This window comes from Sus scrofa, chromosome 15, assembly GCF_054392235.1.
Source record: "Sus scrofa isolate SSC_HxYL_T2T_F1_AM1 chromosome 15, Sscrofa_HxYL_maternal_Yorkshire_Landrace_v2.0, whole genome shotgun sequence".
NCBI lineage: Eukaryota > Metazoa > Chordata > Mammalia > Artiodactyla > Suidae > Sus > Sus scrofa.
In genome coordinates, this window is record NC_139397.1 from 46,072,696 (window position 1) to 46,361,053 (window position 288,358).

At 44.0% G+C, this 288,358-nt stretch overlaps 3 protein-coding genes and 1 long non-coding RNA gene across 12 annotated transcripts; 1 reads left to right on the top strand and 3 right to left on the bottom strand.

Annotated features, from left to right (window-relative positions):
* The first annotated feature begins 20,493 nt into the window (after positions 1-20,493).
* Positions 20,494-120,169, top strand: CYFIP1 (cytoplasmic FMR1 interacting protein 1). Of its 2 annotated transcripts, none has more exons than XM_084999708.1 (31): positions 20,494-20,577; positions 45,106-45,228; positions 45,304-45,393; positions 47,075-47,152; positions 47,327-47,428; positions 48,468-48,649; positions 55,909-56,005; positions 56,102-56,230; positions 62,678-62,782; positions 65,495-65,586; positions 69,703-69,820; positions 74,401-74,523; positions 76,416-76,541; positions 78,605-78,771; positions 80,636-80,783; positions 81,603-81,750; positions 83,372-83,528; positions 85,082-85,178; positions 87,077-87,153; positions 87,262-87,370; positions 88,699-88,818; positions 90,926-91,125; positions 98,437-98,524; positions 106,470-106,613; positions 106,865-106,955; positions 110,173-110,303; positions 114,066-114,138; positions 114,882-114,976; positions 115,944-116,182; positions 116,609-116,756; positions 119,363-120,169. In XM_084999708.1, exons 2-31 carry the CDS (start codon positions 45,112-45,114, stop codon positions 119,525-119,527), a joined length of 3,756 nt encoding a protein of 1,251 aa, XP_084855834.1. In that variant the 5' UTR covers positions 20,494-20,577; positions 45,106-45,111; the 3' UTR covers positions 119,528-120,169. The 2 variants fall into 2 exon arrangements, with proteins under 2 accessions (XP_084855834.1, XP_084855833.1); XM_084999707.1 differs by lacking the exon at positions 81,603-81,750 and adding an exon at positions 81,980-82,133.
* On the bottom strand, positions 23,780-26,410 carry LOC146395818 (uncharacterized). Its single transcript, XR_014829725.1, has 3 exons — positions 24,889-26,410; positions 24,445-24,615; positions 23,780-24,397 (listed from the first exon to the last, which is right to left on the bottom strand). It is a non-coding gene; the product is annotated as an uncharacterized LOC146395818 (long non-coding RNA).
* NIPA2 (NIPA magnesium transporter 2) lies at positions 120,170-148,065 on the bottom strand. Of its 8 annotated transcripts, XM_021075601.2 has the most exons (8): positions 147,768-148,065; positions 146,889-147,024; positions 143,889-144,009; positions 137,564-137,793; positions 135,863-135,919; positions 129,749-129,839; positions 128,181-128,341; positions 120,170-122,821 (listed from the first exon to the last, which is right to left on the bottom strand). In XM_021075601.2, the coding sequence occupies exons 4-8, from the start codon at positions 137,700-137,702 to the stop codon at positions 122,184-122,186; spliced, it is 1,086 nt and encodes a 361-aa protein (XP_020931260.1). In that variant the 5' UTR covers positions 137,703-137,793; positions 143,889-144,009; positions 146,889-147,024; positions 147,768-148,065; the 3' UTR covers positions 120,170-122,183. The 8 variants fall into 8 exon arrangements, with proteins under 8 accessions (XP_020931260.1, XP_020931261.1, XP_020931262.1 ...); XM_021075602.2 differs by lacking the exon at positions 146,889-147,024; XM_021075603.2 differs by lacking the exon at positions 143,889-144,009.
* A 6,519-nt stretch (positions 148,066-154,584) lies between these two features.
* On the bottom strand, positions 154,585-205,794 carry NIPA1 (NIPA magnesium transporter 1). The gene is made up of 5 exons (XM_021075606.2): positions 205,605-205,794; positions 178,699-178,746; positions 177,131-177,221; positions 162,284-162,444; positions 154,585-160,327 (listed from the first exon to the last, which is right to left on the bottom strand). Exons 1-5 carry the CDS (start codon positions 205,765-205,767, stop codon positions 159,816-159,818), a joined length of 975 nt encoding a protein of 324 aa, XP_020931265.1. The 5' UTR covers positions 205,768-205,794; the 3' UTR covers positions 154,585-159,815.
* Between the last annotated feature and the right edge of the window lie 82,564 nt (positions 205,795-288,358).

A 288,358-nucleotide genomic window follows, 5' to 3' on the forward strand; every position in this document is an offset into this window, starting at 1 on the left:
GGCAACACTAGATCCTTAACCCACTGAGCAAGGCCTGGGATTGAATCCTCATCCTCATGGATACTAGTTGGGTTCATTACCACTGAGCCACAACGGGAACTCCTGAATTATGTTTTATATCAGTGTTTCTCTACCTGGGATAGAAGATAAGTTTATTTATAGGTTGTTTAAGAAAGGAGATATTTTCATTTTAAAAAATGAGTGTTGGAGTTCCTGTCATGGATCAGTGGAAATCTGACTTAGCATCCTTGAGGATTCAGGTTCAATCCCTGGCCTCGCTCAACGGGTTAAGGATTCGGCATTGCCATGAACTGTGGTGTGGGTCACAGACATGGCTCAGGTCTCACATTGCTATGGCTGTGGCGCAGGCCGGTGCCTACAACTCCAGTTCGACCACTAGCCTAGGACCCTCCATATGCCTCAGATGTGGCCCTAAAAAGAAAAAAAAATGAGTGTTTAGAATTTGTTATTACCTCACATTGATTTTGTACTGCATTTGTTCTTTTGTCATGACTTTTAAGAGTTTCCAAGAAGGAGTTCCTACTGTGGCACAACAGGATGGGTGGCATCTCTGCCGCACCAGGATGCAGTTTCGATCCCTGCCCCAGCACAGTGGGTTAAAGGATCCAGTGTTGCCACAGCAGCTGTATAAGTCACACCTGTGGCTCAGATCTGATCCCTGGCCCGGGAACTCCATATGCTTCGGGATGGCCAAAAAAGGAGGAGGAAAAGAGTTTCCAAGGGAAGGATAGCAGAGTTTAAACTAGGGGAAGAGTAGACTTTACAAACTTCACCATTTGGTTTCTTTAGGAAGCAGCCTCCAAGATGCAGAGTGCCCAGTGGAAAAAAGGAAAAGGAAGATGAACTGGTGGAATAGAAAAGCCAGCCTGCACACGAGTTGGCAGAATCAGCCTAGCAGGTTGTGCCACTTTGGGCTTCAAAATAGGCTTTTAGTCCATTACCTCCATCAATCCTTGGTTGTGGGTCCCTGGGGTGAGCGTTACCTCTGCAGCTGAGGCCACCTCAGGAGCAGGGACACTGAAGCTGTCTGCTGGCAGCTACACTCATCAGGTGATTTTTTTCGTTTGTTTGTTTTTTGCTTTTTAGGGCTGCACTCGCGGCACATGGAGGTTCCCAGGCTAGGGGTCGAATCGGAGCTATAGCTGCCAGCCTATACCACAGCCACAGTAACACAGGATCTGAGCTGAGTTTTCAGCCTACAGTACAGCTCATGGCAATGCTGAATCCTTAACCCACTGAGCGAGGCCAGGGATTGAACCTGTGTCCTCATGGATACTAGTCAGCTTGGTTTCCGCTGAGCCATGACAGGAACTCCTTGTCAGGTAATTACTGAGTCATGTAAATGAAAGAACTTTTACGCCGAATTAGGAAATGCTCCTTAGCTAGTTTGTGTGGGAAAATTAATGCTATGATATACATTAAATTACCTTCTTTGTGTGGAATAGATGAGACCTCTTGTACTTAATTTTTCTCATACTTCTGTTTGGACCTTTACTCTTAGGGTTTTTCAGTTCATGGTGTTAGGAGCTTGGAAGTCATCTTTCCCATCCTTGAAACAAGAAAAGAGCTAAACAAACTGAAAAATCAATCAGCTCTTCTTAGGTCCATCAGACGAGGTCAGAGGGCAAACTGCTGCCCATAATTGGAGAAACAAGGAGATGCAGAGAATCACATTATACGAAAGCAGTTGCAGAAACCTCTGCAAGAGCCAGTACCAGGCTAGGGGAACTTGAATCACAATTGCTAATCATTAGAGGCTCAATGTGGATGAGACAGAACTCCGGGAGACCCAGGCTTGGGGGATGGGACACACTCCTATGAGTTTTAGGACAGAAATCCTCTTGTGCTTCTGGCACAAGAAGGAATAGTGTCCTTTGTGCAGTATGCCCAGAGAATTCTGTTTTTAGCAAGGCCTGAGTAGAGGAAAACTACCAAAGCCTGACCAATGCGAAGAAAGGGAAATACCCAATTCCAGTTTTTTCTAGCTTCTTGTGTCACTTAGGGGAGAGGCGGGGGCGGATAACTAAGGAGCACCTGTGAAGGTCATAGCACAGGGGCCTGGGAACCTCCATATGCTGCAGATGTGGCCCTAAAAAAAAGACGAAAAAAAAGAAAAATCTCTGCATAAAAGTGGACCCATGTAGTTTAAACTCTTGCTGTTCAAGGGTCATCTGTATATGACATTCTGGAAAAGGCAAAACTATGGAGACGAGTAAAAAGATCAGGTGTTGAGGGCAGAGAGAAATGAATAGGCAGCACCCACAGGAGTTCTAGAGTAGCGAAACTCTTCTGTATGATACAGCATTATACATTTTTCCCAACCACTAGAACATGCAACACTAAGAGGGAGCCATTTGGCCTAAACTTTTTTTTTTTGCTTTCTTCTTTTTTAGGCCACGCCTGCCACACATGAAAGTTCCCAGGCTAAGGGTCAAATTGAAGCTTCGGTTGCCAGCCTACACAGCAAAATCAGGATCTGAGCTGCATCTGTGACCTACACCACAGCTCACAGCAGTGCTGGATCCTTAACCCACTGAGTGAGGCCAGAGACCAGACCCACATTCTCATGGATATTAGTCGGATTCGTTTCCACTGTGTCACAACAGGAACTCCCCATTTGGCCTAAATTTTATGCGAATTAGAACAGCCTGACAACCCATAGCATACACAACATGTATTATCCATCTGCTTTAACCATTAAAGAAAATGTGTTTATCCAGTTGTTACCTCCTGGGTCTCACGGCCTACTTAATCATTGGGAATTGATAAGAGATTATTAAGATTCAGGCAAGGCTCTTTTGGGTGCCCTGCTGCAGCAGCGGGAGCAGCAACAAACAGATTCTGTTGCTTGCTAACTGTTGCAAGGGAGCAAGCTGGTTCCCTATTTAGGGGCGAGAGTAGGGGTGGGTCAAAGGGTCAGGTCAGAAGGATGGCTTAGGTGGTCTGCCTGCCCTTTTGGTGGTGCTCTGTGCAGAGGGCAGGCTCAGCATCCTGCTTTTTTTCCTGACACCTTGCTTTTACTTCCAGATCTTCAGGAGTTGGGTTTTAGATTTTTAGTATCTTCCTGCCCATAATTTGCTCTAACTGCTCATGTACGCAGTTATTTTTAGTCCCTGATACTTTCCTGTATTTTGTTACTTGAGCTAGGTATTCACTTTCTTGACAAATACTGAGCACCTACTGTATACCCTGGCCCATGCCAGATGTTGACCATAACATAGCAGACAGGTCGGACAAAAGCCTGTTCCCAAGGACCTCACAGGGCAGTGAAGAGGACACGAAAATAGTAAACAAATACGTCATAAACCAAAAGGGCATGTTTACCTGCAATAAATTAATCACACCTTGTCATTTCCACCAACAGACATAGGAATGTTCTTTATAATACATTCTAAGTGGTTATTTGATGATCTGATCCTATCCTTTCTCTATTTGCCCTTGTTCATTTTTAGCTGGGACGTCAAATTTAAACAATTAAAAATCACCTTGTGGAGTTTCCGTCGTGGCGTAGCGGAAACGAATCTGACTAGGAACCACCAGCCTACACCAGAGCCACAGCAACGCGGGATCCGAGCCGCGTCTGCAACCTACACCACAGCTCACGGCAACGCCGGATCGTTAACCCACTGAGCAAGGGCAGGGATCGAACCCGCAACCTCATGGTTCCTAGTCGGATTCGTTAACCACTGCGCCACGACGGGAACTCCTGAGTTGTTTTCTTTTTTTCTTTTTTTTCTTTTTTTTTGTCTTTTTGCCTTTTCTTGGGCCGCTCCAGTGGCATATGGAGGTTCCCAGGCTAGGGGTCTAATCGGAGCTGTAGCCGCCGGCCTACGCCAGAGCCACAGCAACGCGGGATCCGAGCCGCGTCTGCAACCTACACCACAGCTCACGGCAACGCCGGATCCTTAACCCACTGAGCAAGGGCAGGGATCAAACCCGCAACCTCATGGTTCCTAGTCGGATTCGTTAACCACTGCGCCACGACAGGAACTCCCTGAGTCGTTTTGTAAGCTTGGCTCCTGGCAATAAAATTCTGGGGGTCTAAAGGTCTTTCCTCATTCATATAGTCTCCTTTCCTGTTAGTCCAAGCTCGCAGTTCTTCTGGTGACATCAAACTGTTTAAAACTTCTTGGGGGCACGGAGTTCCCGTCATGGCGCAGTGGTTAACGAATCTGACTAGGAACCATGAGGTTGAGGGTTCGGTCCCTGCCCTTGCTCAGTGGGTTAAGGATCCCGCGTTGCCGTGAGCTGTGGTGTGGGTCGCAGACGCGGCTCGGATCCCGCGTTGCTGTAGCCCTGGCGTAGGCCGGCGGCTACAGCTCCAATTGGACCCCTAGCCTGGGAACCTCCATATGCGCGGGAGCGGCCCAAGAAATAGCAAAAAGACAAAAAATAAAAAATAAAAAAAAGACAAAAAAAATAAATAAAACTTCCTGGGGCACCTGTGAATCTTTTCAAGTTGACTCTATTAAACAAGAGCCACACTCACAAATTTCTTTAAAATATAGTTGACCCTTGAACAACACAGGTTTAAAGCACACAGGTTCACCATTTACATGTAAATGTAAAATTACATTTTATTCCGTAGTAAATATTGTAACTACAGAGCTAGCTCAAAAGCTCAAATTGACCCTATTCTTTTTCTAACAAGACACGGAGTTGCTTTTTCAGAAAAAAAACAGAAGAGGAGTTCCCGTGTGACCAAGCAGAAACAAATCCAACTAGGAATCATGAGGTTGGGGATTCAATCCCTGGCCTCACTCAGTGGGTTAAGGATTCAGCATTGCCATGAGCTGTGGTGCAGGTCGCGGACGCGGCTCGGATCCCATGTCGCTGTGGCTCTGATTTGACGCCTAGCCTGGGAAACTCTATATGCTGTGGGAGTGGCCCTAAAAAGCCAAAACAAACAAATAAGAAACAAAACAAAACAAAAAAGCAGAGAACAAAACCGCTGAAGCTCTTGACAATTTATTCATGCAGCTGAATCATGCACAGAGGAGAAAATTTTGAGGTCCCTGGGTCTGGCAGTCAGGAGGAAAAGATGGAAGTGAAGTGAGAGAAAGAACAAGCTAGAACACTTGTGCTTTCACAAGAACATGCCAGAAACCCCATTTTTTGACACGGACAGTTCCCAGGCCAGAGATTGAACTCGTGCCATAGCAATGACAATGGCAGATCCTTAACTCACTGAGACACCAGAGGACTCTCAGAAACCCCATTTGGATAGACTGAAACCCATGTCCATTCTTGTGGCCTCTGACTTGGTGGCATGGGTGTCCTGCAAAACCGGGCTTGTTTTCATGAAGCTAAACATATGACCTCCTGCACAAGTCAGAGGATCCAGGTAAGGACAGTGGTTGCCATCTCTGTCTCTGCTACAGGTTAACTATCAGACATACCACACATGTTCGAGCTGCAAATAAGTGCTGCTTCACTTCCCCAAGTCTCCCTTAAAAACCTCTGTGGTTGTCCCTCAGGAATACCCGGGAAGGAGAACACAGCTTTGTTGGCTGTCCACCCCAGGCTTAATAAATATGAGATCAGCTTGTACAGATCCAGCTACCAAGATCCTGTCATTTTGAAATGCTGGGATCAGCTAAGAAAGAAATTAAAGTTCTTCAAAGATTAAGAGAAAAAAGCATTAATATTGGGAATGAGACAAAATTATCATCATTTGAATTGTCTTCCTAGAACCCCCTCCCCTCAAAATCAGAGGACAGTGCTCTGAAATTACTAAGAATGCTTTCCTATGTTTTTGGCCTTCCATCCTCAGCTTTCATTTCATATTTCATGAGGGTTATTTTATCAGCTAGCAGGGAAAAAAGAAATGCTTGAGGCTGACATATCCTCCCTTTAAAGACACCTTCCAGGAGTTCCCATTGTGGCACAGAGGAAACGAATCTGACTAGGAACCATGAAGTTGCAGGTTTGATCCCTGGCCTCAACTCAGTGGGTTAAGGATCTGGCGTTGCCGTGAGCTGTGGTGTCGTTTGCAGATGCAACTCGGATCCTGCGTTGCCGTGGCTGCAGCTATGGCCAGCAGCTATATCTCTGCTTAGACTCCTAACCTGGGAACCTCCATATGCTACGAGTGTGGCCCTAAAAAGCAAAATAAATAAATAAAGACAACTTCCAGAAGCTGCAATACCCACCACTGCTTAAGTCACATTGACTAGAACTTTGTATCTAACTACACCTAATATAAGTGGGCCAGGGATGTGTGACCCATCTAAATAGGCAAAGGTGATCCTGGAGGTGATCCATCATGTCAATGAAAAATTAATCAGTCAATCTGAAAAGGAAAAAAAAAAAGGAAAATTTTGTTTGAGCCCAGGAAGAGCATCTCAGCAATCTCTGAGAACTGTTGAAGTTAAGGCACTTTTACATAAGTTTTTTGAGACAGAAGGCTATACATCAAATGATGTATTTTTTATTTTTAATTTTTTAATTTTTTGTCTTTTTAGGGCTGCACTGCGGCATATGGAGGTTCCCAGGCTAGGGGTCCAATTGGAGCTGTAGCTGCTGGCCTACGCCAGAGTCACAGCAACACGGGATCTGAGCCATGTCTGCGACCTACACCACAGCTCATGGCAACGCCAGATCCTTAAACCACTGAGCAAGGCCAGGGATCAAACCCGAAACCTCATGGATGCTAGTCGGGTTCGGTAACCGCTGGGCCACGATGGGCACTCCTGAAATGGTGTATGATTGACAGTTCACATAACCCAGATCTAAGCATCATCCTGGTGAGTCATGTGACCCCTTTTAGGATCAAGAAGGAAAGCTATCTTTTAAGGAGTTGTCTTGTTGGTGCTGGGAGACTGGTGCTTTTTACGGTTGAGGAGGTTTGGTTGACGCACATGTAATCGGCTCATTTTGCCCCAAATAGAATCTAACTCAACTTTTAGGTTGTGCATTTTTTTAAGTTGACACATGATGAGACACAATGCGCAGTTGAGGAGAAGAAGAAGTCACAAGGCAGAGAAGACTTTTTTGTTTAAATTTCTTGTCTCGGAGTTCCCGTCGTGGCGCAGTGGTTAACGAATCCGACTAGGAACCATGAGGTTGCGGGTTCGATCCATGCCCTTGCTCAGTGGGTTAACAATCTGGCGTTGCCGTGAGCTGTGGTGTAGGTTGCAGACGCGGCTCGGATCCCGCGTTGCTGTGGCTCTGGCGTGGGCCGGTGGCTACAGCTCCGATTAGACCCCTAGCCTGGGAATCTCCATATGCCGCGGGAGCGGCCCAAGAAATAGCAACAATAACAACAACAACAACAACAAAAAAAAAGACAAAAGACAAAAAAAAAAAAAAAAAAAATTTCTTGTCTCGCCATAACAATATGACATTTGTTTCACAATCCACTCACCAGAAAACAGAGGAAGCAGGTATTGATGGGCCACTAGCAGTTTCTACCACAATAAAAGCCAGAGAGAGGAATGAGCACCACCACACTTCACTTTTTATTTTGTTTTGATTTTAGTTCTTATTGTTTTAAAAACTGAATCTGAGGTAGGAGATAGACGAGCTTCAGGAGAGACATTTGCAATTAGCCTCTTGTTTACACTTCCCAAGGCAGGAGATAGGTGGGCTCCGGGATTAACATTTACAACCAGCCACCCGTCTATACTTCAAGATAGAAATAACAAGTACAAGGCAAATAACTGGTACTTGTCTTCTGTGAACTTAAACAATGATAATAACAGGATCAGAAGAGAGGCTGAGCCCGGCTTGGACAAAAGACCAAGAGGTCATGTACTCCCCTCCCATCAGAATGGGAGGGGGTGCCAGACCATAATAAGTTTAGATACCCTTCCCACAATGCCTTGCTTCGGAATCCATCTTGGCCAAAAGATGCGCACGCAGATCAGGGGAGGGCTCTGGATTTGGTCAAGTGTAAAAGCTAAAACAAGATAATTGGCCAAAGGTAAACAACGATGTAGAAGATCTGCCCCATATAAGTGGTTTAAGTCACCTCTCTGGTGCTCCTCACTCTGGGGACGCCCACACCCTTGCTCCTTTGGGTGTGTGTTGCTCCTTTGCTTCTGCCTTCGACAAAACAGACTGCTTCTCCGTGTGCTCTCCCACATGTTCTACTGTGACTCTCACAATAAACTTTATACCTCTTTTCACAGCATTTGCCTCCTTGAAACATTCTTGCTTTCAACAGGGGACAAGAATCAAGGCAATTCTGCTCTTAGCCTCTAGCTGGTCTAGTGGTTAGGACTCCTGGTTTTCACCCACGCTGCCCAGGTTCAATGCCTGAGCAGAGAATTAAGATCTCGCTTCTTCAAGCCATCACTCACTGCTGTCTCTCTCCAAGATCAAGTCTAGTAGCAACTGTCCCATCCCCTCCTCAACTTGTTTGTGATCTTGAAGACAGATGACAGCATTCTCAGTGCAGGATCCTGACCCCAGGTTTCAAAGAGAACAGAGCACATCTTATTTGCAAAGACTTGTGTTTGTCTGTTCCAGACTCTCTGGAGCAACCAAAAGGACTGATGTGTGGTCCTTGTCTTTGTTGTGCCAAATTTAGAAATGAGTTACTTAGAGAAGAAAAGAAGCAGGAATTCCTCAGAGATATTACATGACAAAAAGCAGCCCACAGCTGCCTGGAGGAAAAGATTATAGTTGAGGCATACAATAGAGCAACAAAATTCTTTTTTTTTTGTCTTTTCTAGGGCTGCTCCTGAGGCATATGGAAATTCCCAGGCTGGGGTCTAATCAGAGCTGCAGCTGCCAACCTATGCCACAGCCACAGCAATGCCAGATCCAAGCTGTGTCTGTGGCCTACACCACAGCTCACAGCAACGTCGGATCCTTAACCCACTGATCGAGGCCAGGGATCGAACCCGCAACCTCATTGTTCCTAGTCAGATTCGTTAAACCACTGCGCCACGATGGGAACTCCCCATAGAGCAACTAAATTCTGAGTGGAAAATCTGAGGAAAGCATTTCTTGAGGAAATTAAGGCATTCAAAATTGTCTTGCCTAGGGAGTTCCCGTCATGGCACAGCAGAAACGAATCCTACTGGGAACCGTGAGGCTATGTGTTCAATCCCTGGCCTCGCTCAGTGGGTTAAGGATCCGGTGTTGCCGTGAGCTGTGGTGTAGGTCACAGACATAGCTTGGATCTGGCATTGCCGTGGCCGTGGCGTAGGCTGGCAGCTGCAGCTCCGACTAGACCCCAGCCTGGGAACCTCCATATGCTGTGGGAGCAGTGCTAAAAAAAGAAAAAAAAATTGTCTTGGCTAGAATCAATCATGCTTACTGTAATGAAGCCATCATGAAACCTCAAAAGGGGTTGAACACATGGAGCTTCAGGGAGAGGAGTGTGCTCGGGGAGGGTGTGGAAGCTCTGTGCCCTTTCCCCATACCTTGGTATATGCATCTCTTCTCTCTGGGTTTCCAGAGTTATAGCTTTCATAATAAACTATAAGGGCCCCTTTGAATTTCTTCTTCCCTGAAGAAAAGTTATACTCTGAAGAGGAAAGTAGGCATTTTTACTGCAGTGAAGGAGTGGAGGGTACATTTCTTTTTTTCTTTTTTTTTTTTCTTTTTTTTTTTTTTTTGTCTTTTTGCCATTTCTTGGGCTGCTCCCGCGGCAAATGGAGGTTCCCAGGCTAGGGGTCGAATCGGAGCTGTAGCTGCCAGCCTACGCCAGAGCCACAGCAACGCGGGATCCGAGCCGCGTCTGCAACCTACACCACAGCTCACGGCATCGCCGGATCCTTAACCCACTGAGCAAGGGCAGGGACCGAACCCGCAACCTCATGGTTCCTAGTCGGATTCGTTAACCACTGCGCCACGACGAGAACTCCTGGATGGTACATTTCTGAAGGAAATGAAATCACCATCTCGATGAGATAGGTGCATTTCCATATTTATTGCAGCATTATTCACAATAGCCACGAAATGGGAACAACTTAAGAGTCCACCAACAGACGAAAGGATAAAGAAAATGTAGTGTGTGTGTGTGTGTGTGTGTGTGTGTGTGTGTGTGTTCATATGTGGAGTCTAAAGAAACCAAACTCAGAGAAACACAGAATAGATTGGTAGTTGCCAGAAGCTGAGGGTGGAGAGTGGGGGAAATGGGTGACGGTTGTCAAGAGGTATTAGCTATTAATTGATAATGTCCTTTTCTATTATTATCCTTTGAAATTTAAACTCTATTTTGTCTGATGTTAGGTAGATTCCTGGCCCAGGAGCTTCTTGAAAGGGCAAGACAAAACTCCTGAAAAAATAAATAGTGAAAACAGAGATAAACAATCTACCAGACAAATAATTCAAAACGCTAGTAATTAAAATGCTAAATGAATTAGAGAGAATTGAGCTCAACACAGATTGCTTTAACAGGGAGCTAGAAAATATAAAGAACACCCAATTTAAAAAAGGAGGTTCCAAGCCTAGTGGTCAGTTGGAGATCAGTGGGTTAAAGGATCCGGCGTTGCTGTGAGCTGTGGTGTAGGTCGCAGACACAGCTTGGATCTAATGTTGCTGTGGCTGTGGTGTAGGCCAGCAGTTGTAGCTCCAATTGGAACCTTGGCCTGCGAACCTCTGTATGCTATGTGTGCAGCCCCTCTGCCCCCCCAAAAAAGGAGTTCTCTTGTGGTGCAGTGGGTTAAAGATTCAGTGTTGTCACTGCAGTGGCTTGGGTTGCTGCTGTAGCACAGGTTTGATCCCTAGCCTGGGAACTTCCACATGCCACGGGTACAGCCAAAAATAAAAAATGAAGAATATGCAGTAAAAAATCTAATTATCTAATTCAATTCTGAGAGAAAAAGCACTCTAAGCAGTTCTCACTGTGGCACAGTGGATTAAGGATCTGACATTGTCTCTGTGGCAGGGTGGGTTCAATCCCTGGTCCTGGTTAAGGATCAAGCATTGTCACTTCTGTGACTTGGGTCACTGCTGTGGCACAAATTTGATCCTTGGCGTTGTAACGTCTGCATACAACAGGTGCAGCCAAAAAACCAAAACAAAATAGAACTACTAGAACTAATGAGTGAATTCAGCAAGGTTTCAAGGTACAAGATTAATATACAGAAGCCTGTTGCATTTCTATACACTAATAATGAAATACCAGAGTTTTTTTTTTAAATCCCGTTTAAGGAGTTCCCATTGTGGCGCAGTGGTTAACGAATCCCACTAGGAACCATGAGGTTGCGGGTTCGATCCCTGCCCTTGCTCAGTGGGTTAATGATCCGGCGTTGCCGTGAGCTGTGGTGTAGGTTGCAGATGCGGCTCGGATCCCACGTTGCTGTGGCTCTGGCGTAGGCCGGTGGCTACAGCTCCGATTCGACCCCTAGCCTGGGAACCTCCATATGCTGTGGGAGCGGCCCAAGAAATAGCAAAAAGACCAAAAAAAAAAAAAATCCCGTTTAAAATTTCATTAAAAAAACCCCAAAGTTCCCACTGTGGTGTAGTGGGTTAAGACTCTGACAGTGGGATTTTCCATTGTGGCACAGTGGAAACAAATCCAACTAGCATCCATGAGGATGCAATTTCGAGTCCTGGCCCCGCTCAGTGGGTGGGGATCTGACGTTACTCTGAGCTGTGGTGCACATGGCAGACACGGCTCAGATCCTGTGTTGCTGTGGCTGTGGCATAGGCTGGTGGCTGTGGCTCCAATCTGACCCCTAGCCTGGGAACTTTCATATGTTGCATGTGGCCCTAAAAAGAGCAAAACAAAACAAAACTAAAAAACTAAAAAGCCATCATCAGATATCACTTCCCACCTGTTAAAATGGCTAGCAGAAAAAGACAAGAGATGACAAATGTTGGGGAGGACTCAGGGCAAAGGAGACACTGGTGCACTGTTGATAGGAATGTAAAATGGGACAGCCAATATGGAAAACAGATGGAGGTTACTAAAAAATTCAAAATAGAACTACCATACTATCTAGCAATCCCACTTTTGGCTATATATTCAAAGGAAACCAAATGGCCATGTCAAAGAGCTATCTGCACTAGCCAAGACACAGAAACAACCTAAACGTACATTGACAGATGAATGGCTCTGCTGGAATAGAAAGAGAAGGTGAACACTTCAATCATACCTGGGGTCAAGGAAATCCTCCCCAATATTTATACATATGATGGAATACTATTCAGCCAAAAAAAGTAAGTGCTGCCCTTTGCAGCAACATGGGTAAAACTTGAGGCCATTATACTAAGTGAAATAAGTCAGAAAGAGAAAGGCAAAAATTTTATGATCTCACTTATATGTGAAGTCTTAAAAAAGAAAGGTAGAAAGAAAGGAGCAAAGGAAAAAACCCACAAAAGAAAACAAAGAAAAATGTCAGATTTGTGGTTGCTAGAGACAGGGGGTTCGGGGTGGAGGGAATTGGATGAAAGTGGTCAGAAGGTGCAAATGAGGTAGGAGATAGATAGGCCCCTGGGCTGAGAATATCTGGGACTTGTCAGGCTGAGTAACTGGGCCTTGTTTCTCTTTGACACGTTAAGGAGAACTTTAACGGCAGGAACTGAGCTCTGCTGGAATAGAAAGAGAAGATGACCTCTTCAATCACACCTGGGGTCAAGGAGACCTCCCCAATTACACATGCGCAGTAAGACTCCTAGGGGTCAGAAAGGGAGGGGGCACCAGGCCAAAATGAGTCCTGATACCGTCCCAGCACCCTTTGCTCTGGAATCCATCTTTGCCAAAAGATGCGCATGCACATGGGGAGGGTCCTGTGTCCCTCGGGTGTGAGAAATAAAGGAAGATAATTGGCCAAAGGCAAACAAAGACCCGGAAGAACTGTGCTACATAAGTGAGTTAAATCCCCTCTCTGGTGGCTCCTCACTCAGGGGGACGCCGGCACCCGCACTCCTCTTTAGGGTGTGTATTAGTTCTTTGCTTCTGACTTAAATAAACTGCTTCTCTGTGTGCTCTCCCACATGCTGTACTGTGACTCAAACAAACTTTATAGCTCTTTTCACAGTCTTGGCCTCCTTGAAGCATTCTTGCTTTCAAAAAGGGGCAAGAATCAGGGCAATTCTGCTTGTAGCCTCTAGCTGGTCTAGTGGCTGGGATTTTTAACCAGGCTGCCCAGGTTCAATTCCCAAGCAGAAAATTAAGATCTTACTTTAAGCCATCACTCAGTGCTTCCTCTCCGAGATCACAAACTTCTAGTTACAGGAAAAATAAGTACTGGGGATGTACTGTATAACACGATGACTATTTTTAACACTTCTGTGTGGTATATTTGAAAGTTGAGAAAAAATCTCAAACATTCTATCACAGGAAAAATATTTTTTCTTTCTGAAATATTTTTTTTCTTTCTGTATGAGGAGATGGATATTAACTAAATATATTGTGGTAATCGTTTTGCAGTATCTGTATGTTAAATAATTATGAGGTACACCTTTAACTTATACGGAGCTCTATGTCAGTTATATCTAATGAAACTGGAAAAAAAACTTGTCTTCCAATCCATGAACATGAGATGTCTTTCCATATATTTGTCTTCTTTAATTTCTTCCAGCAAAGTTTCATAGTTTTAAGTACAAATCTTTTACTTCTTGAATTTATTCCTAAGTATTGTATTGTATTGTATTGTATTTTTTTTTTTTGTCTTTTTGCCATTTCTTGGGCCACTCCTGAGGCATATGGAGGTTCCCGGTCTAGGTGTCTAATTGGAGCTGTAGCCACGGGCCTACGTCAGAGCCACAGCAACGCAGGATCTGAGCCACGTCTGCGACCCACACCACAGATCATGGCAATTCCAGATCCTTAACCCACTGAGCAAGGCCAGCGATCGAACCCTCAACCTCATGGTTCCTAGCCGGACTTGTTAACGACTAAGCCATGAAGGGAGCTCCCTTAATTTCCTTTTTGGATTGTTCATTGTTAAAGCATGAAAATGCAAATAACTTTTTAATGTGTTGATTTTGTAACCCGTAATTTTGTTGAATTGGCATATTACTCCTAAGAATTTTTTTTAAGCTTTTTAGATTTTCGACGTATTAGATCATATCATCTGCAAACAGATAATTTTGCTTCTTCCTTTTCATTTTGGATTTTTTTTTTCCCCTTGCCTTACTGCTCTGGGTAGGTCTTCCAGTACTAGGGTGAACAGAATTGATGAAAATGGCCATCTCTGACCTGTTCCTGATCTCAGAGGAAAAGCTGTTTGTCTTACACCACTGAATATGATGTTCGCTCTGGCCTTTATTATAGCTTTGTGAAACTGGTCTGTTTCTTCCTTAAATGTTTTATAGAATTCACCAGTGAAGCTATATAGACTTGTAATTTTCTTTATGGGAAGGCTTCTTTTTTTTTTTTTTTTGTCTTCTCTAGGGCCACACCCTTGGCACATGGAGGTTCCCAGGCTAGGGGTCTAATTGGAGCTGTTGCCACTGGCCTACACCAGAGCCACAGCAACTCAGGATCCGAGCCGAGTCTGCAAACTACACCACAGCTCACGGCAAGGCTGGATCCCCAACCCACTGAGCCAGGGATCAAACCTGCAACCTCATGGTTCCTAATCAGATTCATTAACCACTGAGCCACGATGGGAACTCAGGAAGGTTCTATTAATTAATTAATTGTCTTTTTAGGGCCTCACCATGCATATGAAAGTTCCCAGGCTAGGGGTCCAATCTGAGATGCAGCCTACACCACAGCTTCAGCACTGCTGGATCCTTAACCCACTAAGTGAGGGCAGGGATTGAAACTTCCATCCTCTTGGACACTGGATGGGTTCATTACCGCTGAGCCATGATGGGAACTCCAAGGTTTTAAAATATAGATTCATTTTTTTCTTCTACTAATATGGGAATATTCAGATTTTCTATTTTTTTCTTGTGTCAGTTTTGGAAAGTCATATTTTCAGGCAATCTAGTTATTTTTTAAAAATTTTTAATTTTTTTCTGCTGTACAGCATGGGGACCAAGTCACACACACATGTATACATTCTTTTTTCTCCCATTGTTCTGTTGCGACGTCAGGCAATCTATTTCTTCTGAATTATTAAACTTATTGCCATGAAATTTTTCATACAATACTTTTACTTACACTTTTATTTGTTTTTTATTTTTTTTACTTTTTCTATTACTTAATGAATTGTATTACATTTATAGGTGTACAACAATCATCACAACCAAATTTTACAGCATATCCATCCCAAACCCTAAGTACATCCCCGCACACCCCAACCAGTCTCATTTGGAAACCATAAGTTTTTCAAAGTCTGTGAGTCAGTAGCTGTTCTGCAAAAAGTTCATTGTGTCTTTTTCTAGATTCCACATGTAGTGATAGCATTTGATGTTGGTGTCTCACTGTTTGACTGAATTCACTTAGCATGATGATTTCTAGGTCCGTCCATATTGCTAAAAATTCTGTTATTTCTTTCTTTTTAAAGGCTAGGTAATATTCCATTGTGTATATGTACCACATCTTCTTGATCCACTCCTCAGTCGATGGACATTTAGGTTGTTTCCATGTCTTGGCTATTGCAAATAATGCTGCAATGAACACTGGAGTATAAGTGTCTTTTCTACTCATGGTTTCCTCTGGATAGATGCCCAGGAGTGGGATTGCTGGATCAAACGGTAGTTCTAGTTTTAGTTTTCTGAGGAATCGCCATACTGTTTTCTGCCAACAGTATAAGAGTGTTCCTTTTCCTCCACACCCTCTCTAGCACTTATTGTTTGTAGACTTTTTGATGATGGCCATTCTGGCTGGTGTAAGGTGGTACCTCCTAGTGGTCTTGATTTGTATTTCTCTACTAATGAGCGATGTTGAACATCTTTTCATGTGTTTTTTGGCCATCTGTATGTCTTCTTTGGAGAATTGTCTGTTTAGGTCTTCTGCCCATTTTTTGATGGGGTTTTTTTTTTTTGGTATTGAGCTGTAGGAGGTGTTTTATACTTACACTTTTATTTTTGGTAAGAAACGATTGGTGTCACTCCTATTATTCCTGTTGTTGGTAATTTATGTTTTTCTAAAAACAATTTTTTAAAAATAGTAGTTGATTTACAACTTTGTCTTAGGATAAATATACTATTTTTCAGATATATATTCTCATATATATATATATTCTTTTCAGAAAGTATATATTCTTTTTCAGATTCTTTTCCATTATAGGTTATTACAAGAGTTTGAATATAAGAGTTCCCATCCTGTTGCAGCGGAAACAAATCTGACTAGGAACAATGAGGTTGCAGGTTTGATCCCTGGCCTCACTCATTGGGTTAAGGATCTGGCGTTGCTGGATGTGGTGTAGGGTGCAGATGCAGCTCGCATCCTGCCTTGCTGTGGCTGTGCCATAGGCTGGCAGCCGTAGCTCCGATTTTAGCCCTAGCCTGGGAAACTCCATATGCCACAGGTGTGGCCGTAAAAAGCAAAACCCCCCAAAAAACAAAAACAAGAGTTTGAATATAGTTCCCTGTGCTACACAGTAAGTCCTTGCTGTTTATCTATTTTATATACAGTAATGTACATCTTTTAATCCCCAGGTCCTAATTTATCCCTCAGGGAAGATTTTCTTATTTGGTCATCTGTTTTCTAGTTCATTGACCTCTGTTCCCTTTTTTTTTTTTTTTTTTGCTCTTTAGGGCCACACCCGAAGCATGTGGAAGTTCCCAGGCTAGGGATCAAATCGAAGCTACAGCAGTCAACCTATACCACCCCCACAGCAGCGCAGGATCCTAGCCCCTCGTCTGGTGCCTACACTACAGCTCACAGCAATGCCGGATCCTTAACCCACTGAGCAAGGCCAGAGATCAAAGCCGCATCCTCATGGATCCTAGTCTGTTTCGTTAACCACTGAGCCAAGAAGGGAACTCCCTGACCTCTGTTCTTATCTTTGGTATTTCTTCACTTGTACTTTCTTTGGATTTCATTTCCTTTTGTTTTTCTAATGTTTTTGAGGTAGAAGTTTAGAGAATGGATTTTAACCCTTTCTTGTTTTATACTCTATGTATTTGATATATTAACTTTCTCTCTGAGCATTCATTTAGCTGCATCTTATAAATTTTGATGTCATTTTTTCATTATTATTTAGTTCAACATATTTTCCCATTTCCATTGTGATTTCTTCTTTGATCAAGGTGAGATGGGCTGGGTCTTTGGACCTGGAATCACCTGGACAAATGGTATCCTTGTGCAACAAAATACAAAGAAAGTATAACGGGCTAAAAAGAACTGTGTGCATGTGCAATTTAGGCCCATTATGGACAAAAAGATACAGAATGACCAAAAATCCAAATGGCACCTCTGAAGAACCAGAAGAAAAGCAGGTCACTGGGTATGCCTCCTGCACATAGCTCCACCATGGGGGTGGGCAGACCAACTAAGCCATCCCTCTGGCCTGACCCTGAGATCTGCCCCTACCCTCACCCCATATAAGGAACCAGCTTAGCCTACTGTGGGAGAGAGCAAGAGAACGTGATACTTGTTTTCACTTCCCCCCCCAAATAAAGCCTTGCTTAAATTTCTTGCCTGGCCTCTTATCAATTTCTGTTGATTAAGAAAGGCCAAGAACCCTGGCCGGTAACAAAAGGAACATTTAGAAATGTATTATTTAGTAGTCTAATATTTGGGCATTTATTTATTTATTTTTATTTATTTACTTTTAAGGGCCACACCTGCAGCATATGCAGGTTCTCAGACTAGGGGTCGAATTGGAGCTGCAGCCACCGGCCTACACCACAGCCACAGCAACGCCAGATCTGAGCCACATCTATGATCTACAACACAGCTCACGGCAATGCTGGATCCTTAACCCACTGAGCAAGGCCAGGTGTTGAACCTTTGTCCTCATGGATTCAGATTTGTTTCTGCTGAGCCATGAGGGGAACTCCAATATTTGGACAGTTAAAAAGTTATCTTTTTGTTACTGCTTTTTAGTTCAATTTCACAGTGGTCAGAGAAAGTTCTATATGATTTCAATCCTTTGAAATCTATTGAGACTTGTTTTATTTCCTAACATATATTTGTGTATGTTATTTGAAAATTTTAATTCTTCTTAGTAATACTTTGAGGGATCAGTATAAAGATTTTGAACATCTTTTTTTTTTTTTTTGTCTTTTTGTTGTTGTTGTTGTTGCTATTTCTTGGGCCGCTCCCGTGGCATATGGAGGTTCCCAGGCTAGGGGTTGAATTGGAGCTGCAGCCACCGGCCTACACCAGAGCCACAGCATCGCGGGATCTGAGCCACGTCTGCAACCTACACCACAGCTCACGGCAACGCCGGATCGTTAACCCACTGAGCAAGGGCAGGGACTGAACCCGCAACCTCATGGTTCCTAGTCGGATTCGTTAACCACTGCGCCACGACAGGAACTCCCTGAGCATCTTTCATTAAATACAATGTATTTCGTATTTTGTTTTGTGAGAGTACCATTAAAGGCAAACAGGTCAATTGCTTTAAATTTTTTCTGTATCTTACTGGTGTCCACTAGTCCTATCAATAACTAAGAGAAGGGTAATAAAATCTCTAATTATGATAGTATATTTGCCTATTTCTTTTTCCTTTTTTTTTTCTTTTTCTTTTTTTCCTATTTAGGGCCGCACCTGTGGCATATGGAAGTTTCCAGTCTAGGGGTCAAACTGGAACTACAGCTGCCAGCCCACACCACAGCCACAGCAACACCAGATCGGAGCCTCCTCTGGGAACTACGCCTCACCTTTGGGCAATGCCAGATCCTTAACTCACCGAGCGAGGCCAGGGATAGAGCCTGCTGAGCCGCAGTGGGAACTCCTGCCTATTTCTTTTTCTGATTCTATCAGTTTTCTGAGGTATTTCAAAGCTTATCTGCTGCTATACACTAAAAATTATCCTTTTTTTTTCTGAATTAATTGACCCCTTTGTCTTTACCAAATGTTCCTTTTAATTTCTGGTCACACCTTGTTTTGAAGTCTACTTTGATATTAATGCAGTCACTCCAACTTTCTTATGATTAGCATATGTATAATAGATGCTTTTCCATCTTTTAAAATTTCAACATCTCTGTGTCCTTATATTTAAATGTCTCTTTTAAACAGCCATATCCAATATCCAATTATATCCAATGTGACAGTTTTTTAAATTGATGTGTTTAGTTCATTTACATTTAATGTAATTACTAATGGTTGGATTAGATCTAATTGCTCTTTGTTACTGTTTGTCTTATGTGCTTTTTGCTCCTTCTTTGCTGTCTTCTTGGATTTATATTTTAGCATTCCATTTTATTTCCTCTCTTGGATTTTTTAATTGCTTTTTTTAAATTGCTCTAGGGATCACAATATTTTTAAATTATCACAATATACCTTGAATTTGTATTCTGTCACTTCATCTACAGTGTAAAACAGAAAAACAAAAACAAAACACAACCCTTTGGAATCTTTGAGACTCAGCCCTGGGCAGAGAAAAGCAGTATTCTGACTGAAAACATGTGGGCTGGCTGGGAACCAGAAAGTCACTCAAAACCCATGTTTCGCAGGAGCCATGTGGAAGCTCCAGGAGCTTCTAGAAAAAAATGGTCTCTGACTATTTAGACAACTGGTAGATTCTGGTTTAGTCAGGAACCATTTGCCATAACTTTTTGCATCACTGAGAGGACAGCGGGGGTAATCAAACTTGCGGTTTTCATAATCTAGTGGCCAAATTAGAGTACCTGCTGTCTATCTTTATTGCTCATTCTTATAATAATTGGGGAGGCGTGGGGTGGTGGGGTGGTCGGGTGGGTCGCGAAGGAGTAGGTAGGTGGGGGTGGGTGGGGGAGTTTTGGGAAATTTTTCTCCCAAGCATGTTTGTAACAAGCTCACTCTCCACTCAGTGTTTCCCTAAGACGTTACTTCACTGGCCTTTCTCAAGATTGTGTTTTGGGACCAGTCCATCAGGATTTCTTCTGCCAGCCATTCCCACAAACCAGCGCACTCCTTGGCCCCGGCTCAGAAGGGAGACGGAGTTGTACAGTCTCGACCACTGCAGGGGCCGGTCCGGGTCATTTTCTCCCGGTTGGCTCTGTTCTGCAGGCGTGTCCCGGTCGCACCCGGTACCGGCCATCTGCCGGCCCCATCCCGCGGAGCGCAGGTGTGCACAACTACTCCCTGGCAGTGGGGCGCCAGGACAGTGCACCCTTGCTGTACCTCAAGTCCCTTCTGCAGCTCATGTCATCCACAGCCCTGACCCGGGTGGAGCCTGGGACAGGGTGTGGACTCCTGCTCTTTTTACCGCCCAAGCGGTGCAGCTCCCTCGCAGAAGCCCCTCATCCGCCTCCCATCCCCCCTCAACCCCGGTGGTCCCAGGCCTAAGCCAGCAGGTGGCCTTCGGGGCTCTTCTCCCTGGGGAGCATTTCGGCCACGGGAGGGTAGCGCGGCCCCGCTCAGTGCGGAGCTGCAGGGATGGTGGAAGGCGCACAGCGGAGAGGAGCGAGCGGACTGGGCTGAGGCCGGAGCGCGGAGGGAGGAGCGCCAGGAGGAAGGGGCCGAGCCGGGAGAGCCCCCGCCCCGGGAGGAAGGGGAGGAGGCCGGGTGTTTCCTGGCGCATTCCCGGCCCGCCCGAGTGACTCACTCGGCCAGGAAACTCCCAGGGCCCGCCCGGGACCCCCGAGCCGCCGCGGTGGACCCAGGTGAGCAACGCAGCCGCCCCCGCCCCGCGGCCCCAGTGGGCTCGCTGCGGCCCTCGGAACCGTGCGGGAGGAGGGAGACGGCGGTGGGGGCCGAGGTTCCGCAGGCAGCCGGGACTTGGTCCACGGCGGCGCGGCCTCCCCGGCTGTGCGGCCTCCCGGGATCGCCCCGGTCCCTGCGCCCCCGGCACGTGGCGGAGCTCCTGTGGGGAGGGGGTACATTGGGGTTTTGCAGTTATTGTTGGAAAGTAAGGAGCAGGCGGCTTGCACCGAGGTCGTGCTTTGTGCCCCTCTCTGAGGAAGGAGGGAGACTCTGGCCGAGTGAGACCATTTTGCAGATTCTCGGAGAGAGGAGTTTGGGGCTTTGTTAAGGAGCCGGGATTGTTACGTGGGCGGCGCGATTCCGCACCGCCAAACTGTATTTTAAGCCTGAAATGCGTGCTCCTAATTCCCCGCGCTTGGTGGGCGGGGGAAAAGGGTGGAAGAGTAATTTGGAAATGGGGCTTAGGGGGCGTTTTCTAAGCCGAGAAAGGAGTCCAGAACACGTCCACTCTCGTGCTAGGTCTGAATGGCAGGATAGCGATTGCTTATGAAGCCGGCTGTTGGACGGTCTGCGCTTCTGCGGGCGCCTGCGATCTGGGAGTTTTCTTTTCCAAGGGTGTATGGTGCCGTGCGCCGTGCCCCGTGCCCCGCAGTGTTTTGCTGAGGCTTGGTGAGCCCGGTGCTATTTTTTTGGCCGTTGTCAACGTGATTCCGTCAGTGGTCCGTGATTGAAGTAGCAGTGATTCCCGTGCTGTAGCTCCGGTTGCTGTGCTTGACAGCTCCTCAGCAGCTCCAGCTTTCAGTTCGGGGCAGAAAAGCCTGTCCGGGTCGTTCGCCCGCCGTCCCTTCTCTCCGAAGGCCTTTCGTGGTTTTCCGGGTGGGGCGCAGACCGACAGGCACCGAGCCAGAAGAAAATAATCCCGTTTTAAATGAACGTGGGCCACGGCAGGTGTGTGTTCGTGGGAATTCAGCTGGCAGATGGTGCCAGGGCTGCCCCTCTCGCCTAGCGGCATCATCTGTGCCAGAGGCGAACAGGGAAATGTGGTCGAAAACATTTCCTGCATCAGTCCATATGTTTGTGTGCTCAGAGGTCGCTCAAAGAAAAGGTACCCCTCAAGTGTGTTGGACGTGTTTATTTAAACTTATTGTTAAGTTTACATATAGTAATAGTCACTTTGTGGTGTACAGTTCAGTGAGCAAAGGACCACCGCAATCAAGGTACAGAAGGGTATCACCCCCTAAACTCCTTCAGAGACAAGCCCATTCTCAACTCCCGACCTCTGATCTGTTCTCCACTTCTACTACAGTTTTGCTTTTTCCAGAATGTGGTGTGTGGTTTTTGACTCTGGCTACTTCACTTGGCATTTGAGATTCATCCATACTCTAGTTTGTCCCTGAGGGGAGAAGACCTTGCAGTTTGAAACATGTGTCTTTGGGATACAACCTGAGCCATTCAAATAACACTTGTAAGTCATGAGATAAATTGCAGAACTTCAGCTCATTAAAAAAATCAACGGGGAGTTCCCGTTGTGGTGCAGCTGAAAAGAATCCATCCGGATGCGGGTTTTATCACCGGCCTTGGTCAGTGGGTTAGTTATCCAGCGTTGCTGGTGGGCTGTGGTGTAGGCTGCAGATGTGGCTCTGGTGTCGCTGTGGTGTAGGCAGGCAACTGCAGCTTAGATTGGACCCCTGGCGTAGGAACCTCCATATGCCGTGGGTACAACTCTGGAAAAAAAAAAAGTCAAACAGTACTGAACTACATTTACTAAGGGTGAAATTTCCTCAGTACTTCTCTCTTGGTAGTTAGCCTTTTCTGTGTATACACATTGGTTTTGTTTTTGCGTATGTTCTTTTGTCACATAATGGGATTATATTGCATGTATCATTATACCTTTTCACATAATGATCTTCAATTATTTAAAGATCTTGGAAATCTTTTTTTTTTTTTGGCATATGGAGGTTCCCAGGATAGGGGTCTAATCGGAGCTGTAGCTGCCGGCCTGTGCCATAGCCACAGCAACACCAGATCTGAGCCGTGTCTGTAACCTACACCACAGCTCACGGCAAGGCCAGATCCTTAACCCACTGAGAGAGGCAGGGATCAAACCCTCGTCCTCGTGGATAGTACTCAGGTTTGTTAATCACTGAGCCATGACGGGAATTCCTTGGAAATCTTAACATGTTGGCATATACATTATATGTACACACGGCATTATATGTACACATGGATATCCCTCATTCCTTTTATTTGTTTATTTACTTATTTATTTTTAGGGCTGCGTATAGGGGTTCCCAGGCTAGGGGTCGAATGGGAGGTACAGCTGCCGGCCTGCACCACAGCTCACGGCAGTGCAGGGTCCCCCACCCACTGAATGAGGCCAGGGATCGAACCTGCATCCTCATGGATACTAGTCAGACTCCTTTCCCTTGCACCACAACGGGAACTCCCACCCTCATTTCTTTTTAATGGCTGTATAATGCTCTGATAATTTATTTAATCAGCCACCAGTTAATGGATGTTGTTTTGCATTGGTCACTCCCATTGTCAATGCTTGTGTGTGTATCTTCATGTATATACTCAAGTTTATTCTGGAGGTAAGTTTGGGTTTAAATAATAGCTAACATTTCTTGAGTACTTGTTTTGCTCCAGCGTTGTTTCAAGCCAGGGTTACTTCTCCTGTATGGGTCCTGATAGTGACTATTTGTGGCTTTGCAGGCCGTACGGTTTCTGCCACATCCTCCCCAATAACTCTGTTGTAGCACCGAGTCAGCGTAGACAATTTATAATGAATGAGTGTGGCTGCGTGCCAGTAAAATTTTACTTGTAGAAATAATGGGCTGTCGTTTGCTAATTCCTGAGTACTTTACATACTGATTATTCTCACAACCCTCAAAGGTAGGTGCAGTTATTAGTCCCATTTCACCAACAAAGAGATGAAGTTATGTGTCCAAAACAACATGCCTGGTGAGTGGCAGAGCCAGACTTTGAATCCAGCCACCTGACTGCACACTCATATGTTAAAAATTAGAAGCTACCAAAAATGTCTTCTCCAAAATGTGAGACCCTGGGACCTGACCCTCACATACCTACTGAATCACTCACCTGTGATTCTTTTTTTTTTGTTGCTTTTTGTCTTTTTGCCATTTCTTGGGCCGCTCCTGCGGCATATGGAGGTTCCCAGGCTAGGGGTCGAATCGGAGCTCTAGCCGCTGGCCTACGCCAGAGCCACAGCAACCTACACCACAGCTCACGGCAATGCCAGATCCTTAACCCACTGAGCAAGGCCAGGGCTCGAACCCGAAACCTCATGGTTCCTAGTTGGATTCATTAACCACTGAGCCACGACGGGAGCTCCCTTACCTGTGATTCTTTGAAGGCACTGTGCTTGCTCAGGTACTACTCCAGGAGCACCTGCCTCCTTGTGCCAGGTGGGCCAGGGTTCGTTCCCTCAGCCTCTCTCACGGTGTGACTCTGTCCTGGCTTTTGTTCTGTATTTCACTAGCACTAGTTTATAGAGGAGGCAACTCAGTCAGTGCCTGGGGCTGCCTGCTAGCCAGTGGGAAGAAAGCCAGACTTCTGTAGGCGAGATCAAGTTGGGTCCTGGAAAGTCTACTGCTTTAATTGCTGTCGATATCTGCTGTAATATGATCACCTGAGCCTCAGTGCCCTGCTTGGCCTACCTTGGCCCATTTTTCTTCTTTGGTAATGTGGAAAAAGCACCTATTAGATTGTTAGGAAGATCAAATGAGATTACATATATATATATATATATGAAATATACTTCATATATTTCAAATATATTTCATATATATATATATGAAATGTACTGTAAAGGGACTGTTACTATTCATGCTATAGTTTTAAAGCTTTTATATAACTAACCAGTTTTAGCTACTCTTATTGTTTTTTGCAACCAAAGCAAGTATAGTGTGGATTAATGACATCGCTGTAATTTAAAAACTTTAGGAGTTCCCATTGTGGCTCAGGAGGTTAAGAACCTGACATAGGGAGTTCCCGTCGTGGCGCAGTGGTTAACGAATCCGACTAGGAACCATGAGGTTGCGGGTTCGGTCCCTGCCCTTGCTCAGTGGGTTAACGATCCGGCGTTGCCGTGAGCTGTGGTGTAGGTTGCAGACACGGCTCGGATCCTGCGTTGCTGTGGCTCTGGCGTAGGCCAGTGGCTGCAGCTCCGATTAGACCCCTAGCCTGGGAACCTCCATATGCCGCGGGAGCGGCCCAAGAAATAGCAAAAAAAAAAAAAAAAAAGGAACCTGACATAGACTGTGAGGATGCGGGTTTGATCCCTGGATTGGGTGTTGCTGCAAGCTTCAGGCATAGGTTGCAGGTGCCGCTTGAATCCTGCATTGCTGTGGCTGTGGCGTGGGTGGGCAGCTGCAGCTCTGATTGGACCCCTGGCCCAGGAACTTCCATATGCTACAGGTGTGGCCCTAAAAAGGAAAAAAATAAAATAAAAATGCTATTTTAGTCAAGGCAATACATTCAGAAAAATAAAAGGCAGATTAGAAAGAGAAAACAAAATTGTTCCTTTTTGCAGATGATATGATATTATCTACATAGAAAAATCTAAGGAATCCGGAGTTCCCACTGTAGCTCGGTGGTTAATGAATCTGACTAGGAACCATGAGGTTGCCGGTTTGATCCCTGGCCTTGCTCAGTGGGTTAAGGATCCGGCGTTGCCGTGAGCTGTGGTGTAGGTTGCAGACGCGGCTTGGATCTTCTGTTGCTGTGGCTCTGGCATAGGCCGGTGGCTACAGATCAGCTTGAACCCCTAGCCTGGGAACCTCCATGTGCTGCAGGTGTGGCCCTAGAAAAGACAAAAAAAAGAAGAAAATCTAAGGAATCTGTGAAAAAGCCATTAGAACTAGTAAGCGAGGTTAACAAGGTCACAAAATACAATCAACACATGTAAGTCAATCTTATTTCTATACACTAGCAAAAGTTGAATTTTAAAAAATGCCATTTTTAGTAGCTTCAAAAAATCAAAACCTATGGGGTACCTTGGTGTTGCAGCAGGTTAAAGTTTCCTTGGTGTTGTCATTGCTGTGGCTCAGGTCACTGCTGTGGTGCAAGTTCATTCCCCAGCCCAGGAACTTCTATGCTGTGGGCATGGCCAAAAAAAAATCAAATATTTAGGTATAAATTTAATAAAATGCATACAGGGTCTGTATGCTAAAAACTACAAAATGCTGATGAATGAATCAAAGGTCATGTAAATCAGAGTTCCTGTCGTGGCACAGCGGAAACGAATCTGACTAGGAACCATGAGATTGTGGGTTCAATCCTAGGCCTTGCTCAGTTGGTTAAGGATCTGGCATTGCCATGAGCTGTGGTGTAGGTTGCAGTCTCGGATTGGATCTGGCGTTGCTGTGGCTGTGGTGTAGGCTGGCAGCTGTAGCTCAGATTAGACCCCTAGCCCTAAAAATCAAAAGCAAAACAAAACAAAGATCATGTGAATGGAGAGGCATGTTATGGTCATGGGTTGCAACACTCAACATAGTAAAAATTGTCAGTTCTCGCAGTTTCTATTGTGGCCTAGTAGTTAACAAATCTGACTAGTATCCATGAGGATGCAGGTTCAATTCCTGGCTTTGCTTAGTGGGTTAAGGATCCAGAGTTGCTGTGAGCTGTGGTGTAGCCTACAGACATGGCTCGGATCTGGCATGGCTGTGACTGTGGCTGTGGTGTAGACCAGCAGCTGCAGTTCCGATTTGCCTCCTAGCCTGGGAACCTCCATATGCCATGGGTGCGGCTCTAAAAAAAAAAAAAAGAAAAGATCATGAATTTTCTCCAAATTGATCCATAGATTTAACATAAATATTGTGCCAAAAATAATTTAACCTTATTGATGTATAATGTACCTACTATAAAATTTACCTGCTTTGTGTGCAGTGATTTTTAGTAGATTTTTGGAGTTGAGCAGCATCACTATAACCCATATTTATCACTCCAGGAAGATCCCTCGTGACCTTTTACAGTTAATCTCCATTCGTAGCTCCTATTCCAACTAATCACTGATTTACTTTTTTTTTTTTTTTTTTTTTTTGTCGTTTTGCTATTTCTTGGGCTGCTCCTGCGGCATATGGAGGTTCCCAGGCTAGGGAACCTACGCCAGGGCCACAGCAACGCGGGATCTGAGCCGCATCTGCAACCTACACCACAGCTCACGGCAACGCTGGATCCTTAGCCCACAGAGCGGGGCCAGGGATCAAACCCATGTCCTCATGGATACTAGTTGGGTTCGTTACTGCTGAGGCACAACGGGAACTCCTGGAGTGTATGCATATTTTAAACAAAGCTTACCGCTCTGCAGTGGTCTGAAGCCCTTGATTATAAAACTAAAATGATTGCTGCTGAGGGCTGACTTGTTTGAGGATGTGTGGTCCCTGGCCCAGATCCCTGTCAGGTCTGTCAGAAGCTCTCTTCTAGGAGTGCAGGCCTCTGGGCAGATTTTCAAGGTAGTTGTTCTGGCTGGAAGGATGTGTTTCACTCTGAAGTGAATGCAGGTCTCTAACCTGCCAGGGGTCGTGGCAGTGAGATACCACTGAAAAACCTGCAGTCAAGGACATAGGTCTATTTTCAATGTTTTTAATACCTTTTCCCTTATGTTCACAAAATGTTTTCCAGGGACTATTCCTTTTTTTTTTTACTTGTTTCAAATCATGTCAGCCTTACAAAAACTGTAAAAATAAAAATAGTACAAGAACACATGACAGAACTTTTTGACATCAATCTGAAGCCCTTTATCCCTAGTATATTTCCTAAGGATAAGGATATTCTCTTACAAACCCACAGAACAATGACCAACTCTGGCCTTTTATAGAAAAACTTTGCTGATCCCTGTCCTAGAGAATCCATTGCACATATTAATGTGCCAGAACCTCACAGTTTATGGTAAAAAAAGATCCTGTTATTGGAAGGAGCCTCGAGAGATGGCACACAGACTGGTTCATTCGTTCAGTGGAATAGTATGTACCTGTCCAAGCAGTGCTTCTGTGCAAGCCTGTGACAGTGTGGATGCCCCTTAGGAACATAGCGGCAGTGGAAAAAGTCAGTCAGACAATTATATAGAGTATGATATCCCCTTTATAAAGATAAAGGTTGAATTTTAAATGTGCCTTTTTGAAAATATGTGTAGATGAGGTGCAGCTTGTACAAAAGAAGGCAGGGGATTGATGCCCCGGTGGGATTTGCTATATTTCAAAGACAGGACCCTCGCTTTTGTTGTGAATGGTGGTCCACCTGTCTTTGTGGCATCATTAAACATAACACGTGAGAGCAAGCCAGGATCTAGGAACTATAATGCATGCGAGGTCCAACAAGAAAAAAATTCCTAAAATCATTCAGCTACAGAACTTTTTTTTTTTTTTTTGTCTTTTTAGGCTGCACCCGTGGGATATGGAGATTCCCAGGCCAGGGGTCTAATCAGAGCTGTTGCTGCCGGCCTACGCCAGAGCCACAGCAACACCAGATCCGAGCTGCGTCTGCAACCTACACCACAGCTCACGGCAATGCAGGCATGATCCTTAACCCACTGAGCAAGGCCAGGGATCAAACTTGCAACCTCATGGTTCCTAGTTGGATTTGTTTCCGCTGTGCCATGATGGGAACTCCTACAGAACTTTTTATGGATCTCAGTATTACTTTCAAATTAATTCTCTGAGATTATCTGTTGCCTCAAAACTGTTTCTCAGGTGGGCAATTGTTTGAGAGCAGCTGTTTGCTCAAATGGGGACTGTGGGTTGAAACTACTTCCTTCCCTGGCTCGGGCTGGCAGAGTTGTTCCTGCTTGGTAAATTTTTGAGTGAAAGAGGAAATTCCATAGGGAAAAGGCTGAAAAGTTGATATGGTAAAAAAAAAAAAAATTTAAACTGAAGTTTCAAAGGAAAAAGTGAAGGCAAGTCGTCTGACCTGGGAAAATTTGTTGCAGCAACTTCCACACCAATTTAATGTCTTTAATGTCAGCGGTATAGTGGGTACCCGTGGATGTTGATGAGGAAAATACTGAGATTTCAAAGGACAAAATGATAGGAAAACAAACCAAGCAGGCAAGTCACAAAAAAGAAAACCAAACAATGGGTTACTGTATAAAAATTTGTTAAACCTTAATAGGAATAAAAGGAGTGCCAATTAAAGAAGAATTTAAATGTGGGTCCAGGGAGTGCCTGTTGTGGCTCAGTGGTTAACGAATCTAAGAACCATGAGGCTGCAGGTTTGATCCCTGGTCTCACTCAGTGGGTTAAGGATCCAGCGTTGCTGTGAGCTGTAGTGTAGGTCGAAGACTTGGCTTGGATCTGGCGATACTGTGGCTGTTGTGTAGGCTGGTGGCTGCAGCTCCGATTAGACCCTTAGCCTGGGAACCCCACATGCTATGGGTGCGGCCCTAGAAAAGACAAAAAAAAAAAAAAAGTGGTTCCACTTACTAAATTGTGAAAAGCAAAGTGATCCCTGTGAGCTGTGAAGAGGCTCCATGCTGGTGTCCCTGTGGGAGGGCAGTTCCCTCAAATCCACCTGTAGCTTTTAAAAAATTGAGATGTAATTGCCATTAACATTATATTAGTTTCAAGTTAACAACATAATGATTTGATATATGTACATACTGTGAAATGATCACCACAGTATGTCTAGTTATAGACATTTTTGTGTAGATATACACAAAATTTTTTTTTCTTTTGGGAGAACTTTTAAGATCTATTAGGAGTTCCGCTCCTGGCCCAGTGGAAACAAATCTAACTAGGAACCATGAGGTTGCGGGTTTGATCCCTAGCCTCGCTCAGTGGGTTAATGATCCATTGTTGCTGTGAGCTGCGGTGTAGGTTGAAGACGTGGCTTGGATCCTGCTTTGCTATGGCTGTAGTGTTGGACCCCTAGCCTGGGAACCTCCATATGCCTCAGGTGCAGCCCAAAAAAGCAAAAAAAAAAAAAAAAAAAAGATCTTTTCTCTTAGCAACTTTCAGATATGCAATACAGCAAGACTCAAGACTTATTTATTTCATAAGTGGAAGTTTGTACCTTTTGACCCCCTTGGCCCAATTCTCCCACTCTCCACCTCTGGCTACCACCAATCTATACTTGTTTTTTTTTTTTTTTTGTCTTTTTGCTATTTCTTTGGGCTGCTCCCGCGGCATATGGAGGTTCCCAGGCTAGGGGTTGAATCGGAGCTGTAGCCACTGGCCTACGCCAGAGCCACAGCAACGTGGGATCCGAGCCGCGTCTGCAACCTACACCACAGCTCACGGCAACGCCGGATCATTAACCCACTGAGCAAGGGCAGGGGCCGAACCCGCAACCTCATGGTTCCCAGTCGGATTCGTTAACCACTGCGCCACGACGGGAACTCCCCAATCTATACTTGTATCTGTGAGGTTTTTCTTTTTTTTCTTTCTCTGATTAGAGATTCCACAAAGAAGTGATATCATATGATATTTGTCTTTGTCTAACCTATTTCACTTAGCATAGTACATGTTTTGGCTGTTGTAAGTAGTGCTACAGGAAACATGGGGTCAGATATCTTTCTGAGTTATTGATTTGGGTGTTTCCTTTGGATAAATGGCCAGAAGTGAGATTGATGGGTCATCTCCTGCAGCTTTGAAGACAGTCCTGGGCTTGAAGAATCCCACCCTGGCATGTGCTGCTGGGGAAATCATCTGCAAACACAGTCATCCCTCGGTACCTGCAGGGCATTGGTTCCAGGAGCTCCCGTGGATACCATGGTCCACGATGCTCAAAGCATTTATGTAAAATGGCAGTTGTACCATTTTACCTCCGTATCCCCAGGTTTTGCATCTGTGGATATGGAGGAGCGATGATACCGGACTTTTCTCCCCAGATATGGTCCATCTTAGGCTTTTCTCTAGAAGGTAAACATTTGTTGAAATGACTCACACAAAGGCAAGGCCTATAAGGAAGATGGATCAGAGTCTTTGGTGAGCCATGTAAGCAAGGGGTGCTGGTGATGGAGCCTGGGCAGGAAGCATCCAGGTCCACGTTTGTGGGGCCAGGCTGCCCCTGCTGTGAAGTGGGAAGGTCCCCCCTCAGGCTGGTTGGAAGGCCTGTGTGCAGGCTCGCTCTCCTTCTTATTCTGGGGCAAGGCCCTGCCCTGGTGTCACAGTGGATGGGGACCAGCCAGCCCAATTGGGAGGTTGGTAGCAGCTTCTCTGTGGTGTGACTGCCCCCAGGGCCAGAGGCCGCTGAGCTACACTGAGCCAGTACTGTCATCTTCTCTCATGTCTTGAACATTCCTGGGGTTCTGTGAGAAAGAAGGGCCACCATGGTCACAGAAGAATGGTCAGGAATTAGTAGACCGAAGAGAATCCCAGACCTTCCCCCACCGAGGAGAACCCGCCCCGACCCAGCATCCTTCCCAAGGCAGAGTCTGGCTCCTTGGGCCTCACCTGTGTGCCGGGTGTCTGGCCGCAGAAGCATTTCTGTTTCCCTGAAGGGACCCACTGGGGGTGGTGGGAGTGGGAGCAGTGTTGGCCTGGGCCGTGAGGACCCTCCCTCTTACCTCAGGGATTAAGACTGTACTCTAGACCTATTTCCACCTTTTTTTTTTTTTTGCTTTTTAGGGCTGCTCCTGAGGCAGATGGAGGTTCCCAGGCTAGGGGTCAAATCGGAGCTTTAGCTGCCAGCCACAGCCACAGCCACAGCCACAGCAATGCAGGATCTGAGCCATGTCTGCTACCTACACCACAGCTCATGGCAACGCCGGATCCTTAACCCACTGAGCAAGGCCAGGGATCGAACCTGCAACCTCATGGTTCCTAGTCAGATTTGTTTCTAATGAGCCACGATGGGAACTCCTTGTTTCCATCTCTTGTTGATTGATTTACATTTGCAGCAGAGTAGTTTTTCATATAACTCTCAGGAGGCATCCCAGTTCATAAAATAGGTAAGGCAGGCCTACTCTTCTTCGCCATCATGGAGCAAACCATCCAGGGAACATGGTTTGAAAATCACAGCTGTCAGCACGTAGGCTAGAGTGTGCCACGACAGAGTCCTGCTTGTGTGGTGAGTGGAATTAAAAGGGAGCGTGGCAGGCATGAGTGCCGCCTGGGAGTGCTCCAGGTTGGGAAGGGGCAGGACAGGCCGAGTTAGGGCAGTGGCAGGAAGCCTGGGGAGGAGGTATTCAGGAGGCAGAGAGACTACCCTGTCTTAGGAAGACTCTGTCCCTGATTCTGACCCCGGCTGCAGGGTCTGCAGATTGAGGATGAGGGGGGCAGAGGTCAGTGCCGAGGGAGGGGCCTGCAGACTCAAGACTCCCCTGCAGGCTCTGCTCCAATTTCCACCTTATTGTCATGATTTTCAAGGAAACTCGATTTTTGTTTGTTGATGCAGCAGTTCTTTTGAGGTGATTGCAGAAGAGCCCAGTGCTGCTTTTGAGAATGGAATTTGAAAATTTTGTACATTAAAAAGTTGAATTTCTTCAGTAATAAAGCTAGGCAGAAGATGATGCTTGTTTTTTAATTATGAGGTTTTTGCCTAGTGATCATAGCTGCTCTGTCCTCTCTTCCCGCCCCACTTAATCTGGGGAAACAACCTGGAGTCAGAAAAACACAGTTTTAAAATGCAGGAGAGGAGTTCCCTGGTGGCCTGGTGGTTAAGAATTGTACATTGTCAGTGCTGTGGCTCCGGTCTGATCCCTAGCCTGCAGACACAGCAAATGAAATGAAATGAAAAGAAATAAGCCGAAGAGAAAGGCACAGTTGAATAAAGTATGCTTCTCTTCCTCAGATTTATTTTACATATGAAAAGATTACACAAAAATTTGGATATTTGTCTGGGAAGTGCCATTATTTGAATATAGAAGAGGAAGAAAATCATTGTATGTCTCACATACATTAGTGGAAACATCTCATGGTTAGTCATTGCTGGGTTATGCTGTGGAGTTTGACAAGTGAAATATGGGCAAGTTGTAAGATATAAAAATTACAAGTTTAGGGGAATTTCTGTCATTGCTCAGCTAGCTCAAACTGGCTAGTATCCATGAAGACTCGGGTTTGATCCCTGGCCTCGCTCAGTGGGTTAAGGATCCGGTGTTGCCGTGAGCTGTGGTTTAGGCAGATGTGGCTCAGGTCTGGCGTTGCTGTAGCTGTGATGTAGGCCGGCAGCTGCAGCTCTGATTCGACCCCTAGCCTGTGACCTTCCAAATGCTGCAGGTGTGGCCCTAAAAAGACAAAAAAAATTTTATAAGTTTAGAGATGGTGGGGAGACTCTTTCCAGCAAAAACCTGCCTCTTGGCTCAGGTCACATGGGCTGGAAGGGTGGCATTGACCCACTTGTGCTCTCACTGTGGTGCTACAGGCTGGACGTCTGGATGGGCATCTGGGCTGTCAGTTCTGCATTTTCCCTCCTGTGGTTTCTCCATGTTTTGCAACCTTGGTGTCGAGCTGCCTTGGCAGTTCTATTTTAAAGCTTACTGGGCCTGTGCAGAGTGCCACCCAGGCCTGCTCAGTGGCTCTTGGCTGGGACGTACCCTCTCTTAGCTTGTATCTGGATGCCGTCCCTACTAGTGCCTTCCGCCCACCCTGCCTGTGTGTTTGGGTCAGCACACCCCCTGGTTCTCAGCATCGAATGTCTCGGGGTATCTGCTGCTGCTGCAGACACTGCTGCGTGACCCTCTAGGGCCTCGGGGTCAATTTTTAGTCCCATTTATGAACCGGGTCCCAACTCGCATCCTACCCTCACCTGCAGTCTGGGTCCCAGCCCGTGGGCAAGTAACAGTTTGTTACCTGTTTCTATTTTCATGGATGGTAATTTATCTAGTGAAGCTATTGCCCTGACAAAAGTTATGGATTCTGTGAAACTGTGTGCCGAGTTCCCTTGTGGTTATTTGAGACTAATTAGATTTTTTTTTTCTTTTTTCTTTTCAGGGCCGTACCTGTGGCATATGGCAGTTCCCAGGCTAGGGGTCTAATCGGGGCTACAGCTGCCAACCTACTCCACAGCCACAGCAACACAGGATCTGAGCCATGTCTGCAACCTACACCACAGTTCACGGCAATGCCAGATCCTTAACCCGCTGAACGAGGCCAGGGATCGAACTCGCAACCTCATGGTTCCTAGTTGGATTCATTTCTGCTGTACCACGACAGTAGAGACTAATTAGATTTAAATGTTTTATTTGCAAAAGATTTTAAATTTAGCTGCTTTTGGAAAGAGAAGTAACCAGAAAGAGTTTGCTTGCTTACTGTTTATGTTTTGAGCTGTTGCGTATGTTTTTAGCCCAGCCTTCAAAACGGTTGCCCTCCTCAAGCCCCTTCACCCCTGGGCTTGACTTTTATTGCTATTTATTTCCCCTTGCTCCTCAGTTTTACCTAATATACTGGTAGGTGAACCTCCTCTTTCAAATACATGCAAATTATTCAATCAGGAAGTGTTTTAGCTGTTTTTTGTTTTCCAAACAGTGCTAGGGAGATGGTCCTAGAAAATAAATACATCTCTATGGTGATAGATGTTTATCCTCTAATTGGGTAAAACACAAGAACCCCCTCCATGGCCCGTGTCCTGTACCAGGCCGGCCCCCCAGGCAGTGGGGACTCAGGTTGTCTGGGCCTGGAAGAGGTCTGGGGTGGGGGCAGCAGTTCTGTGACACTGCCTCTTGGTCCCTGCCATCACCTGAGGTCCATCAAGTGACTGAACCAGGCCTGGACCCTTCAGGAGTGGACGCCTCCATGTGGCGACCTTTGCAGGGAATCTGGGCTGTAGACCCTCCTCACTGCCCCCTGCCGCCTGTCCTCTCATCTCCCTCCTTCATTTCGTCTTGCCTCTGCAGCCCCTGTTCTGATGGGAAGCTGCCTTCACCCAGTGATACTGGTTTATTGAAAGTACACACACACACACACACACACACACACACACACTCTCTCTCTCTCTCTCTCTCTCTCTCTCTCTCTCTCTCTCTCTCTCACACTTTTCTCCTTTCCTTTTAGTCTTTTGGTGCCACCCCTGCTACCAGGTTGAAAATCAGTCTCTCCACTTTACCTTTTTTTTTTTTTTGCCATTTCTTGGGCCGCTCCCGCGGCATATGGAAGTTCCCAGGCTAGGGGTCTAATAGGAGCTGAAGCCGCTGGCCTACACCAGGGCCACAGCAACGCTGGATCCGAGCCGCGTCTGCAACCTACACCACAGCTCACGGCAACGCCGGATCGTTAACCCACTGAGCAAGGCCAGGGACCAAACCTGCAACCTCATGGTTCCTAGTCGGATTCGTTAACCACTGCGCCACGATGGGAACTCCCAACTTTACTTTTTTTTAATTCTTTGCAGCCTAAGTGTTTTTTTTTTTTTTTTCTTTTTTTTTCTTTTTTAAAGTTATGTAAGGACTCATAGGTTATTACCTTTTAACTGAACTGCCAGCAGAGGAGGCTGCCCATTCTTCCCACCCACCTACCCTCTCGCTGCCCGGAAACAGGGGAAACAATCAAATCATACTTATTAAACAACGAAAGTTCTGTTATCCACTGTTCTTGGTTTTGAAGTGTGTGGTGACGGCTGCAAGTCACAGAAATCATCTTCCCTTCTCCCCAGGTTGCTTGCCGCAGCCCGGTCCCCATCCCCGGTGCTGTCCCCTGGATCCTGGTGTCTGGTCTGGGGTTCAGGCTCTCGCTGCTCCTCTCCTGCCCTCAGGCCTGGCCAGCCTCTGTATAAGTGCAGTCATGCTTAGGAAAGTTGCTGTGTTGACCTCTGTCTCCCGGCATCCTTGGCCCGAGTGGACACAGCACCTGGTGCTGGGGTCACGTTGGCTCTGTCCCTGTTCTGTGGCTGTGGGGCTCTGAGCCTGGCTTTGCTCATCTGTCAGAGTGTGATGACCCCACCCTGAGGGTGACTGAGGACGACTTACTGGGAAAACAGGATGATCTAGGCTGAGGGGTGGGCAGTGCTGTGTGGGGGAGAAAGAGAGCCAGTAGCCTGGGGGGGTCTCTGGCCCCACTCAGGGAACCTTGGCCTCCTGCCCACCTGAGGTTGCTTAATCCCCACCCCTGGACCCCTGATCTCACTTGGGATCCCCTGATGCCTACGTGTGGTGCCACTTGAGGTTCACAGAACTCCTCCCTCAAACCCTGGTTCTGGTCACGCATAGGCTCCACGTCCAGGGGAGGGATGAGTGGAATGGGTGCCCCCAGCCCGTTCTGCTCATGAACTGCATTGGAAGTGTTGCCAAGTATTGGTCCTGGGCGCAGTTGTGGCGGAGAGGGGAGGTCCCCTTGTAGAGGCGAGATTTCAAAGATCCTGCCCTGCCCAGGGCTGAGCCTGGTTCTGGGTGCAAGATGGTGTGTCTGCTCCAGGCTGAGTCAGAAGAGGCTCCTGGGCCCTGGGAGCCCCTCCCCAGGGGCAGGGGGCATAGGAGGAAGAGGCAGCAGGGCCCCGGGGTGCTGGTGTTCCATCGTGTCACAGCCCAGCGTCCTTCCTCTCAGCCCCCCTGGGGAGGCTCGCCCCCTCCCTTCCTCACTAGCTCATGGGCATGCGCACACCATCCATGTGCCAGGGACCTGCTGTGGGGCCCAGGACATGGCCAAATAAAGGAACAATCAGGGTGGGTGGCAGCGCACAGCGTGAATGAAGCGCTTCCAGCTTGGAGTCTGGCTCTGTGCTCACCCACGCTCCCCACAGGGAAGATGCTGCTGGAGTACAGGTGTCCCCGGAGACCTGGGGACCCCCGAGTCGGGGACATTCAAACAGCAGCAAAGAGAGAGCAGTACATCCTTTTATGAAATCTTGATTTTAAAAACTCTTAAACTTCCAAAATAAATTAGTTGATAGCTCATTAAAAGGCAGTTCCCCCTTTTTTTGTTTGTTTGTTTGGTTTGATTTTTCTTTTTTTTTGGCTAGCCCCGTGTCACATAGAGTTCCCTGGCCAGGGATCACATCCAAGTTGCAGTTGCAACCTATAGTGCAGCTGTGGCAATGAGGGATCCTTTAACCCACTGTTCCCGGCCAGGGCCCGAACTTGCATCCTGGCGCTGCAGAGATACCTCCAGTTCCATTGCTCCACAGTGGGAACTCCTCCCCTGGTGAATTTAAATTCACTTTTATAACTTGACAAGCTGTAGGAGTCTCAAAGTTGAATGTTGGGAACTGCTGGTGAAGGAAATCAATCAAGGAAGGAAAAGCCTGGCTTTTATGTTGTTGGGTAACTTAATGTCTCTTTGTAGTTGTTTCACCCTTGTGGGGAAGCGGGTGGGGGGGCGCGGGTGGGTCACAAAACAGAAGTGCTGATGCTGGCACTTTCTGACTGAGGCCCTTGCAGGTCAGTTGGTTTTTGTTTTGCTCCTAGCAGTCTGCTTTTTCTGCATGGAGCATGTGTTGTTTCATGATCAGAAAAACACCAGCACTGGGTGGTTTTAGCAGCCAGTCAGCAGGTGGGAGTAGGGACCCTATCTGGGCGATTCTGCTCTGCTCCATCTCAGCTGTGTTAGTCTGTTCAGGCTGCGAAACAAGCACCCCAGCCTGGGAATGTATTCTGGAAGTCTGAGGTCAACGGCAGGGTGGTTTCCTCCCAGGCAACTCTCCTTGGCTTGCAGACAGCCACCTTCTCGCTGTGTCCTCATGTGGCCTTCCCTCTGTGCCTGTGGTCACGTGCCACCCTGCTGTGACCAGGCCCAAGCCACGGACTCTCCCTGTGGGCCCCTTTGAGCTGAGCCAGCGGAGACAGAAATGTAATTCAATTGTTAAACTGTAAATGCCCACGTGGCAACATAGGCAGGTTCAAGTTCGTTCCAAGTTGTGTTATTTTTTAAAAAGTTTTATTAAAGTAGCGTTAATTTACAAGGTTGTGATAATTCCTGCTGTACAATAAAGTGACCCAGTCATATGTATACACATATCCATTCTCTCTCAGATTGTTTTCCCACATAGATTATCCAAGTGTGTTAGTTTATTTTTGTCTTTTTAGGGCCGCACCAGAGTTATATGGAGGTTCCCAGGCTAGGGGTGGAATGGAAGCCATAGCCATTGGCCTGCGCCACAGCCATAGCAACGTGGGATCTGAGCCACCTCTGCGACCTATACCGCAGCTTATGGCAACGTCGGATCCTTAACCCACTGAGCAAGGCCAGGGATTGAACCTGCATCCCCATGGATACTAGTCAGATTTGTTTTCCCTGAGCCATGATGGGAACTCCCAAATGTGTTACATTACTTTGCTCTTGAGCTCGGGCACTGTGGAAGACATCAGAGGTGAGCCCGTCCTTCGGGTGCAGTAGAGTCTCTGTCCCAGAGCCATGTGGTGACTGGGTACACAGGCCCCCATGGGCCAGAGGGAGCGAGGCTGTGTGAGGCTGACGGGATCCCAGGCTGGGGTGGCTGGAGCGGGTGTGGGGGGTGTGGGCTTTTTCCTGGAGCAGCGGGTCACCTGCTATGAAGAAGCTCTGTTAGAGCTGGAGAAAAGTCAATGGATTGAAAGGAAACCTTGTGGGGGAATTGTGAGGTGTCAGAAAAGATGGGGTGGACTCTGTGGGGACTTGGATTCAGAACTGCCTGTTCCATGTTGCCTTGGCAGTGAGGCAGAAGCTGGGTGGAGGCACATTTGTGGAAGATACGCAGAATGGAGAGATGCAGGGCGCCTGCTGCCCTGGGACTGGGTGTGGGGCAGCCTCACAGCTCGCAGGCCAGGGGTTTGTAGGGAGTGTTTATGACCGAAAAACATGAAGAGGAAATCGCAGCAAATAGAAAGGAGCCTCAGGGAGTGACAACAAGGCCTTGGCCGTAGTCCACCTGAGACTAAAGAGAGGCTGTGAGAGAATATTCAACGCCTGAATATTTCTATGGAAGTTGGCTGGAAAAAGCAGCCTACAAAACAGCTTTTATCATCTTTTTATCATCTTGTTTCTGGGAGGGATCAGGGGATCATGGATACCCTTTCTTTGAACTTTTCTATGTATATTTTCTGATTTATTTACATTAAATATTCCTGTCTTTTTTTTTTTTCACCTTTTCTAGGGCCAATCCCGTGGCATATGGAGGTTCCCAGGCTAGGGGTCGAACCGGAGCTGTAGCCACTGGCCTACACCAGAGCCACAGCAACTCGGGATCTGAGCCGTGTCTGCAACCTGCACCACAGCTCATGGCAACGCCTGATCCTTAACCCACTGAGCAAGGCCAGAGATCGAACCCGCATCCTCATGGTTCCTAGTTGGATTCGTTAACCACTGAGCCATGATGGGAACTCCCATTCCTATCTTTTCTGCTGCTTTTTTTAAACTGTGGTAAAACACGCATAACATAAAATTTACCATTTTAACCATTTTTAGGTGTACTGTTGAGTGCATGCACATTGCTGTGCAACCATCACCACCATCCACCTCTAGCCCTTTTCTCATCTTCCCAGACTGGAACTCTGTGCCCATTAGACGGTAATGTCCCAGCACACCGCCCCCTCTACCCCTTGGTAACCACCCTTCTATCATTCTGTTTTCTCTTCATGACTCTGATTCCTCCTTTTTTGCTGGGGGGTGGGGGCTGTGGTGTGCAGTAGCTTGATGTGGGATCTTAATTCCCAGACCAGGGATTGAACCCAGGTTGGCAGCAGCGAAAACACCAAGTCGTAACCACTAGACCACCAGGGATCTCCCTTGACTCCTCTCAAAGACCTGGAATTGCTCAGTATTTGTCTTTCTGTGACTGGCTTATTTCCCTTAGCATGTCTTCAGGGTCATCCAGGTTGACATGTGTCAGGATTTCCTTCCTCCTTAAGGCCAAATAATATTCCATTATATGTACAAACCACAACAAAGAAAAATGTCCTTGAACACTGACTTGAAGTGAGTTGAACGTTTGATACTTTTCCTAGGACGTGACCTCAGTGTGTCACGGGGGCTTTCTACAACCCTCATGCACGGCCTCTTCTCTAACTGGGTGATCCTGGCCTGTCCTGGGCAGAGGCGGGAGAGGAAGGGGTCCTGTGGGGCTGCCCGAATGGTGTCAGGCATCCTTGGAGGCCGTCAGCTTTGAGATGCTCTGTGTGGACACCACTGGGGTCTCTGCACTGGCTCTGCATGGCGGTGACCAGGATGAGGACATGACTGTGCGTCCCCGTCCTGGGTGTGTCCTTTCTTGGGTGCGTAGGATAGGAAGTTATGATGATAGAAGGAAGTTGGTAATGGAAGGAAAAATACTTCATGGTTTTGAAAAATGTCTGCTACATTAAAATCTGTAGTTAGGACCATGCAGGATAGATCTTGGGCTATTGCTGTCTCCCGCTGCTCGGGTAGAATTACTTCTCTTTTCAGTGCTGTCAGCCTGGTTGGATGCCCTCTAGTTAGTGCATCCACGCTGAGCATGGTTGTGTCCTTGGTGAATGACCTTCGTCGTTATTCAGTGCCCCTTTTTATCCCTGGTACTTTCCTGCTCTGAATCAGCCTCATCTGGTACGTAGTCCAGCTTCCTTTTGACCAGTCTTACGTGGCTTGTTTTTTCCCCTTTTATTGTCCGTCTACCTCTGTCATTTTGTTTGAAGTGAGTGTCGTGTAGCTGGCATGTGCTTGGGTCAGGGGTCTTTAAATCCATTCTGACCATCTGTATCTTTTAATTGGTGTGTTTCAACTTATTTGTGATAAATCAAAGTAATGATGTGTTTGAGTTTAGGTCTACCATTTTATTATTTGATTCCTGTTAGATCCTTCCTCCTTTTTTGTTTTTGTTTTTGTTTTTTTGGCTGCACCATGGCGTGCAGAAGTTCCTGGGCCAAGGATTGAACCCATGCCACAGCAGGAATCTGAGCCACAACAGTTACAGTGTAGATCCTTAACCCACTGAGCCACCAGGGAACTCCCCTCCCTCCTTTCTTTGACTTATAAACAGTAGAAGTTTATTTCTTTTTTTTTTTTTTTGCTATTTCTTGGGCCGCTCCTGCAGCATATGGAGGTTCCCAGGCTAGGGGTCTAATTGGAGCTGTGGCCGCCAGCCTACACCAGAGCCACAGCAACGCAGGATCTGAGCCGCGTCTGCAACCTACACCACAGCTCATGGCAACGCCGAATCGTTAACCCACTGAGCAAGGGCAGGGACCGAACCAGCAACCTCTTGGTTCCTAGTCGGATTCGTTAACCACTGCGCCACGACGGGAACTCCCAGAAGTTTATTTCTTACAGTTCTGGAGGCTAGAAGTCTAACCTGAAGCCAACCAGCATGGTGAGGTTTTGATAAGGGCATGTGATTTTGTGATTTATAATGATACATATATTTGGTATGTGTGTGCTAAGGCAGTGGCTTTTGGAAAGCCCCTAAGGATGAGGGCTGACTGCCGTTATAACCAACTAGGAATAGTGGACTGGAACTTTCAGTTCCATCCCCTGAGCTCTGGGGAGAGGAGGAGGGGCTGGAGATAAAGTTCAGTCATCAGTGGCCATTGATAAATCAACCATGCCTGTGCGATGAATCCTCCGTAAAACAAAAGGACTGGGGTTCAGAGAGCCTCCCCGACGGTGAACACGTGGAAATGTGGGAAGAGTGACACGCCTGGAGAGGGTGTGGAAGCTCGTGCCCCTTCCCTCATGTGTCTTGTGCATCTCTTCCTTCTGACTGTTCCTGAGTTATGTCTTTTATAATAAATCAGTCATCTAGTAAGTAAAATCTTTGAGTTCTGTGAGCTGCTCTAGCAAGTTAATGGAACTCAAGGAGAGAGTCATTGGGACAGCTGCTCAGTCAGAAGCACAGGTGACAACCTGGTCTTGTGATTGGCGTTGTGGGGAGTGGCCGTCTTGTGGGTGATAGTGTCAGACTTGAATCGAGTTTGGGACACCCAGCTGGTGCTTGGTGGTGTCGGGAAACCCACACCTTGGCATTGGTGACAGGATCAGAGGGTGACAGAATTGGGGGGCAGACACCAACTGCTCATTGTGTCCTTACATGGCAGAAAGAAGATTACTATAGTTTCTTTGCAGTTTCCTTTTCCTACCCCCCTTATTTTTAAGTATTATTATTATTATTATTATTATTATTATTATTATCATCTTCAACTGCACCTGTGGCACATGGAGGTTTCCAGGCTAGGGGTCAAATTGGAACTGTAGCTGCCGGCCTACACCACAGCCACAGCAACACAGGATCCGAGCCGTGTCTGCGACTAGCACCACAGCTCACAGCAATGCTGGATCCTTAACTCACTGAACGAGGCCAGGGATCAACCTGCTTCCTCATGGATGCTAGTCAAATTTGTTAACCGCTGAACCACGATGGGAACGCTTAAGTACTATTTACTTAAATACCACTGATTATTTTTTAGTATTCCATTTAAACTGATTTTATTTTATTTTATTTATTTATTTTTTTGTCTTTTTGCCATTTCTTGGGCCACTCTCATGGCATATGGAGGTTCCCAGGCTAGGGGTCTAATCCAAGCTGTAGCCGCTAGCCTACACCAGAGCCACAGCAACGCAGGATCCGAGCTACATCTTCGACCTACACCACAGCTCATGGCAACGCCGGATCCTTAACCCACTGAGCAAGGGCAGGGATCGAACCCACAACCTCATGGTTCCTAGTCGGATTCGTTAACCACTGTGCCACGACGGGAACTCCTTAAACTTAAACAGTCTTTTTATGATTTACCTATATTGCTTTTTGGAGTTATTTAAGTGGTTGTTTTAGGGATCACAAATACATGCTAACTTTTCAGTCTACTTTGAATCAGTATTGCAACACCTCAAGTGGAATGCAAAAATCTTACACCATGTAGGTCCTTTTGCCTTTTCCCTTTTTGTTATGGTTCTCGTATGTATGACATTTATATACACTGAAAAATCCATCAGACAATAGTAGTCGTCTATTCCGTTTACTTGCTATTTACCCTTTATCTTGCTTTTGCTTTTGTTCTTTAAGTCCCAAGTTTCCTTCTGGTATCATTTCCCTTCTCTTTGAAGAACTCGTTAGTCTGCTGTCTACGAATCCTCTTAATTTTTCTTCATCTGAGAATGTCTTTGTTTCATTTTCATGATCCTTCTTTTTCTTTTTCTTTCTTTCTTTACTTTGCTTTTTAGGGCTGCACCTGCAGCATATGGAGGTTCCCAGGCTAGGAGTCTAATTGGAGCTGCAGCTGCCGGCCTACACCACAGCTCATGGCAATGCTGGATCCTTAACCCACTGAGTGAGGCCAGGGATTGAACCTACCATCTCATGGTTCCTAATTGGATTCGTTTCTGCTGCGCCATGACAGGAACTCCTTCATGATCCTTCTTTTCTTCCCACTTCTGTAGGTTCCCCCTGGTTTCCTGGGAGAGGTCCACATTCAAACTGGTGTTTTCTAGGTCATGAGCCACTTTTCTTGGGCTGTTTTCAAGATAGTTTCTCATGGTCTTTATGTGTGCAGTGACAGCAGTGTGACTGTGATGTGTCTGGGGATGGGTTTCTTTAGATTTATCCTGTTTGGGATCTGTTGGGCTTCTTGAATCTGTAGACCAAAGTTCTGCCACGCTTGTGAAATTTTCAGTCATGCTTTTCAGCTGTTTTTCTGGCACTGCCCATTTTCTTCTCCCTGTTTTGCACTCTGATGACCCAGTGTTAGATTCTTTCTCTTGTCCCAAAGGTCCTCAAGGCTCTTCATTTTCTTCAATCTTTTTTCCTCTGTCATTCAGATTAGATCATTTCTATTTCTCTGTCTTCATGGTCACTGAATAAGTTCTTAAGCTCATGTGGGGAGTTTTAAAAATTTCAGTATTTTTTAGTTCTAAATTTCCATTTGGTTCTTTGTATCAGTATCTATTTATCCATCTATTTGCTGATTTTCAGGTTTGTTTGTTTGTTTTTTTCCAGTTCAGGAGTGCTCTGTTTGTTTAGCACATTTTTATGGTAGGTGCTTTAAGTCTGGGAGATAATTGTAGCATCTCTTATTTTGGCGTTGGTATCTGTTGTTCACCTTTCCCCATAGGGGTTAAGGCATTACTGGTTCTTTGCTGAGTAGTTTGGACTTTGGCTGGACATTTTGGATATTATGGTATGAGACTCTGGGTCTTATTTAAATCCTAGGATATATGTTGATGGTATATTTTAGGGGGCAAAAAATCTGGTTCGATTTAGACTGCAGTTCTGATGTGTCCCCTGTGCATTGTGGTTTGGTGTCATTCTGTCTTCGGAGCCTCAGCAGTGCCATTCGTATCTGTCCTGTGTGTGCCTTCTGTGGCTATCTGGGACCCGACTGAGGTTTCAGGGCTTGGGATGTGAGGATCAGACTCATGCATGGCCCTGGCATTGGTGAGCAGCTTTGTAGGCTTGCTCTTCCGAGCTGCTTCCTCTCCACATTGCCCCTGGGGCTTTCCAGTGCCCTGGGGTTCCCTTTCTGTTTCTCTAACCAGCATGCTTGGGCTTTGGAAACCTGCCCCACCACACACTTCCACACCAATGCCTTGTCTGGGGCCTGGTGCTAGGAGGAGTATCTGGGTGCTTCTTGCTTTCAGTACTGTTGTCCAGCTGCCTTTTGCTTTTTGCTTCTCAGAATGAACGTAGCTGCCCATGTAGCTGCCCTGGGGTCAGAGCTGCTTAGCAAAGCCTTCTGGGCTTAGAGCTCTTCCCTGAGGCCTGTCCCAGATCAGAGCAGTGTTCAGTGGGGGGCAGGCTGGAGTGTGCAGACTCATCTCTCTTCTTGGAGCTGGCACAGATGTATCAAGTGAAGCACCATTACTGGGCTTCTGGATGATAGCCACAGAGTTCGCGCTCTCATCGTCTTCCAACAACCCCCCGTTTCCTTCCCTTGGCCCCTCACTTTTGTGGGCCCTGCTGCCTGATTTGTGCGCCTGGTGGCAGGGGTCTGGCCTTTTCCATCTCCGTTCCTAGCGTGTGGCCCTGCTTGGAGGACCCACCTGGGAAGCATCAGTGGCAGGGAAGCGCTGTTGCCCCTCTGTGCCTCTGCTGGCCTCCTGGGGGCAGACACAGTATTAGAGGAGCTGTTTCCCCTTACAGCTCAGTGAAGGGGTTGTCAGACCCTCACAGAGAGCTCAGCCTCTGCAGCCCTGAGGTGGGAAGGTGGCTGGAAGCCATGGTAGGTTTGTTGGACCCTGTACCCTGCTCCACAACCAGGAGAGGCTGTGTTGAGCCCAGAGAGAGATGCCAGGCTCCAGGGACCGCTGTGACTCCTACACCATCTCCTGGGCCCCGAGGAGAGAGCATATGGTCCCAGGGCCCCGAGTGCCTCACCGTGGAAGGATTGTCAGGGTGCCCCTGCCCTTCCTCATGGCACGGGGGCTTTGCCTTTTTTTTTTTTTTTTTTTTTTTTTTTTGTCTTTTTAGGGCTGTACCTGCAGCATATGGAAGTTCCCAGGCTAGGGGTGGAATCTAAGCTGTCACTGCCGTCCTATGCCACAGCCACAGCAATGCCAGATTGGAGCCGAGTCTGTGACCCACACCACAGCTCATGGCAGCAATGGATCCTTTAATCCACTGAGCAAGGCCAAGGATTGAACCCATGTCCTCATGGTACTAGTCAGGTTTGTTACTGCTGAGCCACAATAGGAACTCGCCGGCTCTGTGTTTTGTCCTAGGCCAGGATGGCGGCCCAGGTGACCCTGGAGGATGCTCTGTCCAATGTGGACCTGCTGGAAGAGCTGCCTCTGCCTGACCAGCAGCCCTGCATCGAGCCCCCACCATCCTCACTGCTCTACCAGGTAGGTGCTAGGTGGCCATGGGGTTCACGGCCTGCGATGCTGACCTCTGTGTGATGGTTTTCTTCGTTCTTTCAGCCAAATTTCAACACTAACTTTGAAGACAGAAATGCATTTGTCACCGGCATCGCAAGATACATTGAACAAGCGACTGTCCATTCTAGCATGGTAACTCTCTCTGTCTGTGGGGTTTCTTTGTGGGGGGGGTGGGAGTTGGCAGATGCCACTTTTTTTTGTATTATCCTCATAGGATACTTAGGGAGGAAGAAGAGAAGAAAGTGAATGAAGGGCTTATGTTTTTTTTTTTTAAAACCTTTGTTTTTTTCTTATTATAAGAATAGTACATGCTCTTTCTGAGAACAGCTGCTGTGGTCCAGAGAAAACCATTGCAGCATTTTGAGGGGGCCCATTTTCCCTCTTTTTTTTTTTTTTTTTTTTTGGTCTTTTTGCTATTTCTTTGGGCCGCACCCGCGGCATATGGAGGTTCCCAGGCTAGGGGTTGAATCGGAGCTGTAGCCACCGGCCTACGCCAGAGCGACAGCAACGCGGGATCCGAGCCGCGTCTGCAACCTACACCACAGCTCACGGCAACGCTGGATCGTTAACCCGCTGAGCAAGGGCAGGGCTCGAACCCGCAACCTCATGGTTCCTAATCGGATTCGTTAACCACTGCGCCACGACGGGAACTCCCCATTTTCCCTCTTAAACTCTTGTACTCAAGCACACCAGGTACACACCCATGTGGGTTTTAGGTTGCATAAGTGAATTGCCTTTTTATTATAACTATGTATTTTAATGATTCTGTGAACATTTTAATATGTCATTCAAATGCACTAGATGAAGTAATTTTTAATGGCTGTCTAGTCCAATTTTTAAATGTTCAAAATTTAACAATTTTTGCTCATTTCCTTCGTTTCTTTACAATAAAAAAATGCTGGGATGGACATCTTCCTGATAAATACATCCTTATTTTCACTAGCTAGATTTATAGAAGTGAAGTTACTAAGTCAACAGTTGTGAAGATTTTTTTGGCCGTGGCGTGCAGCAGCTTGATGTGGGATCTTAGTTCCCAGACCAGGGATCGAACCTGGGTCATGGCAGTGAAAGTGCTGAGTCCTAACCACTAGACCACCAGGGAACTCCCATAAGGTTGTGAACATTTTAAAGCATCTTAAAAACATTCCCAAATTGTAGTCAACATTTGCAAGAATATCTTGAGGTTTTTTTTTTTTTTTTTTTTAACCAAAGGATCAACATGAAAGGAGGAATAGACACTGAAGCAGTTTTGAAATGCTTGCAGTCCTCTTCCTGTGGATACTCTCCCTCCTGGATTTTAAGTGCTTCCTAGTGTTTTTCCTCCCCGCACTGGGGACAGCAGAGAGTGTCAGTCTTCCTTCTGAGCCACAAGGCTCAATAAGGCCTGGGGAAGAGGCCATGAGGGCCCGTGTGCATTTGATTGCACTGCATGTCCCCCTCCCCCCCCGGCCGTGTCCCCAGCTTTGGTTCTGCCCTGCCAGCAGGTGGTTTGGACTGAGTGGAGCTGGGTTGTGGCGGCTGTGACAGGTGCCATGGGCTTTGCTGGCCCATGCAGAGGTGTCTGCATGTCACTGACGCCCCTCTTCAGCCAGCAAAAGAGGGGGATGTTGAGGGTGGTCATGTGGCCTGGATACAGGACTGCAGTGTCACCAGCATCTTGGCACACAGGTCCTGGGTGCTTACTTGACCCTCAAAGGGAGGGTCCTCATGGCCTCTCTATCATGGTTTATGGCTCTAGATATTAGGAATTTGACCCTCCTGTTTTATGATTGTTCTTCTACTTGCCTTTGATTTGCCCTGGGTGTCCTTGCAGAATGAGATGCTGGAGGAAGGTCAAGAGTACGCTGTCATGCTGTACACCTGGAGGAGCTGCTCTCGGGCTATCCCACAGGTGCTCACCCCGGCCAGACCCCGCCCTGTCCCCACCCGCCACGCCCCATCCCTTCCAGCCCGCCCCGCCCCGCCCTGCCAGGCCACGCCCCACCTCCTGGCCCCTCTGCCCGGGCGCCCTCCCCACATTCTCTCTGGGTTGGAGCCTCTCTATGTCGTGCTTGTTTACTCCCAGGTGAAGTGTAACGAACAGCCCAATAGAGTGGAAATTTATGAGAAAACTGTGGAGGTTCTTGAGCCTGAAGTCACAAAACTGATGAATTTTATGTACTTCCAGGTAAAACAGCCAAATAATCCTAGGGGTTTACTGCAGAGGTGTGAGATACTAGCGCCACCTACTCAGGAAACAAAGTGCTTGTGAATTCAAGTAACCACAGCTGGTCTGAGACCAAAGGGAACTAACCTTCAATGGTCTAAAGCCCTTACTGGCCTTTTCAGAATAAATGCTGCTTCTCTGTTTCACTTCTCTTCTCCCATTGAGAGTGACTTATATATTTCCTGCATGAACATTGCTTTCTATCAGTATGCTCAGCACTTTCGGTTCATCTGGTTTTCAGGTGTTTTTGTCCCACTGTCCACTCTGGTGGGCTTCTCCCTGGCCTTGGCTCCTCCTAGCCCTTGGGTTAGGCAGAGTGGTTACAGGGACGGGACTTGCTGACTTTTTTTTTGCCTTTTCTAGGGCCACAACTGCAGTATATGGAGGTTCCCAGGCTAGGGGTCTAATCAGAGCTGTAGCCACTGGCCTGCGCCACAGCCACAGCAACGTAGTATCTGAGCCGTGTCTCCAACCTGCATCATACTCAGGGCAGCCCTGGATCCTTAACCCACTGAGCGAGGTCAGGGATCAAACCTGCAATCTCATGGTTCCTAGTTGGATTTGTTAAATACTGCGCCACAACGGGAACTCCTGGACTTGCTGACTTTTTAAATACATACTTCAGAAATATGTGGAAGTTTTTTTTTTTATCATAGATTCCTTTAGCAAAGGAAGAAGACCGAACTTCTTAGATGATGAATCTTTGTTTTATCTTAAAAGTTATCTGCTTTTCAGATGTTTATTGGAGCATTTTGCTCTGTAACTTTGCTGGAATAATCAACAAAATTCTTTTACTTGGAGACACAGTTGGTCAAGTGCAAAATCAATGATTGTTACAGAGCAAAGGCACGTGGACATCACGTTCTCAAAACACATCCCTGTGCATGAACTGTAAATGTTTGGCGGGTGTTTCATCAGTGAGTAGCTTGAATGTGGATGTTGGGCCTTGGACTGGCTTGTTCCTGAAAGCGGCCTTGCTGTCTCCACTTCCTCTGCGCAGAGGAATGCCATCGAGCGTTTCTGTGGGGAGGTGAGGCGCCTGTGCCACGCGGAGAGAAGGAAGGACTTCGTTTCTGAAGCCTACCTGATCACCCTGGGCAAGTTCATCAACATGTTTGCTGTGTTGGATGAGCTGAAGAACATGAAGTGCAGCGTGAAGAATGACCACTCTGCCTACAAGAGGTGAGCGTGCCTTGGCCTCGGGCGCCTGAGCGCCCTCGTGGTGGGTGCGCGTCCCACGCAGGCCCCTCTCAGGACTGGGTGGAGATGTTCTAGTGGGGCGGCAGATGGTGAGTGCTGCGATGCATTCCTCTGTGTGTGTGTGTGTGTGTCTGTGTGTGTCTGTGTGTCTGTGTAGTGGGCTGTGGGCTCTCAGCATCCTGGGGGTGTGTGTGTGTCTGTGTTGTGGGCTTTGGATGCTCAGCATCCTGGGAGGATAGCTGAGCATGAGAGCAGTCCTGTTCTGAGCCTTGGGGTGTGTGTGGGCACTGGCTCTGTGAGTGTCTGGGTGAGGGTGCCAGAGGCCCTAGCCTGGTGGGGCCGCCTCTGCTCCTCGCTGGCTGGTTGGTGGGCATTGCCCGCAGGCACTGCACCATCCCTGCAGTGAGTACAGCTGTCCCCTGGACCCACAGCACTTCCCAGACCAGCTCTCCTCTAGGGTCGTTTTTTTCCAAATGCAGACAGTTTCTGGAGAAGAGAATTGGAAAAGGTTGGCAAGGAGGGCACTGTGTGTGTGCAAGACCAAGTGTGCTGATGGCAGGTAGAGCAGAGCTGCTGTCTTCTGACTGACTCTCCTTACAAAGTCTGTGCCTGGGACTCTTGAAAACATGTTGGCTGGAATTAGATGCTGACTTTGGTTTCCTCTGCTAGGCAAGGAGTCTTTGCTATAAAATTAAATTAGAAGAGACTTTGCATCTGAATAGGCTGTGGTTTCACTTGTAAGGGAAGAAAAATAATTTCTCCTCTGCCCTTCTAGGTTCTTGGCTGAGTATCGCCTTCAAGAAAAGAGCTTAGGGAGTTCCTGTCGTGGCGCAGTGGTTAACGAATCCAACTAGGAACCATGAGGTTGCGGGTTCGGTCCCTGCCCTTGCTCAGTGGGTTAACGATCCGGCGTTGCTGTGAGCTGTGGTGTAGGTTGCAGACGCGGCTCGGATCCCGCGTTGCTGTGGCTCTGGCGTAGGCCGGTGGCTACAGCTCCGATTCAACCCCTAGCCTGGGAACCTCCATATGCCGCGGGAGCGGCCAAAGAAATAGCAACAACAACAACAACAAAAAGACAAAAAGACAAAAAAAAAAAAAAAAGAAAAGAGCTGAGGAATTCCCTAGTGGCTCAGTGGGTTAAGGATCTGGCATTGTCACTGCTGTGGTCAAGATCGATCCTTGGCCCTAGAATTTCCACATGCCATAGGCATGGCCAAAAAAAATTTTTTTTTAAATAGAAAAGAAAGCTTAATAGGAGAAAAACTAATTAATTTCGTACATACAGGGGTCTCAAGATACGAGACCCAAAGAACTGACCAGAGCAGACAGCATTTATACTTTTTATACTGGGATTCCCATTGTGGCTCAACAGTGACAAACCCGACTAGTATCCATGAGGATGTGGATTCGATCCCTGGCATCACTCAGTGGGTTAAGATCCGGGTGCCGTGAGCTGTGGTGTAGGTCGCAGACTCGGCTGGCATTGCTGTGGCTGTGGTATAGGCTGGCAACTGCAGCTCCGATTCGACCTTTAGCCTGGGAAGTTCCGTATGCCGTGGGCATGGCCCTAAGAAGACCCCTCTCCCACCCCCCAAAAATATATATACTTTTTATATAAAGAAAATTAAATCTGTGAAGAGTTGACAAGAGGCTTGAGTTGGGGTGGTCAGTGAGTGAAGTCACTCAGCCTCGAACGCCCCCGTCTCTGGGGGTGAAGATGCTTCCCTCTCTCCTGGTGTAGGGAGGGTACCTTTCATGTGGGAGGTTGTTTTCTGCTTTCAGGGGGCACAGAAGAGATCAGAAGGTCCTTGCACTGGCTGTTTCTTATGCAACTTTAATTCAGAATTCAGTATGCCACAGTGTTGTATTTGGGGGTGGACTGAATTCCAACACATGCCTCTAAAACTGTGCAACTTTTGCTGTGTCTTTACGATGAAATCATCTTGGGATGTGACATGAAACAGATTTGAGGATTGGGCAGCAGTGTGAGTTGAGTTCGATGTCATGTAAAATAAATTGAGGCCTTCCATTCAGCACCTAGAGTCCACTAGATCTTCAAAACTACAAAATCGTTTTTCTTTTTTCTTTTTTTTTTAGGGCCGCACCTGTGGCATATGGAAGTTCCCAGGCTAGGGGTTGAATCGGAGCTAAAGCTGCCAGCCTATGCCACAACCATAGCAACTTGGGATCCTAGCCGCGTCTGCCACCTACACCACAGCTCATGACAACGCCAGATTCCCCAACCCACTGAGCGAAGTCAGGGATTGAACCTGTGTCCTCATGGATACTAGTCAGGGTCGTTCCTGCTGAGCCATGATGGGAACTCCCCAGAACTACTAAATCTTTTGAATTGCTCTATTATTTACTCTCCAGTAGTAAAGTCTGGAGGTGTCTCCATTTAATGCCAGTGCTTTTGGGATTTCAGGTGCATGTGACTTTGGGTGGAGCATAGGGACTTCTGAGGGGTGGAACCAGCCCAGCCAGGAGAACAGCTTCTGCTCCTGATAGCCCAAATCACTTGAGATTTTGAGCAGCTTTGTGAGCCTTTCTGACTCTGTCCGGGAAGTAAGGAGTGGCAGCACCAGTGGTCTTTAATTTCTAAAAGGTTTCTTTTCTCTCTTAGCAGTAGCACATTATTTCAAAGCCCAGCCTGGAAAATAGTTTTAAGATGGGGCTGCTCTGTGGAAGGCCATGGGGGGGCCCTCAGGCATCCCATTCAGGAGTTGCCCAGCATCTTTGCCACCCCCCCGGTTCCCCTGAGCGTTAGAAGAGGGCCCTAGCACCCCTCACCCTTCCAGTGGGCTCGTCCCCTGGCCTCTCTTTGGGACCACCTATTGGGTCACCTTCCCAGCAGTAACCCCCACTTCTCCCCAGCCCTCACACACAGTTTTTTTTTGGCCGCAGCCATGGCATTTGGAAGTTCTGGGCCAGGGCTTGAACCCACACCACAGCAGTGACAATGCTTGAACCCACACCAATGCAGTGACAATAACCCACTGAGCCACTAGGGAAATCCAGCACTGGCACACACTTTTTATTTGCCTCAGCTTGTAGTTACAGCTTCATCTGTGTGTGTGTGTGTGTGTGTGTGTGTGTAAATGCCAGATAATCCGTATGGTCATGGTGAGGCTTGAGGAAAATAAAAGCAGGTATTCTTGGTCCCTTCCTTAGTTTCTACGTCTACAGCTTCAACAGCCAATCAGATCAATAAAGTGAACACTTTATTTTTTTGTTTTGTTTTGTTTTAATGATTTTTATTTTTTTCATTATAGTTGGTTTACAGTGTTCTGTCAATTTCTACTGTCCAGCAAAGTGACACAGCCACACATATACATTCTTTTTCTCACATTATCCTCCATCATGGTCCATCACAAGTGACTAGATAGAGCTGCCTGTGCAGGCAGGATCTCATTGCCTATCCACTCCACATGCAATAGTTTGCATCTGTTAACCCCGGACTCCCAGTCTAATCCCACTCCAATAGTAGCCATCTAATGGGTATGAAGTGGTTTCTCACTGGTTTTGATTTGCAATTCCGTAAAGATTAGTGATGTTGAGCATATGTTCTTATGCTGTTGGCCATTTGTATATCATCTTTGAAGAAATGTCTACTCAAATCCTTTTGCCCATTTTAAAATCAGGTATTTTTATTTTTTGTTGTTGACATCCTATAGTTTTATAGCAAGTGAGGTACTGTGAATCCTCCAGCCTTATTCTTCTTTTTCAAGATTGCTTTGGATATTCAAGGTCCTTTATGTTTCCATATAAATGTTAGACTCAGCTTGTCAATTTCTACTCCAAGGAAAGCCTCTTGGGGTTTTAATTGGGATTGCTTTAAATCTATAAATCAACTTGGGGAGCACTGACTATACTGGGTCTTTCTTTTTTTTTTTTTTTTTAATAAATTTGACAACTCAGATTTGCATTTTATTTTATTTATTTATTTTTTGTCTTTTTAGCTATTTCTTGGGCCGCTCCCGCGGCATATGGAGGTTCCCAGGCTAGGGGTCGAATCGGAGCTGTAGCCACCGGCCTACGCCAGAGCCACAGCAACGCGGGATCCGAGCCGCGTCTGCAACCTACACCACAGCTCACGGCAACGCCGGATCGTTAACCCACTGAGCAAGGGCAGGGACCGAACCCGCAACCTCATGGTTCCTAGTCGGATTCGTTAACCACTGCGCCACGACGGGAACTCCTACACTGGGTCTTTCAATCCATGAATGTCATTTATCTTCCCATTTGTTTAGGTCCTCTTTAACTTCTCACAGCACTGTTTTGTCATTAAAAAATTTTTTTTAATATAATGAGTTTTATTTTTTTAACTATAGCTGGTTCTGTCAGTTTTCTGTCAATTTTCTACTGTACAGCATGGTGACCCAGTTACACATACATGTAGAGATTCTTTTTTCTCACATTATCCTTCTCCATCATAAGTGACTAGATATATAGTTCCCAGTGCTGCACAGCAGGATCTCATTGCTTATCCATTCCAAAGGCAATAGTCTGCATCTATCAACCCCAAATTCCCAGTCCATCCCACTCCCTCCCCCTCTCCTTGGCAACCATGAGTCTATTCTCCAAGTCCATGATTTCTTTTCTGTGGAAAGGTTCGTTTCTGCTGTATTTTAGATTCCAGATGTAAGTGATATCATATGGTATTTGTCTTTCTCTTTCTGACTTCAATTAGTATGAGAGTCTCTAGTTCCAAAAATAAACACTTTAAAAATGATTGTTGGGGAGTTCCCGTCGTGGCTCAGTGGTTAACAAATCCGACTAGGAAGGTTGCAGGTTCGATCCCTGGCCTTGCTCAGTGGGTTAAGGATCCGCTGTTGCTGTGAGCTGTGGTGTAGGTCAGAGACGTAGCTCGGATCCCGCATTGCTGTGGCTCTGGCATAGGCTGGTGGCTACAGCTCCAATTCAACCCCTAGCCTGGGAACCTCCATATGCCGTGGGAGCGGCCCTAGAAATGGCAAAAAGACAAAAAAAGACCAAAAAAAAAAAAAAAAAAAAAAGATTGTAGGAGTTTCTGCTGTGGCGCAGTGGGTTATGGATCTGGCTCGTCTCTGTGGAGGTAGAGATCCTGGCCCCAGGAAGTGGGTTAAAGGTTTGACACTTCTGCAGCTGGGACATAGGTCGAAATTCTGGCTTAGATTTGATCCCTGCCCTGGGAGCTTCCATATGCCTTGGGGGTGGCCAAAAAAAAAAAAAAAAGAAAAAAAAAGAAAGAAAGAAAGAAAAGAAAAAAGAAACAAGTAAAAAAGCTTGTAAACATATCACTCAATATTGTTCGCTGTATATAACTTTTTATAACTTACAAAAATATCAGTGGCTTAAACAAGATTGCAGTTTTTTCCTCACCTGAAAAGTCCTGACATAGGTGGTCTGTAGCTGAGAGGGTTCTGTAGAGTTTAGGAATCAGGGCTCCTGCTGTCGTAATGTGTTACCTGTGGCCCAGAATGACTGCTTGAGCTCCAGCTGTCATTTCTGCATTCCAGTCAGAAGAAAGGAAGGAGAATTGAAGGGTGCACACTATCCCTTATAAATAAACTTTCGAGTGCCTTACAAAGTTTTGCATTAAATCTCATGGCTCAGCAGTTGGTCACAACGTGGAGAGGAAGCACATTGCTATACCACAGGTACTCAGGGTTTATTCCACAGCAAGAAGGGAAGGGATGACAGTTGGGGTAGGTCATCAGTCTTTACAATGGAAGCTTTTCTTTCGTAAAACCCCTGAGGTTTAGGTTGCACAGGGAGTTTCCACTGAACTCTTTTGGGGAAGCCCTAGGTGTGCAGAATCCTCATCCATGCTTTCACAGTGCTTTGCAGGAACCAGAGACTTCAGTCTGTGCCACGTGGGATTGTTGGACCTCAGTGTACAGGTCCTTCTGTGTCCACCATTCCCTTGTGAGCCCCATGGGTAGATCATACACCTGTTGTTTTTTTTTTTTTTTTCAGATACGATAAGTGAGAGGAGCATTCAGGAGGTGTGGCATTGATTTATAATAAATATATATTTGATCTTTGTCAAACTCTTGGGAGTTGAGAGCAATAAAATGTCTTTTGTTATGTTAATGTGATGAGTTTTGGATAGTCCCTGTGTAACCTCAGGATGCAGGCAGGTCGCCAGTGGAACCAATCCTGTGATTAGAGGGTTGAGACTTTTAGTTCTATCCTCCTGACCTCAGGGAGGGGACAATCCATTGCTGATATCCAGTGATTGAATCAATCATGCTAATGTAAGGAATTCTCCATAAAAACCCCAAAGGACAGGGTTCCGAGAGCTTCCAAGTTGGTAAATACATGGAAGTTTGGAGGGAGTAATGCTTGAAGAGGGCATAGAAGCCTCCATCCTTTCCCATACCTTGCCTTATGTATCTCTTCCATCTGGCTGTTTTGAGTTATGTCCTTTCATAATAAATTGTTAATCTAGGACGTGAAATGTTTCTCTTAAGTTCTTTGATCTCTTCTAACAAATTAATTGAACTCAGAGAAGGGATTGTTGGGACTTCCAACCTGTAGCTTGTTGGTCAGAAGCCCAGGTAGTAACACGGACCTCCATTTGTTGTCTGAAGTCAGGAAACATCATAGCAGTCTTGTAGGATGGAGCCTTTAACCTGTGGGATCTGATGTATCTTCAGGTAATGTCAGAATCGAGTTGATTATAGGACATCCAGCAGGTGTTAGAGAATTGCTTGGTGGTGTGGGAAAACCCACCGTCATGTTAGAATTGGTACCAGATCTTTAGGGTTGTCCAAGATGGAGCTGCAGATTGATAGTGGAATCAAGATTCCGTCTCAGATCTTTGGCCCAGAACTTTGTGTACTGTGCTCCCTCACTTAACAGGAGGTTTGATGGCCCAGAAGTTTCCTGGGAAAGAACCTGAACAGTGCTGGCCATCTTTGTCACTTACCTGTCGGAGTCATAGGGGGCATGGCTGCCTTTCTCAAGATGCCCAGAGGAGAGGCCAGGGTATAGGTGCCCTTCAGGAAGGTCCAATGGGCAGTGCTGCCACAACTCTGAGGAAATCTGTCACCTATGGACAGTGGGGTCACGAGCTGTTCAGGTTGCAGGGAGACTCACCTGGAGTTCAGGGGAGAAACTGGAAGAGGCTAAAATTGTAACCAGGTTCTAAGATGCACATTTCTAGATAACTGTAATAAGAGTAAAGTAATTTTGGTTTCCCCAGGCTGTTTTTTTTTAAGTCAAGTGTGTTGGTTAACTTTTTTCTTCTTTCGTAGGGCTGCTCAGTTTTTACGTAAAATGGCAGATCCACAGTCCATCCAGGAATCACAGAATCTATCCATGTTCCTGGCCAACCACAACAAGATCACACAAGTAACTCACATTCTTGCTGCTCTGGCTGATGGGGCACATTGCTGGGGGGCTGAGGGGCAGAGAACAGTCAATGACAGGTCTTACTCTGTGTTTCAGTCTCTGCAGCAGCAGCTTGAAGTGATTTCTGGCTATGAAGAGCTCTTAGCAGACATCGTGAATTTGTGTGTGGATTACTATGAAAATAGGATGTATTTGACGCCCAGTGAGAAACACATGCTTCTCAAAGTAAGTGTGTTGAGGGTAGGCTGCCCACAGCACCATGAGAGAGAGGCAGCCTTGCTTTTGTGAATAGGTTGCACTTTGTCTAGAACTCTTTTGCCAGTCTTTTCTAATTCTCATGCTTGTGTATGTGTTTGTGTGTGTGTGTGCGTGTGTGTGTGTATACGTGTATACATATAGCATCCTCCACCCCACTCACAATTTGCACTACAAGTTCTTGACACATTGCTGAGAGCATATCCTGAGCTTGACCCCAGTGCTAGGAGAAGGTGCTCATGGGTGAGCAGGTCCTGGTCAAGGGCTTCTCTCAGCATTAAGCTTCTTGTAACAGAGGTTATATCACATTCTACTTGATAAGGATGTAATTTCTAGATAGATTCGCAACATGATTATAGTAGACTTTTGTTGGTCAAGAAACACGTTATTTACCATATTCCTCATTTTTTAAAATTCTGTTTCAAATTGGGAAGATTTTCAGTGATGTTTCTCATTGGGAAGATGAAAAGACAATTCTGTCATCCCTTTCATTCCACTCACTACTTCATGGAAGGCAGTCCTGGGGGATCCTATGCTGTGTGTCCTGCTGGCCCAAAGCCTTCCATGCAAGCGGCCTAGCTCTAAGACTTCTTCCCTGCAGGAGAGCAGGATGGAGGGATCTGAGCAAGAGGGCATTGTCTAGTGGAGTGCTTTGTAACGGTGGAAACATACTATTTGCACCTACTGGTGCAAGACTCCCCTGGCCATGAGTGTTTATGGAAATCCACATTTAGTATTGCATTGTGCTTGATAGGAGGTGGAGCTGGTATGTGTACCTGGAAGAGGACACAAGAAATGACATAAAATAGCTTTATGTAAGGGGATAGCTATTGGGAGTTCCTGTTGTGGCTCAGTGGTAACTAACCTGACTAGTATCCATGAGGACGTGGGTTTTACCCCTGATCTCGCTCAGTGGGTTAAAGGATCCAGCATTGCCGTGAACTGCGGTGTAGGTCGCAGATGCGGCTTGGATCTGGTGTTGATGTGGCTGTGATGTAGGCAGGCAGCTGTAGCTCCAATTCAGCCCCTAGCCTGGGAACTTCCATATGGCTGTTATAAAGCAAAAAAAAAAAAAAAGGGGGGGGTTATCTCTTCATTTCTGAGGGACCCTTAAAAGTGCTTTTTACCAAAACTGGAAATATTAAAATTATAAAAAGAAAAATCTCACTGGTAAAGGCAAATGCATGGTAAGGGTAGTAGATTGACTACATACAAAGCTAGTAGGAAGGTTAAAAGACAAAAGTAGCAAAATCATCTGTATTCACAATAGGTAGTTGAGGGATACACAAAACAAAAAGATGGAAGTTATGATGTCAAAAACATTAAGTGTTGGTAGGGGAATAAAAATGCAAGGCTATTAGAATGCATCTGAACTTAAGAGATCACAACAAAATAATAACGTATGTATATAGGTTGCTGTATAACCTGATGATAACCACAATCAAAAATTTATAAAAGGGAGTTCCCTTGTGGTGTAGTGGGTTAAGTATCTGACCTTGTTATTGCAGTGGTCCAGGTTCACTGCTGTGGCTCAGGTTCAATCCCTGGTCTGAGAATTTCTGCGTGCCACAGGTGCACCCCCAATTTTTTTTGTAATAGATACGCAAAAATGAAAGGAATCAAAATATAACGCTAAAGATAGTCATCAGATCACAAGGGAAGAGAGCAAAAGAAGAAGAAAAGAACAAAAAGGAACTATTAAAAATCCCAGAAAACAATGAACAGAATGATAGTAAATATGTACCTATCAATAATTAACTTAAATGTGAATGGGCTAAATGCTCCAAACAAAAGACATACAGTGGCTGAATGGATTAAAAATGCCAGACCCATGTGTATGCTGCCTTCAAGAGACTCACTTTGGATCTAAAGACTCAAAGACTGACAGGGAGGTAATGACAAATGATATGTCATGTAAATGGAAATGGAAAGAAAGCCAAGGTGGCAATTCTTATATCAGACAAAATAGACCAAACAAAGACTGTAATAAGAGTCAAAGAAGGACATAACACAGTGGTAAAGAGATCTATCCAGTTGTAAATATATATGCACCCAACATAGGAACACCTAAATACAGAAGCAAATGTAAATAGTAAAAAATGTTAACAAACATTAAGGCAGAAATTGATGGTAACACAGTAATAGTGGGGGACTTTAACTTACATCAAAATCAGATCATCCAGACAGAAAATCAATCAGGCAGCACTGATTTTAAATAATACATTAGATTGATGGACTTAATAGCTACATATAGAGCAAACATTCCATTCAAAAGCAACAGAATGTGCATTCTTTTCAAGTGCATGGAATATTCTCCAGTGTAGATCACATGCTAGGCCACAAAACAAATCTCAGTAAATTTAAGAAGATTGAGGTCATTTCAAGCCTCTTTTCAGACCGCAACACTGAGACTAGAAATCAAGTACAAGGAAAAAAAAAAAAAAAAAAAAACCTACAGAAAACCACAACCATGTAGAAGCCAAACAATATGCTACTAAAGAACAAATGAATCACTGATTAAAGAAGAAATTAAAAAGATACCTGGAGACAAATGAAAAATGGGAACACAATGATCCAAAATCTATTGGACACAGCAAAGGCAGTTCTAAGAGGGAATTTTATAGCAATACAAACCTACCTTAGGAAACAAGAAAAATCTCAAATAACTAATCTAAACTTAAACCTAAAGGAACTAGAAAAACCCAAAGTTAGTAGAAGGAAATAATAAAGATTGGAGTGAAAATAAATGAAATAGTGACTAAAAAATACTGGAAAAGATCAAAAAAACTAAGAGCTGGTTCTTCAAAAAGATAAATGAATTGATAAACCTTTAGTTTATCAAGAAAAATAGAGGATCCAAATCAATAAAATCAGAAATGAAAAAGAAGTTACAACCAACACCACAAATACAAAGGACCATAAGAGACTACTATGAATAATTATATGCCAGTGCAATGGACAGCCTTTAAGAAACAGATAAATTGCTGGAAATGTACAGTCTCCCAAGATGAATGAGGAAGAAAGAGAAAGTATTTGTGAAAATAGACTGATTATTACTAATAAAATTGAATCTGTAGTCGGTAAACCCCCAACAAACAATAGTCCAGGGCCAGACAACTTCACAGGCGCATTCTACCTAACACTTAAAAAGAGTTAATACCTGTCTTCAAGATGTTACAAAAATTCCTCCTACAAGGACAGCATCACCCTGATATCAAAAACAAAGATATTGCACATACAAAAGTTATAGGCCAGGAGTTCCCATTGTGGCTCAGTGGTTAACGAATCCGACTAGGGACCATGAGGTTGCAGGTTCGATCCCTGGCCTTGCTCAGTGGGTTAAGGATCTGGCATTGCCATGAGCTGAGGTTTAGGTCGCAGATGTGGCTCAGATCCCACGTTGCTGTGGCTCTGGTGTAGGTCTGGTGGCTACAGCTCCAATTCAACCCCTAGCCTGGGAACCTCCATATGCCGTGGGAGTGGCCCTAGGAAAGGCAGAAAGGCAATAATAATAATAATAATAATAATAATAATAATAATAATAAAAATAAAAGTTATAGGCCAATATCACTGATGAACATAGATGCAAAAACCCTCAGGAAAATATTAGCAAACCAAATTTAACAGTACATTAAAAGGATCATACAACATGATTAAGATTTATCCCAGGGATGCAAGGATGGTTTGGTAACCACAGATCAATCAATGTGATACACTGTGTTTACAAGTTGAAGAGTAAAAATCACACAGTCACTTCAATAGATGCAGCAAAAGCTTTTGACAAAATTCAACATCTATTTATGATAAAAAAACCCCAAAGTGGATATAGAGGGAACATACCTCAAGATGATAAGAGCCATATACAAGCTCACAGCTAACATCATACTCAACAATGAAAGCATATCCTCTAAGATTAAGAACAAGGCAAGGATGTCCATTCTCAGTTTACCACTTTTGTTCAATGTAGTATTGAATAAAATACTATGAATAGTATTGATGTGGTCCTAGCCACATCAGTCAGACAAGGAAAAGAAATTAAAGGAATCCAAATAAGAAAGGAAAATGGTAAAACTGTCACTGTTTGCAGATGACATGATACTATACATAACGAGTCCTAAAGACACCAGCAAAAAGGTATTAGAACTAATACATGAACTCAGTAAAGTTGCAGTATATAAAAAGTTAATATACAGAAATCTATTGTGGTTCTATATACTAGCAACAAACTATCAGAAAGAAAAAAATTTAAAAACCCATTTAGGGAGTTCCAGTTGTGGCTCAGTGGGTTAAGAATGTGACGTAGTATCCATGGGGATGCAGGTTACTATTTGGCCTCACTCAGTGGGTTACTATTTGGCATTGCTGTGATCTGTAGCATAGGTTGCAAGTGCGGCTCAGATCTAGCTTTGCTGTGGCATAGGCCAGCAGCTGCAACTCTGATTTGACCCCTAGCCTAGGAACTTCCATATGCTGCAGGTGTGGCCGTAAAGAGAAAAAAAAAAAATCCCATTTATTGTTGCATCACAAGAATAAAATACCTAGGAATGAACCTAACCAAGGAAATAAAAGACCTATAAGACACTGAAAGAAATTGAAGACAATACAAACAAATGGAAAGACTTGTTGTACTTATGGGGTTGGAAGAATTAATATTGTTAAAATGGCCATACTACCCAAGGCAATCCATAGTTTCAGGGCTACCCTTATCAAAATACCAATGGTATTTTTCACAGAGCTAGAACAAATAATTCTAACATTTGTATGGAAACACAAACAACCCCAAACAGCCAAAACAATCTTGAGGAAGAAGAGCAAAGCTGGAGGTATCATGCTTTGTGATTTCAAACTATACTACAAAGCTACAGTAATCAAAACAGGATGGTACTGGGGAACAAAACAGACACATAGATTAGTGGAACAGAATAGAGATGCCCAGAAATAAACCCACACTTTATAGTCTGTTATTGTGTGACAAAGAAGGCAAGAATGTAAAATGGGGAAAAAAACCTCTTCATTAAATGGTGCTTGGAAAATTGGACAGCTATTTGCAAAGGGATCAAGCACTCCAGTAGTAGCCCAGTAATTCTGTTGCATCACAAGGAAGAAAATACCATGCTATCACACCATATATAAAAGTAAACTCAAAATGGATTAAAGACTTAGCCTGAAGTCATAAAATTCCTGGAAGAAAACATAGGCAGAACACTCTTTTTGCCTTTTCTAGGCTGCACCCATGGTATATGGAAGTTCCCAGGCTAGGGGTCAAATCGGAGCTGTAGCCGCAGGCCTATGCCAGAGCCACAGCAACACGTGATTCAAGTCGCATTTGAGACCTACACCACAGCTCACGGCAACGCTGGATCCTTAACCCACTGAGCAAGGCCAGGGATCAAACCTGCAACCTCATGGTTCTTAGTCGGATTCGTTAACCACTGAGCCACGATGGGAACTCCAGGCAGAACACTCTTTGAGATTAGTTTTAGCAATATTTTTTGGATATGCCTCCTCAAAAAATGGAAACAAAAGCAAAAATAAACCAATGGGACTACATCAAACTAAAAAGCTTTTGCACAGTGAAGGTACAGTCACTACAGAAAACAGTAGGTTGGTTCTTCAAAAAATGAAAAGTCAAAATCCCATAGGATCCAGCAGTTCCACTTCTGGATATTTATGTGAAGAAAACAAAAACACTAATTCCAAAAGATATGTGCATACCAGTGTTCATTGTGGCAGCATTGTTAACAATAGCCAAGACATGGAAGCAGCCCAAGTGTACATTGATGGAGGCATGAGAAGATTTTATATAAATAATGGAAGGTTATTCAGCCATAAAAAAGAATGAAATCTTGCCATCTGTGACAACATGGATGGCCCTAGAGGGTATTATCCTAAGTGAGATAAGTCAGAGAAAGAAAAATAACATGTGATTTCACTTATATGTGAAATCTAAAAACAAAAAACAAAAAACAAATGAACAAACATAAATCAGAAACATACTCATAGATATGGAGAATAGGAGGTTCCCTGGAAGGGCTCTGGGTGGGAGGGAGTTGAATGAAATAGGTGAGAGAGATCAAGAGTTACAGACTTGTGGTTGCAAAATAAATGAGTCACTGGGATGCAGTGTATAGTGTAGGGAATACAGTCATTAATGTAGTAGTATCTTTGCATGGTGACAGGTGGTAACTAGATTGTTCGTGTGGTGAACATTTCCTAATACATAGAAATATCAAATCATCATGGTGTGCATCTGGAACTAATGTAGTGTTGAAGGTCAAATTTTTTAAAAGGTGATTTTTGAAAGAAGAACGAATTGTCATGTCCAAATTCTGAACCGTAGTAGTACTGTTAAGTGAAGTGTTCATGGGTAATTCAACTTACAGGTCTGAGCTTTCTGTGCCATTTTGTGGTTTTCAGGTCATGGGATTTGGTCTGTACTTGATGGATGGGAGTGTCAGCAACATTTATAAACTAGATGCCAAGAAAAGAATAAACTTATCCAAAATCGACAAGTACTTCAAGGTGAGGTTACAGTTTTGGGGTACACCTTTTTTTTGGGGGGGTACACCTTTTTATTGAAGTCTGTGCAGTGTGAGCTTTGGGAGGTCAACTTCTGTGACCATTCCTTCCTGGGAAATGCAGTGGTGGCAGGTGGGGGTGGGGCGGACAGGTTCCTACCTTGCTCCGGTTTTGCCTGGGTTTGAACCTTGTCTAATGGAATCCTGCTATGTTTATTCTTCTGTGTCTGGATGCCCTCACTCACTTTGTCAGATCATCCCTGTGGGAGCCTGCAGCCATAGTCGTTTTATTTTTATTGGTGTAGCACTGTATTTTGCGGTTATACTGCAGTTTATTTATCCATTTTGTCATGATCAACGTGAGATTGTTTCTTGTCCGAACAGTGCTGTTCTGACTTGTGCACACTTCTATTGGATGAATACCCAGTGGTGGATTGGGGGCCATGGGGATACACATTTTCAGGGTAGGAGGTACAGGCTCACAACTCTCCCACGTGGCTGTGCTGAACTGCGCCCCCTACCTGCAGTGAATGAGTATTCTCGGAGCTCCACATCATCACCAATGCTTGGCTTTATTTTTGCGTGAGGTGATCCTGAAGGGTGTGTACTACTGTCATTGTGATTTTATTGGCTAGTGTTTCCTTGTGGTTTAGTTAATGTTTTTCCTGATGGCTTTTTTTTTTTTTTTTTTTTTTTTTTTTTTTTTTTTTTTTTTGTCTTTTTAGGGCTGCACCCACGGCATATGGAGGTTCTCAGGCTAAGGGTTCAATTGGAGCTGTAGCTGCCTGCCTTCGTCACAGCTACAGCAACATGGGGTCTGAGCTGTGTCTGCATCCTACACCACGGCTCACAGTAATGCCGGATCCTCAACCCACTGAGTGAGGACAGGGATCGAACCTGCGTCCTTATGGATGCTAACCATATTTGTTTCCATTGAGCCGTGACAGGAAGTCCCCTGATGCCTTTTCACAGTATTTTTAGTCTTCTTTGTGTTCTCTCTGTGACGTGCCCTTTAAATCTCTCCTTCTTTTCCCTCCCCTGTTGATGTGTAGCTCTTTGTGTATCCAGGTATGTGTCCTTTGTTGGATACATGAGCTCTGAAATACATGCATTTCCTCTGTGTGGCTCTTTCTTGAACACTTTCTTACAGAGTCATTTGGTGAACTGAATGAAGTTCTTAATTTTAATATGTCAATCTTTAATGTCCAATTTAAGAAATCTTTGATAAAGCAGGCTCTTGAGAATTTTCTTTTATGTTACCTTCTAGAAGCATCACAGTTGCCTTTCCTTTAGGTCTGTAATCCTCCTGGAACTGGCCATGTGTATGCTGTGAGATTGGAGGTTGACATTCTTGGATTTTTTTTTTTCCCCATTATGGATAGCCAGTTGACTCTGTCCATTTATTACAAAGATTGTTTCCCCCCCATTGCTCTGCGGAGTCATCTGAGTCATAAAGCACGTTTCTGCATGTCTGTGATTCTGCTTTAAGTTCTCAGATCTCTCTGGTAGCTTAGGTGCTGTAACTTTCCAGTAGATCACCTTATCAGGAAGCCTTCCAGTTATGCTTTTCATGACTGTCTTGAGTATTTTCTATCCATTGAAATAGGTTTTAGAGTTGGCTTGCTGATTCCCACACCTACACACACACACACATGCAGACATACACCCACACCCTGAACCACTTTTCCTCTTGGGATATTATTTGGGATTCCATGAATCTATAGATCAATTTAGGGAGAATGGATATTTTATTTATTTTATTTTTTTGCCTTTTTAGGGCCACACCCATGGCATATGGAAGTTCCCAGGCTGAGGGTCGAATCAGAGCTGCAGCTGCTGGCCTGTGCCACATCCACAGCAAAGCCAGATCCAAGATGCGTCTGTGACCAACACCACAGCTCACAGCAATGCCGGATCCTTAACCCGCTGAGTGAGGCCAGGGATGGAACCCGTGTCCTCATGGGTACTAGTCAGGCTCGTTACCACTGAGCCACAACGGGAACTCCAAGAATGGATATTTTAAAAGAGCATGTCTTGGAGTTCCTACTATGGGGCAATGGGTTAAGAACCCAGATGCAGTGGCTCAGATCACTGGGGAGTTAAGTGTTTGATCCCCAGCTTGGCATAGTGAGTTAAAAAATCCAGTGTTATTGCAACTGCAGCTTAGGTTGCAGTTGTGCTCAGATTCAATACCTGTCCTGGGAACTTTCGTATGCTGTGGGTGCAGCCATTTAAAAAATAATAATAATAAAATAAAATAGCATGTCTTCCAATACATGAACCTGGTATATTTCCCCATTCATGAAAATTTAAAAAATTTTTGGTAGCATTTTTGATTAGAATTCTACATATTTTATTAGATTTCATCATACATTTTATTTTTTGATGCTACTGCAGTTTTATCTCTTTAGATTTTCATTTTCTATTTGTTCCTAATATATAGAAATACAGTTGATTTTTTTTCTAAATGACCATGGATCTAGCGACAAGGTAGGTTAATTTTAATATTTGAATTGGTTTTATGAACATCGGTTCTTCTATTTTGTTCTTGTTAAAGTGAATGTAGAAGTTGTTTTTCACTCTTTTGCAGTGATTTGCAGAGATAGCGCTCAACCCACAGTCATTATCAGCTTTACTCATGCTTCTTGTGATTTTATTTGGTGACTAAACATATGTAATGACCATGGGGATTTTTTCTTCTGTTCTTCGAGTACAGCAGCTCCAGGTGGTTCCGCTGTTTGGGGACATGCAAATAGAACTGGCAAGATACATCAAGACCAGCGCTCACTATGAGGAAAATAAATCTCGGTAGGTGGAGAGAGAGGTACCCCTACAGACCATCCTCCGGTGTTCTTACTGTCATTTATGGCACTGCACTTATCTATCCAGAGATGCCACCTTTCACATTTTCAACCATGTTGAACTGAATGCCTGATATGGTGGCCTTTTCCACATGTGGCTATTTACATTTAAATTCACTTAGAGGGGTTCCTGTCATGGCTCAGTGGAAATGAATCTGACTAGTATCCGTGAGGACGCAGGTTCAATCCCTGGCCTCGCTCAGTGGGTTAAGGATCCGGCATTGCCTTGAGCTGTGGTGTAGGTCGCAGACGCGGCTCAGATCTGGCATTGCTATGGCTGTGGCGTAGGCTGGCAGCTACAGCTCCGATTTGACCCCTAGTCTGGGAACATCCACATGCTGTGGGTGAGGCCCTAAAAAGACAAAAAAAAAAAAAAAAAAAAAATTCATTTATAAATGCAATTTATGTCCTTAGTAGGATAACCACATTTCAAATATTTAATAGTTAGGGACTACTGTGTTGTTCAGCACAGATATAGAACTTTTTCATCACCCCAGAGAGCTCTACTAGACGGTGATGGTCACAAATAGGGAAGTATAAACAGATTCTGTGACTAGTGGTGTGCTGGTAAATGCTGAACAACCAGCCTAGTGGTGGTGGGGAGAAATATTTATATGTAACTTAGAGAGGTTACAGAACTATCAGCTGAGGGCCAAATCCAGAGTGATCCTATTTTTGTAAGATCTCTGTTGTTGATATTATTGAGAATGGTCTTTGCTTTTTTTTTTTTTTAGGGCCACACCCATAGCATATGGAAGTTCCTAGACTAGGGGTCAAATTGGAGCTACAGCTGCTGGCCTACACCACAGCCACAGCAACATCAGATCTGAGCTGTGTGCGCAACCTACACCATAGCTGACGGCAACTCTGGATCCTTAATCCACTGATGAAGGCCAGGGATCAAACTTGCATCCTCATGGATATTAGTCGGATTTGTTACTGCTGAGCCACGACGAGAACTCCAGTATTCACATTTTTAAAGTTTGTTTGTTTGTTTGTTTTTTAAAAGACGATGGCTCTATGACTGATGTGACAGACAGTATAGCACCCAGGTCCTAAAGTACTGACTTTTTGGACCTGTACTGAGAAAGTTGGCCAACCCCTGCCAGAAAGGATCTGCATCTCACGGTTACAAATGATAATAATATACAATATTCTTTATTGTGGCTTCCACATAGCCAGTTGAGTCTCATAGGATGCTTTTGTTGACCTGGCAAATGTGTGATCACCATTCAGCCACGATTTTGAAAAATACACTTGCATCTCAATCTCTTTACTCAAAAGTTAGCAGTCTTTTACTGTGAAGGCCAAATTGTAAACATGTTGGGCCTTTCTGGTCACATAGTCACATATTCTCTCTTGTTGTTATTTGTAAATTGCTTTTTTTTTTTTTTTTTTTTTTTTAAGGGCCACATCTGTGGCCTGTGGAGGTTCCCAGGCTAGGGGTTGAATCAGAGCTGTACCACTGGCCTACACCACAGTCATAGCAAAACCAGATCCAAGCTGTGTCTGCAACCTACACCAGAGCTCATGGCAAGGCTGGATCCTTAACCCGCTGAGCAAGGCCAGGGATTGAACCTGCGTCCTCATGGATGCTAGTCAGATTTGATTCCACTGAGCCAGGAAGAGAACTCCGGTAAATGACTTTCTAAAACTGTAAAAACCATTTTGTATGGCTCTAGGGCCGTACAAAAACTGATCACTTCAGGTCTGAGCTGTAATGTAGTTTGCCGACCTCTGTGCCAGCTTTCTGACACATCTGCCATTAAATCTGATATATGACTGCCTTCCTCTGAATTATATTCACTAAATTACGTTCTCTGGATTACATACTCCGAATTACACTCACTCTGTCCGCTTAAGCATCAGCTTGAGCTCTGATTGGGAGTGTGAGCTGATTTTCATGGTGTAAATGGTCCTGCCATGCCTCCGTTCAAGTTAACAACATGCAATTCCTAATAGCTCCTACCCTCACAAACCCTGATGTAGTGGTGGTAAAATCAGCAGGAGAATTAAGAAACAAGGAGACTTGCATGCTTGCTTTGTTTTTCATATGATCTATTGCAAGTTGATGGTCATTATTACCAGTCAAATGCTGTGTTTCCCAGCCACTGAGGGAGGTGGCTGAGCGTGCAGCAATCAGCTCTGAGAGCCCAGTGCCTGGGCCTGGCCCAGAGGGGGAAGGCACAGAGTGAGCAGAGGTTGGCATCGGACTCTGGGCCCTCTGCCCCACCTGATATAATGTCTGATATGATGTCTGTGGTCTGCAGGGGACGTGGGTGTGTTGAGGGTGACCCTGTTGAAGGGCCTGGGACGTGTGTGCTTACTGCAGACTCGGGGAGCTGCCTTGGCTAAGGCCTCATCAACATCATCCTGTAGTGGATTCAGAAAGTTAGAAAGTGAGGCTGCTTGGAGTTCCTGCTGTGGTGCAGTGGGTTAAGAATCCAACTGCTGAAGTTCCTGATGTGGCTCAGTGGGTTTCGAACCTGACTCGTATCCATGAGGATGCAGGTTCAATCCTTGGCCTTACTCACTGGGTTAAGGATCTGGCATTGCCGTGAGCTGTGGTGTAGGTTGCAGACCTGGCTTGGATCTGTGTTGCCGTGGCTGTGGTGTAGGCCAGCAGCTGTAGCTCCAATTCAACCCCTAGCCTGGGAACTTCCATATGCCACGGTGCGGCTGTAAAAAGAAAAAATAAATAATCCAACTGTAGCAGCTTGGGTCACTATGGAGGGGCGAGTTTGATCCTAGGGTTGAAGGATTTGGAATTGGTCACAGCTGTGGCTTGGATTCAATCCCTGGCCCAGGAACTTCTATATGTCATGGTTGTGGCCATAAAAAAAAGTGATGCTGCTTGAGACAGTGTACTGATCATTTTGAAAATGGGTTACATGCACCCTTTTCTTCAAGCCAAGGGGACCAACTTATTAAAAACATGGTGTGAGATAGTGCTGAGTGCAAGGGAGCTGCTTTCTGTCCAGGATCTCCAGCAGATTTAATTCTTATTTTCTTTCTTTTTGGGGCCACACCTGTGGCATGTGGAAGTTCCCAGGCTAGGGGTTGAATTGGAGCTACAGCTGTCAGCCTACACTACAGCCACAGTAACATGGGATCTAAGCTGCATCTGTAACCTACACTGCATTGCACAGCAATGCCAGATCCTTTAACCCACTGGGCAAAGCCAGGGATTGAACCTGCACCTTCATGGATACTAGTCAGGTTCTTAACCAGCCGAGCCACAATGGGGACTCCCTATATTTCTTTCTTTTTCTTTTTTTCTTTTTAGGGCCGCACCTGCGGCATATGGAGGTTCCCAGGCCAGGGGTCTAATCTGAGCTATAGCCGCTGGCCTACGCCACAGTCACAGCAACTCGGGATCCAAGCCGAGTGTGCGACCTACACCACATCTCATGGCAATGCTGGATCCTTAACCCACTGAGCGAGGCTAGGGATCAAACCCACATCCTCATTGATACTAGTCAGATTTGTTTCTGCTGCAGCATGATGGGAACTCCCCCTAGATTTAATTCTTGATGCACTTTTCCCAGTAAGTTGACTATCTGCTGCTGAAATTGGGTGGGTTGCACATAGGTAGTTACAGCAACACTAATTTCCAAGTGAGGTCATTTTCAACTCTCTCATTAAGGATAACATTTGTCCCCGAGTTTTTGGCTGACTTGTTTTGGACTATGGCTTATGTTTTCACACGTGAGTATAAAATAAATATTAGTTCCTGCCAGCTCTGCAGTATTGTGTCAAGCGTAGCGCAGTGTCCTGACTTTAGCAGCCCCTGTCGGCTTTGTGGAAAGTGGTTTGCTGCTTAAGGAGACGTTCCAGTTGCTTTTCCAGAATGCAGACACGAGAAGATAGAGCACACAGCCCTGATCCGGGGAGATGAGGCCAGATCCCTCTCCCATCCCTTGCAGAGAATTCTGTGTTCTGTTGGTGTCGCCCCCACCTCCTTGCTACATGCAGGTTCCCCTGGGCAGCAGGTGGGCCTGCTGTGCAGTGTGTCCTCAGCCAGGCACCCCTCAGGTAATGCACGTTTCCCCTTCACCCCCAGGTGGACGTGCACATCCTCTAGCAGCAGCCCACAGTACAACATCTGCGAGCAGATGGTCCAGATCCGAGAGGACCACATGCGCTTCATCTCGGAGCTGGCACGATATAGCAACAGCGAGGTGAGTGGCCCCTGCCTGCAGCGCTCACCCAGGACATGGGGCCTGGGGCGCCATTGTACTCTCTGCACCCAAGTCCTGTCTCTAATGGCTTTGAGAAACATGATTTAGCATCAAATACTGAAAAAGCGCTCATTCTAATGGACGAGGCAAATATAATGGAGTTTGTTCAGCTGTACAAAAAGTATCTTCTTTTTTAACAGGGATTTCAAAAGAAAGGACTGAGGTGAGACCAAGAACTAAGTGCATTTCCTAGTCCAGTTCCATGGTTCCAACCTGCTAGGAGAGGGGTGAGGAGAGTGTCGGGGACAGAAGTGGGGTTCTGACCTGTTCCCCTTTCACATCTAGTGGGGGGGAAGAGCAGGAGTCCTGGGTCGGGAGAAGACGTGTTGGGGGCCCAGAGGAGGCCTGCAGTTGGGTGTAGGAGGAAGTGCTGCTTCTCTGGCTTTGGGCCTTGTTAATCCCCTCCAGCTCTGCAGCTGGTTTTTTTTTTTTTTGGTCTTTTTAGGGCTGCACGTGTGGCATATGGAGGTTCCCAGGCTAGGGGTCGAATCAGAGCTATGGCCGCTAGCCCTATGCCACAGCCACAGCCACGCAGGATCTGAGCCGCGTCTGCTATCTACAGCACAGCTCAGGGCAATGCCGAATCCTTAACCCACTGAACAGGGCTAAGGATCGAACCTGCCTCCTCATGGATGTTAGTCAGTTTCATTTCCACTGAGCCACGACGGGAACTCCCCGGTGGGTGTTCTGTGTCCTTGTTTGGACTGGTCACATTCCCTGTACCTGCTCCCAGCCAGCACTGCTCAGGTGGGGGGGTGGGTAGGTCAGAAGTCGGAGTGAGGGGGAGCAGCAGAGGCGCATCATCCTCTTGTCTTAGTGGACAAGGCACCAAGGTCAGGGTCAGAGCGGTGGTCAGTGGCGTAGGTGCTGTGAGTGGTCTAGAGGGACTCAGGGCCACGTAGAGAGGTCTGGTTTTCGAGACTGAGGCACCTCCAGGTTGTCCGGAGGACCTTTACATTTGGGGGAACAACTCAATCTGCTGGCCCTGCCCTTTGCAGGACCGCAAGCACCCTGTCCCTCACCCCCAAGCACTAGTCATCATGTAACCAAAATGACTGAAAGACAGCTCAGATGCTCAGCCATGCTGCCTCCTCGTGGATCCCAGGTGGGCCGCCCTCCTCCCCAGTGAGGAAATATGACCTCGCCCCTCTCCAGAGGCCAGTGTGGCCCACAGAGGAGGGGTGGCTTATGAAATTTGTAATATTTATAATTTTATGGCTGAATAATACACCACTGCTTGGACATACTACATTTTTTTGATTGATTCATCTGTTGTCGATTGATGGACAGTTGGGTTATGAATAATGCTGGTCTAACATCTATGCACAAGTGTTTGGACATAAGTTTTCATTTCTCTGGGGTAGATATCTAGGAATAGAACTGCTGAGTCATGTGGCAACTCTGTGATGAACATTTTGAGGAACTGCCAGGCTGTTTTCAGAGTGCTTGCTCCATTTCACATTCCCCCCGGCAGTCTCTGAGGCTCTGACTTCCCCACATCCTTGCTAACACTTGCTGCAGTCTGGTTTTTTTTGTTTGTTTGTTTGTTTGTTTGTTTGTTTGTTTTTTGTCTTTTTGTTGTTGTTGTTGTTGTTGTTGTTGTTGCTGCTATTTCTTGGGCCACTCCCTCGGCATATGGAGGTTCCCAGACTAGGGGTCCAATCGGAGCTGTAGCCACCGGCCTACGCCAGAACCACAGCAACGTGGGATCCGAGCCGCGTCTGCAACCTACACCACAGTTCACGGCAACGCCGGATCGTTAACCCACTGAGCAAGGCCAGGGACCGAACCTGCAACCTCATGGTTCCTAGTCGGATTCGTTAACCACTGTGCCACGACGGGAACTCCCTGCAGTCTGTTTTTTTGGATTCTAGGCATCCTAGTGAATGTGAGGTGGTATCTGGTTGTGGTTTGAATTTATATTTCTTTAATGAAAGTGAGTATCTTCATGTGCTCATTGGCCAACTGTATATTGTCTTTAAGAAATGTCTCTGAAGTCATTTGCTCATTTTAAAATTGGGTTTTGTTTTTGTTTTTTTTTTTTTAAATTGTTGAGTTGTATGATTTTGTTTCTTTTCTTTTTTTGGCTGCACCTGTGGCATGTGGAAGTTCCCAGACCAGGGATTGAACTTGAGCCACTGCAGTGACAATGCTGGATCCTTAACCTGCTCTGCTCCAGTACTTTATTACTTTAGATGCTACTGTAAATCGAGTTATTTTATTAATTTTATTTTCAAGTTGTTTGTTTAGCAGTTTCTCTCACTAGCGGGTAAGGATTTGTTCTGTGCAGGGATAGCAGCTGGGTGTGAGTAGTTCACGGGAATGTCAGTGCAGGTGTGCACACTCCCTGAGGCCCCAGATCTGGTCACTTTCTTTTTCTTTTTGTCTTTTTAGGGGCCGCACCACGGCATATGGAGGTTCCCAGGCTAGGAGGCTAAGGGTCAAATCAGAACTATAGCTGCTGGCCTACACCACAGCCACAGCAACACAGGATCCGAGCCATGTGTGTGACCTACATCACAGCTCACGGCAACTCCAGATCCCTAACCTGCTGAGCAAGGCCAGGGATTAAACCTGTGTCCTCATGGACGATAGTCAGATTTATTTCCACTGAGCCAGAGGGGAACTCCCTGTCACTTTCTGACAGGTTCTGGGCAAAGGTGTTTCTGTTTTCGTCTGACTTCTCCATTATGTAAATTTTCAGGGCCACAGAGGGAGAGAGACCAGTCGTGGCCCTTGGGTGCCACATTTAGCTTCATTACCTACCCCTTTTCAAATCAAATATTCCTTCAGCCCTGTGCCTCTGTCTGGATTAGCTTGAAGCAAAGCCAAAATAACATATTTTCTACATGTTTCTATAAGATAAGGGCCCTTTTAAAACATAACCATTATATCATCCCACCCTAAAAACCAGCAAGTATGTATTCCTTCATATTGAATAGCTGGTCATTGTTCAGATTTCTCCGATTTGTTCATTATCATTTGTGGTTTATTTTTCCAGGTTTTTTTGCCTCAGGGTCCAGATAAGTTCCGTATATTGCATTCGTTGACACGCCTTTCCCACCATCTTCCTTGTTCCATGCAGTGTCATTTGCCATGACCCCTGTCCCCTGTGTGTCCTATACACCGCCAGTGATGCCTGGAACTGTACTGCTCCTGGCAGCCCCCCACCCGTGCCAGAGCTAGTGTTGTGGCTGGGCCAGCCCCTGTGGACCTTATTATGACTGCAAGATGCCCTCAGCGATGACCTTCGGGGAACTTTGAAAAAACAAGGTTGATCATGCACAGGTCCAAGAGGGTACCATAGGACACTCAGAGCCACACAGTGAGGTCACAGGTAGAGAGGAATGGAGGTGCACAGACCTGGGGCTCTGCCTTTGTTGGTATCCAGGGTTGGATGCTTACATTTCATGGATTCATTCCTGGTGAATTTAAAATGTAAGAGTGGGAATTAGGGTGCAGGAGGGGAGAAGCAGGTCTGGCAGTTATTTTGGCCACCATGGGCTTGCTTTTTTTTTTTTTTTTTTGCTTTTTAGGGCTGCATGTGCAGCATATGGAGATTCCCAGGCTAGATTCCCAGGTCAAATCTGGTTTACGCCACAGCCACAGCAACGCAGGATCTGAGCCGAGTTTGCAACCTACACCACAGCTCACCGCAATGTCAGATCCTTAATCCACTGAGCGAGGCCAGGGATCGAACCTGCAACCTCATGGGTCCTAGTCAGATTCGTTTCCGCTGCACCACAATGGGAACTCCACCATGAGCTTTCTACAGGGGGAACTTCATGGGTAGGCTGGCTCTTTATCTACTTGGATAGCTGGCAATATATTTCTTCAGAATGGATGTCTCTGAAATGGATGCCTTAGTGACTAAAATCTTAATGTCATGCATTTCCACTGCATGGTTCCTCTCTGTGCTCATGTGCCAGTTCAGCCCTGCACTTGATTGTTGCATTTTGCTTTTGAGTTTTAGGGATCGCTTTTTCCTAATTTAATTTTGTCACAAGATAATTTTTTGTTTTTGTGGCTCTAAGGCCAGACGTATCAGAGGAAGTATATGCAAAGAAATCTGCCTTCCCCTCCACCCTAACCCTTCCTGGCCTGTAGATAAACATTCTTAAATCGAAGGTTTTATTTTCTTTTTTTGGGGGGAGGCCTTGCCCGAGGCATGCAAAAGTTCCTGGGCCAGGGATTGAACCTGAGTCACAGCAGTGACATTGTGTACATGTGCACATTTTCCTTTATTAGCTAAGTGGAAACAGCTAGGCAAGTGTTTCTCTCAGGAAGGACCATGTCTGGAGACCCTCCAGCACCGTCTGCAGCAGCCTTCCTCTGGGCTTTGAGCTGTGGATGCCCATGGCGAGGGCTCTGCAGGTGCCTTATCTTTTGATGCAGTTGGCAGTCTTGTGTTCACATCATTTCTTACTTTGGGGAGTGTTCATTCCGGTTTGGCTCTTTGAGTGGGTTTGATGGGTGGTTTCCTGGACATCGGTGACTTCTCAATGCTCTGTCATCTCTAGGTGGTCACAGGCTCGGGCCGCCAGGAGGCTCAGAAGACAGACGCTGAGTACCGGAAGCTCTTCGACCTGGCACTGCAGGGCCTGCAGCTGCTGTCGCAGTGGAGCGCTCACGTGATGGAAGTGGTGGGCACTCCCACTTTTATTTGGAAATGTACCCCCAGTTGGTTAGAAGTGCTTTTCTTCCCAAACTTGGCAAGAAATTGACTAAATTATATATTTTTCTGCATTAATCTTGCTCTTCGGATTAAGAACAAGTTGGCTTTTTATCTTTGACACTAGAAATAAGAATATATGTTAGTTTAAATGTTTGTAAGATAGCTCAATGTATATTTCACTTACATATATTACAAATAAAGAGCCTTATCTTTATTTTATTTAAAATTTTTTTTTTTTTTTTTTTTTTTTGTCTTTTTGCTATTTCTTGGGCCACTCTCGCGGCATATGGAGGTTCCCAGGCTAGGGGTCTAATCGGAGCTGTAGCCACCGGCCTACGCCAGAGCCACAGCAATGCGGGATCCGAGCCGCGTGTGCGACCTGCACCACAGCTCACGGCAACGCCGGATCGTTAACCCACTGAGCAAGGGCAGGGACCGAACCCGCAACCTCATGGTTCCTAGTCGGATTCGTTAACCACTGCGCCACGACGGGAACTCCTAAAAAATTTTTTATTACAGTTGATTTACAATGTTGTGCCAATTTCTGCTGTATAGCAAAGTGACCCAGTCATATATATATATATATATATATACGTTACCTTTCCTATATTATCTTCCATCATGGTCTGGCCCAAGAGACTGGATATAGTTCCCTTGTTATACAGCAAAAGGGCCTTATTTTAAATATACTGATATAATTGAATTTGTACTGTTACTTTTTTTTTTTTTTTTAATGGCTGCACCTGTAGCATAGGGAGGTTCCCAGGCTAGGGGTCAAATTGGAGCTGCAGCTGCTGGCCTATAACATAGCCACAGCAACGCAGGATCCGAGCCATGTCTGAGACCTACACCATAGCTCACAGGAACACCAGATCCTTAACCACCTGAGCAAGGCCAGGGATCAGATCTGCGTCCTCATGGATGCTAGTCAGATTCGTTAACTGCTGAGCCACAGATGGGAACTCCTGTTAACAATGATTTTTAATTGTCTTTTTTTTTTTTTTTTGTCTTTTTTTTTTGCCATTTCTTGGGCCGCTCCCGCGGCATATGGAGGTTCCTAGGCTAGGGGTCCAATCAGAGCTGTAGCCGCCAGACTACGCCAGAGCCACAGGATCCGAGCCGCGTCTGCAACCTACACCACAGCTCACGGCAGCGCCGGATCGTCAACCCACTGAGCAAGGGCAGGGATCGAACCCGCAACCTCATGGTTCCTAGTCCGATTCGTTAACCACTGCGCCACGATGGGAACTCCTAATTGTCATTTTTTAAACAACATGGTCTCTGTGAGGTTCTAGCCATCAATTTCTTCTGTTTTGGATTAGTAAAGTAGTTTCTGATGCTAGAAGGATTTGGATACCTGTAAGTCATAGAAGAGTTTCCCTCCTTTTGTTTATTTTGTGCAGACAAGGATTATTATTTCTGGTTGGATTCCTGATCATATGAAAGGCTAATTCTTTTTAAAATGGTGGTGATGAAATGCTTATAGTCTTAGATAATCCACACAAACTATCCAGGCTGTTTTACCTGAGGCATTCCCTAAATTTCTGATACATTATTTAAACCTGAAGTCTTGTGGCCAGAATGTTTTGCAGTTTTATGGAAAGAGATTGTGTGTGCATGCGTTTAAGTGTGTGTATGCATATGGTGTGTGTGTGTGCATGTGTAGTGGGTGTCTGTATGCATACATAGGGTGTATGTGTATGTGTGTGTGCTCCAGCACACATGACTGTGTGTGACTCTCAGACTCAATGAACAGTAGGAGGCGGACCTTTGGTGGCTCTGGCAATGGCCCTGTGAGGTGGACTAGCAGTTAAGCATTTTGTATTCAGTGTGACCGTCTCTCCTTTTTGACCACACCAGTACTCATGGAAACTTGTGCACCCAACGGACAAGTACTCCAACAAGGACTGCCCCGACAATGCTGAGGAGTATGAGCGGGCCACCCGCTACAACTACACCAGTGAGGAGAAGTTTGCCCTGGTGGAGGTGCGGTTTGTATGCTTTCTCTTCCTCCTTGGACTCTAGCCTCAAACTGTCTCCCCTTTGCAAAGCCAAAACAAAAACATGAATGAACTGCTTATTTTCTGTGATTGTGTCGGTGGAGGGCGGCCCTTGGCACCTGTTGCAGTTGTCAAAATAGAGAGTGAAATAGGTTGTGGGTTCCTGGTCTGCAGGGACACTCCCCTGCACAGATCAGGGTTCATTCTAAGTGAGAGCCTGGGAGCCGCAGCAGCTTCTTGCTGGCACACGCAAGAAGAGCAAGCCAGGACCTGGGGTCTGAGGCAGGGGAGCCCCTCTGGCAGCTCTTCACTCTCACATGTTAACTGTGGTTCCCCCAGCTCTGCCCTTCAGGACCCCTTCTGAGGGACAGTTCTTTATTTCTATGCCATACAATTTTTTGTTTGTATTTTTTTTCTTTTCTTTTTCTTTTTTTGCTTTTTAGGGCTGCACTTGTGGCATATGGAAGTTCCCAGGCTAAGGGTCCAACTGGAGCTGTAGCTGCCGGCCTACACCACAGCCATAGCAATGCCAGATCTGAGCCGAATCTGCGACCTACACCATAGCTCACTGGAACACTGGATCCTTCCACCCACTGATCGAGGCCAGGGGCCAAACTTGCACCTCATCCTTGTGGTTACCGGTTGGATTTGTTTCTGCTTGTGCCACTATGCAAACTCCTTTTTTTTTCTTTTATGTAAGTTCCCAGGCTAGAGGTTGAAATGGAGGTGCAGCTGCCATCCTGCACTGCAGCTTGCAGCAACACTGGATCCTCAACCCTCTGAGTGAGGTCAGGGATTGAACCTGCAGGCTCATGGATGCTAGTTGGGTTCTTAACCCACTGAGCCACAATAAGAGCTCTTTTTTTTTTGGTAGTTCTAAGTTTTCTGCCTTCGGAAGTTTTTGCATGTCCCAAGGTCATGAAGTTAGTCTCCTACATTGCTTTCTGGATATTTTTTTATTCCGCCTTTCACATTTATATGCCCCCACCAATCCTCCCACCTATTCTACCTGCCACCTCTGTTGTGAGTCAGGTGATCAAACCTGGGCGGGAGCGTTTGTGCTCATGTTCTAATCCATATGTCAGTCTTTCCTTTCCTAACACCCCTCTTAGTTACAACAGTTAATTGTGTGTCTGGTAAAGCAAGTCCTTCTATCCTCAAGTCCTCAGCTATTGTCCTTTGTATTATTATTATTATTATTATTTGTCTTTTTAGGGCCACACCTGCAGCATATGGAAGTTCCCAGGCTAGGGGTCGAATCAGAGCTGAAGCCACCAGCCTACACCATAGCCACAGCAACACCAGATCTGAGCCAAATCTATACCACAGCTCACGGCAACACCGGATCCTTAATGTACTGAGTGGGGCCAAAAATCAAACCCACATCCTCATGGGGACTACCCTCTGAGTCACAATGGGAACTCCAGAATTTTTGCTTTTTTAAATAGAAGTTTCTCCCTCTTTTTTTTCCTCATTAGAAAAGCAACCCAGATTCATCATATATATATCCCCCAAACAAGCAGAGAAAACACGCATGTGAAATGAGGACAGTATCTTGTCTCTGATGCCATCACAGAAAAGAACTTTAAGCAGTTCGGTGCATTTTTCTTCTGGCCTTTTTATGCATACTAGTTCACTGTGCCATTATTGTTTAACAGATGGGATTTGGGCTACAAACTTGTAACTTTTTTCTTTTCCAGATAATAACAAATTTGCTTTTCCTGCATCTTTTTCTTTCTTTCTTTCTTTTTTTCATTGTTGGAAGTCTTCTGTGTCGTGTACCCTAATGGATTCAGAAGTGTTTTGAGTCCATTACCAAATGCCTCTGTTGGCTTCAGGCCAAGGATATCATCCTTGCCCTCAAGGCGCTTGTGGTCTGATGGGGTCAGACCAAGAACAGGGACAGCTGCAGGTGCAGGTACAGAGCAGTGAGACCGGAGGCCAGAGAGAGGCCCCATGCTCAGGGGAGGCAACCTCCTGGTGTGTGTCAAGCCCGTGGAACTCATATGTCACCCTCCAGCACACTGAAGGTCATGTGTCCCCCTTCAGGTGATTGCCATGATCAAAGGCTTGCAGGTCCTGATGGGCAGGATGGAGAGCGTGTTCAACCATGCCATCCGCCACACCGTCTACGCTGCACTGCAGGACTTCTCCCAGGTCACCCTCAGGGAGCCGCTCAGGCAAGCCATCAAGAAGAAGAAGAACGTTATCCAGAGGTCAGTCCTGTTGCACACACCTCTCCACACAGACTTGTCTAGAACTGAAAGACCAGCTTAGATTTGAACAGCTGTAGGGTTAAATTTTCATTAACATGCTCAGTGCATTTATATTCAACCTCTAGGCACTCCTTTGGTGAATTTCCTCAGTGGGTCCAATTATTCTCCTGAACAACCCACGATAAGTCAACTATAGAGAATCTAAGCAATCAAGAGACCCATGGACAGGGTGTGTTTATCCAGGGCCTGGGAGAATCTCAGAATCCATCTGACAGTTCTGCTCACCAGGCCTGTAGGGACAGACGGCCCAGCATTTCATCTGCCAGCTCAGTGTGTTTTCTTTAGTAATTTTGTTTCTGTTCTTTTTGGCTTATACTACAAATTGGTTGAAAACTACATACATGTTGCTGAGCTCTTGCAGCAATCTTGAGCTAATTTTTTTTCTTTTTTTCTTTTTAGTCTTTTTCTCTTTTTAGGGCTGCACCTGCGGCCAATTGCGGGTCCCAGGCTAGGGGTCCAATCAGAGCTGTAGCCACCAGCCTACACCACAGCCACCAGCCTACACCACAGCCACAGCAACTTGGGGTCTGAGCCAAGTCTTTCACTTACACCACAGCTCAGGGCAATGCCAGATCCTTAACCCACTGAGCGAGTCCAGGGATTGAACCGACTCCTCATGGATGCCAGTCGGGTTTGAGAACTGCTGAGCCACAAAGGGAGCTCCTAATTTTCTATTATAATGTTTAGCCTTTTAGATAAAGTTGTCTTTTGGAGACATTTATGTAAAATGAAACTCCCAGGGGCTCACATGTGTATTGATTTCATTTTGTCCCTGTATGGTTGACATAACTGTCATCTGGAATGATACAGCTTTAGCATTAATAAGTCCTATACTGTGAAGCATTCCAGTTTTGGTCCTCTCACCTGGAGAGCTGGGTGGAGGCGTTTGTGTTTTCAGTAGTGCCTCAGTTCTGCTCATGCTTGCTGTGGTGGAGCCTCACTACGTAGGAAATACACAGTGTAGTCTAAGAGTAACTCTGGGTTTAGCTAGAACGTTTCCTGAGAGGTGATCAGGATGGGTGTGTCAGTGCGTCTGCTCCGATGGTGGCCCCTTGGGGAACTTTGCACAGAGGAGTGTTAGTGGGAATGAGGGCATGTTCCAAATGAGTTCAGGACACAGACTTAGTCCCCAAGGTTGCGTTGGTGAGTTCATGTTCAAGTTAGAAAATGAGATCAGTCACAGGGAGGTTGATTTGCAGCTCTGGGTGGATGTTTGAGGTCTGTCCTCTTGCTGCGCTTAGCATGACTCAATGTTTAGGAAATAAAACATTACTTCTGGGCTTACTGAAGCAAACTCAACTACATTAGATCTTCCGGGGCTGGTAATATCCCCAGAAAACGATCGATTTAAAAAAATTTTTTTTTTGTTTTTGTTTTTGTTGTTGCTATTTCTTGGGCCGCACCCACGGCATATGGAAGTTCCCAGGCCAGGGGTCAAATTGGAGCTGTAGCCACCGGCCTATTCCAGAGCCACAGCAACGCGGGATCCGAGCCGCATCTGCAACCTACACCACAGCTCACGGCAACGCCGGATCTTTAACCCACTGAGCAAGGGCAGGGATCGAACCCGCAACCTCATGGTTCCTAGTCGGATTCGTTAACCACTGCGCCACAACGGGAACTCCGATTTTAAAAAATTTTTAAATTTCTTATTGAATGGGTCCATTACCACCCCCTATCCCGCTGCCCCCAGAGGAATTCATGTGTAAGAGTTGACTGTGTGTTAGGTGAGGAGATTCTGTGATTGTAAACGTGCTGAGGGTGTCAGCACTGTGTCTACCTTGACAACTTGGTGGTGGTTTAGTGTCCTGCAGGCCATCAGGAAGACCGTGTGTGACTGGGAGACAGGGCACGAACCCTTCAATGACCCTGCCCTTCGGGGTGAGAAGGACCCCAAGAGTGGCTTCGACATTAAAGTGCCTCGGCGCGCCGTGGGACCCTCTAGCACCCAGGTTCTCCTCCCTCGCTCCCCTGCTTCCTGCTGTTCCCCTGAGTGGGCTGGCCTTGAGTTGGGGGATGGAAAGGGGGGTCGGGAGAGAAATGACCTCACCGCTGTCTGCTTGGGCAGGTCAAGTGCTGCCTCTGTCTTTTCTGCTCCTTTATTTCCCACCCAAATGAATCGGGGATATACACACTTAGCAGTTCTCAGGTTTGGTCATTTGCACGCAGAACCTAATTTGACTGCATCAAGTCCCGTACCCGAAATGTGGGTAAAAGTCCACGTGTCTGTATTTATGCTGTGTTTCTTGGTGGGTGTTTAATGTATGTTTGTAATTTTTATGTTGGGTCTAAAAATCATCCTTTCTAAAGATAAAATTGGGGGGGATTTAAAAACATAGTTTCGGTCTGTCCTGCTTTTCCCTCTCCTGGCACGTTCAACCCCCTCCTGCCTCTCAGGCACATTTCCCCTGACCCTCATACCTGATTTAATATGCCCTCTGCTTTTCGCCTCCTGTTTTGGGACTTTGGCCTTCTTATTCATCACCTCTGCGTTGGGGGCTTTTACAATTTCTTCTGCCAGCCTCGCAGGGAATTCCCAGCAGAGCGTGCTTATGGCATTGTGTGAAGCCTCTGGGGTACCTGGTGGGAGGGCCTTGCTGCTCGGGGAGGAGGTGGGTGGGGGCGGGCGCGGGGGGGGGGCGGGAGCAGGGGGGAAATGTCTGTCTGTCCAGTCTGCGCAGGCGCCCCACCGCGCCCATGCGCATGCGCGTCGCCGCTCTGTGCCGCGCGTGACTAACGCTGTCTCCGCTTTCCCGTCTGTCCGTGTCTAGCTCTACCTGGTGCGCACCATGGCGGAGTCCTTGAGCTCTGCCGAGCTGCTCAGGCAGCTCAAGTCTTTGGGCGCGGAAAGGCTCTTGCATGTGGTTAACGCGTTTCTGAGGCAGTCCTACACCTATCCGCCTCTTTTAACCTTTGGTGGTAAGACATTGTTTGTTTTTCCTGTTGACATTTATGGCACAAGGTGAACTGCTCTGCTCCACGTTCTTTGTCCCCAGCAGCAGCGACTTGGCCGTGCGGACGGGCGCCGCCCAGTGAGGACCGGCGTGGTGTCCAGCAGAGCAGCCCCCCTCGTAGTTGATAAGCGCTTGTCGTAACTAATGTGCCATGTGTATTTTCTCCCCCGCAAATGTCTCCTTGGATAATGCAGCTTTACATGGTGAGAACCATGCTAGAGTCCCTCATTGCAGACAAAAGTGGTTCCAAGAAAACCCTGAGGAGTAGCCTTGAGGGGCCCACCATATTGGACATTGAAAAATTTCATCGCGAGTCATTCTTCTACACCCACTTGATAAATTTCAGTGGTAAGAGCTACTGCTGACCAGCGTCCAGCCCAGCATGTTCTAACACCACTAACACCGTCTAGAATGCTTCTGCCTGTCTGACCGCTCCTGCTGTGGTCCCTTCACACACCCGGCCGGTGACACATGTTGTAACCCTCGTGGCCTTTCCTCGCCTGTCGCTTCTAATGCATCACCGGCTTGGAGCTCCCTCCATGTGGCTGGCCCTTAGGTGAATGAGGCCTGTGGGGCCTGGGACTGGCCCAGTAACCTGGACGCAAGTCTTTGTAACCTTCTCTGGGTCAGCAACACAGGCCAACTATAACTGTCACCTAGTTCCAGACCCAGGCAGTGATAGATATCAGAAACTGCCCCCCTGCCTGTGATGTGGGGAAGGTGGCAGGTGACCTGACATGAGCAGCCTGTCCTGGGATGACTGGGCTTGTCATCACGGACCTGTCTACATTTATTACCGTGCTGTAGCTATTCAGGACAGGAGGCCTCTATTTTGGCTGCCTTGTGCTGCCGTTTTAGAGTAATAGTGAAGTTTTGTTTTTCACTTCATAAAAGGATTGAAATGTTCTTTTTCAGTCTGTCTATTTTGCATCAGACAGCTCTGCACCATGTATGCATGTAGTGCTACATTCTGCATCCAAAGTAAATAAAGTAATCCCATTTTTATTTTTCCTTTTATAAAATGGGCGTTTTTTGGAGTTCCCGTTGTGGTGCAGCGGAAACAAATTTGACTAGGAACCGTGAGGTTGCAGGTTCGATCCCTGGCCTCACTCAGTGGGTTAAGGATCCAGCATTGCCTTGAGCTGTGGTGTAGGTTGCAGTTGCAGCTCCATTGCTGTGGATGTGGCGCAGGCTGGCAGTTACAGCTCTGATTTGACCCCTGGCTTGGGAAGCTCCATGTGCTTCAAGTGCGGCCCTAAAAAGCAAAAAAAAAAAAAAAAAAAAGACATTTTTTTTTTTCTCCCAGTCCCACCAGAAGGCCCATGGTGTGATGAGGTCCTGATGGTGGGCGGTGGTGTCCATGCTGGGCCTGTGAGGCTGGACACTGACTCTGTGAGCGAGAATGAGTACATCCAGGTGGCTTTGTCTGTGGCCACACTGTGTGCAAGGCCCGTGCGACCCCCTCCTCTCTCACATCTACTCCCTGGGGCTCAGGGCTGAGAGCCTGACGCGCACCCCCTTGCATCACCCCCCAAGGAGTCTTAGGCTTGCAGATGAGTAACGTGGTATCATTCGAATTTCTCAAGAGACGCTCCAGCAGTGCTGTGACCTTTCACAGTTGTGGTTCCGAGAGTTCTTCCTGGAGCTGACCATGGGTAGAAGGATCCAGTTCCCCATTGAGATGTCCATGCCCTGGATCCTGACAGACCATATCCTGGAGACCAAGGAGGCATCGATGATGGAGTGAGCATCTGGAGGCCTGTCCCAGCCTCTGTCCCTGGTGATCGAAGCCCTTGGTGGTTTGGAAACTGGGAGGTGGGGGAAGGGCTGACTCTTCTCAGTACTTCCTTTGAAGTCATAATTCTTGGGGTGAGACATTGGAGATCAATACAAGGAACAGGTGAATTGGCTTCAGACTAAAATGGGGAACTAATGCAGTGGAACTAATTAAGTCTGCTGTGTCCAGGTGCTGGTGAGGCCCTGGGAACTCAGCAAGGGGAGAGGTGGCCTAGCCTCTCTTGTTTCGTGGCCTCTGACCCAGATGGATTTGGGGGAGGAAATGTTCACTGAACATCTTTGTTTAGAGTTTGGGGCTCAGTGTCAAAGCATAGCCAGGGGAGCAAGGTTAGAGACTTTGAAAACATGAAACTTGGAGTTCCCATTGTGACTCAGCAGAAATGAACCCAGCTAGTATCCATGAGGACATGGGTTTGATCCCTGGCCTCTCTCAGTGGGTTAAGGATCTGGTGTTGCCATGAGCTGCGGTGTAGGTTGCAGACGTGGTTTGGATCCTGTATTGCCATGGCCGTGGTGTAGACTGGCAGCCACAGCTCCAGTTCAACTCCTAGCCTGGGAACTTCCATATGCTGCAGGTATGGCCCTAAAAAAAAAGACAAAAAATTCCGTGAAGATATGACGCTTACAGAGGGAAGGTAATAACAAAAGGGGTGTTGTATGCTGACCAGATTTGCAGCCCCACCCAGGCAGGTCCACCTCCACCTTCCTTGCTATGCAGGTTAGGAGGTGGGCCACGTTCCTTTTTTGTCGACTGTGATGTCTGTTGCACAGCGTTAGAGGCCTTCACTAGCTAGTGTCTTGCCTCTGGGGCCTCGCTGGGCCTGCTGCTCTCAAGTCCTCAGAGGGACCTTACTTCTGGAGACCACTGGCCACCACCTTTTTTCCAGGGATCGAGGGGCTTTTGGCCACACTGAACATGTTCATGGGGCCTGGGGCCTTCATGTTTTGTTTTTTTTTTAAGTCAGATAGTTCTTAAAAATAAGAAAATGGAGTTCTTGTTGTGGCTCAGTGGTAATGAAGCTGACTAGAATCCATGAGGACACGGATTTGATCCCTGGCCTCGCTCAGTTGGTTAAGGATCCTGTGTTGCCATGAGCTGTGGTGTAGGTCACACACTCAACTTGGATCCCACGTTGTGGTGGCTGTGGTGTTGACCACCAGCTATAGTTCCAGTTCCACCCCTAGCCTGGGAACTTACATATGCCCCAGGTTTGGCCCTAAAGAGACCTAAAAAAAGGTGTTGCACATTGGGGTGAAAATCTTTGAAACATGATAAGTGAAAAGATATAGTTTCAGGAGGCCCTCGTGGACCCTGGATGCCCTGGGTGAGGCTGAGCCAAGCGTGTCCTACTGAGGGTCTGACCAGCCTGGTGGGGCTCTGCCATCAGGGCCCTCGAAGGAATGCAGTTTGGTGCTTGAAGTAAGAGATTGTTTTTCCTTGGGAGAGAGGAAAAGAGGGCCTGGGTGTGGCTGGGCTAACTGCTACCCCCTCTCTGCAGGTACGTCCTCTACTCACTGGACCTGTACAATGATAGTGCCCACTACGCCCTCACCAGGTTCAACAAGCAGTTTCTCTACGATGAAATCGAGGCAGAGGTGAGGGCCCGAGCACCTCTAATACGCTTCTTTAATTTCCTTTTTTTCTGGGTATTGGAGGAAGCAAATTTTCTTTGTAACATAGGGACGTTTAAACAGTGGAATGAACGTTGAGATGAAGATTTTGGGGTGAACCCTTTTATCCGCCCTTTTCTCGTGCATCCACACATGATGGCTAGAGTCTTAAAACATCAGCTGTTGGGTGATGTCTTTTTCATGTGACTGTGTGTCATAAGCTCTGCATATTGCTGCCTGTCTTCTGTCATGAACATAGTCTAGAGCAGGGGTGTGGTATAGAATAGATGCATTCAACCACCCTATTTTATTTCTCGTTTTAGCTTTTTATTTTTGCTTATTATAAATAATGCTTTAATGAATTTCTTTGCATGGAACTTTTTAGTTGTGTTAGATTCTTCTCTCTCTCTCTCTTCTTTTTTTTAAGGGCTGCACCCATGGCATATGGAAGTTCCGAGGATGGAGGTCAAATTGGAGCTATAGCTGCTGGCCTATGCCACAGCCACAGCAACGCCGGATCTCCAACCCACTGAGCAAGGGCAGGGATCGAACTGGCATCCTTATAGATAATAGTCAGATTCATTTCTGCTGTGCCACAGTGGAAACTCCCTGTGTTAGATTATTCTTGAGGATAAATTTCTACAAGTGGAATTAAGTCTATGTACACACAGCTAAGGAGATACATCTTATTTTCTAGCTTAGGCTATAAGAGAATTTAACCTCAACAGATTGCACTGTCCAGCCATGTCTCACAGAGATCACAGGAAGTGCTTCTATAGGGGGATGGCATGGGCTTCCAGGTGAGACAGGATGAACCACAGGCAGAACCCATGGGTCCTGGGGCAGCTCTGCACTGACACAGGGTGTTCTTATCCTAGTTGGGGTAGGATAGGAGCTAGCCCCATCTCCAAGGGAGGATACAGTTTTGAGGGTGAAGTTACAGGGCTGTCTACCCTGACCAACCTTGGAGCCAGCAGAGGCCACAGAGAGTGGCTCCTGGGACATACGCCTGGAGGCAGGAGCTGCCCCCAGGGTGGGGACCCAAACGTAGTACACATAGTGAATAGAGACTTTTTCATATTCCTGTCTTTAAGAGCATGGAACATTTCTCTCCATCAGTAGGGAAGGTTCTGACGTAATTTTCAGTGGGGGTGTGGTGGTCACTCCAGGTCACACTGAAATAGATTTAATCTGCTTTCATTGGACAGTAGTTTGTTTCTCTTTTCCCCTTAAGAGCCTTTTTTGGTTGCCTTAACAAAGGGTTGGGATTTTTTTTATTTTTTAGATTTTTAAATTTTACATCCCCAGAACTTATTTGTTTTATAACTGGAAGTTTGTACCTTTTGCCCACCTTCACCCATTTCTTCACATCTGGCAACTATCAGTCTGTCCTTTGTATTTATGAGATATTCTTTCTTTTTTTCAGATTCCACATATCGGTGAAATCATGCAGTATTTGTCTTTCTTTGTCTGACTTACTCCACTTAGCATAGTAGCCTCAGAGCCCCTCTATATTGTCAAAAATGGCAGGGTTTCTTCTCTTTTATGGCTGAGAATATTCTATTTTATAGAATATTCTAAAATCTAAAATATAGGTGTGTGTGTATGTGTGTATACACGCATACCACATCTTTATCCATTCATCCATCAGTGGACACTTAGGTTGTTTCCATGTCTTGACTATTGTGAATAGTGCTGCAGTGGACATACTGGGATACAGATAGCATTTTGACTTTGTTTTCATTTCCTTCTGATAAATACCTAGAAGTGGAATTGCTAGATCAAGGTTTTTTTTTTTTTTTTTTTTTTTTTTTTTTTAAAGTTGTGTTATTTGCTCTTGATTTAGGGAAGCAAAATTTAATGCATGCTTTCTTTTTTTTCAGGTGAATCTATGCTTTGACCAATTTGTTTATAAGCTGGCAGACCAGATATTTGCGTATTATAAGGTTATGGCGGGAAGGTGAGCATGTGGTTTATAACTTGGGTACAGAATCTTGGGCTGCTTGATCTGACATTTCCATTATAATTCACAGCACATGAGAAATGCCCTCTCTTCTTTCCTTGCTAGTTTGCTTCTTGATAAACGGTTACGATCAGAGTGCAAGAATCAGGGAGCAACAATCCACCTCCCTCCATCTAACCGCTATGAAACGCTGCTCAAGCAGAGGCACGTGCAGGTGAGCCAGGTCTCCCCTGGGTGTGGTGAGGCCTGGAGCCAACCAGGTAAAGAGTGCGGTTTTCTTGGAGCACCCCGGGTTATTAATAGACGTCAGTGTGTTACATGGCTGTGAGAACATCCTTGTAAAGAGAGCAGTTTCAGAGTTCCTGTTGTGACGCAGCAGAAACAAATTTGTCTAGTAACCATGAGGTGGCAGATTTGATCCCTGGCCTCACTCACTGGGTTAGGGATCCAGTATTGCTGTGGCTGTGGTGTAGGCTGACAGCTGTAGCTCCAATTTGACCCCAAGCCTGGGAACCTCCATATGCTTCGGGTGTGGCCCTAAAAAGCAAAAAAAAAAGAGCAGTTTCTCTTGGATATCCTGACACTTGAAGGAGGCCTGGCCTAAACGCAGCTCCTCTCCAGGAGCCCAAAAGCCAGGCTTAAGAGAAGATGCAGATGCTGGTCAGATCAGCGTGAGGGGAGGAGCTTTTTTGTTTACAGGCACAAAGAGTACAAATAGAGTGCTTGCTTTTTTGTTTCTTCAAAAATAATATATATACATCACCACAAGTTAGGAAAATACAGAAAACTATAGGAAAATTTCCATGTAATTCTGTCCATCTACAGATAACCACTATTCACATTTTTGAACATTTTCACCAACGTCTTGTCTGTATTTTTATGTTATTGAAGTGATGCTGAGGTGCACACATGCTGTTAGGACTCTGCAATAGAGATGGAATGGTTTTCTTTTTCTCATCCTTGTGACACTGTGGGGGTGAGGCATGCAGAGGCCACTCTCTGTTCTGAGGTGGCCCCAAACCTGTTATTGGGGCTGCGCTATCTGCCAGACCCAGGTTCTTCCAGGACTCTGGAGAGACTTGGAGTTTCTATCCATGAAGTAAGTGTAAATTCACTTGCAGAGGATACTACGCAAGTTCTTTACAGTTTTGACTTGCAGAGTTTCAGCTCTAGCAAAGTAGGGGATATGATCATAGTTTCCTATGATTTTTTTTTTTCTGTCTTTATTTTTTTTTTTTTTAGGGCTGCAGCTGTGGCACATGGAAGTTCCCAGGCCAGGAGTCAAATCAGAGCTGCAGCTGCCGGCCTACACCACAGCCACAGCAATACTGGATCCCTAACCCAGTGAGTGAGGCCAGGGATCAAATCTGTATCCTCATGGATACTAATTGGGTTTGTTACTGCCGAGCCAGGACAGGAACGCCCATCATTTGATTTTTGTATCTTTTGGAATCAGTTTCTGAGGATGGATATGTACTTGCTTATTTGGGTTTGTTGTTGTTGTTGTTGTTATTGTTAACACTTTCCACCCTCTGTGCCCAGCTCCTGGGCAGGTCCATAGACCTCAATCGTCTGATTACCCAGCGCGTCTCAGCCGCCATGTACAAGTCCCTGGAACTGGCAATTGGGCGATTCGAGAGTGAAGATCTGACGTCAATAGTCGTAAGTGCTCTCTCCTTTCTCAAGCTCAAGCTTGGTTTTAGGGAGGCTGGTTGCCAGGATTGGAGCTACTTCCCCTTTTGTCCTTATTGACACATGGACCTGATGGTAGGTTCAGTTTTTGCCTAGAGATCCAAAGATACGCACTCATGGAGCGGGGTCTGTCCCGGGCATCTTCTTTGAGCACCTGCTCTTAGTATTCACAATTCTGAATTCACTTCAGAAACAAAGGATTACACTGAACTATGACAAAAGATCTGGCAAAAGAACGAAAGGAGGAAAAAATTAAAAAGAAGTGAAGACAGACAAAAGAGATTTGCGAGAAAATCATGTAGAAGATGAACAGTGAGGATCAAACATACATATCATGAAAACCCCTGAGGGCGAAAACCAAAGCCACAAATTGGAACAGATATCAATTTCTGTTTATCCTGGTGAAGTAGTATTTCAAGAAAAACCAATGAAGTAAAAAATGCAGTATAAATATATTCATCATGTGCCTGGGAAAACTGACCCAAAGTGGCCACACCAAGGAACACGTGTGTAAGTGTTGGACTTTCAAGGGAAAGGAAAAGTCCTCTCGGGGTGTCTGAGCAGAGTGATCAGGGAAAGAAAATCCTATTGTCCTCAGACCTTTGCTGGCAGGAAAGAAAGTGAGAATTACCGAAATTCTGTTGTGCCAAATCTATCTTCCAAGAATAACAGATGCAGGCACTTGGTGACAGACTTGTGAGAACTCCAGGAAGATGTTTGTTCTTAGAGAAGCTGCTGGATGGGATGGGGGGTGTGTGTCCTGGGCCCACTTCTGGGCAGGGCATCTTCATGGGGCTGAGAGTGCTCCTTGGCCCTTTCTCAGAATCCAGGCTGTCTCAGGATGCAGAGCTCACAGTGGCCCTTCCTGCAGCCTGGCTTGATCCAAGCCATGGTGTCTTCATTGTCCTTGGTTTTACATGATTTGGATTAAAATCATTGGTTGAGGCTTTGACTTAGACTGGTCCTGCCCTTAAAGAAATTTGCTTGTTGAAATAGAAATTTATGTGTTGTCATAATAGCGAAGGAAAATGAGGAGTTCCCTCTCGGCTTGGTAGTTAAGGATCTGACTTTGTCACTGGTGCGGCTTGGTTTGATCCTTGGCCCAGGAACTTCCACATGCTGCAGGCACAGTAAACAAACAAATACACACATTTTTTGGGGGGGGGCTTTTTCTAGGGCTACTCTCGCGGCATATGGAGGGTCCCAGGCTAGGGGTCTAATCAGAGCTGTAGCCATCAGCATACGCCACAGCCACAGCAATGATGGATCATAGCCACTTCTTCGACCTACACCACAGCTCACGGCAACTGCCAGATCCCCAACCTGCTGAGCGAGGCCAGGGATCGAACCCGCAACCTCATGGCTCCTAGTCAGATTTGTTAACCACTGAGCCACGACGGGAACTCCACACACATTTTTTAAGATAGAAAAGGAAGAAGAAATAGGGGGCATTAATTTCAGTAGTCTATTTTATTTAACCCAACATGTCCAAAATTTAACAGTTCCATATAGAATCGTTATAAAAACCTTATTGACGTGGGCCTCTTACATTCTTTGCTTTCATATTCGGTTTCTGAGATCTGTGTATCTCATATGTACATCGCATCTCAGTTCATTGTGTATGACTGGTGGCTGCTGCAGGGGATAGTGCAGACCTGGAGCGGGGTTTGTGAAGACTGTGAAAGCCCAGAGGGCCATCTCTGAACATGCTTGCCGGCCCTGCTGCACAGCTGTGCTTTTGAATGACTTTAGTTAGGAAAGCCCGACTTGAGCACCCACAGCCAGTGGTAGAGAATGGCCCGATGGCCCTTTGGGGACAACCATGGAAAGGAGGGGCATTTCAAGAGCATTGAAAGGATGTATTGAATTTAGGCGTGAGAAGCAAGCTCCCGTGGCCTGCTAGACACCCCCCCTTTTGTGCATTCTTGGCCTGACTCACTCACCTCAGTGTAGCCCCTCACCATTCACATCTTGTTTTGTCCCTACCCCTCTACCATGGTGCTGCCCACAGAGGGGATGGAGGCCGCCATGCCAGGCCAGATTCTGTCCTCACACCCCTGTCCCTTTGGTCCTGCAGGAGCTGGACGGCCTCTTGGAAATCAACCGCATGACCCACAAGCTGCTGAGCAGGTACCTGACTCTGGACAGCTTCGATGCCATGTTCCGGGAGGCCAACCACAACGTGTCGGCACCCTATGGGAGGATCACTCTCCACGTCTTCTGGGAGCTCAACTACGACTTCCTGCCCAACTACTGCTACAATGGCTCCACCAATCGGTGAGCATCCTGCCTCACGGATGTCCCTGCCAGTGGGCGTCTAAACAGGATGGTTTCCATGTCCAGGATACTGAGGCCCCTCCTGTCTCCTCCATGTGCAAGTGCAGCCCTGGGCCAGCCCTTGGACGTATGGTCATGGCTTTCCTGTGCAGACCGTGTGGTGGGGCAAGGGTTCCTGTCCAGGGTACTCCCTGGGGCTCGGGGCTAAGTCTGTGGTGCATATGGACAGCCACCGGGTCTACAGTTTTACACCTTCAGGTCTGTTGATGCTGGAATGTGCTGATGATGCTTAATTGTCATGGTTCCATTCTGGGATGTTGGGGCTGCTGGTTAGCTACCATTTTACTTTGTTGAACAACACAAGTGGCCCACTGGGCGGGTGGCATGGCTGATGGCTACAGTGTCCCGTGGCCCAGCCTCTGGTCCTGGGATGGCCTTGTGTCAGCTCCCACTCTGGCAGCCATCTGCCTGAAGGTTGTCCTGTCTGCACTGACCTCCTGCTCTGTGTCAGCATGAGCCAGGGACACATGAGTGTGTGTGTACATGAGAGCGGAAACGTGGGTGTGTGAGGGTGAGTATGAATGAGAGTGGGTGTGAGAGAGTATGTATGTGAGCGTTATGCCCACTCTTGAAAATTAAGTGTCTTTTGCTTTTATTTCACATCACTGGTGCATCTGAACCCTGCTATGTGTTAGCTTAATCACTACTGACTTTTAGGCTTAGATTTGTGTGGCTTGATCCAGGGGTGCTGAGCTTTGACTTCGAGGGCAGAAGGGAAGCCCTCTTGATCATACCTGCTGTGGCCATCATCTCTTTGGGACCCCAGGGTTGGTTCTCTTGCTGGGAGGCAGGCCTGTCCCCGCGCATGGTGCAGTCAGGGCCGTGGCCTCTGCTCTGGCCCCAGGCTGCTGTGTCTGTGAGAGCCGCAGAGGGAGAAGCCCTACTTGGCTTCCTTGGGTTTGGGGCCCCTGTGCCTGGCTGGGCACGATCCCCTGGAACCAAAGGATTCATCCCTGTAAACTCCCTTCTAAAGGCCCCCTTTCTTGAAACAGGTGATTTTTGAATTCACACGAAAAAATTTTATTGCACAGGTAATGCATCGATTATGTAGAAAAGCTAGAAGTCATGTGTATGTGTGTTTTGGGGGAAAACGATTAAATCCCTCAAGATTTTTCTTATAAAAAGGTCTGTCTTTAGAGTTTTTACCATATAGTCAAATATACATGTGTATTTTTTATTTGCAGAAATGGATGTTATTAGGCATACTGTTATATATACACATTCTTTTTTGCTGGGGATCGAACCCACATCCCAAGATGCTGCCTATCCTGATCCCGTTGTGCCACAGCGAGAGCTCCAAATACACATTCTTTTCCCACCTGATATATTGTAAGGTGGGGCATTCTGTTTTTTTTTTTTTTCCTCCTTTTTTTGCTTTTGAGGACTGCACTCTGGAGGTTCTCAGGCTAGGGGTCCAATCGGAGCTACAGCTGCCGGCCTATGCCACAGCCACAGCAATGCTAGATCCGAGCCACATCTGTGACCTACGTCACAGCTCATGGTGACACCCAGTCCTTAACCCACTGAGCGAGGCCAGGGATCAAACCTGCAACCTCATGGTTCCTAGTTTCATTCATTTCTGCTGTGCCACAACAGGAACTCCCTGGCATTCTGTTTTAATGAGGGTACTTGTGCTTCTGAAAGTCTGTTTAAGTCGTGGCCAGTGTTTACAAGATTTTCTTTGTTTTGCTTAATCCGTTTGGAATCTTTGGAATTAATTTCTGTTACATCTCATAAATCATTTTTGCCTAGTGCTTAGAACTGGCATCTCCAAAGGTGAAATGCAACAGAACCCCACTATTGGCAAGTGGAGAAAACTTACAGTAAGGGGGTAGAATCAGGCAACACAGGGAGCTGTGATTCTTTTGTATTATTTTAGGTTGCATTTTTGATTAGCATCTTGTCACCCAGAGGTCTTGCAAAAGGAACAGTTGAAGCCGTTCTCTGGGCCTCCTCTGTGCTGGCCACACTGGATGCATATGGCACCTGCCCACATGCTCATCTTGGGGACAGCCCAGTGGGTTGGGAGCTCAGAAACAACAGAAGCTGGGTGGAAGGACTGCACAGGGAGGCCAGATGAGACATACCTGATGATGAAAATTCAGCATGTGCTGTAACCCTTCTGTTGAATCTCTGAAAAACACTCCAGAAACTCGGGTGATGAGTGTGGAGTTAGGGAAAGAGATCTAAGGCCCTGCCCACTGGGCTGCGCCCTCCTGGGTGCCCTCACCCTGTTGGGGCTAATGGTAGGAAACAGCCCACCATAGGGGCCTGGCAGGGGTCTCATCAGAGATTCGGGTCAGGAAGTTGGTGCCCCATGACCCAGCTGCCTTAGGAGGAGTGGACACCTCCAGACTGTATGGCTTGTAGGGCCTGGTAGAGCCAGCTGTCTCTGATGTAAAAGCTGACAGAGGTATCTCTACCCTTGGTGCCCTAACGTGGATGCCAGCCAGCAGAAGGCTGTCTTTGTTTGATCTCGTGTGTTCCCTGATGTCCGGGAGGTGCTGGGAGCCTGCCTGCCTGCCTGTGGAGCCCGCATGCAGCCCCAGGAGGCTGCTCTACCCCAGGCTTCTGGAGCCAGTGCTGCCCACAGCAGGCTTGGCAATTGCTTGGGAACCCGGGTTCACATGTGCTGGCAGGAGCCAATGTGAGGTAGCTTGGCATCCTCGGGCCCAGAAACCTGAGGTGCAGTTCAGAGGGAACCCTGGCTGCATGGATGCCATCTTCACCAGAGCAGCCGTGAAGGCTCCACCTTCTGTTAGTGTTGGCAAAGCCATTACTTCTGTCTTTTTAACAGCAGGTCTTCCAGTGGAACTCTTAAAAGATTCCCTGTCTGCAAAAGGCATTTTATTTTATTATTAAGATTTTTATTTTTTCTATTATAGTTGATTTAAAGTGTTCTGTCAATTTCTGCCGCACAACAAGGTTGACCCAGTCATACATATATATGTATACATTCTTTTTCTCACATAACCCTCCATCATGTTCCATCACAAGTGACTAGATAGATAGTTCCCTGTGCTATACAGCAGGATTGCGAAAGACATCTTACAATAGCATGTTGTGTATCTACTTTGCATATGGAAACCTGGGAAGACAGACCAAATTGTGGCACCCAGTATTTTAATTCCTCGCCTGAGGGTTTTCCAAAAGCTGCTTGCGGAAAACCAAAACTCCATTTGTTGCTTGGTGTATCTACTTATTCTCCTGCTTATTTCTTATTAATGATTTATGCCTAGTGACTCTCAGAGGTCACTTAGGTAGCCTGTGACTTAAATTTAACCTGTGCAGCTACTAATTGTAGCAGTGCAATAGCCGCGGAAGTAAGCCAGCAGTTGGGATCAGAGTCAGGCCTCTTTGGCTGGAAAACCACTGCACCCATCACTAGCCATCTCTTTTTGCGAGGTAGGGGAGTGCGGCATGCCGCGGCTTGATGTGGGATCCCAGCTCCCAGACCAGGGACTGAATGAACCCTGGTCAAGGAGGTGAAAGCACCCAGTCCTAACTATGAGGTACCAGGGAACTCCCCGTCACTGGCCATCTTCACGCCCATCCCTTGGTTAGGGTGGTGACGGCCAAGTTTCTCCACTGCCATGTTGCCGTTTTTCTGTTTGAAATTTATAAGTAATTTGCAGGGAGGTAATTTGAGACTTTAAATAAACCATTTCTTGTTAAAACTTGTTTTTTTTGTTTGTTTGTTTGTTTTTGTCTTTTGTCTTTTTGTTGTGTTGTTGTTGTTGTTGTTGTTGCTGTTTCTTGGGCCGCTCCCGCGGCATATGGAGGTTCCCAGGCTAGGGGTTGAATCGGAGCTGTAGCCACCGGCCTACGCCAGAGCCACAGCAACGAGGGATCCGAGCCGCGTCTGCAACCTACACCACAGCTCACGGCAACGCCGGATCATTAACCCACTGAGCAAGGGCAGGGACCGAACCCGAAACCTCATGGTTCCTAGTCGGATTCGTTAACCACTGCGCCACGACGGGAACTCCTAAAACTTGTTTTAACGTCTGTCGATTCTTACCTGAATCAGTTATCACCATGGAGTTTGAACTGTGGTGATTTTTGAACTTTTCTATTCCATCTATAGTTATTAATAAGTTATTGGCGTTGAGCTGTATGTGTTAGCATTTATTTATTTGTTTATATTAGGAAGGACTCAGTGGTTCTAATGAACGGTTATAATCTGTTATAGTCATGACTTGATTTCGAGGCTCAAATAGGTCTGTTTTGGCTGGTGGGAGTCCCTCCCTCTCTATTCTTAATGTGTACGTGGCTCTTCCCATGACTCAAGTTCTGTCCTATTTTCTGCACCACAGGAAGTTCCAGATTCATCTTGGAATTCTCCTGCTTGATCCCTGTAATCTGTGATTCTAGGAGGATTCCTTTTAATGGAGAATATTTTAAAATTAAGCCAAGTTCAGGAGTTCCCATTGTGGCTCAGTGGTTAACTAATCCGACTAGGAACCATGAGGTTGTGGGTTCGATCCCTGGCCTTGCTCAGTGGGTTGAGGATCCGGCGTTGCCATGAGCTGTGGTGTAGGTCACAGATGCGGCACCGATCCTGCGTTGCTGTGGCCTGGTGTAGGCCGGTGGCTACAGCTCCGATTCGACCCCGAGCCTGGGAACCTCCATATGCTGCAGGAGCAACCCTAGAAAAGGCAAAACGACAAAAAAAAAAAAAAAAAAAAAAAAATTTAAGCCAAGTTCAGGGGTTAGGAGGTATGCTCCCTGCTACTGGTATGTCTTTGTTTCTGACCCCTTTCAGTGGTCAGCGTTAGCAAGGACTTGCACGAGTGCTGGGTCAGGTTCCTGAGGCTGCTCTAGCAAGTGAGCACACTCTGGGGGGCTTAAAACAACAGAAGTGTATTGTCATGGTTTTGGAGGCAGGATCCCTAAACCAAGGGGTCAGCGGGCTGTGCTCCCTCTGAGGCTCCAGCTAGGGTCTTTGCCTGACTCTTCCCATCTCTGGTGTGGCCAGCACTCCTCAGCCTGCAGCCTCATTGCTCCATGCCCTGTCTCCCTGTCTCTTTCGGCATGAGGCATTTTCCTCGTGCATCTCTCCTCACTTCCTTTGAGAGAATGAGTCATTTTATGTTGGATTAAGGACCCACTTTGCTTCAGTATGAGTTTAACTAATTATGCCTGCAACAGTCCTCATTCTGAATAAGAGCACATCTGAGGTACTGGTTATTAAGACTAAAAGTTTTCTTTTGCAGGGACACAAACCCATAATGTTTACATGTGTGTCTACCTCTGTCCAGCTCTCTATACAATGAAACCATGAACTCACACTGCTGTCTTCAATTCCATTTCAGCAGCGCAGCTTCATTCCATTTCTGTAACTTCCCTCTATACTGAGAATTCTTGTTTCATCCTTCTTCATATATTTATCCATTTGCTCAGTTCTCAAACATGAAGAAAGTAGTTTCAGAATTACTTGTCCTTCCCACTGTGAAACACAAACTTACTGTAATTCAGTATTTTTTGTTTCCATTTTTTTTTTTTGTCTTTAGATTGAGAAATACATACAGTCAAAATGTGGTGTTTAGAAGTTATTTGGGATAATTGTGTAACAGGGTTTGGATTTACTCTCTTGCCTTAAACAAGGGGAAAACGGGAGAAGATTGATGAACCAACTGTTTTCTTTGGATGTTTCCTGGAGGGAAATGAAATTAAGGGTGTGAGCTGTGACTTCTCTGCTTCCTGCCTGCAGACGCTTTGGAGGTCTTGCTGGGTGGACACCGGAGAGCTGAGGCACTGGGGTTTACAGGGCAGAGTGGGAGAGGAGAGAGCTACTCAGGGAAACAGCTCCTGAAACCAACTAAGGGACCCTTTATTAGTCTTTGCTTGAATCTTAGACTGTGCGCTGGGTGGAGCTCCACAAGGCTGTGAGAACAGCTGCCAGGGAGCTGTAGGCAAAGTCATCCCCAGAGTTCCCCAGCACTAGGAGTCACTGAAGGCCTTGCCTGCAAGAATAGGGGAAGCTCACTGAACACCCAGGCATTCGATAGAACTGCCAGCAGGGCCTGTCTTAGTACCAGCCTTAGGGTAGTGCCTGCTTTACAACCTAGCAGATCATGAAAGGATCCAGCTGACTTGCAAGCAATTTAACCACCTGCCCACAAAAATTCGACACTCTTTAAAGGATAACGACAAAAGTCCAGCCATTCAGCAATAGTGTTTCTATGTAAATGTGCCCCGCACCACAGGCCACCGTCCTCCCCTTAGGTGCAAACATTGGTTTCATGAGCTGGTGGTGTTTTGACAGTCACACTCTTTTTTATTTATTACAGTGTAATATGTGTTAATCAAGTTCTTAGTATTTAATAATTAGTAAATCCATGAATTTTTTAAATTGTGCTTCTTAGGAAACATTTTATATGCCTCAATGAATCCTTCTGATTTGAAAATGTTAGCGGATTTTTTTTTTTTTTTTTGTCTTTTTAGGGCTGCGTATGGAAGTTCCCAGGCTAGGGGTCCAATTGGAGTTGTGACTGCTGGCTTACACCCCAGCCGTATAGCAATGCAGGATCCAAGCTGCGTCTGCAACCTACACTATAGCTCACGGCAACACTGGATCCTTAACCCACTGAATGAGGCCAGGGATAGAACCTGCATCCTCATGGATACTAGTCAAGTTCGTTTCTGCTGAGCCACTATGGGAACTCCGTTGTTAGCTGATTTTTGACATTTCTGCTTTAAGCTCCGAGTATTTGATTTTCAGTGGCTCCTAATCCGTTATGAAGCCACGGTCTCCTGGTTCTGCAAGTATGACTGTAGACTCACCTTCTCTTAGTGCATAACCAGTGCTCTGAGTGACCACATCGCTGCCTGCATCTGCCTTCCCACCCCGACCCTGTCATCATTGCTGTGTCCAGAGGCCCAGCAAGGCCTGAGTGCCTGGTCATCACCTCTTGTTAAAGGACAGAATTAGGCTTGAAATGGTTCTGATGCCAAGTTTGGAGACTGTGTTTATGTGCTTCAAGGTTGCTGTTCCCCCCTGCAGGTGTCCTCACTCAGTTCCTGAACTTTGGATTCATTTAACATATTTCAAAGAGTATTTAATAGTTCATTCCTAATATGGGTTTTTATGTCCTAGAATTTTCCTGTATGATAATTATAACTGTTAATTGGGAGGAAGATTTAATTGATGAGTAATGGAAAAGTTCTGAATTTTAAAGAACTACCATTAAATTTTTGGTTTACTTTCTTTCTTTCTTTTTTTTTTTTTTTTAAACCTTTCTTGTTTAGATTTGTTCGGACAGTATTACCATTTTCTCAAGAATTTCAAAGGGATAAACAGCCAAATGCACAACCCCAGTATTTGCATGGATCAAAGGTAGGTTCTTTTGTATCTGTATGATGATTATGATTATGATTTTTTTTTGTCTTTTTGCCATTTCTTGGGCCACTCCAGCTGTATATGGAGGTTCCCAGGCTAGGGGTCAAATCGGAGCTGTAGTCACCGGCCTACGCCAGAGCCACAGCAACTCTTGATCCGAGCCATGTCTGTGACCCACACCACAGCAACGGCGGATCCTTAATCCACTGAGCAAGGGCAGGGATCGAATCCTCAACCTCATGGTTCCTAGTTGGATTTGTTAACTACTGAGCCGCAACGGGAACTCGTGTATTATGATTTTTAAGTTCACAGTGAGACGTAGTTGGTGTAGTTCGAATCAGTGTAGTTGCAGTAATTTAAATGTATCATGCCATGTGCAAAATGTTGGCAGACTTAAAGGTTTGAAAACATCAAGCCAAGAAAATGTGTGGAAGAGGCTTGGGAGCACACCTGTGATAGAGGATCAGGGTGGCTAATCAACTGTGACATCTTGAAGAGAGGTGCTGAGGTGGGAGGGAGCATGGGGAAAACAGCTTTCATCCGAAAACCACAGGTAAAGTGGGCCCATGATGCAAACCACAGGACACCCACCATCCTGTGAAATACGGCAAGTGTCCCAGCTGATGGTGGCTGGATGTGCGGCAGCAAGGGTATCACTAAGTGTTTTGTTAGTATTTAAAGTGCTTTTATAATTTAATAAGAAAAAGGCAAGCGCTCTGTAGTAAAATGGAGCCAGATACAATGAGCAGACCCTTCCCAAAAAAGTGAAGTAAAAAAATAAAAATAGATGGCAGAAAAACAAATGACAGCAGTAAGAATTATTTGGCCTGTCAGATTGGAAAAGTTTGGAGGAATGAAGTTGCCTTAAGTGTGGCTGCAGGAGTGCCCGTGGGACCGAATGGTTCCATGCAGCCTCTGCCAGTGTTCATCAGTATATAAAATGTTCTCACTTGTAGGAAGCCTGACTCCTAAGGAAATAAATCAGACAGGTACAAAGTAAGGCCTGTTATGGGGTTGATAATACAGTACATCATCATAAAAACCGTAGCGGTAAACTGACTGACCACCAAGAGCACTGGAACAAGTTATTGTCCAGTGGAATGCAGTGCTGTCATTGAAAATAAACACTAGATCTTACTAACAAGATCTTGGGGGCTGAGAAAAAGAAAACAATCCAACTCCAAACAAAGTTCCTGATTACAAAAAGATAAACCCAGAGGAAAGCATATTGAAACATTAAACAGTGGCTGTCTCTGGTGGGACTGGTTTGAGACATGTTTTCCTTTTCTGAATTCTGTTGATGATGCATTTGTTCAAACTATCCTCGTTAGCTTTTTTTTTTTTTTTTTTTTTTTTTTTGCTATTTCTTTGGGCCGCTCCCGCGGCATATGGAGGTTCCCAGGCTAGGGGTCGAATCGGAGCTGTAGCCACCAGCCTACGCCACAGCCACAGCAATGCGGGATCCGAGCCGCGTCTGCAACCTACACCACAGCTCACGGCAACACCGGATCGTCAACCCACTGAGCAAGGGCAGGGACCGAACCCGCAACCTCATGGTTCCTAGTCGGATTCGTTAACCACTGCGCCACGACGGGAACTCCCCTCGTTAGCTTTTTAAGCTGTTGCCTCTGTGGTTTCCACACGGCCAGCCTTATCTTTTGGCTCTTGATAATACCACCTCTCTGAGCGAACAGCCTCTTGAGTACATCACTGATGTTCTCTTTCCTGTAAAGTAAGTAAGATTGCCCCTACTTTTCAGTTGAAGACACACAGTGTCAAGAATGTTGGAGAACTCAGTGTGCATGATGAGATCTGGAGCCTCTGGGTTCTAGAGGAGGCCCCAGTCTCTGCTTCAGGCATGACAAGCAGTGTTTCTTGAATTGAGCTGCGAGGCTCCCCTCCTCTGAGTCTAAATGTTTCACAGTGCAGCATTTGTAGTTTTTCTCTCTCCAGAGGTGGTGCCTCTTCCCCTCCCTCTTGAGTAGTTACATTGCTCTGATTGTGTTGTCCCTGGGATGTGCTATGTAGAGGGTGAGTGAGGTCTCCAGGAAGCCGGACACTTGTTGAGGGGCCTGGCACCAGGTGTCATTGATCCCCAGGCCCCCAGCAAGTCAGGGTGTCTTTGGGAGTGAGTTTCCTCACTTGTAACATAAGGTTCTGTGATTTCACTTGTGCTTTGCATGCTTTTCAAGTGCTAGAACTTGTTACCAAGCAAAAACCTCACTTAGAATCCCAGCATTTAAAGCAGAGTTGGTAGCGGGGAGTGGGATGGACTGGGAGTCTGGGGTTAGTAGATGCAAACTATTGCATTTAGAGTGGATGGGCAATGAGATCCTGCTGTTTAGCACAGGGAACTATGTCCAGTCACTTGTGATGGAACATTGATGGAGGATAATGTGAGAAAAAGAATATGTGTATATATATATGTATATAACTCGGTCACTTTGCTGTACAGTAGAAATTGACAGAAGAACAGTGTAAATCAACTATGATAGAAAAAACAAAATGGAAAAAATACAAATCAAAAAAAAAAAAAAAAACCAAAAAAACCCAGAGTTGTTGCTTTGAGGATGGATGGGGGAGAGGGTTATATGTGAACCCACGACCAAGACATGGTCCTTGCAAGTCTGATAGGGTCCTGGGGGTGGATGCGGGACAGGCATTTGGTAGTGTTTCCACCTTGGTCAGTCTTGCACTTGATTGTCGGTTTAGACTCAGATTTTCTGTTGTGAGGGTCCCAGGTCTACCTGCATATTTGGTCAGTCTCCAGGAGGACTCAGAGCTGCTGTTTATTACAGCCAAAGAACGCAAAGGTGTAAGAGGGAAAGATGCATCAGGTGGTGATGGAAGCAGGTGCAGGCTTCCAGTGGTCCCTCCTGGGGGTCACATGGGACATACAGAGTGGTCCTGCCCTAGGAAGAAAAGCCCAGAGGAACACCCACATCCAAAGCCTTGACAGGGCAATAGACACACTCTAGTTACTGAAACCCCAGAACCCACAGAAGGAAAGGAGGATCTTGCCTTAAATCGCTCTTTGTACAAAATACCTAGACAAGCTTGTATGGCATGGTTAAGTGTCCCAAGTATAGAAAGCTGTTTCAATAGACAGCATTATAAGAGGTGAGTTCCCAGGAATTGCAGTCTGGCCTCCTTAGGATATTTGGAGCTGAGCAACCAGATCTGCTGTGCCAGTTCTTTGGAATCCTTGTCGTCCTAATGTGGTTCTGTGCACATAGAGGTAATATTCAGGACATTTATAAGAGGGGAAGGAGGAAGGATATAGGGACCTAAAAGGAGGAAAAGGTCGTTTACTTCACTCAAAGCCATAACATGTTGATAACAGTAGGTTGTGGTCGCTTATGTAATGTGTAATATAAGACCTGGAGCACAACTAAAAGACCTGTGCAAAGAGATACTCTCAGAAATGACACAGGTAAATCACAAGTTCTAAAAAATGTTTAAGTGACCTACAGGAAGACAGGAAGAATGACATGGAGCCTATTTAAGAACCTACTTAGGAGTTCCTGTTGTTAAGAACCCGACTATACATGAGGATGTGGGTTGGATCCCTGGCCTTGCTCAGTGGGTTAAAGGATCTGACACTGCCGCAAACTGCGGAGTAGGTTGTGGATGTAGCTCGGATCTGGCGTTGCTGTGGATGTGGTGTAGACTGGTGGCTCTGGCTTGGATTTGACCCCTAGTCTGGGAACTTCCACTACGCTGTGGGTTTGGCCCTAAGAAGACGCACGTGTGAGCACACACACACACACTCAAATAGTAATTACATGATGTGTAAATATATTAAGTATAAGTGGTCTGAAGACAGTTAAAAGTGATTGTGTAAGAAGCTCATTTCAAATTAATGATATAGGTAGGTTAAAAGTAAAAGGCTGGTATAAGATGTACCACACAAACATTAATCAGAGGAAGGCAGGAGTTACTGTATGAATATAGGATAAAGTAGATTTCAGAGCAAAGCAGATTTCAGGGACAAAGAGGGACAGTACATGTTGATAAAAAGGTCAAGACACCAAGAAAATACAGCAATCCTAAATGTTTATGCACCAAACAGCAGAGTTTCAAATAGTTGAAGCAAAAACTGACAGAAGTGAAAGGAGAACTGAACAACTCCACAGTAGTAGTTCGGGAAGTCAACATCCCTCTCATTTAGTAACCTAAAGAGTAAGTACACAGAAAATCAGCAGCCAAGAAGAACTAAACATCATCAACCAACAGGATATCATTGCCATATATAGAACACTTCAACCAACAACAGCAGAACACACATTCTTTTCAAGTGCCCATGGAGCATTCTCCAAGGTAGACCATATTCTGGGTCATCAGACAACCTCAATAAAATTAAAAGACTGGGAACAGAAGGTTATCTGATCACAGTGAACTCAGGTTCTAGTTTGACTAACAAAAAGATGACAAGAACATCTCCAAACACATAGAAATTAACATTTCTAAGTGATCCTTAGGGCAAGAGGAAGTCTTAAGGTAAATTAAAAAAGAGGAAAAAAAAAAAAACCTAACAAAAAAACCTTGAGCTGGATGAAATGCAAATGCATCAGAATTTGCAAGGTGCAGCCAAAGAAGTGCCAAGAGGGAAACACTGAATGCTTCCATTAGGAATCTCCCTGCAAAGTGTGTGCCTGTTTCCTCAGACAAGCTTGGAGGTCCTATCTATCAGAAATCAGGGCTGCTGTCCTCAGCTCCTATGCCCCCTACTTCCCCATCAGAGTCTGTCCTTGGGTGTCTTCCCTAGAAGACTGGGAGCAGGAAGATAGGGAGCAGTGAGGTGCTATGATGTATTCTTTTTTTTTTTTTTTAATTTTATTTTTTTACTTTTTTTTATTACTCAAATGAATTGATCACATCTGTAGTTGTATAATGATCATAACAATCTGATTTCACAGGATTTCCATCCCACAGCCCAAGCACATCCCCCCAACCCCCCAAACTGTCTCCTCCGGAGAGCATAAGTTTTTCAATGTCTATGAGTCAGCATCTGTTCTGCAAAGAAGTTCCATCTGTCCTTTTTTCAGATTACACATGTCAATGAAAGCATTTGATGTTGGTGTCTCATTGTATGGCTGACTTCACTTAGCATGATAGTTTCTAGGTCCATCCATGTTGCTAAGAATGCTGGTATTTCGTTCTTTTTGATGGCTGAGTAATATTCCATTGTGTATATGTACCACCTCTTCTTGATCCACTCCTCTGTCGATGGACATTTAGGTTGTTTCCATGTCTTGGCTATTGTAAATAGTGCTGCAATGAACATTGGAGTACATGTGTCTTTGCAAGTCATGGTTTTCTCTGGATAGATGCCCAGGAGTGGGATTTCTGGATCAAATGGGAATTCTCTTTTTAGCTTTCTGAGGAATCTCCATACTGCTTTCCACAGTGGTCGCACCAACTTACAGTCCCACCAACAGTGTACTAGGGTTCCTTTCTCTCCGCACCCTCTCCAGCACTTCTTGTTTGTAGACTTTTTGATGATGGCCATTCTGGCTGGTGTAAGGTGGTACCTCAGAGTGGTTTTGATTTGCATTTCTCTACTAATGAGTGATGTTGAACATCTTTTCATGTGTGTTTTGGCCATCTGTATGTCTTCTTTGGAGAATTGTCTGTTTAGATCTTCTGCCCATTTTTGAATGGGGTTGTTTGTTTTTTTGGTATGAAGCTGAAGAAGGTGTTTATAAATTTTGGAGATGAATCCCTTGTCAGTTGATTCCCTTACAAAAATTTTCTCCCATTCTGTGGGTTGTCTTTTCGTTTTGTTAAGGGTTTCCTTTGCTGTGCAGAAACTTTGAAGTTTGATTAGGTCCCATTTGTTTATTTTTGTTTTTATTGCCAATACTCTAAGAGGTGGATCTGAGAAGATGTTGCTGTCGTTGATGTCAGAGAGTGTTTGGCCTATGTTTTCCTCTAAGAGTTTTGTAGTATCTGGTCTTATATCTAGGTCTTTAATCTAGGTCTTTATGGAGTTTCTTTTTGTGTATGGTGTTAGGGAGTGTTCTACTTTCATGCTTTTCCATGTGGCTGTCCAGCTTTCCCAGCACCACTTATTGAACAAACTGTCCTTTCTCCATTGTATATCCTTGCCTCCTTTGTCATAGATGAGTTGGCTGTGGGTTGCGTGGGTTTAATTCTGGGCTTTCCTGTGCCACCGATCTATATTTCTGTTTTTGTGCCAGTACCATACGGTTTTGATGATTGTTGCATTGTAGTATAGTCTGAAGTCCGGGAGCCTGATTCCTCCAGCTCTGTTTTTCTTTTTCAGGATGCCTTTGGCTATTCTGGGTCTTTTGTGCTTCCAAACAAACATAAATATTTTGTTTGAGTTGTGTGAAAGATGTCCTTGGTAATTTGATAGGGGTTGCATTGAATCTGTAGATTGTCTTAGGTAATATAGTCATTTTGATAATATTGACTCTTCTAATCCAAGAGTATGGTATGTCTTTCCATCTATTTGTGTCGTCTTTGCTTTCTATCATCAGTGTCTTATAGTTTTCAGAGTACAGGTCTTTTGTCTCTTTAGGTAGGTTTACTCCTAGGTATTTTATTCTTTTGGGTGCAGTGGTAAACGGGATTGCTTCCCTAATTTCTCTTGCTGCTCTTTCAGTGTTAGTGTATAGAAATGCTGTTGATTTCTGTGTATTAATTTTCTATCCTGTCACTTTGCCATATTCATGGATGAGCTCTAACAGTTTTCTGGTAGAGTCTTTAGGATTCTCTAGGTATAGTATCATGTCATCTGCAGATAGTGATAGTTTTATTTCTTCCTTTCCAATTTGGATTCCTTTCATTTCTTTTTCTTCTCTGATGGCCGTGGCTAGGACTTACCTAGTTCGCTGTGTTGAAGAGTGGTGGCGAGAGCAGACGTCCTTGTCTTGTTCCTGATCTCAGCAGGAATTCTTTCAGCTTTTCACCATTGAGAATGATGTTTGCTGTGGGTTTGTTCTATGTGGCCTTTATCATGTTGAGGTAGGTTCCTGTTATGCCCACTTTCTGAAGGGATTTCAAAAAATTGCAGAGGAAGGGATTCTCCCAAACTCATTCTATGAGGCCACCATCACCCTGATACCACAACCAGACAAAGATACCACAACAAAAGAAAACTACGGGCCAATTTCACTGATGAACATCAATGCAAAATTCTCGGCAAAATACTAGCAAACCACATCCAACAATACATTAAAAGGATTGTACTTAATGATCAAGTGGGATTTATCCCAGGAATGCAAGGGTTCTTCAATATCTGCAAATCCATCAGTGTGATACACCACATTAACAAACTGAAGAATAAAAACCATATGATCCTCTCAGTAGACACAGAAAAAGCCTTTGACAAAATCCAACACCCACTTCTGATAAAAACCCTATGATGTATTCTTTTCTCATTCTAGGACCTCAAAATAGCTTCTCTGGGACTGGCAGTTTAATAAATATTGGAAAACCAAATGGATTTTTTTTTTTCTTTCTTGTTAGCAAGCTGGTTTTCATGTCTTTTTTTTTTTTTTTTTGGTCTTGCCTTTTTAGGGCCACACCCATGGGATACAGAGGTTCCCAGGCTAGGGGTCAAATTGGAGTTGTAGCTGCCAGCCTACACCACAGCCAAAGCAATGTGGGATCTGAGCCGCGTCTACGACCTACACCATAGCTCACAACAACACCAGATCCTTAACCCACTGAGTGATCGAACCTGCATCCTCATGGATACTAGTTGGGTTCATTAATCACTGAGCCACAACGGGAACTCCTGGTTTTCATGTATTTAGGTTGAAAACATAGACACCAATAAAGGGCAGGCTAACGGGTTCTCTGGATCCTTCCACCTGCGGGTGCTGTGTGCAAATGCACTTATGTTATCGATCTTCATTTTCATCTGTGTGGTGGGGCAGCTTCATCAAGAGCTGACATTCTCTGTCCCCAGGCTTTAAACCTGGCCTATTCGAGCATCTATGGCAGCTACCGGAACTTCGTGGGCCCCCCCCACTTCCAGGTCATCTGCCGGCTGCTTGGCTACCAGGGCATCGCAGTGGTCATGGAAGAGCTGCTGAAGGTGGTTAAGAGCCTGGTATGTTCACCTCGGGTGCACCTCCTTCCCAGGGGAAGGATTCTGCACCCAGTCCCTATGTGGGGAGGGACTTTCCCTTCCATCAGGGTTGCTTTCCTTTTGTGGGTGGGGTTTCCTTTCCAGCCACAGTGATTCTCAGTACCGGGTCATTGCCGTGCATTTTACTAACAGGCACCTTTTCAAAAGTCCACATTACACCCATGGCCTGCGCGGCAGCGGGGCTGGTGGCTGACACAGCCTGTCTCCTACAGCTGCAAGGCACCATCCTGCAGTACGTGAAGACGCTGATGGAGGTGATGCCCAAGGTCTGCCGGCTGCCGCGGCACGAGTACGGCTCCCCTGGTGAGCATGGTGCCTTCCTGGGGTGCATGGGGAGGGACAGTGTCAGCCCCAGGTCTCAGGATGGGAAATCAAGTCAGAAATTACTGATAAGCATCAGATCTGCTTTCTCCTGGTGAGAGGAGATGGAGAGCCCAACCCCATTGTTTCCAGCAGGACAAATAAAGGAGCCTTTTATCCGGAAGCAGGTGTGCAGGAGGGTGTGTGGCACTTGCCATTTTAAGTGGGAAAGCTGGGTTGGGGGGTGACAGGGCTGTGACCCCTGTGCGCCTGGGCTCTCCGGCAACATCAGGATCTTGATGATCACTGAGCAGGGAGGGGCAGGCAGCTCCACTGGCAGGTACAGCTGCTGCAGGGCTTGTGCGGCCCAGGCCTCGGGGGCAGCCCAGATGGTGCATCCTGTCTGTCTGTCTCGCAGCCTCCCCCTAATGAGAGTCTCTCTTGTTGCCTGGCTGACTGTAGGGCCCTCAGGAAGATGCGCCCTTCTGGGTGCCAGACCTGCATGTCCTGACAAGAGCAGGTTTGGGGTTCTCCACTTAAACAGCATTGTCTGTCATAAAATTGGACTCTCGGAACCTTTTTCTCTTAACAAAACTACCTCTTGTTTCGCATCCATTAATACTTTCTTGAAAGCGGGACAACTATCCTGTCTAGTGAGTTTGGCCCACACGTGGGTCGCTGACAAGAGGTGGTTCTGATAGGCAGCTGGCCAGTGTGGCTGCGCCCCCAGATGTTGCAGGTTCCGGCCCCAGCTGTTGTTGGTCTTTGAGGAGACAGGCACCCCTGTGGGCCACTGGGAAGGGAAATAACTATTGGTATGCCCTGGCTTAGGGGAACCTCAGAGCATAGATGAGTAATATTGGGGTAATGGAACTGATGCTTGGGTCCTGACTACAGGTGAACATTTTATTTTTTTATTTTTTGTCTTTTTAGGGCCACACCCATGGCATATGGAGGTTCGCAGGCTAGGGATCGAATTGGAGCTTTAGCTGCCGGCCTACACAACAGCCACAGCAATGTGGGATCCGAGCCATGTCTGTGACCTACACCACAGTTCACTGCAACCCCGGATCCTTAACCCACTGAGCGAGGCCAGGGATCCAGTCTGTGCCCTCATGGATGCTAGTCAGATTCATTTCCGCTGAGCCATGACAGGAACACCCAAGTGGACATTTTAAATGTCAAAGACAAAGCCGTTTGGGTCATATCCAGAGCTAGTCTTCAGGGCTTCTCTCCACACATCTTTACACAGCTGGCATGGACTGCCGTGCGGATAGCACCATGATGCCTGTTGGGCAGTGACACATGTGAAGGAGCGTTCCCTCCCCCAACAGGGTCTGTGTGCACACTAGGGAGGAATGGGGTAGGGGGTGGACGAGGAAGGAGGAAGGGCCTCAGGCAGGCTGGGCCATGGGGTCCTTGCAGAATGGCACTCAGACCTAACCTGTTGGGGTGAGGGGTTTGAAATATCCTAAGTCTCCAACTTTGTTAGTCTCAGGGTTGTTTTAGCTATTCTAGGTCTTGTGTATGACTGTAAGTTCTGGAGTCATGGAGTTCCTGTCATGGCACAATGGGTTAAGAATCTGACTGCAGTAGCTCGGGTCACTGTGGAGGCACAGATGTGGCCAGAAAAGTAAATAAATAAATTGTGGAATCAGCTCAGGCATTACTTTCTTCATCTTGTTCTTCTTCTTTTTTTTTTTTTTTTTTTTGCTTTTTAGGGCTACACTTTCAGCATACGGAAATTCCAAAGCTAGGGGTTGAATTGGAGCTGTAGCCACTGGCCTACACCACAACCACAGCAACTCGGGAGCCAAGCCGTGTCTGTGACCTACACAACTCACGGCAATGCCGGATCCTTAACCTACTGAGCAAGGCCAGGGATCGAACCTGAGTCTTCATGGATGCTAGTTAGGTTCGTTACTGCTGCAGCTCAGGGATTTCTGACTGGTCAGCATTGAATGGGATACATTGAGTTCTCGCCAGGCTTTTTGCCTGTGTCTCTTCCCGCTTTATTAAGGCTGCCAAGGCCTCTGGGATGATGGTGAAGATTCATTGTCTTGCTCTGGAGCTCTGGGAGAAGGCAAGCAGGTTTCACCCTATGAGCTGCAGGGTTTTTGTAGATGCCCTTTATCAGATTAAGAACATTCCCTTTTGTATCTATGAAGGGATATAGAATTTCACCAGTAACCTTCTAGGTCTGCTGGAGATGATGATATGGTTTTTCTTAGTTATTCTTGCAATGTGATGCCTCCTCTGTGAAGATAGAGGCAGACCTCAGCAATACTACGGGTATGATTCCAGACAACCACAGTAAAACAGATATCACAATAAAGTGAGCCACGAGAATTTATTGCCCAGGGCATGTCGAGTTGTGTTTATACTGTACTATAATCTATTAAGTATGCAGTAGTGTTTGTCTTAAAAAATATATATACCTTTAAAAACAATTCATGGGAGTTCCCATTATGGAGCAGAGGAAAAGAATCTGATCAGGAACCATGAGGTTGCAGATTTGATTCCTGGCCTTGCTCAGTGGGTTAAGGATTTGGCATTGCTGTAAGCTGCGGTGTAGGTCGCAGATGTGGCTTGGATCCTGCATTGCTGTGGCTGTGGTGTAGGCTGGCAGCTGTAGCTCTGATGGGACCCCTAGCCTGGGAACCTCCATATGCCATGGGTGTGGCCCTAAAAAAAAAAAATAAAAACTAAAAAAATAAAAACACTTCATGCTAAAAAATGCTAACCATCACCTGAGCTTTTAGCAAATCGTGATCATTTTGCAATAGTAACATCGAAGATCACTGATTCCAGGTCACCATAACAAAATAATAATGGAAAAGTCAAAAATATTGTAAGAACTTCCAAAATATGACAGAGACATCAAGTGAGCAGATGCTGTTGGAAGAAATGGCACCTGTAGACCTGAGTGCTGCAGACCTTCAATTTGTCAAAAACACAGTATCTGCAAAGCACACTGAAACAAGCTGTGCTTTACAGATGTGACGGAAGGAGGCTTTGGCGCTGAGGCCCAGGGCCCAGGTGGTGGACAGACCACCACTGCAGGGAAGGCGCTGGGGTCAGGACGCATGGGGGCGTGGTGGTGGAGTCAGAATGCTCGTGGCCAGCAGTGGTGCCTCTGGCTGTGGACCCCAGACCGCACTCTGCGGGGCTCCCTTCCCTCCAGCTCCCTCAGCCGCACACTCATTCTCTGTCTCCACAGGCATCCTGGAGTTCTTCCACCACCAGCTGAAGGACATCGTGGAGTACGCGGAGCTGAAGACCGTGTGCTTCCAGAACCTGCGGGAGGTGGGCAATGCCGTCCTCTTCTGCCTGCTCATCGAGCAGAGCCTGGTGAGTGCCCAGCCCTGCCCTGCCCCACGTCCATGGGTGAGGGGAGGGGGCCTTCTTTGGAGGCTTGGTTTACTGGGGTTATTTAGTAGGGGGAGGGGAGCAAGAGTTGGGAAACACTATTTTTTTCCCATGACTATTTGGGCTTTAATTTCAATTTTTTTTCCCCTACAGCTAAAAAACAAAAATGTCACTTAGTTCATCATTTAGGAATGTATTACTGTGTAAGAATTCTTACTGTGGTATGAATAATGTTTATATTATTATATAGTGTTTGCTGCATCTAAATTATGTGACATGCATGTAAGCTGCCTATGTGAACTTGTCTGTGATGGAAGGTTCTGTAGCTTAAGCTTGAAGTGTGACTTCATGTGACTGAAGAGCTAATTTTTAATGTTACTGAATTTTTTACCTTTTTTTAACTTTTATTTTTAGGGCCACACCCATGGCATATGGAAGTTCCCAGGCTAGGAGTTGAATCAGAGCCACAGCTGCCAGCCTACACCACAGCAACACAGGATCTGAGCCTCATCTGTGACCTACACCATGGCTCACGGCAACACTAAATCCTTAACCCCTGAGCAAGGCCCGGGATTGAACCTGCGTCATCAAGGATACTATTTGGGTTCTTAACCTGCTGAGCCACAATGGGAACTCCCCATTTTCTTTTCCCTGAAGATTCTGTGGTCCATGTGTGGTTCCTGGGCAGGTGGCCCTGCCCTGCAGGAGTCCCTGTCCCCACCCTCTCCTGCCCTCTGTGCACCATCACCCTTCACTTCCTCCTGCTCCATCTCACCTGTCAGTGCCCCTTGTGTGGTGGCAAGAAGCCAAGCTCTGTGTTGGGTGACTCTGCTCCCAGGCCCTGCTCAGGCTGGAATTTCCTGAAGTTGCTTTTGTCCTTTTGGAAATCGGGGGTGTTTTGCAGTAGGTCCACCAGGGTAGGATTCTGCAGGGTGGAAGATGCATGGGTCTTCTCACTCCATCTCATCACACCCTAACTCTAGACCCTGCGCTCTCCTTGGTGGTGGTTTCAGTGTCTCTGAGGAAGGTGGTGATAAAGTATGTTTGACATCTGTGTGTTCTCCCATTAATATCAGCGGAGATGTTAAGCCTATAGATGTGTCCTCCAAATTGTCACATTAGGAAATACGGGTAAACATCACCCAGCTGCAGGGGGCACCACGAGCCTGTGGTGAGGCCCCCAGGGTAGAGGTGGCCCCACCTGGCACCAGGATTTGGTTCAGTATCCAAAACTGTTGATCTCAGTCTGAACCTCTGCACTGGGGAGATGCTTCTAGCTTACTGTAGAAGGGTTGTTTTGTTTTACTTTTTTCTTTTTTTCTTTTTAGGGCTACACCTGTGGCATATGGAATCGGAGCTGCAGCGGCCAGCCTACACCACAGCCACAGCAACGCCAGATCTGAGCCACATCTGCAACCTACACTGCAACTTGTGGCAACGCCAGATCCCTGACCCACTGAGCGAGGCCAGGGATCAAAACCACATCCTCACAGAGATCCTTAACCCTCTGAGCCACAGCAGAAACTCCTTGTTTGTTTTTTTACATTCTGTCTCTAAGCTCAACCTGAAAATTTTGATAAGGTAGGGTTTTTTAAGCTTTTATATGTATGTTTATGAAACTTTTTGTTTTAGAATAGTTTTAGATTGTTTTTAATGCTGGATTTTATAGCATTCTCCCTCTGTCCCTGGTGTGGTTTGGGGCAGAAATTTGAGTTCATTGGTAAAACGACCCCTGGAGGCAGCACTGATGGCCAAGTGGCCCCTCCAGAGTGTGTCGCCTGTGGGCAGGAACTTTTACCACCTACAGAGCCTCCACCTGTGTGGCTCAACCCCAGCAGTTCCCCCCCTCATCAAAGTTTCTCGTTGGCCACCATTGGCCAGGCCACTCTTTTGCAGTGATTCACATGCCAAGGGTCCTCCTACCCTCTGGTGATGCAGTTGGGCCAGTTGCCTGTCTCTATTTGGCTTTTTTTCACTCGACAGTAAATATATCCTGATAGTCACTCCACGTTAGTAAGTGGTAATGTTCCTCAGGCTGTTTGCAGCTTCCTGTCCCACAGACATCGTGCTCTGTTCTGTGTGTAGCAAGCCCTCGCCATCTGCCACCTACCTGCCTTCTTTCTGCGTGTCCTCCCTCCGTCCCCACACCGCCTTCTCTTCGTGCAGGAGGCCTGGGACCAGGTCCTGTGTGTGTGCTGGCCTCAAAGGGCTCCTGTCACATGGATTCTGTGTGAAGTGCTAGTGTTGCTGCTGGACTTGGGGACAGGACTGGCGGGGCCAGCCCCTCTGGAGGGTTCTGGCAGAGCAGGGGTGGCTGATTGGCTGCTGCACCGGGTTGTGTTAGGTGACGATGGGACCTCACTGGATGGGTACCAAGTTTCTCTTCCTAATCTCTTTTTTTTCGGGGGGGGGGTGCTTTCAGGGCCACACCTGAGGCATATGGAGGTTCCCAAGCTAGGAGTCGAGTCAGAGCTGCAGCTGCAGCCTACACCACAGCCACAGCAACGCCAGATCCGAGCCGCCTCTGCAACCTATGCTGCAGCTCACGGCAATGCTGGATCCTCAACCCACTGGGCGAGGTGAGGGATCGAACCCACGTCCACATGGATGCTAGTTGGGTTCATTGCTGCTGAGCCACGACAGGAATTCCTCTTCCTTTTCTTGGTCTTTGCTCTCTCTTTGTGGAGACCCTCAGAAGGGATATTCATCAGTCAGCCTATGTCTTCACTCTGGTCCCCTTTTTGTTTTGGACAGGTGGTTTGACTAAGGTTTCAGGGTGGTGTAGAGTCAGAGGTGTGAGAGCCCCTCCTCTCCTTCTGCCCTGAGGTGAACGCACTGCACCCAAGGTGCCTTCCCTTGTTTCCAGGCCCTCAGACTTGGGGAGGGCACCTTGTTCTTGACCATCTTGGGGTTCCTGGTGGGTTTTTTAAAAGTGTTTCTGTAACCCCTGTGATAGTGGAAGTATACTTCTCTCTGCATTGCGTTATTCTGGAGATCGGGTTTTATTGCTTCTTTACAGGAGTTTATGATCCAAAAACAGGTTCAGAGCGACAGCTTGTTTTGGGCTCTGGGGAATCGCTGATGCTGCCCTTTCCTTCTGCCTCCTGTGCTGTTTGCACAGGAACTACCTTCTTCCTGTCTGCAGGGAGGGCAGCCAGACTATAAATACCCGGGCCATGCTCAGTGCTGTGTCTACTCAGGTCTGTGTTTAAATTGGTCAAAAGTAAGTAAAACTGGAGTTCCTGTTGTGACACAGCGGAAGCGAACCCGACTAGGAACCATGAGGTTGCTGGTTTGATCCCTGGCCTCGCTCAGTGGGTTGAGGATCTGGCATTGCCGTGAGCTGTGGGGTAGGTTGAAGATGTGGCTCCGATCCTGTGTTGCTGTGGCTCTGGCGTAGGCCGGAAGCTGCAGGTCCGGTCCAATTCGACCCCTAGCCTGGGAACCTCCATATGCTGCATGTGCAGCCCTAAAAAAAAAAAAAAAAAGAAAAAAAAAGTAAACCTGATAATTCAGTTCCTCAGCCGCATCCCAAGTCCTTATGACATATGGCTGGTAGGTACCTTAACAACATAGATCGGGGACATTTCCACTGTCACAGAGACGCCTGTTGGACAGTACAGCTTGCAGTGTTTATGTTATACCAAGTGAAAAAGATGTGTCTTGTTTTCAGCACCCAGTTTCTTTGTCCCTCTTTGCTGTGAGATAAGCTGTCTAACGCAGCCTTCTCTGTCTGTGTTCTAGTCTTTGGAAGAAGTGTGTGACCTGCTGCATGCAGCCCCGTTCCAGAACATATTGCCGAGAGTCCACGTGAAAGGTAAGCCAGGCCTCTGACTGGGGATGCACGTCGGTGAGACCAGAGAACTGAAGGCCAACTCTGTCTTTGGTGCCTTTTCAGTCGGGACCTGGGGTAACTGGTAACATGAGGTAGTTAAGTGAGTTTCGAGTCAATGCAGTACTTTGGCCTGAAGTGCTCCCTGGATGTGCTCTAGAAGAGCATGGGAGTGGGGCCGTCGGGGGTCTGTGAAACAAGCACCCTGAGCTCAAGGTCACCACAGCAGATGGGCTTAGAGCATGCGCTGTACCGTGCTCTGCTTTATTACATTTGGGTTTTTCAGTAAGTTTTAAAAACTACATATTGAGGACCTCCCGCTGTGACACAGTGGGATTGGCGGCATCTCTGGAGCGCTGGGATGCAGGATCAATCCCTGGCCCGACCCAGTGCGTGAAGGATCCAGCGTTGCTGCAGCTATGGTTGCGATTGCAACTCACATCTGATCCCTGACCTGGGACCTCCACATGCCGTGGTGTGGCCAAATAAAAAAAAGAAAAAACAATAAAAAAAATAAAGGTTGCATATTGAACAGAGAATCAGTCCCCTCTTTTTGAATTAAAATATAGCAAATGAGCCAGTTCCATGAAGGAATTTTCAAGGAGAATCTACATGTTAACTTAAATATTTTTCATTTGTTGTTCTTTTTTCTGGGCAAAGTGAAACTTGTGCAGTTGTTATTCATTCATACAAAGGAATAGAGTGTAATGTATCTTTTTCCACTGCAGAGGGAGAGAGACTTGATGCCAAAATGAAAAGACTAGAATCAAAGTACGCCCCACTTCATCTTGTCCCTCTGATTGAAAGACTGGGAACCCCTCAGGTAACTCATGCCGGGGCCCCTGCTGCTGCTGCGAGCTGAGTGTCCAGGTCAGGCCATGGGCACAGTTGGGGCTGGAGGTGGGACAGGCCTGCTTAGGCCCCAGTGTCTCAAGTGGGGTTCATAACAGGACCTTGTCACAGAGTGGCTGGGATGTTAGAATGAGCTAACATGTGGAAAGGACTTAGGATGTCAGCTGGCACGTGGCTGTTTTTCTTGGCCGTCCCTTTACAAAGAAGGCTTTCTCCTAGGTTTCGAACAACAGGCAGGATGTTAGGGAGGTGTTCCCCGGCCTTAACTTGCACTTGCTACATTTGGACGAGACAGCTCTTTGCTGTGGGGACTGACCTATGAATTGTAGGATGTTGAGCAGGATCCCTGGCCTCTACCCACCAGATGCCGCTAGACCCATCCCAAGCTCTGACAACCACAGACATCTCCGTACACTGGCCAGATGTCCTCTGGAGGCAAATCACTCCCTGTTAAGAACAGCTGTACTTGACTGTTCTCCTCGACTCTAGAATATATTTAATATTTAGTCTGATAAAACATATAGGTAATAGCTGACATATTTACTTTGTTGATGCTTATTTCTAAATCAGTAGTTTCTGGAGTTCCCACTGTGACTCAGTGGAAATGAACCTGACCAGTAGCCATGAGGACTGGGGTTTGATCCCTAGCCTCGCTCAGTGGATTAAAGATCTGGCATGGCTGTGAGCTGTGGTGTAGGTCAGACACAGCTCAGATCCTGTGGCTGTGGTGTGCTGGCAGCTGCAGGTCTGATTCAACTCCTAGCCTGGGAACTTCATATGCTATGGGTGTGGCCCTGGGAAAAAAAAAAGCAAACAAATAAATAAAAGCAGTAGTTTCCAAGCTGGACTCGTGTCTGGTGAGTCAAAAGCAAAACTGGAGGAGTATGGTGTCCACATTGCAGCCTCCTGCCACACCCGTGGCCCTTTTCTTCCTACAGCAAATTGCAATAGCGAGAGAGGGGGACCTGCTGACAAAGGAGCGTCTCTGCTGTGGCCTGTCCATGTTTGAAGTCATCCTGACTCGGATCCGGACCTTTCTGGATGACCCCATCTGGCGTGGGCCTCTGCCCAGCAACGGGGTCATGCACGTGGATGACTGCGTCGAGTTTCACAGGCTGTGGAGCGCCATGCAGTTTGTCTACTGCATTCCCGTGGGGACACATGAGTTTACGGTCGAGTAAGTGTGTGCCCGGGGGAGGGGGGGGGGGGGAGAGAAGCTGGCGTTTGGTTAACGCAGCAAAGCGCCTTCCTCTGGAAACGGTCGCCCAGATTGCTGAGCTGCTGTAAAGCTGTTTAAATGGGGGGCTCTTACCTGATGCCCAGGCTGGGCCTCCAGGCTGGGCTTCCGGAGTTCTTTGAACCCTTGGGGACTTACACAAGTCAGATGAGCATCTTGCTGGATCCAATGGCCACAGTGTCATGAACTCATTCTTCATGGAGAGGCCATGTTCTAAAAGGAAGTTAGGAAACACTTTGGCCGAGGAACCAAAGAGAGGTGTTTATCAGACCAGGAACACGGCTGCTCAGCTTTCCCTCCCTGCCCCGCAGAGGGCTGGTCACGCGTGTCTGACCTCCCGCTGTCCCTGCTGCTCCTTGTTTCCAGACAGTGTTTTGGCGACGGGCTCCACTGGGCTGGCTGCATGATCATCGTGCTTCTGGGGCAGCAGCGGCGCTTTGCTGTACTGGATTTTTGCTATCATCTCCTCAAAGTCCAGAAACATGATGGCAAAGATGAAATTATCAAAAATGTGGTATGTGGAAGTTTCACAAAAAAGGATACTTGCTCTTTATTAAAAGTTGTTTCTCTGGGAATGTTTCTCATCCCAGGACAAAAAGGTGCCACCAACTGAAGCTTTCGTTTTATTCCTAAAATGAATCTGAGTAGAATTGGTAAGTAAAGGAGAGTGGAAATTGACTACTGTGGTTCCATTTTCCTTCTGTTTTGAAGGTATGGTGATCTGCTTTCTATTATAGAGCATTATAAGATCTGCACTTGCTGTTTATTGGCATACTTGCCAAATCTTCTGGCTCCCTTTGTTGTAAATTGTGTTTTGGGCTTTTTTTTTTTTTTTTTTTTTTAGGGCCTCACTGGAGGCATATGGAGATTTCCAGGGTCGAATCAGAGCTGTAGTTGATTCCCTGTGCCACAGCCACAGCCATGCCAGATCCAAGCTGATCTTCGACCTGTATCACAGCTCATGACAATGCCCGATCTTTAACCCACCGAGCAAGGCCAGGGATCGAACCTGCGTCCTCATGGATGCTTGTCAGACTCATTTCCACTGAGCCATGACGGGAACTCCTTTTTCTTATGAAGGCTTTTTTTCTCTATTTATTCTTCTTGTCTAGGATGTGTTTTGTTGTTACTTGGTTTTTGGTTTTTTTGGCTGCACCCACAGCATGTGGAAATTCCTGGGCCAGGGATTAAACCTGAGCCTCAGCAATGATGGTATGCAATCCTTAACCGCCAGGCCATCAGGGAACGCCTGGTGTTTTGTGGGGGTCTTAAAAGATCTTTTTGTGTTTGTCATTTTATAGATTCTTTATAATTAAATTCTAGAAAATATTCTGCCATTGTCTTTTTATTTATTTATTTATTTTTTGTCTTTTTTTTTTTTTTTTTTTTTTTTTCCTTTTCTAGGGCCACACCCATGGCATATGGAGGTTCCCGGCTAGGGGTCTAATTGGAGCTGTAGCCGCCGGCCTACACCAGAGCCACAGCAACGTGGGATCCGAACCGCATCTGCAACCTAGACCACAGCTCACACCACCGCGTCTAACCCCAAATTCTCCATCTATCCCACTCTCTCCCCCTTGGCAGCCACCGGTCTGTTCTCTGTTTTTTGAGTTCTTTGTTTCTGTTCTGCAGATAGGTTCATCTGTGCCATGTTTTAGATTCCACCTATTAGTGATATCATACGGTATTTGTCTTTTACTTTCTGATTTACTTCACTTAATATGAGAATCTCTAGTTCTATCCATGTTGCTGCAAGTGGCATTATTTTGTTCTTTATGTCTGAGTAGTAGTCCATTGTGTGTGTGTGTGTATATATATATATACACCACATCTTGAAATCCAGTCATCTGTCATGGACATTTAGGTTGTTTCTATATCTTGGTTATTGTAAATAGTGCTGCAATGAAAATAGGGGTGTATTTTTTTTTTCTTTTTAGGGCCACACCTGCGGCATATGGAGGCTCCCAGGCTAGGGATCGAATAGGAGCTATAGCCGCTGACCTATGCTACAGCCACAGCAACGCCAGATCCGAGCTGCATCTGTGACCCTACACCACAGCTCATGGTGATGTCGGCTCCTTAACCCACTGAGTGAGGCCAGGGATTGAACCCGCAAGCTCATGGTTCCTAGTCAGATTTGTTTCTGCTGCACCACAATAGGAACTCATTTTTTTTGAATGAAAGTTTTGTCAGGATATATGCCCAGGAGTGGGATTGCCACATCATGTGGTAGTTCTGTATTTAGTTTTCTGAGGCACCCCCATACTGTTTTCCATCATGGTTGTACCAATTTACATTTCCACCAAAAGTGTAGGAGGGTTCCCTTTTCTCCACACCCTCTCCAGTGTTCATTTGTAGACTTCTTAATGATGGCCATTCTGACTGCCATGAGGTGGTACCTCACTGTAGTTTTGATTTGCATTTCTCTAGTTAGTGATGTTGAACATTTTTCATATGCCAGTGGCAATCAGTGTCTTCTTTGGAGAGTGTCCTGCCCATTTTTCGATTTTGTTGTTGTTCTGAGTTGTTTTGTATGTTTTGAAGATTAAGCCCCTGCCGTTGCATTGTTTGCAGTTCTTTTCTCCTGGTTGTCTTTCCATTTTGTTTGTGGTTTTTCCTTTATGGTGCAAAAGCTTGTAAGTTTTATTAGATTCTATTTGCTTATTTTATTTCTATTGCCTTAGGAGACTGACCTAGGAAAACATTTGTATGGTTTATGTCAGGGAGTGTTTTGCCTGTGTTTCAAGTTTTACATTGTCATGTTTTATGTTTGTCTTTAAGCCATTTTGAGTTTATCTTTGTGCATGGTGTGAGGGTGTGTTCTGGTGTCATTAATTTATGTACAGCTGTCCAGTTTTCCCAGCACTACTTTCTGAAGAGACCATAGGACACCATAGATTCTTAATACCTATTTGTTGAATGGGTAGGTTAAGTTGTACAAATGAATCTACAGTTAGCATAAAGCAAACAGAAATGTCACAGAATACATTGTTCCAATGGTTACATTTGAGAGATGGTGTTTGTTATAATTTTCCTGAGAACATGGAACTTCTTAGATTTTGAAACAAGGATAAATGTACAGCTTTTATTACTAAGACATCCTGATTTTAACTGTTACAGCCTTTGAAGAAGATGGTGGAGAGAATTCGGAAGTTCCAGATTCTCAATGATGAGATAATCACTATCTTGGACAAGTACTTGAAGTCAGGCGACGGAGAGAGCACGCCTGTGGAGCACGTTCGCTGCTTTCAGCCACCTATTCACCAATCCCTGGCCAGCAGCTGAGGACGCGGATGTCCTGCTGTTGAAGAATTCTAGTACTGACTGCATTTGAGAACTGTAAGGGCATGTTTTTCTTTCCATAAACTATTTAGTGAGATTTCTAGGGACTATTTTTCAGTATCTCTGTGCCTGTTAAAGGGGATGCTTTTCAAACTAAAAGCTTAATTTTATAAAATTGACTTATTTTTCTAGACTAAAATTGTATATGCTTTTGGTAATTGGAAAGTCTGAGAACATTGGCTGGTTGCTGACATCATGTTCTTACAAAATTACTTTCCATTTTTTTTCCTATGGAATGTTCCAACAGCTAGCTATTTCAGCAAGTGCTGCTGAGTTCATCCATTTAACCTTTTATAACAATTAGGGAAAGATTTGTGGATTTAAGAAACTTAATACCAGCTAATTGTGATAAAATCTGTTACCAATTAGGATTAATTAATGATTAATTATCTAGCTATTTGGTTACGGATGTTTCTGGTTTTTTATGGAAACCTTTTCTAAGTCATTTGTTCCCTTCCCCTTTGTGTGTCAGTGATTCAGAAAATAGTGAACATGTTTTCGAGGCTTCTACTAAATCCAGTTGTGACGAAATCTAATTTGTGAGGTATGATTTAAAGGTTACAAAAATAAAACTAATGAAACCTGTTTGTGTTCATTCATTTACTGTGACTCTGTGCACACTGCTTACCTGAACACACAGACTAGGCCAGGAATTGAGGTCACCTACAGCCTTGTGAGAAGGGACAAGATCATGATAGTAACTTCCATATGGCTTTAGAAACATTAACACTGAAGTCCAGAAACATCATACATGGCACCAGAAATTTTGTGAACTATTCCATTGTACTGTTTAACCTTGAATTACACACAACAAAAATATCCTTTACAAGAAAAGTTACCTAAAAATGTTGCTTTTAGTAATGTGAAATAACCTGGGGGCCAGCATTCTGCTGCAGAGTAAGAGGTAAGTTATCTGTGTGTTCACCCTATCATAAAAGTAGAGACTATGATGAAAAATTGAGTAAATGTAAATTTAATTATTGCGTTTTATAAGACTTAATTATGAGCCAAAAAAAATATCAAGCGCTGTAAGATTTTAAACAATTACAAATTTATAACCTACGCATTCTCATTGAGGGCAGTGTCACACCCAAGGGGGTGAAAATTGGTTCTGATCTATTGTATACAAAGCACAGATACAGTACATAAGCGAATATAGAGTATATCTGTGGTGTTAAAATCACATGGAGAAGCAATTAGAAAAAAAATGTCTACAAAGGCTCCTTAGAGTGTCAATAAAAAAATGTTGGGAAAATGGAATTTCATGGAACTTGGGAACTGTGAACTCTGATGAAGCCAGTGGACACTGAGGCTTCTGTGGTGGCTAGTTAACACAGTGGGCCAAACTGTGTGACCAATAGAATGGGAACAGAAATAAGCCTAGTTTCTTCCTATTCAGGTGGAAATTATTTGTATTTTAAAGGCCAATTAATCGATAATGATAGGTTTTGAAGCTGGTGGAGTTCATTATACTATTCTAAACCCTTTTTTACATATGTTTTAAAGTTTTCTGTAAACATTTTCTCCCTCATGGGCATTTTTTCAAAAAAATAAAATATATGGGAGTTCTCTGGTGGTCTAGTGGTTAGGACTTGGCACTTTTACCATGAGGCCCTTGGAGTTCAATCCCTGGTCTGAAAACTGAAATGCTACATCATGCCCTAGCCGAACTCTTACAAGCAAAGTAAAATAGGTGGTACAAAGAAACCCTATTTTACAAACATCCTAAGTTCATTCTTAGCATTCACACTTACAACTTTGTTTCAATTTGTCTTTTTATTATAACATGAGCTAAGTTTAAGAAATTACCCTAATTCCTGATTTTATTTCCCAGAGTTGTTAGAAGAGCTAAATGACAATATTAACTCATTATGAAGGCATACTGAAAAGTACAAGAGCTGATGTAAAAATGGTAATCAAGTTACCAGGCATAAGGGATTAGAGTAACTGAAGAATAAAACCAGCCAGGCTGTACCTGGACAAAGGATGGGCTGGTTTAACAAAAAGGTGCCATCTAGAAAGGCATCAAATGTGCATGGTCATAAGTCACAGACTAAAAAATATTTCCATGGGGTCACTTCCTACCTGTTTTGTAAATGAGTTTCCTTCATTTAATAACTTATGGATCTCTTAACATTTCAAAATTAAAACCATTCATCAAATGAGTCATTTTTATAAGTAAGGTAAATTACAGGATAATGTATTGAGTTAATTTTGTTTTTTAAAATCAAAAAGCCTTAAAATGGTCAGGGATTGATAGAGTGAGGATTCTAGACATATAGTTCAGACTTTCATCACCAATGGAAAAAAACAGCATTTTTATAGTCTTAAAACTGTCATTAAAATTAATGCATTTAGAATTTGGTGAAGGAAAAATTAAAATCTCTCTACCGTAATACAATAGTAATAGAAATTGCCTGATACTGAGGTCATTTTAGTGTCATTTAAATATAAGAAAAGTAATTTCTTGGTCCAAATTAGTGAAACCTTAAAAAAGATTGTCTCTAGAGAACACTTTTGAGAACAATGCTTTTTCAGACACATTCTCATACTCAGATTCACTTTATAACACAAAGGTTAATTTTTAATTATATCTTTCTTATTGAAAAGCTGTCAGATTTCCATTTCTTCGGGAGACATTTTCAGCAGTGTGTTGTTCGATTCCACAGGTTACGCTCTCTTCATTATTATTAAGAACTTCATACATACTAGAGAGATTGCCATTCATCGCTTTCTCGTCTTTCCGGAAAGACACAGGCAGACTTGAGAGACTAAAGCTGACGTCTTTAAAGGCATGCAACAAGAATATTCCCACAATGATTGTAAAAAAGCCACTCAGAGTTCCAATGACATCGTCAACAGGCATATCTTGCCACTCCTTAAAAAGAATAGCTGAACAAGTTAAAACTGATGTCGTAAAGAATACATAATATATTGGAGTCACGATGGAAGTGTTGAATATGTCCAGGGCCCTGTTCAGGTAATTGATCTGTGTGCTCACACAGACTATAAGGCTCAGCAGCAGAATCCAGGCCAGGGGATGTCGTAGCACGGGCTTTCCAGCAAACAGCTCTTTAATAGCAATGCCCAGGCCCTTAACACAGGACACTGAAAATGCTCCAATTACAGAGCAGATTGTGATATACACAAGAATGTTTGTCTGTCCATGGCGAGGTCCTACCACAAAGATTAGTATCAAGGACACAATGACCACAAGGGTTGCAAAGACCACAAAACCTGGGGGAGGCAGAGAAAAATCATATTTAGTCAAGTGTTTAAGTACTAAAAGAAAACAGAATCCAGAAGAAAATATTAATAGGAAGGAGAAAAATTGTGGCCCTAAAATGAAAATTAGCTTTCTTTTGCCCCTGCCCAGCAAAAATACCTCATAAAAATTTAGTTAGATGTACACATTGGAAGATTATACTATGCTTCATATTCACAAATTATTACACAACTTTTTTTTTTTGTTTTGTTTTGTTTTTGTTTTTTAGGACCGCATCCATGGCTTATGGAGGTTCCCAGACTAGGGGTCGAATCGCAGTTACAGCTGCCAGCCTACACCACAGCCACAGCAGTGCAGGATCCAAGCCATGTCTGTGACCTACACCACAGCTCACAGCAACACCAGATCCTTAACCCACCGAGCAAGGCCAAGGATCGAACCTGTAACCTCACGGTTCCTAGTTGGATTTGTTTCTGTTGTGCCACAATAGGAAATCCACCACTAACATTTTAAAAACAGCATCTTAAGCCTCATGGTAACTGTATGTTCCCCTTGATCAATGTAAGAAGAGTTGCCATTGTGGCTCAGAGGATTAAGAACCTGACTAGTATCCATGAGGATGCAGGTTCGATTCCTGGCCTTGCTCGGCGGGTTTAGGATCCAGCATTGCCACAAGCTGGAGTTCAAATCTGGCGTTGCTGTGGCTGTGGTGTGGCCAGAAGCTGCAGCTCCAATTCAACCCCTAGCCTGAGAACTCCTATACACCACAAGAAAAAAAAAAAAAAGAAAAAATTATACGTGGTTTCCCCCATCCCCAATAAATACATACTATAGTACTACATGATCTAGGGTTGGTGGAACCTCAGATATGGAGAAAGACTGTAAGTGGATTTTCTTGGGTGTCCCTAACCCCCTCATTGTTAAAGGGTCAAACATGTATCAAAGGAAATGGAATCAGACTGATTAACAGTCTATGCACTCCTTCCCATCTACTGGGGTGCTCTAATTCCAATGACAGACATCAGAAACCAGTGCAGTTACGGAGTTCTCGTGGTGCGATAGGGCAGGTGGGGAGTTCCCACTGTGGCACAGAGGAAACGAATCTGACTAGAAACCATGAGATGGCAGGTTCGATCCCTGGCCTTGCTCAGTGGGTTAAGGATCTGGCATTGCCGTGAGCTGTGGTGTAGGTCACACACGAGGCTCGGATCCCACCTTGCTGTGGCTGTGGTGTAGGCCAGCGGCAACAGCTCTGATTAGACCCACCTCCATGGAGTTCCCGTCGTGGCGCAGTGGTTGGCGAATCCGACTAGGAACCATGAGGTGGCGGGTTCGGTCCCTGCCCTTGCTCAGTGGGTTAACGATCCGGCGTTGCCATGAGCTGTGGTGTAGGTTGCAGACACGGCTCGGATCCCGCGTTGCCGTGGCTCTGGCGTAGGCCGGTGGCTACAGCTCCGATTGGACCCCTAGCCTGGGAACCTCCATATGCCGCGGGAGCGGCCCAAGAAATAGCAACAACAACAAAAAAGACAAAGGACCAAAAGACAAAAAAAAAAAAAAAAAAAAAAAAAAAGACCCACCTCCATATGCCTCGGGTGCGGCCCTAAAAAGACAAAAAGCCAAAAAAGAAAAAAAGTGCAGGCAGCATCTTGGGAGCACTGGGACACAGGTTCAGACCCCCAGCCTGGCAAAATGGGTTAAGGATCTAATGTTGCCACAGCTGTGACTTAAGCCACAACTGCGGCTCAGATCTGCTCCCTGGTCAGGGAATTCCATATGCCTTGGGGTGGCAAAAAACAAACAAACAAAAACAAACCCCAAACAAAAAACTAGTGGAGTTAAATCTAAGTAAATTTAAAAACAAACCACCTAGTGGAGAGAAATCATGAGATGACCTTAACCACCTAGTGGAGAGAAATATGAGATGACCTTGAATGCTCAACAATTCATAGATGCTGGAGAACATTTATCTAAAAGGAGTAAATTATTTTGGGGCAACAACAAATCAATATGAGAACCTGAAAATAACTGTCCGGGTTCAGGCTGGGTATGGAGAACCCAGCATAATAGCTAGCGATTGTGGAGTTCCCGTCGTGGCGCAGTGGTTAACGAATCCGACTAGGAACCATGAAGTTGCGGGTTCAGTCCCTGCCCTTGCTCAGTGGGTTAACGATCCGGCGTTGCCGTGAGCTGTGGTGTAGATCGCAGATGCGGCTCGGATCCCGCGTTGCTGTGGCTCTGGTGTAGGCCGGTGGCTACAGCTCTGATTCTACCCCTAGTCTGGAAACCTCCATAAGCCGCAGGAGCGGCCCCAAGAGATAGCAAAAAGACAAAAAAAAAAAAAAAAAAAAAAAAAAAAGCTAGTGATTGTGTAGCTCCGTGGGCCAGGCACTTTTCTCAGCAATTGGCACTGATTAGTTCATTAAATCCTCACAATTACCCTGTAACAGGGACACTGTCACCTGCATTTTAAGATGAGGAAACGGACATAGCAGTCATTTAATCATTTCCTGCCTCAAATTTGGCTAAAAGTAAGATTTTTAAAGAAGCAAACACAAAAACAAGAATAGGTAAGGAGATGATAGCAACAATATGAAAGTCAGAAAGCAGAAAATAACTAATAATTGATAATAGCAGATCAAAGGAAGCTGAATTCTACATCAGCACTTATAAATAAAAAGTGACTCAGTTTACAACAAAGAATGTTCTAAAGGTATAAGCTACCTCTAGAAGTGGGGCGTAGGGAAGACTAATAGGAGGCCTGTAAAAGTCAGTTCAAGAAGCAATGAGACCCCAGATCCCAGCCCTGTCCTGAGTATCTGAGTGACTGGTCAGCCTGCAGAGTGAACTAGAGGACAATAGACAGGCTGGGTGTGTAGGTGCCCCACTGAGACAGGGGGCTGGAGTAAAGCATACATCTATGGAAGTAACCTGCTCTTCCCCACTCCACACCTAGGATGCCAGCAGCCAGACAGGAGACTTTGAAGGGAATCTGACTGGCCTAACTCAAAAGGCAGTCAAGGATCATTAAGAGAGGGAAACTTCAAAACAGAGAAACTGCTGTCCCCCCAAGTCAATAAAAACTACCATTAATATCCCTGGAGAGATGTGATGAAATACGAGAGGAATCAAAGCAGGCAGAACTCGAGAGGCCAAAACCTGGAGAGAAGGGAAGCACCTTGAGGTACCACCAACACTCACCTCTGCTTGTTCTCTCAGGGCAACTGCAAAATCTAGAGCAAGAGTGAGGACAGGCACAAACGCCAGGAGAGTGGTAATCTGGGGCTTGTGGAAGTGTCAGGAGATTAGGTAAAAATGGAAATAAAAGGGGAGTGCAAATATCTGTGTGGTTTCTGGGTGAAGCTGCATGTGCCTAGGTCTGGGGAGCCTGGTGAGGGGGCCAAAGGGCTGAGCAGAGAGGCCCACAGTCTTGGGGTGCCATGACTGGCACTGGCGGTCACAGCTCGCCAAGCTGGAGAGTCCAGGTAAACTTCCTAGCCTATCACCTGGGAGCCTGAAGGGATATGACCAAGAATAAAGGCAGCATGGGAAGAAACTTGGCCCAGCAAAGCCTGAAACAACACTTCAGGTTGAAGGGGATCTACTGGACTATTACCTGCCTGCCTGAAGAAACTGTGTTGTCTCTGAAGGAAGAAAACATCACCTGGAGCCTTTATACTCTTTAATATACTATGGCCCATTCAATTGAAACTGTCCAAAGACAAAACTAAATGAATGCGAACAAACAAAAATAGATCACAGAAACAGGTCCACAAATAATCCTGATAATGACTTTAAAATACTTAACTCTAGAGATCTGCTGCACAACACCATGCATGTGGCTGGTGACACTGTACTGTAATCTGGAAACTGGTGGGAGGCCGAATGAACTTTATGTTCTGTGGTTTGTGGGTTTTTTGCCACTTGAAAAAAAAAAAAGGAACTAGAGCAAGCTCTGAGAAAACAATGGCAGAATTAAAAACTCAAAAGGGCTGGAAGATAAAACCAAGGTAATCTTCCAGAAGACAAAGTAAAAAGGCAAAATGTTAAAAATAGGAGAAAAAAAAGGCAAGAAAATGGATGGTCTGGTTCAGGAGGTCCAATCAACAAGAAGGAAAAGAAGAATCTCACTAAGAGAAAAGAGACAAAAGAACATCAAAGGAGTAATTCAATTCCTTGGAGTAAGGCATGAATTTTCAAATTAAAGATATATCAAGTATCTAAGTGCAATGGATAAAAACCGACCCACATCTAGGCACACTGCTGGAAAACATCAGACAATGAGGGCAAAGAGGACATCCCTACATGTTTAAAAGATGAATCTCGGAGTTCCCGTCATGGCGCAGTGGTTAACGAATCTGACTAGGAACCATGAGGTTGCGGGTTCGGTCCCTGCCCTCGCTCAGTGGGTTAAGGATCCAGTGTTGCCATGAGCTGTGGTGTAGGTTGCAGATGTGGCTCGGATCCTGCGCTGCTGTGGCTCTGGCGTAGGCTGGCAGCTACAGCTCTGATTTGACCCCTAGCCTGGGAACCTCCATATGCCTCGGGAGCGGCCCAAGAAATGGCAAAAAGACAAAAAAAAAAAAAGATGAATCTCATATAAAAGATAAAGAATCGACTGTGTTTGATTTCTTAGCAGCAACATGGACGTGACAAGATAACGAAGTCATGGTAGATTACATATGCAAGTCTCAAAAAGGCTCCTCTCTTCTTTCTTGTCTCCTACAAGAATGGCTCCACCAAAATGAAGGAGCAAGCCCAGGATTTAGGAAAGAAGAAAAAAGAGAAAGGGATCCCTCAGGATGTCAACTGTACTGGTGGCCTCAAGATAGCAGTCTAAACTGAGGCCAAAAAAGGCTCTGGGAGAGAGATTTCCTTAAGAGATGACACTGCAAGAACACTGAATGTGTTAGAAATCACGGAGAGAATTAAAACGCAGGAGAAGAGTTTCAGGATACACTGATAAATTCATAGAAAACTAAGCCAATGATCATTATTAGTTTAGGAAAATCAGAAGTCAAACAAGAAAGGGAAAGTGATCATAAAGTTTTATATGTCTAAGCTGAGAATAGAAGTTATTAGTGATGATAATGTAAAATGAACCACTTAAACAAAACTCAATAGATACAACTGGTAACAGATATAAAGGCAAGGAAGTAGTAGCAATATAGGCATGTTATTTAGACGATGAGCTAAAGAACAAAAGAAACAAGGGCTGAGGGAGCTGGTGGGGGAAGAAAAAGACTGTCATTTTCCTAATAAGCCCTGCTGAACAACTGGCCTCCTTATAGGCACATAAAATTTTGATTACTATAAACACTAAAAAGTAAAAACACAGTTAAGACTAAGAAAGCTTTTCTTCTTTCTTACCTGGATCCCCTAGCTTGTGAGACATTTCATTTAAAGTCTCAATCTCCTCTTCTTTTGGAGCATGAATAACCATAACTGTAGATCCCAGTATACTTAGCAAACATCCAATTTTCCCATGAAGATTAAGTCTTTCATTTAGAAAGTATGAAGAAAGAATGGCACTAAAATGGGGGAAAAGGTAGACAACATTACAATAATCTTCTACTTTCCTCATTTTGAAACATCAACACAACTCAGAATTTAAATTACTGAATTCACACTAAAACACTGTGAGCCTATGAAGATTCTGGCTTTCAGCCAAGGGAAAGAAAATGCACACTCAATCATAAAATGAAAGTTTCTGGGGAACCAACTGTGGGTGGTCATACATGAAAACAGGATAGTTACCATCTTTCTACTGCAGGACATCAATGTGAAATTTACAATAAACAGAAAGAGCTATGATCCAAATATATACTCTAATTAAGAAAACAATGCTATCTATTTGTTCAAGTTTACCTTATCCCTATTGGTTGATGCATCCTTTATACATTTTTGTTATTTGTTGTTGTGGTTGTTGCTTTTCAGGGCTGCACCCATGACATATGGAGATTCCCAGGCTAGGGGTCCAACTGGAGCTACAGCTGCCGGCCTACACCACAGCCACAGCAACACAGGATCCGAGCCGTATCTGCGATCTACACCACAGCTCACGGCAATGCCAGATCCTTCCCACTAAGCGAGGCCAGGGATCAAACCCACCAACCTCATGGTTCCTAGTTGGATTTGTTTCCACTGTGCCATGATGGGAACTCCCTTTGTACATGTTCATTTAATTCTATGTTATTTGCCTATTAATCAAATTATCTATTTTTAATACTTTATAGCTGGTTTTCCTGAAGTCTTAAAAAATTAAGGATAAAGACACATACTATATCTTTGTATATAGATAATACATAGCTTCTTATATCTTTATGTGAGCAATATGTAGTATCTTGAAAAGTATATAATTTGCATATAATATTAATTTATATAAATGCTATTTTTTAAAAAGGATTAAAGTATCAATCAACCAACTTTAAGAACAGCAGCCAAAAATCCAGACTTCAATATGGGATTAGCTGTTTGGGCTAATGATTAAGATAACAGAAATAGGACAGATCTTGGACTGCTCCTTCCAAACAAGTACCCCAGGCCAGTCTTCAACCTTGCCCCAATTAATGATTTTCTGCAGAAGACATAGACATCTATTCATTCACAACTGCTACCTACCAAAGTACACGTCAAATGATAAATACTGTAACAAGAGCAACTTGGAATTTTAAAAAATTGACATTAAAGTAGAACTAGTGCTGGCTCTGAACACAAGCAAGACAAACCATCAAGAAAAGCTTCTCCCAAACTTGACAGGTTGACTATGCAGAGGATAACTTTTCAAAAGCAAATTACTGAACAGCATTAAAAAAAGTTCTCGAGGTTGCTTAAGTGTCAATTATGCTGAACACGTGCAATTAGATGGTCCTCACTGCTTCACCAACTGAAATACTAACTGCTGTTTCTATGTGTGAAACAGGAAGTCGGGTCCTTACCTTACCAGGACACTGAGTGCTCCCAGTGGAGTCACTAGGGTGGCTGGTGCAAAGGCATACGCAGCAAAGTTGGCCACCTCGCCAGCTCCCACTTGGAGACAGACAACAAAAGAAAACTCTCAGATAGGAACATATCTGCTCAAAATGGAAATGCCTGTATTTTATTTACATTTATTTTTTAATATACTATTTCAATTGTATCTAGTAATTTCTATATTTTCTGCCATCTATTCATAAGGGTTCTCTTGTAAATTATCCACACCAATTAGAAAAAAAAATACAAATCTACAAGTTTAATGAAAGAGACTAATTTATGCTTATTTATGGGTTTAATGAAAAACTTTAATAGCTATTTATATCCTATGACAACAAACACAAATCAATTAAAAGCAGCTAAAACTAATATGAAGGCACTTCTCCCAGGTCTTTTTCACTGTCTCTTTTCTTTTTTAAGACCCAACTCTTACAGCTATGGGGAGGGTGGGAGACACATCAAGCAGGGACAGAACTTTGACTCAAGACAATGTCTGCAATGTCTGAACAGTAAGGACACCAGGGTGGCTCCAGCAGAGCGAGTAAGGGCTAAAGGGGCCAGATCTTTGTGAGTCCTGCAATGGATTTCATCTATGCTGAAAAGCCACTGGAAAATCTTAAGCAGGGGAGGGACACATGACCTCATAAAAGGATCATTCTTGACTGTTTTTCCAAAACAGCTATGCTAAATTTCACCTAGCAGTGTCTGAAAATTCCCTTTGTCTCTACTCTCCCAAACATTTGGTATTGTTAGATTTTAAACTTTTTCTAAACTGTTAGTGGGAAATGGGATTATTTTATTATGCTTTCAAACTACATTTCCCCTTTTCATGTGTTTATTGGCCAAGAGAAATCTTTTTGTGATGTAGCTGTTTTAGTTTTGTCCCTATTTGTCTATTAGGCTATTTGCTTTCTCTTATTGATTTGAGGTAATGCATTATATATTTTGGACACAAATCTCTTGTTGGTTAAAAGTGTAATTTTTTTTAATACTCTGATTTGCTTTTTTTATTCTCTCAAACTCTTTTAATCAAAAAAAGTTCTCTACATCAAATTTTAAAATATTTCCCTCTGTGGTTATTGCTTCAGTACAATAAAATTTCCTCAAAATTCTTTATCCTCTAAACCCTTTAATGTTCTGCTTTCACATTTAAACTTATGAACCACCTGGTGTTGAACTTTAGACAGAATGAGGTAGGGACCCAATTTTTTTTTTCCCATATGTATTGTTACAGCAGTATTTACTAAAAAGCACACTTCCTTTTTTTCAGTACCATCTCTGTCATAAATATACTGTCCATGAGCCTATTCTATTGGTTTCAGTATCTATTTTGTAACAAAACCATACTGACCTAATTAGTATAACTTCTTAAGTCTCAATATCCAGTAGAACAAGTCCTTTCACTCTTCTTGTTAAAGAATATCTTTGCTTCTCTTGGATTTCTGTATTTCCACAGTTTTTTTCCTCTGGCTGCACTCGTAGCAGGCAGAAGTTCCCAGGCTGGGCCAGGGATCAAACCCATGCCACAGCAGTGACAACACCAGACCCTAAATCCACTGGGCAACCAAGGAACTCCCTCCACACAAAATTTAAAATCAACTTATCATGTACCACTTAACAACTTAGTTTCAAATTGGAATACATTTAACCTATGAATCAGCATGGAGAGAAATGACAACTTTACAATTATAATTATTACGGTCATGAAACTTTCAATCCATGAAAATGACATATTCCTCTATTTATTTCAGTAATGTTTTAATTTTCTCTGTGGGAATCTTTACCATCTTTTGTGAGATTTATAACAAATGTAAGTAATTCCTGTTAAACTTATATGCAGATGCTAACAATTTAACATTTAATTTTGTTTGTTGCTAATATATAAAAATACAGTTAAGTTTTGCATATTGACTTTCTAACAACCTTGTTGAATTTTAATTTTATAATTCATCTGTATATTCTTTGGAATTTTTATACCCACAGTCATATAACTGGTAAATAACAGCAGCTGACATGTTTCTTTCTAATCCTATTTTCTACCCCCGACTTTCTGCACTGGCTAGAAATTCCAGTAAAATACTGAAAAAGTAATGAGAAGTCATTTGCTTGTGGCCAGCTCCAAAAAGAAAGTCTTCAATATTTCCACATTTTGGTATTTACTGTGCAACTGTTTGTTTTGGCTTTGTCAAGTCCGAGCCACAGCTGTGAACTACACTGCAACTGCAGCAATGCCAGATCTTTTAACCTACTGTGCCAGGCCAGGGTCTGCTGCAGTCGGATTCTTAACCCACTGCACCACAGCAGGTACTCCTAAACCATTAATTTGAAGTGGTTTCTTTTTAGTCATGAATGGCTGAATTTTACTGAAATAATCATATAATGTTTCTCCTTCAATTAACATGGTAAATTAACAGTGACTGGTTTTCCAAGATTATGCCAACTTAGCATCCATAGAATAAATCTAACTTGCTTATGATGTATTATTTTGTGATTTTTACAAATATGTTCATGAATAGGACTCAACTTTGTTTTTCCTTTCTTACTCCATCCTAATCAGATTTTGCTATTAGGATTATGCTAGCTTTTTAAGAGGAGTGGGGGAATATATACCCCTTTTTCTATTATTAGAAAATTTCTCAGAGTCCCCTGGCTGCCTGGTGGTTAAGGATCTGGCATTGTCACTGCAGTGGCTCAGGTTCAATCCCTGGCCTGGCAACTTCCACATGCCACAGGGAGTAGCATTCCCCCCCACCCCGCCCCCCCAAAAAAGGAAGGAAGGAAGGAAGAAAGAAATTTCCAAATATTTCTTCTTTAAATGGCTATATAATTTGCCAATGAACCCATCTGAACCCAGGGCCTAGTATGCGCAAAGGTTTTAAAACTACAGACTCAAATGTATTAAGTTAGAGTAGTCGTCTAGTTTTCTTCCTCATGAGTTTTGATAAAGTTTATTTTTCTAGAAATTTTATTTACATTTTTATATTGACCGGAATAATAATTTTTTATAACATCCTGTTAATATCTATAAAATCCTAATTACATCACCTGGCTATTCTACCTTCTTTTCTTGAGCAGTTTCAACAGAAGGTTTAACAAGTTCATTATTATGACTGAAACATTGTCTTTAATGCCCTTTGTTTTCTATTTAAATAATTTTAGCTCTTTACTTACTTCTACATTTTTGGGTTTATTTTGCCATTCTTTTTCTATGTGCATGAACTAGATGCCTAGCCTTTCTTATTTTCAATTATATTTATTTGAAGCCATAAATTTTACTCTAATTACTTCAGTTATACTCTACAAGTTAACGTGTATTTTGCATCAACATATTAAAGTATTTTCTAATTTAAGCATATTTTAAAAATATTTTCTAACTTCCATTCTGACTGCTTTGAACCACGGTTACACAAAGCATATTTCTAAATTTCCACATGAGTTTTTCATGTTATCTTTTGTTACTGATTTCTAATATAATTATAATGATCTGTGAAAAGACTTCTTTAAATCCTTGATAAATTTAAGACTGGCTTTATGGTCCAGCAAATAGTTCATCTGCATTAATATTCCACATGTACTTGAAAAGGCTGTAGGTCTGAAGTTGAGTTCAATGAGTTGTTTGTTAAATGTGCTCATCAAATTCTCTATTGCCTTATGGATTTTACTCTCCCTTGCCCAGTCAGGTGTGTTATATTAAAATCTTACTATATGATTTTGGATTTACATATTTCTCTTTGCTGTTCTGTCAACTATTGCTTTGTATATTTCAAGGCTGTATTATTAAATAAAGTAAGAACTGTTAAAGCTTCCTAAATTCAACCCCTCTGTCTTTAAGAAATAATCCTCATATCTCCAGGACTACTTTTAAGTATATTTTTTCTAGTATCAGTAACAGAAATCTCAACTTTTTTTCAGGAGTGTTTTTCCATCCTTCTCTTTCAGCCAATCTATATATCCTTATGTTTTATAATTCATCTTGTAAAAGGCATGTAGTTGTTTTTGTTTGTTTTTATAATTCCAGTAGAATAATCTTTGCCTTTTTAACTGCAGCATTTTGTTTATAATTCCAGTAGAATAATCTTTGCCTTTTTAACTGTAGCATTTTGTGTATGCTAGTTATTGATATATCTGGATTTAAATTACCACCTATTTTAAAAGATTTTATTTCTAAAAGTTTAAAGAGTCACACATTTCAAATATTCAGAAAAACAGAATAAAATATAAATGACACTCATACATCTACCCCCCCAGACTACCCAAGTGGCATCACCTGACTGACCTTTATGGACCAGTCCGCAAGTTCTCTCTCAGCTGACTGCTATGGAGTCTGCAATTACCTCTAGGGCAGAAGTATCTGCAGCTTACCCTGAGCTCTATGATTCTCCATGATCTTGGCTAGGTAATTCTTCACTACCACATTGGCTTTTTGATGCTTTAAGAGGATGCTTTTCTTATATCCTGTCTAGCCTTCCAACTTGTTTTCAGCACTTTTTTTTTTTTCTTTTTAGGGCTGCACCTGAGGCATATGGAGGTTCCCAGGCTAGAGATCTAACTGGATCTCAAGCTGCCAGCCTACACTACAGCTAGAGCAAAGCCAAATCCGAGCCTCATGACTCCTTGTCGGATTCGTTTCTGCTGCACCACGATGGGAACTCCCAGCAAATCTTATTAAATGTTTTAACTTCAAACACATCCAGAATTCTCACTATACTCACTGCCACAATTCTGGGTCCAGGCCATCAACATCCTCTTACCTAGTTATTTCCCTAGCCTCCTGGTTTCTCTGCTTTTGCCCCTATGCAGTCTAGGCTTCAACATAACAACCTATGAGTTTCTATTAAAAGCTAAGTCAGATAACACTGCCCCTCTGCTCAAGCCTCCAACGACAGCCCACCAAACACTACAAAGTTCTTCCTACAACCTACAAAGCCCACCTAATCTAGGCCCTTATTACTTCTCTAAACTTATCCCCTGCTGTTTTCCTGAACATCCACTCTCTTACATTCTTGCCTCTTTACTGTTTCCTCAAGTTTTACTAATTTAGTGCTGTGTAACAATTTAATACAGAATACTTTGAAGGCTTAGTGTCTTAAGGATCACTTTTTCTATGTACCTTTTAAAAGGTAATCATCAAAACATGCATGGACAGTCTTATTAAATGCACGCCTCCTTTCCAATTTAGAATAAAAATTAATGGAGGAGCAGGAATTAAAGTAGGATGTTTTCTATGATCTTTGCCTTTCAAAATCACCTTCTTAAACTGAGCTTAATTTTTAAAAACACACACACACCAGACATGTTTTAATAAGATAGGTAAAAGAAAGTCTCATTCAAATTAAATAAGCTATTAAACTGGTAAATGACTTTTATAGGATTAAATTTTACATAGTTTGAGTTTTTCCCATTAAAAAAAAACCAGGGAGTTCCCGTCGTGGCGCAGTGGTTAACGAATCCGACTAGGAACCATGAGGTTGCGGGTTCAGTCCCTGCCCTTGCTCAGAGGGTTAACGATCCAGCATTGCCGTGAGCTGTGGTGTAGGTTGCAGACGCGGCTTGGATCCCAGGTTGCTGTGGCTCTGGCATAGGCTGGAGGCTACAGCTCCGATTTGACCCCTAGCCTGGGAACCTCCATATGCCGCGGGAGCGGCCCAAGAAACAGCAAAAAGACAAAAAAAAAAAAAAAAAACAAAAACAAAACCCCCAAAAAACCCAGGGTTTATGTAGAGTTTTAAAATTTGCTAATAATAGGAGGTTGTAGCAGTATATGTAAATACTTAAGGAGTTCCATTGTGGCTCAGTGGTAACAAACTCGACTTAATATCATGATGACATAGGTTTGACCCCTGGCCTCAGTGGGTTAAGGATGTGGCGGTGCTATGAGCTGCGTTGTAGGTTGCAGATGTGGCTCAGATCTGGTGTTGCTGTGGCTGTAGCATAGGCCAGCAGCTGCAGCTCTGATTTGACCCCTAGCCTGAGAAATTCCCTATGCTGCAGGTGTAGCCCTAAAAAGCAAAATAAATAAAACAAAGAAAAAAACTCAATATACAGCTATGATATTTTCTTGAAATGTTCTCTATACATACTTGAAAGCAGTCCAGCCCACCACAACCATTCTTTAAGATATGCATGGCCTCCTTGACCTGTGAATGAAAACATATATTTCTTTGTAAGATTATATAACTCATAAATTCATGGCAACTATTAGTAATAACAGATGTAAAGATATCATTTGTTGATTATTACTACTTTTTTTCTTTTTAGGGCTGCACCTGCAGCATATGGAAGTTCCCAGGCTAGGGATCTAACTGGAACGGTAGGTAGTTCCTGGGCCTATGCCACAAGCCACAGCAGTATAGGATCTGAGCCTCCCCTGCGACCTACACCACAGCTCATGGCAACACCGGATCCTTAACCTACTGAACAAGGCCAGGAATTGAAGCCGAATTCTCACGGATACTAGTTGGGCTTGTTACTACTATGCCACAATGGGAACTTCCAATTATTACTACTTTGAATAAAGGTTTCAGCATGATTACAAAGCGGGGTATCTTTAAGATTATCTTAGAAAAGGTGCTGTTAAGGCTCATGAGAATGTGAGTGAAAGAGTTAATCAATTCTTATGTTCAGTTCATACTTCATTCTTTTGAGAACTCAATTTCAATAAATAAAGAAAATGAACCAATAAGAAGTAGCCCAACTTCAAATGAGTTAGAAAGGGATAAGCCATTTAGGCGTGGGTTAGCCCCACAGACGAGGTAGTGATCTTGGAGGAAGAGGTCCTATACTGACCAGACATATGAAGACCAAGCACTGCTCATAGTCTGGGGCTTCCAAGATACTCATTCTGCCTTTTTACTTGCCTTTCCTCCATGCCAAACTAATAAAATCAGTGCTTAAGCCATTGTTCAAAAGAAAAAACCACAGCAAATGAACTCTTTGACAAGCATATCCATGTGGACGATGAGAGTTACTGCCTCAGGAATGAGAATACACTTGTTCCAGCAGTACGTGCCAATACTTTCTCCTCTCTGCACTAAATCCCAATAGAAGCCATTGTTTCAAGAGTGTTTAAGTCTGCTCATAGAGATGGTACAGAAAAGAAGATGAAGGTAATATATTTTTTTTTAACTGCCAAAGTAGGTTTTCCTATGAGGTCAGGACTGGGTCTAGAACTGAAGCAGAGGCCGAATGACAGAACATGACCAGAATGCAACATAATGTTGGGAGCTGGGAGCTGTCGTGATGCACCCAAGCCAGGGGGGATTCAATCACATCAAGTGTCCCCCAGGGTCTCGCGACTTGTCAGCAATTTCTGGGGATCCACTTATACCACCCATCAGAATTTCACTCAACTGAGTACACTTCAATCCAAGGAAGCTCTCCTTCTTGCCAATTTGAGATCAATAGGAAAAATGTCTAAGGTTAAAAGTCAAACTTTTACTATCAAAGACAAAAGATCCTAGACTTCAATAAGATTTTGATTCTATCCACATATCCTCATTTCCTTCTCTGCAGACATATCCAAATTTAAAGAAAAGGCTAGATGCTAATTGGGCACTGGTCCCTATTTCTACTTTGACAATAACTGCGAGAGTGAGTAGTTAACCTATTTTGACATCTTTTTATTTCTTTGATTACAAAAATGATTCTCTATAAACATTTACAACTCCTGCACAGTTCAAGTTGTGAATCTAGTCACTAGGAATGTGGATGTGGTCTTCTACAAAGATATACTTAAGCACACACGGATATCATTCAAAATCACAAGGGCATAAATCACCTACCTGCTCTCATGGAGCCTTTTCTGGCAAGTCGCAGAAGGCCTTTTTTTTTCAAGATGAAACTCCCTCCAATGAAAATGCTGGAGCTCATAGCCAGTCCTAGACCAATATAAAAGTCATACTTTCCACGCCCCTGGCTCATTTCGTTTGTTACTTAAGAAATTACTGTGAATCACATTGATCAAGAACGAGAAACTGCTGGTGCTGGAGGCAGGATGACACAGTCTTCAAACCTAAATGATGCAAAACAAAAATGAGATTTTCACAGAATATGATGCATGATCATATGCAATTCAAAAATTTTTTTACTCAATTTCTCACAATCATTTTTAAACTATTAATAAACTGTATTTACCATTGATACTTATCACTAATCTAATTATATTTCTTCCAGTTATGGCAAAAGATGGGATCATGATAATAAAAACTATACTTGCACGGTGATGTAGTCAACAATACTGTACTGTAGAGCTGAATATGGCTGAGAGTAGGTCTCATCACAAGAAAAAAATATGTAAACATGAGTAGTAATGGATGGTAACTAAACTAACTGTGGCAATCATTTCATAATATACACATTGTGTGGTACACCTTAAACTAACATAATGCTATGTGCCAACTATTAACTCAATAGAACAGGAAAAATTTTAAAATAAAACCATATTTAAATTAATTTTATAAACTCTGGTTTCATATTTTAGAAATGTTTCTGGTCTTAGCTGGACAGTCCAAGCAATAAAACTTTGCTGGTAAGAAAAAAAAAATTCTACAGAATGAAAATCAGCAAAAAAAATATAAAAACCTAGCCTATAAATACATTTACAAATTTCATAAATGTGTTTTTTTCAATAATCTATATAGAGAAACAAAAAATGTTTGCACCCAAATATTTTCTTCTTAGAAATCTACGTAGATATAAACATTTGGTGATTTCTTACTTAGCCTATTAATAGGGGTGTGTAAGGAGAATGCAGATTTGAAATTATGTTGTTAGCAGAGGATTATGATTCCAGTAGGCAGATGTTCGCCAGGGTGTGTGTGGTACTGGTGGATTTTTTAGAGAACATGAAGACTTTGGAACTTGGAGGACTCAAACCATAAGACCAGATAGGATACACAGGCTTACCAAAGACTGCATTTCCCCCCCCGCCCCCACCAAATCAGCCAAGTCAGAACCCTGCTGACAAACAAACTGAAGCAAAGTGTTGGAGGCAGAAGAAAAAAACATTACTCAGCTACAACATTTATGACTGATTATAACTAACTGCCTGCTCAACGTTCTGGTATGTCCTGAGACTTGCAGTCCCACAATTTAAGGACTGAGTCCCAGAACTAATCTGTAATCTAGTCAGTATCCTTGGCCATTAATCCCCACTGACTAGCCCAGTTGCTCCATTCTTCAGGTTATGGGACTCTGGTCTTTAACAAGAACAAGTAAAATTCCTATCCACCCAGCCCCTCAATTATCCATCTACTCAAACAGGTTTTTTTTTCTTTTTTTCTTTTCCTTTATAGGGCCGCACCTGCAGCATATGGAAGTTCCTGGGCTAGGGGTCAAATCCAAGCTGCAGCTGCCAGCCACAGCCACAGCCACAGCCACGTGGGATCCAAGCCACATCTGTGATCTATACCACAGACCATAGCTCACAGCATCACCATATCCTTAACCCCCTGATGAAGGCCAGGGATCAAACCTGTGTCCTAATGGATACTAGTCGGGCCTGTTCCGCTGAGCCACAATGGGAACTCCCCACTCAAACGGTTTTTACCGAACATGTGCTATGTGCACTAAGCATTATAATAAGCTCTCTGGATAAAATGGTGATAGCTCAGTGGGGAGACAGACAAGTGATGGATTACAAAAGCAGGGTGGGGGATAGGAGAAATAGGTGAGGGAGATTAAAGAGATATAAACTTCCAATTACAAAATAAATGAATTGCTGGGATGAAATGTACAGATGGGGGAATATATTCAATGACAATGTTATTACATCTCTGTATGGTGACAGATGTTAACTACGCTTATCATGGTGATCATTTTGTAACATACAGAAATATCAAATCGCTATGCTGTGTACTTGGAACTAAAATTGTGTTGTAGGTCAATTATAACTCAGGGGAAAAATAGGAACTTTCACTACTACCAAGTATGACAAAGTATCTTAACAGTACTTAGTGTAACTGAATGGTAAAGATTTGACAATTTATTTAAACATAAAAAAATTAAGCTCTCTGCAGAGTTCCTGTCACAGTTCAGTAGATTAAGAACCTGACTAGTATCCATGAGGACTCAACCATATGCCATGGGTGCAGCCCTAAAATGCAATAAATAAATATATAAACAAAAAAGACACGGAGCTGGAGTTCCCTCGTGGCACAGTTACGGCACAGTGGGTTAAGGACCTGGCATTGTCACTGCAGCTGCTCAGCTTGCTGCTGTGGCACAGGTACAATCCCTTGCCCAGGATCTTCCACATGTCTTGCAGGTGGCCAAAACAAACACACAAAAACCAAACCACCAAAAACAAACAAAAAAACAAAAAACCAGCAGTTCCTGGTGGCTCAGTGGGTTAAGAACTTGACTAGTATCCATGAGGATGTGGATTCGATCCTGGCCTTGTTTACTGGGTTAAAGGATCTGGCATTGCTGTATATAGGTCACGGAACCAGCTGGATCTGGCATTGCTGTGGCATAGGCTGGCAGCTGCGGCTCTGATTGGACCCCTAGCTTTGACCCCCTAGCCCTGGAACTTTCTTTTTTTTTTTTTTTTTTTTTTGGTCTTTTGTTGTTGTTGTTGTTATTATTTCTTGGGCCACTCCCGCGGCATATGGAGGTTCCCAGGCTAGGGGTCGAATCGGAGCTGTAGCCACCGGCCTACGCCAGAGCCACAGCAACGCGGGATCCGAGCCGCGTCTGCAACCTACACCACAGCTCACGGCAACACCGGATCGTTAACCTACTGAGCAAGGGCAGGGATCGAACCCGAAACCTCATGGTTCCTAGTCGGATTCGTTAACCACTGCGCCACGACGGGAACTCCTCTGGAACTTTCATATGCTACAGGTGCAGCCCTAAAAAGAAGAGGGGGAAAAAAAAGTGCTCTCTAAAACTATGTCTGCTATATTTTCAAATCTGGTGACTTAATTCGAATAATAATAAAAATGACAATTTTTGGTAAGTTTCAAAACCATAACTAAACTGCTCTATGACAAAAAGAAAAGGAAATTGGAGTTCCCATCATGGCGCAAGGGAAACGAATCCGACTAGGAACCATAAGGTTGCGGGTTCGATCCCTGGCCTCGCTCAGTGGGTTAAGGATTTGGTGTTGCTGTGAGCTGTGGTGTGGGTCGCAGATGCGGCTCGGATCTGGTGTTGCTGTGGCTCTGGCATAGGCTGGCAGCAACAGCTCTGATTAGACCCCTAGCCTGGTAACCTCCATATGCCGAGGGTGCAGCCCTTAAAAAAGACAAAAAAAAAAAAAGAAAGAAAGAAAGAAAGAAAAGTGTAACAACAAAAAAAGTGTGTTTATGGTGTTCCTACCACATCCTACACAACTGGTTTTTCCACACTTATGACTCAGTCACCCTCAGCAGAATGTCAGCCCTGGGCTCCTGAACCTGTGCACCAAGCTATCTGGTAGTCTCAAAATGTATCTTAATACATGTTTTCTGAATGAATACAGATGAAGAGAACCATATAGTTGGTCCTCAAAAAAAAAAAATAAAATAAAGTTGGTGGCCATTCTTGAGGAGTCATTAACAGAAAACCACTGCATCATTCAGATCGGCATCCTAAAATAGCCTATAAACTGAACAATTAGGAAGTGAGAATACAACATACAAGTGAACATGCAAAGATAATAGTAGTAAGGGCTGGAAAATAGGAGTACAAAAACTCAGCTACCAAACACCTCAGCCCACTCGGTAGGTATATCTTTCTAATGACCAAGGGTCACCTAACTTTTTTTTTTTCTTTTTTTTTGCCTTTTCTAGGGCCATTCCCATGGCACATGGAGGTTCCCAGGCTAGGGGGTCTAATCAGAGCTGTAGCCGCCTGGCCCACACCAGAGCCAGAGCAATGGAGGATCTGAGCCACGTCTGCAACCTACACCACAGCTCATGGCAACGCCGGATCTTCAACCCACTGAGCAAGGCCAGGGATTGAACCCGAAACCTCATGGTTCCCAGTTGGATTCATTAACCACTGAGCCACGATGGGAACTCCAAGGGTCACCTAACTTTAATGAGCTCTTCTCCTTTAACCATTATCTTCATGGAACAGTGTTCTTCATTATCATGCAAGTTCTACTGAGGAGAGTAACTACTTAAATCTTCGTAAATCTCCCTTTAAAAGGTCTGAACAGAACAAGCAGTTTATAATCTGGATATTCTGGAATTAATAAAATGGAACTTTGTTATCTGCAAGGATGACACTCAGAAACAAGTCAGGTTTATTTATAATTCCAATACCAGTAGAATGAAAACCTCACAAATCCAAATTCACATTTTAATTATATAAATTTGACCTTCAAATACCAAATGTATAATTTTCAATTTAATTTGTAATACTAGTAATTTTCAATACTAACTTCAAGTTACGTATGTGGAGTATAAGGTCTAAAAATAAGACCTATTGTACTGCCCTGATATCTGGTAAAACTGGGATGACCTAATCACAAATTCCAACCCTCCTCCACTGCTTTCATGGAAAGTCCCAAAGCTCAGCAACCCATGAGGACCAGGCAGTGGGCTTCACTGCTGACATACTGCAGAATTATTACAGCAAACCAATCACATCCTCCTGCAGGAACCAAGGGGCACCTTTAACCTCTTGCTACCCAAAGCCTGACTCCCACAGCCTCTGGTTCTTTATTCTGCAGCCCTGATGTAGCCCTGTGTTTATTCAGTGTCCTCCTCCTACATGAACAGAAGTGACTAATAAGCTGCTCTCATGTGCCCACTGTCAGGTGTCGTGAGCCCACTGTCAGGTGTCGTGAGGGAAGGAATCTCCCTCCTGACAAGGTGAAGAAAAGGTGAATAAAACAATACATTATAATGGAATCTTACTCATTTTATCCTAAGATCACTGAAAATTCACTGTTCTTAACTTTATTATGCCTATATATAAATTTTCTCCTCATTTTTACACAAAGTTGAATGATGCTATTTTTTTTTTTTTTTTTTTTTTTTTTGTCTTTTGTTGTTGTTGTTGCTATTTCTTGGGCCGCTCCCGCGGCATATGGAGGTTCCCAGGCTAGGGGTTGAATCGGAGCTGTAGCCACCAGCCTATGCCAGAGCCACAGCAACGTGGGATCTGAGCCGCGTCTGCAACCTACACCACAGCTCACGGCAACGCCGGATCGTTAACCCACTGAGCAAGGGCAGGGATCGAACCCGCAACCTCATGGTTCCTAGTCGGATTCGTTAACCACTGCGCCACGATGGGAACTCCCGAATGATGCTATTTAAAATCTTTTACCCTCTTTTCTTTTTATTGTTATCAACTTATTATGGAAAATTTCAAACACACAAAAGAAGACCTTTGTTGACTAGTTGGGTCAATCTTATTTTGTATATGGCTTTGGAAAGCTGTACCCCTCTTGCTCACTTCATTTCCCAACAGACTCATGGCTCCCTTTGGACTAGTGTCATCACTGCCCAGACCCACCACAGCCCTCCTGGCCTCACTTCCACTACTTAGAGCCTGCTCTTCAGTCTAGGTCAGGTCACACTCAACAACTTCCCCAGTAGTTGCAGCCCACAGGCATTTGCTTTCCTTTGCACTTACTTAAAGACAGCCTCATAAAATTTTTTCTTTTCTTTCTTCTCTTTTTTTTTTTAGAGCCAAACCCACAGCACATGGACGTTCCCAGGCTAGGGGTCGAACTGGAGCTGTTATGTAGCTGCTGGCCTACATCACAGCTCAGAGCAATGCTGGATCTTTAGCCCACTAAGTGAGGCCAGAAATCGAACCTTCGTCCTCATGGGTAGCAGTCAGATTCATTTCCACTAAGCCACAACAGGAACTCCTAAAATGTATTTCTCAATGTTCTATCTTCAAAGACAAATTCTAAGTTTCTTAAAGACAATGACTTAAGTTCACTGTGGTGGTTTCCCCACAAAAGGCACTCATTTATAGTGGCAAATCTGATTTAAAAGCTTTTCTAGGATTAAAATTATTTGTTATGTTTGTTCACTCAATGAACTATACCAGTGTGTATACTGGGGCTGGGGAAGGATGATAAGTAACATAAAAGCTATACGCCATAAAGCTATAAAGCAGCCTTCAGCCACTAAACTAAGTAAGTGAATCACTCATTTAACTTACAGTTTGAGAACAGGACATCAGTGTGAATGTCCTGAAAGGAACAGTTGCTTCGCTAGTCTCAGACCTGGTAGTGTTCTGTTCCCATTCTGTGTAACTGAAGGTCAATTACAGCTGGGAGAGCCTGAAACAGAGATTACTTTTTATTTCTTAAGGATTAGCTATAAGGCAGGTCCAGGTTTAAAGACTGCTAAACAAGAAAACTTGCTAAGTTTCACTTCAACTAGGTAACCAAACCAAAGATAACAAGCTCAGGGGCTGGGCAGGGGGGTAACCTGTAGATCTTACCTCTCAGAGGGACTGAAGTGGAAGGTCCCACTCCCCACCCCTGGCAGTTAATATGTTATTTATATGTGGCCATCTGTTCAATAAACTTATACTGAGCAGCTATGAATGTGCCAGGCACTGGAGTTATAAAGATGATCAAAAGTTTCTGCTGCCCTCAAGGATTCCCATAGCTAAGCAAGAATTCTGAAAATAAACTATTCAAATTTTAAACACACTTCCATTTTTAAAGACTTTTAGAATTTCCAGCTTCTTCTTTCTAAACTTTAACACATTTAATTTTCAAAACTGATTTCACTAACACTTACTTATAATTCTTATAATGTTATGTTATATTCCATCAAATGCAGTTATGTCAAAAATGAAATTACTTTATCTCAAAGAAAATGATATTATGAAATTGGTCCACCTTTCCTTTTAAAACACGGAGAACACATAATTTAAGGAACAGGAAAACATGGACCAACATTCTAAAACCTGTATGAAAAGCCCAAGTTAAGATTTGCTTTTCAAAGTCAGCTAAATTAAAAATTATATCAACTGGAGTACATTTACAGCTTTAAACCCATCAGAGCACTTTTGATTTCAATTTTAACAAAGCTTGAAAAGACATTTGATGAGTCTCATGATGAGAAAAGATGTACAGAGATGTTAAATAACTTCTCATGGTGGGAGTGGACAGTAGACCCAGGACTAGAATCCAGGTTTCAGTCTCAGTCTTTTCCACCGGAGTTTCCATTTAGTCCCCAAGCTGGGACACAAGCAAGGGGCAGCTCAGAGAAGGCTCTCAGTGTCAGTCATTGCCTCTCTGCCCAATCTGCTCCTTCTTGTGTTCTGACTGTGGCTTCACCATCTTCATCTCCAAACTGTGTACAAGAGCCAAGGGAGCCAGATGGATTCTATCTCTGAAATATGTCCTTGCACCCCATGTCTCTCCTGACCCTAATCCAGCTTAAAAGCAGGATGCTACACTGCTCTATACAACACATTTATCCTCTCATTCTCCTGCTTCCAAACTCAGAATGGCTACCCACTGTTTCCTGAGAGAAGTTCAAATTTTGTAACCCAGTAACTAAGACCTTTCACCATTTGTTCCAAACCTATCTTTAACATTTTTACTTCCTGATATTTCACATACCCTAGTTGCACCCTAGGTCAACACACTGCTGCCATTCTTACCTATTCCTTTCATTCCTCTCTATCTTTTCCACATTATTCCTTTCATCTTTAAGGACCTATTTCAAAAAAGCACTTCCGCAATGAAGCCCCACCTGAATTCCATGAGCCAATCTTTTCTGAATTCCCTAGCCTTTAACTTGAACTCCTCTTTGGACACCTTTCCAGCCTTTATTATGATTAGTAATGTACATGACTCATATCCCCTTCACTATGGCTCTCTACAGACAAGTGATATTTACTCGATCATCAAATATTTACATGAATACTATTTACTATATTCTAGGTATAGGAGTGAATACAACAGACCAAAATCCTGCCCTCAATGGAGTTTACCTACTCTTGGAGGTACGGCAATGCAACAAATAAGGACATTATGTTGGAAGGTGGCAAATACTACGGTGAAAAGTCAAGCACGTTAAAGGCACTGGGGAGCTGGGTTGGAGGACTTTTATTAGGTTAGTCAGGAGGCCTAGTGGAGAGGATAACACTGAACAAAGGCATGAAAGTAAAAGAACATAGCAGAGAAAGAAGCAAGTTCAAAGGCACTGAGGCATGAGCAAACACGCAGTTTTCTAGGAAAAGAAAGCTCACTGTGGCTGACACGAACAACAAGGGTAGGTGAGATACCATAGCAGGGTATTTCTTTTCTTTTCTGTGGCCACACCCATGGCATCAGGATGTTCCCAGGCCAGGGACTGAATCTGACCTGCAGCTGCAATCTAAGCCACAGCTGCGGGAATGCCAGATCTTTTAACCCACTGCCCCAGGCCAGGGATGGAACCTGTACCTCTGCAGTGACCTGAGTTGATACAGTCAGATTTTTAACCCAGTGCACCACAGTGGGAACGCCAGCAGGGTATTTCTACGTAATAGAAATAACCTGAAAACCAGTGTCACTGTATTTTATCATTATGTCTCCCTACGAGTAATAGCTATGTCTTAATGAACACCTATGGAGGCACTGCTCCAGACAACTGATACTAATTCTAGCCATACAATAATGAGAAAAACACATCATTACCCCCACCTTGAAGGTAAAGAAACCAAACCTCACAGATTTAAATCACATGCACAGGACCACACAAAAAGCTACACAGCCTAAAATGGAACCTAACTAAGTGTCCACTGGACTTTACTTATATATAGACCGCCCACATCATATTAAAACCTTAGCGGTCTCCATCTTTATTTCTGCTTGATTTCCACTTTAATTTTTTCCAACCTCTCACTTGGCTAATTATTTTTAAGAGTAATGCATATAGATGTTCCCATTGTGGCTCAGCAGAAACAAACCCAACTAGTACCCATGAAGATGCGGTTTCAATCCCTGGCCCAGCTCAGTGAGTTAAGGATCCGGTGTGGCTGTGGTGGAGGCTGGCAGCTGCAGCTCTGATTCAACCTCTAGCCTAGGAACCTGATATGCCACAGGTGCAGCCCTAAAAAAAAGCAAAAAAAACCCCCAAGACTTATAAATACTACATAACCTAAATCTCCAACCTTTTTTAGTAATATCATTTATAAATTAAAATTTTAACTTACATGTAAACTTAATATGGTCTCTCTTATGAAAAAAAGGCTGGAAGAGGTTAGAGATGACTTATTCACTCTCATTTCCTTGCAAATAAAACCCTTTATTCTCATTTAAAGTTTTAAACCCTGGCAGAGTGGCTCCAGCCTGGAAAGAAGAAAATACAGAAGGAGGCAAAAGAAATAAATAGTTACTGAATATTTTAAAAAATTTGGTTACTAGTCTCCTTACTGGTTTTACTTACCAACTAACATAAAATCTATTCAACCCAGTACACCATACTGTTTTAACAGACATCTTGCTGGTAGGAAAAAAGAGATCTCTATTCTCTCATATTCACTGCTAGCACTTTAACAACAAAGTACTAAGTGGGCTTACGGTATATAGAGAATTCCCAGAAATACAGAGCCTGTAGTAAACGAATTGAAAAGATTCAAGAGACATAAACACAAAACAAAATGCATACTAATTCTATCCACACAATAATGAGTTTTGTTCAGTTATACAGAGAGGGAGAGAGAAGGATTTTAGTGACTTTATAAAAGTTAGGAAATGAAACAAGCCTTGTTCAAAACGTTACAGCGACATCTAAGGCTTGTTCAACAGTGTTAATATCTTCGCAGCAGCTGAAAAAATCTTCTAAAACTACAAAATGAAAGCATTTTAATGAACTTAATGAACATGCGCCCTCGACAGGGCCAGGCCAGGTTTCCTTGGGATTCACTGGCAACCCAATTCACAGTGGTATTCCTTGATACAGGTTACGGGAAAACTACTTCCATCTCAGAACACGCGTGGCTCAGAGTCCCCAGGGAAAAGAAAGGCGCCCCTGAAAGATCCTTCCCGACCCAAGATGGGCAGGCTTGCCCAGCTCGCCCCTTCGCGCTTGCCTGAAAGGAAGAAAGTTGGCAGGCCCGCCGCGCAGCTTCCCTTTTCCTATCCGGCCCCGGTCACCTCCGTTCACACCCCCACACAGGCCGCCCGGGTCACTCTGTCCTGAGCTCGCGCGGCCACAGCCTTCGTTGCTGTCCCGTAGGAGGTGCGAGCATCCGGGGCTGCAGCCGTGCACGCCGCTTCCTCCATGGGGAAATGCCGAGAGGAACTTGCCCCGGACGACCTCCGGCACCCACCGCCGCCACAGGGGGCCAAGGGGCGCAGCAGAGGAGAACCTGGGCGCGGCCGAATGACGAAAGCGGCGGCGCGCGCACGCTCAGTGCACGGCAAAGGCTCCGCCTGCGGCGCGCTCTCCGATCTTGTTCCGGTCTCTTTTCCAAGTCCTAGTTGGTGGAGAGCAGGGGGCGGGCCGAAGGGTGTCGGAAGCAGTGTTTTGCAATGTATTGTTTGCCGACCAAAATATCGAAAGGAAGGTACAGTGTGCAGAGAATTCCCACGTGCGGTTAGAGAGTGCCGTGAGTTCCCACGTGTGAAGCTGCGTTTTACGCGGTGTCCCTAGAGATTCCTTAGGGAAAGATTCTCCGAGAGTGCAAGGGAAAGGACTAGCGCCGCGCCAAGAGGCCCGGGCGGGTTGGGGGACGCGGAGGGGCGAGACCAAGTGCTGGTGGCGGGGCGGGCTCAGGGTAAGGCCCTTTCTTCCCCAATGTTAAATAACCGAATACGGGAATAAATGCGTTCTTTGGTCGAGTTTGTGGTTTGGCAAAATTCGGTCTCCCGACCCATGGAGCAGAGATTTATTTTTCATTAGATGCATGGGAAACCCACTGTTAAGCTGTCCCGCCTTAGCTCCTCCTGCAACAGAGAAATTTCTTGGAATCTATCATCATGGTTTCCTTGGAAGAGGACAGAGACGGAGAGGTCATTTATAAGAAGCCTGGTGGAGCAACTAGCTAAATCTGGAGTGAGACCTGCTAATAAACCAATAACACCTTGGTTACAGTTGCAAAAGTCTTCTAGGGATGTTCTTTCAGTTTTTGACTAGATGCAAAAGCACTATTATACCAAATTTAAGTTATTTTGGGTGGGAATATTCCTAAAATGAATTCTGTGCCTATTTAGGCAGAAAATGCCCAATATAATTTGCTCTTTTCAGACTACAGTCCCATTGGACTGTTATGTTCTAGATTACGCAGCCCCTGACCACTCTGGTTTTGGTAACTATGCAGCTTCTAATTTAAAAGCTTTTAATCTTCTGTGAACTTGACAAACAGGAAACTGCTTTTTAGAACTGGCTCAGATGAATTTTTTTGCTTGCTTTTTGGTCTTAACTGAATTCTAGTTAAATGACATTGTCAAATAAAGAATTATATTAACTAATCTTTTAAAAATATTTTATATTTTGCCGTTGGTTTGTTCAAATCTGTGTTCAAACAAGGCCCATACTGGTTTGTTTTTGTTTTTGTTTTGGTCATTTTAGGGCCGCACTCACAGCCCATATGGAGGTTCCCAGGCTAGGAATTGAATTGGAGCTGTAGCTGCTGGCCTATGCCACAGCCACACCAGATCAGAGCCACATCTGCAACCTATACCACAGCTTACAGCAGCACTGGATCCTTAACCCACTGAGCGAGGCCAGGGATCGAACCTGCATCCTGATGGATGCTGCTCAGATTGTTTTCCGCTTAGCCAGGACGGGAACTCCTGTACTGACTATTGAAAGATAGTTTGCAAGTTGGTAACTATGACGTGGTAGATTGAAAAAATGGCTCTGATTCTCTACCTATCCATGTGCCCACAAATTTTGCAGAATGGCTTTGCACTTCCATATCATCTCCTGATTCTGGCCTTGGGACTGTCTTTGGTCAAGAAAATGTGGTGGTTCCCAGCCTAAACCATGATGAGAAGAAGCTTGGACTGTTTGCTAGAGGAGGAGATCAGGTGGAGTAGAGCAACTTGCAAAGCCACCTAGCTTCATTGAGACCAAGGATTGGAGCCTAGTTGGTTGAGGACCACAAAACTGCACAATGACCCACAGACATATGAGAATGAATAAAGGAATCTTGTATTAAGCCACTCTTTGATATGTATTGCTGTGTAACAATAACTAATCCCAACAGGTGCCTCTAGGAAGCAGATGACTGTAATGAAAGTAGTGGTCGAGTCATAAGAATGCTTAGAAATTATGTTGACTTAACAAATTAATTTGCTTGTAGCTCTTTTCTGCCAGTATTCTAATCATACCAGCTAAACCCTGCCTCATCTAATCATCCTTCTCTCATCATTGTAGTTCACAGACTCATCTCACATTGATTATCTGGACTCCTCCCACATCTGACCCTTACTGTCATATTGCACAGTGTATTGTTTTTATAAGTGTATATAATTCCTTGCTAAAGTAATGCAAGCTCCTTAAATGCCCAGTTTACTTCTCCAGCACATAATGTTGCAGATCTTAAACACCAGGAGCATTCAAGCATTGATCATGAGATTTTTTTTTTTTTTTTTTTTTTTGTCTTTTTTGCCATTTCTTGGGCCGCTCTCGCGGCATATGGAGGTTCCCAGGCTAGGGGTCTAATCGGAGCTGTAGCTGCCAGCCTACGCTAGAGCCACAGCAACGTGGGATCCAAGCTGCATCTGCAACCTACACCACAGTTAATGGCAACGCCGGATCGTTAACCCACTGAGCAATGCCAGGGATCAAACCCGAAACCTCATGGTTCCTAGTCGGATTTGTTAACCACTACGCCATGACAGGAACTCCATGAGATGTTTTTAAACTTAAAAATTGAATGCCTTTTCATATACTGCTCTTAGGATTGTAAAATGGTACAAGCTCCTTGTAAGCAGTTTCTTAAAAAGTTAAACATATACAACCATATGACCCAGCTGTTCTAGGTATTTTTATCCAAGAAAAGAGAGATACCAGGAAAGCATATCCCGTTAAAAGATAAAATGTAAATGAATGTAATGTGAATGTAAATGAACATTCAATACTGGCTTTATGATAGCTAAAGAAAAAAAATAGAAACAATCCAAATGTCCATCAATAGATGAACAGATAAACAACTGTGGTATATCCATAAAATGGAAGGCTACCGAGCAGTAAAAGGGAATGAGCTGAAAGTCAAAATAATTATGATAAGTGAAAGAAGCCAGACCAAAGAAAAAGTATATACTAAATGACTACATCTATATAAAATTCTAGGAAATGGTATTACATAGCAACAGAAATCAGATGAATGCTTGGGAGCAGATGGGGTAAGGAGGGCAGAGAGATTACAATAGGGCAAAAAGAAACTAAGGATGGAATTCCCGTCATGGCTCAGTGGGTTAAGGATCCCATGTTGCCATGAGCTGTGGCATAGGTCGAAGACGTGGCTTGGATCCTGCTTTGCTATGGCTGTAGCGTAGGCCGGCGGCTACAGCTCTGATTGGACCCCTAGCCTGGGAACCTCCATATGCTGTGGGTGCGGCCCTAGAAAAGACAAAAAGACAAAAAAAAGAAAAGAAACTTTAAGGATAATAGGTGTGTTCACTCTTGTTCTTGGTGATGCTTTCATCATATGACATCTCTGACATACTTCGAAACTTACCAACTTACATATATTTTATACATGTACAAGTTATGGTATGTCAGCCATACCTCAATAAAGCTGTTAAAATCTACCTTTTGGCATTGTTTTAAAAGTATAGGCAAGACTTATTAAAATGGTATTTTTTAAATCATATGTTAGTAAATCAAATAGTTTCCTCATGTATAAATTGTTTTCCAATTACTCTATGTTTTGGCTTTGTTACCACAGATGCCAGCCAGAAACATGAGAACTGCATTACAGATGATCATTTTTTTTTGTTTAGCTCAACCCCCATCAGTAAATTTGCCCTTTGGCCTTCCAAAGTGAATAGTGATATTCTCTAGCATTTTAAGAATTTAGTATTGTATACCTGTTTTTCAGTTAACATTTATTCAAGGCCATAGATGACCTACAAATGTAGAGGGCATTTTCCAAAACATTTGTTGGAGGGAGAGGGGAGAGCTCTCTGAAAGACAGTAATAACTCCAAGAGAGTTTGGGTAGAACACTAAGATATTCATTGAAAGCCAGCAGTTGGCTTTTAATAATTAAATGATTTTTATTTTTTCCCATTATAGCTGGTTTACAATGTTTTGTCAGTTTCCTACTGTACAGCAAGGTGACCCAGTCACACATACATATATACATTCTTTTTTCTCACATCATCATGCTCCATCATAAGTGACTAGACATAGTTCCCAGTGCTACACAGCAGGATCTCATTGCTTATCCATTCCAAGGGCAATAGTTTGCATCTATTAACCCCAAGTTCTGGCTGTTAATAATTGTCTCATTTTATGTGGATCTCATAGGCAGAATAATGACCCCCCACCAAAGATGTCCACAGCCCTAATCTTCAGAACCTGTGACTGTGTCACCTTTGCAGATGTGACTAAATTAAGGACCCTAATATAATCCTGGATTGTCCAAGTGTGCCCAAAATAATCACAAGGGTCCTTCTAAGGAAAGGGAGGCAGGAGTGTCAGAGTTGGAGAATGAGATGACAGTGAAAGAAGCATCAGAGAGATCCAACACTGGCTTTGAAGATGGAGAAGGGCAAACAAGCCAAGGAATGTGCAAGGCCTTTAGAAACTGAAGAAGCCAGAGAAGAGATTCTCCCCTAGAGCCTCCAGAAGGAATGCAGTTCTCCTGGCACCTTGACTTTAGCCCTTGTGCTGGACTTCCGACCCCAAAGATATGAGATAATAAACTTTGTAGTTGTGGCCTTCTGTTAGAGCAGCAGTAGAAAACCAATATAGTGAATAAGCACGCTGCATAAGGGGAAGGACACTGACATCCCCCAGACATCTTCACCCCAAATAAAAAGATGCCGTTTCAAAAACAGAGGACTTAGTTTGATCTTCCCTCTACTTTCCAGCTCATGATCTGTTATTTTACATGGATTTTTTTGTGTTTGTTACTTGATTGGTGTTTCTCCTATCCGGCTTGCCATGGTGCAGTTCTGATCCCAACTCTTCCCAGTTTCTGGATAAACACCTCTCTGAACTGCTAATACAGAGAGAGGTATCCTTTCATTTTTCTGTTTCTTGACTGTGCCTCAGCCTCTCCAACACAAAAAGCCTTTTTGAAACAACTGTAAGAGGTACAAAATATGGTATAATTAATATTACACCAAAGGTGCTGGCAGTGTCACGTCTAAGAGTCACAGGGAAGTGAAGTAGAGGGCAGGTAGATTTTCTGTACTCTTCAGAACCAGGTGTAGAGCTCAGATTCAATAGTACTATCCTTGGGAGTTCCTGCTATGGCTCAGCAGTAATGAATCTGAGTAGTATCCATGAGGATGTAGGTTCAATCCCTGGCCTCACTCAGTGGGTTAAGGATCCAGTGTTGCTATGAGCTGTGGTGTAGATCGCAGATGTAGCTCGGATCCCGAGTTGCTCTGGCTGTGGGATAGGCCAGCAGCCACAGCCCTGATACAACCCCTAGCCTGGGAACTTCCAAATGCTATAGGTGTGGCCCTAAAAAGACAAAAACAAACAAAAAAAAAAACAAAAAACAAAAAACAACCAACCCAAAAAACAGTACTATGCTTGGCTAGCAGCTTCCACTAAGAGATTTGTAACAATAGCCAACCCCAGCAACTTTTTGTAGAACTTGGCACTTACACATTTCACAACCCCCAAAACCTGTCTGGAAAGCTTTCCATAGAAACACCTAGTGGTTTCCTAAAATGTCTGTGATTTCTGCATAGATATACTTTGATCAAAATGTATTTAAGTTCTTTTGGGGAGTTCCTGTTGTGGCGCAGTGGAAACAAATCTGACTAGTATCCATGAGGATGCAGGTTCAATCCCTGGCCTCGCTCAGTGGGTAGGGGATCCGCTATTGCCGTGAGCTGTGGTGCAGGTTGCAGACATGGCTAGGATCTGACCCTGCTATGGTGTAGGCCAGCAGCTGTAGCTCCAATTCGACCTATAGCCTGGAAACTCCCATATGCTGCAGGTGTGGCCCTTAAAAGCAAAAACAAAAATATTCTTTTGGACAGAGCCTAATAAAACATTTTCTTGCTCAAATAAGGGTGTTTTTTTGGGCTGCAACTGCAGCACGTGGAAGTTCCCAGCAGCCGAGCTGCTGCAGTGACAATGCCAGATCCTTAACCCACTGTACCACAAGGGCACTTCAAAATTTAACTTTTTTTTTTTGGCTATGCCTGCAGCATATGGAAGTTCCTAGACCAGGGGTTGATTCCAAGCCACAGCTGCAACCTACAAGGATCCTGCAACACTGGGTGACACCTGGTCTGGGATCACACCAGCACCTCCACAGAGACAAGCCGGATCACTAACCCACTTTGCCACAGTAGGAACTCCTCAAATAAAATACTTATTTAATCAAATTATAAGTGTAAGACACCAACAAAAATGACAAGATTTCTGACAACTGAAATATTAAAATGTGTTACGATTTTCAAGTTTCTCATGTGTTTAAAATGTTATATACCTCAAAAATACTTAAAGGTATTAACATATTAAAATATAGCTGGTTTTCTCTAATACATGATTTCATTGTATCAGAAGGTAATCATTGGATGGTACATTTCTTCACACATGGATCTGCTCCCTAAAATATGCACAGGTGGACAGTTTCTATAGCACGATGGGGACCTGGGCTGTTTGTTTCTACAAAGAAAATGGGAAGCATTTGACTGAGGAATTAGGATAATATGGAACCTGAGACTACACAAACATTTCATGTAAAGGCAAAAAAAGCAACAAGTGTTCAGCTAGAAATAAGTTATTTTATTTTAAAACACATACAGATTAATAAATAGTATTGGAAAACTTAATAAATAGCCTTTTTATTTACATAAGGCAGTTACAACATGCTAATGACTACTGCTATAAAGCAAAATATAAGCAAGTCTTAATCATTGACAAATGTGTGTGAATATGCTAAGTGGAAGCTCCCCTGATACATTTACGTGACAAAAATTTTATGTAACCAATCAACACTTTACATTTTCTTTATCCAGTTTTGTTCCTCTCTGCAACAATTATATTCCATTTTACAAGAAAGTAATAGTTATCATTTAAAAAGGCAAAAACACAGTACCCTTAAATATTTCCAAGTGCAAAAACACTGATACGAGGGTGGGGGGGGGGAATTATTACAGTCTGACAGATAAAAGAACTATTCTGAACTTTTCAATGTGACCCTTTGGCACTAGTGGTTTGGGAGTTCCTGACATTCACCTGGTGTCAGGTAGTTCAAGGTCAGGATTGAGCCACTTGGAAGCAGAAAGTTCCGCATCATTCATTACAAATTCAACAAAACAGAATCAATCTGGTTCACAGGTCACTGAATCTTCTGCAGAACATAAACCTTTGCAGAACGTCAGAGAAGCTCATCACACCGTCAGAGCGGGGTCTCTCAGTGGAGCTTTTCTCAGTCCCTGTTTAGTTTCCACATTTTACAACAGAACATAAAAAACCCTTCCTTTTAAAACAAAAAAAGGAAAATTAAAGCTTCATGGAATCGTGCAAACTTTACAGCCAGTGCTTCCTTCGCTTTCTCAGGGCTCGAAGCTGCGTGTCTGTGGCACAGTCCTGAGAAGACATGGCGCTCAGTGCATCGCTCCAGAGCAGTCCTGCACACGCGCTCCAGTCTGAGGCTACCTGCCCTCCTGAACGTGCGAGCGCGCTAACACAGTAGGTTTGGAGACCCATCCCACCCTTTAGAGGTAGAGAAACTGAGGCACAGAAAGGTTAAGTGACTCACCTATAGTTGCACAATTCACGGAAAAATAGAGAAAAGAACAAATAAATCCTCCCTGGCTCAAGCTCTGGGCCCTAGACTATGCTTAGTAATCACATTGGGTACATTTGAGAGAGATGTTTATTTACATGATCACTGTTCTACTGAATATCCCCTTTTACGAGACGGTATTTTTTTGATGTAACGCTAAGTTACATTTTCTTAAAATAGAATTCTTTTGTTGCATTTAAGAGCATGTGAGAAATGTGTATGAAAACATATGAGTAGTGAGAGTAGGCCAAATTCTTGTTCCCATTCCTATAATTCTTAATCTTTTCAAGTATATGATGGAGGTATAAGAATCTGGCCAGATGTGAAAAATCACCTATAAGCTAAAGGACAGAGCCTTTAAATTCATCACCAGTACAACTGTGAGGTGGAAGTGAGGAACACAGAAAGTTGAGGTATTTTATAATGATAAACCATTTTATGGTGTGACTGGTGTGCAAACTGATCTATTCTCTTCCCAGCTCAAGTTATCAGACCTCTCGCTATGACTATGAGCAAAACATATGAAAAACTAACACAGACATGTCCTAGGGAGGAAGGTCAATGCTAAGGAGTTAATGTTACATTTTTGGTCCCTGAGAAGGCAGAACACCAAGATTCCATCTAATCCTGCTAAAGATGGTGAACTACTTTCTTAGTATCAGACACAGTAAAGACAACTTCTTCAAACCACTGGAGCCAATCAGACAGTCATGAACAGATCTAAACTGAAGTTCTTCTCTTTCCAGGTTCCTACTCAGTCCCAGGAAGCCTAAGTCATGATCCAGTAGGCATCAACAAAGCGACGGGCAGAGCTCTGTAGACTGCTCTTCTGGGTTAGCTGAGCAGCTTAGAAAAGAGAGGTTATCATCTCCCAACAAGAATTAGGCAGCATGGCAGTGGCCTGTGATCAACGCCTCAGTCTCTGCAGACTGAAATACTTGTCCATGCCTGGAGACAGCGTATCTCAAGCACTTTACATATGTCTAGGAACTAGCCTCTAGAAGTGAGCACGGTATTTATAAAGAGCTGAGCAGTCCAAGGAGAAGGAAGATGAGGAGTGACCACACACTTCAACAGCACTCTCTTCCACCAGACATGAAACCCAAAGAAAAACCCAAAGACCAATCTACTACTGCTGGAATGAACTTCTGGAAATGAAACTGCATATGACAAACTGGCTTGAAAAGTAGGACTTAAAAGACAATTTCTTGTATTGCTGAACCAAGAGCAGCAAAATGTACCTCACTGATGTTCTAATGTGAAAAGACCACAATGACATCTGAGCAACGATCCCTCCCTGAAGTCCCAGCTGTGGGCAGTTCTTGCTCCCCATGTGGCAGGTAGCAGACTGCCCTTCCCCCAGATCCTTCTCTGCAGAGGTGGAGCAGACCTGCAGAACAGCAAAACATCCAGGGTGGTCTTGGTGCTGGGTTTGGGTTAGACTTCTTAATAGGCCCTACACTTGATCACTGAACAGAACAAGAAACACTTTTTAAATGCAAGATTCAGAAGAGAAAACAAGGCATTGTCCAAGTAGGAGAGAAAAGAAATGGCCTATTTAAGTATATATCAAAGTAACTCTGCAAGTTGTGATCACAAACATGTGATTTTACAGGAGGCTGGAAAACAAGCAGACAGTAAGTATTTTGTCCTTAGTTTTAGCGAAGATAAAACCCAAAGAATAGCATAGTAATAAAAATGTTTTCTACGTATTTACTTTTGGAAAGATCAATATAAGACCTATCCCCACTCTGGGCCCTCTCCTTTGAAGCTTTTATTTTTTGCAATTCCAAATCAATTATAAGAACGTGACTTTGTAAAAACAGTTACTATTAAGTCAGAAGTTATATGCTCTGTGTTAAACTTGAAAATAAGGCTGTTAGACTAATGGTCATGTCAATCACTTTGAGGCTAGAGGCACACATTTGGAATACAACAGATGATGTGAACTTTGTTCCGATGGAAGGAAAGCTGTAATACCCTATGAAATTAATCTGCTATACAGAGTAAACCTGGGAGAGTCTGTTATGGGACACCTCACCTAGAAGAGAAGACAAGCTATTAATACTTTTGAGATTTTGCTTTACTCTCAAAAAATCACAGGGAGATAATCCAGAAAATATCACCTCTAAGTATCTAGGGAAAATCGTGTATTAACTATAATAAGGAACACCAAAAGGTGCGTTTAAATCAACTAAGCTTCACATGTAAACTCTAACAAAATAAATATGGCAATTTCCATGACACATAAACTTTCTCGTTAAATAGCCACATGTATTCTTTCAACATCTTAAACCACCTACCAAGGAAACTATTTTTGTGCCTAAAAATATATCAATACTGCTACATTATATTTCCAGAAAATTCAGTTCAATAAATTAAGGCCTGCATTCCTAAAAATACTGATGACAGAAGACAAACGTTCAAAGAGCTGACTAAAAGAGTAATGGATTGTTTTCAGCATTTATTAACTATCAGTTACTGTAAGATTTTTTTTTAAATTCAAATAATCTTGCTTCTGTTAGTCCACAAGTCATTGACAACCTATGATCATCACATGTACTTTTAATTCATAATGGTGTTTTCTGCCCTATGTTAAACTATCTTTTTATTTAGTCACGTTGTTCAACACTTTAGGGACTATTCCTTGGGCCTTTAGAAATGTACTTTTTGTCTGAAAAACGCAGTTTTTTTTTTTTTTCCTGTTGACATTCCTTAGTATCTTTAATTGGGTATTATTAAATTTCCTGTTCCACTTCACTAAAGCTATTTTACCCAATCCCATCTTTCAACTTGGCCTAGTTCTCTATTTAGATAAGACATTGCACATGAAGTACATGAAATCTTGATGAAACACTGGCTTAACTTTGTGCTTTGTTCCCATTTAATACACATAGGTTACTACAGATGGACGAATGACCTCTTTGTTCCAAATACTGGAATAATTAATGGCTATTTTGCATCTCAGAAGTTTAATGAGAGGCTGAGTGGGAACTGTAGGGTGCTCTGCCATCTCAAACAACAGGGAGGTGGCTAAACTGTTTTCATTTTTGCTGGAAATCCTTTTGAAAACTAAGTGTGTTCCAATTTGTAGAAATTAGCCTAAGCTTAATTGCGTCTCTTAACTTGTTCCTCAATTACAGGAAACTTGTAATGTGCTACTGAACAGTTATTCTCTCATTTAACAGCCTTATTATCAAGTTAAATAATTTATTTCTTCTCAGGGGCCCCAATGCTTACAGAAAGAGAACATGGGTATTTTAAATACTGGATCCTAGTTACATTAGACGAAATGCAAATAAAATACCTCATGCTACTTAAGTCAACTGTCTTTAACTGGGCTATAACTACATGCTGAAAGGGTCAATTTACTCTAATGTGTCTTTAGTCTTGACTCTCTTCCAATGAATGGATATACCATAATTTCTAACTTCTCTCAACATTTTTATTTTGAAGGATGAAATATTAAAGTATAAACAAGGAAGCTGCATTACTCTAATCTAAGAGAACATACACATAGTAATAGTCAAATTAAATTAAGTGAATAGTTCAAGTGATAAAGGCACTGAAATTGATTTGAGCTATTGAAAATCATCCTGCAAACGGAACACTGCATCATGTCCATTTACTCTTCTCTATTTGCAATTAAAATGTCTTGGAGTCAGGGGTGGGAGAGTCAGCTCATCAGAGGATTAAAAACAAATTAAATGTATATTTCTCCTATTTGGATGAGACACATGAATGTTATCCATGCTTAATGCAAAGTAACAAAACTACAGACACATTTACTGTAGAGCCAGTCTTCAAGACAATTTCTCCCACTTCCAAAGTAAGCTTCTAAGTAAGGGTATCTGTTTCCCTGCAAAGACTAATCAGAAAAGGCCCTTCTTTATTTTCTATTTAAATAATGTTGAAATGTTTTAAAAGCAAAGAGTATTCATGAAAGCTTCCAGGTTAATGGCAATGAACATGAGATTCCTCTCATCAGAGAGGGTGATGCCCACCCAGGCAACCCCTGAGCAGAGTGCAGAGGGCTGGGCTCCACCCTGGTGCGAAGCGATACGTCTGCACTCTCCACCAGCCCATCCATTAACACACAGGCAACTCTGCCACCAGCCATTTACAGTCTCTTCTGCTTCACATCAAATCAGGACCAGAAACCACCTCCACTTCCTGTTCCTCAAGCCATCCAACCCATCATGTCCTAGTCTGTTTTCACATTAGATTTGTTCATCTCCCCAAGGTTGAAGTTGAACTCTTTGAACACCTGTATGAGGACAATCCCGACAGAGACAGTGGTGAACCCGCAGGCCATGCCCAAGAAGTCCACCAGACCCACGTTGCTCCACTCCCGGAAGAGGATGGCTGAGGCCAGCAAGACCAGAGTGGTGAACACAACGTAGTAGATGGCCCCAAAAACGGAGGAGTCGAAGCACTCGAGCGCCTTGTTGATGTACCTGAACTGGACGATGATGCTGCAGCCAAGCACGGCCAGGAGCACCAGGCATAGGCAGAGGGCCCGCTGGCTAGACGGGTTGTTGTGGAAGATGTCTTGGGCTGCCAGCCCAATGCCCTTGGTGGAAGGCACAGTGAAACTCCCCAGCAAGGAGCAGATGCTGATGTAGACCATGATGTTGGTGGGCCCGTGGGCCGGCGCGATCCAGAAGATGAGCAGCAGCAGCATGAGCAGCACGATGCACAGATAGCCCACAAACACTGCAAGACAGAGGGTGCACAGTTACTTGGGATGTGGCGGGAGGCGGGCAGCAGCGCAGCCCACACCATGCATCCCACCATTGCCCCTGCCACTGCTGCCATGACACCCTACTGCTCCGGGTGTACTTCACCAGATCCACTGAACTCACGCCACGAAAATGATTCCCATCATTATTTTCACCATTAAAACTTTCATAGCTCCTACAGGATTACATGTCAATAAAATAGTACTTTCAATTAGTAATTTTTTTTTTTTTTTGCTTTTTTTTAGGGCTGTATCTGCAGCATATGGAGGTTCCCAGGCTAGGGGTCTAATCAGAGCTACAGCTGCCGGCCTACACCACAGCCACAGCAACGTGGGATCTGAGCTGCGTCTGTGACCTACACCACAGCTCAGAGCCACAGCGGATCCTTAACCCACTGAGTGAGGCCAGGGATCAAACCCGCAACCTCATGGTTCCTAGTGCCACGTTTCCTCTGTGCCATGATGGGAACTCCCAATTAGTAATATTTTTCTAACAATAAATGTCAACGCAGATGCTTGGAGAAGTGGGGGGAAACATGTGGGGGCTTAAAGAACATATAAGAAAACTGTGGGAGTATCTGTTGCTGTTGCAGGGACTGGGGGCTGCACATAGTGGGCAGAGGCCAGAGGCCCTGGGATGTGCATACAAGTCCACACAATGAAATATCATCCTGTTCTCACAACTTTGGAATACTGCCTTGGACAGGAAAGTGAGAAAAATGTGTATAATAATCAGAGCCTAGAACCTGTTTTGTGTGTAAAACTAATTTGGCAAGGATTTAATATCCATTGAATTTTTTACAACTTCAAGAGTTATTCTCCATTTCAGAAGATCCCACTGCTGATGGCAAAATCCAAAGTGTTCGAGCCAATAACACCACACTTCCACGTCAGTCTGTTTCGCACCTGCAAGATTCTCAGCAGCTCCACATATGGTGTGGGGTCTGCTGGCTCTAATATATCTTTGCATGTAATTATACCTGAGCATTTTATGTTGTTTCAAAGTACTGTCCTTGGAGTGTTAGGTTGGCTGCTGGTATACGTACAAGGAAGTTGTATTTTCCATGAATTTTGTTCCCTCATTGTAAAGAGGGTGACAGGCACCGGGCCTGGGAACAGCCTATGGACCAGCAAGCAGGTGATGGGAGTTCCCTCTTCCCCAAGGGTAAGGAAAAGAACTATGGGGCTCTGCTGCAGATGAGGATTCAGGAAAACGCTACAGCTGCCTGAGAGCCTGACCTATAAACTGGGGAAGGGGTAGTGGAGGACAGAGACCAGCATGGGCACATGGAAAATACTGCCCAAGTGCAAGCTGTTTGTGAAAAAATCAGAAGTAGTTGGAATGCAAGTGTGCAGGCTTCTTTCTGGGAAAAGCAGCTGGGCCTGAGTGTGCAATAGCTTGGTTTTCGCTCATGGTGGGGGTGGGAGACTTGGAGGGGTGATTGCACTTATCAAAAAAACGAAAGATAGAAATTACGTCAAAAAATATATGCTCTAAGAGGGCTCTGGGAGGGCTCTAAGATGAACTGAAATCAGGCCTAGGCTCTCACAGAGCTCCACATCCAAGAGACTCACCGAGGAGGGCCAGACACACGGTGGTCCTGAGTGGTGTGGCCTAGGGCTGACCCTGCAGGACTGGTGTGTGCTGCACGGACAGCAGGAACGTGGGAACAAGGTCGGAGGGAGATCGGAGGGGCCGTGGACCAGTTGCCATGAAGGTGGGTGGATAGGAATGGCATCAATGCCCAAGTTCCGGGTCTCAGGAGGCAGCAGAGGGGCCAGGACAGCAGGTCCCAGGCAGAGGCTTGGTGATGAGTGAAGAGGAACCAAGGGCTGGAGGACAGACCACAACTGGGCGGAGGGTGCAGCTCCACTCAGGGGGACCATGCTGGAGGTGGCAAGCTCTCTGGCAGGGCTACCCCCCAAGTTACCTGGGTTGGTCAGCTTCTCCTCCAGCTCAGCCTGAGTGGTCACACTCTCAGATTTCGGGGAGTGGATAATCAGCACGACAGAACCCGCACAGCTTAGCAGACACCCCAACTTGCCCAAGATGTTGAGCTTTTCTTTCAGAAGGTAAGAAGCTAAAATGGACCTTCAATTTAAAATAAAAAAATTATTACAGATTTAATCAAACTATCTGATGTTTTTACTAACTGCAGATATTTTATTAAAGCTACATTTTCTTTATAGTCACATTTTATTTTTAATTTATTTTTTAAGAGCAGAAAGAATTTACTGAAGTTGCACTTTCTTTCTTTTCTTTTGGCCCCGCTCACAACAGGCAGAAGGTTCTGGGCCAGGGATCCAACCAGCACCACAGCAGTGACAATGCTGGATCCTCAGCCCACCAGAGAACTCCTGAATTCAACAGAAATATCATTTTCATACCAATTCCAGTATGTCATTAATGATATTCAACTCATACCACTATATTATACTATTTCAGTAGGTATGAAATATACCAGGGTAAAAAAAATAAGTGTTATGATTGACCAAAAATAAAAATGTTGCCTCCGTATTTTTAAAAGCAAACAGGCCAACAGAACTATGTTAAGTAGGAAAGTAGGATATGAGAACTGCTAAAATAATTACAAGTAATTCACGATCAAAACATTTAAGTTAAAATAAATTGAGGAAATGCATAAATAAGAAAAAATCAAAACGCTCATAGTAATTGCATTATGGTAGAAGTATGGGTGACTAGTTTTCTCTTCTCTAACATGGAAACTTTTTTTTTTTTTTTTTTTTTTTGTCTTTTTGCTATTTCTTGGGCTGTTCCCGCAGCATGTGGAGGTTCCCAGGCTAGGGGTCCAATCAGAGCTGTAGCCACCAGCCTACGCCAGAGCCACAGCAACGCGGGATCCGAGCCGCATCTGCAACCTACACCACAGCTCACAGCAACGCCGGATCGTTAACCCACTGAGCAAGGGCAGGGACTGAACCCGCAACCTCATGGTTCCTAGTCGGATTCGTTAACCACTGGCCACGACGGGAACTCCATAATATGGAAACTTTTAAAATGTGATCACATTACTTTTTAAGCAAAAAAAAAAAAAAAAAAAAAAAAAAAAAAAAGCATTTCTCTTAAAATATCTATATTCTTAAGGCTGATAATAATGTTTCTTACTTCTCTGTATAACATCAGTATATAACTTGAACTGGGAAACTTGGGGTTTTTCTAAATCATGAGATGGGTCTTCGTCATTTTGCTGCTATCTATGCCAAAGGCATTCAGGGAACATGAAAATCCATGGGGAAGGTACACCAGACTTGTATATAGAATATACAATACAAGACTACTTCCATTCATCCTCATTTCACAGATAAGGAAACAGCCTCAGAAAGGATCAGCACTGAACCCAAGGCACAAAGCCAACAAAATTTGAAGCCATGGACCACTTTGTCTCTGGCCCTAGACAGCCTGGTCCTCCACAAGCCTGAGCAGTGTAGGTGGGGAAAATAAGCAACATCACTGAAAGAAACCACACAGGATATGAGAATACAAAACTGTATGTTAAATTAAGGCGCTCCTCACAGCTGCGTGGAAAGGTGGAAACCAGGTGAGAGGGAGGTGCTGAGAACAAGAGGTGGCCTGGAGTCAGGCTGGGATGATGTGGGGGCCTATGCCAAGTGGGAAAGGAGCTGCCATGCATGGAAGACAGGGGCAGGGGTAACGCTGGACCATGCGGCCCACTCATCTCTCATTCCACTCTTAGTCTTATTCCAGAGGACAAATTAAATAGTAGTTAGAGAGCGATTAACAGAAAACTTGAGGGGTAGTAAGGCTAACAGATCAGTAAACAGATGCCATTGAAAAAAGTTTATTATTCAGTTTCTAAGATGAGGGGTCAGAGCACCCCAGGCAGGACCACACAGGGAAGCACCATGATCAGCAAAGAGGCACTGGCTGGGGGTTGGTGGGGGACTGTGGCCAGAGTCTTTACTGTGGTTTGTGAGGGAAGGAATGTGGGAGGCAGCATAAGCAATTTAGCGTGAATACTTCAGTGGGCTTTTAGGCACGGGGGCTGTCCCAAGCCGGCTGTTACCTGATTCTGGGGAGATAAGGGCAGGGGGGAGAGAGTCTGCTAAAGGAGGCAGTTGGGGTGTGGGTTCTGGGTCTATTGGCTTAGATATGAAATGCATGCCTTAGCAAGGGAAGAACTGCTGAGGGGCAGAGGGGTGCCAAGGGACACAGAAGCCAAGGCAAGGTGACTCAGGTACATGACTGGATTGTTCAGTACAGGGTGCAGGTGGCACACGCATGTAGGACAGATGTTAGAGCATCAAGTTTATTTTTAAATTTTTTTTTTTTTACTTTTTAGGACCATCCCAGCAGCATATGGAGGGTCCCCGGCTGAGGGATGGATTGGAGCTGTAGCTGCCGGTCTACACTACAGCCACAGCAACGCCAGATTTTAGCCGTGTCTGCGACCTATCCCACAGCTCACGGCAACGCTGGATCATCAACCCACTAAGCAAGGCCAGGAATTGAACCAGCATTCTCATGGATGCTAGTTAGACTCATTAACTACTGAGCCACATCGGGAACTCCTAGAGCATCAAGTTTAAAGACAGGAGACACATGGTCAGTAAAGCATCATGTCATTTAAGGACACAGGGAGAAAGATCTGGGCAACTACTTACCTTCTGAGTAACGCATGGAGAACTAGCCCTTGCCGCCCCCCATGAATGCACAAACCCAGGGCAGCTGGAACAGGGACATATACCTAACAAGCCTCTCCAGGCTTGAGGAGGAAATCACCAACTGCCTGCACACAAAACCTTCCCTTCTCGCTCTTCCTGCATTGCAGCAACTAGAGCCTGCCACCTTCTGAGCTGAGATTAAGTGAAAAACACATAGCCTTTGGACTTAAATCAAGAGTCAACAGACGATAGCTGAAGGCCCAATCCAGCCCTCCGCCTGTTTTTGTAAATAATTTATTGGAACACAGCCATGTCCACACAGTTAGTCTGATCTGTGGCTACTTTTCACCACAGTGGAAGAGGTGAGCAGCTACAAAGGAGACCACAGGGCCTACAAAGTCTAAAATATTTACTATCCGGCCCTTTACAGAAAAAGTTGGCCACCCCCTAAGTTAAATAATCTACAGAACTAATCACACATCTACCCGGAGAGCTGGCCTGAGGTAGAGGCACAAGGTACATGAGAGCATCAGGGCCACAACACAGAGCAGCAGCATCCTCACTGAAGAAGTTGTTGGGGAGTGGGGCAGGGTTGGGAGGGTGAAATTAGGAGCCGTGTGATGAAAAAAAGACAATAGGAATTCCTGTTGCGGCTCAGCAGGTTAAGAACCCAGCTAGTATCCATGAAGATGCAGGTTCAATCCCTGGCTTTGCTCAGTGGGTTAATGATCCGGTGTTGCCGCAAGCTGCAGTGTGGGTTGCAGAGATCTAGTGTTGCTGTCGTTGCGACACAGGCCAGCAGCTGTAGCTCCAATTCAGCCCCTAGCTTGGGAACTTCCATATGTGGTCATTATAAAAAGAAAAGAGAAAAGGCAATGGACAGAGAAGGAAAGAAACTTAATGTCAAAAAAAAGTCAATAAACTATTTTAATGAATGCATAGTAATGGGAAACAAAAAGTGTGCTGCACAATTGACAGCAAGGTCTTGAAGATAAATCTGTATACTCAAGTTCATAGCAGTATTATTCACGATAGCTAAAATGTGGAGGCAACTCAAGGCAACCATTAATGGATGAGTGAAGAATCGAATAGTGCACAAGCAGTGCGCAAGGGCTCCCTTCTCTCTACACCCTCGCCAATACTTACCTCTTATTCGTTTTCTGTCTTTTTAGGGCTGCACCCATGGCGTATGGAAGTTCCCAGGCTAGAAGTTGAACTGTAGCTGTAGCTGCCGGCCTACACCATAGCCACAGCAACGTGGGGTCTCAGCTGTGTCTGCGACCTACACCACAGCTCACGGCAACGCCGGATCCTTAACCCACTGAGCAAGGCCAGGGATCGAACCTGCGTTCCTGCTGAGCCATGACAGGAACTCCTTCATGTCTTTTTCGTTCCCTATTCTTTATTTACTGCTTTCTTCTGCATTATGTGAATCATTACAGTGTGATGTTTTAATTTCATATATATATATATACATGGTGTTTATTTTGTTTGATTACTGCATTTTATTGAAATGAGGTTTAACTGTGGAATTAATTTTCCTATGTATAGAATCACTTTTGTCTTTTGTCATTTTATCTATCGAGATTTTTATATTATTTTGGTCAATTTAAGATATTCTTTATATCAATTTAGTTATTGTCATATTTGTTGAAATCTTTTTATGTTATGTTTTATTGTAGAAAACTTTATTTTATTGTAGAAAATTAAACTTTTCTTTCTTTCTTTTTTAATGGTCACACCCTTGGCACATGGAAGCTCCTAGGCTAGGGATTGAATCCGAGCCTCAGATGTGACCTATGCTGCAGCTTCTACCTATGCCACAGCTGCAGCAATGCCAGATCCTTTACCCCACTGTGCTGGGCCACGGATCAAACCCAAGCCTCCACAGCAACCCAAGCCAGTGCAGTCAGATTCTTAACCCATTGCATCACAGCAGGAACTCCAACCTTTTCATTTTTATGGCATCAAATGTTTGAAACTTCTTATCCTTCTACAATCTGAAACACATTAAAGTAGTTTTCTGATATACACGGGCCATAAACTCTAGATACATACCTAAGCTTTTTTTTTTCTCTCTTTTACAAATCTCAACATGACTTACCCTGGGTTGTACTAGAGATGAAGGTTTGTTCAGGGAAAATTAGAGACATAAATTATATATAGCTACATAACACAGATACTTGGGTAGGTATCCACAGAGATGCTAGTTAACCTACTGGGTTCACTGCAGCTTGACATAGCACACTCTGCATTGCTGAGTGGGACAGCACACATCAACATATCACATAATGTCATCACAAAAATGAGGCACTCAATGTAGTATCAACAAACCATGCAATGTTGTATGTTTCTACTTCACACATGATGGCCATCCTGTATATAATGCTTAATTCATCTAGATCATACTTTGATGATGTTATGATTAGGATTTAAACTGATGTTCCTATAAATTATTTACCAGTTTCCCAAAGTGCAGTTATTAAAACAAAACAAACAACAAAAACCCCACAAAAACCCCTCTCTTTTAAACTGGAGATATGACAACAAAATGCAGCTCCTGATACTAAATTGGATCTTGCCTTAGAAGGAAAATGATGGTATAAAGGATAATGATATAGAATAATGGCATAATGGGTCAATTAAGAATATTGGAATAGGAGGAGTTCCCGTAGTGGCGCAGTGGTTAACGAATCCGACTAGGAACCATGAGGTTGCGGGTTCAGTTCCTGCCCTTGCTCAGTGGGTTAACGATCCGGCGTTGCCATGAGCTGTGGTGTAGATTGCAGACTCGGCTCGGATCCTGCATTGCTCTGGCTCTGGCGTAGGCTGGCAGCTACAGCTCCGATTAGACTCCTAGCCTGGGAACCTCCATATGCCGCGGGAGCGGCCCAAGAAACGGCAAAAAGACAAAAAAAAAAAAAAAATTGGAATAGGGAAGGCAGATTAGAAAGATACATTTCTGATACAGTGTTAAATTTCTCAAAAATTGATGACTGGAGGAGAGGACAAGATGGTGGAGGAGTAGGGGGACATGCTCGCCCTCTCCCACAAACACAACAAAAAAAGCACATCTACAGAATAAATGACTCGCACAGAACAGCAACCAATCGCTGGCAGAGGAACCTAAACTCTAATAACGGCAAGAAATTCGTGACATTACTGGGCAGAATGGGAGAAAAGAGGAGAGTGAGAGAAGGTGAATCCAAGCGGGACGGGCGCTCCCGAAAGGGAACTGCGGAGGAGAAAGGGATTCCGCACCCTGGAAAGTCACCTACACGGGGGAAAGATCAAATGAACCGGAGGAATCTCCAGATGCAGAGAAGAGTGTAGCAGTAAGTTGGAGTACGGAAAAGCCGATCAAGAACCGAACAGACCATCTGAACTACGGGCACAGTCACCAAAAATTGAGACGCCTGGGTGGGAGCTGGGCACCGAATCCTTGGCTCCAGAGTTGGGCTGCCCCGGGGAGGAGCCTCTTGGATTTCCAGCGGCCCTGCTACCCGCACAAGCCCCCAGGGGGTGCCAAGCTCTAGAGGATCAGCTGCATAGGACTGCTGGCTCCAGGCAGGACCCCCTAGAGCCCAGAAAAGCTGCAACAAGCTTGGCCGAGCCGGGAAAAGATCTCAGACGGTCTTTCTGAGTCGGGCTGCCCTGGGGAGGAGCCTCTTGGGTTTCCAGTGGCCCTGCTAACCGCCAAAGCCCCCAGGGGGTGCCCCATTCCCGCGGAATAGCTGCTCAGCACCACCAGCCCCCTGGAAGAGCCCCTGCAGCCCAGAAAAGCTGCAACAAGCTTGGCCAGACTGTGAAAAGATCCGCCTACACTCTCAGGCCGTCCTTCTGAGTTGGGCTGCCCTAGGGAAGAGCCTCTTAGGTTCTCAGTGACCCAGATAGCTGCTCCAGCCCCCAGGGGGTGCTGCACTCCTGAGGAACAGCTGCCCAACACCGCCAACCCCCTGCAAGAACCCCACAGCCTAAAAACACCAGAGCAAGCTCTGCCTGACTGAGTGAAATCTGCTACCATCGTGGTGTGGACCTCCCAGTCCTGTCTGCCCTCAGGAAGTCCTCCTTTGCTTCAAAGAAACACTGTTAGCCCCATCAACACTCCAGAAAAGCCACACTGCCTCAAAAAAGATTGACCAACTACGCCAGCCCTCAGGAAATATTCCACAGCAGTGACAAGGCAAACACTGCCCGATAACGGAGAGTACAACTCCCTCAGGAGAAAGAAAACACCAAGCAAGATGAAGAAGCTGAGAAACCACCCCCAGTCAAACCAGCAGGAGAACTCACCTAAAAGTCAACAATGAAACAGATCTCTGCAGTCTGACAGACCTGGAGTTCAAAAGAGAAATAGTGAAAATACTGAAGGAATTAAGAGAAGATATGAACAGTAATGCAGATACCCTCAGAAAGGAACTAGAAAAGATAAGGAGGAGCCAAGAAAAACTAGAATATTCATTTGCAGAGATGCAAACTGAACTAAGGGCAGTAAAAACCAGAATGAATAACGCAGAAGAATGAATCAGTGATATGGAAGATAGAATAATGGAAATCACTCAATCTGGTCAACAGACAGAAAACCGAATCAAAAAACTGGAAAGCAATATAAGAGACCTATGGGATAATATAAAGCGGGCCAATCTACGCATAATAGGAATTCCAGAAGGAGTAGAAAAAGATAAGGGAATGGAAAATATATTTGAAGAAATTATCGATGGAAACTTCCCAAATCTAAAGGATACTGGGTTCAAGATACAAGAAGCACAGAGGGCCCCAAACAAACTGAACCCAAACAGACCCACACCAAGACACATCATAATAAAAATGGCAAAAGTTAGTGATAAAGAGAGGATCCTAAAGGCAGCAAGAGAAAAACAGAATGTTACCTACAAGGGAATCCCCATAAGAATATCAGCTGATTTCTCTACAGAAACACTACAGGCCAGAAGGGAATGGCAAGAGATATTTAAAGTGCTAAAAGGAAAAAATATGCAACCTAGAATACTCTATCCAGCAAGAATATCATTTAAAATAGAAGGGGAAATAAAATTTTTTTCCAACAAACAAAAACTTAAAGAATACAGCAACACAAAACCCAGGTTAAAGGAAATATTGAAAGGGCTTCTCTAAACCAAAAAGAAAGGAAGGAAAGGGAAGAAAAAAGAAAAGAAAAAAAAAAAAAAAGGAAGAAGAAGAACTAGGACTGAGGAAACCGCAATCAGAGAGCAGTCACTCAAATAAGCCAGCATACAGATTTAATCATGAACATGCTTCAAACAAAATAAAATTAAAAAGAAAAAAATAAAAAAGAGTCATCAAAACCATAAAATGTGGGCAAGGGATGTTAGGAAGTAAATAACCCTTTTTGTTTGTTTGTATGTTTCTCTTCTTAATTTTAATATAGTAATGAAGTGTTTGAACTTACAGGACCATCAGGCTAAAACACACAATTATGGGAAGGGGTTAGCATACTTAAAAAACAGGGCAACCACAAGCCAAAACCAAATATTGCATTTGCAAAAAATGAAAAAAAAAAAAGTACACTCAAGCAGATAATAACAGGAGACCATCTAACCAAAAAAAAAAAAAGAAAGGAAGAATGGAGAACCATAGAATCAACTGGAACACGAGGTTCAAATGGCAATAAATAATCGTCTATCAATTATCACCTTAAATGTCAATGGACTGAATGCCCCAATCAAAAGACACAGAGTGGCTGAGTGGATAAAAAGGCAAAAACCTTCAATATGCTGCCTACAAGAAACTCACCTTAGGACAAAAGATACATATAGATTGAAAGTGAAAGGGTGGGGAAAAATATTTCACGCCAATAGACAAGACAGAAAAGCAGGAGTCGCAACACTCATATCAGACAAAATAGACTTTAAAACAAAAGACATAAAGAAAGACAAAGAAGGACACTACTTAATGATTAAGGGATCCATCCAAGAAGAGGATGTTACTATCGTCAACATATACGCCCCAAATACAGGAGCACCCAGATATATACAACAAATATTAATAGACATAAAGGGAGATATTGATGAGAATACAATCATAGTAGGAGACCTTAATACCCCCCTCATACCAATGGACAGATCCTCTAGACAGAAAACCAATAAAGCAACAGAGATCCTAAAGGAAACAATAGAAAAGTTAGACTTAATTGATATCTTCAGGACACTACATCCAAAAAAAGCAGAATACACATTCTTCTCAAATGCTCATGGAACATTCTCAAGAATCGACCACATATTGGGACACAAAGCTAACCTCAATAAATTTAGAAGCACAGAAATTATCTCAAGTATCTTCTCTGACCACAATGCCATGAAATTAGAAACCGACCATGGGAAAAGCAAAGAGAAAAAACCTACTACATGGAGACTAAACATGCTACTTTTTAAAAAACCAATGGGTCAATGAGGAAATCAAGAAGGAAATTAAAAACTACCTTGAAACAAATGATAATGAAGACACAACCTCTCAAAATCTATGGGATGCTGCGAAAGCAGTGCTCAGAGGGAAATTTATAGCAATACAGGCCTTTCTCAAAAATGAAGAAAGATCCCAAATTGACAACTTAACCCTCCACCTAAATGAATTAGAAAAAGAACAAAAAAGCCCTAAAGTCAGCAGAAGGAAGGAAATTATAAAGATCAAAGAAGAAATCAATAAAATAGAGACTCAAAAAACAATAGAGAAAATTAATAAAACCAAGAGCTGGTTCTTTGAAAAGGTGAACAAAATTGACAAACCCCTGGCCAGACTTACTAAAAAGAGGAGAGAAAGAACCCAAATAACCAAAATTATAAATGAAAAAGGAGAAATCACAATGGATACAGCAGAAGTACAAAAAACCATAAGAGAATACTATGAACAACTATACGGCAACAAGTTTGACAATCTGGAAGAAATGGACAATTTTCTAGAATCTTACAGCTTGCCAAAACTGAATCAAGTAGAAACAGACCAACGGAACAGACCAATCACTAGAAATGAAATTGAAGAGGTCATAAAATCACTCCCTACAAATAAAAGTCCAGGACCAGATGGCTTCACAGGTGAATTCTATCGAACATATAAAGAGGAATTGGTGCCCAACCTCCTTAAACTCTTTCAAAAGGTTGAAGAAGAAGGAATACTCCCAAAGACATTCTATGAGGCCACCATCACCCTCATTACAAAACCAGACAGAGATACCACCAAAAAAGAAAACTATCGGCCAATATCACTGATGAATATAGATGCAAAAATTCTCAACAAAATCTTAGCCAACCGAATCCAACAACATACCAAAAAAATTATACACCATGACCAGGTTGGGTTCATCCCAGGTTCACAAGGATGGCTCAACATACGCAAATCAATCAGCATCATACACCACATTAACAAAAAGAAAGTCAAAAATCATATGATCATCTCAATAGGTGCAGAAAAAGCATTTGACAAAGTCCAACATCCATTCATGATCAAGACCCTCGCCAAAGTGGGTATAGAGGGAACATTCCTGAATATAATCAAAGCCATTTATGATAAACCCACAGCAAATATAATCCTCAATGGGGAAAAACTGAAAGCCTTCTCACTCAAATCTGGAACAAGACAGGGATGCCCACTCTCACCACTGCTCTTCAACATAGTTTTGGAAGTCCTAGCCACAGCAATTAGACAAACAAAAGAAATAAAAGGCATCCACATAGGAAGAGAAGAGATAAAACTGCCACTGTATGCAGATGACATGATACTATACATAGAAAACCCTAAGGACTCAACCCAAAAACTACTTGAACTGATTAATAAATTCAGCAAAGTAGCAGGATATAAGATTAACATTCAGAAGTCAGTTGCATTTCTGTATACCAGCAATGAAACATTAGAAAAGGAATACAAAGACACGATACCTTTTAAAATTGCACCTCACAAAATCAAATACCTCGGAATACACCTGACCAAGGAGGTAAAGGACCTATATGCCGAGAACTATAAAACTTTAATCAAAGAAATCAAAGAAGATGTAAAGAAATGGAAAGACATTCCATGTTCCTGGATTGGGAAAATCAATATTGTAAAAATGGCCATACTACCCAAAGCAATCTACAGATTCAATGCAATCCCTATCAAATTACCCATGACATTTTTCACAGAACTAGAACAAACAATCCAAACATTTATATGGAACAACAAAAGACCCAGAATCGCCAAAGCAATCCTGAGAAACAAAAACCAAGCAGGAGGCATAACTCTCCCAGACTTCAAGAAATACTACAAAGCCACAGTCATCAAAACAGTGTGGTACTGGTATCAAAACAGACAGACAGACCAATGGAACAGAATAGAGAATCCGGAAATAAACCCTGACACCTATGGTCAATTAATCTTTGACAAGGGAGGCAAGAACATAAAAGGGGAAAAAGAAAGTCTCTTCAGCAAGCATTGCTGGGAATCCTGGACAGCTGCATGCAAAGCAATGAGACTAGAACACACCCTCACACCATGCACAAAAATAAACTCCAAATGGCTGAAAGACTTAAATATACGACAGGACACCATCAAACTCCTAGAAGAAAACATAGACAAAACACTCTCTGACATCAACATCATGAATATTTTCTCAGGTCAGTCGCCCAAAGCAATAGAAATTAGAGCAAAAATAAACCCATGGGACCTCATCAAACTGAAAAGCTTTTGCACAGCAAAGGAAACCCAAAAGAAAACAAAAAGACAACTTACAGAATGGGAGAAAATAGTTTCAAATGATGCAACCGACAGGGGGTTAATCTCTAGAATATATAAACAACTTATACAACCCAACAGCAAAAAAACCAATCAACCAATGGAAAAATGGGCAAAAGACCTGAATAGACATTTCTCCAAAGAAGATATACAGATGGCCAACAAACACATGAAAAAATGCTCAACATCGCTGATTATAAGAGAAATGCAAATTAAAACTACCATGAGATACCACCTCACACCAGTCAGAATGGCCATCATTAATAAATCCACAAATAACAAGTGCTGAAGGGGTTGTGGAGAAAAGGGAACCCTCCTGCACTGCTGGTGGGAATGTAAACTGGTACAGCCACTATGGAGAACACTTTGGAGATACCTTAGAAATCTATACATAGAACTTCCATATGACCCCGCAATCCCACTCTTGGGCATCTATCCGGACAAAACCCTACTTAAAAGAGACATGTGCACCCACATGTTCATTGCAGCACTATTTACAACAGCCAGGACATGGAAACAACCCAAATGTCCATCGACAGAGGATTGGATTCGGAAGAGGTGGTATATATACACAATGGAATACTACTCAGCCATAAAAAAGAACAAAATAATGCCATTTGCAGCAACATGGATGGAACTAGAGAATCTCATCCTGAGTGAAATGAGCCAGAAAGACAAAGACAAATACCATATGATATCACTTATAACTGGAATCTAATATCCAGCACAAATGAACATCTCCTCAGAAAAGAAAATCATGGACTTGGAGAAGAGACTTGTGGTTGCCTGATGGGAGGGGGAGGGAGTGGGAGGGATTGGGAGCTTGGGCTTATCAGACACAACTTAGAATAGATTTACAAGGAGATCCTGCTGAATAGCATTGAGAACTTTGTCTACATACTCATGTTGCAACAGAAGAAAGGCTGGGGGAAAAATGTAATTGTAATGTATACATGTAAGGATAACCTGACCCCCTTGTTGTACAGTGGGAAAATAAAAAAAAAAAAATTTGATGACTGTACTACTCTTATGAAGAGGATGTCTAGTCTTAGGAAATACAAGTCAAAGTGTTTAAGGGTAAAGGATCATTCTCATATGGATCAAAAAGGTTCACAAAACAAAACAAACACCACATTCATACTAGAACAGTGCTTCTCAACAGGGGTGATTTGCTCCACAAAGGGACACTTGCTTATGCCTGGAGACATTTTTGAGGAGGGGGAGCTAGTGGCATCTGCTGGGTGGAGTCCATGGATGCTCCTAAACACCCTGCAAAGCACAGGTCAGCTCCCAAAACAGAATTATCTCCAAATATCAACGGCATCAAGTTTAAAAAACTTTAATATAGAGAAACAAAACGAGGGAGGAAGTGTGAAAGAATGCCAATCAATTTGTCTGGGTGAGGGGCACATGGACTCTGCTTTGATTATTCTTAACCTTTTAAGTTTTCTGTAATTTGGAAATTAATTCCAAATAATTTTTTAAAAAAACTTCTATAACATGATGATTAATTTATTATATATTAAACCACTACAGTGAAAGTAGATCTATTTGGGGGCTCTCTGTTCTCTTTCACTGCCACATAAACATCTTTTTCCAGGGGCCACATTCTTTTCATTTCTTTCTCTATGTAATTCTAGCAACCTCATCCCATTTCTGGGAGTTCCTGTTGTGGCTCAGTGGTAACAAACTCGAATAATATTCATGAGAATGCAGGTATGATCCCTGGCCTCCCTCAGTGGGTTAAGGATCCAGTGTTGCCATTAGCTGTGGTGTAGGTTGCAGACGTGGCTTGGATCCGGAGCTGGCTGTGGCTGTGGCCCAGGCCAGCAGCTGTAGCTTTGATTTGACTCTTAGCCTGGGAACATCCATATATTGCAGGTGCAGGCCTAAAAAAGAAAAAAAAAAAAAAAAAGATAACTTCTTTTAAAAGATATACACATATATACATGTATAGACATCTTTGTTTTCTTGAAATTAATTTTAATTTTTTTCTTTTTAAAAAAATCTTTGAGATCCTTAGTTGAAAGCACTCTTATCCATAATGCCACCTCACACATTCCTTTGGGAAACATCTCCCAAAGCTTTGAAGCAGTGAACATTTCTGGTGAGGAGACATAATTGTCAAAGTCCATGAGAACAGACAGTTCTTTGGAAATTAATCAAGAAAGGAGCAAGGCCTTTTAGTATATGCACATTAAATGTGCAAAGGTCACAGGGCTGGACTGTTTATTTGCCTGATTATTTTTCAGGAAACAGAGTGAGGCTGGGCTCTGAGAAGCTGAAGTAGTGATTCCCTAGTGAGAGCACCAACCATGAATCCAAGCTCTTCAGGACCATCCAAAGTGCCAAATAATGTCGAGCCACATGTGATTATCAGGCCTACATCTAGATTAGAACAATGTACTACAAACACATCCTCAAAGGTTCACGTGTGCAAACCTTTTTTGTGCTTTTTAGGCCACGGAAACTTAAAGCCCAAGTGACTTTAAGTTACACAGTTAAATGCATCCAATACATCCACCACAGACATACTCCTCTGCAAGGATTTGGAGGTCTGTCTAGAATCAGCAGAATACCAATGTAATCAATCAGTTAGAAACTTGGATTCTATTTTGCTTCTATCCTATCTCTGTTTATTAATGATTTCTTCAACAGTAAAACAATATAAATAGGTTCACAAGAGGAATCACACCCATTGGAGCCCATGTATCCTCTGTCCCAACCTCCATAATTTCTTGAGGCACCCAAATAAAACACCAACTGACTAGTTTTGCTTACTGATTTCTCAGAATCGCTTGCCAAGGAGCTGGAAAGACTCTAGTCTCTAGGAAGTAAGTCTTCCAAAGCAAAAACCAGGAGAGTGATGGCATCACAGTCACTGATTTCCAAGAATAAGTTAGGACATGAAATACACTAAAGCCTATGCTGAAGAGAGAGTTAGTAATTCACATAACTAAATCTGAAGGGATAAAATTAAACCATGTGACGTGTAATGCTGAAGACCTAGCTTCGGTTACAATTTTACTTTTTTGATTTTAACAGAATCATTTAAAATGAAAAGTTTTCAGAGTTCCTGCTGTGGCTCAGTGGTAACAAACCCAACTAGTATCCATGAGGATGCAGGTGCGATCCCTGGCCTCACTCAGTGAGTCAAGGATCCGGCGTTACTGTGAGCTGTGGTGCAGGTTGCAGACGCAGCTCAGATCCCAGGTTGCTGTGGCTGTGATGTAGGCTGGCAGCTGCAGCTCTAGTTCAAACTCTATAGCCTGGGAACTTCCATATGCTGTGGGTGTGGCCCTAAAAAGACAAAAATAAATAAAATAAAATAAAATAAAAAGTTTCCATATCCTAAAACTATGCATTAAAGACCAAAACAGAATCCCAGCTCTCACCCAAACGGCACTCCAAGGGCACCAAGAGGAGTCACCAGGACTGTGGGGACCGCCGTGTAAGCCAGGAAGTTTCCAATCTGGCCAACAGCCACTGTCAAGAGAATCACAAGGACATCACTGAAATTATAAAACTCTCTTCGAGCATTCATCACAGAGTAAAACTCTGTAAGACTCCGCTCTGAAAGGGTTACTTCTTCTCCATTATCAGTTAGGAAGGAAATATTGCTTGTTTTAGTCCTGAGGGAAGAGGAGAGCAGGCTCCATAGTCACTGGCTCAATTTGTTAGGGTAGAAATTTCAATGCTCTATGGAAACTCCCAATCTAACAGGTAGTGACTGACAGTGGGTGCAACACAGAGAACATTTCCACTCTCCTTCTAGCACATCCCTGTTTTAAGACAGGTTGTGTAGGGCTTTCCATGTCCCTTCAAGTGGCCTGAGATCTATTCCAGTGACACTCTGATGGCAACTCAAGTGGAAACACTACTGCCTGCACAGGCCTATGCCTGGGGCTGTATCCAGATAGAAAACATAAGTTTTTCTTTCTTTTTTTTTTTTTTTTTTTGTCTTTTTGTCTTTTTGCCATTTCTAGGGCCGCTCCCGTGGCATATGGAGGTTCCCAAACTAGGGGTCGAATCGGACCTGTAGCCTCCGGCCTACGCCAGAGCCACAGCAACGCAGGATCCCAGCCTCGTCTGCAACCTACACCACAGCTCACGGCAACGCGGGATCGTTAACCCACTGATCAAGGGCAGGGACTGAACCCGCAACCTCATGGTTCCTAGTGAGATTCGTTAACCACTGTGCCACGACGGGAACTCCCAAGAAAACATAAGTTTTTCAATGACTCAACACCTGCTAGTAAATTTCTTGCCTAAAAGACAATGTGTATGGAGTTCCTGTCGTGGCTCAGTGGAAACGAATCTGACTAGCATCTATGAGAACACAGGTTCAATCCCTGGCATTGCTCAGTGTGTTAAGGATCTGGCATTGCCATGAGCTGTGGTATAGGTCGTAGATGCAGATTGAATCTGGTGTTGCTGTGGCTGTGGTGAAGGCCAGTGGCTACAGCTCCAGTCCAACCCCTAGCCTGGGAACCTCCATATGCCATGGGTGTGGCCCTAAAAAAGACAAAAAAGACAATATGTGACAAATAGACCTCAAGATACTTCTGAAAAATCTAACACAATTTTTCTTTATGTGTTTAAAATTCTAATGTTACCATTTTTACGTTATATCCCATGACCTCTGATCTGGTACTTAAGGTTGAGTGAAGAAACTCTCCTTTGTAAAATCAATTGTGTTCAGCAAATGGTCACCAAATGCCCACAGCCCTACTACAGATGAGGAAGCAGGAGCTATTTTTTTCCTTAGACCCAGGAGAGTCTGACCTGGACAAATTCAAGGCTTACTACAGGCAGCAGGAACCTTTCCCACCTCCTTCCACTGCCTCCCATCCTCCTGGTCCTCATTTCAAAGAATGAGCTAAGCTCATCCCACTCCCTGCATCCACCCTTGCCAGTCAAATGACTTAGGAAGACTAAGCTTTTCACCATACAGGGTACTTACTTGCAATTGTTCCTGCCCACCACACAATGTCTGTTAAATAAGAGGTACCTATAAAACAATGAGATAAAACATCAGGAAAGTATGAAGCAAGAGGTTTACATGCTATATACTTAAAAGAAGTTTTTAAATGAAAACTAAAATTGAAAAGAACAAGGAGTACCATACTGTTTATTCATCCTGTGAAGAATCATTAGCCTAAAAATGCAGCATAAAAGAAACCACTAAAAGTGGCAAAGATGTTTCTTGCAACCAACACAAGTTGACCCAAACAAATAAAATCTTTATTAACTGGTTTTGGTTTTTTTTTTGGGGGGGGGTAGCTCAACATGTCATCTAGAGTCATAAATGTTCTTTGGAGTAATGTTTTATATGTTGACTTCAAATGATATTTGGGGGAATTCCCGTCATGGCTCAGTGGTAACAAACCCAACTAGTATCCATGAGGATACTGGCCTTGATCCCTGGCCTTGCTCAGTGGGTTAAGGATACAGTATTGCCTTGAGCTCTGGTGTAGGTCGCAGACGCGGCTTGGATTTGACCCCTAGCCTGGGAACTTCCATATGCCGTGGGTGCAGCCCTAAAAAAAAAAAAAAAAAAAAAAGATATTTAGCCTTCAAAGTCCAACCCCCTCATGCATTTACTGAAACCTATTTATATGATAATTTTACTAGCATATACTTAACAAGTTACTCAATGTTCATAATGTAGAACCTTTGTGACCCAGCTCTTTTTGCAACCATTTGGAAATGGTTGAAAAGAGATCCTTAGATTCATTCACTCAGTGACCTGACATTATATAAACTGCTTTCCCTCTTACCCTCCTGGACCTCCCTCCTATGTTGCCATGATTGCCCAGGCAGGCAGAGATGGGAGCAGCTGTCCAGGCCTCCCTGTCACAATCATCCCTCACTTTGTCAAGTATGTCAAAACGTTCCTAATCTAAGAGGATTTTTTTTTTTCTCACTTCCAGATTAAAAACCCTAATTCTATTTGGATGTTTTAAGTCTCAGTAATTTGGTATAATGAAGATACAGGAAGCCAGCCTACTTCATTGAGGAGCACAGCTACGGGTATTTAAACAGTACTTTTAAAAAAAATGAGACCAAGAGAGTTTCCTGGTGGCTAAGTGGGTTAAGGATTCAGCATGGTCACCACTGTGGCCCAGGCTCAGTCTCTGGCCATAGAACTTTCATATGCCATGGGCAGGGAAAAAAAAAAAAATTGTGATACCAATAAATAATGACAGAGTAGGAAGAATGGTTAAGCTCAAATGGCACCATTTGACAATGTTACAATAAAAACTGAGTCAGACAAAAACCATCAATGGAGAGTAAAATAAGTACATGAAACTTTGTTGAGAGACAGGACTGTCATGCAGTCTCCATGAATCACCTCTACCAGTTTTTTATTAATCACAAAGAGAAAAAGTGATCTTTACAGTACTCTAAGACCCTGGTAGACATCATCTTAACCAAATGGTTAAAGATACCACCATCGGCAATGGGACAAGCCAACATCCTGTGCCTCCAGAGGGTGCACTGAGGAGGGCACAGCACCACACCTGCAGTGCTCCGCCAGAGCGCATCTCCTGAACATAATCACAAGGAAACCGTGAAAGGGACCATCCGCCAGCTGGCCTGTACTCTTCAAAGATGGCAAGGTCCTAAAAGACAAAAGCTAAGGTACTGTCACAGATGAAGAGGTGTGACTAAACACAACACATGATGCTAGATGAAAAAAAAGGTTGCTAGAAAGGACAGTACTGGGACAACTGGCAAACCTCAATATGGAGTGTTGTAGAGAGCAGAGTAACAAAACCCCTTCACCTTTTGTGTAAGAATGTGACTTATACTGCACTTTCTGGCTCTACAAAGCTGACAGCCATGTGTCAGGGACAACATTTAAAGTAAAAATGACCTCTGATGGGCAAATGGCACCTGAGTGGAGGTCTGTGAACACCTGTTGGATCTTGTCACTTGGGCTCCCCTGCGTGCCATACCTCTGGGAATAAGCATGTCTCCTGTGGGCCTAGGAGCTCCGCCTCTCTGACTTTTTTTTTTTTTTTTTTTTGCGTCTTTCGTCTTTTTAGGGCCGTACCTGTGGCATACGGAGGTTCCCAGGCTAGGGGTTGAATTGGAGCTGTAGCCACCAGCCTACACCAGAGCCACAGCAATGCCAGATCCAAACCGCTTCTTCAACCTACACGACAGCTCACAGCAACGCTGGATCCTTAACCCACTGAGCAAGGCCAGGGATCTAACCTGCGTCCTCATGGATGCGAGTAGGATTCATTAACCACTGAACCACAATGGGTACTCTTGTCTTTCTGACTTTATACTGGAGGGCATGAAGCTTGTAAGGCTAAGCAGCTGTAGCACCATCTGCTACAACTCTTCCTCTGGGCCCCTAAACCATGCTCTACCTTTGCCACTGGCTGTGGCTCCTGCCCCATGTCCTTCGAAGTGTGTCTAGTATAAATGTGGCCCTGTGTCCTATACATCAGAAAGCATAGCTGAGCCTAAGAATGCCATGCAGTGAATACTACAGAACAATTATCAACTATTATTACAGAATCTTTGTTGAATTTCCCAAATGTGCTAATCACACTGCAGCTATGTTAGAGAATGTGTTGTACTTATATGTGGAATCTAAAAAAAAAAAAAAAACCAAAAAACCCACAGAATTATCAAAGCAATCCTGAAGAAAAAGAACAACACTAACAACAATAACCCTCCCAGACTTCAGACTGTACTACAAAGCTACAGTAATCAGGACAGCATGGTAAAGGCACAAAAACAGACATATAGATAAATGGAACAGGAGAGAGAGCCCAGAGCTAAACCTATACACCTACAGCCAATTAACCTTCCAGAAGGGAAACAAAAATATACAATCAAGAAAAGACAGGCTCTTCAGTAACTGTTGTCCAAAAAGCTGGACAGCCTCAAAAAAAAAAATCAATGAAATTAGAACATTCGCTCATACTATATACAAAAATAAACTGAAAATGGTTTAAAGATCCAAATATAAGAAATGACACCATAAAACTCCTAGAAGAGAACACAGGTAAAACGTTCTCCGACATAAATCACGGCAATATTTTCTTAGAGCAGTCTCCCAAGGCCAAAGAAATAAAAGTGAAAATAAACAAATGAGACCTAATAAAACTTAACAGCTTTTGTGCAACAAAGGAAATCATCAACAAAACAAAAATACAACCTACGGAATGGGAGGAAATATTTGCAAATGATGCAACTGATAAGGACTTGATAGTCAAAATATACAAACAGCTCATACAACTCAATGTCAAAAAACAAACAACCCAGTCAAAAAACAAACAACCCAGTCAAAAAATGGACAGAATATTTAAACAGACATTTCTGCAAAGAAGACATACAAATGGTTAACAGGCACATGAAAAGATTCTGAACATCACTAATAGAGAAATGCAAAACAAAACCACAATGAGGTACCACCTCACACCGATCAGAATAGCTATCATCAAAAAGTCTACAAATGACAAATGCTGAAGAGGAGATGGGATTAAGATGGCAGAGGAGCACTGGAGCTCACCTTCTCTCATAACAACAAAATTACAAGCAACTGCTGAACACCCTTCAACAAAATAACCTGGAAACTACTAAAAAGATATCCTACTCCAGAAGACAAAGAGAAGGCCACACGAAGAAGGTAGGAGGGGCGATTATGCAATATAAGCAACACTGTACTCACCAGGTGGGCAGCCCATAGATTGGAAAGTAACTGTATCACAGAGACTCACCCACTGGAGTGAGAGTTCTGAGCCCCATATCAGGTTCCCACACCTGGGGATCTGGCATTGGGAGGAGGAGCCGCCCCCCCCCCCAGCATTTGGCATTGAGGGCCAGTCAGGCTTGTGTGTAGGAGCTCCATAGGACTGGGGGAAATGGAGACTCCACTCTTCAAAGGTGCACACAGGCTTTTGTGTGCACTGGGGCCCAGGACAAAGCAGAGACTCCATAGGAATGGAAGTCAGACTTGCCTGTGGTTCTTGGAGGATCTCCTGGGAAAACAGGGGGTGACTTTGGCTTGTTGGGAGGAAGGACACTGGAGGCAAAGGTCTCAGGAATAATCATCAGTGTGAATTCCTGTAGAGGTAGCCATTTTGGAAAAATGTGGCCCCACCCATCAGGGCTGAGAAGCCCTGGGCCAAATAATAAATTGGAATATAGCCCCACCCATCAGCCAACAGGCTGCCTTAAGACCACCCAGACAAAGAGCCAACTCTAATCACACCCAGGGACAAAGACTCACCCTCCAGAGGTATAAGAATCAGCTCCACTTACCAGTGGGCAGGCACCAGACCCTCCCATCAGGAAGCCTGCAGCAAGCCCCTGTACCAACTTCAGCCATAAGGTGGTTAGACACCAGAAGCAAGAGAAGCTACAACCCTACTGTCTGCAAAAAGGAGACCAACAACCACTATGGAAAACAGTATAGAGGTACCTCAGAAAACTAAATATAGAACAACCTTATGACCAAGCTATATATCCTATATCCAGAAAAAACTTTCACTGAATAAGATACACGCAGCCTATGTTAAGTGCAGCACTATTAACAATAGCCAAAACATGGAAACAACCTAAATGTCCATCAACAGATGAATGGATTAAGATGTGGTACATATACACAATGGAATATTATTCAGCCATAAAAAGAAGAAAATAATGCCACATTTGCAGCAACACAGATGGAACTGGAGATTTTCATACTAAGTGAAGTAAGTCAGAACAAGAAAGACAAATACCATATGACATCATTTATATCTGGACTCTAATATACAGCAAAAATGAACCTATATACAGAAAAGAAACAAACTCATGGACATGGAGAACAGACTTGTGTTTACCAAGGAGGAGAGGGAGGGAGCAGGATAGACTGGGAGTTTGGGGTTAGTTGATGCAAATTACTGGATCTGGAATGGATAAGCAATGAGATCCTGCTGTACAGCACAGGGAACTATATCTGATCACTTGTGATGGAATATGATGGAGATTAATGTGAAAAAAAGATATATATAAATAACTGTGTCACTTTGCTGTACAGAAAACTGTAAAGCAACTATAATAAAAAATTTTTATTAAAAGGAGACCACACCAAAAATATATACAAAATGAAAAAGCAGAGAATTATGACTCAGATAAAGGAATAAGAAAAAAATAAAGAAAAAACAGCTAAGGGATCTAAAGATTACCAATGAAACCTCCAATGAAAAAGACTTTAGACTAATGATAGTAAAGATGATTCAAGATCTTGGAAATGAACTGGAGGCAAAGACTGATAAACTGCAAGAAACACTGAACAAAGAAATAGAAGATATGAAGGTTAAGCAAGCAGAGATACAAAACACAATTAACTGAAATAAAAAATTCACTAGAAGGAGCCAACAGCAGAACACAGGAAGCAGAAGAACGAATAAGCGAGATGGAAGACAGATGGGTGGAAATGACTGATGCCAAACAGAAAAGAGGAAAAAGATTGAAAAGACATGAAGACAGCTGAAGAGAACTCTAGGACAATGTTAAACTCACCAACATCCATATTACAGGGGTGGCAGAAGGAGAAGAGAGAGAGACAAAAGGCCAGAGAAAATATTTGAACAAATAATAGCTGAAAACTTCCCTTATATAGAAAAGGAATCAGGAGTTCCCATCAAGGTGCAGCAGAAACGAATCCAACTAGAAACCATGAGGTTGCAAGTTTGATCCCTGGTCTCACTCAGTGGGTTGGGCATCTGGTGCTGCTGTGAGCTGTGGCATAGGTTGCAGATGTAGCTCAGATTCTGTGTTGCTGAGGCTGTGGTGTAGGTCGGCAGCTATAGCTCCAATTAGACCCTAGCCTGGGAATCTTCATATGCCACAGGTGTGGCCCTAAAAAGCAAAAGCAAAAGCAAAAAAAAAAAAAGCAAAGAAAGAAAAAAGAAAAAGAATCACTTATTCAAATTTAGGAAGCACAAGAAGTACCGTATAAAATAAACCCAAGGAGGAACACCCCGAGATGCACATGAATCAAACTGACCAAAATTAAAGACAAAGAGAAAATATTGAAAGCAGCTAGGGAAAGGAAACAGTAACATACAAGGGAACCCTGATAAGGTTATTGACAGATTTTTCAGCAGAAATCCTGCAGGCCAGAAGGGAGTGGCACCATATACTCAAAGTGATGAAAGGAAGAAACCTCCAACCAAGATTATTCTACCCAGCAAGGCTCTCCTTCAGATTTGAAGGAGAAATCAAAAGCTTTACAGACAATCAAAAGCTAAGAGAATTCAGCACCACTCAACCAGCTTTACAACAAATACTAAAGGAACTTGTCTAGGTAGAAAGGAAAAGGCTACAGCTAGAAATGAAATTACAAATGACAAGGCCCACAAGTAAAGGCATACATATAGTAAAAGTAGGAAACCATCCATACACAAATATGCTAATAAAACAAGAAATCATGAGAGGAGAAGGGTACAAATGCAGGATACTAGAGATGCATTTGCAATTAAGAGACCAACAATTTAAGGCAATCTTGTATGTGTGTATATATATATATATTCCTATATCAAAACTTCATGGTAGCTGCAAACCAAAACTACAATAGATATACACAAATAAGAAAAAGTAATCCAAACACAATACTAAAGATAGTTATCAAACCATAAGACAAGAAGGGAAGAAAAAAAGACTAACAAAACCAAATACAAAACAATTAGTAAAATGGCAATAAGAACACACATATCAATAATTACCTTAAATGTAAATAGACTAAATGCACTAACCAAAAGACACAGACTGACTAAATGGATGCAAAACCAAGACCCATAAATATTTTGTCTTCAAGAGACCCACTTCAGTTCTAGGGACACATACAAATTGAAAATGAATGGATGGAAGAAAATATTCCATGCAAACAGAAGTCAAAAGAAAGCTGGAGTAGCAATACTCACATATAGACAAAACTGACCTGAAAATAGAGAATATTATAAGAAACAAAGAAGGACATTACATAATGATCAAAGGATCAATCCAAAGAAGACATAACAAATTATAAATACATATGCACCCAACAGAGAATCATCTCAATATATAAGGCAACTGCTCACAACCTTAAAAGGAGAAATTCAATAACACAATAATAGTGGGGGACTTTAACACCCCATTTACAAGAATGGACAGATCACCCAGACAGAAAATCAACAAGGAAACACAGGCCTTAAACACTGCATTAGGCCAGATGGACATAATATTTACAAAACAGTCCATCCAAAAGCAGCAGAATACACATTCTTCTCAAGTGAACATGGAACATTCTTAGGATACATCACATTCTGGGCCACAAATCAAGCTTCAGAAACTTTAAGAAAATTGAAATTACATCAAGCATCTTTTCTGACCACAACATTATACGACTGGAAAACAATAAGAAAAAATTGCAAAAAACACAAACACGTAGAGACTAAACAACATGCCACTAAACAACCAATGGATCACTGAAGAACTCAAAGAGGAAATTTAAAAATATCTAGAAGCAAATGACAACAAAGACACAATAATCCAAGACCTATGGGCTGCAGCAAAAGCAGTTCTAAGATGGAATTTTATAGCAGTACAAGCCTACTTCAGGAAATAAGAAAAACCTCAAATAAACAATCTAACTTTATACCTAAAGCAACTAGAGAAAGAACAGACAAAACTCAAAGTTAACAGAAGGAAAGAAATCATAAAGATCAGAGCAGAAATGAATGAAATAGAAAAGAAGAAAACCAGAGAAAAGATCATTGAAATTAAAGCTGATTCTTTGAAAAGATCAACAAAATTACAAACCCTTAGCCAGACTCATCAAGAAAAAAAGAGAGGTGACTCAAATCAATAAAATAAGAAATGAAAAAGGAGAAGTCAAAACATATATCAGAGAAATGCAAAGGATCATAAGAGACTACTAAATACAACTATATGACAATAAAATGGACAGCCTAGAAGAAATGGACAAATTCTTAGGAAAATACAATCTTCCGAGACTAAACCAAGTTGAAATAGAAAAGATGAATGGACTAATCACATGTACTGAAATTGAAACTGTGATTAAAAAACTTTCAACAGGATTTCTCATCATGGTTCAGTGGTTAATGAATCTGACTAGGAATCAAGAGGTTGTGGGTTCGATCTCTGGCCTTACTCAGTGGGTTAAGGATCTGGCATTGCCATGAGCTGTGGTGTAGGTTGCAGATGTGGCTCAGATCCCACGTTGCTGTAGCTCTGGCATAGGCCAGTGGCTACAGCTCTGATTCAACCCCTAGCCTGGGAACCTTCATATGCCAAGGGTGTGGCCCTAGAAAAGACCAAAAAAAAAAAAAAAAAAAAAAAAACCACTTTCCAACAAACAATCTTTATTGAATGAGGGGCTTCATAGGCAAATTCTATTAAAAATGTAGAGAAGAGCAAACACCTATCTTTCTGAAACTACTCCAAAAAACTGCAGATGAAGAACCACTCCCAAACTCATTAAATGAGGCCACCATCACCCTGAGACCAAAACCAGATAGATAAAAATAAGAAAATTTCAGGCCAATATCACTGATGAACATAAATGTAAACATCCACAACAAAATACTAGCAAACCAAATCCAGCAATATATTAAAAGGACTGTACACCATGATCAAGTGGGATTTATCCCAGGGATGCAAGGATTTTTCAGTATCTGCAAATCGATGTGATAAACCACATTAAAAGACTGAAGAATAAAAACCATACAATCCTCTCGATAGATCCAGAAAAAGCTTTTGACAAAATCCAACATCCATTTCTGATTAAAAAAAGAACAAAAACGGAGTTCCCGTTGTGGCGCAGTGGTTAACGAATCCAACTGGGAACCATGAGGTTGTGGGTTCGGTCCCTGCCCTTGCTCAGTGGGTTAACGATCCAGCATTGCCGTGAGATGTGGTGTAGGTTGCAGACGCGGCTCGGATCCCACATTGCTGTGGCTCTGGTGAAGGCCAGTGGCTACAGCTCCGATTTGACCCCTAGCCTGGGAACCTCCATATGCCAAGGGAGCAGCCCAAAGAAATAGCAAAAAGACAAAGACAAAAAAAAAAAAAAAAAAAAGAACAAAAACAAAAACAAAACAAACAAAACACCACAACAAAACTCCAGGAAGTGGGAAAGGAGGGAACCCACCTCAACATAACAAAGGCCATATATGACAAACCCACAGTAACATCATTCTCAATGGTGAAAAGCTGAAAAAATTCTCACTTAGATAAGGAACAAGACAAGGATGTCTGCTCTTGTCACTACTATTCAACATAGTTTTGGAAGTCTTAGCCACGGCAATCACAGAAGAAAAAGAAATAAAAGGAATCCAAATTGAAAAGGAAGAAGTAAAATTACCACTGTTTGCAGATGATATAATACTGTACCTAGGAAATCCTAAAGACACTACCAAAACACTGTTAGAGCTCATTAATGAATTTGATAAAGTTGCAGGATACGAAATTAACACAAAGCAATCAACTGCATTTCTATATACTAACAATGAAAGATCAAAAAGAGAAATTAGGGAAACCATCCATTTACTATCACATCAAAAAGAATAAAATACCTAGGAATAAACCTACCTAAAAAGACAAAAGACCTATACTCTGAAAACTATAAGATGCTGATGAAAGAGATCAAAGATGACACACACAGATGGAAAGACATACCATGTTCTTGTATTGAAAGAGTCAGTATTGTCAAAATGATTATACTATCCAAGGCAATTTACAGATTAAATTCAATCCTTATCAAACTACCAATGGCATTTTTCATAGAACTAGAACAAAAATATTTTCAAGTTAGTTTGGAAGCACAGAAGACCCAGAATAGCCAAAGCTATCCTGAGAAAGAAAAATGGAGCTGGAGGAATCAGGCTCCCTAACTTCAGACTATACTACAAACTACCTACAGTCATCAAAACAGTAGGGTACTGACACAAAAACAGAAATAGAGATCAGTGGAATAGGATAAAAGCCCAGAATTAAACCCACGCACCTAAAAGCAACTAATCTATGACAAAGGAGGCAAGAATAGAGAATGGAGAAAGGACAGTCCCTTCAACAAGTGGTGCTGGGAAAAGTGGACAGCTACATGGAAAAGAATGAAATTAGAATATTTCCTAACACCATACAAAAAAATAAACTCAAAGTGGATTAAAGATCTACATATAAGACCAGATACCATAAAACTGAGAAGAACACATAGGCCAAACACTCTCTGACATAAACCACAGCAGTATCTTCTCAGATCCACCTCCTAGAACAATGACAATACAAACAAAAATAAACAAATAGGACTTAATTAAACCTATAAGTTTTTGCACAGTAAAGGAAACTCTAAACAAAACGAAAAGACAATCCACAGAATGGGAAAAAATATTTGCAAATGAAGCGACTGTCATGGGATCAATCCCCAAAATATATAAACAAACCCTGCAGCTTAATAGCAAAAAAAAAAAAAAAAAAAAAAAAAAAAAAAAAAAAAAACATAAAAAAAAGGCAGAAGATCTAAACAGACAACTCTCCAAAGAAGACACACAGATGGCCAAGAAACACATGAAAAGATGTTCAACATCACTAATTATTAGAGAAATGCAAATGAAAAACTACAATGAGGTATCACCTTACACCAGCCAGAGTGGCCATCATCAAAAAGTCTACGAACTATAAATGTTAGAGAGGGTTTGGAGAAAAGGGAACCCTCTTCCTACTGTTTGTTGGTAGGAATGTAAATTGGTACAACCAGTATGGAAAACAGTATGGTGATTCCTCAGAAAACTAAAAACAGAATTACAACATGACCCAGCAATCCCACTCCTGGGCATATCCAGAGAAAACCATGACTTGAAAAGAATACAGGTACTCCAATGTTCACTGCAGCACTATATACAATGGCTAAGACATGGAAGCAACCTAAATGTCTGGCAGAGGAGTGGATAAAGATGTGGTACACATATACAATGGAATACTGCTCAGCCATAAAAAGAATGAAGTAATGGCATGTGCAGCAACATGGATGGACCTAGAAATTATCATGCTAAGTGAAGTTTGACAGTGAGACAAAAACATCATATGAACAGAAACTGACTCACCGACTTTCAAAAACTTTCAGTTACTAAAGGAGACAGGTTGGGGGCTGAGGGATGGGTCAGGGGTTTGGAATGGAAATGTTCTAAAATTAGGTTTATTATATAATAAAATTCATTGAGTTAAAAAAATAAATGCTGAGGAGAGTGTGGAGAAAAGGGAGCCCTCTTACACTGTTGGTAGGTATATAAACTGGTGCAATCACAATGGAAAACAGTATGGTGGTTGCTTTAAAAACTAAAAATAGAGCTACCATATGATCCCACTCATGGGTACGTATCAGAAAAAGATGGAAACTCTAATTTGAAAAGATATATGTATCCCAATGTTCATAGTGACACTATTTACAATAGCCAAGACATGGAAGCAACCTAAGTATTTACTGACAGATGAATGGATAAAGAAAATGTGGTATATACATACAATGGAATATTACTCAGCTATAAAAGAGAAGGAAATATTGCCATATGCAGGAATGTATAGCACACAGCAATGAAGAAATATTTACTCAAGAAAATCTATAAAATCTCTGTAAAGACAGTGAGAGTCTTTAGCACATAAGCCATGACCCACCCCCTCTCTCTGCAGCTCAGCTGGACAAAAGCTCCACTCCAGGCTGGTGTGACCAAGAAGATGGGGCTCCTTCCCCTCTCAGCTCCATCACCCGGAGAGCAGGCCTCCACCATCTGCAATTTCTTCCAACTGTTGAAAAGGCTAAATATCTGGTTAATGCATCCAGCAGATGGTAGCTCCTTTCCTATACACAACACATACTCTTAAGGTGGAGATTCTACCCCAGACATGGCAGGCCCTGATCATCCTGTTCCTAGCAGGCTGTACATCTAGAGAAGCAAGCAGAGAAGATCAGAGGCTACTAACTCCACCCATAACTGTTCTCAACAAATACACGTCAGAATTTAACCGGGTAAGACCATAAAGCAATTAATGCACAAGAGAATTGTCAAAAACAATAGAGCAACCAGCCAGTAATTAGTACAGCCTAACAGCTGGGTGCGATATCCAATGAAGCAGACAATAAAGAAATCAGGGTAAGAGACAGTCAAAGATTGCCAGCTAAACCACTGTCATACCCAGGTAAAGGTACACATACCCAAGTTATACTCTCTGAGGAGTGACATCAGAGGCTTCACATTGCAGAGGAAATACACCTTCTCTAAGTTCTCCAGCTAAGTCACCAAACAAGAAAACAATCCAGAGAGACAGCGGTAGGAGAATCTGCAACCAGCGTTGCTATCATGTATTACCTAAAATGCCCAGATATCAACAAAAAAAATCATGAGACAGCAAAAAAAAAAAAATATATATATATATATATATAAATAATTCAAAAATGGGCAAAAGGGGAGAAGTTCCCATCGTGGTTCAGTGGTAACAACCTGACTAGTATCCATGAGGATGTGGGTTCAATCCCTGGCCTCATTCAGTGGGTTAAGGATCTGGTGTTGCTGTGAGCTATAGTGTAGGTCACAAACGTGGCTCAGATCCTGCACTGCTGTGGCTGTGGTGTAAGCCAGCAGCTGTAGCTCCGATTTGACCTATAACCTGGGAACTTCCACAGGTGCGGCCCTAAAAAGACCAAAAAAAAAAAAAAAAAAAAAAAAGGACGATATGACAACTTATCAAACAGTATAAAGAGATAGAAATTATATATATATATATATATATATATAAACCGTGTGTGTGTGTGAGTGTATAGGCCAAATGGAAATGTGGGGGTTGAAAAGTACAGTAAAACAAGAATAAGAAGTTCTCACTGTAGCACAACAGGATTGTCAGTATCTCTACAGAGGCAGGGTCAAGAGTTTGATTCCCAGCTGTCTGGTGCAGTGGGTTAAAGATCCAGCACTACTGCAGCTGTGGCATAGGTCACAACTCTGGCTTGGATTTGATCCCTGGCCTGGGAACTACATATGCTGCAGAGTGGCCAAAAAAGAACAAAAAATCAACAGCAGATCTGAACTTCTTGGCAGAAGAATCAGCGAACTTGAAACATACTGATAAAGATTATACATTCTGAAAAACACAGAAAGAAGTAAAAAGGAAAATGAACAGAGCCTCAGAGAAATGTGGGATATTATTAAGAATATCAACAGACAGATGACAATTGGATATCAAATGAGCAGAATGCCTCACAATTGCTGGGTTGCCAGACCCTAGGTGCATAGCCTGGTCCAGTTCCTTCTGGTGCACATTTCTTGATCCAGGGCTGGGGACTATGAATGGAAAACTACAGACCGGGGTCCAGCAATCTTTTTTTGAAAGCCAGCCCATAAATTTTTGGTGCAGTAAAGAGACATCCACAAAAGAGACTAATAAAAAAATAGTGATGTTTAAAATTTTTAAAAAGAATATCAATAGATATAATGTAATTATCTAAACAGAAAAAATACTCAAGGGAAAAAAATGGCTGAAACATGCCAAATGTGATTTTAAAAATCTACACATCCAAGAAGCTGAAAAATCTCCAATAGGTCAAGCACAAAGACATTAACAAACAATCTTGGTAAAAAAGCTCAAAGACAAAAATTTTGAAAGAAGCAAGAGAAAAACAACTGACAAGTAACTGACTTCTCAGCAAAATAGTGGAGGCCAGAAAGCGGTGGAAAAATATATTCAAAGTTCTAAAGGGGGAAAAAAAACAACCGTTAACCAAGAATGTTATATCCAGCAAAACTATCTTTCAAATATGAAGGCAAAACAAAAAAATTCCCAGAAAAGTAAAATTGCAGAGAATTCACTGAGAACAAATCTGCCTTACGATAAATATTAAAGTCTTTCAGCTGAAAACAAATGACACCAGATAGTAATTTGAACACACACACATGCGCGAACGCATGGGTAGTGATAAAGGTAATCATATAATTATAAAAGACAATGGAAATGAAAACTTATTGTCCTTTCTCACTTTACCTGACTTGAAAAGGTGCCAATATGTATATTATGTATTATTGGATCTATAACATATAGCACTATATATGTTATATATAACATATAGTAACATTTGACAAGACTAGCACAAAGGACATGTGTGTCAGAAAAGTTTTATTGACTAGGATATGGTAAATTGACTAGGATATGGTAACTTGATCCACAGGACAAATGAAGAGAATGAGAAATAGTAAATAAGAACGTAGTAACAAACACTATAAATCTATACTTGCTTTCCTTTTTTTTCTAAGCTTCTTTAGAATATGATAACTATATAAAGTTTACATTACCTTAATTATAAGTTACAACAATGTACTACTGGGTTTGTAACCTAAAAATGTAATATATATAACAATAATAAAATAAAGGAAGAAATAATGTAGCCACATAGGAGTAATATTTCTATATCTAACTGGAATTGTCTGAAGTAATCCTGTAATTTAAAATGTAATGATAAGTCCTGAAGCAAATAACTAAAATATATGGTGAAAAATAATTAAGGGAATTAAAATGTTACACCAGAAAAATTCACTTAATGAAAATAAAGCAATAAATGAGTAGAAGGAAGAGAAAATACATGATATATATAGAAAACAAAGAGTAAATGGCATGAATCCAACTGTAATAATTAAAATATTAATGTCAGTTGGTTTATAGTGTTGTTCAAGTCTTCTATTTTCCTTGCTGATCTTCTGCCTCATTTTTCTACCCATTTTTGAAAGTAGGGCGCTAACATTTCCAGCTATTGTTTCTTTGGGGTTTTTTAACTTTAATTTTTTTTTTTTTTTTTTTGCTTTTTAGGGCCATACCTGCAACATATGGAAGTTCCTGGACTAGGGATTGAACTGGAGCTGCCGATGCATACCTATGCCACAGCTACAGCAATGCCAGATCCAAGCCATGTCTGTGATCTACACCATAGCTTACAGCAATGCTGGATTCTTAACCTACTGAGTGAGTTCAGAGATCAAACCTGCAGCCTCACGGATACTAACTAATCAGGTTCGAAACCCACTTAGCCACAAGGGGAACTCCTCCAACTATTGTTTTTCAATTGTCTATTCCTTTATTCTGTCAAGTTTTGCTCCATTTTGGGATTCTGTTGAGAGGTGCATATATATTTATAATTTTTATATCTTCCCAATGGATGGACCATTTCATGGTTATAAAGTGTCATTCTTTGTCTCTGGTAATAATTTCTGTCTTAAAGTCTATTCTGTTTCACCAGAGTTCTCATTATGGCTCAGTGGTAATGAACCAGAGTAGTATTCATGAAGACGTGGGCTTAATCCCTGGCCCCACTCAGTGGGTTAGGGATCCACTGTTGCCATGATCTGTGGTGTAGGTCGCAGATGCAACTCAGGTCTGCCATTCCTGTGGCTGTGGCATAGGCCAGCTTATGCAGCTCCGATTCGACCCCTAGCCTGGGAACTTCCATATGCTGTGGCACAGTCCCAGAAAAACAAAGTCTATTTTGTTTCATTACAGCATGGCCGCTTCTATCTTTTGTGTCTAAGTAAATTTGCTTATTTATTATTTTATAAACAATGAACATATTTCATGCTAGATCTTGAAGCTTGTTTTCACAGCAGATGCACACAATAATTTACTTAACTTTTCAAAATTCTATATATGATATTCAAAAGACTTTAAGGACTTTGAGATTGAGGGATCAGCCACAATCTTTTTCAGTTGAGGGGTCTATGTTGGGAGCAGGGAAGGGTCCATTTCTTTTACTGAATGAATATAATTTGGTCAGAATGCTTATGGAGTCATGGGATCACTGCTACAGCAGGAGCAGGAATGTGGGCAACACTCCTGCAGTGAAAGCTGGTCTGGAGATGCCAAGAGCCAGCACAAAGGGAACCAGTGAGGCACTCCTCTTTCACTGTTACAGTTTTCCCCACACCACTAAGTACTACACAGCACATGTTTTTGATGGTTTGAAATGGACTCTGTTACTAAAATGGGGAAGAACCTGGGATACCAGATACCCAGGGGATGGGGAAATAACAAGCTTTTTATCTTCCTGTAGTCAAAGGGTACAAGTCAATTCCAAGTGTTTTGGGTCCTCCCACTCATACTCCCCAGGAGGAACTTATAGTTGCTGAAATCCATAAGGTATTGCAATCACCCTCACCTTTTAAGCCAATATTAGGCAAAAACCTTTTGCTTCCATGGACATTGAATAAGTCAGATTTTCTGTCTGTATACTTGCTCCACACCCTTAACTGTAGATCAAAGTGATATTCTTCCACATGGTTCCCAAGGATCCCGGTCCAGCAGCATCCCCGTGGTCTGCCCTGAAGGACTGCCCACCCACCTGTGCCTAGCCTCCCAAGTAAGTTGTCTGCCTCAGGTTCTATCCTCCTGCAGCCAGGAACTCCTAGGAGCCTGTGCTCCATGTTAGCCCTTAGCCTTGTCATAGATATTATTTTCTCATGTCCTAAAAAAACTTGGTTTCTCTAAAGTTTCATCTTCAACACTGTCCCTAAAAATTCTAAAGTTCTCACCTGACACCCCTGAGAGGCACCTGTTCAAGACTACATCTGTGCTCCTCATCTTCCCAGCTGATGCCTGGGACCCTTCAAGTTCTCTGGCCTCAGCAAGAAGAAGGAGCCTCAGAATTGGAAATTTGTTTATTTGACTACACTCATGTCTCCTCCTCTCCACTCCTAGGTGGGGGTTGCAAGGTAGCAATAGCAAAGGTCTAGAATTTTTTCCCCTCAAATTGGAAACCTTGGATGCTAACTGAGAGTTGAATGGTTGTTTATAACAGCTGAACTATAAGACAAAGAAGTGTTGTGCAAATACAAAAGAGACTTGTCAGGATGATAATATCAACTGGCAGTGAAGCTGTCCAACCATGGACTTGTGGCTTTTAAAATCTTCCATTTAGTTATAACTGCATATCAAAAATGTCCCTAAAATAAGACTTTAGAGCCCAAAAATACAGTCATCTAGTTTACTTACCTTCTGATTATACCACCAAAAAATTGCTTCTACTCATGTGTGCTAACAGCAACAAGAGAAGTTGCTGCTAAGAACAAAGCAACTAATTATGTCATTTACTAATTAATTAATGCCCTGACTTTTTAAAAATATGTAAAAAGATGCTACATAGTTTTTACAGAGTTCTTAAAAAAGGAACTACAGAAATTTTCTTTTCTGACACCAACACAGCTATTTGAGGGCATTAATTAGACTAATTTTGAGCACGTGGTATCCATTAACTTATGAATGGACTTGCTACTTGAAGTTCTTTTGTATGTTGGTTATTAGATATGCAGAACTTAACTTCCTAAAGAAACAGTATGGCAATATTGAAAAAGAAAAACAAAATTGAATGACGTATACTATCTGATTTTAAGATTAACTATAAAACTACTGTGTTACTGACATAAGGGCAGACATATATAATAAAACAGGACAGAGTTCAGAAATAGACCCCTATATGTACAGTCAGATTACCGAGAATGCATAACTCAGTAAGGAAGTCTCCACAACAAATGATGCTGAATGAACTGGCTATCAGCAGGGAAAATATTAAAACTTTTGTGTATGATTATACCTCAATCATACATAAAAATTAACTCAAGATGTCTTATAGACCTAAAGGTAAAAGCTAAAGCTATGAAACTCCTAGAGGAAAACACAAGAGGCTGTGATCTGAGGAGGAACAAAGAGGGGAGGGGGCAGAAATAAAAAAATTCTAACTACAAATACAATACCTTTTAAAATCGCACCCCCAGGGAGTTCCCGTCATGGTGCAGTGGTTAGCAAATCTGACTAGGAACCACGAGGTTGTGGGTTCGATCCTTGGCCTCGCTCAGTGGGTTAGGGATCTGGCGTTGCCGTGAGCTGTGGTGTAGTTCGAAGACGCGGCTCAGATCCCACGTTGCTGTGGCTGTAGTGTAGGCCGGTGGCTACAGCTCTGATTAGACCCCTAGCCTGGGAACCTCCATATGCCACGGGTGAGGCCCTAGAAAAGAAGAAAAAAAAAAAAATCGCACGCCCCCAGAATTAAATACCTAGGAATAAACCTGAACAAGGAGGTGAAAGACTTATATGCTGAGAACTATAAAACACTAATCAAGAAAACTAAAGAGGATTTAAAGACATGGAAAGACATTCCATGCTCCTGGATTGAAAGAATTAATACTATTAAGTAATCTCCAGATTCAATGCAATCCCTATCAAATTACCCACAGCATTTTTCACAGAAATACAACAAACAATCCAAAAATTTATATGGAACCATAAAAGATGCAGAATTGCCAAAGCAATCTTGAGGAACAAAAACCAAGCAAAAGGCATAACTCTCCCAAACTTCAGAAAATATTACAAAGCCTCAGTAATCAAGACAGTGTGGTACTGGTACCAAAACAGACATACAGACCAATGGAAGAGAATAGAGAACCCAAAAATAAACCCAGACACCTATGGTCAATTAATCTTCAACAAAGGAGGCATGAATATAAAATGGGAAAAAGTCTCCTCAGCAAGTGATACTGGGAAACCTGGACATGTACATGTAAATCAATGAAACTAGAACACACCATACACACAAATAAACTGAAAATGGCTTAAAAACTTAAACATAAGACAAGACACCATCAAACTCCTAGAAGAGAACATAAGCAAAACATTCTCTGACATCAAGTGTACAAATGTTTTCTTAGGTCAATCTCCCAAAGCCAGTAGTAATAAAAAACAAAAATAAACCAAGCTGCCAATCTTTTGCATAACAAAGCAAACCATAAAAAACCCAAAAAGACAACCTATGAAATGGAGGAAAATAGTTGCAAATGATGCAACCAAGGGCTTAATCTCCAAAATATACAAACAACTCATACAACTCAATAGCAAAAAAACAAACAACCCAATTGAAAAATGGGCAGAAGACCCAAACAGACATTTCTCCAAAGAAGACATAGCGATGGCCAACAGGCACATGAAAAAATACTCAACATCACTAATTATTAGAGAAATGCAAAACAAAACTGCATTGAGGTACCACCTCACACCAGTCAGAATGGCTATGAATAATAAGTCTACAAAAACAAATGCTGAAGAGGGTATGGAGAAAAGGGAACCCTCCTACACTATTGGTGGGAATGTCAACTGGTACAGCCACTATGGAAAACAGTATGGAGGTACCTCAGAAAACTAAATATAGAATTACCATCTGACCCAGGAATCCTACTCCTAGGCATATATCCAGAAAAAGCATTCACTGAAAAAGATACATGCACCCCTATGGTCAGTGCAGCACTATTCACAACAGTCAAGACATGGAAACAACTTAAATGTCCAACAACAGATGAATGGATTAAGAAGATGTGGTACAAACACACAATGGAATACTACCAGCCATAAAAAATAATGCCACATTTGCAGCAACATGGATGGAAGTGGAGACTTTCATACTAAGTGAAGTAAGTCAGAACGAGAAAGACAAATACCATATGATAACACTTATATCTGGAATCTAATATATGGCCCAAATGAACCTATCTACAAAAAAGAAACAAACTCATGGACATGGAGAGCAGACCTGTGGTTGCCAAGAGGGAGGGGGAGGGAGGGAGTTTGGGGTTAGTAGATGCAAACTATTTGCATTTGAAATGGATAGGCAATGAAATTCTGCTACATAGCTCAAGGAACTATATGTGATCACTTGTGATAGAACATGTTGGAGGATAATGTGAAGAAAAGAATGTATATATATGTATAACTGCATTACTGTGCTGTACAGCAGAAATTGATGGAACACTGTAAATCAACTATAATAAAAAATTTAAAAAATACTAACCACATAGAAAGGGATAAAATAGTAAGTTAGATTTCATCAAAATTAAAAATGTTTGCTCTTCAAGGGGCACCATTAAGAAAATGAAAAAGCCAGCCTCAGAAAATACCTACAAGAGTTCCTGTCGTGGCTCAAGAGAAATTAATCTGACTAGCATCCATTGAAGACACAGGTTCGATCCCTGGCCTTGCTCAATGGGTTAAGGATACGGCGTTGCCGTGAGCTGTGGTGTAGGCCTGCAGCTATAGCTCCAATTCAACCCCTAGCCTGGGAACCTCCATATGCCATGGATGAGGCCCTAAAAAAACAAAAAATAAAAAATAAAAAAAAAAATAAAAGCAAAAGAAGAAAATAATAATAAATTCAAATTTGGGAGTTCCTTTGTGGAGCAGTGGATGAAGGATCTGGCATCGTCACTGCTGTGGCTCTGGTGGCTGCCATGGCATAAGTTTGATCCCTGGACCCAGAACTTCCACATGCTGAGGCTATGAGCAAAAAAAAAAAAAATAATTCTAGAAATGCTTATTTGCTTTAATGTTTTTGGGTATTACTTACACATACTTATAATAAGTCAGCATCAGAGTACAAGTTTTCTCCAAATAAACTGTGAAGCTGCTCATGAGAAAAGCCCTATCTGTAGGTGAATTTATCTATCTTCCCCCTCATCTTCCCTACAGGGAGCAGGGTGAGAAAGCCCATCTCCAAAGTCAGCCCAAGCTGGGTTCAAATCCCGGCCCCACCAGTTCTATATTGGGTGCATGCCTCAACTTCCTCTCCTGTATCGTGCCTGCCGGCACCCGTGGTCTCACACAGTCCTCTCCCACACTGAACCTAGGCTGGCCCCAAGTGTGCAATGGAATGTGGTGGGAGTGGTAATGCAGGACTTCCAAGGCTAGGTAACAAGGATCCACTCAACTTCCACCTTAGTCTTTGGAAGTCTGGGTCTAGGGTAAGCTATCTGCCATGTAAGGGATCTGACCTCCCCGAGACCACTATGGAATGAGGAGGCCCCAGGGAGCCGCGTGTGAAAAGACTGCCATGGAGAGATGGAGGGGGAGGGGAAGAAGAAAGGGAGGAGAAGAGGGAAAGAGAGAGGGGGCTCAGGAAACCCCTAGCTGTTTCTGCTATCCCAGATAAGCAAGTGAAGAAGTATCTTCTCAGGTGAAACCATCCCTGGCCACTACCTGACTGCAACCCACTGGAAGACCCCAAGGAAGGGGGGCCCATCTGAGACAAGCCATTCCACAGAATCACGACAAATGAGTCCCAGGTATCACGAGAGTCTTCTCTAAGTAGCAGCCTCCTTTACCTTCTCTTCTCACGGAAATACAATCAAGTTACGCCAGGTATGCACAGGTTACGGGCCCACTCAAATGCTCTTAACACTTGCACTATTCTCACTATGTTCCTCACTGGAGATCTGCCCTCAGAGCTAGAGAGAGATTAGGGTTACAGATTTTCAGATTTGGCAGGAACTCTAGATTCCGTTACTTAGTAGAGGCCACAGGTAAATGAGGTCAGCTCTGAATGATTTTAGGAAAGCTCAGAGACAAAATACAAGGTTTGGTTTTACCCTCTTTCACTCCATGGCTACTCATGGGTGGTTAGCATCACTAAGTGTCCATCCACTACATACCTCCCAATGGACAGGACATGTGCCCCGCCCTGAAGAGCCAGGATCTTAGGGGAACACAGACAAGGGAACAAGCCATCATCCAACAGGTTTCACGGGCAAGAGGGGGCTGAGGAGAGGCACCAAGAAGACATGGCGGGAGATGAAGCTGACCCCATCTGTCAGGGTCTGGAGGGTTCACAGAAGCAGGAGAATGGACCACAATCCCAAAGGGCTGCAGGGGTAAATGACATGCATCTGTCTCATCCCTGGGTGTGGGGTGCATGCACCTAGATATATGCCCGGGAATGGCAGGAGAGGCCAGGAGAAAATGTGCACAGTGCACAGGTAGGGAGCATATGCCCTCCGGAAACGTAAAGTACAGAAGGCTTGGGACTAGGAGGTGGAATGCCTGGATCCCAGTTTTCACTCTCATGAGACAATTCACTCACCTTCCAAGCATCTTAACAGCGTGACTACACTACTAGGCTGGGCTCCTCTCAGGAAGGAGACTATGAAATCTGAAAAGGATTTTTTTATTGTGGTAAATTATATATAACATAAAATTTACCATTTTAACCTTACTTTTTTTTTTTTTTTTTTGCTTTTTAGGGCCACACCTGCAGCATATGGAAGTTCTCAGGCTAGAGGTCCAAATGGAGCTGCAACTGCTGGCCTACACCACAGCCATAGCAATACAGGATCTGAGCTGCATCTGCAACCTACACCATAGCTCATGGCAATGCCAGATCCTTAACCTCCTGAGAGAGGTCAAGGATTGAACCCACATCCTCATGGACACTGGTAGGGTTCGTAACTGCTGAGCCACAATGGGGACACCCTCATTTTAACTATTTTTTAAGCACACAGTTCCATGGTGTTAAATACATTCACCTTGCTATGAAAACATCACCATCATCTCCACAACTATTTCCTCTTCCAAAACAAAAACTCTGTGCCCATTAAACACTAACTCCCCACTGCCCCTTCTTACAGTCCCTGCAACCATTCTATCTATGAATTTGACTGCTGTGGGTACCTCATATGGCTGGAGTCACACAAGCAGTGTCCTTTTGTGACTGGCTTATTTCACTTAGCATAATGTCCTCAAGGCTCACCCATGTTGTAGCACGTGTCAGAATTTCCTCCCTTTTAAGACTAAATAATAGTCCTTTGAATGTATATACCATAATTTGTTTATCCATTCATCTGTCAATGGATATTTGGGTTGTTTTCACATTTTCTCTATTGTGAACAATGAGAATGGGTCTTCATATATCTAAGTCATGGGTCTTCATATATCTAAGTCCCTGCTTTCATTTCTTCTGGAGGTACACTCAGAAGTGGAACTGCTGGGTCATATGATAATTCTACATTTAATTTGTTTTTTGTTTTTTTTTTTTTTTTGCTTTTCAGGGCCGCACCCCTGTGTTGCTGTGGCTGCGGCACAGGCTGGCAGCTGTAGCTCCTATTTGACCCCTAGCCTGGGAACCTCCATATGCCACGGGTCTGCAGGATCCCAGCTGCATCTGCAACCTACACCACAGCTTATGGCAACACCAGAGCCCTGAACTCACTGAGCGAGGCCAGGGATTGAACCTGCATCCTCATGGATACCAGTGGGATTCATTTCCACTGCACCATGAAGGGAACCCCTATATTTAATTTACTTGAAGAATCTCCATACTGTTTTTTTTATAGTAGCTGCACCATTTTACATTCCCACCAACACTGCACAAGGATTCCAATTTCTCCACATCTTTACCAATGACTGCTATTTTTTGCTTTTTTTTTTTTTTTAACAATGCTATTCTGGAGTTCCCTTCGTGGCGCAGTGGTTAACGAATCCGACTAGGAACCATGAGGTTGCGGGTTCGGTCCCTGCCCTTGCTCAGTGGGTTAACGATCCCGCATTGCCGTGAGCTGTGGTGTAGGTTGCAGATGCGGCTGGGATCCTGCGTTGCTGTGGCTCTGGCGTAGGCCGGGGGCTACAGCTCCGATTCAACCCCTAGCCTGGGAGCCTCCATATGCCACAGGAGCGGCCCAAAGAAATAGCAAAAAGACAAAAAATAAATAAATAAAAAAACAAAAAAACAATGCTATTCTTTTAATGGGTGCTAGGCCTAGGAAGAACCAGTCTTTTAAAGAGCCTATATGGGGAGTTCCCGTCATGGCTCAGCAGTTAACCCAACTAGCAACCATGAGGACGCGGGTTCGATCCCTGGCCTTGCTCAGTGGGTTAAGGGTCCGGCGTTGCCATGAGCTGTCATGTAGGTTGAAGATGTGGCTTGGATCTGGCATTGCTGTGGCTGTAGCGTAGGCTAGCGGCTACAGCTCCGATTCAACACCTAGCCTGGGAACCTCCATATGCCGTGGGTGCAGCCCTAGAAAGACCAAAAAAAAAAAAAAAAAGATAAAAAGCCTATATAGAGGTACTCATCTATGCAATTCTCCAAAGCTTCCAGCAAATCCACACATATGACTTTCCTGAGGTTGTCTCCACAATGTCTATCTGAGGACGGGACATCACCTTACCCCAGCTAAGAGGTTCCCTGCCGTCCTAGCCTACCCACCAGCACAGGAATTCTAATGTTGCAACTGGCTTTCCACAATATGTTCACGCCCTATGACTACCTTGTTTCTCTCATCTAAGCTCTGCTTCATTTGGGCTCTAACACTAAACACACTATCAATGACCCGTGGGGCCAGGGGCCCCCTGTCCTCTTCCCAAAGTGCAGAGTCCTTCAAGCCACCCCAGGAGTGAGGCAGTTCAACTGGAACCTGAGTTGTGGAAGGTGTTCCTAGCCTATGTATTCCATTCATTGGGAAGGTCCTTTCAAGAGTGAGTGAAAGCTGGTCAGAGGAAGCTGCACTCCAATCCCCCCCAGTAGGAGGGCTGTGACCAGAACTGGGCTCTGTTGAAGCTGAGACTGGAAAGAAATGCTGGTGCGTGGCAATGGGTAAAAGTTGAAACTTTCAGTGAGACAGAGCTTTATTTTTTCTCTAGATGATTAAAAGAGCAAATTTATTAAGTTTCTAAATTGTCAAATAATGTAATTATCTTCCCTTTTTGGATAAAGGTGTTTTTTATTGAGGTATAATTGACTTACAATGTGTTAGTTTCTGCTGTACAGCAAAGTGATTCAATTTTATGTGTGTATATACATTTAAAAAAATATATCCTTTTCTCTTAAGGCTTATCATAGCATATTAAATATAGCTCCCTGTTACACAATGAGACAGAGCTTTTTCCAGTGTAAGAAATGACCAGGTCTCCCTTAGTGCAAGAACTTGGCTCCTCAGTCTCTAGCCACCATCTCTTTCTTCCTATCTCCTCCATTTTAGTCATTTCATAAGGGCCAACTCCGCTGCCTGTTAGCAGAGGTAGAAAAAGGTTTCAGGGGGAATAGATTCTAAAATCTCCTCAATACCTAGAATAGTGCCTGGCACATAATAAGACTTCCACGCATATTTGTTGAACAAATCAAAACTTAATTTATCAAAACAAGACTATACATCTCGACCAGTAGATCATGAGCAATGCCAGCCAGCTTGAATTAGTACTGGTGGTAGATAACTGGGGAAGTGTGAAATTAGTAAATACCACATTTTCACTTAATAATTTAAGGGCACAGCATGCAGGTATAAATAAAAGCATCAATAGTGAGGGTTTTTTTTTCCAAGTTGCTTTTTTTTTAAGTTTCTTATTCATTAATTTCCTTGAACACAGAAAACTAAGCTGAGCTGAAATAACACATGTAGTTTTACTCAATAATTACTGTTTTCTGTTAATTCAAGTCTATATTCAGGTTTTCTTAGATTTTTACCTAATGTCTTATGGCCATCTGTCCTCAGGCTCCTCCTGGCTGTGACAGTCTCTCAGACTTTATGACCCTGACAGAAGAACTGGTCAGGTATTTTGCAGGCTGCTCCTGAATTCAGGTTTGTGTGATGTTTTTCTCATAGTTACACCGGGGTCATGGGTTCGGGGATCCTGTGCCCATCCTATCAAGGGCACATGGGTTGTTTATTTTTGAGTCACAGGAAACTTTTCACCCACCCATGAAGCCCACTTTTTGGTCCCTGAAAAGTGCTGCTGCCAGATGTCTGTTACCTGAGAAATACACATGCATCCTGGGGAAACCACACGTGGTTTTATTAAAATTATATGTACAGACTGCAATGTTTTCACTTCAAAGGGCACTCGAGAAAGTTTTAGCTGAATTCTGTAATCTTAACTATGAAATGAGTTGACTTATTCTCAAACCCATGACCTGGCAGTCTCCTCCTTTCCAGAGAGCTCCTAACACTATTCTTGTAAAACACAAGAAACAATCACAAGACTCTCTTAGTCCTTCTGGACATGTTAATTATCAGTTTCAAAGCATGCCACATCTTGCTTTCAGTGAACAGTCTCAGGCCTTAGTACAGAGGGGCACTGGCAAAGAACTCTGCTACCTACATCATTCACTTTCAGTTTGCTAAGGAGTGGTGTTTGCTGGCTACCTACTGAAGGAATACTGTGTTGGCCCATTTTTGGTTTTAATCTGCCATGCATGTTCTTCTCACTGAAGATCACTTGTAGTCAGACGGGTCATATCTACACCAGAGATGGCTCAATCAAGGACCACAGGAATAGAACCCACGGGAAAGCACAGGCCTCTGGCTAAACCCCGAGAGTGAGCGCCTCCTTGGCCAGCAGGTCCCATCTCAGCCTGCCTAGGGCACAGCTCTTCTGCATTGGAGTGGCCACTGCAGGGAGCGAGGAGTCAGCAGGTCCTGCCCTCCAAGTGCACCCCAGGCCGGGGCACAGCAAAGGCGGGAGGTCCATCGCTCCTTCTGGGCAAGCACTGGGTTCCCACCATTCCGGGGACACTATATAGGAAGCTTTCCCTAACAGCGGGTGGGTGCGGGTGATAGGGACGCCTGGGCGCCAACAAGAGGACAAGTCGGTGGGTAGCACGGCTGCAAAAGGATTAAGTCTGGGAGAGAGAAAAGAAGTCAACTGGAGAAGCCCAATAAAACTGAACAAGGCCTCTCTAGCCGCTGGGAAGAGAAAAAAAACGGTGGCGGCGACACAACTATCCTCTCTCAGGGCACAACGGGTGATCCCCGGGCAGCTTCCGGAGCTGCAGGAGGACGAGGTGCTGCCGCGGCGGCGAGGTTTCTGGCGCGCAGGGCCGCGTCGGTGCGTGCGCTTCGGGTGGGCGAGGTGCCTTCCATCAGCGCAGCTCGCCCCTCCGAGGTGTCCCGCCCCGTCTCCGGATCCCGCTCGGGCGACGACCCGAACACCTCCCAATTTACGGCCGCTTGCCTCCCCACGCCGTGCGGCTGCTTCCTCCACGCCCCCCCCCCCAACCCCGAGCAGGGCCGCGGCCCGCCCTACCTCGCCGCTTGGCGCGCACGATGCCCTTCTTCTGCAGCACGAACGTGGACCCGTTCACCAAGCTCGACACCACGGCCACGCCCAGGCCGAGCGATACGGCGGCGGGGCTAGGGCTGCGCGCCCCCTCCCCGGCCGCCGCCGCTGCCGCCGCTGCAGTCCCCATTCTGCCGGCGCCCGCCTCCGCGCCTGCGCCTGCGCGCTCGCCCGCCGGGCTGAAGGCGGGGGCGGGCTCCGCCGACCGTAGCTGTGCGGGTGTTGGGGGACCCGGGGCTGCGCAGGGGCGGGGTGGAGCCTGGGCTTCCAGCCTCTGAGAGGCAGAGGGTGGATCCTGGGCTCCCCGAGGAGGGAAAGCCTGGAGAGGAGGGCCCTGAGGTTGAGGAGCGTGTGCAGGGAGGTGGTGAGGAAAGGGGTGAGAAGGTAGGTGGGTGGGTGCAGAAACAGAGTTCCCAGATTTGGCAAGTCCAAATACAGGACAACCAGTAAAGTTTGCATCTCGGGTAATAATTTTTAGTAGGTGTCCCCTGCTCTATTTGGGACTGGAAGAGAGCCGGCAAGACGCAGCCCTCCCTGGGATCAAGAACCCCCACAAAGCTGCTTGAAGGCAGTTGAGTGGGATGGGGGTGGGTGAGGGGAGGTGGGGGGTGTAGATGGCTGGGGAGGCGGAGGGACAGGGAGGAGGGGGGACAAGGAGGGGAAGGGTGGCGGGGCGCGTAGCTGGCAGCCACCCCTGGGGGATGAAACCTAGACGAGTCAGGTGTCCTGGGACTCAAATGGATCACTGAATGAAGTGAACTCATCTACCGCTGCACTGGAGCAGTGACCTTGTGATCATACCATCTCATTTACTAATTTATTTTTAATAAAATCTATCAAAATTACAAGAAAAGAGAAAATATTTTTATATTACTCAGTTTCACTACCCTAGCCTAATAGTTATTATTTTAAGTGTCTTCCCACATAAAGTACAACTCTAACTTCAACATACAAGGTATCCTTTTTATTTAATATGTCATAATCAGTTTTTACTTTGCTACATAAAGATAATTTTAATGATAAGTTCCCATAAAGTTAATTACCATAATTTGTCTCACTGCTCAGCTGTTGTTGGTTGTTAGGTTGCTACATTTCTTTTTCTATTATAGATGATGACATAATGAACATCTTCATAAACTTTAAAAACACTGAAGAGTATAGGAGTTCCCTGGTGGCCTAGTGGGTTAAGAATCCAGCATTGTCACCATCGTGGCCCTGGTTACTGCTGTGGCTGGGGTTTATTCCCTGGCGCAGCACCTCTGCATGCTGCAGGCCTGCCCCCAAAAAACAAAAATGATAATACTAGGGTATAAACCTACGCCTATATACAACACTATTAGTTTGTGAAGCAATGTAAAATCATATACTATTTCTGTATGAAAATTTCTGTGCTGAATGAATCTAGTCCATTTCTTTTTCTTTTATTGTTGTTGTGGTGGTAACATATACATAACATAAAACTTGCCATTTTAACTATTTTTAAATGTACACTCAGTGGCTTTACTTACATTGATAACATTGTGCAACCTTCACCACTCTATTTCCAAAACTTTTTCATCACTCCAAACAGGAACACTATAACCATAAAGCAGTCATCTCCCATTTCTCATTCTGCCTGGTCACTGCTAATCTCTAATCTGCTTTCTGTCTCTATGAATTTACCTATTCTAGAATTTCATATAAATGGAATTGTACAATATTTGTCATTCCATGACTGGCTCATTTCACTTAGTATAATGGTTTCAAGTTTCATCCATGTTGTGGCATGTGACAGAACATCTCTCCTGGAGTTCCCACTGTGGCTCAGTGGGTTGAGAACCCAACATAATGTCCATGAGGATGTGGGTTCAATCCCTGGCCTTGCTAGTGGGTTAAGGATCCAGCGTTTGCCTCAAGCTTTGATGTAGGTCACAGATGCAGCTCTGATTCAGTCCCTAGCCCTGGAACTTCCGTATGCCACAGGCGAGGCCTTAAAGGGGGTGGGGGGAGAGCATCATTCCTTTATATGGCTGAGTAATATTCTATTGTATGCAAATGCAATAGACACTTTGTGCAAGGTTTCACTTTCCTCAGTTTCGGTCACCTGAAGTCAACCATGTTAAATAGAAAATCCAGAAATAAGCAATTCATATCACGCTGTCCTGCCTGAGGTGTGAATCATCCCTTTGCCCACTGTATCCATCCATTTAGTCCCTTAGTAGCATCTCAGTTATCACATTGACTACTGAGTATCACAGTGCTTGTGTTCATGTGACCCTTATTTTACTTAATAACCACCCAAAAGCACAAAAAGTGGTGATGCTGGCAATTTGGATATGCCAAGGAGAAGCTGTAAAGTGCTTCATTTGAGTGAAAAGGTGAAATTTGTCAATAAGCAAAGGAAAGAAAAACATCGTATTCTGAGGTCAATAAGGTCTTCAGTTAGAATGAATCTTCTCTCCATGAAACTGTAAAGAAGGAAAAAGAAATCTGTGCTAGTTTTGCTGTTATACCTTAAACGGCAAAAGTTATGACCACAGCGCACGATAAATGCTTAGTTTAGGTGAAAGAGGCATCAAATTTGTATATTTTGAGAGAGAGGCTACATTCACATAACTTTATTATAGTAAATTGTTACAATTGTTCTGTTTTACCATTGTTGGTGTTAATCTCTTACTGTGCCTAATTTACAAATAAAACAGTGCCATAGGTATGTATATATGTACATATGCATAGAAAAAAACATAAAATATAGGGTTCAGTACTCCCTGATATTTCAGGCCTCCACAGGGGTTCTTGGAATGTATTGCCTGCAGCTAAAAGGAGACTACTGTACAGCATTTTGTTTATTCACCTCTTGATGAACACTTGGGTTGTTTCCACCTTTTGGCTGTTGTCAATGATGTTACAATGACCACTGGAGTGAAAAGTATCTAATTGAGTCTCTGACTTAAATTCTTTAGGGTATATGCTTAAGAGTGGAATTCCTAAGTCATACAGAAACTTCTATGTTTAGCTTTTTGAGAAACTGCCAAAATTTCCCATAGCCACTGCATCATTTTTTTCCCCACCATTTTCCAATTTCACTCCATTCTCACCGATTCTTGTTTTTGGGTTTTTTCTTTTTTTTTTGTTTTTTGTTTTTTTGTTTTTTGTTTTTTGCTTTTTGCTTCTTAGGGGCATTTGGAAGTTCCCAGGCTAGGGGTTGAATTGGAGCTACAGCTGCCAGCTTACACCATAGCCAGCAATACAAGACCCAAGCCGCGTCTGCGACATACACCAAAGCTCATGGCAACGCCATATCCTTAACCCACTGAGCGAGGCCAGGGATCAAAACTTCATCCTCATGGATGCTAGTCAGATTCATTTCTGCTGAGCCATGACAGGAATTCCCCATTGCTTTCTTAAAATTGCCATGATAGTAGGTATGAAGTGGTTGCTTATTCTTTTTAAATATACTTCTGAACATCAATGATGTTTTTGAAATAAGTAATAACTTCTATCATAAACCTCAGCAGAAGAAGAAAGTAAAAACAGCAGCAACAGCATTGCCAATATAATTATAATTTTTTACTTTTCTAATAATACTAATTTAAAAACAGACTAAAGTGCTTTTTGCAAAAAGAGACATGTTCAGTTTTTTTTAACTCAAATTTAGTAAATGCCAAAGAATGTAAAACATCACCCCAAATATCATTATGCTAAAGTAATTACTGTTACATTGGACATTCCTATTGTGGCTCAGGGGGTTAAGAATCCAGATAATATCCATGAGGGTGTAGGTTCAATCCCTGGCCTCACTCAGTGGGTTAAAGGATGCAGCACGTTGCTCAGATCTGGCGTTGCTGTGGCTGTGGTATAGGCCTGCAGCTGCTGTTCTGATTCAACCCCTAGCCTGGGAACTTCCATATGCCGTGGGTGTGCCCCCCAAAAAGACAAAAACAAAAAACTATTGTTAGCATTAACACCATTCCAGGAGTTCCTGCTGTGGTGCAGAGGGTTAAGAATCTGAATATAGTGGTTCAGGTTGCTGTGGAGGCAAGGGTTTGATTCCTGGACAGCACAGTGGGTCAAAATATCCAGCACTGCCACAACTGCAACGTGGGCCTCGGATTCAGCACCTGGCCTGGTAAATTCTGTATGCTGCCTGTACAGCAAAAACAAACAAACAAAAAACCCCTCCTCCATTCCAGACATAAAAGGGTAGTCATTTTATCAAAGAGAAAGGCACACACGATACTTTTCAAAAGGCAGAACTATATATTACTTGGATTTAACATTTAAAAAGCTAAAGCGAAACTAAAGAAACTACCAAAGCTGAGATAAATTCTATTTTTCAAGTGATGTTAGTTCCTAAAAGATGCTGCTAAAATTAAAATAAGTAAAAAAACAAAATTAAGAAGTGGGAGTTGGAGTTCCCGTTGTGGCGCAGTGGTTAACGAATCCGACTAGGAACCATGTGGTTGCGGGTTCAATCCCTGGCCTTGCTCAGTGGGTTGAGGATCCGGCGTTGCCATGACCTGTGGTATAGGTCACAGACACTGCTCGGATCCCGAGTTGCTGTGGCTGTGGCATAGGCTAGCAGCTACAACTCCAATTCAACCCCTACCCTGGGAACCTCCATATGCTGCAGATGTGATCCTAAAAAGACAAAAGACAAAAGACAAAAAAAAAAAAAAAAAAAGAAAGAAAAGAAAAGAAAAAAGAAGTGGGAGTTATTATATATTACCTTAAGTATACGTAAAAGGGGGGTCACTATTCATATCGACCTTTTACCAAGTTTTCCCATTCATCTTTGATTCAGCAGAAATTCTTCAGGGAGTATATATGAAAAATAAGTAATCATAGATGCTATAATCTGAGCTCTTTTTTTTTGGCCACAGATCGAACCCAGGCAGTAGCGGTGCAATCACCATATCCTATCCACTAGACTACCACTCCCCTCTTTGAGCTTTTTTATTTTATGTTGTAGAATGTTTGCCTGAACTACAAAATGGAGAAGTTTACTATTTCCAGACCATAATTTCTTTTTGTAAAACTTGGCAGGCATTGTCTCATTTTCTTCTGACATTCAATTTTCTTTTTTTTAGGGCTGCACCCTTGGCACATGGAAGTTCCCGGGCTAGAGGTTGAATTGGAGCTGCAGCTGCCAGCTTATACCACAGCCACAGCAAACAGGATCAGAGCCATATCTGTGACCTACACCACAGCTAAGGCCAATGCTGGATCCTTAACCCACTGAGCGAGGCCAGGGATCAAACCTGTGTCCTGGTGGATACTGGTCGGGTTTGTTACTACTGAGCCACAATGGGAGGTCCCATTCAATGTTATTTTAAAAGCCTGGAAGTTCCCTTGTGGCTCAGTAGGTTAAGGATCTGGCATTGTCACTGCAGCAGCTCAGGTTATTGCTGTACTTCAGGTTCCATCCCTTTCCTGAGAACTTCCACCTGCTGGAGGCGTGGCCAAAAAAAGAAGTCTGAGGGCACAATCAGGGGAAAGTGAATACAAACAGGGTATAAATAATGTTGAGGAATGATTGTTAATTTTAGGGAGTGTGGAATGAAACTGATTTTTTAAATTTTTTAATTTATTTTTTGCTTTTTCCTTTTAGGGCCACACTTGCCGCATGTGGAGGTTCCCAGGCTAGGGGTTGAATCAGAGCTGCAACCGCCTGCCTACATACGCCACAGCCACAGCAACACTGGATATGAGTTGCATCTGAAATCTACACCACAGTTCATGGCAACGCTGAATGCTTAACCCACTGAGCCAGGGCTGGTATCGAACCCGAATCCTCACGGATCCTAGCCAGATTCATTAACCACTGAGCCTTGAAGGGAACTCCAAAACTGTGATTTTATTAATATCTTTATCTATTACAGGCAACTACTAAAGTATTTACAGGTGAAACACTTATGTTGCAAACTTGAGGTTTTTTTTCACAAGGGAGAAAATGAGTGTGATGAGTTTGCGAACGTGTGGAAATGGATTTGTCAAGCAAATGACACCCGTTACCACCTCCAGGGGACAAGTCCTACTGTATGGAGGATAACAAATAGTGTAAGAATGACCACCAAGAGCAGAGGTCCCAACATGTCTACTCTCTCCACAGCTTGTAGACGGCAGAGTCTCCAAGAGAGACACGGCTCTTGTAGGCACTATTCGGAACATTTTACTCACATATAGAAGAGGCAGAGCAAGATCAGCTTCAATAATGGGAATTGGGGGAGTTCTTGTTGTGGCTCAGCGGATTAATGATCCTGCTTGTCTCTGTGGAGGCACTGGTTCCATCCCCAGCCCTTTGCATTGGGTTAAGGATCCAGTATTGCTACAGCTGTGGTGTAGGTCACACCTCTGGCTTGGATTCTGTCCCTGGCCCAGGAACTTCCACATGCTGCAGGGGCATCTGAAAAAAGAAAAAAGCAGTAGGCATTGATCCCTCGTGGTCAGTGATGCAAATGGGAAATCAGGAAAGATGGTAGTGTTTGTTGTTTTTCTTCATTATAAAATATTTCAGGAGTTCCCGTCGTGGTGCAGTGGTTAGCGAATCTGACTAGGAACCATGAGGTTGCGGGTTCGGTCCCTGCCCTTGCTCAGTGGGTTAAGGATCCAGCGTTGCCGTGAGCTGTGGTGTAGGTTGCAGGCTCGGTTCGGATCCCACGTTGCTGTGCCTCTGGTGTAGGCCTGTGGCTACAGCTCCGATTCGACCCCTAGCCTGGGAACCTCCATATGCCGTGGGAGCGGCCCAAAGAAATAGCAAAAAGACAAAAAAAAAAAAAAAAAAAAAAAAATTTCAAATGTATATACGAGAGAATAACATTTAAAAAAAATCTATGTATTTGTTCTTCCAAATCTTTCTAATCCTATTACTTTGCTGTGTTTGCTTAAAATGTTTTAAGGAACTAGGTAATAGTAGAGGCACTCTTTTATTTTGTCTCCCTTTTTTCTGCCTGGTGCCCGCACAATTATTTATCCTTGAAGCTCATCAGCTTAATCAGGATATATCACTGTATTGATCAATCTATATTATTCTTCCTAATGTACAGTATATCCTTTCTTTTATAGATTGTTTTTCCTTCTTTCAGGCAATTTTCTACCACTGTTTGTTTGTTTGTTTTTTACTTTTTGGTTGCACCCTTAGCATGCAAGTTTCCAGGCCAGGGATGGAACTTGAGCCACAGCAGTGACTCTAGCCATAGCAGTGTCAATACTAGATCCTTAACCGTTAGGCCACCGAGGAACTCCATCTACCACTGTTTGTTAAATATCCACAAAATACCCTTCTTCCTTCCTTTTTTCTTTCTTTCCTTCTTTCTTTCCTTCCTTCCTTCCTTCTTTCTCTTTCTTTCTTTCTTTCTTTCTTTCTTTCTTTCTTTCTTTCTTTCTTTCTTTCTTTCTTTTCTGTCTGTCTGTCTGTCTGTCTGACTTTTTGTCTTTCTAGGGCTGCATCTGAGGCTTGTGTAAGTTCCCAGGCTAGGGGTAAACAGAGCTGTAGCCGCTGGCCTACACCAGAGCCACAGCAATATGGGATCTGATCCTCGTCTGCTACTACACCACAGCTCACAGCAACACCAGATCCTTAACCCACTGAGCGAGGAGTCCAGGGATCAAACCTACTTCCTCATGGATGCTAGTTGGGTTCGTTAGCTGCTGAGCCACAGCAGGAGCTTCCCCTTCTTAAGTTTCATCAGGTAAGTTCTCTATTTTAAAGACACAAATTAGGAGTTCCCTTGTGGCAGAGAGGGTTAAGGATCTGGCCTTGTCATTGCTATGGCACAGGTCACTGCTGTGCCTCGGGTTTGATCCCTGGCCTGGGAACTTCCTTATGCTGCAAGTGTAGCCAAAAAGGAAAAAGACAGAGATTATCCTTATGCTGACTAGTCTTTTAATTGTTATCTTCTTAGTTATCTCATTATAGGATAATGGTGATGTTCTGTTTGTTTCTTTAGGTCTGAAATTTTCTTTTTCATCTAAACTGTTATCTTGTTATGCAATATCTGACCTCTTCTTTCTTTGATTTTATGTTCTTATTAAGCATCAGTGTCAGAGGTTCACATAACCAGTCAGAGGTTTGATAATTCACCACAAAGACTCATAGGACTTAGCATATAGTCAGACTCATGACTTCGGCTTATCATAATGAACAGATACAAAGCAAAATCAGCAAAGGGAAAAGGCCCTTGGGTCGAGGTATGGAGGAAACCAGGAGTGAGCTCCCAAGAGTTCTCTTCCAAAGAAGTCACAAAACATGTTGAATTCCTTCAACAGTGAACTATGACAATATATATAAAATCCTGTCTGCCAGGAAAGCCTGAGCCTGGGAGTCCAGAGGTTTTCTCTGTGGTCAGGCACACACCAAAATTCAAAACTTGCTACAAGAAAGCAAGTGTTCAGCATAAACCCTATCATTTGTATGGTTCAGACATGGTGAATCACTAAAAGATAGGATTGGGGTTATGGGACGCCTAAGGAAATCCACGTTCCCAGATGCCAGCCAAGGGGAAACTTTGCAAGCAGGCCTCTCAGGACAGTAGTCAAAGGCCAACTATTCTTACTGTTTTCTGAGCAGTGCCTTACAGTAAAATACTTCTTCTTCTTTTTTTTTTTTTTTTTTTTTTTTTTTTGGTCTTTTTAGGGCCATGCCCATGGCATACAGAAATTCTCAGGCTAGGAGTCAAATCAGAACTGTAGCCACCGACCTATGCCACAGCCACAGCAACGCAGGATCCCAGCTGCATCTGCGACCTATGCCACAGCTCATGTTAATGCCTGATCCTTAACCCACTTAGCAAGGTCAGGGATTGAACCTGTGTCCTCATGGATTCGCAGTCAGATTCATTACCACTGAGCCACACAGGAACTCCTAGCATCTTATGGTAAAATTTTTTGTATTACTTAATGAATTTTATTACATTTATAGGTGTACAACAATCACCACAACCAAATTTTACAGCTTTTCCAACCCAAACCCTCAGTGCATCCCCCCACCCCTCAACCTGTCTCATTTGGAAACTAATTTTTTCAAAGTCTTTGAGTCAGTATATGTTCTGCAAAGAAGTTCATTGTGTCCTTTTTTTAGATTCCACATGTAAGTGATAGAGTTTGATGTTGGTGTCTAATTATCTGACTTACTTCACTTAGCGTGATAATTTCTAGGTCCATCCATGTTGCTGCAAATGCTGTTATTTCTTTCCTTTTAATAGCTGAGTAATATTCCGTTGTGTTTATGTACCATCTCTTCTTGATCCACTCCTCTGTCGATGGACATTTAGGTTGTTTCCATGTCTTGGCTATTGTATGTAGTGCTGCAATGAACACTGGAGTACATGCGTCTTTTCGAGTCATGGTTTTCTCTGGATAGGTGTCCAGGAGTGGGATTGAGGATCAAATGGTAGTTCTATTTTTAGTTTTCTGAGGAATCTCCGTACTGTTTTCCACAATGGTTGCACCAATTTGCACTCCCACCAACAGTTACAGTAAAATTTTTACCATGGAGTTTTCTCTTGTTCCTTGGGTAACATTACCTTCCAGACTTGTTTCTGTATCTAGCTAACTAGCTATTGGTCTATCTCTATCGCGGTATATCTGTATGCATGTCTTTTTCTTTTCTTTCTTTTTTTCTTTTTGCTGTTGTATGTTTGCAATAACAGCCTCCCCCATACCAGAAGTCAACTAACATCAGGGAAATATGCTCAAAAAAGGTATTTGAATAGGTAAACTAGTTCTCATAAAGGCAACCGATTGATTCTATTAGTTTCAAAAGCAGAAAGAACTCAAGTCTCACTTAGAAAGACTGTTTACTCTTATTTTACACACAGAACGAGCAAAACTGCCTAAACTATTGCCTTGTAGGAAATGTTAATAGATAGGCTGAGGACAAATGGGGAGGCCATGTATAAAACATTAAGTTGGATCCATTTATCATAACTTATAGCCAAATAAATTCCAAGTAGAGGAGGGTTTTTTTTTTATGTTAAAAAGAGCCTCAGAGTTCCCTGATGGCTTGGTGGTTAGGGATCTAGTGTTGTCCCTGCTGGGGCTCAGGTCACTGCTGTGATGTGGGTGCGACCATGGCTCAGGAACTTCTGCACGCTGTGGCTACAAGGGAAAAAAAAGAGCCTCAGTCCTCATTTTGATTTCAGCCTTGTGAAATTCTAAGCAGAGGACACACGCAAGCCCCACTGAGTCCTTATCCACAGAAAGTATGCGGTAAAAAAATATTTTTTAAGCCTCTTAGTTATATAGCAATAGGTAACTATTAGCAGTCTGCTAGTTTCTCTGTGGCATAATTTTACTTGTTCCTCTAGCCTCTATATTTTCCATAAACTGGATGTTGTTTCTACATGTTTGATTAGATTCCAGTTCTACTTTTTAATATTAAAAGTAGACATAGATGGTGCTAGTGATTTTATTTATATTGGTTCAAATCTAGAGGCAACCAATGCCTGATAAGATCAGTGGGTTCAGGGAGTGATAACCTGACCCCTCCGCTCTATACTCCCCCCTCATCCTTTGAGCTAATAGTTTTATCCATTGATGACATTTGCCTGAATAAATAAATTCATTTACTATGATGAAATGGTGGTTGATTTTTATAATTAAATCAGTTTTTCTACATTTACTAACTGGAATCTTTCTCAAGTATACAGCTTGCTCTGTCCCCATCTACCTATCTATCTGTCTGTCTATCTATCTAGTCTCCCTGCCCAGATCAAGATATAGAGGATTTCTAAGACCCCCAGAAATTTCCTTCCTGTTCTATACCCTCCACCCCCAAAAATGCTATTGTGACTTCAGTCATTACCATTTAATTCTCTGTCTTGAACCTCATATCAGTGAAAGCATACAGTGCCTTCTCGCTTGCGTCTGGTTTCTTTGTTCAAGGTCGTATCTGTGAGATTCATCCACGTTGTTGAATGTTTGGCTTATTCTTTGTGTGTGTGTGTGTCTGTGTGTGTGTGTAGGTAGATAGGTGGGTAGTATTCCATTAAGTGGCTATAATATGATCTAAGCATTCTCTTGATGGACATTTAGTTTGTATCTACTTGGGAACTATTATGAATAAAAATGACTCTGAACATTCTTATGCAAGTCTCTTTATGAACATATACACTTATTTCTCTCGTGTACACACCTAAGAATGAAATTTCAGAGAGTAGGCATATGTTCAGTTTTAGTAGAAACCACACAATAGCTTTCCAATGTGATTCAACCACTCTATTCTCCCACCAGCATTGTTTGACAGTTCTGGTACTACCACATCTTGACTGTTACTCAGTATAAAACAGCATTTCACATGTTGGATGTGTTTTTTGTTTTTGTTTTGCTTTTTAGGGCCACACTCATGGCATATGGGAGTTACCAGGCTAGGGGTCAAATTGGAGCTGTAGCTGCCATCCTACACCACAGCCACAGCAACATGGGATCTGAGCTGTGTCTGTGACACACACCACAGCTCTCAGCAATGCCAGATCCTTAACCCACTGAGCGAGGCCAGGGATTGAACCTGCAACCTCATGGTTCCTAGATGGGTTTGCTTCTGCTGTGCCACAATGGGAACTCCCAGCGTTTAACTTTTAACATTGATTAAAAAAATAGAAACATCCAAAGTAGCATGCATGTTCCCAAGGAATATTCAATAAAGTATCAGTTCTATCAAATTCTGGTCCTGAAAACTTGATGCAGCCAGCCTGGGGAAGGAACCATCCCAGTGAGGCAGATGTCGAGTGCACATATACTCAAGTCCTGGAAGGGAGAGAAGGGGTAGAGGAGGTTCCTTCTGGGCATGCTGGTCTCTTCTGGCCTTTCTCACTTGGCCAGAGAGAGAGAGAGAGAAAGAAAGACGAGCAAAGGGCAATGCCTCCTGCCCCATCCTCCGTGGAGGGGCCAGTCCCTTGGCTCCCCTTTCAGGAATTATGACATCCATAGGTCCTTGGTGTATTTATTTATTGAATGTGGTTTAAAGTGAGGTCTTCCCAGCTCTGTTGGATGGGTCCCCATGAAGAGAGCTGGGGCTGACTGGGTTCCTTTCTTGAAGGAGGCAACCCTCTGATGAGAGTCTTTGTGCCTCCAAGTCTTATGACTGAGATGAGACTGGGACAAGACCCTACCAGGGTAACCCCAGCAGGCCCCAAGGCCTGTTATGGAGCAAAGTGACCTTGAGAAGACAGTGTTCGATTCCATCCTAAAGAGCACTCATGCAAATTTTGGAAGTATGTAACTCTGGGCTGAATCAGTTGGCCGGGGGGCTCCAACTTTGAAAGAGGTCTAGGTGAGTCTTGGGCACCTGCTCTATAATTTCTAACCACACCCAGAAATACTGACCTACACACTAGCCAGTGATTTCTAGAGCTGAGAAAGGCCTTATGTGAACTGAAGTTTGGTCCTTGCCCATCAGCCTCTAGATGGATTAAATCATGAGCCGCTGCAGTTGCTGACTCACAGCATGCCCTGAGCAGAGTTCAGGGTGAAAATCAGGAGTGAGGCACTCTGTGCTCTGGGAAATCTGGAAGAACAGTCTTCAGATAGTCAGACATTTTTTAGGAGAAGATTTTATGTGCCCAATTCTTGCATCTCCTCATATCTAGAAAAACACTAAAATCCTTCATGGTGATGTCTGGTCCTTGTGACTAGGTAGTAACATTCAGGAGATCAGCAACAAACTTTTATAAAATGTGTGTGTGCTGCCTGCACCATCCCCTCACCTATATCCCCCCTTTCCTCTTTGGGAGGTATTTCAAATCTATCTGAAATACCACCACCTTGCCTGTAGTTAAGGATAAAATAAAGAATGTCATTTCTGAATGCAGTCAACTTCAAGGGGGCTGGCGAGTCCTGCAGGTGGTGAAAACTCAGGATACTGGCCCTGACAGCATATCAAAAGAATGATTTCAGTGAGCCCAAGCCTCTTTTGTTCTTGCTACCCGCCCTTTGTTGCAAAAACTCCTGTATATCCCAGCTCCCCCCTTGCCTCCTCAGAGTGGTTTCTCAGGGCTACTTGAGATGCTGTCTCCCAGGCTTAAGTCCTAATTTTGCCCCAAAGAAAACTTAAATCGCTAAACCAACTATAATGGAAAAAATAAAAATCATTTTTTAAAAAAATCAACAAAACAAACCAACTTAACTTGCAACTCGCAGGTTGTACTTTTTTTTTTTTTTTGCTTTTTAGGGCCACACCTGTGGCATATGGAGTTCCCAGGCTAGGGGTCCAGTTGGAGCTGAAGCCTCTGGCCTACACCAGAGACACAACAATGCAGGATCAGAGCTACGTCTGTGACCCACACCACAGCTCACGACAATGCCAGATCCTTAACCCACTGAGCGAGGCCAGGGATCAAACCCACAACTTCATGCTTCCTAGTCAGATTCATTTCTGCTGTGCCGCAACAGGAACTCCTTTTTTAAAAAATTTTTTATTAAAAAAATTTTTTTTTTAGGTTGTGCATTTTTTAAGTTGACAGTTTATGGTGACCATGGAGGGATTCAAACCTGTTCTTTCCCATCCTGAGTGCACCGTTTCCCATCAGGGTGCACCATTCAGGTAGGGGGCTACAATGGCTGAGGGCTTGAAAGGGGACAGCCCATTTGTCAGGGCTCACCCTGAGGGGAGGCTATAGTGGCTTGATGGCTGCAACATCAGTTGTTTGGTGATATGGCAGGCAATTTTTCATTTTTCATTCATAGTTCCTTTCCTTGCTTATAAATTCAAAATGTTTTGGGGACATTTTGTGACAAATTTCATCCTATGGCTCTAGGAAAACTCATTCTTAGATAAGGCAAGAATTATTGTTGACATACCACTCATGCTAATTTTTGGATTAGGCCCTGTTGATAATTTAAATTATCAGTAAGGAATGCCTGCCTTACTGAGGCAGGATAATAACTCAGGTAGTCAGTGTAGGAACATGGGCTTTGATGCAGTCTTTGATATGGCCATTGATGAACATTTGTGGCTTGAGGGTTCCAGGGAATATCATCCCCACAAGGCCTTGTTTACCATAGGGGGTGTCCCTGTTTTACATCCAGGTGGACATTAATCCATTAATCTCTAACCCACTCCTCAACTGATAGAAAAGGAATGAGAGGAATCGTGACTCTCAGTCTAAGGAAGAGAAGGGCAAAAAACCCATAAAACTTATGGTGCATTTCCACCCCTAAGGCCCCTATTGGACAAGGACTGATATAGGTAACTGGACAAGGCCAATGGGAGAAAACCACATCTTTCTGGACCCCATGTTGGTACCCTCCATCTTTAAGGGATAAAACCCCCTATGGGACAATAAAGAGGGGGACTCTTCTCCCCCCTCCCAGCCTGTCCTGGGAGCTGTTTGCTTTCCTGTAATAAAGACTTTGTTTGCTTGCTGCCCATGTGTTCCTGAGGTTCATTCTTCAGCTCCATGAACAGGTCCAGGAATTCTGGTAACATCTTTCCATCATCATTACTAGTCTATTATGATCCAGGAGATGTTTTCTTTTGTTGCTTCTTCCAATACCTAGAGTTACACTATTATCATTATGCAGAATTATTCTATGTAGAGTTATACATGTGATGTATATTTCCTCAAGATATTTAGGCATCATTAATTTTGTCGGAGTCTGGTTACAACTTGGATACTGTAAGAGACAACAGTCCTATAAAACTGACAGGATGGAAGTAATAGCGATAGTCATACGAATGAAGTCATAGTGTAAAAGAGAAAGACACAAAGCCTAAACAATTTGGAAACGAAGAGAACAAATTAAAACAATGACTAGTATAACTAATTGTAATAAATTGTGAAGTCCACAGGAGAGCCAGCTGGAAAAGCCAAATTCTGGAAGGACCAGGTAGGGAGAGAAAGATAAATGTTTCATCTTTGTTTACAAAGTTATACTTTACCAATTTGTTGTAGGTTGTAGCACAAGAGGAAAGCCTTTTCTGGAAAAATAAAGGTTAAAAGCTAATATATTTCTAAAAAGTCATAAAGCTATAAATCATATTTATAAGTTCATTCAGTCCCTTGTAATTAATTAATTCCTATTGAGCTGCATGAAGCCATCAATTTTCCTAGTTCAGTGGTATGATCTAAAAATTATCAGATACATATCTGTCAAAAAATCTGTTTTATGAATTTTCTTCAAGATCATCTTGTAAAATCTTCAGTGTAAAATAATGATGTCTGTAAAGGACAAAAAAAATGGCATGGCTAAGGATCTGATTACAGTGCAACTGACAAAAAACTTGCAAATTTCTGTGACATAACAACATTTTAAGATAGTAAATGAAAGGGATGGCATAGACACAGGTAGCTATAGAAGTCCAATAAGGGACATAGATAGAGAAGGAAATCTAAGGGACTTTGGGAGATCACTGTAAGTAAGTTAATAGCTGCTCAAGAAAGCCATCAGAACCAGACAAGGCAGGCTTCCTTGACTAGTGGAGGTGCAAGAGATGCCTCAGATCATTGGGTGGGGGGTGGGGGGAGGCCTGCAGTCAGGTTCAGACCAAGAGCAGGAGTTTGAGGACTGCCCTTCTGCTGATTTGAATATACACCTTACCAGATACTAAGGAGGGACTACTATTTGAAGAAAGAAGAAGAGGTGGTCTTTTCCGGCCTCCACTCCTCTTGGATGATAAAACTGTTGCCACTGGATCCAAGGGCAGAGACTCCTTGCCTGCCTGCTTGCATCTCTCACGAGTTTCCTATCTTAATAAATCTATTTTTTGCCTATCACTTTGTCTCTCGCTGAATTCCTTCTGGGCGGAGGTATGAAGAACCTGAACCTCAGTGAGTCCAGACACCAGGAGAATGCTTCTAATTTAAAACTGTGGGTTTGAGTCCCAGTCTGGGTTTAGGCTGGGTTAGAGTCTCAATCTGGGTTGTGGCTAGGTTCAGGCCATTAGTGCTATCAGTTTCATAACTAGAATTATGACAACATCATACCATATCATATCAGATTTTAGGAATTCCATAAAAATTTTAGAATATATATATTAATGACACTTATCTATACACGATAACCTAAATTTCATCTCTAGGTGTGCCTGTTGTGGCTCAGTGGTAATGAACCCGACTAGTAACCATGAGGAGGCAGGTTGGATCCCTGGCCTCACTCAGTGGGTTAAGGATCTGGCGTCACCCTGAGCTGCAGTGTAGGTCATCAGCTGTGGCGTTTATTTGACCCCTAGCCTGGGAATTTCCATATGCCATGGGAGTGGCCCTAAAATATAATAAATTAAAAAAATAAAGTTCATCTCCAATCACTTGACAATGCTTCTCAAGTAATTCCACATACCAAATAAGCCTCATTAGTTTAACATTCCTCTCTGAGGTATTTGAAAAATCCCAGAATAAGCCGGAGGTCAAAAGAACTTTAGTTAGAATTTGATATTTGGGAAGTTTATTAAAAATATCAAAAAGTTTTAATACACAGAAGTATCAAATATCACTGTGAAATAATATTTATTCACTTAACTGAAGTGACAAAAATTAAAAAAAAAACATACAGATCACTTAAAGGCAAAGAAATTCACACAGTCTGTTACCAAAGGTACTATTTCAAGCAAACTTTATTCTCCTAACAGGGAGAGACAAATCTTTTCCTGCACTAACCTACTTTTAATTTAAAAGAATCCATTTACATAGACAAATTTAATCCCAGCCCGACCATGTACAAAACTCTTTTCTCAGTGCTCCTTTTCCATAAACCTTCCAAAAACTTTCTCTATCCGTATTAGTCTGTCCTGTATTTTTCCAAACGAAACAACCAGCTCTAGAAAAAAATTATTCTTTCTTTTTACGGAAGTTCCCAGGCCAAGGACAGACCCTGCACTCTTGCTGTGACCTGCGCCACGCTGCGGCAATGCCAGATACTTAACCTGCTGTGCTACACAGGAACTTCCTCCCTTTAACAAAATATATTTCAATCGTCATATCTTCTTTTGCTGAAAACAATTCTATTTTCATTGCATACTGAAATGTCTTGTCTATTATCTTTAGTAGCTTTAATTACATATTACAAATTCAACCCTTAAAAACTTTAATCTCTAGCAAAAACTGTGAAGCAACAAGTTATTGGAAATGATTGTCATACAAGCATTTTCTGATTGGAATATCCTATAACCTCTAGAAACACATAATTTCTTTTCTCACTGTGGTACAACATAAGTATGTAATAAATCCAAACATCTTTAGCGTCCTTTTCATAAAGAGATAAATTTAGATCTGTTTAGCAATTAATGTTCCAGTATTTTATCTTATTTGTAGTGACCCAGGTATTCAACAAATTCCCGTAATTTCGCTTAGCAAAACTCTAGAATTTCAAGTTACCAAATATCTAGAGAGATCATATTCAAGTAGACAGTCCTAAAACATAATTATGTCTAAACAGTTCACCCCAAATCTCTTATCTCACTTGCATTTAATTTACTGATAAGAATTTCATCACACTCAATTTTTTTTTTGCTGACAAATTTGCAATAGATATAACAAGATTTTTATTTGACTTCTATATATAACTTTAATATAACTAATTGTACTTAATATTGATGACTCAAAGTCATACCATTAGTCCTTAATTACTCAACAAACTTTAACCTTAACACCAGGTATCAACATAATATTGAATACGTCTAAATTCATGTGAACATGAAAGTCATTTTGTTCATTTTTTCATATTTAGAAATATTTAATTTGTAAGCATTTACTTTTAAGTCAGTTACGTTGAGCTCTTTTATAGATTTAATTTTGGTAAAAATTTTCTAGAGACAGAGACAGCTCATAAGCATAAAGTGTACACAGACATATAAACCTGAAATCAGGTGTTATAGTATAAACTTATTAGTTATTTATAAATTATAATAAATTAAATTTATTTGCTCAGATGACTAAGGCTTTATTATTTGTTGGAAATAATTTTAAGATATGTATTTGTTCTTGATAAACCCTAAAAGAGGACATAAATTAGACTTTGGCTGAGGGAGCCTTTCTATCAGTTTGAGCTTAAAAAGCCATTCCCTTTTCCCTACCCCCAAACCCCAGTTTCCAGTTATACCAGATTGAGTTAGGCTCATCCTCCAATGTTGTGGGCTGTATTTACATTTCTTTTTTCTTTTTTTTTTTTTTTTTTGTCTTTTGTCTTTTGTTGTTGTTGTTGTTGTTGCTATTTCTTGGGCCGCTCCCACGGCATATGGAGGTTCCCAGGCTAGGGGTCCAATCGGAGCTGTAGCCACCGGCCTACACCAGAGCCGCAGCAACGTGGGATCCGAGCCGCGTCTGCAACCTACACCACAGCTCACGGCAACGCCGGATCGTTAACCCACTGAGCAAGGGCAGGGACTGAACCCGCAACCTCATGGTTCCTAGTCGGATTTGTTAACCACTGCGCCACGACGGGAACTCCAAGCCAGCTTTTCTAACTTAACTTTGTACACAATAAAAGAGCCCCCTTTCTCATTTTTAGGGCAAGATTTCCTTTAATTTTCAGTTAAGTATGTACTTGCAAGTATGAGCCCTGTACATATAGTACATGAATCTGGCTGGGGTGTTGGTTGGAGATGGGTTTTCTGATGTCCCCTCATTTCTCTGCAAAAATCTGTTTTCTATTTAAAGTTGAATTTGACAGGGATAAAATTTTCTTTCTTTCTTCCTCTTGTTCTCCTCCTCCCCTCTCCCCTCCTCCCCCTCTCCCCCTCCTCCCCCCTTCCCCCTTCTCCTTCTCCTTCTTCTTTTTAGAATCGCACCTGTGGCATATGGAAGTTCCCAAGCTAGGGGTCAAATTGGAGCTGCAGCTGCCAGCCTATACCACAGCCACAGCAATGCCAGATCCGAGCCATGTCTGCCATACACCACAGCTCATGGCAACACTGGATCCTTAACACACTGACCAAGTCCAGGGATGGAATCCACATACTCATGGATACCAGTTGGGTTCGTTACTGCTGAGCCATGGTGGGAACTCCCAGGGATAAAATTTTTTAGTGAAATTGTGGGGTGGGCCAATATGCTGCTAGTGAGCTTCATTCCTCTAGCTTTTACCTGAGTTGTTTCTGCTCCTTCTGTGTGTCTCTTCCTCTGGTAATATAAGACTACCATGGCTGTTAAGACCAAGGAGCAGCCAGTTCTCATTCATGTCCCTGGCAGAGCAGGTTGTTAATTTAAATGAGTGGGTTTCCCTATGGGAACAGCTGTATGTACAGTTTGAGGGCTTGACACCAGCATTTCTGCAAGTTTCTCAGTCACCTGAGAAAGCCATTGCCAGGAGGAGGGTTCCTTTCTTAGAAGCTGAAGGCTCTCATGTAATATTTTCACTTTATTCCTACAAATTCTTATTAAGTTATCCAATTTGAGGAGAGATGTCAGATCAGCCTTCTCCCTAACCTCTCAGCTCAGACTGCTCAGTATCTTTAAACTGAGCAAATCTCAGTGTCTTTCAACAGGGTTCCTCTAATATCTTTCAACCTTGTAGCACTTTCTCCCAGTGTCTTTCAACTGGGTCCCTCTAGTGTCTTTTGAATGGGGTAGTGAGGTCACTTCTCAGTATCTTTCAACTGGGAGCCAGGTAACTGTTAGACACTCCCAAGTGAAACCCAGGATCATCAACCATCAATAATTGGGAGATCTGGAGTTCTTGCTGTGGCAAGAGAGGTTAAGGATCCAGCATTATGTCTACAATAGCATGGGTTTGATCCCCTGCCTGGTGCAGTGGGTTAAGGACTCTATATTGCTGCAGCTGTGGTATGGGTTGCAGCTTTGCCTTGGATTTGATCCCTGGGTGAAACTTCCATATGCCGCTGGTATGGATAATTATAATAATAATTGGGAGATCTGAGAACCAGGAGAGACTCACTCAAATTCGCCTGGACTCTGAGGCGGTAGATGAGCACCTCTGCTGGTACCAAGGCTCTGGTTTTGTTGTCCAAACTCAGCCTCTGTCCACTAATGCTAAATAGAAATGCAGAGACAGAGTTTTGGGCAAAGGAGAAAAAAATAGCTTTTATTGTTTTGCCAAGCAAAGGAGGCCACAGCAGCCTAATTCATTAAAGACTGTATTCTCCATTTGGAAGAATTGTGGAGAGTTTCATAGTAAAAAGGAGAAAAACAGGGTTCCAGATAAGAATCAGGGTTGAGGGCAAATTGCAGTCTTCTTTCTTTGGGAGAATCTATAGTCATCAAAGATGGTATTATGAGATCTCAGCATGTTCCTGGTGAATTTCTGGGTTATCATATCTCCATTTTTCCTAAAATAAAAATACTTTTGAGGAGTTCCTATTGTGGCTCACTGGTAATGAACCTGACTAGTATCCATGAGGATGCAAGTCCCAGCCTTGGCTTCACTCAGTGGGTTAAGGATCTGGTGTTGCCCTTAGCTGTAGTGTAGGTGGCAGAAGCAGCTTGGATCTGGCATTGCTGTGGCTGCGGTAAAGGCCGGCAGCGATAGCTCCAATTAGATCGTTAGCCTGGGAACTTACATAGGCTGCAGGTGCAGCCCTAGAAAGAAAAAAAAAAAAAACCAACAAACTTTCACAAGAGCATATTGGATCAGAGATTAGGGAAATCTAGTTAAGTTTCTCAAGAAAAAAAAAATTATGCCCTCATAATCTTTGCGCCACAGGCAATTTAGCTCAGGGTGCCTAAACTGTAGCTCACAGGTGATTGTGTTTAGGGTACGATTAAATAAGGGAGAAGAACAAGGAAGGGCTTTAAGCTATTTGATTTGGAGTCATTTCTAAAAGAAGCATAAGGAGTATAACTTTTCTCTTAGGTGCATGAGGTGCCTACACCTGTTTCTTGCAGAGTCCAAGCGAAGGAGCAAAGTCTGCTCTGTGTCCCTTCATGGTCACCAAAACTGTTGAATGAAAAAAAATAAATAACTAAAAGTTGAGAATTATGTTTTACGTAGTGGATTTTCTGAGGACTTTAAGCCTGGGAGGGACTGCTCCAAAGGAGTAAGGCAGGAACCAGGATACTTAGGGGGTTTTGCAACAAAAACCAGATAGTCAGAGAAGCACAAGATTACTGTTAATTAAAGAAAACCAGATATCTCAAGTTAAGGAATTCAGTGTTTTTCTATGTATGGGAAAATGCAAGAGTCTGGGCTCATTGAAATCATTCTTTAATTTTTTTTTCTTTTTATAGCTGCACTTGTGGCCTATAGAAGTTTCCAGGCTAGGGGTCAAACTGGAGCTGCAGCTGCTAGCCTATGCCACAGCCACAGCCATGTGGCACACCTACACCACAGCTTGTAGCAATGCTGGGTCCTTAACCCACTGAGTGAGGCCAGGGATAGAACCCCCATCCTCACAGACACTGTGTCAAGTTCTTAACCAGCTGAGTTCATAACATGAACAATTCTTTTGATATGCACCTTATCTAGGGTCAATATTCTGTTCTTTTCCATCCTAATTCCTCTCAGGATGCACTGTTGCAGGTGGCTGTAGTGGCTGTGGGCTTGGCAGTGGGCTTGTTTGTCTCCATTGTGAGTTCCCTCAGGGCTCAGCGTCATAGTAGCTTCATGGCCACATATTTTGTCTACTGACATGGCAGGCAACATATTTTCATTCATTTAGGAACAAAGAAGGATGAATATACTTTAAGGTAATATGGGTAATTCAAAGCAAGGTTTTGAGCTAGACCCACTAAAATAAATTATTTTTGAAAATATTTCCCACCTCCAAATCTCTCCAAGCATTTCTACAGAGATAATTATCTGGGTAAGGAAATGAAAAAAAATCTTGTGGGGAAGTTAATTTTAAATGTCTTTGATTGTTCATAGCTGTCAGTTCTTCTTTTTGTTTTTATACTTTATTTATAATGAAATGTAACACAGAGGAAAGTAAATTAAACAAATGCTGAGTGAAACAAAATATTATGAATTCCCAGATAACTACCTCTCAGGCTAAGACCTAGATTGTTGGCAGCAGTCCAGAAGGACATGCCTGCTCTTTCTGCCTCACAGCCACCTCCTCCCATGCCAGAGGGAAAAACTCTCCTGCTTCTCTCTAGAGTTTTATATCCTAAGTATAGTGCAGAGGTCAGAAAACTATGGCCTTTGGACCAAATGTGGCACCTAACTTGTTTGTAAATACAATCAGCTCTTTGTATCTGTAAGTTCTGTCATGGTCTGTGGACATGGGTTAGAAAAAGAAATTTCCAGACTCATAGCAGGGGTGAAAAGAAGGATAAGTTTATTGAAATAATAGACAATGCTAGAGAAGCAGGATGCCCTCCTGATAATCAGGGAGAGTCAATCCTGAGTGTCTGGGAGAGGAGAGTTCTCAGGATATACCTGCTGACCTGATGATTGGTTGGGGAAAGAGGGGTCTTATGATATACGTTGGTTGGGGGTATATAAGACCCTGTAGTAGTGGGGTGAGGAGTGAGCCACATACCTTCCCTAGAAGGGGTTAGAAAGGAGTAGGCCATGTTGCTCTGGGTTGCGGAAGGGGCATTACAATGTGACAGGTGGAGCAATGATAAGGACCTGATAATTCTTGTCTTTGACAGAGGCTTTGAGTTCTATCTGCCTGAAGAGGTCTCGAAAAGTCCCAAATGTTATGCATCTTTGGATTCAGCTAACTTAAGATGTAAAATATTTGAAAAAATAATTCCAGGAGTTCCCATAGTGGCACAGTGGAAACTAATCCAACTAGGAATCATGAGGTTGTGGGTTCGATCCCTGGCCTCACTCAGTGGGTTAAGGATCTGGTGTTGCTGTGGGCTATGGTGTAGGTCACAGACACAGCTCAGATATGGCATTGTTGTGGCTCTGGCATAGGCCAGTGGCAACAGCTCCAATTAGACCCCTAGCCTGGGAACCTCCATATGCCGTGGGTGTGGCCCTCAAAAGACAGAAAAGAATTCTGGAAAGTTCTAAAAAGCAAAATTTAAATTGACTCACTGGCAACTATTTACACAGCATTTATATTATATTAGGTATTACGAGTAATCTAGAGATTATTTGAAGAATAAAGTTTTTTTTTTTTTCTTTTTCTTTTTTGGGTGCCCCATGTCATATGGAGTTCCCAGGCCAGGGATCAGATCTGAACTGCTGTTGTAAGCTACACCACAGTTGCTATAGCAACACTTGATACTTTAACCCACTGTGCTGGGTGGAGAATTGAACCTAGTCCCCTTTGCACCACAGTAGAAATTCCCAGATTATTTAAAGTATTTGCATAGGGTGGATTTGGGTATTTGGGGGGGAGGTCCTGGAATCAGCCCCATGGAACCAATTCCTGAGGGAATGAGCATAAAGTTTCTGTTTCTTTAAAAACTCTCTATGGTTACTTTTATGCTATGAGAGAAAACCAGAATGTCTGGCTAAGCCTAGAATATTTCCTATCTGGTTCTTTTCAGAAAAAAAAAAATGTACTGGAATCTAATATCCAGCACAAATGAACATCTCCTCAGAAGAGAAAATCATGGACTTGGAGAAGAGACTTGTGGTTGCCTGATGGGAGGGGGAGGGAGTGGGAGGGATCGGGAGCTTGGGCTTATCAGACACAACCTAGAATAGATTTATAAGGCGATCCTGCTGAATAGCATTGAGAACTATGTCTAGATACTCATGTCGCAACAGAAGAAAGGGTGGGGGAAAAAAAACTGTAACTGCAATGTATACATCTAAGGATGACTTGACCCCCTTGCTGTACAGTGGGAAAATAATAATAATAATAAAAAAAAATGTGCTGCCCCCTTGTGTGGTAAATGCTCTGCCAAATTCTCCCAGCTTCTGTATGCTCACTGTAGGCTACTTCACTGGCAATTTTCCTCAGCTATGCAGGAGAAATTTAGCCAAAGCTAAATTTAGCGGAATTTAGCCAGTTGACCTTGGTACAATCCTTGGTCAATTGATGTTATTAAAAGTGGAATTGTCATTTAATTTCATTCTTGAATTGTGATAGCTAGTGTATAGAAATAAAAGTGATATTTATTTATTTATTTATTTATTTTCTTCTTAGCGCTGCACCTTCACCATATGGAAGTTCCCAGGCTAGGGATTGAATCAGAGTTGCAGCTGCCAGCCTATGCCACAGCCATGTGGGATCTGAGCCTCTTCTGTGACCTTCGCCACAACTCACAGAAATGCTGGATCCTTAACCAACTGAGTGAAGGCAGGGGTTGAATCTGAGTCCTCATGGATATGAGTTGGGCACATTACCACCGAGTCATGACGGGGATTCCTAAATCAATTTTTAAATATTGAACTTATATACTGCAATCTCGCTGAACTCATTTTTAATTTATTTTATTTTTCTTATTTTTTGGCTGTCATGCAGCATATGGAGTTCCAAAGCCAGAGATCAGATCCAAGCTGCAGTTGTGACCTAGGCCAGAGCTGTGGCAATACCAGATCCTTGAACTGACCGTGGTGGGCCAGGGATCAAACCTGAATTCTGGTGCTGCACCTGAGAGTCTCTGTAAAGCTAGTTATACCTGAGGTCTAGGTGGAAAAAAGGCAAGGGTTACTTTCCTGAGGAAATGACGATTGGGCCCGGTGATCTTTCACTGAGTGGCATACAAGTTGCAAGTAGGGAGCTAGAAGTCTCTTGTTTTGTATAATTGTAAAATTGCTATCGTGTGGGTATCAGCCTAGCTAGTTTTGCACTGCATTTCCACTGTAGTGAAGAGAGTGGCTTTTCCTATCAAATCAGACTTTTCCAGCATCTAGAACATGTTTTGAGTGTGTTGCAAGCAAGTTGATTTCTCTCCAGAATCTAGTGCTCAGGGCACTTTGGGCAGCAGAACAGGTCAGTTAACGATAGTTAAACCTGAAGGCCTAGTGGGAAAAAAGGCAAGGATTGCTTTCCTGTGGAAAACACCATAGGTCTGGGTGTTCCTTCACTGAGTAGCATACACATTGCAAGTAGGAAGATAAGAAGCCTCTTGTTTTATGTCATTTGTAAGATTGCTATCGTGTGGGTATCACCCTAGATCACTAGGTGCTGCATTTCCTTTTTAGTGAAGACAGAGCCTTTTCATATTAAATCAGCATTTTCCAGCATAGAGAACACATATTGAGTGCATTTCTAGTTACTGATGACCACTGCAAGCACCTAGTGAACACAGAGCATTTGGTAGCTGAGTGGCTCAATAGGCCTACTTATACCAGAGGCCTGTGTGGAAAAAAGGCAAAACTTGTTTGCAGTGGAAAGCACCAGTGGCTGGTGTTCTTTCACCGTGTGGAAGACACTTTGAAAGTAAGAAGCTACAAGCCTCTCGTTTGGTCTCATATATGAGATTGCTGTCATGTACGTATCACCCGAGCTCGCTAAGCACTGTGTTTCCCAGTTAGTGAAGAGAGACCCTTTTCATAACAAATCAACCTTTTCCAGCACAGAGAATACATTTTCAGTGTCATTCAAGCTATTTAAACCCACTGCAAGCATTTAGTGCACACAGAACATTTGGCAGCTGAGCAGATCAACAGGCCTATTTATAAGAGAAGGTGTTGAAAAAAGGCAAAGGATGTTTTCCAGTGAAAGCCATCATTGGGGATGGTGTTCTTTCACTGAGTGGAACGCAGTTTGAAAGTAGGAAGCTAGAAGCCTCTTGTCTGTGTCATTTGTGAGATTGCTATCATGCCGGTATCGCCCTAGCTTGCTATTCACTGCATTTCCCCTTTATTGAAGAGAGCACCTTTTCATCCAAAATCAGGCTTTTCCAGTAGGGAGAGCATGTTTTGAGCATGTTTCAAGCTAGTAGATACCACTGCAAGTATCTAATGCACACAGAGCTTTGAGTAGCTGAGTGGCAGTCTTAGCCTGATTCTAACAGAGGCCTAGGTATTAAAAGTGCAAGGGTTGTTTTCCTTTGGAAAGCACCATTGTGGCTGGTGTTCTTTCTCTGAGTGGAATACACTTTGCAGTAGGAAGCTACAAGTCTCCTGTTTTGTGTCATTTGTGCGATTGCTATCATGTGGATATCGCCCAAGTTCGAGAGCTATGCACTGCATTTCCCCTTTGGTGAAGAGAGTGTCTTTTCATACCAAATCAGGGTTTTCCAGCAGGGAGAACATGTTTTGAGTGTCTTTCAAGATACTGAAGCCCACTGCAAACACCTAGTGCACACAGAGCATTTGGCAGGGGTGAGGCTCAATCAGCCCAGTTATACCAGAGAGGCAAGGGTTGCTTTTCAGTACAAACCACCATTGGGGCTGGTGTTCTTTCACTGAAGGGGATACAGTCGGCAAATAGGAAGGAGAAGCCTCTTGTTTTATGTCATTTTTGAGATCATATGGGTATTGCCCTAGATTGCCATGCGCTACATTCCCCAGTTTGAGAAGAGAGCAACTTTTCATACCATATCAGGCTTTTCCAGCATGGAGAACATGTTTTGAGTGTGACGCTTTAGCAGCTTTCTGTGCTTATGGAGACTGAGACCAGGAAGCACATGCTTGCCATGTCCCTAGGACATTGACCTTGGACTCTAGCCTCCAGACTGTGAAGAAGAGATGTCTGTGGTTTAATATCTGTCGGTGGTGCTTTAGCAGCCAGAACAGACTAAGACATTGAGCATCTCCTCTGCTCTGTGGCCTATGAGTTTGAGGGACATAAATAAATTGCAAAATCCTAAGAAGACCTCTGAGCATGGTGGGGACCATACTAGCCAATATGTATGGAGGCTCAATTTAAATGGTTGAAACTGTTCAGAAAGGGGACACTGGGCTTGTTCAATCCACTGCTGTCTGAAATGAGATAGCCTCCTGGGACTGGAAATAAGCTGATCTGCACCAACAGGTGCAGTTGGTATAAAATTCATGCTGGAACCCAGACCTGGTAGAGAAAAGGAATGTAAAAGATCTCGCTAATAATGTTTAGATTGAGTATATGGTAAAAGAATCATATTTTGCATCTGACAGGTTAAATAAAATGTTATGAAAATTAATTTGCCTTTTTCTTTGAACTTTTTCCTGTGGCTGCCAGGAAACCTAATGTTGCATGTGATTCTATCCAATGATGTGGGCCAGACAGAGTCAGTTCCTGCCTTTGGGGCCCATTGTTCCTGTTGGGCGTCCTGACTTCAGGACCTCAGGCAGCATGTCCAGCATCATCCACCAGGTGGCAGTAGCTCCTTTCTCTCCAACTTGAATTAGCCAAAGTCCTCAAGAGCAAGACCACCTGTCCTATCCAGAGCCTGGCTTGGGTGAATAGCACGACTATCCACCCTGGGGGCAAGCCTGAACCCGACTCCTCCTGCTCCCAAGGGTGGTGGAACATCTGAGTCCCTGAGGACAGACTGGCTGCATGTCTTGTTTGGCAGGGTGTGGGGCAGAGCCCCACATGGTGGGAAAGGAGCTTGGGGGTCCTCTCTCCTGCTGTGTCTCCATCTTTGATGGGACCATGGTCCTTCCTGCAGATGGGGAGGTGTGATTCAGTAGGTAGGGAGGGTCCCAGCACCCCACCTCTCCCATGAGAGCTTCTCCTGATGCCCTCTCAGCAAGAGAGAAGGTTTTCTTCCATAGCAGAGGTAAAAGCATAGGGCACAGAGAAGGTGCAGGGGCCTGACTTGGGACTAAGCCAGCATCTTCTGTGTCCCTGTCCAAGAACTGAGGCTCAGGAGGTGGGGGGTATCTTCCTGAAGACCCTGAGTGACAAAGGTAGGATCAAACCCAGGTCTTCTTTCACCTAAGTCCATGTTCCTTGCACAGCCCTAAAATTCCTTGGCCTCTGCCCCAGGGAGCCCAGGGACTGGATTCTGAAGAAGAGATGGGGGTCCCTTGATCAGACACGTCCCCTTGGGTTGTGCCTGTTTTTCTCCAGAACATGTGCTTTCTCCCTGTGGCTGGGCCTGTGACCAGGGGCTAAAGGCAGGGCCCTGCTGGGCAGATAGGAAAGAGGCAGGGCACAGCTGTGGGAGACCCCAGTTCACTCTGGGCTCGGCATGACTCTGATGTCCACCCCTGAGCTGCTGCCATCCAAACAGATGAGAGACAAGGTCTCAGAAAGCATTGAGGGCTTGGCTTAACTCAGTCACTAGGGTAAGTAGACAGATGTCTGAGTTCAGTTCCTTTTCCGAGCCTGTTGCTTCTGGCCTGTCAGCCAGGGCCCCAGAGGTGAGTCCATGTGGTTACTAAGGACTGAATTCACTTTTCATGCAGGCTTGAGGGCCTCCAACATTCAAGTCATTTACAGCCTGCGTGACTTGGCCAGAGAGCAGCTTTGAAGAGAACAAATCAAATACATTTTCAAATAACATATCATAACAGATTAAGCCTGAAAAAAATCATTCTTTCCAGGCCACTAAGCACTTATAGGATTATCCTGTCCAAAGGGGCTTCTGAATGTCCTGCTTGCAAGGTCAGGAGAACAAAGTTCCTGCTACTGCCCTTGGTCCCCATCTGATCTGACATGAAGCTGGAGCTTGGTCCCCACAGAGCCAGGCTGTCTTACTGAGGCCTGCAGCCAGGCCAGGTAGCTTTTCCATAGCTGCCTCTTCCTAAAGAGAAAGCCAGCTCTTGTCAAAACAGAGAGATTGGGGATTTCCCATTGTGGCTCAGCGGAAACGAATCTAACATTCATGAGGACACAGGTTTGATCCCTGGCCTTGCTCAGTGGGTTAAGGATCTGGTGTTGCCCTGAGCTGAGGTGTAGGTCGCAGATGGGGCTTGATCTGGTGTTGCTGTGCTGTGGTGTAGGCTGGCAGCTACAGCTCTCATTTGATCCCTTGCCTGGGAAACTCCATATGCTGCTTTTCAGGGTGCAGCCCTGAAAAGACAAAACAAAACACACCTCAAAATCTAAAACCAAACAGATTGGGCACCTAAACCAGTGAGCATGTTTTAAAATTAACTTGGAGTGATTGGGAGGGTTAACTGTGGCCCCCTTTGGGGTTTGGTCTTTCTGTAGAAGAAGTGCTTGATTTTTGCAGCCCTGAGCCTGGTCCACAGAAACTTGGATGACAAATACATACATTCTCCAGTGAGGCTCCGTTAGGGTGCAGCATCCCAAGGCCCTGGGAGAGATAGGAGCCGGAAACTGTCATGATTCCTGGGGCAGGGGGTCTGGGGCTGAAATGACCACGGGAACTTGGGGGTATGCTTCTCAGAGCCACGGTGCCCCAAAAGGTCTGATGTCATCCCCCACGGCCCCACCCTCCCTTTCCAGATGGGGGACCCAGAGTTCAGGAGGGCAGCCTGGTCCCAGGTGCACTTCCAACGGCTGCAGCTGCATGAAGTCTCAGGAAAGGAACCAGCCCTGGCTTAAGGAGGATTTGCACTCTTTTCCTCCCTTCCAGAAAAATGGATTAACAAAACTTGCTCTGGGAAGACAGCAGGGGCAGAAATGAGACCAAGGAGCCGAAGTCCCTTTATTGAGCAAGTCTTCCTTGCTTACTGCAGGCCCAGCACGGTGGCAGGACCTGGGGAGGGTGGATGGGCTGGACCAGGCATGGCAGTTCCAGAATAACATGCAGCTGGGAAGACAAGGACTGGCTAATACACAAACAAGGAAATTTGGAGCATTAAGTCTGTGACCAAACCAGTGGAATAAAGATCCCCCTGCCCCGGAAGCTGTGTCACCTCAGCAGATCTGAATCACAGCCTCACAGAGAGAGGTGCAGACAGAGGGAACAGCACCAGAAGTGTGGGGCCAACGGTGGGAATGCCCCCACCCCCATCCCCTGTTCTGCTTAGAGCAGGGCTGGACCCATGTGATCGAGGGGCTGGCTCAGCACCAGCGTTTGGAGAGAGAGAAGGCAGGGCAGAGCCTCACAGGCTGAGAACAAGTTTAAACTCTGGACTCTTTTGAACGTGGACGTGACCACCCGATTCACCCGCAGATGAGTCTGTCTTCACGTGGAGGGTGTGCTGGAGGCGGCAGGTGGGGAGCCCTGTCCGGACCCAAGCAGGCGGCACAGGTACCCACTAACCCACAGACACGCTCTGGGACTGGAGTTTTAGGAAAGGGGAAAAAGGAAGTTGCAGAGAGGCGGGTGGGACTAGGTTTGTGGGAGGAACTGGGCACTAGGGCCTTGGACGGCAGAGGCCGGCGGCGTCCGTGCCAGGAGCAGTGGGCTTGTGAGGGGGGGCTCTCAGCTTTGCTCCTCACCTGATCCTTGTCTGCAAGACCCCTCCAGGGATTTGGCCCTCTCTTGAGGTCAACGTGAAGCTTAGAGGGAAGAGGAAGGCCTGGGACAGGAGCACTGGGGCCACTCTCTGGGGGACCTGCCCCAGGGCCGTGACGCGTGCATCTCAACTCCACCCTTGGTTATTGGTTAGGGTACCACCTGCTCCTAGGGCTGCAGGGCGAACAGGCAACAGCTGTAGCCTTCAAGGGCTGAAGGGCGATACCCTTGCCAGAAGCTACAGGAAAGCGGTATATAGCCAAAACACGCTTTCACAGCTCTTTGGTATTTAAATTTAAAAATTTAAAATAAGAATCGCATATATTTAGGCTGCTCAGCATGCTGATTTGATCTGGGTTTACTTAATGAGATGGTTACTCCAGCCAGGCTTGTTAGCTCAGGCATCTCATATCATGACCACTGTGTGTGGTCATAACCCTGAAGTCTGCTCTCTAAGCAAACTTCCAGGACGAGATACAGGACTGTGACCTAGAGTCACCAGGCTGGATTCACTCATCCTGCAGCTTTGTCCCTCTGACCAGCTCCTCCCCATCTCCCCCATCTTCTGGCCCCTGGTCACCCCCTTGCCTGCTCCCCCAGGACCGTTTTTTAAAACTCAGGGGTTTCCTTCCTTTATTGTTGTTATAGTTATTGCTGTTAGGGTGTGTTTCAATATGTAGGAGAGCCTATATTTCTTGGCACACCTTTATTGTTGGCGGGGATGGGACAATGCTTGTTAGATTTTCTGTGATTGTTCGCTTGTTTAGTTTAAAAAGGGAAACAAAATGAAGACTTTACCTGACTCTCCAAGATACAGCGGTGGGCTGGCATAGCTTCTTAACCTCACAGCCCTGGTGGTCCCTTGTTGTTTTCACAAAGTGCTAACAGTCTGGACTGGGATGTTCGGAAATCAGCCCGCTCTGCTCCTCTCCCCACCTGCGTGCAAAGTTTCCTTCGCTCTGGACAGCTGCTTGATTTGGGTTGGATTCAGTTCTCAGGAGTTTCTCCACAGTGCAGAATCTGGAGGAGCTCTATTAGTTCTGGAGGTTTCTTGGTTGTTTGTTTGTTTGTTTTGCAGTGCCCATGGCATGAAGAAGTTCCTGGGCCAGGGTCTGAACCCTGAGCAGTTGCAGGGACAACACCAGATCCTTAACCTACTGAGCCACAAGGGAACTCCTGTTAGTTTTGAGTTTATAGAGTTCAGATGGTTCCAGAATTGTGGATTCTTGGGTATTGGATAGGTATTGGGTTGTAGGTTTGTCTTTTTTTTTTTTTTTTTTTTTTTTTTTAGGGCCGCACCTGCAGCATATGGAGGTTCCCAGGCTAGGGGGCGAATCTGAGCTACAGCTGCCAGTGTATGCCACAGCCACAGCGTCTGTGACCTACACCACAGCTCATGGCAACACTAGATCCTTAACCCACCAAGTGAGGCCAGAGATCGAACCCACATCCTCATGGATCCTAGTCAGGTTCATTAACTGCTAAGCCATGACGGGAACTCCTGGGTTGTTAGTTTTGTTATCAAATCTAGTGTGTTTATTCTGGGAGAACTGGGGAAAATACAGAAAACTAAATTGTCACCATCTTCCTAAAATCCTTCTTAACTGGGCTTTCAATCTCTACTGACACGTAGAACAGAGTTGACTGAATCAAATGTGTATCATGGGGAGTTCCCGTCGTGGTGCAGTGGTTAACGAATCTGACTGGGAACCATGAGGTTGCGGGTTTGGTCCCTGGCCTTGCTCAGTGGGTTAACGATCCGGCGTTGCCGTGAGCTGTGGTGTAGGTTGCAGACGCGGCTCGGATCCCGCGTTGCTGTGGCTCTGGCGTAGGCCGGTGGCTACAGCTCCGATTCGACCCCTAGCCTGGGAACCTCCATATGCCGTGGGAGCGGCCCAAGAAATAGCAAAAAAAAAAAAAAAAAGACAAAAAAATGTGTATTATGTTTGTCTTGCTACACAAAATCTACATAGACTATATTCCCACAGATCAAATGGAAAAGAATATAACACATCACTGCTATTCATACAATTCACCAAAATTCAAATTCCCTGTGCCTTCTAGTACACAGGATTCTTTAGAAAGCTGTCTCCAAAGGCTGTGGTCTGTACTTTGCTCTTAAGATTATGAAATAGGAGTTCCCATCGTAGCACAGTAGAAACGAATCCAACTTGGAAACATGAGGTTTTGGGTTTGATTCCCGGCCTCGCTTAGTGGGTTAAGGATCTGGTGTTGCCAAGAGCTATGGTGTAGGTTGCAGAGGCTGCTTGAATCTGGCATTGCTGTGGTTGTGGCAGCTGTAGCTCTGATTGGATCCCTAGACTGGGAACCTCCATGTAACACGATGTGGCCCTAAAAAGCAAAAAAAAAAAAAAAAAATTATGAAACAATTTTCCTGGCCGCCAAGCAAATGTGGCCTATATCCTGCCACCCTCTCACAGAGTGGTATATGCAGCTCTGGTCACCACACACTTGGGAATCGACAAAGAAAGCTGGAGAGTGATGAAAGTTGGTGATGAGTTAGGCTCCCATGGCTGCTGTCAAACATTTCCAAAGATTCACTGGCTTAAAACAATACGTATTTATGGTCTTATAGTTCTGGAGATCAGACCTAAAGTGAATGCACAGGGCCAGTTCCTTCTGGAGGCTGGGGAGGCACTTTCCTGTCTTTTTCCAGCTCCTCAAGTAGCCTGTGGCCCCTCCTCAGCCTTCAAGGCCTCAGAGAAGCTTCTTCTCTGGACTCTGCTCCCACACTCACATCTTCTTCCTCGGATTCCGACACTCCCCGTCTCCTCCTCAGCCGCCACAGGCGTTAACGGATGAAATTCAGATGTGAAAAAAGGGCCTGTGCAGAGGAACCAAGGGGGGAGCTCTGGCCAGGGCGGGGCCTCCAGCGCAGGAGGGTGGAGAAAGGAGCCTGGGGTCAGCACATGCCAGATGCCCTGAGCGCTGACCCAGGCATCCCCGAGCCCCCACCCCTGCATCAGCCACATGCTCCTCCAGTGCCTCTGAGTCCAGGACCTGCAAGATCCACCACTGAGAGACAGAGATGGAAACCTCTGTTGCAGTCAGGGCGCTGGTAGCTGAGATGGGATCACACCCACAGTGGAGGCAGAACTGGGAGGGGCAACAGAAGAGGCTGCACCTGGTCCTGATGGGGCCTGGGTAGGGCGGGGTGGGGCTGGTCCACAAAGTGGGGTTGCGGGGAGGGCTTCCTCTGTGCCCCTCCCATGGGATGAGTGTTCTGGAGAGGGCTCTATGCAGCAAACTGCATGGGCACCTTCTGCCAGGGACGTGGAACCAGCTGTCCACTGGGGTCACTTGGGGGCAGCTCCCCGTACCTGGTCCCTGGCACCCCTTGTGGAGGGGTGGTTTGAGCACCCATGGCCCTCAAGCTGGAATTAGCCTCTGGGGTCATTTCTGGGGGGTCCTGTCTGTTACTGTTCAACCACACTGCCTTCCACTCATGGAAAATATTTACAGAAAATGTTGGTTTATTATATAAATCCACCCCCAGGGCTCCAAGCCACCAGCACAATGATGCATTAGCTTTAACTTTCCTGAATCGCCCTGCTTCTGAAGATCTGCATCCAATCCTTGGCTGGTTTGTTCTTCTACAAGAGACAGGAAGGACCCAGTTCCCTGGCACTGAGAAATGGCCAGGCGAACAGAAGAAGCAGTCCATGGGCTGCACTTGGCAGGAAGCCTCCAGCTGCCGGACTGGTCAGAAATTGGGTCTCATGTTGGGTTTGACCCTGAGAATTGAACCCGAATTTGTGCAAACTGGTACAGTGCTACATTTCAATTCTTGTGCCAAATGCTGGCTTAGGATTCTTGGTGTCATGTGTAATCTACAGTCTAATGATCCAAGCTGACTGAATGTTGAGTCAGTAAGAATTTATTTCTTTTTATATATTTACTTCTTTGAAAGCAGATTTTCTTTAAAGAGGAAGAAGGTAAATGTCATCCATTTCAATTTAAAATGTGAAATGAAATATATTTGATTGTGAATGGACACAGAAACGTGGTTTTTTTTTTTCTCTTTCCCAATCAACAGATTTTGTAGGGCAGCCCCATTATTTCAGCTGCCTCCCTGCAAAGCCTCTGCATTGCATACACAGTGAGTCCTGGCGCCCTATCACTAATGTCTTCACAGCCGCGCCGTGTCCCACCTGCAGTCTGGGCTCTGTGACCCATTGTTTGGTGCCCTCCATTTAGTGGTCTCAGCTGATGTCACACAATTTCACTTCCAACGTCTCTGATGCTATAAAACCCCTCCTTTTTATTTATTTATTTTTCATCGAAGTGTAGTTGATTCACAACGTTGTGTTACATTCTGCTCTACAGCAAAGTGATTCAGTTATGTATAGATGTATTTTAAAATTCTTTTCCATTGGGGTTTGTCACAGAACACTGAATGTAGTTCTTGGTGCTATACAGTAGGACCTTGTTGTTTATCCTCTTCGTGTGTAAGAGCTGGCATATTCTAACCCCAAACTCCCACTCCATCCCTCCCCAAGCCTGTCCCCTTGGCAACCACAAGTCTGTTCTCTATGTCTGTGAGGCTGTTTCTGTTGTGTAGACAGGTTCATTCGTGTCATATTTTAGGTTCCACATATAAGTGATATCATATGGTATTTGTCTTCTCTTTCTGACTTACTTCACTTAGTATGAGAATCTCTAGTTCCATACATGTTGTGGCAAATGGCATTATTTCATTCTTTTTTGTGGCTGAGTAGTGTTCCATTGTGTATATGTACCACATCTTCTTGATCCATTCATCTGTTGATAAACATTGATGTCGTTTCCCTGTTTTGGCGATTGTAAACCATGCTGCTATGAACATAGGGGTGCATGTATCTTCTTGAATTATAGTTTCAAGTGGATATATGCCCAGGAGTGGGATTGCTGAATCATATGGTAGTTCTATTTTTAGTTTTTTGAGGAACCTCCATACTGATTTCCATCGTGGTTGTACCAATTTACATTCCCACCAACAGTGTAGGAGGGCTCCCTTTTCTCCACACCCTCTCTGGCATTTGCTGTTTGTAGACTTATTAAAGATGGTGTGAGGTGGTGTCTCTTTGTAGTTTTGACTTGCATTCCTCTAATAATTGGCAATGTTGAACACCTTTTCATGTGCCTGCTGGCCATCTGTATGTCTTTGGAGAAATATCTAGTTAGGTTTTCTGCCTCCCTGCCTTTTTTTAGATTTTTTTATGGCCACATCCATGGCATATGGACATTTCTGGGCCAGGGATTGAATGTGAGCTGCAGCTGTGACCTATGCCACAGCTGTGGTAATGCTGGATCCTTTAACCTACTGCGCCTGGCAGGAAATCAAACCCATGTTCCTGCAGTGACCCAAGCTGCTGCAGTCAGATTCTTAACCCACCACGCCACAGCAGGAACTCCTCTTCTGCCTATTTTTTGATTGGGTTGTTTGTTTTACTATTGTTGAACTGTATGAGCTATTTGTATATTTTGGAAATTAGGCCTTTGTCACTTCATTTGCAAATATTGTCTCCCATTCTGTAGGTTGTCTTTTTGTTTTGTTTATAGTTTCCCTTGCTGTACAAAAGCTTGTAAGTTTGATTAGGTCCCATTTGTTTATTTTTGCTTTTATTTCTATTGCCTTGGGAGACTGACCTAAGAAAACAGTGGTATGATTTATGTGAAAGAATGTTTTGCCTATGTTCTCTTCTAGGAGTTTTATGGTATTATGTCTTATATTTAAGTTTTTAAAACATTTTGAGTTTATTTTTGTGCATGGTGTGAGGGTGTGTTTTAACTTCACTGATTTACATGCCACTGTACAGTTTTCCCACCACTTTCTGAAGAGACTGTCTTTTTCCAGTTGTATATTCTTGGCTCCATTGTCAAAAATTAATTGACTGTAGGTATGTGTGTTTCTCTTTGGGCTCTCTGTTCTGTTCCATGGATGCATATGTCTGTTTTTATGCCAATACCATGCTGTTTTGATTGCCATAGCTTTGTAGTATTATCTGAAGTCTCTCCTCTCTTTTAAATTCCATTAACACGTTTTGTCTATTTCTACCTTTGTGCATCTATTTTTACTGTTCCCTCCAATAAGACTGCCAACCTCTTTGTCTCCAACAATTAAAATAGAGTCTGGGAGTTCTCATCATGGCTCACTGGTTAATGAATCTGACTAGGAACCATGACGTTGCAGGTTCGATCCCTGACCTCACTTAGTGGGTTAAGGATCTGGCATTGCTGTGAGCTGTGGTGTAGATCGCAGACGTGCCTTGGATCTGGTATTGCTGTGGCTGTGGCCAGCAGCTATAGCTCGGATTAGACCCCTAGCCTGTGAACTTCCATATACCACGGGTACGGCCCCAGAAACACACAAAAAAAGACCAAACAACAACAACAACAACAACAAAATCCAGAGTCTGGGCCTCAGTGTTGCTACAAAGTTCCCTGCATGATGTCTGTTTCCACTGCTTTGTCCTCAGACCACTAACTAAAACTACGGAACTGCTTACATGAACCATTCCAGCTTCAATTTACTATAATTCAGGGACAAGATATCTCATTGCCCACTCTTTTCTGGGCACTGCTTCAGGTGCCAGGGATACAGAGGGCAAGATCTTGAAAGCAGCCGAGGCCTGGGGGTCATGGAGCCTGCCATCTCCTTGGGTCAGAATTTGGATGGACAAAGGCTCAGAAATTCAGCCCCTCATGCAGGGGGGGTAGAGGGAGTCTCTGTGGCTGCGTGGATGATCAACTGAGTCCAGAGAAGAGAGTGCGGTCAGCAAGGGTCCAGGCCGAGAGGAGGGGTTGTGCTTAGAATATTCAGACTGTTGGCAAGGCTGATAACTGGGCAGATGGAGCAAGGGCAGAAACAGGGTGTACTGGAGGTCAGGCCTGCTGGGCACAGCAATGGGTCTGGGCACCACCATGGAATTTACTGGAGGGTGAACTTGGGCTGCTGTGCGGGATGGATGCAGGAACAGGGCTTCGGGCCCCAGGAGGGTGATGGAGGCTCAGACCCAGGGAAGTAACGGTGATGAGAGCTGGTCAGACTTAGGACACATGTTGGAGGGAGAGTCAGCAAGACTGGCTGATGGGCTGGGTGTTTGATGTCAGGATATCAGGGTTATGGGAAGTTCCGATGCCTGGGGCCTGAGCAGGGGCTGGCTCAGCCATGGTGAGCAGATCAGGGGAGGGCAGGCAGGGGTTCTGCTTCAAACCTTTCATCTGAGCTGCTGATAGACGTCCAGTCAGAATAGGGCGTGTGAGCCCAGAGGGCAGGGCTGCACAGCCAAATGTGTGAACCTGTCAGTATGGTGGCCATACTTACACTCTGGCCTGGAGTGCGATCTCCTGAGCAGCGACACAGGAAAGACGTCCAGTGTTTCCAGGAGAAGAGCATCCAGCCCAGTGGCCAAGGACACAGGGGGAAAACCACAAGTTCACAAAAGAATCACTTCAAAAAACGGGTTTCTGGAAGGTCAGCAAAAGTGGCCAAATATTGTCATGAGGACAAGGACGATGAGGAGGACAATTGCAAACAGGAAGCTGATGGGGGCTTTGTCCAGAGCACTTCAAATGGGGAGTTCCCTGGTGGCGAGAAGGATCCAGTGCTGTCACTGCTGCAGCTCTGGTCACAGTGTGGCGCAGGTTCGATCTCTGGCCCAGGAACATCCACGTGCTGTGGGTATGGCCAAAAAGAAAAAAAAAAAAAAAAGAATATCTCAAACAGCGCCACCAGGGTTGGAAGTCTGCTCAGGTGAGTTTGGGGCGGGGGCGGGCGTGGGGGTGGCGGTGGTTGGAGGCTGTTCCGTAGAAGAGGACAGAATAGAAAAGGGAGGGGGAACGTGGAGGGTGACGTTTTCTCCTCAGACAGTAATGTCGGGGTTTTGCTTGATTTGATTTGATTTTGGTTTGGGTTTTCAATGGAGATCAGCATGTTTGCATTTTGATGAGTTGGGGTTTCTCACAAGCTTGGCCTCAGTCAGTAACAGGGAGGCCCTACCTTTGCTCGGAGCGCCCCAGGTTCACCTCTCGTTTGATTTGTGTGGGAATCAGCTACTATGGTTTGTTTTTCTTGGATGGGTCTGTGCCTCCCTGGTTGGTCCCAACTCTGGACACTGGAGCTGTGCTATGGGTCACCCACCCTACGTGCCAGGCACTTTGCTGGCCCCGAGCTGTGTGGTTGTGAACCTGAACTGAACAGCCATTCAGAGGGAAATGTCAAGCCATCTTGGGAGGCAGAGATCCCGCTCCTACCCACCCCCTGGGGGGTGGAGGGAGAGTGGGGCACAGGGCTGGTGTCTCCCCTGCAGAGGCCTGGTGCCCAGGGCTTCTGGCCTCATAGTCTGTGCAAAGCGAATGGTGCTTTGAAAAGCTAACTCTCAGCAAAAATTAAAATTCAGTTCAGAGTTGGCTCAGGTTCACTTTTAACAGACTTCTTAGCAATTACACAGGTGTCATCACAGAGGGGATCAGTTAATTGAGGGGACACGAAGCACTTCAATGTCATCAGTGCCCCCGTGGGTTGTTTTCAAGAAGCTCCGAGTCCTACAGCTGGAACGTTCAGGTACCCCTCGCCCCTGCTTCTCTCAGGGCTAATGGGAGTGTGAACGCTCTGTGGAGGGCATTGCATTGTGTGAACGGGAGCAGCAATTATAGCACTGATTGAGCCCACAAGGCTTTGAGATTATGTCCTGCAGAAAGAAGCTTGTGTACAATCCAGAAATTGGCTGTGTCAGGTGGCGTTCAGAATGAATGCCAGAAATAGCCTGGTTTTGGCGCAATCAGCCACCTCACACCCTTTTTCTTAAAAGCTTAAAGGAAGCAGAAAGCCCTAAACATTTCTTTGGTCCAGAGTGTTTGTGCCTGAGAACCGGACCTGCCAGGAGGGAAGTGATCAAGAAAAGCCTGGTGTTCCTGTGTTTTCAGCCAGAGCAGTTGGCTCCCAGTTTCGTGCAGTCAATGGGAAACTGTTTGACCTTGTGATCCCAGAATGAGCATTCTAGGGACATCTCACCTGGGTACAGGGCACCAACCCCGCAGCCTCCAGAGCCGTCCTCCCTCTGCTGACAACCTTGGCCTAAGGAGGCCTGTGCCTGGGTCTGACACAGGTGAACTACGTGTGCTCTGGGCCTGAGGAGAGAGGGAGTCCTTCTCAGCTTCTGTGACACATTGTCTGGTTCAACAGCCCACTTCACAGGCCCGTAGACATGACTCAGGACCCCTGTCCTGAGCACAGAGTCTGTTGCTCCTGGACTTTGAAACTGCATAAAGCATCTGCAAAGGGGAGTTCCCGTAGTGGTGCAGCGGAAACGAATCCAATTAGGAACCATGAGGTTGTGGGGAGTTCCATCCCTGGCCTTGCTCAGTGGGTTAAGGATCTGGCATTGTCGTGAGCTGTGGTGTAGGTCACAGACATGGCTCGGATCCTGCGTTGCTGTGGCTGTGGTGTAGGCCGGCGGCTATAGCTCCGATTCGACCCCTAGCCTGAGAAGCTCCATATGCTGTGGGTGCGGCCCTAAAAAGCCAAAAAAAAAAAAAAGCATCTGAAAAAGGATTGCATTCGGAGGACTTGGCTTCCATCCACCTTCTCTGACAGACTGGCAACACTGATGCCAGTTCGAGTTTAGTGCATAACCTTTGGGTGCTGTGCCCAAGTCAACCCATGTATCTGCTGAAAATGCAGTACATGCTGCAAAGAAAGGAAATGCCTCTGCCCTGTTAGTGCATCACGGGAACCCGTGTTTGTGGGATGACCCCAAGTGTGGTTCCTCACGCCCAGCGGGATGAAGCTGAAACCCTTGACACCACCACCTGGTCCCATTTTTCCAGCTTCAACTCTCTCCTCTCCCTACATCCTTGCCAAACATTTCCCATGTTCTGATTTAGTATTTTTCAAACTTATTCACAAAGATTATTGCACACTAACGGCAAGGCCTACACGGTATTGCTCATGTTCACAGAAGTCCTTATTTCTGTGACAGATTTACTTGCAACCTTCTCAGATTTCATTTACCTCTGCTTACAATGTCTCGATGCCTCATTACTGTTTGGTGAGCTCCTATTCATTATTCAAAGCCCAGTTGAAACAGTATCAACTCTGAAACCTTCAACCGCTCCTCCCTCAATGAGTTGTTGCTCCCACAGCCTTTTGCTATAGGACCGATTATATTCGTGGGTATCTTTGGATGTTTTTGTCTATATCTTTGCCTTCTATGTTATGTAGTGAGCACCTCAGTAGAGGGACTTTCTCATCCGCCCGGGTGTTGCATGTCACAGTTCTGGCACAAAGCGAGGTTTCTAAATATGCTTGTTCTTTGTCCAAAGAAAGGACTAAGGAGGCACAGCGCTAATGAGTGACACATTCTTACTGGATTGTATTCAGCAAAAGCCAAGTACAACTGTTCCGGTGAACTGGCTGATGGTCCCCCTCCCCCTCCCCTGCTTCCTAATTAGAATTGACAACTGCAGGGTCACCGGCTTTGCCTGCCTGTCCAGCACCCCATTTCTCTTCTTCATAGGGGCACCCTGTTTTCCTCTGGGGACTCACTCCTCTCCAAAACATTTAACTTGGGTGACCCTCTGAGCATGTAATTGGGTGAGGCTACCCTACCCTGTATTTCTAGGGGAGGCGAAGAAGCTAGGCATATCCTGAGAGGGCTCTCTACCCCAAACGCTGGGGTGGGTTCAAGATGGGCACCAATTCTAACAAGACCAATATGTATTACACCTGCACTGCTAGGATTATTGAGGGCAAGCCCCTCTTTTTCTGATGTACTGGGTGCAAAGCCCACAAAAGCCCCAAGCTTTGGGAGTCGTTGTTGCTGCCATGTCAAGAAACCACGCCGACAATGATGCCTACACAGAGGCAGCCATCAAAATGGGGATAAATTTCCAATGTGACCACCTGGATGCTGCCATGCCTGATGCTACATATCCTAAGTCATTTCGAACTGGGCTTCAGGCCATCACAATGTACAATGTCCAGGGAATTCCCTGATGAATCTCCCTGCCAGAGAACACCCGGCTCCACGGTAATGTACTGCCTTCATCACCTCCGGCTCTACCAGTCGTGGGAATCACTCATGTAAACACAGGGGAGAGGACCCTGGCCCCAGGGTGTTGTGCCTCTTCTGCTTTTGCTTCACAGACGGAACTGCTGTTCAACTGTGGACTCGCCAGATGGTGCAGTTTCCAGAAGGGCATCTCCTCCCAGTCTAGCAGGTTTATTTCTGCCACCAGGTTATAATGTTGGGACACACACACACCCCACACGCCCCCTTAAAGGCAACTTTCTATGGATCCTGGGCTGCTGGACAGGCCTCAGCACAGGTCTGGTGGCTCTCTCTGCCCGATTCTTGCCACGTTTTACCGTAAGGTGACAGAGAGAAAACAGCTATTTGCTTTAATGAATTCTCCTTGGCAAATGAGAGATTACTTTAAAATTGAAGCAGCCAGGGCTGATACGCCAGGTGGAAATAATTACATTTCGTGCTATGGAAAGATGAGAAGCCGCTTATAGAAGGAAGAAAAAAAATGTTAAAAATCCAAGTTCGAGAGTGTTCTAGACAATACGGAGTGAGCTTTTTTGGTGTGGAGATTCTGGTTGTGTGCCTGGGATTTAGTGCACCCCCCTCTCCACAGCCCCCGTGGGAAGGGGCCCCAGTTCCTTCTAGCCAGACTGGAGTCAGCAGCACTGCAGCAAGACAGACACCTGGGCCGCGGTGGATGTGCTAACGTCACCACGAGGTATCAGGGAGAAGGGTCTCTGGCCGGGGCTGCGTAGGACAGGTGTCAGCTCCGCCAGGAGCCGCTCAGGTAAAGGGAGGGACAGGCACATCTCCAGGGCTCTCTGGCAAGTAGGCCTTTTCCTGCCACAGCTTCTGCCAAGAGGTGGGTGATGCGGCTTCTGCGCCTTCCCGGCTCCTTCATTCCCGGTTCTTGCCGCGCGGGGGCGCTCTAGGCAGGAATGCGTCTTCCCTGGCTCTGGATCCAAAATCTGCCAGAGTCCAAGTCTTAGGATGACAGAAGGCTCAGGATAGAGGCTCTTGCCACCGTGAAGGAACTTTTCTGATTGTGGAGATGACAGACCAACGCAGGAAACCTGCTTGAACCTGCGTTACTTCATTTCTCTCCAAAGCTCCCTAATCCTAGGGTCAGGTCAGATAAGAAACTAAGACGAATGCTAGGGAGTTTCGGAGGCTTGAAGAGGTATGTCCAGTAAATCAAGGAGGCAGTTTCCGGGAGAATCTGGACACGTGTGGAAGCTGTGGAACCTGGGGCTTCGCAGGTAGGCGCAGTGGGAGGTGACTAATAAACGCTCCGTGGAACTCCACGCGTCAGTGGAGATGTATGTTGACCTTTTGACCTAGAGATTTTAGTTTTTAGGAAAACAGACTAAGGAAATAACTAGAGATACAAATATTCACATCCAAAGATGTTCATAACAGTGCTATAGTTAATAGAAAAATGATTGAAGGTATCTGAGTTCAAAATGATGAGCTGGTTAAATACAAATGCAATGAAACTTTATTAGTCATTAAAATTGTTTTGAAATTTTTTTACCTAGTGGAGAATTGTCTGTAGAGAACTTTTAGGTGACAAGGGAATATGGGACTCTACACAAAATATGCTAGCCATGCAAGTGAGAGTGGTGCTTTCTATAGATTACATGGATATTGCACAGAGAGAAAATCAGAAAAGAATCCACCATCAAAACCCAACTATAAATATTTCTAAGTTACATATATCTTAGCATTATGGGTACAGGTTGTTTGCACTTTCGTCTTTGTATTTATTGTGTCTTCTGAAATGTTGATAATGAGAATAGTTTTTAATTCGAAATTTTTTTACTCAAATATGTCATTTAACCTCGCAAACCCTTAATTTCTCAATACAAGAATATAACGACCTCTTCCTAATTTTTTCTTGTTTTGGTTCATGCATCTGACAAAAGGTTGTATTGAATGAATGCTACTCCTTGCCAAGCCTCAATTTTCTGATGGTGACACTGAGTCAGCCGTCACATGTCCTTGAAGTGTGTGGGTCTGTGGATTAGTGGAACCCAATCTCTGCTTTGGATACCAGTGCAGGGGTAGCAATCCCTCCTGTCTCCCACATGAACTAAAGTGGGGGTGTCTCACTCCAGCTGGGTGCTGGGAGGGGTTTAAAGAAAGCACTGCAGCCCTGGGCGCTGAGTTCCATATTCACCCCAACCAGCCCCGCCCCCTCCCTTTCCTGACTTGAACAACCTTCTTATCTGGCATTGCATGGGGTCTACTAAAACTTGACGAGCAGCACTTTTTTAAAAATAGCGACGATTGTTGGGTTTTTAATTTAGTTATTTTTCATTTCGCTTTTTTTTTGGCTGCCCCTGTGGCATACACAAATTTCCAGGTCAGGGATTGAACCCATGCTGCAGCAGCAACCTGAGCCACAGGAGTGATAGATACTTAACCCCTGCGCTGCCAGGGAACTCCAAGGAGCAGCATTTTAGAAGGTTTTCATCTCCGTGACTAATCACTACTTTATTATTTTATTATTATTTTTGTCTTTTGTGTGTATTTTTTATGGCTTTATTAAGATATAATTCACATACCATGCAGTCTACCCATTTTTAGTGTACAGCTCAGTGGGTTTTTTTGTATATTACTCATTAAAAAAAAAAGTAAAATATACATAGCGTAGAATTTGCCATTCTAACCATTTTAAGTGTACAGTTCAGTGGCATTAATTACATCCATAGGGTTATACAACCATCGCCACTGTCTGTCTCCAAAATGCTTTTATCATTATTATTATTATATTTTATAATGATTTTTGTTTTTTCCATTATAGCTGGTTTATAGTGTTCTGTCAATTTCCTACTATACAGCAAGGTGACCCAGTCACACATACATATATACCTTCTTTTTTCTCACATTATCATGCTCCATCATAAGTGACTAGACATAGTTCCCAGTGCTACACAGCAGGATCTCATTGCTTATCCATTCCAAGGGCAATTGTTTGCATCTATTAACCCCAAATTCCCAATCCATCCCATTCCCTCCTCCTCCCCTTTGGCAACCACAAGTCTGTTCTCCATGTCCATGATTTTCTTTTCTGTGGAAATGTTCATTTGTGCCATTTATTAGATTCCAGATATGTGATATCTGGTGGCTTTTCTTTCTGACTTATTTCACATAGTATGAGAGTCTCTAGTTCCATCCATGTTGCTGCAAATGGCATTATTTTGTTCTTTTTTATGGCTGAGTAGTATTCCATTGTGTACATACACCACATCTTCTTAATCCAATCATCTGTCAATGGACATTTAGGTTGTTTCCATGTCTTGGCTATTGTAAATAGTACTGCAGTGAATATATGGGTGCATGTGTCTTTTTCAAGGAAAGTTTTGTCCAGCTTTGTGCCTGAGAGTGGGTTGCTGGATCATATGGTGGTTCTATGTATAGTTTTCTAAGGTACCTCCATACTGTTTTCCATAGTGGCTGTACTAGTTTACATTCCCATGAATAGTGCAGGAGGGTTCCCTTTTCTCCACGCCCTCTCCGGCATTTGTTATTTGTGGACTTATTTTATTATTATTTTTAAAATTTTTTTGGTCTTTTTGTCTTTTTAGGGCCATACTTGTGGCACATGAAGGTTCCCAGGCTGAGGGTCTAATCGGAGCTGAAGCCGCCAGCCTATGCCAGAGCCACAGCAATGCCAGATTTGAGCCACGTCTGAGACCTACGCCACAGCTCATGGCAACGCTGGATCCTCAACCCACTGAGCAGGCCAGGGATCAAACCCACAACCTCTTGGTTCCTACTCCAATTTGATTCCACCCTGCCACAGTGGGAACTCCCTATTTGTGGGCTTATTAATGATGGCCATTCTGACTGGTGTGAAGTGGTACCTCACAGTAGTTTTGCTTTGCATTTCTCTAATAATCAGTGATGCTGAGCATTTTTTCCTGTGCTTGTTGGCCATCCCTATATCTTGTTTGGAGAAATGTCTATTCAGGTCTTTTGCCCATTTTTCAATTGGGTTGTTGGCTGTTTTCCTGTTGAGTTGTATAAGTTGTTTGTATATCTTTTGTGTTTTTAGGGCCGCACCCGCAGCATATGGAGGTTCCCAGGTCAGGGGTCTAATTGGAGCTACAGCTGCTAGCCTATGCCACAGCCACAGCAACGCCAGATCCTTAACCCACTGAGTGAGGCCAGGGATCGAACCTGCAACCTCATGGTTCCTGGTTGGATTCGTTTCTGCTGTGCTACTATGAGAACTCCCTATTATTTTATTTTATTTTTGAACGAAAGTTGTAAATAGTTGAGGTATACAATATGATGATTTGATATGTACATAGTGAAATACTACAGTTAAGCTAATTAATATAGAATGTCCTCACATAGTTACCATAGATGTTCAAATTTATTCATCTTACAACTGGAAGTTTGTGGCCGGCCTCTCCCCATTTCCCCCACTCCAGCTGTTGGAAACCACCATTCTAGTTTCTGCTTCTGTGAGTTTGACTTTTGACCCCATATGTATGTGAGATCATGCAGTAATTTTCTTTCTGTGCCTGGTTTATTTCACTTAGCAGAATGTCCTCAAAATCCATCCGTGTTGCCGCATATGACAGAATCTCCTTCTTTTTCTTTTTCTTTTTGGCCACGCCGGCTGCATGGGGAAGTTCCCAGACTAGGGACTGAACCTTTGCCACAGCAGTTATCATGCTGATCCTTAACCCACTGCTCCACCAGGGAACTCCTGTATCATATTTCTTAATCCATTTATCCATCAACAGACACTTAGGCCATGCCCATGTCTTGGCTATTGTGAATAATGCTGAGAGGTGTGCAGATATCTCTTTTACGTAGGGATTTTATATCCTTTGGATAAATACCCAGGAGTGGAATTGCTGGATTGTATAGTAGTTCAGCATTTAATTTTTTTTTTTTATGGCCACATCCACAGCATATGGAAGTTCATGGACCAGGGAACAAATCTAAGCTGCAACTTTGACCTATGCCATGGCCGTGGTCATTTGATATCCTTAACCTGCTGCACTGTGTCAGGGATTGAACCTGAGCCTCTGCAGAGAACTGAGCAGCCAGATCCTTAACACACTGTGCCACAGTGAGCCCAGCATTTAATTTTTTTGAGGAAACTTCATATTGTTTTCCATAGTACTTGAACCAAATTCCATTCCCACCAATAGTGCATAAGGGTTTCATTTTCTCCATATCCTCACCAACACTTGCTAACTCTTGTTTTTTTGATCATGGTCGTTCTAACAGGTGTGAGGTGACATCTCATTGTGGTTTGGTTTGCTTTTCCCTGATGATCAGTGATGTTGAGCATCTTTTCATGTGCCTGTTGGCCATTTGTACACCTTCTTTAGAAAAATCTCTGTTCAGGTTCTGCAGCCACTTTTTAATTGAGATGTTTGATTTTTTGCTATTGAGTTATATGCGTTTCTTATATGTTTTGGATATTAACCGCTTACCAGGTATGTGGTTTGCTAATATTGCTTCCCATTCCATGCGTTGTATTTTCATGTTGTTCTCTTTGCTGCTTCTCCTCCTTTCTAATCTCATGGTCCAGGAGCCCTCAGCAGGACTAACCCTCCCCAACCTGGTGGGTGTGCGGACAGACGTAGCTGTTCTTACACACACCAGCCTGGGTCCTTTCACTGCCTGCTTGCTTCTTCCTCTTCACCCGATGAAACATGGAGCTATAAACATTTGTGATGGAAATGTTCATCACTTCATCACTTTCATTGCCCCAAAGCCTTATACAGTTTTTGCACGTAGTGGAATCCAATAAATATCTTACATAAACTGCTGTTTGAGTCCATTTCTGAACCTTGGTTATTAGCATCAAACTTATTTTTCAGCCCCAAACAATATTCTATCCTGATCACTCTCCTTATTTCCTGTATTTAGCTTGGAATGATTTCATTTTTCACACAATAAAATTTACCCTCAAATGACAAAGGCTTTGCTACCAGGGGTTAGATCTTAATGATTATACCATTGGCTGTAGAGGTGTTTTTTTTTTTTTTTAATGATGGAAAAGAACTTAAACAGTAATAAAATTGATTTCTGAGAGATGGCAGTGAGGGATGACCTGAAGCAAGAGCTTAATTCTCTGCTCAGAAATTGAACCTGGGTAGCCTGGGTGAAAACTAGGAGTCCTAACCACTAGACCAGCTAGAGGCTAAAAGCAGAATTGCCCTGATTCTTGCCCCTTTTTGAAAGCAAGAATGTTTCAAGGAGGCAAAGCCTGTAAAAATAAGCACAAAGTTTATTGTTAGAGCCACAGTATAACATGTGGGAGAGCACACAGAGAAGTAGTCTATTTAAGGCAGGAGCAAAGCAGTAATACACACCCTAAAGAGGAGTGCGGGTGTGGGCGTCCCCCTCAATGAGGCCGTACCAGAGATGTGATTTAAACCACTTATATAGGACAGCTCTTCCGGGTCTTAGAGTTTTCCTTTGGCCAATTATCTTGTTTTATTCCTCACACCTGAGGGACATAGGACATTCCCCGATATGCATGGGCATCTTTTGGCAAAGATGGATTCCAGAGCAAAGGGTGCCGGGACGGTATCAGGACTTATTATGGCCTGGAGCCCCCTCCCTTTCTGACCCCTAGGAGTCTTACTGCGCATGTGTAATTGGGGAGGTCTCCTTGACCCCAGGTGTGATTGAAGCGGTCATCTTCTCTTTCTATTCCAGCAGAGCTCAGCTCCTGCTGTTAATTTTTTCCTTGACGTGTCAAAGAGAAACAAGGCCCAGTTTACTCAGCCTGACAAGTCCCAGCTGTTCTCAGCCCAGGGGCCCATCTATCTCTTACCTCAAAATCATTGGAACTAATATGTAGGTCTACCCTCTAAATTATTATTTGAATGTAGATATTTCTATATTTTTAGAATATCAGGTTTTTTTTTTTTTTTTTTTTTTTTTGGCTTTTTAGGGCTGCACCCGCGGCATATGGAGGTTCCCAGGCTAGGGGTCCAAGCAGCTACAGCTGCTGGCCTACACCACAGCCACAGCAACGCAGGATCTGAGCCTCATCTTTGACCTATACCACAGCTCAGGGCAACGCCGTATACTTAACCCACTGAGTGAAGCCAGGGATCGAACCTACAACCTCGTGGTTCCCAGTCGGATTTGTTTCTGCTTCACCACAATGGGAACTCCAAAATATCAGCCTTTCTATCATCATATCTTATTCACTTATTTCCCAATTCTGAAAAATACTCTTAAGAAAAAAAAATCTAATTATCACAAATGACAAATGAGATAAATCCTCCTCCAAATGGGATAAGTGAAGCCCTCGCTCTTTGGGGATGTGACACACTCCACTTGGTCACATAGGAATATTTTCTCTCTGATACTCAAGTCTCAAAAAAAATAGATAAGTTCATTTTTTTTTTTTTGCCATGCCCAAGGCATTGCAGAAGTTCCTGGGCCAGGGATCAAACCTGCACCACAGCTGTAACCAGAGTCACAGCAGTGACAATGCTGGCAAGTTCCCTTCATAACACAGCAGAAACAAATCTGACTAGAATCCATGAGGATGCTGGTTCGATCCCTGGCCTTGCTCAGTGGGTTGGGGATCCGGCATTGCCGTGAGCTGTGTTGTAGGTCGCAGACGCAGCTCAGATCTGGTGTGGCTGTGGCTGTGGCTGTGGTGTAGGCCAGCAGCTGTAGCTCCCATTCGATCCTTTGCCTGGGAACTTCCATAAGCTGTGGGTGCAGCCCTAAAAAGCAAAAAAGCAAAAAAAAAAAAAAAAAAAAAAAAAAAAGCTGGATCTTAACCTCCTGAGCCACAGGGACGTCCTGTTTGTATACATTCTTTGGCACAAGTCTAGCACTCAAGAAGTGTCACATTTCAAATTCAGTGGTGGTAAGGAAGAGAAAATGAAACTGCTTCCAAAGCGAGCAGCCATCTCCTGCCTGCGCTTGCTCTCCTGATTGTATTTTTCCATCCGTCTTGTTTGCTAGACCATCATTCTGAACAATCCCTCTCCTTCTTTTGTAATTATACCCCTCAGAACTTGTATATCATTAACATAAAAAAGAGTGCTGCACGGCTCTTTTTCTGGTGAATATGCTCATCCGCCTGTAAATAGTTCCATTTATTACCTACCTCTTCTTTATGGTTTGTTCCCCTTTTGCAGAAACTGCAGCTGCTGGTCACTGGGCCTCTAGGGTTTCCTTTGCCTTAAAGGACTGCAGAGTTTCACCCCCGGTTCCTGGTTTTAATGGAATGGGGGGTGTTTTCTGAGCCTCATAACCTCTGTACCTCCTGTGATCAGTGTTTATGGTGCATGTCTCTATTTGGGACATTGTTACTGTTGGACAGAGCTGACCAGGAAAGAAATTGTTATCAAAGTGAGAAGACATTATTAGGCTAATAAATATGTGAGGGAGTTGCACCTGGAAGAAACTCTGCACTAGGGAATTATGTTTGGGTGTATTTTTAAATTTTATAGATATAATGAATATATATATATATATATGTATATAGAGAGAAGTGAAATATGTTGAACCTGAATCAAGCAATATGAATTTGGTCAGTTTTAAAAAATCTCTCATTCAGCAAGAATGAAGCCATGAGAAGGGAAACCGCTCCTGGGCTGTAACACATTTGCAAGTCGGGAAGCCGGTGTCTGGAGTAGAGGACAGTGGCTGTGGATTCACTGAATTCTTGTTCCTTCTGACGCTGCAGCTAGGCTGGCACAGTCCAGCCAGTGTTCAGGAGCCCCCACTGTCCCTCCTGGGCCTCCCTACAGGAAGCTACTATGTGTAATTAAGCAGCAAATAAATATATAGTATAAGTTCAATAAGTGCCTGCTAACAGCACAACCTCTCTGTCTGATTTACCTGAGTGCTATATCAATATTTTTCTTTGGTTTTGTGGATGCCTAGCTTCATTGTCATGGTGCATTTTAATTTAATTTTATTTTATTTTATTTTATTTTATTTAGTCTTCTCTAGAGCTGCACCTGCGGCATATGGAGGTTCCCAGGCTAAGGGTCTAATCAGAGCTGTAGCTGCCGGCCTATGCCACAGCCACAGCAACGCCAGATCTGAGCCGCATCTGCGACCTATACCACAGCTCACGGCAACGCCGGATCCTTAACCCAACTGAGCAAGGCCAGGGATCGAAGCTGCAAACTCATGGTTCCTAGTCGGATTCTTTAACCACTGAGCCATGACGGGAACTCCTGGTGCATTTTAAAAACAGACTTTATTAAGAGTTCCCTGCTGGCCTAACAGTTAAGGATCTGGTGTTGTCAGTGCTATGGTGCAGGTTCCATCCCTGGCCCTGGAAGTTCCACATGCTGTAGGCACAGCCAATTAATTAATTAATTAGCCTTCATTTTTTTTTTTAGAGCAGTTTTAGGTTCACAGCAGAAATGACTGAAAACTATAGAGATTTCCTGTGTACCCCACACACATTTGTTATGGTTGATGAACCTACAGTGACACGTCTCCATCACCCTGAGTCCATGGTTTACAGTGGTGTTACTCCTGGTGTTGTATGAAGATAGTTACCAAGGCAAAGAGATGGAGTTCCTGTCATGGCTCAGTGGTTAACGAACCTGACTAGTAACCATGAGGTTTCAGGTTCGATCCCTGGACTCGCTCAGGTTAATGATCCGGCGTTGCTGTGGCTGTGGCGTAGGCCGGCGGCTACAGCTCCTATTTGACCCCTAGCCTGGGAACCTCTATATGCCTCGGGAGCGGCCCAAGAAAATGGTAAAAAAGAAAAGACACAAATAGACAAATAACTTTAATGGCATGAAATCTCAGCAGGTGTATTTGGAGCATATAAAGAGGAAAGTGGTTTAGGGTGTTTCTTTAAGTAACTCGAAAGATCACAAACTTCCCTGAGAATAAGTGAGTTTTCTGGTCCAAAGAATGCAGTTGAGATTTGTTCTGCTTCATGGGCTACTTGACCCACGCTGAACAGAAATATGAGAACAGAAGAGCGGCGGCTGAAGTAAGGGCTGAATTGAATTGGGAATATGGGGCCAGGAAGTGGGTCTGAGCAGCAGCTGTGAGGGCGCCCACCCAGGTCCTAAGCTGAGCCCTGGCTCCAAGGCCACACCCACTGGGGTGAAGGAGCAGGCGGGCTCCTGGAGACCCATTGACAGAGAACTTCCAGAGGGAGGCCAGCCCAGAGCCCTCGGGAAAATTTGTCAGTGTGGAAACCATCATCCCAGCATCTGTTTATGTGAGGTCGATGGGAACATAGTTCTTCCAAGTATAATCCTGGGAGCTGAGTAAGGTCACAGCTAAACCCTAATCACCGCTGTCACCTGCTGACAACCATTGCAGCTTCCTGCATGGTATAGACTTACAGTGTCTATACCATGTCCTGACCCACTTCCAACCAACCACCATCAACTTCTGGGGGCTTGTATGGCCGTCAGCTAGAAACTAGGTAGTAACATTCATAAGGGCAGGAAAAGTGTTTATGCCTATGTCTGCGTGGCCCAGGGTGTGGCTTAGCAGGCAGAACTAATGGTTACCGCTTGTGTACCTCTTGGCATCCTGTGGAACTTAGAGTGAGTCCTGATCTTACCCTGGAGGCCAGGTCCCTTCCTGTCACTTCAGTGACCCTCTTGTCCCTTTTTTCTTTTTCTTTTTTTTGTCTTTTTAGGGCCGCACCCGTGGCATATGGAGATTCCCAGGCTAGGGGTCTAATCAGAACTACAGCTGCCGGCCTACGCCAGAGGCACAGCAATGCCAGATCCGAGCCTTGTCTGCGACCTATACCACAGCTCACGACAATGCTGGATCCTTAACCCACTGAACGAGGCCAGGGATTGAACCTGCAACCTCATGGTTCCTAGTCGGATTCGTTTCTGCTATGCCACGATGGGAACTCCGTCCCTCTTTTTTCTTTGGCCTCACCATAGCATGTGGAAATTCCCAGGCCAGGCATTGAACCGTGCCACAGTAGGGCAGTACTGGATCCCTAACTACTAGGCCACCAGGGAGCTCCCCCGCTCGCAGCTCCTGAATGTGGAACCTGAGGTCAGAGTCTGGTCGATTCCACTCATCCCTGTGTCCCTACCACCCAGCTGGAAACCACTGGAATTGGAGGTCAAATGAATTCCAACAGAGGGAGAGCAGTTCAGAGCCGCAGGGCCTTCCCAAGCACTGGGCCAGCATCAGCCCAGAGTCCGTGGGTCCTTCGCTTCGTCCCACAACTGGCAAATCGCACTGGCTCTGCCACCTCCATTCTTGTCCTCTACACCCTTTTTCCCCTCCACCTTGCCCACATCAGCCCCTTACTAATTCTCCAATTACACGAACCTGCCTTGTCTTCTCTTACCTTCTGGCCCTGGTTTCTCTCCACACAGTGGTGAGAGAATGCCCGCTCCCGACTCTGATTGTTTCACCCTCATCCTTGACATGCCTCAGCCTGTTCTGGCTGCTGTGACAAAATACCATAGACGGGGCAGCTTATAAACAGCAGAAACTTACTGCTCATAGTCTGAGGCCAGGTGCCAGCTCGGCGGGAGACGGCCCTTCCTTGTTCACAGACAGCGTCTCCTCCAGAGTCCTCGTGTGGAGGAAGGATGGCGGGCTCCCTGGGGTCCCTGTTATGAGGGCACTGGTCCCATCCTCAGGGCTCCACCCTCGTGGCCTCCTCACCTCCCAAATGTCCCCCCTCCTGACACCATCACCTTGGGGGTTGATTTCCAGAGTGTGAATCTGAGAGGGACAAGACACTCAGACCGTAGCAATGTCCTTGGGTTTCTCCATTTCTTTCATGGAGTTCAAACACCTTAGTATGACCTTGAGGCCCTGCATGACTCGTTTGCCAGGATTCGCCTGTCTCATCTCCCATACACCTGCTAGACACATCTCCCTCCAGTCACAGAGCTTCCAGACGAAGGCCAAGGATGCACATCTTCACTCTCATCTTGTAGGAACCTCTGCCCTACACTGAGCTGTGTGACCGGGAAGGTAGGTCAACCTCTCTGGTCCTCTCTTCCTCATATATAAAAGGAGCAGTCAGACAGGATCTTGCTATGGAGCCAGTTTGCGCCACTGCCTTTCCTGTGGATGGACTTAGTGACATTTAAACACAACTCAAAGTACAAATTCGGGGAGGGGAAGGAAGCTGTAAAACACAGATCCTGCTGGTTCTCGAAATACAATTAAATACCCTTCAGTGGGAAGATATGGTTGTCTGCCACCCCAGGGTCCCCAGAGCCATGGGAAAGTGGTGAATTAGACACAGATGCCTTCACGTGAAACAAGGATCACAGTGAGAGGAAGCAGAACATTGTGAAGGCAGTTAAGAGAAGAGCTAAGAGGAAACTCAAGGAAACAGTTGGTCAGGAAACACAGAACATTTTTACCCTGTCACTCATGAATGAGCTCCAAAAACCTTTAACTTTCCCCCTTAATGAAACAATCATAATAGGTAGGACTTAACTCTGATTTTGACCCATAATGTCTCCTAAAATAAGTTGGAAAAATCGAGGGATATACATTGCTGGCAAGGTAGTGTGTAAACACCTGGCTCTCAATTTACCAGGAGCCGAAAAGGTCGCAGCATCATTGTGTCCACCTGGGCCGGGGTCCATGCGGACGCCCACACCAGGGCAGCCTTCCCGGGCCTTAAATACTGTGGGACAGACCCAGGAGACCAGGAAGAAGCAGGAAAGGAAGATGGGAGGAGGCTGAAGGAAGATTCAGCTCCTCCACCCCCTGTGCAGGCGCCTGAGGAGGGAGTCCTGCTCAAGGTAGGACATCTGTGGGCGCTGTGGGGCGTGATGAAGTAGGTGGAGGGTTCGAGAGTCCTGGGCGACTCTCAGCAGACTGTGGGTTATGAAGGCCTGAGGGAAAGGCGTGCCCAGCCCCAGGCAGACAAGGACTTCCTGCTGGAAAGTGCTTGTGGCCCAGCTGAGTATCCTTTCTGCATTGTATGGCCTTTTCCTCCTCCTAGGCTGCTTCTAGTTGCACAGTTTAATCTTTATACAGTGATTGAAACTGAAAACGGCGAACTCATAGAAGCAGGGATAGAATGGTGGTTGTACGGGCTGAGGTGGGAAGAATAGAGAGTTGTTGGTTAAAAGGTACAACCTTTCCATTCTCAGTTGTGGAAATCTTAACTGACCACAGTTAACACTATTGTATGATGCACACTGCTAAGAGAGCGGCTTTCACGTTCTCACTGCGAAAAGGAAACTGTGCCAGGTGCTGGATATGTTAACGTGTGGTCATTTCACAGTGTATATTATGATTAAATGTCCCATTGCACATCTGAGGTGTACGTGACTTGTATTTGTCAATCATACCTCAAGACAGCTGAGGAAAAAAACTTCACAAATGCTTCCAGTTTTTTTTTTTTTTGTTTTTTGTTTTTTTTTTTTTTGTCTTTTTGCTATGTCTTGGGCTGCTCCCGCAGCATATGGATGTTCCCAGGCTAGGGGTCGAATCGGAGCTGTAGCCACCGGCCTACACCAGAGCCACAGCAACGCGGGATCCGAGCCGCGTCTGCAACCTACACCACAGTTCACAGCAACGCCAGATCGTTAACCCACTGAGCAAGGGCAGGGACCGAACCCACAACCTCATGGTTCCTAGTTGGATTCGTTAACCCTGCGCCACGACGGGAACTCCTGCTTCCAGTTTTATCATCCGCCTCCCTGGGCAAGGGAGGAACGAACTTGAAACAAGGGGAGGCATTTTATTGCTGAGGAAACGGAGCTGGTGGAGGAGAGAGGACTGCAGACTCAGACTCTCCGGCTGGTCCGCCAGGGAAAGGGACGGGGCTGGCTGCTCTGGCCTCCTATGTCCCCACTTGCTGCTTCTATGAAAACACACCTAAAAGCAGCCCTTGAATGCTTTTCTCCATACCCACTGTGTGTTGACTTGGGAGGTGCCCTTTTATACAAGGAACGCTCATCCTAGGAGAGTTGTTCAAAAGATGAAATGCTCTGAAAACATGGATAGATGCAGTGAAACACACGGTGAGGTAGCAGGATGGTTTTGGGACCTTAGGAAAGTTCCCAGACATGCCGGGTCGGGTGGGGAGGGGTCTGGGGTCTGCCTGCGTGGGGCATCACCACTCACTGATGGTGCCTGATTGGAGTCGGTCACATCATTCATGATAAGTGGGTGTTTGTGTGATGAGACACACACCCCTTCCTGGATCACTGCTTCCTTGTGGATTATTTGTGTCCTCAAGGAAGACAGAGATCGAGGGAAGTCTCGTGGTCATGACTACAGAAATAATCAGTACCTTAAATTTGGACAGCGCTTTCTTGACAAAATGCCTGACACCTATCACTTAGTTCCAGTATCTCCCCCAGACTCCAGAACCTCTCAGAGGCTACCCTCTGTACTGGCTGCTCTGCCTCCTCATCTGTTACCCGTTTTACAGAGAGCCTCTGGGAGTGGAAAGCTCTGGGATGGCATCCTGTGATGCAGCCCAGCCTCTGCGTCTTTGGACCTGCTGCCCAAGCTGAGCTCAGTGGCCCGTTACCACCCAGGGCACTCTCCAACCCAGGATCTTCCCAACGCCCTCCTTAGGTACCTGCAGATCCAAATGTATGAAGATTGGACGTGGACCACCAAGCCAGCCTTCCCAAGGGAGGGGATGGCCCTCCCTGACCTAGAGCCTACTCCTGAGGGCCCCTCACAACACCCCTGCCCAGGTGGCTGTCTGAGCAGGTTCAGTAACTCACAGTCAGCCACATCCATCACATCCCAGGACATTAATGCTGCCTCAGAGACTTAGTCTTGTGGGATTTTCAAAAGCTTTCAGCTGCTTACAAGGCCTCTTGGCCAATCATGTGTCTGCTTGGCTCCCCTGCACGAAAGGGAGGATATTGGCTTAAGAAGTGTCAGTGGGGCAGTTCCCGTCACGGCTCAGTGGAAACAAATCTGACTAGCATCCATGAGGACACAAGTTCGATCCTTGGCCTTGCTCAGTGGGTTAAGGATCTAGAGTTGCTGTGAGCTGTGGTGTAGGTTGCAGACAAGGCTCCAATCCCACATGGCTGTGGCGTAGGCCAGTGGCTACAGCTCCGATTCCACCCCTAGCCTGGGAACCTCCATATGCCTTGGGTGCAGCCCTAAAAATACAAAAAAAAAAAACCCCACAAAAACTCAAGAAGTATCAGTGAGTCAAGGCTCACACTTTGCAGCTGGGAGAACTCAGGCTCAGAAGGCAGAGCCCTGATCCCTTCCGCTGCTTCAGGCTGCGTGCAGAGGTCCAACTCCAGAGTATCAGACCCTCCAGCCCTACAGGAGGGCTTCCTCATTGGAGGGACTATGTCTGGAGGCTGCTTGTTCATCCTGGTGCAAAATCCTGAGTATACATAAGGTAGGACTCTGATTCTCCTCCCTGCCTTCTGAATACAAGGTTTGTATTTATTTCGCTGAAATTCTGAACATTAATGAGCATTTGGTGGGGAGAAACTGAGACTATGGAAACCCCCTGCTCCTCAACCACCTCCTCTCTAGGGTCAATATCTCTTGGGGGTTCGTGTTCCTCCCCGCTCCCCTCCAGGCTGTATTATGATTGTATTAAAATGAGTCAAATTCATGGAGTTGTTTCCATTAGGTCTGTATTGCTTTTTGTGTCACTCATACATCAAAGTAAGTGTTTATTGAGACATAATTGACAGATAACAGTTTCAGGGGTATATCACAGTTTGGTGTTGTGATCATTTCTTGATATACACATCAGTCAAGTTAGCGTCACCACACAGTTACAGTTTTTTCTTGGGATGAGGACTTTGAAAATTTACTCTTAGCAACTTTCAAGTATACAATGTAGTATTAATTATAGTTGCCATGCTGTACATTTCACAGGCAGGACTTATTTCCTAGCTGTGAATTTGTATTTTTAGCCCCCTTCCCCCATTTCACTCCCCTCACCCACACCTCTGGCAACCACCAGTCTATTCTCTTATCCATGAGATTTTGGTTTTTCAGATTCTATCTATAAGTAAGATCACATGGTTTTTGTCTTTCTGACTTATTTCACTTAGTATAATACCCCCAGGGTCCATCTATATTGCAAATGGAAGGATTTCCTTCTTTATGGCTAAAATATCATTCCTTGGTATACACACATCTTTATTCCTCTGTGGATGGTCACCTAGGTTGCTTCCATATCTTGGCAATTATGAATAATATTGCAAGGAACATTGAGGTCCATGCATCTTTTCTAGTTAGTGTTTTTATTTCCTTTGGATAAATGCCCAGAAGTGGAATTGGTGGATCACATGGTAGTATTTTGAGGAACTTCCATCCTGTTTTCTAGAGGTACACCAATTTACATTCCTACCAATAGTGCACAAGGATTCCTTTTCTTCACATCCTTGCTAACACTTGTTACTTTCTGATAGTCATTCTAACATGTGTGAGCTGATATCTCATTGTGATTTTGATTTGCATTTCCCTGATAGTTAGTGACACTGAGCATCTTTTCACGTGTCTGAGGGCCACCCGTATGTCATCTTTGGAAAAAATGTCTATTCAGTTCCTGCCAATTTTTAAAATGGGTTTTTTGCTATGGAGTTGTATGAGTTCCTTACTTATTTTGGATAGTAGCCTCCTATCAGATACGACTTGAAAATATTTTCTCCCATTCAGTAGGTTGCCTTTTCATTTTGTTGATGGATTCCTTCACTGCACGGTAGTTTTTTTTTTTTTTTTTTAAACTTGTAATCCCTCTTGTATATTTTCTGCCTTTGGTGTCAAATCTAAACAAAAATCATGGCCAAGCCCAACCTCAGGGAGCTTACTGCCTATGTTTTCTTCTAGGAATTTTTTGTTTTTAGGTCTTACATTCAAGTCTTTAATCCATTTTGTGTTAACTTTTTGTCATGCTGGGTGCCATCTTGAAATATCCACAGACAAGGAGAACAAGGATGAAATCATTGTCTTCTCACTTTCAAAACTGGGAGCAGGTATTTTTCCAAAGCTTCTTTGACTCCACTGGAAGCAAGGTGGCCACAGACGGCTTGAGCACTGGGTCAGCTGTCAGAGGCACTCTTGCTGTGATTGTCCAGATTCTGAGCCTTCAGCAGGGATGAAGAACCTTTGGAGAGACTTGGAAAGGGGGTGGGCTCTGAGAGGTGGGTGAGAAAGAGGAAGTCACTTTGTCTGGCTGTTCAGACAAACCTCAGCAAAGCAGCAAAGGCAGGACCAGTGCCAGTTACAAGCCAGCAGGCCTGCCTTCCACAGGCTCTCCAAGTGTAGAGAAACCTACTGTTTTCCTTCTGGGATTGTCTCTAGGCTTTTTAAACCAGATTTAATCTTTATAAAATGTGATAACCAAAATAAAAGGATTAATTTTCCCTATCATCCTTTTTCCTTCCTTGGCAAGATCCTGGTTTCAATAGCACTTCCAGAGGATTAAGCCAAATGCTACTCAAAAAGGGGTTTTGTGGAGTTCCTGCTGTGGCACAAGGGGATCGGCAGCATCTTGGGAGCACTGGGATGCAGGTTCAATTCCCAGCCCAGTGCAGTGGGTTAAGGATCCAGCATTGCTGCCGCTCCAGTTTAGGTCACAACTATAGCTCGGATCTGATCCCTGACCTGGAAACTCCATATGCTACAGGGTGGCTAAAAAAGGAAAAAAAGGGGGGGGTGTTTCTTATTGACTTTGACTGGGGGTTTGCTTGAAGGTCTGTTTTAATAACTTTTGAATCAAAGTCCAGCCTGTTCCAATCTGTTTCAGGCAGAGAGGCTGGAAATGAGACTAGTGGTCAAGGTAGTGGAGCCAGAAGGTGCACCTTGCCATTGATCTGGCAGAAGGGGCTCAGCCTGCGGGGAGAGGAAGGATAGGAGGGAGGAAGCAGTGTGAGAACCAGGTCTGGATGACGCCTCACAATGAGGTTGTTAATTGTCACGAGTGCCTGGCGGTGGTGGGCTCTTCAAGGAAATGACTTAATGGAATCACTTTCTGACTCTCCTGCCTATGGGACAAATACCTTCAATGATGTTTAGCTGAGTGATGCCTTATGCATCCAGGCCTTCCCTTCTTGGCTTCATTTTTTAGTTATTGGCTTGTATTAAATGTACCACATCGCCAAATTATCTCAAATGCTGACCATGTACTTTTTAAAAATTAATGTTTAAAAAATCTTATTGAAGTATAGTTGATTTATAATGTGTTAATTTCTGCTGTACAGCAAAGTAATTCAGTTTTACATGTATATTCTTTTTCATATTTTTTACCATTATGGTTTATCATAGGATAGTAAGTTTAGCTCTTTTGCTATACACTAGGTCCTTGTTATTTACCCATTCTGTATATACTAGTTTGCATCTATTAACCCCAAACTCCTAATCTATCCCTCCCCATACTCTTCCTCTTGGCAACCACAAGTCTGTTCTCCATGTCTATGAGACTGTTTCTGTCTTGTAGATAGGTTCATTTGTGCCGTATTTTAGGTTGCACATATAAGTGATATCATGTATGTTATTTGTCTTTCTCTGACTTATTTCACTTAGCATGATAATCTCTGGATTCATCCATGTTGCTGCAAATGGCATTATTTTATTCTTTTTGGTGACTGAGTAGTATTCCATCATATATAGGCATCATATCTTTATTACTCTGTTGATGGACATTTAGGGTGCTTCTATGTCTTGGCTATCATGAATAGTGCTGCTATGAACGTAGGGGTGCATGTATCTTTTTGAATTATAATTTCAAATGAATACATGCCCACCAGGAGTGGGATTGCTGGATCACATGAGAAGTCTATTTTTAGGTTTTTTGAGGAATCTCCACCCTGTTTTCCATAGAGGTCGTACCAATTTACATTCCCACCAACAGTGTAGGAGAGTCCCCTTTTCTCCACACCCTCTCCAGCATTTGCTATTTATGGACTTTTTAATGCTGGTCATTCTAACCAGTGTGAGGTGGTGTCTCATTGTGGTTTTGACTTGCATATCTCTAACAATTAGAGATGCTGAGCATATTTTCATGTGCCTTTTTTGGAGAAATGTCTATTTAGGTCTTTTGTTTATTTATTTATTTATTTTTAATGTTTTAAGGCCACATCTGTGGTATATGGAAGTTCCCAGGCTAGGGGTCTAATTGGAGCTACAGCTGCCGGCCCATACCATAGCCATAACCATGCCAGATCCGAGCACATCTGCAACCTACACCACTGCTCATGGCAATGCTGAATCCTTAATCCCACTGAGTGAGGCCAGGGATCGAACCCACAACCTCATTTTTCCTAGTCGGATTTGTTTCCACTGTGCCACGATGGGAACTCCTTTTGTTCATTTTTTGATTGGGTTGTTCAGGCTTTTTTGTTATTGAGTTGTATGAGATGTTTTTACATTTTGAGTTGTTTTTATATTTTGGAAATTAAGCCCTAATCATCCACATCACTTGCAGATATTTTCTCCTAGTCTGTAGGTTGTCTTTTCATTTTGTTTATGGCTTCCTTTGCTGTGCAAAAGCTTTTAAGGTTGATTAGGTCCCATTTAGTTTTTCTTTTATTTCTATTGTCTTGGGAGACTGACTTAAGAAAACATTGAACAGTTTGTCAGAGAATGTTTGCCTATGTTCTCTTCTAGGAGTTTTATGGAGTTATATCTTATGTTTAAGTCTTTAAGCCATTCTGTGTTTATTTTTGTGCGTGGTGTGAAGGTGTGTTCTAACTTCATTGATTTACGTGTAGCTGTCCAGTTTTCCCAACACCACTTTCTGAAGAGATTGTCTTTTCCCCATGTATATTCTTGCTTCCTTTTTCAAATATTAATTGACCACAGAAGTGTGGGTTTATTTCTGGGCTCTCTATTCTGACCCATATGTATGTTTTCATGCCAGCACCACACTATTTGGATTTCTGTAGCTTTATTGCATTGTCCAAAGTCTGGGAAAGTTACACCTGTTTTGTTCTATTTCCTCAGGATTGCTTTGGCAATTCTGGGTCTTTCAAGGTTCTATATAAATTTTAGGATTATTTGTTCTAGTTCTGTAAAAAAATGTCCTTGGTAATTTGATAGGAATTGCATTAAATCTATAGATTGCTTTGGGTAGTATGGTGATTTTTAACAGTATTAATTCTTCCAATCCAAGAGCATAGGATATTTTCCATTTATTTGAGTCATATTCAATTTCCTTTATCAATGTTTTATAGTTCTTGGTATACAAATCTTTCATCTCCTCAGTCAGGTTTATTCCTAAGTAGTTAATTTTTTTGATATGATTTTAAACAGTATTGCTTTCTGCTTCCCTGCTCTGGTATTTCATTGTTAGTGTAAAGAAATGCAACAGATTTCTGTATGTTAATCTAGTATCCTGCTGCCTTGCTGAATTCATTTATCAGTTCTAGTAGTTTTTGTGTGGAGTTCTTCAGGTTTTCTGCATATAGTATTATGTCATCTGCATATAATGACAATTTTACCTCTGTCCTACCAATTTGAATACCTTTAATTTCTTATCTGATTGCTGTGGTGAGACTTCCAATACTGTGTTGAATAGAAGTGGTAAGAGTGAGCATCCTTGCCTTTTTCCAGACTTTGGCAGGAATGCTTTCAGCTTTTCACTGTTGAGCACTATATTCTGACCCCATACTTTTAGATAGGATAGGACTCTTAACACTTATGTGTAGTTTTCCAGATTAATTTTGGTGTAGACATAAGAGTTAATGCCAAAAATTTGTTCAGCGATCCTCCAAATGCCATTTCACCAAACTAACAGGGCTATGTATCAAGTTCAGTTATCAAGTTCAAAGTATCAAGGCAATTTTGCTTCAAGGTCATGCTAAGTTCTCTATACCAACTTCCCTCTGAAGTCTGTAGATTTGATGTTTGTATGTTAAACATCATTGGACAACAATCAGCTGCTTTCCCTGGGCTGTGAAGGTTACCAGCATGCGTGCAACACGTTCCCTCAGAGATGCACTGACCCCTCCTCTGGGGCCTCATGATACTGTGCACACAACTCTGCAATGGTTCTTACCTGCTAATTGGAGAGCAGATGCCAACTTGAGCCTGAGCACAGTTTGCCCTTCAGTTCAGACTCATCCAGAACAGTGCTGGATGGTGTGGGGTCTGTGGATGTGACAAGCAAGCGTACAGAGGAGGTGTAGAGGCAGGGTACATCGGTGAGGAAAGGGAGGTGAGCCTGAAGACAGAAAAAAAATCCCTGCCCCTAATACCATGTGCTGTTACAAGCTGGCCTTATAAAACTTTAAAGAGGGGTGCAAACCTCACATCAAATGGAGGTCAATTGACAAACTGATATTTTGAAAAAATAAATGCAATTCTGATGACCAATAGTGATTAATATCTATTATATAAAAGATGCCTTAAGTTGACAAGAAAATTAAAGTTGTCAAGAAACAGGCAAAGGGAAAATGTATGAAGCATAAAAATAAATTATTTGCAGAAAGGAAATTCACATAACTAAAAAACACTTAAAAACATGTGAACAGAGTTTAGGGGAAATTACAATGAAAATAATACCTATTGGTTTGAGAAATATTCGAAGCATTCTAACATAAACTGCAAGACATGAACAGAATAGGGAGTCTCACACATTCCTTGTGAAAATACAAATTTTATCATCTTTTCAAAACATGGAAAGATATATTAAAATTAGAAATCTACTTATCCTTCATACCAGTGACCTGACTCCTCATCCCATAGGAAAAAAGGGACATAGGAAAATGGGTATCAGCCTGTGTTTGGCCAAGGTCACCAAACATATTAGCAGTACAAGAGCAGACACTAGAACGAGTGAGTCTTGGGGATTCTGAGACCTGGGAAGCTGGTCAGTCGTAATCACCAGGCTAGTTGGTGGGTGGCCACTGTCTTGGTTATTCCACTGAACCAAGGAATCCTGGGGGGGGGGGGCAATAAAGCTCCACCCCACTCTGGGGAACAACTTAAGGTGAGGGCTGGGCAAGGGACAGCCGGCGGTGTGCTTAGGGAAGGTGGGCCCATCGCCCTGAACAGCCTTGTCTCTGGAGTTCTGCTGTTTAAGGGGTGGTCTGCCCTGTGTGGAGGTCACAACGCCACCATCTGTTTACACCAATAGCAATTAGAACAGATCACAGTCCATCCCTCTCATGAGCACGTTCTTCACACCAATCTATAGCCTGTCATCACAAGCCATCAGCAAGGTGACAATGTCCCCTGTCATCACAAGCCATCAGCAAGGTGACAATGTCCCCTGTCCTCCGGGGAGAGTAAAAATAATTACAGTTGCCAGCCTTCCTTCCTGGGCCCCCAGAGCCAGAGTCGGTCCCAATGACAGAAGGATTGAGATCCCTGGGGTCCTGGGATGCCCCCCTGCTCCCTCTTTACCTGATGAGATGAACCCCACCACTCAGTGTTCTCAGAGTGGAAATCTTCATGCTTCCAGAGGGAGAGTGGTCATCCATGTAAATCATGTCAAGAGATGAAAGATTTACACAGAAAAATCCTGGATTGGGAGAATCTTACCTGTATCCGTCTCCTGGGGAGGCAGCTGCATTCTTCCTCCAGGGGAAATTCCTGGAGAAACTCACCTGAGAAACCCCAGCCTAGGTTTCCAGGCTCTCCGGTCCAGATAGGAACCAGGGTGGCACAGCATCCACCAGGGGGAGGAAATACACACACAGTCAATCATGTGGTTCTGCAAACATGGGAGGGGTCTCCTCTGTCTATTTCTAGTCTCCCCTATTTTGTAATCTCTGTGGTTTAATCTCATCGTTTTCTACAGCCCTTGGTCCACACAACACGAACACCAGTGGCTTATTCCAACCTCTGAATCCTTTCCAAGGGCCTCCAAGGGGCTTGTCAGGCACAGGATTTCACAGAGATGCTGGCTGCACAGGAAGTGGGTCTGGGAGTCGGTTCAGACCTAACTACACACTTGTTAATTTGGACAAATTGTCTAGACTTGACACTTCTTATTTCCGCAATACAGATTTTGGACTGGGTTTCTTGAGATATTTCTATTTGTAAAATTTGTACAGCTTTATAAAGACACCTGTCTTAAGCTGAGTTTCTTGCATAACTGTTTGAGCTTTTTTTGGAGTTCTCTTTTTCTGACACTCCGTTTCTTGGTAAAGGTCAACAGCATCACTTGTCTTTCATTCTGAAGCCCAGATTTCATATAATCAAAATCACCTTTGAAAATCTTTGCATCACCCGCAACTGCAGTGAAACGATGGTGCTCCCAGGCCTGAGCCTCCTGACAAAAGCAAGTCCCTCTGCACCCACACAAGCCAGCTGCTGGAGGGGCCATTCGCCCAGGCCAGCGTTTTGCTGTTTTAACCACCAAGCGTAATTACCTTTGTGACTACGAGACTTTTCTTTTAATGTTTAAAATACTAGTATCTGTGTTATTCCAGTTAAATAGTAGCTGGTTTATTGCATGTTTATTAGAATGGGTAAGGCTACACATGGTGTGTTTTCCAAATTAGAAATGGAATCGAGACTATTTGAACTACGTACTGATTTCTGTCAGGAAAAACCTGTCAGTAGCAACTGCAGCGTGAAATGGTTTTGTGATTAGATCACATTATTAGATAATTTTCCATGCTCATCACTGATCATTTTTTAAAAACATGTATAGAGAATTGGGAAGGATGGGGGGTGAGAATAGAAAGCAGGAGCCTGCAGAGAAGTGATTCTTGCAGAATGTGAGTGAAGAAAATGAGTTGAGGGTGTGTGGTCTGTGGGGGTTTGTAATGGTTCTTGGGGAAGATTATTTCACTGGTGAAGAACTTGTGTCTGTTTAAAGGAAAATAAATTTTATATTAGGTCAAGGACTCATGTTCTCAAGGGTATCCTCAGGATGAATTAAACTCCAAAAATGTGAGGAAAAGGCAGAAACTGGTGTTTCCACAAAGAAAAATTACAATAAATACATGGAATGATATTCAATATCATTAGTAATGAAAAAGGAGAAGAAAAAAACCAAATTTTTCCCAACATAACATTTAAAAAAATCATTGTAACAGCCTGGAAAGTAGCCACATTCTGAGTGGAGAACAAACCCACCCAGAGTTTCCCGGATGCTGCTGCAGGCAGTTATACCAGAGTCACAAAGATATTGCAGGCTCAGTTGGGTGGAAATAGGTATATTTTACTTTTTTAAAAATATTTTCCTGTATGTTTCAAATTTTCTACATTGACAATACCTTGCTTTACGGTTGGAACAACTCGTTCTTTTTTTTCAGCTGCACCCACAGCATACGGAATGTCCTATGCTGTGGTGGCTGCAAAGCTGGATTCTTAACCCGCTGTGCCACAGCAGGAACTCTAGAACAATTTTATTATTTGAAATTTTTAGGGAAAAAAATCTTTTCAGAAGTTGCTGTAGATGGAAAGGTACTGAAATTGCAGATGACTGAAGCGCGGACCAGATTTAACGCTAAGTAATAATTCTTAGAAGTACGTTTGGGACAGAGGGAAGCCAGCCTCAGCCCCCAGGGGCACAGCGGGTTCCTCTAGTCACATGAGGAGGTTACCAGGCACTACCTCCAGCTCAAGTTTCCTGCTGAAACAACCAGTAAATTAGGAAATGCAAAGACTCTCACAGCCAAACAGACTACAAAGGGAAATGAAACGTTCATTGTTCTCTGTAGGTACTGATTAAGGAAGTTTTCTTCAGCTGTCTATTTTTTTTTTTTTTTTTTTGGTCTTTTTGTTGTTGTTGTTGCTGTTTCTTGGGCCGCTCCCACGGCATATGGAGGTTCCCAGGCTAGGGGTCGAATCGGAGCTGTAGCCACCGGCCTACACCAGAGCCACAGCAACGCGGGATCCGAGCCGCGTCTGCAACCTATACCACAGCTCATGGCAACGCCGGATCGTTAACCCACTGAGCAAGGGCAGGGACCGAACCCGCAACCTCGTGGTTCCTAGTCGGATTCGTTAACCACTGCACCACGACGGGAACTCCCAGCTGTCTATTAAGGAAATCAGTGCAGCATCATGTGAAACAGGTTGAAATGTTCCCTGTCTATGACACATACATAAGACCTCCCAACTACCATCCTACCTACCTTGTTATTTTACACAGGAGAAAGCAGGCCCAGAGAAGTTAGGTAACTGGCCTGAAGTCACAGAGCAAATTTACAGCAGGGCTGAGACTAGACCCTGGAACCTGCCCATATCCCATGACTGGTGCCCTTTCTGTCTCCTCCGAATAGCCTGGTCCCTCCATCACTAGGTAACTCCCTCTGGGTGTGTTTGAGTTTACCCACTTCTCCCACCTCCACTGCCAACCAAAGGGGTCAACTAGCCCCCACCCCAGACCTGCCCTTCAAATAACAGCACGTTTTGAGATGTACGTCCTGTGACTTGGCTGCTGACATGCACCAATGCGTCCCTTTGCACTTGGAATGAACCCAAACCATGTGACCTCACTCCCTCCCTGGGCCCACTGACCACACAGCCTCTGTGCTACACCTGCCCCTGGGAATCCCCTCCTCCCAGGGTCCAGTGCCTCCCCAGGCACGTCCGAGCAGCCCTCTGCCTTCAGGGATCACCGAGTATCAGTGTGGGCGCCCTGGAGAGGGAGACCTGTCCGAAGTGGGTGCGGGCAGCAGGCCACGTCCAGTAACTGCTCTTTAGTGGGAAGGACCCTGGGGGTTAGACCAGGGTGGCTGAGGGTAGAAGACAAAGTGGGGCTGACAGGGGAGAAGGCAATGAAAGGAATGTGTAAGGAGGCCATGTTATCAAACCCAGCAAACATCACAGGCTTCAAGGACACCACAGGGCACCTAATGGCAATTCACACCATCACAGTGGCCACAGGTTCACCCAGGAACCTTGCGTAATCTATAACTCGGCACCATGAAAGGGAGACCGAGAGCACAGGGTCTGCCAGGAGGGGCTGCCCTGGGAATAGACAGCGGATATTATGGGGAGGGCTCCGGTGGGGCTGGCTACCCCCTGGGGGCACAGAGGCATCCAAGCTACCTGTGGGGGCCTGACATGCACACCCCCATCCTTAGAGACCAGTGTGTGTCCTCCTTCCTCTCCTCCTGTCAACAACACAGGACCTTATTGTCAATCAGCTCACAGGTCTTTGCAAATCAAATCACCCTCCTTCAGTGTGCCAGGTACAAGGTGCTGGAGGCGAGTGGGTTTATCTTTATTTCCCCGTGAGACTGTCTTAGCTCTGAGCCCTCCAAAGAGATGACCTGTTTCACGTGTTCCCTGTTCCTGCTGGCATCAGGGTGAAGCTTTTCAATTTAGGTAGAAATTAAGTGCAATCAAATTGATGATGTGTTCACATTACACAGGTCACGGGGGCTTTGATCTGGACACCTAGAGAAAGAGCCAATGGGTTGAAGGGGGCAGAGCCAGGGATATAATTCTGGAAGAAAGGGGCTGTGCAGGGGATTCTGAGGTGAAAGGGGCTTGCTGTGAAGAGGGGGAGAGGGGCAGCAGCGGTCGCAGGAGATGCAGGCTTGGCTCCCAAGGCAGGTCCAGGCTTGTGGGCTGAGCTTGGGCAGTTCAGGGAACCTCTTCACAAAAAAGAATTCAAAGTAACAGACGAGCTGTGGGCAACTGTGGAAGCAGGGTCCCAGTGCGTCCTCAGCTTGAAGTGTGAGCAGAATTGTATGGTATGGGGCTGAATGACCATCAGATCTGTACTGTTGCTTTTGATCCAACTTAGAAGTTTCTTCCCCCATGTTGTGGTCAGCGTGCTTACACTAAGGGCAGTTTCTGCCAGCCACCATGGTTCAAGAGAATGCTGACAAGTTTCCTGATAGAAGCTCAGTCAAGAAAACAGTGATGCCCCAGAAGCAACTCTGGCCTCCACCTGGGCACTCAGATACCCAGGAACATGTAGAAGTGCTGGAGCTGAGGGCCCTGGTGCCCTGGGGCTGCAGCAGCAAAATCCTGCAGCCTGCGTGTCCTTATCCACAGCAGACACTTCTCTCAGTTTTGGAGGCTAGAGGCCTACAATCAAGTGCCAGTGATATGGACGGCATAGGCACAGGTAGCTGTAGAAGTACCATAAGGGACCACAGATAGAGAGGGAAACCTAAGGGACTCTGGAAGATCGCTGTAAGTTAATAACTGCTCAAGAAAGCCATCAGAACCAGACAAGGCAGGCTTCCTTGACTAGTGGAGGTGCAAGAGATGCCTCAGATCATTGGGTAGGGGGGTGGGGGAGGCCTGCAGTCAGGTTCAGACCAAGGGCAGGAGTTTGAGGACTGCCCTTCTGCTGATTTGAATATACACCTTACCAGATACTAAGGAGGAGCTACTCCAAGAAAGAGGAAGAGGTGGTCTTTTCTGATCCACGTTCCTCTTGGATGATAAAACAGTAGCCCACCTAATCCTCCAGGCAGAGCTTCCTTGACTGCCCGCTTGCCTCCCTCAAAAGATCCTATCTTAATAAATCTACTTCTTGCCTATTACTTTGTCTCTCACTGAATTCCTTCTGCACAGAGGCATGAAGAACCTGAACCTCAGTGAGTCCAGATACCAGGCGAGTAGTTCTAATTTGAAACTGTAGGTTTAAAGTCCCAATCTGGATTTAGGCCGGGGTTCGAGTCTCAATCTGGGTTCTGAATGGGTTCAGGCCATTAGTGCTGTCAGTTTCACCAGAATAGTCAGCTGAGGACGCTCTTCATGTCACAGGCTCTTTGCTGTGTCCTCAGTGGAGGAAGGGCTAGGGCTGTTTGGGGTCTCTGTTATAAGGGCGCTAACCCATCATGGGGGCTCCCACCCTCATGACCTCATCACCTCCCAGAGACCCCTGACACCGTCACATTGGCAGCAGGAGTCCAACATGTGAATCTGGGGGGACGCAGACTTTCAGACCATAGCAAAGGGTGATGGCCCTTCTTTTCTTCCTTAAAGCTCAGCCTGCCCCCTGCTGGGGAAGAACTCAAATACCTGTGGTTTGCGCAGATAAACTGAGCTTCAATTTGCAGAGTAACTGTAAACAAAAGAAATTCCACCTCAGAAATGGAAACGAGTCAATGGTGCCAAAGCAGGAAAGCACTTCAATGAAGGAAATGATGGGGAAAAGCATGGACAAATATCCTACTGGGACTATAATTTTAATGACTAGATTGTTTTCAATTGATTATAAGGATTCAAAGACCTGGCCTGCCAAGCAGGAATCACAGTCTGTTCAACTGAGAGAAATTAAAGTAAAATCAACAGTCTGATTGATTAAGCAAAAAAGTTCAAGGCTGGAACACTGCCTTAACTGTGAATTTGTTATTATTTTGAATATTTTATTTTTGCAATATTATTTTATTTTGAAAAATTAATTTTTATAATGATTTTTTTTCCATTGTAGCTGGTTTACAGTGTTCTTACAATTTTCTGCTGTACAGCAAGGTGACCCAGTCACACATACATATTTTTTTCTCACATTATCAAGCTCCATCATAAGTGACTAGATATAGTTTTCAGTGCTATAGAGAGAATCTCATTGCTTATCCATTTCAAAGGCAATTGTTTGTATCTATTAACCACAAATTCCCAATCCATCCCACTCCCTCCCTCTCTCCCTTGGCAACCACTAGTCTGTTCTCCATGGCCATGATTTTCTTTTCTGTAGAAAGGATCATATGTGCCATTTATTAGATTTCAGATATGTGATATCATATGGTATCTGGTTTTCTCTTTCTGACTTACTTCACTTAGTATGAGCGTCTCTAGTTCCATCCATATTGCTGCAAATGGCATTATTTTGCTGGTTTTTTTATGGCTGAGTAGTATTCCATCGTGTATATATACCACTTCTTCTTAATCCAATCATCTGTCAATGGACATTTATGTTGTTTCCATGTCTTGGCTGTTGTGAATAATGCTGCAGTGAACATGCAGGTGCATGTGTCTTTTTCAAGGAAAGTTTTGTCTGGATATATGCCCAAGAGTGGGATTGCTGGATCATATGGTAGTTCTATATATAGATTTCTAAGGTACCTCCATACTGTTCTCTATAGTAGTTGTACCAGCTTACATTCCCACCAACAGTACAGGAGGGTTCCCTTTTCTCCACACCCCTTCCAGCCTTTTTTATTTGTGGACTTATTAATGATGGCCATTCTGATTGGTGTGAGGTGGTACCTCATAGTAGTTTTGTTTCGCATTTCTCTAACAATCAGTGATGTTGAGCATTTTTTCCTGTGCTTGTTGGCCATCTCTATGTCTTGTTTGGAGAAATGTCTATTCAGGTCTTTTGCCCATTTTTCAGTTGGGTTGTTGGCTTTTTTGCTGTTGAATTGTATAAATTGTTTGTATATTTTAGAGATTAAGCCCTCGTCAGTTGCATCATTTGAAACTATTTTATCTCATTCTGTAACTTTTATTTTTTTATGGTTTCCTTTGCTGCAGCAAAAGCTTATCAGTTTGATTAGGTCTCATTGATTTATTTTTGCTTTTATTTCTGTTGCCTTGGGAGACTGACCTGAGAAAACATTTGTAAGGTTGATGTCAGAGAATGTTTTGCTTGTGTTGTCTTCCAAGAATTTGATGGTGTCTTGTCTTACATTTAAGTCTTTAAGCCATTTTGAGGTTATTTTTGTGCATGGTATGAGGGTGTGTTCTATATTCATTGATTTACATGTAGCTGTCCAGTTTTCCCAGCACCACTTACTGAAAAGACTCTCTTTTCCCCATTTTATATTTTTGCCTCCTTTGTCAAAGATCAATTGACTATAGGTGTCTGGGTTTACTTCTGGGTTCCAGTGGTATGTATGTCTGTTTTGGTACCAGTACCACACTATCTTGATGACTGCGGCTTTGTAATATTGCCTGAAGTCTGGGAGAATTATGCCTCCTGCTTGGTTTTTGTTCCTTAGGATGGCTTTGGCAATTCTGGGTCTTTTGTGGTTCCATATAAATTTTTGGATTGTTTGTTCTAGTTCTGTGAAAAATGTCATGGGTAATTTGATAGGTATTTATTTTTGCAATATATTTAGGATGAGCTGTTTAATGTTTCTTTAATTTTGTAAGCAGATGACCTTTTCTCTTTGATTTATTTTATTATTATTTTTAACATTTAAACTACTTTTTTTTTTGGCTGCGCCTATGGAATGCAGAAGTTCCCAGGCCAGGGATCAAACCTGTGCCACAGCAGTGACAATGCTGAATCCTTAACTGCTAGGCCAACAGAGCACTCCTAAACTACTTTTTTTAATTGAAATATAATTGACATAAACATTATATTAGTTTAAAGGGTATAACATAATGATTTAATATTGTATCCATTGCAAAATGATCACTATAATGTTTTGTTAACATCCATCACCATATAGTTAAAATTTTTGTTGTTATTATGAGAAGTTTTAATACATACTCTCTTAGAAACCCGCAAATATGCAACACAGTATTATTAACTATAATCACAATACTGTACATTACATCCCCATGACATTATTATTATTATTATTATTTTGTCTTTTAGAGCTGCACCCACAGCATATGGAAGTTCCCAGGCTAGGGGTCAAATTGGAGCTGTTGAGCTACAGCAACACCAGATCTGAGCCACGTCTGCGAGGTACACCACAGTTCATGGCAACGCTGGATCCTTAACCAACTGATCAAGGCCAGGGATCGAACCTGTGTCCTCATGGATACTAGGCAGATTTGTTTCCACTGAGCAAAGACGGAAGCTCTAGATTTTTTTTTTTTTTTTTTTTTTTTTTTTTGGCCATTGAGTTGTATGAGTCATATATTTTGGATATTTTATCTGGTGCATAATTTGCAAGTATCTTCTCCCATTTAGTAGGTTGGCTTTTCATTTTGTTGATGGTTCCTTTGATGTGCAGAGCTTTTTTGTTTGATGTGACCCCACTTGCCTGTTTCTGCTCTTGTTGCCTTTGCTCTTGGAGTCAAGTCCAGTAAATTACCACCAAGACTAATGTCAAGGAGCTACTGCCTGTGTTTTCCCCTAGAGGTTTTATGATTTTAGGTCTTACATTCAAGTCTTTAATCTATTTTGAGTTAATTTTGTGTATGGTGTAAGATAGTGGTCCAGGTTCATTCTATTGCATGTGGCTGTCCAGTTTTTCCTGCACTATTTAATTAGAGGGACTCTCCTTTCCCCACTGTATATTCTTGACTCCTTTGTCATAAATTAATTGACTACATGTGCATGGATTCATTTCTGGACTCTCTATTTTTTCCGTTGATCTATGTGTCTGTTTTTCATGCCAATACTAAACTATTTTGATTACTGTAACTTTGTAATATAGTTTGAAATCAGAAGTATATTGCCTCTAGCTTTGTTCTTCTTTCTCAAGATTGCTTTGACTGTTTAGGGTCTTTTGCAGTTCCATACAAATTTCAGGATTATTTGTTATATTTCTGTGGAAAATGCCATTGGCATTTTGATAAGGATTACATTGAATTGTATATTGCTTTCAATAGTATGGGCATTTTTAACAATATTCTTCCAGTGTCTTCACTTTCTTTCATCAATGTTTTATCATTTTCAGTGCACAGTTCTCTTGCCTCCTTGGTTAAATTTATTGCTAAATATTTTATTGTTTTTGGAGTTCCCGTTATGGCGCGGTGGTTAACGAATCCGACTAGGAACCATGAGGTTGCGGGTTTGGTCCCTGCCCTTGCTCAGTGGGTTGATGATCCGGTGTTGCCGTGAGCTGTGGTGTAGGTTGCAGACGCGGCTCGGATCCTGCGTTGCTGTGGCTCTGGCGTAGGCCGGTGGCTACAGCTCCGATTCAACCTCTAGCTTGGAAACCTCCATATGCCACGGGAGCGGCCCAAGAAATGGCAAAAAGACAAAAAAAAAATTTATTGTTTTTGATGCAATTGTAAATGGGATTGTTTTCTTAATTTATCTTTTGATAGTTCATCATTAGTGTATAGAAATGCAACAGATTTTGTACATTGATTTTGTATCCTGCAACTTTACTTATTAGTTCTAACGGTTATTCTGCTAAGTCTTTAGGGTTTTCTCTATATAAGATCATGTCATTGGCAGATAGTGTCAGTTTATTTTTTCTTTATACATTTTATTTCTTTTTCTAGCCTAAGTGCTCCAGCTAGGGCATCCAATATTACATTGAATAAAAGTGGTAAGACTTGGCATCCTTGTCTTATTCCTGATCTTTTAGGAAAAGATTCAGCTTTTCATTGTTGAATATGTTAGCTGTGGGCTTGTTGTATCATTGTTGAGAGTTTTTATCATAAACTGATGGTGGATTTTGTCAAGTGGCTTTTCAGCATCTATCGAGATGATCATGTGATTTAACCCTTCATTTGTTAATGTGGTGTATCACATTGATCTGTGGGTATTGAAACATATCTGAGATGCTGTCTCCCGTGCTTAAGTCTCAATTTTGCCCCCAATAAAATTTAACTCTCAACTCTCAGGTTGTACATTTTTTCAAGTCAACACAGTCATGTTTGAGAATCCAATACATTTTGAAGGCAACACAGACTGACAACCTTGAACACAAACAAGTATATATACATGTTCCTTCAGTACACATGACAACACAACTCACCAACTTCACGTGAAAGCCAAAAATTTATTATTTTACTTTTTATTTTTTTAAATGATTTTTATTTTTTCTGGAGTTCCTGTCATGGTGCAGTGGAAACAAATCCGACTAGGAACCATGAGGTTGCGGGTTCGATCCCTGGCATCGCTCAGTGGGTTAGGATCTGGCGTTGCCATGAGCTGTGATGTAGTCACAGGCGTGGCTCGGATCTGGCATTGCTGTGGCTTTGGTGTAGTCTGGCAGCTACAGCTCCGATTAGACCCCTAGCCTGGGAACTTCCATATGCCGCGAGTGTGGCCCTAAAAAGACAAAAAGACCAAAATTATCTCTCATTGAAGTGATATCATCTTACATGTAGAAAACCCTAAAGACTCCCCCAAAACACTGAACTAATAAGTTCAACAAGGTTGCAAGATACAAAATCAACATAAAAGAAATCAATTGGATTTCTATATACCACCATGAAATATTTCAAAATAAAATTAAGAAAACAATCCCATTTACAATAGCATCAAAAGACATTTAAGTATAAACAAGTGGAGTTTCCTCGTGGCTCAGCAGGTTAAGGTTCCGGCATTGTCACTGCTGTAGATCTGGTTATTGCTGTGGTGTGGGTTCATTCCCTGGCTCGGGAACTTTAGTATGCCATAGGAGTGGCCAAAAAAAAAATAAATAAAAAAAATAAACTTAACTAAGGAAGGGGAGAACCTATACACTAAAAACCATGGTATACCGATGAAAGAAATTAAAGCAGTCATGAGTAAATAAAAATGCATCTCATGTTCAGGGATGAGAAGACTTACATTGTTAAAATGGATTCACACTATTCAAAGCAATCTACAGATTCAATGCAATCTCTATCAAAATCCCAAAGACCTGTTTTATAGAAATAGAGTTATGCATATGGAATCACAAAAGGCCCTGAATGGCCACATCCAAAGTTGGAGGCATCACAGGTCATAATTTCAAAATATATAACAAAGCTACAGTAATCAGTATAGTATTGGCATAAAAAGACATAGACCAACAACAGAGGAGGGATCTCGACCATAAGCTGACGTGTACCTTGTCAATAACTGAGTCAAGAATACATGATGTGTGTGAAAGGGATAATCTTTCCATAAGTGGTGTTGGGAAACGGGACATCCACATGCAAAAGAATGACACTGGACCCTTAACATTCTTCATCACGAAAATCAACTCAAAATGGATTAAAGACTTAAACATAAGACTTGAAACTGTGAAACTCCTAGAAGAAAATACAGGGGAAAGGCTGCTTCTTGACATTTATGTCAGCAATGATTTCTCAGGTATAACACCAAAAGCGTGAACAACAAAAACAAAAATAAGCTGGATTATATCAAACTAAAAGAACCAGTCAAGCAGTTGGAGGATTGGAACTCTGCCCCCAACTCTGAGAAGGGGAAGGGGCTACAGGTAGAATCTATCCACAACAGTCAGTGATTTAATCAATGAAGCCTCAAAAGCAGCCAGCATGGGGAGCACAAGGAGATGCTGGAGAGGGGGCACCTGGAGAGGCCGTGGACACTCCGACCCACTTCTGCACACCTGCCTCATTCCTCTCCCACCTGGCTGCCCTGAGTTCATTCTTTCATAGCAAACCAGTAATTTAATACGGAAAATGTTTTCTGAGTTCTGTGAGCTGCTCCTCTAGCAAATTAATTGAACCCAAGGAGGAGCAGTGGGAACCTCCCATCTACAGTCAACCTGTCAGAAGCACGGGTGACAACCTGGATTTGCATTTGGCACTGGGAGTGGGCAGTCTCGAGGGCCTGGGCCCTTCACCTGTGGAATCCGATGCTTACATCCAGGTAGAAGAGAAGCCCCACACAATGGAACAGAATCACACCTGTTCGCCTGACACTGGACCTGTCCACAGGCTGGACTGGCCGACTCCCTGGGTGTCCAAGGACTGACAGGTCAAGCTGTGGCACTCCTCCTCCATCCACAACAACCTCAGCCCCTGACCTCAGCTGTACTACCTGTGCTCTTTCTGGTTTCTGGACCCTGAACTTGGTGGTGACCTTGGCAGTCACCAAGGTTCATCCTTACCCACCTGCATCTTCTGCTTCGTGGCCACACTGGGGAGCAAGCCCTCGAGGGAACAGCCTGTTGTGACAGGTGACCTTAGGTAGTCAAGTTATCCAATAGCTCCAAGCCTCTGTTTCCTTATCTGTAAAATGGGTATTTAAAAAATGCTTCATAAACTTTTGTGATATTTGAATGAGCAAATGCACATAAAAACCTTAGCGCTGAGTCAAGCTCTCAAAAGACAGTAGCCATTTTGTAGGTTATCTTACAAGGTCACAGACACTGAAACTCTGAGAAGGCACCTAGAATTGTGCTCGGAGGTTGAACGGCCATGAACAAAGGCTAAAACAAATCCCTAACGACAGGGTTGCTTTCCAGGGCACGGGAACCAGGCTCTTTGCAACACTGGGTGGTGCCCCTACTCCCACCTGGCTTCTGAAAGTGGATGTGACTCCTTCCCTCTTCATTTCACACTTCTTAGACTTGAGTCCTCAAACAGAAGAAACTAGGTCATTCCTGGACCCCTGGGGCTTGGAAAATAGACTTCTGCCTTGGAGAGGAAAGGTTCACTGATGAGCAATTCCCCAAACTTAATCAAGATTTGCAAGTGTTAAGAAGAGGTGACACTTTGAGAAGTGTTAAGAGGAGAAGCATCACAAGGAACTCCTATATGGAGAGAGCTTGGGTCTGCTCTGTGCCGAGTGCTCACTGCCTGCAGCCCACACTGGATTGGACTCCGCTGCCCAGCAGATCTGAGGTCTAGTCTCATTTGCGCTCCTGTATCAAGGATGGTATCTGGATGCAAAAGCTACTGAATTGCAGATTTACTGAATTTATTGAAGAACTGAATTACTGATTGCTGAACTGTTGGTTGAAAAACATGCACCCCTGGGGCAAGAAGGGCATAGATGTCTCCCTGTTTTAAACGTCTCGCACGTGGTTGCAGCAAACCTCAGAGCTCTGCTCTCACCTCCTCCACCTGGGCTCTTGTTACACACAACGCTTGTGTTGCAAGTCACACCAACGGTGGGTGTGCAAGATATTTAACAAGATTCTTAGTGTATTAAAACTCTTGCCACGTTAATGAATATAGCATCAAAAGAAGTTATTTTGCTGGAAATTATAACAGTTGGAAAGCATTCAAAGAACTCTGTGTTTTGTGCCTGAATTTCAAAGGGGACCACGGATGGACCAGCCATTCTGAAAATATTATTACCTGTAACTTTGCATCTAAAACATCCTCAGATTATAAGAAGTCATTGTGTTTTCAGAATACAAACGAAGCACAAATTCTTTTGCATTTCTATTTAAAGTTTAGAAGCAGATTTCACTATTTTGAACCTCACAAAAACAACTTAATAGAGTTTATAGTTGGATGAGCATTGTTGAAATAGGTCTATAAAATGACTCAGTCATTAACACCCAGCTCTAAAATAATCACGAGTCATTGAATACAGAAAATGTTGTTGACATCTCTGCATCTGATTTTTTTAGGACTTCGCAGTAACTGAAAAACATTGCTTTTTGGAAAAATGAATAATTCACAATCTCAAATGGCTTTATGTGTGTCCAACAGTGTGCAGACACACCACAGCCTTTCTGAGCTAGAAACTGCCAGGGCGGGAAGAAGGAAAACCCCGACTCTCCCTTCTCATTCCCCCAGGCCTCACACGTCCTCCTGGCCTCATGCTCCCACATGTTACCACCAAAGAAATACCCTTTCTCACTGTGTTTCTCAGAGTTGATAGCAGCCTACTTACCAATTAAGGGAGCAAGAGCAAAGATTTCAAAACTTCACAGTGTTGTGGAGTTCCCTTCGTGAAGTTTCCAGATCCCTCCCCTCCAACTGCCCCCATCTGTCCTTAGCCTGGGAAATGGGAACAGACCACACCTCCAAGGGGAATGTGTGTGTGCTGGGGGAGGGGTGATCAGGAGTCTTCTGGGCCCTCCCGCCCCACAGCGAGCCCTGCACTCTAACAAGAGGAAGTTGTGGCAAGGCCAGGAAGTGGTGGTTTCTTCTTCCAGCCACTGAGACTTCCTGGTGTTTGTCACCACGCTTAGTCTAGCCTGCCTTGACTCAGGCCCCCGTCTCTCGCGTCAAGAATGAACACCAATTTCTTGTGAGATTTGCCACATCTGCCTTGTAAGCCTTTCACATGTTTCAGTAAGACTACAGAGTGAATAACAGCAAAAGCAAATATTTGGGGTCATACAAAAATATTCACAAAGAAGATGCGAATGAGAAGTTCCTGTTGTGGCTCAGCAGGCTAAGAACCTGAGGATTCTGGTTTGATCTCTGGCCTTGCTCAGGGGGTTAATGATCTGGAATTGCCACAAGCCATAGCATAGGTCACAGATGTGGCTCAGGTCGCACATTGCTGTGGCTGTGGCATAGGTCTGCAGATTCAACCCCTAGCCCAGGATGCAGCACACTGTATCAGTACTATGCCTCTAGTATTGTTCCGAACACTTCCACGTATCACAGAGTTGAATTTTCACAACTATTCTCATGGTCATCTCTTGGATGAGGGACCATAGCACAGGAGAGACATGACCTCACACAGTGGGCAGAGCCACAGAGCTGGACACACACCCAGGCAGAGAGTCCAGACGCACCAGAAGCCCCCAAACCAGTGGGAGTCTTGTCTCTAGCAACCACTTGTCTCTAGCTTCGCAGAGGAAGAAGCTGATGTTTTGGTTTCTGAAGAGCAACCTGTGCCCAAGATTGTCTGTTGTTTTATTTGCCAATTTGCTAAGCATTTCAAGATTACATGTTCCCCAGTGGCTTTTCACATCTGCTAATTAATTCAGCAAAGCACTTATGGCCTAATTGTGGTAATAACTTTACATGATTAAACTCAATCAAATGCCATGTCATTGGTGAAGCTATGTCTTTTCCACTGATGAAATTCATAAATGAGATATCATAGCCCATATGTTCACTTTAAGTAACTTTCCAGGGTCTTTGGATGACTGGTCCACGAAGTTACATAATCAGGAAAATTAATTGAGCTAGTCATCAAGCTGGGGTCTCAAAGGCAGTGCAGCCAAGGGCCTGTCAGCCCAGGAGCAGTGCAGGAGGCAGCGGTGGAGGCTGCTGTCCTGGGTCTCTGTGTCCGTGTGCCACCTCCCTGGGTGAGGCCCTATGGATCCAGCATCTCCTGAGCCCCAAGCTCACCGTCTCCCAACTCAAGACCATGTTCTAGAACACCATTTAGGGAACAGCCAAACACATATGTGATCTATGTAACCAAACAGCAGCTGACCCTAGTGAAGTGGGGGTTGCTGGCTGACTGAAGAAAAAGAGGAATTCTTAAGATGCAATGAAACAGAGGAACCTGGAGGATGTAGCCGGCGAAAGGAGCTAGTCAGGGAGAAATGTGTACGCGATGCCACGCTGATGGGCCCCTGGAGCAGCCGCTCTCAGAGGGTCAGAGCCAGGCAGGGGGCACGGGCAATGACTGAGTCGGGGTGACTAGGAGGCCCTTCACAGCGAAGCCCGCCACTCCCGAGCCTGCAGAGTGGGCTGCCACTCCGGTAGGGGGGCCCACGGATTTCCTGATGACGGAACAGCTGTGGGGCCTTAACTCGCCCAGTACCTTTTGCACACTCTCCCCCCCCCTTCCCTGGCACTCCCTGGCATTCTCTCTCCTTCCCGGGTGCTGGCTTTGTTTTGCTTCGCCCGCAGAGATGCCAGACCTGCAGGCGGCTCCCCTTAGAAGGTCTCCTTAGATAAAGGCACCTGTCGCGGGCAGGCAGCCCTGAGAAGTTTTGTCTGTCAGATGCTCTGCTTCTGCTGGGGGAGATGTGCTGTTTAAAAGGATTAAGCGGCATTTGTTTTAAGTCTCTCTTATATATGGTTCAAATGCACCTTTGGATTTACTTTAGATTGCACAGGATCCTTCTTGCCTGTTTAAACAGATGATCGTCCAGCAGGCAGTTTCAGCTGCCAGCTGCTTCCTGCTTTAAACCCCGGCCTCACAGAGTTTATTTATGTAAGATGTTTTCTCAGCCTATGAAGCACAATTCCGGAAGCACAGAAGAAATGTTTTCACCTCCTCCGCAGTGGAGCACAGCCTATTTATTCTCCACGCCTGAGTGCAGGCAGAGATTTTCTGCAGATGCCACCAGTGATGTGATCTGTGGGGAGCGGGACTCTGAGCTTGAAAGGGAAGAAGTGAGCTTTGCTGTAACATTGTAGAAAGTGAGAGAAACACCTTCAGTGAGGAAATTCAAAAGCATTCTGGTCACAGATGGAGATGTAACCCTGGGACACAGGAGGCTGTAGAAGAGCCTGCGGGGAGGATGTTGAAGGTCCTGGGATGGAGGAGGAGGAGGAGGAAGCAGCAGAGGCAGAGATGCCGCCAGGATGAGTGAGCATGGAGGGCAGGTGCCACGGAGTGAGCCGCTGGCATTGTTCTTTGTACAGGGACATGATGTGCATTACATATTATGATGTGTTATATTATCGTTATATGTAATCATGTATTTATAATAGTGTTATACTATCATTATATGTAATCACGTATTTATAATATACTTATGTAGTATAAAGTTATATAATTATACCATTATCAAATAATTTATGAATATATATTATATAATAGATGACATATAATGTATTAAATATACCATATACTATAGTATATCATATATACTGTATACTATACCATGTACCATATACTATATATAAATGTGGTAATACTATGTTGTATATAATCTATACCATATTGTATATAAAGAATTTAATCCTATACATTATTAGTTACACATACTATAATATATATCTATGCTATATATAGTATAGAATATTCTATGTAGTAACATAGATTATATATTAATATTTTATGTAAATATATAATCCAAATCTAAATATATGAATATAAAATATTTTTAAAACACAATATTTTAAAAAATTAAATGGAGAAAGACACAAATATTATATATTTGCCTCTTCCAACAAAGAGTAGCCTTTGAAGGATCCAATAAAAGCTAGAACGGGTTCTGGCTCTCTAATCAGCTATGGAGTATTGGGAAAATCGTTAAGCCCCTGGGCCAGTTTTGTCAGCAAATGGAAGATGAGCTGACTCTCCTTAGAGGTCCTTCCCAAGCTTTCCTCCTGAGTTCAGCCCAATACAGGCCATGCACACCTGTGATCAGGCCATTGGAGAAGCTCCCTTTGGCGAGGGTCACCTCTATCCCTTTGGTTCCTTTGGCGAAAGTCACCTCTATCCCCACCCAAGGCCCACGAGGACCCAGCAGGCTGTGAAGACCCCCTCCCTCTGCCTGGAACCCCCAGGCCCCTCACTAAGCTCTGGCTTCTGGACCTCTTCCTGCCTTTGATACTTGTCTTTCTAGACACCAGGGTCTTTATCCTTGAAGTTAAGTTACTTAAGATATTTTAGCTCTGTCTTCTTGTATCACTTGTTTTTCCTAGAACTTAAGACCAACAGATAAATTTTTTTCTTTTCCTTTTTCTGTTTTGGCTGCTCTTGGGGCATGCAGAAGTTCTGGGGCAGGGATTGAACCCAAGCCACAGCAGAGCCAACACCAGATCTTTAACCTGCTGAGCCACTAGGGAACTCCAAAATTTTTTCAATTTTTAAAGAATCTTTATGCATTCTTTTAACTTTTTCCCCTTTAATTCTTCTGTTTTTTTTTTATTTAAGACCACCAGTTGTACACATATTGTTTCCCATTGTCTCCACATCCTTCCCCAGCTCCTGAGTCACTTAGCCACTTTGCACGGTGCATGCACACTGTCCTGAGCAGTTCCAGGTTTGCTCATGGTGTCCAGGACTGCAGTTCTCACCTGCTCCTCCTATGTCTGAAGCTCCGGTTGTAGCTTCCCCTCCAGGCCCTTCTCTCCACCTGTTCCTTGCCCTTCTGTCCTTGTCCTGCAGTCTCTCCTTGGAGCCTTTAGATCTCTTCCTTCAGCTTTTTTTCCTAAGAGCACCTGCTTGTCTTGACTTTAATTTTGTTTAGTAATGTTTAGTAATGCTATTTCTTTGAATGATTTCTTATTTCCTTTTTACAATTTTGAAAAAAATGTAAAGACACAGGAAAAGTACAAAGAATACTTACGAAAGGCAGCTGTGTTCCCACAACTCAAATTTAACTATGTACTTTCTTACATTTGTTTTTAATCCCTTTAAAAGAAAAAACATATAACAGATACAGCTTAGGAATCCTTTAAATACACAACACATAGGCCTGTCCTCACTCACCTGGTGGTAAACAGTTTGATGTGTGTGGTTTGTCTTTTGTTTTGGCTGCACTCTCGATGCAGAAGTTCCCAGGCTAGGGATTGAAACTTCTTCCTGCCCAGCTGTTTAGTATCTGGCCCCAGTCAGAGTCCTCCCCATTGCTGTTCATCTTTGAAGGAAGCCAGTCTGGTCCTTAAGGCTTGTGGGAGGAGGGACAGGGTATGGGCTATAGAGCACAACACCTACCTGGGTTTGCTGCCACCGCCTTTGGGCTCCCTCTCCCCAGCTCCTCTGGGCTGACTCTCTTAGCTAAAAGGCTGGATCATAGGCAATAAAGATAGCCCATGGGCTGGCCTTCAGTTCAGTTCCCCCTTCTCAGGCCCATCAGCCCCAGGGATCCCCTAAGCCCCTTGCTCTGGGACTGAGCCAGCCACCATGGCAGGTGAAATAGGGGTGGGCATCCCAGGCCAAGTGAAGTGTGATGGGTCCACAGACTCCACCGCTTTCTCTTCCCTGTCCCTGCTCTGTACCCCAGGGGTGTAGGGCTCAGGGCACTTGGATGGGGGGCGCAGGTAACCCTGGGCATTCATACTTCCTTAGCCCCCTCTTCCCTGCACCTGGCACGAGAAAGTCTCTGATCCCAGGGCTGCAGAGCCAGGTCCACTTCCCAGGCTCCTGTACAGTGATGTAGGGGTTATGAGAAACTCCCAGGAGGCTGCTTTTCCACACTATCACCTCAGGACATTTGAACGATTAATAGTTTAGCAGCAGGGAGATATGCCACCATGTAAGCAGTAAGTTTCCCAGTTAGAAAACAACCAATCAGAGAAAAAATGTTTTTAATAGAGAAGAAGAGGTAGTGGGAAGGCTGAGTTTTCTATTTTTCACCTGGTAGATTAATGATTATATGTCTGCACAGCAGCAGCTAATAATTTCAAATAGGAGGCATATGATTAAATCTCTCGATGTTATCTGCAAATTGTTTCTCTG

Excerpts from the sequence above, each read along its gene's own strand:
- CYFIP1 (XM_084999707.1), top strand. The coding sequence starts at position 45,112 with ATGGCGGCCCAGGTGACCCTGGAGGATGCTCTGTCCAATGTGGACCTG. Across the intron at positions 74,524-76,415 it reads GCGCTCACGTGATGGAAGTG|TACTCATGGAAACTTGTGCA; the intron begins GTGGGCACTCCC and ends TGACCACACCAG. Across the intron at positions 87,371-88,698 it reads TCAAGCAGAGGCACGTGCAG|CTCCTGGGCAGGTCCATAGA; the intron begins GTGAGCCAGGTC and ends CTCTGTGCCCAG.
- NIPA2 (XM_021075604.2), bottom strand. The coding sequence starts at position 137,702 with ATGAGCCAGGGGCGTGGAAAGTATGACTTTTATATTGGTCTAGGACTG. Across the intron at positions 135,920-137,563 it reads AAAAGGCTCCATGAGAGCAG|GTCAAGGAGGCCATGCATAT; the intron begins GTAGGTGATTTA and ends TTTCATTCACAG. Across the intron at positions 122,822-128,180 it reads TCACAAGCTAGGGGATCCAG|GTTTTGTGGTCTTTGCAACC; the intron begins GTAAGAAAGAAG and ends TGCCTCCCCCAG.
- NIPA1 (XM_021075606.2), bottom strand. The coding sequence starts at position 205,767 with ATGGGGACTGCAGCGGCGGCAGCGGCGGCGGCCGGGGAGGGGGCGCGC. Across the intron at positions 178,747-205,604 it reads CGTGCGCGCCAAGCGGCGAG|GTACCTCTTATTTAACAGAC; the intron begins GTAGGGCGGGCC and ends ATTGTTTTATAG. Across the intron at positions 177,222-178,698 it reads GTGGGCAGGAACAATTGCAA|TGGCTGTTGGCCAGATTGGA; the intron begins GTAAGTACCCTG and ends TTCTCTTGACAG.